The following is a 286,659-nucleotide window of genomic DNA, read 5'->3' on the forward strand; positions in this document are numbered from 1 at the left end:
TATCCACTGTATCCATTGTACTAGGCTTGTATTAGAAGAACACTTGTATCAGAGACAAGCCTGTTTGTCATATTGTAGTATGAAGCTCCCTTCTTCTTCTGATCCGCTACCGTTTTCTCTGTTAAATTTGTGTTACTGCATTATTACTATTATTACAAACTCAACCCTTCCTGTATCTGTTCCAAACTAAAAGCCCAATATAATAATTATTATTTGTGTTACTTTCCAGTCAGGACCTGCTCGGTCATCCTGACCTTCAATACACGGATCCCATAAAAAAAGTCGACCTCCTGCTGCTCACACAGTGGGTATCAAGAGCAGAGAAAAAATGTCTTAAAAATGTGCAGGTAAGAATACTAACAATCTGAAGCTTGTACTTGTAGGCTAAGTAGCTACCAGTTTCCAGCAGGTTTAAGTGTTTATGCTAAACTAGCTTAATGACACAACACGTAGCAATAGTGTTTTTAGGTAGAAAAAATGGTCAGAAACAATGACGGTGTGTATTTTTGGTTCACAGACAGATATCAGAGGGTCGCTGGAGGAAATTCTGCGTGTTGAGAGAAGCTACGAAGGTCAAAAGGAACTCTATGTGGACACAATTCAGGTACTTAGTGACCCAGATATATATTATAGTATGTTGTTACTGTGAAGGACCATGGGGAAGAATTTGTGTGTGTTTTTGTGCACAACTTTATCTTCCTATGAATTAAATTAGTTTTTTTAATGCATTTCTATATAGATTCTCTTTGTCAATAAAATATTTGTTTGCTTTCTTTTTTATATTCTATTTGTCTGTCTGTTTATTTCTTGTAGAATGACATTGTTTCCTTTCTGTTTATCTTTCAGTGCATTGACGCCATGCCCAAACAAGCACTCAAAATCAGCTCCAAACTGTCTGATCAGGTGCAGGAGGTTTGTTTGCGAGAGCTGCTGACGTTTCTGACAAGGTGAGAATACATTTTAGATTTCCACATAGACTTTATGACCATGAATATCACCTTAAAGTCAGTACATTGCATTTACATTACATTACATTACAGTCATTTAGCAGATGCTTTTATCCAAAGCGACTTACAATAAGTGTATTCAACATCGGTATTCAGGGTTATAAGTACATCTCCTTTGTTAAACAAGTATGTAAGAGCATAAACCAGAGAAAAACGTACAGAGCAGAAACAAAGGAATACAATAAGTGCTAAGAGGAAGGCTCAGGGTAGCACTTCTTGAAGAGGTGGGTTTTCAGCCTGCGCCGAAAGATGGGCAGCGATTCTGCTGTCCTGACGTCAGTGGGGAGTTCATTCCACCATTGTGGGGCCAGGACAAAGAAAAGCCGTGACCGGGTCGATCGGCCGCAGGGACCTCTGAGCGACGAGGCAACCAATCGCCCCGAGGCAGCAGAGCCAAGTGGTCGGGCTGGGGTGTGGGGCTTGACCATGGCCTGGAGATAGGAAGGAGCTGTTCCTTTCACTGCCCTGTAGACTAGCACCAGAGTCTTAAACTGGATGCGAGCTCTTACAGGGAGCCAGTGTAGAGAACGGAGAAGGGAAGTTGTGTGGGAGAACTTGGGGCGATCGAACACCAGGTGAGCTGCAGCTTTCTGGACAAGCTCCAGAGGTCTGATGGCCGATGCAGTAGTCCAGGCGGGAGATGACCAGAGCCTGGATTAGCACCTGCGCCGTCTCCTCAGTGAGGAAGGGGCGAATCCTCCTGATGTTGTAGAGCAGGAATCTACAGGAGCGTGTAACCGATGAGCTGTTTGCTGAGAACGACAGTTGGTCATCCAGGGTCACACCCAGGTTCCTCGCAGTCCGAGTTGGTATCACCACGCTATCGTCAATGGTGATGGACAGGTCTCGGTGCGAGCAACTCTTACCCGGGAGGAACAGTAGCTCGGTTTTGTCCAGGTTGAGCTTGAGGTGGTGTGTCGTCATCCACTTGGAGATGTCAGCCAAGCATGCAACGATGCGTACTTCCACTTGAGTGTCACCGGGGGGGAAATGACAAGACCAGCTGGGTGTCATCAGCATAACAATGGTAGGAGAAGTCATGCGAGCGAATAACAGAACCCAGAGATGTTGTGTAGAGCGAGAAGAGAAGGGGGCCCAGGACTGAACCTTGTGGAACCCCTGTAGTCAGCAAGCGTGGTTCCGACACGGCCCCGCTCCATGTCACCTGTCGGATCAACCTGTCAGGTAGGATGCAAACAGGGAGAGTGCAGAGCCTGAGACGCCCATCCCCTCGAGAGTGGAGAGGAGGATCTGGTGGTTCACAGTGGTGGTTTACGTTGCATTGCTAAGACTGCATACTTTCTTTGGTTTGTAGGTACAGGGATGAGCAGGCTGACATCCTTGCAAAGACAGCAAAAATGGAAAAACCAGAAACAAAACAGTTCTTCGAGACTTTGAACAACTGTAAAGAACTCAAGTGAGTATTATTAATTCAGTTCCATTCAAACTAGTTATTGTTTCTTGAAGCATATTTTATTTGCAAAGAAGATTTCTAATACAACACTCTTTAAACAGCTAATGCAGCATAGAAATGTAGTTAAAATGCACGAATCAGCACAGGATGTACGTAGTTAAAAGACTTGGTGTAAGAAAATAGATATAATGATGATAATTGATGATGATGTCCATGCTATTTCCTCTCAGGCAGCACATCCACACAAAAGCTATACAAATAAAAGAATCCGCTCTCAAGGAAATCATGACCGAAGCTGTGGCAACGCTTGAAAACATGGAGGCTTTTACTTTGAAACTTCTAAAGGAAATCGTAGCCGACATTGCGAAGGTAGCTGATCAACTTAATCACAAATATACTGTTTTCTCACATTTCAAAAGCGGCATATATTTATTTTGAGAAATACTATTAATGTTTTGTTCATTTGCAGAGTCACCTCAAGAAATACTTCAAATCGGATAACAGGGAATTCCTCCATTTGATCGATGAAGTAAAGAGTCTTTTCTCAGAGCTGTCAGACTATCAGGATGTACAAACGGTACGTCAAAGGAAATCTGAGCTTTAACCGTCTTGAATATTTTTTCCCTCTTTACTTTCGAATGGTAAAAGATTTTAAATATTAAACAATGACAATGACAACGAAAAACAAACAAACTAAAACTAAAAAACACTTTTTTCTGATTTATGTGCAGCTTTGTTTTGCCATTTGGAGTCCGGCATCATGTCCACTTTTCAACATTTGTGCTTTTTACACTCTTATTATGTGTAAGATTTTCATTTATTAGCTATTGGTGTTTTATCGAAGGGTGCCACGTTCCGCCGATTCCTCGTAATACCTTCTTTACTTGCTATTTTTGTAGATTTTAATTGTTGAAAGTCGCTCAATTAACAGTGTAATCCCAAATGAAAAAAATACATTTAAAAGAAAGGAAAAAGAACATTTATGTTCCATCCTTGATATGATGCTGAAATTATAGACTCTTTAATCTTGATTTAAGACATGGAAAGGTTCACCTAAGACTTGACTTTGGATTTATTAATATGGTGACGGATTAATTTGCTGCACTATAAAAGTATAGAAAAGGAACTCAAAAGGAAACTATATTACATGCAGAAAAAATAACGTAAATGATCTCTGAATAAATTGTAAAGAATATGAATTCATTGCATAATGTTTGTGTCTATCTATGTTTATGTTGCTTCGTTCTTGTTCTTCTTGACAAAAACTAAACCGTGTCTCTGTCCGTCTTTGCGTCTCTCAGAGAGTGATGGACGAGGCCTACAAGCTCATCGCTCACATTTACTTCAAACGTCTCATCAAAATCAGCCAGATCAAACTGAGGAAGTCCTGGCATCCAAATGTTGGACAAGAAGTCGCTAAAGATGCTGAGCTTCTTCACAACAGCATCTCATGTCTGGTGAGATCAATGCTGTGCTTGTTCTCACGACTTTTAATGACGTTGATCCATTAACGGCTGGATAAAACCTTCACTGACCCGTGTGTGTTGTGTTGTATCAGGTTCCTGGTGTCGGTCAGTGGAACGTCATGCTGCTGAAAGTCGAAGAGCTGTTGGAGTGCAAAAGTCTTGAGGCGACAAAGATGACAGTGGGAAGCATGCAACAGGAATGTTACACGTGGAGGTAAATCATTCTTGTGTTTCTTACACACATATGTGTCCAATATTTTAAATAATGTTGCCTTTGGCCATCTGTGTATGTTTAGAAGGACCGATCAATAATCAGAAACACCCAAAGACTTAAAATCTGTTCTGTTAAAGCACTAAAACTAGCCTTTGTGCTACTGGGTTAGCCTTTATACTACTGTATTAGCCGTTATACTACTGTGTTAGACTTTGTGCTACTGGGTTAGCCTTTGTGCTACTGGGTTAGCCATTATACTACTGTGTTAGCCGTTATACTACTGTGTTAGCCTTTGTGCTACTGGGTTAGCCTTTGTGCTACTGGGGTCGCCATTATACTACTGTGTTAGCCATTATACTACTGTGTTAGCCGTTATACTACTGTGTTAGACTTTGTGCTACTGGGTTAGCCTTTGTGCTACTGGGTTAGCCATTATACTACTGTGTTAGCCGTTATACTACTGTGTTAGCCTTTGTGCTACTGTGTTAGCCTTTATATTACTGGGTTAGTCTCTCTTAGCTCTCTTTAGACTTTCCTAAAGTTGACATTTTCATTTTAGATTTTCTTAAAGTCAGCATCTAGTGGCCATTAGTGGAAGTGCATCTCACTAACTCTTGGTGTTTTGTCTGCAGCGAGGACCTGAAGCTCCTGCCCGCGCTGCTGCAATGGAAGGGTCTTTCTAGAAGGGAGATTAAGGAGGTGCAGAATGTCCTGGAGGACCTCCCTAGCTTTCAACCCAGACCCACATCTGCATCTTGGTACTCCTGTTTTAGTTGCTGAGCTGCTGTACAAGAGAATCAACCGCAACAAGCTAAGAGGACAGATCTCAAATCTGATGTAAAGATTGAGAAGCAGTCGTGTTACAGAGGGTTGTTATAAACTACGACACAAAAGGGATTAAGTCTGTGTAGAGTATGTCACTGATTTCCTTTCATGTGTTGTTGTCATGTAAGTCTTGTTTACTGAAAGTTTGCAAAACGAGAAAATCTACATCCTGCATTTCAATGCAGTGGAAATGCTAATACGCTAATCAGTGCACTGTTAGGTGATGTGTTCGTTTTTTTGCAACTTAAGCTTTTAAACCATCAAAAACGTTGTGTTTTATTGGTTGTTAAAGGTGTTTACGTTCTTAAATATGGACTGAGGTTGAAAGATATATATTGTTCAACACTGAACATTAAGTTTTACATATGTCAGATTTGGCAACCTGTATGCATTTCGTGTTGCAGGTACGCATTTTGACATTAAGTACGTGCAATTTGTCAGTCTAAAGTACGCAAAAAGCTGGTGATGCCCATAAACTGTATAAAATATGGACGTAGGTTTCCAAAGAGTCGTGAAGCTCAAAGTGGGCGGCCATCTTGGTAGTGACACAACCTAACCGTTACTGAACCGTTTTATTGAACCAGGCTGTAAAACATGTTGATTTCTGCTGTAAAGTTGGACATTTTAACTTGAAGGTCTGTCAGGTTAAAACAAATCGACAGCAACACTCATTACCCCTCCTCACTCTGGCTGGTTCCTCAAGTGAAGCCGGTTCTTTAGACTTTTTTGTAAAGGTAAACGAACCGGAGGGGACGTGGAAAGTTAAGATTGAAACCTGAATGACGTTAACGTTCCGCATGTATTGTATTTGTCCGTGTGTTACAGACGGTTAAAACGTACGTGAGTTTTTTCCTTAAATGCTCGATTTTTAAAATGTTCTTTTATTTAATTTTTAGTTTACGGACTTTGAACTGCACTGATAAAGATGTTCTGTCACTTTATTATAATGTAATATTTTAATATTATTTATTAAATTATTTATTTATATGAAAACCTCCCTGTACTCACGACAGTCATCCGCACATTTACAAACTTCACTGTTAAAAGAAAAGATTCTTCTCTTTTGGTTGCTGAGTATTTTTTGATTTGTATATCTTCTTCTTATCTTCATAAAATCAGCTTAAAATGTGTATATATATATATATATATATATATATACTCTAATTTCTACATGCTAAACCTTTTGATAATGGTTAAACTACAGCTGAGTATTGGTTTACTGGTTTTAATTCCCTCTTCATTTCCAGTACAAAGTCCTATTTGCTGCTTCAGTGTCACAGCTTTTGTATTGTATTAATGTTATTTATTGTATTCTTCTGTGGTGGTTATTTTTGTTCAGAAGCTTATACATGGGGTTACAGGGACACACACAATTTCTTTTGTCAGCAAATCAATCAATAAAAGGATTCAATAAAAATTAAGATTTTGGCTGCGTGTTCATTGTACCGTCACCAGATGGAGACGAACATCAACGTACAAATCGGGACTTGAATGGGACTTAAATTGTTGCTCCACAAAACAGATCCCAGAACAGTGGGTCTCGATCTGGGAGGTTGGAGCCTCTTACAGTTTTTGTTTTTTGTGCAATTGCCAAAACACAAGAACACACGTATTGAAGCCTCTGTGTGTTGTTTGCTAAACAGTGCCATTGAAATACCACACTCAATTATCAATCACCTGCACCCAGAATGCACCTGTGAAAACACCTGTAACTAAATAGATCACTTAGAAATCAGAGCTTAAATACTTTAAATAAACACAGTAATATGTTTATGTCATGTTTAGTTAAAGTTATTGTGTTTGATACGGTTATGAGTAGATGAGTAACGAGAATAAACACATTGCATTTGTGTTCACAGTCTATATTCAGAGAATGCTGTAAATTAAAATTAAAAGACTTTAATTGTGTTTTATACTAACGCTATTTATTTTGGTGTTTGTGTGGAAAGTGATGCAAAAATTGTGCAAAGTACCTTTTTTAGAAGAGTTTTGAGTATTTGCAAAATATTTTGAATTTTGAGTTATGTTTTTAGTTTTTGAGTGTAGATATTCGACAAAGAGGGTCCTAGTTTATTAAGAAATTGTGTTTAGCAGTTGCAAAAAACGGATAAATGAAGTAAAAAAAAGATAAATGTGAGGGGAAACAAGATGATTAAAGCAATGGGAATGAATATGTTTGTCACACACATTTTTGTTTTCTCATTAATCCTTAAACTGCTCAAAACTCCACACTAAGGCCACATTTGTAATAACCGGCCTTAAAGGGACAACTTCTTCTGTAACAAAATTAATTTCCGGATAAAAACAAGCCTCACTAGTCCGTTGCAGAGCACATTTCGGCCTTTTTTTGTGACTCATAAACTGACAAACGAAGAAAAGTTTGGTTTTATTTTGAACCTGAGCATCTGCAGATTTATTGCATACCGGATATGTTATCACATACCAAATTTAGGCACGATACGAGATGAATAAATCGTTTTTTGTTATTTTCTCCACCATCTTGAGTGAGATTCAACTCTTCATTGTTTGGGAGACGGAGACATAAGCAAACGTTTTTGACTTTCACAACCAAGTAAAATCCATCAATACGAATGAACTGATAACGGGAAAAAAAACGTCGCATCAATGACCGGCATAAGGCTGATTAACTCCGACCTGTGACTCGGTGGTTTGCTCAGAGACACTTTGGCAGCCGTCCTGCTTCAGAAACAGCATCCACACTGAGGTAAGTGGCTCGCAGCAGGAAAGCATCGTGGATTTCCAAAACCAACAAGCGTATCTTCCTTCACTCCCTCTCATTCTCTGAGGGAAACTTGTAGCTCTGACCCGCCGTCTTCCTGAGCACATCCTTCCTCTTACATCTATACACAAACACAGACACACTTCTTCAGCGTAATTTGCAGCAGACTCATATCCTTCCCCTGCTTTGAAAAGCTGCACATATTACTCAGAATAATAAACTAGAAACACCTCGGCTCGGTATCTGTTTTTCCCTCACAAGAGGCTCAATGATTTCCTGGGATTGTTCGTTGTGATTTGGCTGCTTCTGATGTTGTTCTCGCTTAATGGTCTTTGAAACCGGAGCATCAGCGGTTTTAATATTAAAATGATGGTGACAAGGCCCGACCTCGGTGCTACCTGTGGAAAATTCCTTCCTCAAGATTCTTTAAGAGACATGTTGTTTTTTAGTCACCACATCACTGTGAAATTTGGTACACACATTCATATTCCCCTTATTATCACTTGCATCCCTCTGACTTTTTATTTAGCGCCGCCAGCAAATCAAATTGTTTGCTTTTGCAAAAGATGTGTAATGTTTCGCTGGTTTGGTGCAAGGTTTTGCAGAAAATAGTTTCAAAGACGGTGCCTCAACAATCAGAAAATAAACTGTAATGATGCCCCTTGATGGCTTTTCCCTCAAGCGCCACCATGAGGTTGACATTTGTGGTTTTGAGTTAAATGTCTTAACTATTAGATCACATTTGGTGCAAACATTCATGTTCCCCATCAGGAAGAATTGTTTTGGTGACCCCTTAACATTTGGCTGTGTGGAGCTCTTGAAAGAGTCTGGTTGGTTCCAAACTTCTTTGAGTTAAGAATTACAAAGGCCGCTGTGTTCTAGAAACATTTTATAGCCTTCCCCAGATCTGTGGCTGGACACAATCCTGTCTCTGCAGAAAATCATGGCTCGGTTCTTGTCAGCTGTGACTCCTTATATAGACAAGTGTGTGCCTTTAATCAGGTCCAATCAGTGGAATTAACAGCAGGTTGAATCCAATCAAGCTGTAGCAACAAGATGATCAAGAGAAATGAGAAAACTAAATGTGAACGTACAGCATCTTAGGCTCTAAATTGTGAATGTTGCAGTAAAACTTCTACCACTAGAAGTCTTTGTTTTTGTTGGTGGCGAAAATGTACTACAAAGGTAAAAATGTACTGATAGTACTGAAAGATTTACAAGAAAATCACCTTCAAATCACACACACAGGTTTCACCAAATTTATTTATGAACTTAACTTAAATTCAACACTTTCTCTAACAATATTCTGCACGTCAGGCGACGGGAAATAAAAATGTAAAACTTTAAAAATGGAAGCTTGAACTCTCCCTTCATTACACATGTAATGCAAAAACATACACAATATTAAAGTAAAAAAACTATAACACTGATTCAATATAAAAAATAAACACTATCAGAGAATTACACACACACACACTTAGCACACTTAGCACTAAAAAGGGTTTGGGTTAGCACCTTATTTACCAGCAATAATGTGAACTTTAGCTTATTCTTTCATGCAGTAACTCATCCATCATTCCATCTGGAAGACGATATTCTTCACCGCCTACGTGACATTTGAACCCAGCTTTGTAACGCTGGGATAACAAATCACCTGATTGAAGTTTTCACTCAGCTCACACACAAACATTATAATACACAAAACTAACTGTACAACTCAACTTTCAGTCCAACTTTAAAAGATAAACTACATTCAGTTTACGGCTCATTTGACCTGAACGTGAGCGAAAAACACCCGTTTGACAGCGAACTGTTGTTCTCTTGTGTCCGACAGAATGTCTTTGACGGTGTTCCTGTCGGCTTTAGTGATGTTGGTCTTGAGCTTGAGAAGAGCCGAGACGTGTTTCTCACTGTGGATGAAAGAAGAAGGAGAAAAGGTTCAACGTCAATGTTTTCATCCAGTCAATCTATTTATTCATTAATACAATCTCAGAGACACTTGAACATGATTGTAGAGCGAAGGTTGTTGCATTGGACACGGTGATCAATTAAGGTCAGGAAATGCGACTCATATAATTTCATCGTTTCGAGGTTCATTTATTTACACAAAAAAACGAAACCAAAAAAAGTAAGTAGTACATGAATTTGCTTTCAGGGGAATGTAAACAACAGTAATAAAAATTATGGTGAGTTCGGCATCTTAAAAGTAAAAATATGACATCAGGGAAATATTGCTCATTAACTTTGACTTTCTTTTAGCACCAGACATAATCGATGCTACGCTATGATTACGAGGGGCGGGACTTAGCAAAGGGTCAACTGCCTCGATCTCTTCCAGGATCGTTGCCATTTTTGTGCCATTTATTTTGCCACTACTTTCCATCACTAGCTATTCACATCTGGCTCTGGCACAAGAATCTATCCCGCCTTCAAAACTACGTTCTGCTTCGTGGATTACGTTACAGTAATGAGCACATGAACAACAGAACAAAAATGAAAGGATGTGGAAGGAACCAGGTTGTGTCTCCACCACTTTTAATGAACTGAAACTTGTCAACTATTAGCAGACATATTTCCAGTCTGCTGTATCTTTTATGATGCTGTTTGTGGCCTTTATGCTCAGCTAACTATCTTCTGGCTCAAGTTATTTACAGTAGAAACATGAGAGTGGTATCGATCTGTTCATCTATCTCTTGGCGAGAAAGGGGACAAGAGGATTTCTCAAAAGTATTCGTCTCAGGTTTGAACTTGTGTTCATCATTTCATCGTTTACACATCTAAATGAGATCAACATTGACTACGGACACAACAACAAGCTTTATCAGATCTAGACTCCTGATTTCACTGCAGCACTTTTTTTAGCTCACGACATCATCCTGCTGCCAGGAAACATCTGAATACATTTTCTCTTCCTGTTGGGTGGGTTTGTTTATCCTCACTTTAGAGTCATGTAAACCACTCACATCGTGATGCTATTCCGTCCTTGTCAGGTCTAAATAAGACCACGTCACTTATGAACGAGATATGCTGTGTATATTGTGTGAGTGTGAGGGTTACCTGAGATCAGGGTATTCAGTTCCCAGCGATGCTACTTGCATCTGAATGGCGGGGAGGTCTTGGAGTTTCAGAACTTCTGCAATCTTGATCAGGATGTCCTTCAACCAAACCTCCTCAGACCCCTGTGAAGACAGAGCAGTTACAGCTCAGTCTAATGTCCATTCTAATCTAATCTAATCTTGTGTTTTGGGGAGGATTTCGTCTGTTGTGGTCACTGTGGATTGTGCTCAATTTCTCACCATTTTGAGGAATACATCGTACAAACTCTCTGCGTTGTCCTTCACGGTGACGTAGGCCTTCCGCTGCTGCTCCGTGGTCTTCAGTTTGACTCCTTTCAGGAGCCGCTTCACATATTCTGCCGTCACTTCCTTGTGCAGCTGGCCCAGCAGCTCCTGAAATGAATCCAAGCGTCCAATCACAAATCGGTGCAAAAAATAGATGGTTACAGCCTAAATGTAATTACTTTTAACTGGAATGTGTTAAACTAAGAACATTTTCACTTGATATTTTTGAACAACAGGGATTTTACATACCTAAGTCCATTCACTGTTAACATTCTAAATACGTCACTTAATGTCTGACTATTTTACAAACCATATCAAAGAGTTTCAGAGTTTTTAATGCAATTTTACTTTAATTGAAACCAAAGACATTCAAAAATGGTTGTCAGTGATATAAAGTTTGGTTTGTAGTAAAATAAAAACCAGCAGCTTCTCCCCTTTAAATGAAACTGAAGTGTGTGTTTCGTGCTTTCTTCAGTCTACCTGGTGACAGGATTCCACCGAACCCTGAAGATCCTGAAGCTCTTTTTCGATGCCGACCAGCAGCTTCTCAAACAGGTTCTTATTCAGCCAGTCACTGGTTCCCAGTTTGCGGTAGTGTGGCTGTGTGAGGTACAAACACGCCGCATTAGACAGCTGACACTTTCATGCTGTCATAGTTCTGCAAATAGCCTGATTGAGCTACAATTCAATATAAAATGTCCCCTGCTTTAATTAACTGATATTTGTCTTTGTTGTCGATGTTTTTCTAGGATTATATTCAAACATAATACTAACCTTGAAGACATAACTGTTAAAAATAAGAATTTTGTGCGAACCTTGTTTATTCGATTCAGTTGTTCTTGTCTTACAATCCTGTCTGGTTGATATTTTGTTCTAAACACTTTTATTGTGGAGAACTTTGTGACCTTTGTTTTGAAAAATAGATTTTCCGTCAGTCACCCCAAGCCCATTGGTTCCTATTGAAGGCAGACATCTTTACTAACAACCTCACAAATTCATTGTTTCATATTTTAAAAAGGCTTTTTATTACAGGAGGAAATAGAGCATTTGTTGGGGACTATTTTCAGCGGCGGATTAATCCACATTTGGCGCTCTAGTGAGTATTTGTGGCTTTAATACACATGATACTTGTAAGTAGTTACAATAATTGGTGGTTTTTAGTCTGTTCATGAGATTTGTTGAAGATAAAAAGCTTTGTTGTAAATAATCTCACCTTGAGGACCTCGTGCACAGGATTTAATAAATACGCGTGGGCAGATTGTTTCATGTCGGTCAGAACATGCAGACAGTTTTTCCGCACGTCCTCTATGAACAGATGTCTCTTGTTGTCGAGGACGTCCCTGCAGACAGACCACACAAGTCCCGTTAGCTCACAGAGATATTTATTAGTGTCTCAAGCCACAGCGCCTAAATGTCAGAGACGTACCTGAACTGTTCGATACAGCCGAGGTTCGCCTTCATGGCCGACCGGCTGTTCGCTTTGTTTTGCCTTATGATGTCATTTTGGAAGTTCTTGAACCTGCAGGAGTTAAATTACAATTGAGTTTCAAGACAATATGTCTTTTAAAAAGACCATATTTTGGAGAAAGTCCTCAGTCTTGTTACCTCTGCATTAAAGCCTTCAGGTGGCGCGTTATCTCCTGGGCCTTCTGCCGATCTCCCACAACTTTTTCAGCTGAAGTCACCATTCCATTGATAATCTGAAAGACCGATGGAGGATACAGATCAATGGCAGCATTAAAAAAACACTGTGAACTACTGAGACTTTACACAGTCATGTACTTCCAGCAAGAGTCAAAGTAACACATGAAACTGAACCCCAAACTCTGGCAGCTTTAGTGCCTTGTTCCGCTTTCTATAAATGTTTCCCTTGTTGGTTAATCTTTTTCTCAAGGTTTGCACTTGATCTTAGTTAATATGTGAAACAGCCTGGAAAACATTGTTCCCTGATATCTTCTCCTGGTCCAAACATTATGTTTAACATGTTGCTCATGATAACAAGAAGCTTGTTTCATGAACATGAGAACAGATGGAAAACAAGCCGTCCAAGCCTTTATAGCAAAACAAAAGCTTTTATATTGAGATGGTGACCAAAAGAAAGAGTCATGAAAAAATGTCGAGGCTTTGATTTTGTGAGCACAACATTAATTAACATATCATCACATCTTTAAGTTGACATCCAGCTGTTAGTGAGAAACATGATCTGATGTTTGTGACCAATATTCACTCTCTTGTAGCTCCGTCTTTGGTCTCCTCCCCCTCCTGAGGGAAACATCTGGCTCTTATAGCCGCTTTAACATCACGTTGTCTTTTTGAAAACTGTACCTGAATGATGTCGTAGGAAACAGGACTGACGAAGCAGCCGTCCTCTCTTGTCGGCTCCTCTCCGTTATTCCACTTTTGCTTCGCTTCCTCAAGGACGCGGCCGATGTACGTCGTCAGCTCTTCCTGAAAGCACAACGTGCTGCTTTATAACAAACCTATTGATGAGTTAGCTATTCATAGAGCTGGAAACAGCAGGGGAGCTTAAAATGCAAATATATTCTTTAGAAAAAATGTCATCTGGTTGGTAAAATGAAACGGGAATTTTATCTGGAGCACACAAACAATCTCAGCAATCTCCCCTTCAGATATCTTGTTTAATAATAAATATGGCCCGGTGCTGATTGAGATAAAGTCAAGAGGTACTGAAGGACATTCATTCATGTGGGACCATGATTATCACCAGCATCTCTCTCTCTGGACCCATGTTTGTGTTGCCATGTTGATTTACTGACAGACACGGGGATTATTAGACTGCTGCTTGAGTACAAACACCGAAACTAGACCTGAAACTAAATAAAAGTATAAACCAAACCAAAGTAAAGCAGCTCAACATGACTAAAATCGAATACACGCCCAATAGCAGTGGGTCAGGTTACCTGGTGTTTGCTCAGGTATTGATCCTCCAGAGGTCTCAATAACTCTTCAGGCAGCAGCTTTCCCAACGCTTCAGTATCGATCTCACCGGCCAGCTCCGGCTTCTGAAGGATTCTGTCACAGAGACAAGGGATCGACTGTCAGATACAATTCAAGCATCAAGATTATGTCATATGAATTTTGCAAAAATCATTATATCAGAGGCATATTCTTATACTTCAGTAGGAGAGGCAGCAACTTGTTTTCAACAAAAGACATGAGTGACTAACTAGTTTGTGAACATCAGTCTAGTGACTCAAACGAACCCAATCTGTTATTTTGGTGCGTTTTGTAATGAACAGTGGGTGCAGAGCTGCAGGATTTGTGTCACCCCTGCAAAGTATTTCTGCACAGTTACACAACTTTAGGGCGAACTCGTCTTTCCCAATATCAACCAGGAGCAGTTGAGGGGGAAAGTGGTGCTTCCTCATTTAGTTCACTGATTTCACATGATAACATCACGGAGGACAGATTGAAAGGACGGAGGAGGAGACGGTTCTAGCTGAGAAATGTTTTCTGAATACCACATTACCTTCACCGGGTATTCAAGCCAAGAGAAAACGTCTGATTCAGCTCTGCTACAGTAGTCCTGAACCTCAAAGTTTACTTGAAAACCTTTCAACTGGTTGTGACCACTTTGACCAAATTTCCTTTGTTTTGTTTGAAATTGTTTTCCACAAGAAGTAACATTATCTAAATGATCTAGAAACGTAGAGGAAAGCTCTAAAATATTCATTCCACAGCATAATATGAAAAACGACAAACTATTACTAAATATGTCTTAAAGGAGTTGAGCAAATTTCATGGCAATCTGCTCATTAGATTGCAATATTTATTTTGTACATGTGGAGGTTTTGCTCCTATATTGTGACAAAAAAGCAAGAGAGCTGAGCACCAAAAAACATTCGTATTTCTAGGAGTAAAAGGTACAATATTTGCCTCCAAAATGTAATGTAAGTACAAGTATAACAGCAGAAGAGTACAGTATTTGAGTAAATGCACTTGGTTACAGTCCAATAGTTGTTGAGAAATCTTGGTCTGCTTTGGGTCTACTACTAAACAAAAATACAGCAACATGATGACAGAATGGACCCAGAAATATAAGTACTTCATGACTCACTGTGGGTAATGCTCGTTGACCCAGAGCAGAAGAAAAGTGCAGTCCTTGTCCTCCAGACCGAAGTCTGCGATCTTTCTGAGTCTGGCGCTGAAGGTTCGGTGATACAACCCGGCATAAAAATCGCAGATGCCCGACTCGGGCGGGTAGCAGCCCTTCACCACGTTCACCACATGCAGCAGGTCCTCCTTCAGCTGCCTGCCCATGGTGCAGACGTCGGCCTTGATGGAAGACTGGCCCGTCTGGTCAGCAGGGGGCGTGGAGGGGTTGTCCATACGCTCCTCCACCAAGCTGCGAAGCGTTGAGTCGTGGAGCGTCTTCCAGTAGCAGGGCCTCCACGCAGGAGCAGTCCGATCCCTCCGTGGCCACCGCTGGTCCTGGTCCTCCTCCTGCTGCACGGCCTTCACGGCGGACGTCAGAGCCTCCGAGTCGACCTCCTCCAGGCCCGGAGACAGTCTCAGGGTCTGCAGTAGGAGGCCTTCCAGGGCCCTGCGCTCTGCTGCGAGCTTGCTCACTTCTTCCTCGTGATGTGTCAGCGCCTCAGACTCCTTTATCTCCCCAAACAGACGCTCCTCTCTCTCTATCAGCTGCTGGCCGGCTTCACACAAGCGTTTTGCCTCAAGGTTCTGCTCAAATGTGAGGATCACTGAGGAGGAAAGCAAAGACCTCTTTTTGAAATGTTGTTTATGATCAAATGAGGCATCTGGACGTCCTATAACGGCTAGAAGAAAACATTTAGGACTGCAGACCCGCTTGACCTACACTTGTAAACCCAATCATTCAATATAATTATGGTAATGTGGTATAATTACAAACGATGGTATGGTGATGTTTATCTTAACTGACCAGTTGGGGGCCTCTCCTCCTCGCTGGGTGGTGGATGTCCATCGGTGGAGGCGGCGTTGTTGACACCGGCCGGAGCTCTGGGGGTCCTCCATAAGTTGAACCTTTGCGGCAGAAAGTTCAGCCTGAAGCCGTCTGTCTCGGTCCTCATCGTTATCCGGGAGAGAATAGGGAACCAACGGTCTGAGAAATGCTCTGAAGAATCTATGTGGACACAAAAAAAATATATGATGTTAGCATTAGCTAGATGTTATTTTCAAAATAAAAGCACAATAAACACATTTTTGTTGTTTGAGCATGGTATCAAGGAATGGTTGGTTTAAAATAAATCTATACGTATATGAATAAAACCACAAAATACAACTACATTAACTTAACTTAACCACCTAGTGTCCAGTGGAACCAGCTCATCTTTATCCCCATCACTGTTTATTTATAAAAGCTACAATATCTCCAAAAACCCCTCGACCCTATTTTATGAATAAAATAAAATATCACATGACAAAAAAGCAGAAATGGAAATAACAGTAAATAAAAACACAACCTTTCAATGATTACACTCACTTTTCAGCTTCTTTGTGAATAACTAATCCTAGAGATCATTAACACAACTTTTAAAATCAAACTGAACAAATAAGCAAAAGGGGAAAAGGCTCAACCTGTCCCACATGGCTTATTTAACAGCTATTGTAATGTAAAGAAAATTGCTCAGAAACTTTCTCAGAAACATGTCATCGACCGGTTCAGCCATGCAGATAAATATCAGTAGTGAAGTATTTGAGTTAAACCCCTTCAGCAGCTTTTACTCACCCTGGTCTCACAGACGCTGCTCTGTTAGTAACTGCTCACAGCTGCTGGGGGGTCTTTTATAGAGCAGCAAGCTCCGCCTGCATTTCATGATGTGAATAACTCCAGGGCGGTGGAAAGTCCACACACACACACACACACACACACGCACACACACACACCCACACACACACGCACGCAGAAGCTGGACTTTGTTTCAGACACGCTAAGCACTGAGGAAATGCTGGCAACTCGTCTGTGGTTAAGAGTGTGTGTTAGAGACATTAAGAGAAACGTGTTAAAGACATTCGTAGTCCCAAGTGGATGAATCCTACAGACTTTGGTGATTCCCTTACTTTTCCTCTAGCGCCACCAACAGATCAAAAATATAATCTCTCCAGCAACCAATTTAGGATTAGTTTCCCCCAAAAGCAATAGTGCTCTATTAGTTAATAGCCATCTCGACCTTCAGTTACAACATGGTGGTGCAGGATGGTAAACTCCATGAAGACGACCCGCTCTCTATGTAGATATAAATAGCATTTTTTAAAGCTAAATAAAACTATCTATTGGCAGAAATGGAATATGATATGATTAAGTATGTTTTCTTCAGTGGACAATCACCTGAAAATAAGAGTTGTTGTGTTTTCGTTATCTTAGAATGAGTCTTCTTATATCTACATTTGGAGCGGGTAATATTCACCGAGATATTCACCGCGATGTTTCTACAGAAGCCCAGAGCGGACAAACCAAACACTGGTTCTAAAGAGGGTCATTCGCATTCTTTGCGTCGACCACCAGAGTCCTCCTCCATGCTTGTCACACGGAAGAAATCTCAGTTGGTTGCAATCTGCAACTTCACTGCTAGATGGCGGTAAAACCTACACTGTGCAAGGCTGGATAACGCCACAATCACCCGCCGTATTTCAAACGGTGATCAACAGAAATCAACAATCTTGCAGGGTGGCGCTCAGCAAACAATGTACTGGTCAAGGTCATCACAAACCAAGGAGCTGATTGTTGATTCTAGATCCAGCCTGTTCAGCTAGCAGATACAGAAGTATCAGCTGCCGAACCACCAGACATCAGAGCAGCTTCTTTCCTCCAGACTCCACCATAAATACACGTTACGCTGGTTTCACACATTATTCCACAACATTACCTTTTGCACTTCCCATATAAACTAAAGTCTCTTCAGGTAAGGATTTGGACTCACGTTACTGTGTATTTTGGTATTTTATTCAAATTCAAAACTTTGTATGCATGTTATATACGTGTGTGAGTGTGAAGGGGCTGAAACTTACATTTCATTGTGCAACCCCTTGTTGTAAAGTTATAAATAAACCTGGTAACTTGCTGTGTGTATATTTGTTACTTTTCTGTGTACAGTATTTGTAATTAGTGTCTTCAAAAAGTATTTAGACCCTCTACTTTCTTTTCACATTTGTTTCACCCTCTTTTTGACACCAAAATATCAAAGTAAAACCAAAACAAATCAGGATTGTAGACATTTTTGCGAATCAATTAACATGTAGGCTACTATAAGAATTAGTGGTTTTGTATGTTTTCCTTCTTTTTCAGATTATCTATGTTGTAAAGTTGTTTATTCTGACATATGTTGCATGTCTGTCTGTCCAGGGAGACGGATCCATCCTCAGTTGCTCTTCCTGAGCTTTTTTAAAAACATTTATTAAGTTTATCCTTCTAAGGACAGAAGTTGTTGAATACTGCACAGAGTGTAACCTTGACTTGACCTCTGGTTGGGGGTCACAGCAGGACGCTCAGAGACCTTTCTGGTCATCGTTAGTCAAACCGTTAGATCTTCTCCTCAGTCGGGTGACGTTGGATTTCGTCTGTTGCTTAAATAATACCCCCAGCCCAACACGACTTACAACGCACCATCATTTAGAAAAAGAGACCAGAAACCAGAGTAGCAACACAAATCACAAACAAAACTAAACAAATAAACCTTCCCGACGTTTCTTTCCAAGCTTTAGAAACAAACGTAGCCCATTTATAAGCAATAACATTTATGTTCCAACACCACATCAAACTGCTCAATAATATAGTAACACCTGAACCTGTTGGTGACTTTAACAACCTGGATGCTGAGCTGTAACCAGCTTTTCTTACCTTCTTCTCTGCAGCATCTGAAGGGAAAACAGCAGCAGAGTTTGGAACACATCCCTCCTGAAGGCGACACGACTCACAGGTGTTCTTACTGTTCCTCTGCCTCTGCGGCAGGTCGCTTCAACACTGAACCGACAAAAAGACGCGAGAAACATTTAAGGCCAGGAAGCCACGCATTGAGAAAGTGCACTCTTTCTATTTCTGCACCATATGCACATTTCCTCAGAGAGCTCAAGTATGATGTGAGAATAAACGCACGAGTGGGTTCAAAGTGAGGTGTTTGAAATGTGTCTCACACTGTGGGTTAGATGTTGTTTTACAGGAAACACATTGATTCATAAATGCAGGAGCATCATCAAACCAAAACACATTTACTCTTTTATTATCGGCCACAAATCAAGTATAACCGTGTCCGGTCCAGGTACACATCAATAGTACTTTTACAATAAACTTTCACTTTTCAAAGGATCTCACAGTGTAGTTCTGATAAACTGTCCTCAAATACTTCAAATTGGTTTTCACTTCCTTAGAAAACAGAGAAGTCCAAAAGAGTGATTGGGTTTAAATTTGTTATCTCTGCTCAGGCCGCGAGAACTTTTATTTTTAATTATGTTCAAATAAAACAACACCTCACTGATTTATAAATAAGCAGCGTACACAGTACAGACACACGCTTACTCACTTAAACACGTGCAAAATACGTAACTCAAAGGAATAGTTTGTATATCGGAGAATGAAATGAGAGGAAACCACTTTTATATATCAGCGTGTTACTGTTACAGTACCGAGCTGGAGTCGGGATGTGGTTAGCTTAGCTTAGCATAAAGACTGGAAGCAGGGGGGGGGGGGGGGGGGGGGGGGGGACAGCTAGCAGCCGACTCCGTGAGGGGTCTCGAATACATCAATCTTTTTGCAACAATGCTGTACATTATCTCTTACTTATACTGGCTTTTTCTGAGATGTCAGTGGTTGATGTGTGTGTGTGTGTGTGTGTGTGTGTGTCACACACAAACACCTGGACCACCAGAGTGTGTTACTTTCTCTGTGGGTGTCATAAAACAAACATCGTAACAGCTCAGTCACTGACTGTAATTTCATTCAGCAAATCTGAGTTGTTGATCTTCATCACCAGAATACATGGAACTGACAATTTAGACTTTTTCTTTTCTCCTTTCTGTCCGTGCAGCTCTGTGAGGCTGTACTTGAGCTACATGCTCACATTAGCATGCTACCATGCTTACAGTGATAATGCTAGCATGTTGTTTATACGGTATAAAGTTCACCGCGTTAGTTTAGCATTTCAGCTTGGAAACATTTGCTAATTAGCGCTACAAAAAGTAGTAAATCAAAATATCTGACATTACATTTTGACCAGTTGGTGGCGCTAGAGAGAAGGTCAGGAGATCACCAAAGTCAGTCGGGTTCATCCTCTGGGGAACACGAATGTTACATGTTGCATTTCATGGCAATCCATCTGATAGTTGTTGAGTTTTTTCAGTTTTCTTTCTCTACCAGAGTTCAAACTGTGAATGTTTACTTTTACAACATTAAATAACAGAATAAAGATGTATTTGTATTCAGAGACTAATGTGGATATTCTTGTGTTTACATTTGGATCACACGGATTGCAAATTGATCAGAAAAAGATTTAAAAGAAGAAGAGGAAGTGTTTTTCTGTCAAAGACCACATTTTCACTGAAAAGGTTTTTTCGACACCATTTCTTTCCACAATGGCACAAGGAACGTCTTGTTGGCTAATTTAACATGCAACTCTGTGTGTGAGCCAAAGGAAAAGTGAAAGTATCCGAACTGTTGCTGTTCAGACTTGCATCAGCACCGAAAATAAAACAGTCACAGGCCGACACCACAGCGACCACAGGTGCAGCGAGGGAACTTTTAGAAAACAGGAAACCAGATGTTTTCAGTTTTAAAGTTCGTCTTAAACGTCCACTGAAGGACTCGAACCTTCCTCACATCATCATATTCATCATCATCATCACATCATGTTTTCTAGATTGACCGACACTCTTCTAATGATGTGTTCTCTTCTTCTGCAATAGTTTAACGTGACCTGACTGGAGAATTATTACCAATAACTGTTTATGTCAAAGTGTAAAACTCACAAGATTCTCATAACAGTAAAGGGTGAAAAAACACAGAAGCTCAGGAGTTCAGCAGCAGTCAAAGAGCTCGTCTCCAGACACGAGAGCCTGAGAAACATCCAGAACAAACCCAGACTTTACTTTCAGGGATCAGTTCTTTAGTTGAGTCCACATGTTTCCTTCAGAGCAGGAAGCTGGTGGGAGGACTTTGTTTCTTCTCCGCTGTTGAAGACTGTTCAGAGACTCTGATGGAGGAAACATGGTCTGAGTGGAGTGTTTATGTTGTTTAAAGAATACGAATTTATCTTTAAAGCTTCTTCCACATGTTTTAATGATGTCTGATTCATAAATATCTTCTCAGGTTGAAGTTGAGCAGAACTAAACTGTATCTCTGAACTCTTAAAATGTTAAAGTTCTGCTCAAACAAGTGCAACTAAAGCAACAGAAGAGTGAGAGGAGCTCTGATCAGAGGAAGTGAAAACACCGGTTTGTGTCGTTGCAGGTGTTCAGTTATTCTGGCTGATTAAACGTCTGTGGTTCAAGTTAAAGAAAATATATATATATTTTCGAATGAGTGGATTTTGAGGATTTCAGACAGATGAAGTCATGAGAGATTCATGAGACTATTTGTTTCATATGTTTTATTAAAAAAAAAGAGGATTAAATGGGTTTGACACATCATTTCTATATAATCCCTTTGGCGCCCTTCACACTATTTCATATTTAAACTCCTATAATTGTTCCTAAATTCATCCTGAGACACTAAACTCCTCACTTCTCCCAGTGGAAAACAATCATAAATACATAAACTATTTACAAACACAAGAAAACAGAATTATGATCAAATGAAGACATGAAATGTGCAAAGAAGATCACATGAAGGTTGTTTTTCTACCGTCTGAGATCACACAGGTTCACCTGACATCAGAGAACTCACATTTCACGACAGAGAACCCTCATATTTAAGTCTGAAAGGCAGTTTGGAGGCTCACACACACATAAATAGTCTCGTACCGTTCACTAGGTTCAGTTCCTCACTCAGCATTCACACGCAAAGAGATTCTTACAGTTTCTATCAGTAGATCTGAACTCAAATTAAGGTCCAACAGCCTTTAAAGAAGACGCATTTTGCAACACAAGTATATTTCCACAGCAGAATAGTGTTCTTTCTGAAACCTGCCTCTCATTTGTTACGGCTGCTGAGAGCTTCACACACACGCATGAAAGTGTCATCATGTTTGATGACTTGGACTTTTATCAGGAATAGTTGGTCAAAAGCTTTTCTTCCCAGAAAAGAAAATCCTGACGTTCCTCACAGCGCTGCATCACTCTTATTGCGTAACACACTGCATTCGTGCACGTCTGATACGTTATTAAGTGGTAACAGACGAGGCTTTTCTACATCTGCCAGTGAGTTTGAGGAGACATCAAATATTTGCTGTTAGAAGAACAGAACGAACTGTAATATGTGTAAAAACAGTAAATATGTGTTATTAAATTATTTTAACCTCATTTATTTAAAGTGCACTGCTGCTCTGTCGCTGTATTTTCTTTTGTCACAAAATCCCACGAAAGACCAAAACAATGCGAGTCCGTCTCTCCATTCTTCTCTGTGGCAAAAATAAATCTGTAAAAACAAATATATGGTTTAAATTTTTTAAAAGCTCTGTCATTTTCTAAAACAAGTGCTCACTTTAGTTTTTAATCAAACAAACCAGGAGAAAGTAGTGCATTTGTTGGGGACTATTTTCAGCGGCGGATTAATCCACATCTTGTGGTCTCGTGAGTATTTTATTTTAAGTCTCATACTTTTTTTTTTTTTGTGTCCGATTAAACAAACTTTCCTAACTGGACCAACTTCTTGCTCCAGCCTCATGAAGAGCAGTTTATTATGTTTATTATAAGGACACCGGTTCCTCTCTGTGTGTGAGATTGAGAACATGAACTGCTTCTGTGCAAAAAAGGTGCAGTTGAGTTTAGCGTTTGAGAGCAAAGGATTTATGTGAAAAATGTGTCAAACCACCATAAATAACACCGCTCCACCTTTGACTTCCCCTCCGCTCAGCCACTCGTCCTCCATTGTGGCACTAGTTGTCGGGCAGCAGGAAGCTGAGGCAGGAGAACGGCAGATTGGAGAGGCAGTCTGTGTTGACGGTGACCTGCATGTCGCCAAATAAAACCCGGCTCCTGTCACCGCCGCTGCCGCCGCCCAGTTTCTTCTTCAGCTCCGTGTGACGCTGGAGGATCAGCTGGTGCTCACGGCCTCTCAGCAGGCCTCTGAAATACAGGACAGCTACCAGGTGCTTCCTGCTGCAGGTCGGAGAAGAAAGAAAACACAGAGACATAATTTAAGGATCATCAGTGCTTTGGAGTTCAGCAGCAGTCAAAGAGCTCGTCTCCAGACACGAGAGCCTGAGAAACATCCAGAACAAACCCAGACTTTACTTTCAGGGATCAGTTCTGTAGTTGTTGGTGGGAGAACTTTGTTTCTTCTCCGCTGTTGAAGACTGTTCAGAGACTCCGATGGAGGAAACGTGGTCTGAGTGGAGCTTGTGTCGTCTACTAACAACTAAAATCAGATTTCATCTGTAAGGTTTCTGCTTCCTTTCCATGGGAGGTTTGGGGGAATGACATTTAAGTTTAATTATATATAATAAACAATAAAAGAGTTTTAAATGAACAGAACAGTGAAATCATCAGCACTTCGTTATTTAGTTTATTCTGCTTGTTTGGTTGACTCATCCTCTCACATGTTTGGTTAAAAGCCACTCAGCTCACAAACACATGATTTATGAGCAACATGATCTCAGGAGTTAATACAGCATGTGTTATATGTAAACAGTTCATTGGGGTTAAAGGTTAATGTAAGTAAACATACTTTCTGCTTCATTTTGAGTAATTCATCATCAACTTCCTCATTCTTCTGGTTATTGAAGTCGACTCGTGTGTTGAATCTTTTAATCAAACAGCGAGGGGATTCCTGCAGAGGTCAGCTGACCTCTCCGTCTCCTCCCGAGTAAACAGAAGCGTCGTCGTCTAACACTTCCGCAATTACAACGATGGGAAACTTTGATGCTTTTTAAGCATTTCAAGTAGAAATTAAAATCAGGAAGTAGGTTAGATGTCTTCAGTCTGGCTTTTTTGTGTTGAAGTGAGTTAATTTTCGAGTATTTTAAGGCGACATAACCGCTGCGTTTCAACACAGACGCGTCGCAGCGCTTTGGAAACCTGCGTTTATGTTTCACTTCAACAAACCGGCCTGGTTTATGAGAAACGTCTTCAACCCGGGTGACCGTGGCTTCACCTGGAGGGTCATCCTCATCATCCTCATGGTGAAGGATTCATAAATATGTTTAAACTACAGATTAAAAAAAGCCCAAATCTTATGTTTCCCTCCATGTGGCACAGATCTGTTTTGTAATGACAAAAAAATATCACTTGTCATCTAAAGTTTTCTGATCGGGGTCAATTTACACCGTTTAAAACAAGAATATAAAGTTTTAAATCTATTGGCAGTGGTGTTAAGTAATTACATTTACTTTACTTAAGTATATCCAAATTACTCCACTTTCTACTTCTACTCTGCTACATTACAGCATCAAAATGTGTGTTTGCTGCTTTGTTCGGTTGTCAGAATCGATATTCCATCAAGTTCTACAGCAGTCGCACAGGAACACGTTCAGAGCAACAGGTGTTTCAGATAAACGAGAGACCGTGTTAACTGGTGACTTTCTGCAGAATGCGCCTTTTCTATTTACGTGACTTTTCTTGGATCGATGTAGTGTTTCTCCTGCAGTGAGTTCGGCTGGTCAGTCGTACAGGATGAGTCAGTGAGTCGTTGGAGTCGCTCACCTGAAGTCGGGGTAATGCTCCACTAAAGGCTGCAGATGGTTCTTTATGTCGCTCTTGTTTTTCTGCTCGATGATGATGATCAGGTCGTCTCCCACATCGTAGAGCCACTCGTGAGTCGACTTCTACCACAGAAACAATAACAAAACAGGCAACAATATGAGTTTAAATATACTTTTAATTCTTTGAGTTTGAAGTGTTGCGAGCTTCACCTGGGCAACCGACTTCAACTTGAGCCTGGACAAAATGTCTTTGAGTTGCATCATGGGAAACGTAGTTCCCAGCCTTTCTGGAGCGTCAAAGTCAGAATATTTCTGAATCTGCTGAATGTCTCTTCTTATTCATGGAAGTACAATACTAAATCACTAAACTATCCCGTAAGTGGTGGAAGAAGTACTCAGAGTCTTTACTTCAGTAAAAGTACTACTACAACGATGTAAAAATATTCAAGTGAAAGTCCTTCATTCAAAAACGTACGACAGTAAAAGTGTTTAAGAGCTAAAAGTACTTAAAGTATTAAAAGTAAAAAGTACTCTTCTGCAGTAAAATATCAGCTGTGACTGATATAGATCATGATATCTGACATTATTCTTTTTTGATTCATGCATTGATGTGTAAGCAGCATTTTATTGGGACAGTTTAGGTATTTTAGGCTCCCAACCTGAGGAGCCGGCCCCTCTAAAGGGTCACCTGATGAATCTGAGGGGTCCTGAGATTATTATGGGAAAGGAAATAAGAAAAACATTTCTTTTGGTGAAGTATCTGGTAATTTTACTCATCTGGTACACGGAAATACCAAAGTAAAATTGTACTTAAGTACAATACATGAATAAATATTCCTGGAAAGTTTCAAGCATTTACATTAAAAGTGCTTTGATGAACTCTTTCCTATTTTCTTTCCCTGCATTGACCTGCAGGTCAAACAGAAACACGCTGAAGAGGAAGTAAAAAGACTTAATTACCATGTTCTCAAACAGATAACTGAGCTTCTCCCACTGCAGGCGCATCTTGCACGCTGCATTCTCGTGTTTCCGGCTCTTGCACGAGTAGTTGTTCTTCATCAGCTGGCCGACGTATTCCCTCACCACGTGGTAGTGCAGTCGGCTCGCAAACTCCTGTTGCCGGGAAACAAACACACACACGGGGGGGTGTTGCAGAATAACAGGATGGCACGAGAGAGAAAAGGGGAAATGTGAGCGTGGTTCTCTTTATGTGTCCGTCACACGACCGGCAGCCATCAGATCTGTCACGATCAGGCTTTGCCTCTGTGTTCTGTGTGTCTTTGTGTCACTCCCTCAGCCTCCCTTCACCTGCCTCTGATCAGTAATCAAGCACTTCCCCCTCATCAGCACAACTCTTCTCACCTGTTCTTCCCTCTACTTAAACTCCTGCCCCTCAGTCACTCCTTGCCAGATCCTTGTAATGTCTACCCGCCTGTTCGGCTTGTCCTGGTCCTGGTTTCCCTGCCTGCCCGCCCGGTTTCAGTCCTGCTGGATTTCCCCCCCCTCGTCTCTCGTCTCCCTGTTGTATTTCTGTAAGTCTCCTGTTCCGATCTCATCATTGATTAAAGTTCCCGCATCTCTCTACTCTGCCCGGTCTGCGTTTGAGTCCTCCGCCATGCCCCGTGAGAGATCAGCTGAACTTACACCTCCGCTTCCACCTATTCATTCCTGACTGTGTTTCAGGGTTTATTCGGTCTCTCTTTCATGCATCCTGCAGTCACAGCATCCGGCCCAAAACAATGGCGCCCAATTTGATTCACTGGAACTTCCAAGAGGTTCATGAAAAGTAAACAAGGATTTCCTCTGCTGACCCTCCAAAGCAATTACTTAGTGTGAAAAGCTTTATTTGTAGCTCAGCTTCTGCCTCCTTTTTCATCTTAAAACAAACCTTGCTGCCAAAGCTAACACTCATTGTTTGACTCAGTTAGTTGCCAGATAGATTTCAGTGTGGTTTGTCCAATCAGGATGGGACAAATGCCAGTAAATCTTTGGCTCGAACTGGGAACTTTCTCATATCATATCCGACACTTTGGCGGTAAACAATCGTTATTAAGCGGTGGGAGTTTTTTCTCAGGAAGATAAAGCGTTTGGTAAATGCTGGAAATCCCTCTGACGGCTTCTTCCAGCTCGTCTCCTCCTCCTCCTCCTCACCTGGTTATGTGGCGGCCTCATCAGGGCGCAGTGCTGAGACAGCAGCTCCGTCCGACTGTAGAGCTGCCCAAAGTCTTCATCGTTGGTGAGCCACTTCCTCGTCATCATCCTCCTCAGGTACGGCTGGAAAAACGGCACAGGAAGCAGGTTCAGAGTGACAATGAAGTGAAGTCTTATTCTCCACAGGTTGGATCGGTGCTTCTATCTGCTCATATCTTCTGAAGAAGTGACTTCAGGGATTTTATCAAGTCCTCTGAATTAAACAACAAAAATACGTCGTTTGTAACTCCTTTAGAACGACACATATCCAACCCCCACAAATGACTGAAAAATAAATCTGATGCTACATCGCTCTGATTGCAGCAGCTGTAATAAAAATAACATCACAGAGCTTTATAGTTTTCAGCTCATTGTCATTTTTATGCATTTTCCCACGAAAGTGCAGCAACACTTGTCATTTTCGCTTGTTAGATACACACAGTCTTTTTAAAATGAACTTTCGTCTTTACAGGTTTAGACAATAAAACCACCTCGTTAGGTTTAGGAAAAGATCGTCGTTAGAGTAACAACAGAAGTACACAAGTTGGCTGAAATTTCGCTGTTTGTTGGATCCATCCACTTCCAAATGTGTGCTTTTGAGATCTTTATACTTCTTCGTTTTAAATTACACCTGCTGTGGTCGTATGAAAAGAAGACTGTTGCTGCTCAGAACTACGGGTGGAAGTAGTGTGATGGAGGTGAAGCAACACAAAACCTCTCGGGGAGGTCAAAGAACAACTGTTTGTGTCCAGTTTCCTGCAACAATCAATGTTGGTTTTATTAAACCACGACTATAAACCTTCTCCAACCTCAACCAAGTATGTCTGTACCTAAACTTAAACAAACCTTTCAGCATAGTAGCGCCAGATCAACAGCTCAGTAATGTCCTGCTGTTAATAATGAATCCATTCTGAATCACTTCACTTCCTCCTTTGTGATCTTTTACAGAAATGATTTGCTGGAAAGAATCTCTGCATTGAGTTTGAATGAGCGGTTCAGGAAAAGAGAATTCATTTTTCAATTCCCCTTTTAAGAAAACCGCAACAGCTCTCTGAGGGAGGAAATGAATGGATGAAAACCAGAACTGGGCTTTCACCTAAAACAACGCAGATTTCATTCGCGTGATTGTACCTTGACGTCGTCTTTGAACTGGTCCTCCAGCGCCTGGTTGAGCCAGTCAATCAGCCACGTCGCCTCTTGTCTGAACCCGTCCACCTCGCCTGGACACGAGTCCCGGTACTCCTCCATGTGCTGCCTGCAGGAGCACAAACAGCATCGCTGACTGAGGACATGACGAATTGACACATTGGAGTGAAGAGAAGAGCGTCTGACTTACTCAATTAGTTCAGTTAAACTTGTAAAGGAATGTAGTATACCTGAGTATTTCTATACTTTTACTACACTACACTTGAAGTATTGTACTTTATCTGAAGGCCAGAGTTACGATATCAATGTCAAACCAACGGTTTCCAATTCACCAATCCTACTGTAGCAGTTACATTAAAGAAAAAGAAGATTTCTCTTTGTTACTTTAATTTAAATAACTCAATAATCATCTCATGACCCAACAGATGTATCTGGTGAACCATAAATGTCATAATAATCAGTCACAAGGGCCCTTTTTCTGCACAACAAGCACTTTTACTTTTGATACGTTCAGTACATTTACAGATGCAGACACTTAGGATTTCCCCTCCAAGCCAACTTCCAGCCGCTGGGAGTGTCTCCCCCCCGACACACACTTCCTGTTTCCTAACCGGGTGTGTAGCCTCCACTGTTAAAACACCCATTCATTCAACTGCACAGTGTCGACATGATATGATCATGATATGATAAGTCTTTATTTGTATTTGTATTCACACTCCTCATTCAGAGGTCTAGGGACTAGCTGTAGAGGTCTAGGTACTAGTTGCAGAGGTCTAGGTACTAGTTGCAGAGGTCTAGGTACTAGTTGCAGAGGTCTAGGTACTAGTTGCAGAGGTCTAGGTACTAGTTGCAGAGGTCTAGGTACTAGTTGCAGAGGTCTAGGGACTAGCTGTAGAGGTCTAGGGACTAGTTGCAGAGGTCTAGGGACTATTTGTAGAGGTCTAGGTACTAGCTGTAGTGGTCTAGGTACTAGTTGCAGAGGTCTAGGTACTAGTTGCAGAGGTCTAGGGACTATTTGTAGAGGTCTAGGTACTAGCTGTAGTGGTCTAGGTACTAGTTGCAGAGGTCTAGGTACTAGTTGCAGAGGTCTAGGTACTAGTTGCAGAGGTCTAGGTACTAGTTGCAGAGGTCTAGGTACTAGTTGCAGAGGTCTAGGGACTAGTTGCAGAGGTCTAGGGACTAGTTGTAGAGGTCTAGGTACTAGCTGTAGTGGTCTAGGTACTAGCTGTAGAGGTCTAGGTACTAGCTGTAGAGGTCTAGGTACTAGCTGTAGAGGTCTAGGTACTAGTTGCAGAGGTCTAGGGACTAGTTGCAGAGGTCTAGGTACTAGCCGTAGAGGTCTAGGTACTAGCCGTAGAGGTCTAGGTACTAGCCGTAGAGGTCTAGGTACTAGCCGTAGAGGTCTAGGGACTAGCCGTAGAGGTCTAGGTACTAGCCGTAGAGGTCTAGGTACTAGTTGTAGAGGTCTAGGGACTAGTTGCAGAGGTCTAGGTACTAGTTGCAGTGGTCTAGAGACTAGTTGTAGAGGTCTAGGGACTAGTTGCAGAGGTCTAGATGAAACCCTTGGATTATAAAGGTATCCTCAGTAGAACCCACTCTGTGAGTTTTAGTTGGCCACCTTAAGAAGGTGGGAATGTTCTGGATTGAACCCCTTAGAGAGGGTTATGGGTGGAACCATTACACCATAGACGGGTTCTCTAGTAGATCATCTCATAGGGGGTTCTGGGCATGACCCTTTAAGTTGGGTTCTAAGTAGAAAGCTCTGAAAGGATTCCAAGTGGAACCTTTCTAAAAGGTCTTATCACAAACCTGAAAAAATGGTTCTCCACAGAGGACAAGAACCGTATATGGTGAGCACCTTTATTTCCATCGTGAAGGAGGGGAATTCTGTAGCTGATCATACTTTAACACTGTTGTATTAGTACTTTTACTGAAGTAAAGAATCTGAATTCCTCCAGTTTGTCATCAAGACTGAAGCATTTTCAACATATTTTCACACCACTAGCAAAGTTGTGACCTTAAACCGGAAGCCGTGAGGCGAATTAAATATAATACAATTTGATAATCAAACACATGAAGCCACGTTCTCATAAATGTACGTTACAACTAATGCAGTTATTTAGAGGGCTCGCATGAATTCCTTTCACATTGGCGTTTAATTCAGGAGCTTTCTTATTTATCTTTTTGTAAATGTCTACAGGACTGGATCCAGAGGATGGAGAGCAGTGGTGTTAGAGGTGAAATACTCAACCACAGACTCCCCTGAACCTCTCAAACCTCAGCAGCAGAACAGAAAGCAGACACGAACACACACCGCTCTCGACAAATGTGGACGTCCTCGAATGACCGGCTGCAAAGACTGGAAGCAGCAGCAGCTGGGGAGGTTTGAGAGGTTCATCTGGCTGTGGCCTCACTGCTTTCCCTCCTCCTACACCCCCCCTCCCCCCTGTGAGACAGCGTTTCTCACTCGCAGCCCCGATTCCCCGAAATCACGTGAGGTGGCACTCTCTCCAAACCTGGCAGAGTATCTCTCACATGGCCTCGTGATAAATGGGTGGTGAGGCTCTGCTGTGCATGTTAAGACAGAAACTTCTGCACAAGCTCGTGAAAGAAAGCAGCTCTGTCGCTGCTTCAAAAGACTCGCTTGAATCGCATATAAAATCGTGTTGGCACGAATGCTGCAGAATCTCCCAGTCAAGTCCAAAATAGCTCAGAGATGAGTCATCAAAACAAAAGCTCTGCAAGACATTCTCCAGAATCCTTTTAACCGTTTGTTTGTTTACGAAGCACAGAAACAATAACACAACTAAAAATCATAAGTCTAAAATCATAAACCGAAATATAACCAGAGTGTTGGATTTTATTTGTCCAGATTTCTGCACGCTGGGAAAAAAATGGTTCCCAAAGGGTGAGGTTCTAAAGTTGCTGCGTCTGCTTCTGAAACAGGAACTCTTCCCTAGATGGATAGTTTCCCTTGAGGGTGTGCTGCCCCGTTTATGGTTTTGTCAGGGCGCGTTGGTTCGTCCCCGGGCCTCTTGAGTAATTTCAGGAAGTCATGTGACTTACTGTAACGCAGTGAAGCAGTTGATGTATGTTATCTGGTACTCGGTCCAAAGAGGCTTCGGTCTGAGAGCGCTGCAGTGACGCCTGAACTCCATCTCAAATCTGTGAAAAAGAAAGAGGAGAGAGATGGATTCAGCCTGTCAGACGATGAATAGGGTTCAAACTCCCACATTAAATAGACTTCCTGTTTGTACTAACTTGAGTATTTCCATTTTATTCTACTCTAAACTTCTACTCCACTGCATTTTGTAAGAAAATGTATAATAAGTAGTTTAAATGAGTTCCATCTTTACCAGCTGCAACATAAAAGTGAACATCAATAATTATAATCCAGTAATATAATATGTATGATTCTGAAATGGGACAATCAGCATAGTGAGTACTTTTGGTACTTAAGTATATTTCGATTGTAGTACTTTTACTGGAGGCAAGTACGATTTTGGAAGCAGGACTTTTTACTACTTTTACTTGAATAAAATGTCGAGTACTTCTTCCACCACTGTCTACAGATAACGTTTGGTTAACTGTCACTTTTTTATTGTTATTTTCTGCTTCTTTTTCTGTTTACTTCTTTTTTGCTGCTGCCGAGATAAAACTAAAATAAGATGAATGTAATATGTCTGTGTTGTTGAGATGAAGAGCGATGGAGGAGAGGACGGTCACAGTCTGATGAACCGAGTCACAGAGTTCACTTAAAAACAACGTTAGTCATCAATCAGCCAGAGGAAATATTCCGACATTTCAACAGTGGCGCTTGTTGCACATTACTGAGGGCAGGATCCTGTTTCCAGTTGGTTTGATTGTGGGTGGGTTCCCCCTCACGCTACTACCTTCCTCTTTTACTTCTTTGTTTATACATATATTGATGTTTTATTGAGCATGTGGTATTTTCCTCCCCAGAGTGGTTGACTTGATGCCATTTGGCATTTGACCTCACTAATGCATTATTCCTGAAGATAAATACGAGGACAGTTCTTATTGTATGAATTGGCCTCTAAGGACTTTTATAGGTTGTTACCGTCTAATAGATGTCGAGATTTCTACCTCGCGGTGGTGCTGGACGATGAATCAGAGGATCACCCAACTCAAAGGGTGTTTATCCTCAGAGGGCTATAAATGCCTGAAACTAACTTCATGTCAATCCATCCCATAATTGCTGAGATATTTCAGTCTGGCCTACGCCAATATTACTCTTCCTCTGGCTAGCAGAGCTAAAAAATAAAAGGAAATATGAAGCACAGTGTGTAAATATCCAGTAAATTATCTTTATGACAGACTTTATGAAAGATAAACTTACATTTTGTCCTCAGAAACATATTTAATCTGCTAAACCTTTATTCCAAGGAACAGTTAAAAACCTGTCTTCTGTCAGTAGATGTCAACATACTCTGTATATTCCTGGCCTTTATGTATTTGCACACATTCAGTGTCTCCGTGTTGACGAACCTCTTGGGGAACGTTGTCAGCTCCTGGAGGCAGCAGGACATCACTTCCTGTTCCAGCTGAGCATCGATGAGTCGAGAGTTCTGAACGTTTCCTTTCACTTTCTGCAGAGAGAGAACACACACACCAGCACACACACTTTAGTACAAACACACACCAGCACACACACTTTAGTACAAACACACACCAGCACACACACTTTAGTACAAACACACACCAGCACACACACTTTAGTACAAACACACACCAGCACACACACTTTAGTACAAACACACACCAGCACACACACTTTAGTACAAACACACATGCAGAGTCACGATGAGCTTCGTATGGAGCGCTCTGCTGCCGCCACGTGGTCGAATCACAGCGTTGCATGTTTTGACTTCTGTCATCGAGACTCATTAATATTTACTTGTTTTACAAGCAAATCAGCAACAAACACAAAAATAAACACTCAAGCCTATGAAGTCACGTACTTTGTACAGATATTACATTTATTAATGTAAACATATTTAATTTACTTGTTTTGTAATCATTTAAATCAATATAGAAAATATAGATATATATAGTTATATATAATTCTTTGTCTGATTTTAAGCAAAATAGCATATTTTTTTATTTTAGGTACTTATGTGTTGTCATGAACTATTTCTTATTAATAAGCTTCAGGCATACTTCATGGTACTTTAAATATAAACATACTGTTTTTACTGCACTATTCTATCGTTTTCAGATGTTTTTAATACACTTAAACAAGCTATAACATTTATACATTTATATATTTATTTAACATCTCATCTTTGACATCTACATATTTAATATTACTAATAACAGTCGTACCGTCCAGATGTCCATGTGAAACGGAGAGTTGAGGAAGTCCTCGTCCTTCTCCGGAGACCTGCTGTCCCTCCAGACCTCCTCGTGTTCAAGTCCAATGACTCTCTCCAGTGAAGACCTCATGTCCTCCTGCAGCAACGGACAGAGAGGAGAACGCTGGTCAGTCTAAACCTTCTTTAGAGGAAAATGTCATTTTCTGGTTTGGTTCTTGATTTCTTTTGTCTTTGTTTTTAGTCGTTCACATAATTACTTAAATCAAGTTTTATAGGCAGGTGTGTAAACGTCCCCAGGCTACTTCATTGCCCATTTTTCATCCCCCAAAATGCCCTCTGCCTGTCACCTTTATTCCCCATCGCCCACCTACACACCTGTTCCCTCTTTCCTCATCAGCCCTGCAGATATGTAATCAGACCTTTCCCACTCACCTCCAGCCAATCTGTGAGTTGCAATAAAGCTTTTTTGTCTTGTGTTTTTCTTTTGAGCGTCTGTAACCTGCACCTGACATTGAATCACTGAACTCATTCTGTCGGCCTTCTTTGTCCACATTTCGGTCCAATCCTGCATTTCCTGAGTCGTAACAAACTCATTAAATCCAACTTGAATTCATTCAGCTCTGAGAACAAGGGGTCGATGTTTTCTGGGATTTTTGGTTCTTTTGCACGTAAAATGAACATTCTATTTCCCTACATGAAGGACTAAAGGGGCTGTTTACTTGACCACCTAGTGAAAAGAAATCTGAAGAAATTGTTGACTTGAACTGCTAAAATCCTCAAATTCCCAGAATAGTGAGGGCCGGCGGTGCTCGTCACCTTCACTCTGCAGCAGAACTTGTCTTTGAGCTGCGTCAGGAGCTCGTCCTCCAGCTGCAGATCGACGCTCTCGTCCTTCATGTCCGGCTGCAGGGAGAGACTTCCCATGATCCTCTCGCTGTGCGATGTGAAACAAGAGACATTCAACAACATTTACACGCGATCTGGAGAATGCTGGAGACGTGTCGCTTCATGTCGGGAGGAGAGAAGAAATCAGGTTACAAGCTCTAAAGAACTGTTTGGGAAACAATCTTTAAATAAATAATACTTTGAAGTAATGATAAATACAGTTTAAAGTACTTATTGAGTATGAATATTTACATGCAGTACACTGATGCATCATTCTTATATATTTAATAAAAAGATTTTCACAGTCCGTTGCATGTGTATGAGCAGTAACATTACAGTATGTGTGTGATAAACTGAATAAATAAAGTCTTTTTTAAGGTGCTACTTTACATAATCTGTGAGACACACGACCTGATTAAAAATGTTCCATTTTGGCCTCGAGAGAGTGTTGTGCTTCTTTTTTCATCAGTTTATTTTTGGTCTCAAATGTTGTTTCGAGCATGTTTTTTGTGTGTGTGTGTGTGTGTGGGTGGGGGGGGGGGGGGGGGGGGGGGGGGGTTGGCGTGGCCTGATTCAGCAGCGCTGCCTCTTTATCTGATTCCCGACTCACGCTCACTCTGGAAATGTCTTTAAACATCTCTGCCTGCATCTTTACTGTTCAGGTGTGTTTTTAGAAGACTTTCTTTTTCCTGCAAGTTTGAGACGATAAACATTTCTGCAGGAAGACGATCTGGGAGATGTTTGTTATGGCACTGTGTGAAAATATATCATTTTTGTATTTTTATTGCTCACATGATGCATATTCCTAATATCTTTCTTTTGTTTAATCAAACGACCACTAAATTGATATTATTCAAACAGAAGAGTACTTGTTGAGGCAACTTTATTACACATATTTGCACGTAAGTGTAGCGGTGTAGGGGACGAACATCGGGGTTAATATTATTAAAATACGACCATAGTTATTCTTTAGTCTCTCAATACTTCTCCACCTCTTGGTGAAGACATAAATATTTAAAAATGCCTCACAAATATAAACTACCGGACTAATTAGTATGCCAGAAAAAGATTTAGTGTGTCTGAAAACATAGATAGTCAGAGTCACAAATATCAGGATGTTACAACATCTGATCACATTTTGCAGCTTGTAAGCCAGCATGCTTTTCTGACCCACAATCCTTTGCGTATCAGATATACGAGCAAGAGGGTCAAAGTTCAATGTCATGATGAAGTGGTACGTCCCAGTTGAATGCATCCTGCATGCAGCAGTACGTACTTTGTAAAGGCAGCTGAACTAAAAGTAAAAAGAAAAAGTTTGCGATTTGCAACGCAGCCAAAGTTTGATTTTATAAAAAGGCTCAGTAATTTCCTAAACCAGCTGGTCACTGGTACAAACAAGATGAAATAAGTCGTCTGTTGGGGACTACTTTCAGTGGCGGATGAATCCACATTTGGTGCTCTAGTCAAAATGAACTGTGTGTTAATGGTGCTGTTAATATGTGACCCAGAGATATCAGGCTTTGATACGTTCACGGCATCTGTTGTGGAGAAACGACATTTGAACGTACTGATTGACGTTCACTGACCTCTTGTAGCGGTGGATGATCCAGTCCAGCAGAGCGTAGAGGTCCTTCCGCTCCGTCGCCTGCTGCTCCAGCTTCTTCATGTGCCGCCCGAGGACCCGGTGGTAGCTCCTCACGTAGGTGCTGAAGACTTTGAAGCTGGGCGGGTACGACCCCCGCAGTTCCTTCTTCACGCTCTCCAAGTCCTCCACGGCGGTCTGACCCAGCAGCCCCAGGTGAACGGCCAACCAGGAGACGTTCTGCTCCCTCCGTTCCAGGTGAACGCTCGACACCTTCGCCTGCACCCCCTCGCCCACCGCCTCCCTCCACGCCTCCATCCAGCTGCCCGCAAGCCCGCCGGGCTCCTCCGCCCTCCTCTCCTCCTCTTGGATGATGCGAGCCACGGGAACCAGCAGCCCCTTGTTTCTGGAGGGAAGAGAGTTGGAGTCGCGCACGATGGTGTTGACCTTGTTCCTCAGCTCTCCGTAGAGGAGGTTGAGGTCTTTCTCCTTCTTGGCCAGCTCCATGGGCGAGTCCTCGCCGCACCGCTCGCGCTCCTGCTGGAACTCCTGCCGCAGGGCGAGCAGGTTCAGGTGAGCCTCCTCCAGCACCTCGTTCTCGATCAGCTTATTGATCTGCATCACTGGGAACACAAGGCAAGGCTCAGGCAAGGGAGAACACACACTGTCACTCTTCATTTGTCCTGTTAAACGCATTCTCAATAAATCAATAAACAGCAGGGACACATAAATGATTTGTGAATTGAACGCCTCTTTCAGGCAGGATTTAGACCCTGACTGTGGTGTCTACAGACAAACCAAACCCCGGTGTGTTGACACTGGGAATAAGACTCCTTCTACCGGCGGCTTTTGTTGCCAAAACAGACAAAAGATAAGTTGAATGTGCGCACAGAGAAGGAGACAGGAAGGCGTTTGGGAACTTGAAGAGAAAAGGTCGCATTCATAACGAATGTCTTCAAACTATTTTTTGGACACTTCAAATCTTAATCTAATGGTTCCTCCAAAGCTAAAACAGGATATTTTTGCAATAAAAGTCCAGTAAAATTACTGGACTCTAAAATGCCCATTTGTATATCAATTAACCCCCCTGTGTTAATACATTTGGATTTTAGAGATTTCTTTTGTTTTTCGAAGATTACAAAAATGGAGAAAAGTCTTGATGATATGAAGTAAATGCGTAGATCAGCAGAATGTGCAGCTCCGCTCGCGTTACGGAGCTTTGTAGTGAGTTTCAGCTCATTGTTTATCTCTCAGACTCACAACTTCACTGCTCTGATTCACTCTGACTGCTCTCATAGCGTCATTTACAGAGAAAATGCTGTAATAAAGTAACTGCACACTACAGCAAACAGCCGACAGCCTCAGTTAGAGACTAGCTGGTGAACATAGTGAATCATTTAATAGAGACTGTTAAACGTTTCCCTCAGGCGTTGGTGGAGACCAAAAACAGAGCTAAAAGAAGACAATAATGAACATGTTGACACACGCCAACGTTACTTTAAGGTTATACACATGATGGAGAGGCCGTACCTGACAGTGGGGTGTGGGGTATTTCTAGCGCTGTGTACGACTCCTCCATCTCCTCACACGCCTCCTCTTCCTCCTCCTCTTCGTGCTCCTTCCTCTCCTCCGCCGAGCCTTCGGAGAGGGAGACCAGCGCCTCCGGTCTGCAGGTTTTATCCTTCTTGGTGCCGAATTTCAGGCTTCGACGTATGGACGCTCCCCTTTTCATGAGGGAGTCACCGAACCCGGCCATGTTTGGATCTGAGCGGATAGAAAACAGTTTGCGGTGACCAGTTGGCTCTTACTGACCCACACATGATTTATGGTCTTTTGTTTTGCCTCCATCTTGCTGCAGTCAAGTGTACTTTGTGTTGGGAACCTCATGTTCAAAGTCAATTAATTACATTTAATAGATTGTGGTTTCTTGTGTGTGTGCTGCTGCCACCGTGCGTTCACACTCTACCTTTAAGCGGATGTAACATAGTTTAAAAGGGTCAGGTTAAATCCCGCTAAATGGGAAAACTACGCCGCCTGCTGTTGTAAATTTATACCTGCACTGAATAGTAGAAGCAAAGGATTATGGGTAATCCTCGAGGATTAGCCACTCGGAAACGTGTCTGTGGACAAAGTAATGTTAACTAACTTGAAAAAGTACATAAAAGTTGAGCTGGCTTTTATATATATATATATTATTTGTCTATTTTCTTCGCCATGTTTTCATTAAGTTTATTGCTTTATTTTTTATTTGTATTATTTATTGTAACAATGTCTCCAGTATAGCTGGCTAACACTAGCACTGTGTTGCTCTATAGAGTGTGGTAATTTTTTAAACATGCAGATGGAGTATTTTCTATAGTCGACTTGTTTACTATGTCACATAATTGTTATTCTAAAATGAAAAATTCTTTATAAAAGGGAAACAGTCCAGTGTGAGAAATCTTGTATATTTGTGTCCTCATGCGTTTAAGAGAGAGACAGTTTCGTTCTATTTCTTTTTTATTTACATGAATTTAAACCCACTACACGATCACTGTATGTATTTAAAAGGGATTATGGGTAATCCTCAAAGATACGGAGGATTTGCCACTAGACAGAGCATACGCTGTTTGTCCACAAGAGATGGCCTTTCTGCTATAATGTCCTTTGTCATGAATGCAGATGTGGAATAAAGCTGCTGTGACCATAAGCCTGAGCAGGAGATTTATTTAACCATCTGACCGAGGTCACACTGACTGATTCACGCTGCGTTTGGTCACTTATTTATTTCCACTATTTATATTGTTTACAATTTACAGAACACTTGACTTGTATGTAGACGATTTCTTTCTTATTTTATTGTTGTTCATTGGTCATTTTTATCTATATTTTATATTTACACCTGTTGTTTCCCTACATATGTACACAACAGTCCAGCTTTGTTGTCATTGTCCGTAGCTGTTATTTCTATTTTTGTGGAAGTACTTTGTGAGTCAAACTCATTGTCTGTGCACATAAAGCTGATTCTGAACTAACCGGGGCTGTTCTTTTACATGGTTTCGTCCAAATTAAGAGAAATCTTAATTCAGAGATTTAACATTTATTTTCTACCCTGGAGCAGCAGTTAAAACAATCATTTGGTCTTTTTTTATGTATCTTTATTTAACCTTTATGTCACCGGGTTGATTGAGATGTTGTGGCAGCGTATAGCTTTACCACATAAAACACACAGACTTAACATAACTTAACATGAAAATGTTCACATAAAAGAGACGACAGACATAAAACTTGACTCCTTTAAAGGTAACCTTTAAGCTAACATGGATGAGAAGTCCTTAAAGCAACAAGGAGACTTGCTGATATGAAACATGGATCCAGTATTGAGTGACTGAGTTACCTGTCTTTGAACGCGTCAGACCTTTTCCTTTCTGCGGAGCGGCGTCGCTCTCGTCTTCCTCTTTTCTGCTGAAAAGGCCTCCGATGTTCTTCAGAGGAGACGTGACCGGAGAGCCGACCCTCAGACCTGAAACACAGAGCCACAACGTTTCCTCGTTTCACAATCACTTCTCTCTTTGTCACGTCAGTAAGAAGACAAATCAATCTCAGAGCTTGAAATCGATTTCAGTTCCTTAACGTTTATATTTACATTTGCATGCGGCTGCGTGACTCGGCAGTGTTTTGTCCTCACACAGTGACCTGAAACTAAACCAACTGAGGAATGCAAAGATTAAGTCTTGATGAAAACAATCAGGTGAGTTTGGCTCGGCTCCAGAATCTAAACGGGAAAGTCACTGCAGGCTTCTGAAAGCAGTTTGTCCTCAATTCTGCTGACAGAGACGATAGTTTGAAAGAGAAGCTACCGGACTTACTGTAAATGAAATGACCTCTTGTGTACAACTAAACTGGACTAAAGTAACTTTGCTGAATGTGGAAATTTCTAAATGTTAGGACTTGCAAATAAAAACACTGAGCACGATGTTTTCCTGTCATTCTGCTGTTGAAGTGTCACTGCTTTAAAAGGAAAAACAAAATCAACCTTAAAACAGGTTTAAAAAAACAGCTCAAGTCTAGAAATCATGTTTTGTGTGGATCATTAAAGAACACACATTTAAAGTTGCTATAAGGAATTTTCATTTTGTGTTGATTTTGGCGACCCCTGTGGACAGAAGTGGTAGTGTTTCTGAGCACCAGAGTCCCTTTAATAAACCCTCTTATTCTTCACTGCAGCAGGGTCTGACAGTCTGTCCACGGTGGACCGGTCTCTGCTGGAGTCTGAGCTGAAGGAGGTTCTGGTGAACCTGCATGATTTCATCTGGTTTCACCAGAATCCGACCCGGTGGCTCCGATGACGAGCATTAAGAATAACTCTATAGAAACAGACCATCTTCTCTCTGATGGTCTCTTTACTGATGGAGGTCTGATAGAGGATCAGGACTAAACTGAGACTGGTTCAGGACCAGTTAAAGGTTCCTCACAGTAACTTTAAAGAGTGAGGTCATTGCTTCATTGTTGTTTTTCCTGGGGGAAACCCTGCGTGAGGTTCCTGATGAGGTGGATTACAAAATACTAACCACCGTCTTCCGTGTTCCTCACAGCTCGTCACACTAGTTTCTGTTATTTATTATTATTTCTGCCGCTCGCGTGACATCAAAGATCCAGGTTCCAGTTTAAAATAATCTCATGATTGTTTTTATCATTTGGTCTTCAGAAAAAAGTTATTTCCTAAAACTTAAATTGATCATTCCAACAGTTTTACAATCACATAAGCTTAAGAAAAAAAGCAAATCTTCACAACTGAAACTTGGGAATATTTGGTGTTTTTTGGTGTTTTTATCTCCTCACTGTTTACACCGACGTGTACAGTTTGTCCATGACAATCACACATCACTGCTATTTATCACAGATCAAAAAACATCCAACTCAAATCTCCTGTTGAGGACAAACAGAGACGTGTTTCAGGTTTTGTTTTTAGTGTAAGTTAAACGATGCTCGTCTTTTACTTCTCTCTGAACTTTGTTCCCACACTGTTTCCACCCACACCCGCAGAATCGTCCGCACCTGAGTGGAACGAGTTCACACACGTCTTCTACAAACAGTGATGCATTTCTTATCTCATGTCAGCGTATATTTGTGAGCTCAAGGTGGAAACAAAGGCCTGAAAACTATAATCGCTTCCTGGTTCTGTGGCGATTATTCTTTCTGTCGGCACACAAACACCAAATCTCCCTTTTCTTCTGACCTTCAGAGGCCACATTACTGCCTGCAAGCAGATCTCATGCCGGCTAACTTCGGTACTCACTGGGTGACGACGGCGGTCGTTCCCCCGAGTCATCGCCGGTCGTGACCCCTGACCCCTTGCCTCCGGACGCCAGCGGGCTCTTCTCCGCCGCCCGCCGGATGCTTTGCCTGAACGTCTGCAGCACGCCCAGCGACACGGCGCCGTTGGTCGACGTCACCCCGTCGCTCTTGAGGGACACCCGGTCCTCGTCGGGGTTTCCAGCGGACTTGTCCATCATTTGTGACATCTCATCCCGTTAAATGAACGTCCCACCTGTGAGGAAACAAGAGCATCGAACGAGTTACAGTCCGCCTGCTCTCTGCTCAGCTCAGAGTGTGTGAAACGGTGGTTTGCTTTTGGTTATTGTGGTTTCAGTCAGGAGGGAAAGGCGGAGCAGATTTTTTTGTTTACAGATAACATCACCACCTGGCTGTCAACACGGTGGGAGAATGAAATATGTCTGGAATATGTTATAACAGCAGCTTCATGCCGTACACAAGGGCGTCATTTCCACTGGAATGAGGATCTCCCAAAATACTCCCCCCCCCCCCCCCCCCCCCCCCCGACTCTTTAATAAAATATCTCTTCAGAGTTTCCTCTGACTGTCGATCTCCTCTAATCCAGACGAGGGAAGAGAGGAGTTCATGAGGAATGTTAATCTTCATCATTTTAACGTCCAGTTTTCACCGTGTGCTCAGAAGTTAAGATGAGATGAAAACATTGTTTTCATGTCTTCATTTAGAGAGTTTGGTCTATTTTGCTTCTATTACACGTCTTCTCTCAGACGTGTGAAAGAAAACATCCAAAATACACATTTATTTATTTATTTCACTACTTTGTCTTTTTGCGTCTGTAGATTTCTCCTAAATCCACTCAAAGTTAACATTAGATAATGCCTTATTTGCATATTAAAAAATACAATTTCAGAAAACTTGTAACACAAAAAATGATTTACTTAATGTAAGTTAACAACTGGTGAAGTTTCATGGTGAAATCTATGAGTTCATGTGTTAACTCTTTACCTGTAGAGTCTCTAAATGTCTGTAATGAACTAAACGTCTCTTTAAAGGACGTTTCCTCTCAATGAGTTTGTTCTCAGACTCTGATGATAAATCTCCACTTCAGCAGCTCTTACATAAAGCAAACTTTACACTTTCATTCCTCTCTATGTTCTGAAGGTTAACACAGAGGGGTTTGAAAGAACATCATTTTCCCCACAGAATCATATAAATGATGTCTTAACTTGTTCCAGCTCTTCATGAAATATGATGCAGAAACTTTCATCTTGAAGCTTTTTTGCTTTTGTTTCAAACTTCTAACTCTTGTCACGGACTACACGGTGCTTTCCGTACTTGATAGAATTTGTATATACGTAAAGATTACAATCCGTTTGAATAAAGGTTTGTCAATATTTACGCCGGCCACGGAGGTACTTTCAGTTTTATTTGACTTTGGAGGCATAGCATTGACTTTATCTGTTTTAAATCTTCAAGTGAAAGTAAAAGAAAGCGGCTCACCAACAACGCTCTTTACTTCATTCATTTGACAGTTAAGAAAGGCAGGACGCACAGAAGCTTTTTGCACAAGTAGAAGTCTTAAATGTCAATAAAGTAAGCCTTTTTAATACAGAGCTTTTATTTTTAAGATCATTTAACTGTCGTTTTAAGGTTTTAGCATAAAAAATACAGATGTTCTCAGTGTTTGTAAGATAATTTGACAGAAGATTAATCGTAATTAACCAAGACATTTATTTTACAGATATAATAATATGATTCACATTAAATGTCAAATTAATTTCAGATAAATAGATAGATTCCTTTCAGTCATGAGTGTGATTGATGATGTTATACACAACATCATTAAAAGCAATGAAATGACACTTTAAACTCTCAATAGAGGGTCACAACTCTATTACGTCATATACTATGTGACAGAACACGATGCAGTTCTGTCAAGTCATGAATTATGAAACCAGTTCAGGATCGACACATTAAAAAGTGCTGATAACAGTGTTTGACACCAAATAACCTGCTCTATACATTCAGAGCGACGTTGTTTTACCAATCGAAACTTCTCACTGCAAGTGAAGCAAAAGCCTCGGTTTGATTGCAAAGACAAATATTTGACCGATGCATACAACCTGTAGACTAAGTTAAAGAGTTACAGGCTCACACTGACTGTTGAGAGAGAGTGAAAAGGTTCCTCTTACCTGCGTAGCTCAGGTAGAAAATACTCTGCCACCTCCACCCGATACCTGCTTTCACTTTCTGTACCTTTATTGTAAAGCTGGTTTGGGATAATTACAAGAGGGAGAAATGACTTTGCTTGAGGGGGAAATGAAAGTGTTCAAAGCAGTTTGTAAAAAAGCAGAGCAGCCAGTATCACGTGACACAGATTACTCGTCCTGCCCTTTGCTGTGTTTAGGGTTTGGAGAGAAAATGAGTTAATGATTAGACAGATAATAACTGAAGGAGGCGTGTCGGTAGCATCAGTCTGAACCAGATCTTTACAAGCTGTTTTAATTTAAAAGTAAACATTATTGTACTTAAAAAGATCAGTTTACAGGTATTTTTCTTACCTGGAATGTGGCGTTAAAGCATGCGACCATGCTGCGTTTAGGAGCGCCCGTAAACTCCTGTTTCATAAATTAATAGGTGTAATGATTTATTACGTTTATTTAAAAGCGCTTAAAGAAGTATTCATTTACATACTTACCGTACAATTTCGAGGTACTTATACTTGTATAAGTGTTTTACTTTTGATATTTTAAGTACATGTTGCTGATATTACATCTGTCATTTTAAGAGGGATTTTAAAGGCAGTACTTCTACTTGTAACGGAGTATACTTACATCGTTGTCTTGGTACTTTTATGTATAGCAAAGTACTTCTTCCACCACTGATTGTTAGTATGATGCATCAATGTGTAAGCAGCATTTCACTGTAGTAGCTGCTGGAAGTGGAGTTAGTTTTATAAACAGTTTAGTCCAGTGGTTCCCAACATGGGGGTCCGGCCCCTCCAAAGGGTCACCAGATGAATCTGAGGGGTCGTGGGATGATTATTGGAAAGAAAAAGCTAAGTTCTGATACACAAGTTTTATTATTTTGGTCTCAAATCTCTCATGTGAAATATGGGAGAGTTGTACCTTTGGGTCCAGTTATTTAAATAAACCCACCTGAGAAGTTTAGAGCTGATGCTAACGTTGCTAACAACTCATGGACGTCTGAAACACGACACGGGGCCCCAGTTAGACATTGTTTGTGAGGGAACACCAGCCAGGAATGTTTAGAACGGTTGGTTTAATCTTTAACAACATTGTATTGCATTTTATAAGCTTACTTTTTACGTAAAGTTAAAAGTAGCCTCCAATATTTCCCTCTGAAATATAGAACGGTAAAAGTAGAATGTAACAGAAGATGGAAATACTCAAGTTAAGTACAAGAACATTAAAATTATACAGCCCTTGAGAAAATGTTCTTAATTTGTTTCCACCAGTGTAACTTACATTGTGGTAACAAGGTTACGAAGCAGGTGACAGAAAATCATACAACAATAAAAAGAATAACAACAATGACACAGTAAATGTGATTAAATGTTTAAATACAATGAAGCTTGGATGCTTGTGGTGCATCCAGGATCTCGAGTGGTGATAACAACTAAATGAACTCTGTCACTGAGACAAATTTCCACTCGAGCCATAAAACTCGATTGGTCATCTACTGCAGTTGTTTCTTAGCTTGTGACCCCTCTCAGATTGTTTCATTTGTAAGGTTTTTAGAGACATAAAGAAAAAGGTCAAATAGAAAAATGGCACTAAAAATAAGATTTTAGTATGTTATTTGAATCACTACTTGCTCGAGTATATGTAGAGCTGCATACAAACAGACTTAAAACAAACCCTCAGTTGTTGATAATGCGTCCCAGCTTTCCAGCTGAACTTTGTCAGGTCAAAGTGTGCTCAAGTAATAATGAGATAAAATACATGATGAATGCCATGCTGTGTACGTCCACTGGAGGGGGATATGTGACACTTTTGTTTCTTGTGTAGTCATGGAGGAGGCGCTGTCCTCACCTTCATGTTTTTTTTTAATGCAGGAGATAGAAGTTAAATAGTTTTAAGTATGTCGATAGAAACATTCAGATTTGCGTTCAACAGCTGTTCAGGTCAGACATCTGCTGCAGCTCAATAGAAAAGATCAGCATTGTACATTTCCGGTCCAGATGAATGACATCGTGACCAACTGCTCGATCTTGTGTGTGTGTGTGTGTGTGTGTGTGTGTGCGTGTGTGTGACTACAGTGAGAGGATTATAGATATACGGCAATGAAACAGTTACTGAGCTCTTATCTACAGTATAGAGTCAGCATCAGCTTAACACAACAAATCATGTTTTATCCATTCATCCATTTTGTCCTTATTTTCTTAATCTTTTTCTTCTCTGACCCAAAACAAAATCTTTATGAAAACTGTGGGTGAAACCTGAGAAAAGGACACATTTAAGATGTTGTGTTTGTTGTTTCTTAAATTTGCGATACTGTTTTTCACAATTTAAATCAATTTAAAGAGTAACGGCACACGTAAGCTACAAACTAAACTATGCGCCTGTACACATTAATGCTGGTGTTAATATTAACATTTCTTTTAAAAATCCACAATTCATGGTTGAAAATAGCTCTAAACACCATTTTCTGTTTAAAATCGTCCTAATCTTACATGCCAATAACAAGATGCAGTCGACCGTTTGGGACAAATCTACGTCATGAAATAAAAGAACCTTAAGGCCTCTAATCAAACCTCCCTCTTCACCTCTCCACACATGTCTGTAGTTTTTACTTTAACAGTAACCACTGTGTAGCATTACAATCACAGTTCAGCTCATTCAGCGGCTGGCTAGTTAGCTAGCTAACATTAGCGAGCTAATCCCACTGTGTTATCATGCTAACGTTACCCTGGTTCCAGAAAAACACTAAAAATCCTGACCTGCTCCACGCACGAGGACGGACTGTGGGGTGTAATCCTGTCTTATTTGTGGTCTGATAGTAAATTTATCAAATTCATTGCCTCAATATCATCATTTCCTGCACTAGCGTAGCGAGCTGTCATCAGCTCTGTCATATAGGGAGGCAAAGTTCTACCCTTTCCACTGTCTTCCAGAGGACCTTAACTTGGAAAAAATATGTACAGTTCTAAATGTACAATTTACAAAAAAGATAATTTTACATGACAGGCGAGTCGCAGTTTGTCATAGATTTGTAGTGGTATCGTTTAGTTTTGAGTGAACTAAATCTCTAATATCGCACAATGTACATCACCAATATCCTTTGTTCATGTCATTACATCCTGGTACGAAACACACATCGTAGCTTTAATGAGAGATGTCATTTACGCAATTTCTGGATGTGTATTCTTTCCAATTACATAGGAAAGTTAACATGTTAGCGTGCTGATATTAGCTAATTAACAAAAAACACAACCAACAGTTGAGGCTGAAGGGAATGCCATTAGTTTTGCAGGTTTGGTCATAAATCAGAGTATCAGATAAATTAGAATTTTTACCTCATAGTGACACTTGACGAAAAGTCAGTGTATCACCAAAGTTACTACATTTCATCCTGATGGGAACATAAATATCTGCAGCAAATTCCACGGCAATTCATCAAACAGCTGTCAAGACATTTCAAAACCATAAATGTTGCCCTATAGAAAAAGTCAGGGGATCATCAGAATCATTACCTCTGAAGAACATTGTCTGTATAAAAAATAGATAAAATCATGCCAATCCTTCCAGTATCTTTTGATATATTTAAATCATCTAATCACGTTTCTTTGGCCGGTTGGTCAATGGGTTTGCAAACAGTCCAGGGATTTCCGCCGTGCTGCTTAACTCAGCAGCAGCTTCGCCACACAATGGATGCTTTTGACCACAGGCTTCAGATTAGTGTTGCATAATGAAAGGAAAGCTGTGGCGTGTGAATGGTGTGTGCGTGAGCCCAGATGTCCAACAGCTTCGATGTTGAATGTTCAATTATACTGCAGTGCTACAAAACCCTTTGTGTCGAGCTGAGGAAATGTGATTGAGATTATTTGATATGACATACATTGTATTGTTTAGAGAATAAGGAGCAAATTACCAAAATGTTATCCCCAACCTCAGTCAGATATCTACTCCTGTTTCTTTTCTTTTAGACGGCAGGGTTTAAATGTGTAGTCATTCGATTAATTTGCCTTTTTCTCCAAACTATACAATGTATATCATATCAAATAATCTCAATTACATTTCCTCTTTTAGAAATGGCAGATTATTGTAGCTAAATATGACACAAGGGTTTAAATGTATTGTGTGGTGCTAAACTAAATATATTGAAGTTGAATTAAGACAGTGAAATGAAAAAAACATTTTCAAGGTATTCTGTGTTCATTCATCTTTTGTTCCATGCTAAATATGTTTAGAAATATAGATTGTGTTAGCTATCACAACTAGCATCTTCAATTAGGTGTAACTAGCTAGCTATTTAAGCTAACGTGAGTTTTGGATTGTTGCCAAATGTGACGTGTTTAAATGTGTTTCGTTGCACTAAACGATATATTAAAGACAGCAAAATGATAAATATATTTGATCTTTAAATTATATTTCGTTATGCTAAATAAATCTATAAAAATCTGTAATTTGTTGACTCTTGACAACTGTGGTTAGCAGATTTGATCAGGTGTAGCTAGCTAGCTATTCAAGCTAACGTTCTTTGTTTATTACTTATTTATAATACTTGTTTTGATCTGTTTTTTCTACTAATGTCTCGTTTGTTTATCGGCACTATCCACTCTGCTGCTGTAATCCTGCAAATTTCCCCGCTGTGGGACTAACAAAGGATTATCTTATTTGATCTCTTATGAAACTGCACAAAAAGCTTCAATAAACAGTTAAGAGCTTGAGCAGTGAGTGCAGTGACTTGCTCTGAAAGCGTCAAATTAAGATCATTTTCTTCGTGACATCAACATGCCAAAGAGCTGCTGTTGCCAATTTTATATAATACCAGTTGTGGAATAGCGAAGGACAAAATGTCTGCCGTTGGCCATCAAGAGGGCTCACGTAACTTAAACTCCTACGGAGGCGTCAAACCAAAACGGACCCTGGCCTTCAAAGTTAAAATCACACTAATGTTTGATCTACGAAGTTCATAAGAGGTGATAATAAAGAAATCTCAGATTGGCCACATAGTTTCTTTGTTGGAGAAAGGAGGAATCATGATGCTGTTATTTCATTCATATGCAGATACAACTCCCAACACGGAAATAATACAAAAGTATTAATGACAAAATATTATATTCGACTGAGTGGAAATTACATATGGAAATTAGATCCATTCATGCCTGTCAGACCCAGATGACCCAGACAGCACGGCTGCTTTCTACCTGTCAATCAACAAGTGACACCAGACAGGAAATCACCCCACACAGCTAGCTACTGCACATCTATTGTGGGTCACAGTGTTCAGGCCTCACCACTGCATCACTGCAGATGGAGCTCTGGTTTATGCTCTGAACCAGGATAATCAGCTGAACAAAGCTGCACATTGTGTCCATTAAAATAACCCAGGAATGCCTCTGAACTGCGTATATTTATGGTTTATTGCACAAAATTGCGGCATAGTAAGTCACTCTCCTTGTATATTTTCTCCCTCGTCTGCTTCCCCCTTTGTTTATATTATTTTTCTCAGAACGCTTTGATAAAAAATACTCTACCAACTTGTCCCCGGGAGAATTTCCATTCTGTTCAAGCTGTCAATCTACCCATCGGTGAGCCTGTTTATTTTGTGGTTATCTGTCACAGTGACTGACTTTAGGTCGTTATGCATCTCGTTCATGCTCGCTCGCCAACAGTTATTTTTTTTTTTTTGTACAAAATTAACAGTACACTAACTAATTAAATTAATATGATTTTTCAAATTTCAGTTTTTGTCTCCAAGCAAATGTGAGTTTCAAAATAAAACAAATCTTCATCAAATGACCGCTAAAACCTGCCCTTATCAATCGCTCCCATGCCTGTCAAGCTTTTACATTCTCACATGGCACATTTAATTTATTAATAATAACTGAAACAGGTCCTTGATTTCAGACAAGAGGTAGTAGCTAGCTAGCTAACGTAAGCTCCATGAATTGATTAAAAACACTGCCTCCACACACACTGCCTCCAGTTGACTATATAATGTTTCTAGCTCATCAAACTCACTTTAAAACAGGAATTGTAGTAGAGAAATTGCTTTTCGATGAAGACAAACCAATGTGTTTGGAAAATGTATCACTAACTCGGGTTACTTCCACAAATCCAATGAAGAGCTGGACAAAGCTGCTAACGTTAGCCTAACTTCTGATGATCCTAAGCCTTTTCTCTTGCAAAAATAAAACACAGTGTTTGTGTCATACTAACATTAAATATAACTACGTTGCCTGCCCATCTGTGTTTTTTTAAACCCAAACCATGGTATTTTCTTTTGTAAATCTAACGTTAGCTTATAGCCAAAACCTTACATTAAATTGCATCGATGGTGGCAGCACGTTATGTAACACGTTACGTGCCATCTATGCGCTGTTAAGAGATCGTGTTGAACTAAGGGGAACAATAAATAGATTTAATTACTATATTATTTGACTGAAAGTTAATATGAAACCATCTCAAGTGCTGGAGTGGGACTTTTGACGTTAAAAGAATTTGGGATGTGACTGTGTCAACCAATAAAATATTCAACATACACAAAGAAAGGGAAAGTCAACAGGAAGATGGCAGGAAAGTGTCAGGTAGTATCAGCTTTTTCTTTGCCTTCATCTTTACCGGTTGGATTTCCATAATAACTTGTTCTCTTTTCAGTTTTCTCTTGAGTATAGATAACAGGTGAGTTTTTGCCAGAGAGGGCTTCATAAAAATGGGTTATGGGGAGAAAGTAGGACAAAAAAAGAGACAAAAGATAAAGACAGATACAGAGAGAAGATGAGCCTCAGAGAGGGGAGGGGGGTTAATACTAGTTCCATGTGAATAGGGCTTAAGAGAGGAAAGCTTAGAGGAACACGTAGAGGAGATAGTTATACGAATATTTATGAGAGTTGGGTGAGAGAGCAAACTGACACAATTTTGTTCCAGTTTCCTGATGGGACGAGACAATTCCGACTCACAGTGAATATATACTGTGGAATGATTGATAATGTAATAATAATAATTAAAAACTTGCTACTGCTTTTGGGAACTAGACAAATGTGCATATAATAATCTAATCTAGAGATACAGTCACTAATTAAGCTCTTTGATTGAGCAAATGAAAACATAAGTAAACAAAAACTACGTCTTTACATCTACGAAAATTGCCATTTTCTTTTGTACTAGTCAAATGACCACGGGAAGCAGTTAAATATCTGTTCTACTCAGACGGCAATCTCCAGTTTTGCCGAGTAAAGCCGATGCAAAAAGAAGTCTGATTGTATAGAAGTCTATGAGAAAATGACTCTACTTCTCTCTTGATTTATTACCTCAGTAAACATTGTAAACATGAGTTTATGGTCTCAATCTCTAGTTTTAAGTCTTCTTCAATACAGCATGATGTTCATTTAGTAAATGATGGTCCATTTAGAGTCAAACAGACCATAAAGCAGGGGATGCTTTAGGGCTTTAGTATACCAGAGACGTATATGGCGTCTCTACGTCACTCCTCTGCATTCCAAATATTGTCACTTTGGTTCATTGGTTGCGAAAAAACAACAACATGGCGATGGCCGTAATCCAAGATGGCGACTTAAAAATCTTCAAACTCAAGGCTTTAAAACGGCAGTCCACAAACCAATGGGTGACGTCACGATGACTAGGTCCACTTCTTATATATGCAGGCTATAGTTCTACTCTAATCTATCTCTATGATCCTCTCCGACCCAGTTAGACTGAACACAGTTCGGCCACTTTGGTTTCTAGGTTAGATTTATTTTTAACCGGAGACCGAGTGAACCCGTGAAGACCGACTGTTTCATTCGTGAATAAAATAAGGTACTGAACTCGGTTTGTTGCTTTAACTAAAAGTGATCAGTGGAGAGCTAAAAGGGAAGGACAGAGTAAAGGGACCCTAAGGGACGCTTTGTGGTGATAAACAGTTCATGTGCTGCTCACCATGTTGTCAGAAGAGTTTTGCCGGTACGTGTTGAATGCAAACACTCCCCGGCAGAATCCCCAGCTGTGGGCTCTCTTCACAGAGGAAGGTCACAGATGGTTACTAATGCCCCGATCACAAAAACATCAACCTCTATCTTCATCTCCGCCATTACATGCTCCCTCAAAACCAACACACACATCAGCTGCCTTATCCAGAGAATAAATGAACCTGAACTGGAGATGTGTTGCTCCTGTGTTGCAGCATCGTGTTGTCAGTAAAAACAGAGTTCTATGGAAGCACAAGGCAACATGCATTATGTAATACGTCAGCAATTTGTGGATAATGTGGATAATAATGTTTGATATGTGTGCGTGTGTTTATCAGATGTGATGCAGAAAGCAAAAAGTTAAGACGACCTGTTATTTGAAATGATACTTGTACTTTTAAGTATTTCAATATGCTTCTTTATTTGTCTTCTCTACTACATTTGTATTACATTTATAGTTACTAGTTCCTTTTTACATAAAAAAAACATGATATTCTTGTATGATATTTTGTTGCTAATCGATGCAGTAATATACAAAGTATCTACAATTAGCTCCACATTGACAAACTACAACATTAAAATGCTCTTACCATGTATCTGTTTGTGGTAAAAAGAGAATAATATAATAGTCTATATTAATACAGTATATCACTTTAAAAGGAGCCATTCTGCGTAATGAGTACTTTAACTTTTGATACTTTAAGTACATTTTGCTGACTATACTTCTATTTGAACTTGACTGATTTGCGGAGTCAAACAACCAGGAGGCAGTAACTCTAGTTTGACTCTGGTATTTGTACTTTTACTTAAGTAAATAATCTGTGTACTTCTTCCACCAGAGTGTGGAGTTCAGGCTTTTGCGCTTTCTTTGTTCCCTTGTAAAACACTATATATAACACAAACTATATATATTTTATTATATATAGGTATATATATATGATTACATTATTATGTTATTTCTATGCATGAATGAGTTATTCGTACCCTCTAATTATTTTACCATTTTCACGTTGTAAAGCTGCAATGCTAACATGTTAGCAAACAATTCCCTACTTCCACACTGTTTACCCGCATACACCGCCCCGCTGCCGGTAGTCCTCAATCGACCACCAAATGTGTAGTATTCTACCGGTGAAATAGTCCCCAACAAATTAACCATTTTCTGCTATTTGAGCAATGTTAGCTAAAAACTACAGTGACCAGCTGTTTTAGGAAATATCCACATATTACAGACTATTAATAGCACCAACTGGCATATTTAGACACCTTTTTCCAGCAGAAATGAAACCCCCGATACCTGCCATCTTCAAGAGGAAAGAGCTCCATAACGTGCAGGAAATCTGACACCATGTTCAGGTTGAGTCTCACCCCAATTTGCACAATCTAAATGTCACAGCTGTGATAATGAAAAAAACAACTTTAACCTGGCTTCCCTTCCCTCAATAATTGGTGAAATCAGCAAGGGACTTTGGTTTTTTTCCACCTGTTAAATCTATTCATTTATGAAGTCTGTGAGCATTAAAATGCATTCAAGTACTCTGTTGTATATGCATCCTGTTTCTATACGTCATTTATTCAATAAAGGTGGTGTTGTTTGACATCACAGGTCTGCTTTCAAAGATTCACAGTTTAGAGGTTGAACCGCCTCGCTGCTGCGTGGTGCAAACATCAAACGCACCTTCAGTCTCAGATGTATTTATATCCCACACACAAACTCCCCTTGTCTGCAGTGAATAGACCCTTTTAAAGGATTTTGTCTGACCACTTCCTTTTATTCTCCCGCTGAAGGCTAATTGAGGTTGTGCAAATTAACAGAGGGAGCTGTCAGATGGAGGGAGGCTGGGGGAGAAGGAGGTTGGACGGGGAGGGGTGGTGGTGGTGGTGAAAATAAGCACTTCCTCCTCCCTGGTTCCCTAAATAACCCGCGCCCCCATGGCTTGATCGCCCCACTCCTGAGGGCCGGGTATCCCAGCTGTGAGACGGGCTGTCAGAGTCACTCTCTCTGACACACACACACACACACACAGTCGGGTTTCGAGTCTGGAAATACTCTCAGAACAGTGGTAAGAGTTTAAATGACTCTGGCTTTTTCAATCCATGCTTTTTCACTGCAGTAGATCTATGAGAACATGTCAAATATTGTTGAGGATTTCTAAAATTGAATTGATGAGATTTCTGACATTGCAAGCAATATCTAAGATAAAAGACATGGATATACCGTGAGCGCGACAGATGCCCATGATTTGGACATTTTAATTGAGTTGTGAGGAGCTCTAATGGTCAAACTTTATCACACTCCACCACCTTCACCTGCAGCTAAATGTTTTCAATCACAGTGGTGTTTGACATCACAGACCCTCTTTCAAAGACCTGTTTTCTGTTCAAAGGTTGAACCGCCTTTCTCGCTCTCTGATGCAAACATCAAACACGCGTTCAGTCGCACTTTATTGTACATGCTTAAAATATAAATAAATAAACCAATCATAAACTCATGCTGTGCAGCAAAACACTGTTCAAACCCACAGACTTTTATTTATAATTCTAGCATCCGTCCCTAATTTCCAACACGTCTGGCTGAATTATTTGGGCCCAAGAAATCTAAAATATTTGTGAAATGATGCAGCCATAATCCCCTATCATCTATCTGCCCGTCTCAAACACACCACACTCCCCCTGCCTCGTGTTGTTGAGATGAAAATGGCAGCATGATTGCGTGCAGCATCCAGAATGAGCAGCCGAGTTCCCGTGAGAGCTTTAGCGCCTCTTTGTTCGGTCACAACAAACCGTCTCAACAACAGCGAGAAAAAAGTACGAGAGTCAAAATCCAGGTTAAGCACAAGAGTGTGTGTGTGTGTGTGTGTTTTTTCTTTTGCAGCACAGGATCTGATGCAATGAGTACTAATGTTAAACCCTGGCTTTGATGTTATAGAGGACAGGGCGGTTGGTGAAAGCGGATGAGCTCCAGTCGAAGATATTTGGAGGAATTAGACCTGAAATATTGAATGAAATCAAAATGGAGAGAGCACAATTTCAAACAGAAAAATCTGTCCGCAGAGTCCGCCGCAGGATTAAAATAAAGATTGTAGGAGAAGATGTGGGAAAACCTGAGACAGAGAATAATGCTTTTACTTCTTAAAGCCGGGGTTGAGATGCCCTCGAGCCGAGCACTTAAATCTTAAAAATCGTCCTGGGTGAACGAGGGGCTGCGGATGTACCGGGAAACTTGTAATTGAATTTGAGAAGAGCAGTGTAGGGAAAAAAAGTATTATATGGTCAGGAACTCAACCCCAGGATAAGTGTAAGTTAAAAACATGAGAGTCAAATATAAATAAAACAGAATGTCTTGTGACCGAGAGGGTGAAAGTCACGCTCCACCTGCTGTGTGAGCTGCTGTGTGAGCTGCTGCTTCAGGTGATGCTGCGAGCTCGATAACACTCCCGGCCGGCATATGGAGGAAATGTAAGCCGCCACAGGGGATTTATTACAGGTTCCACATGATCTATTCATTCTCTCCCGCTCTATGTTTACATGGACGTCAGACTTCAAGCTAATGAGCCTCATTTAAATAACTAAGATTTAAGAGTATCTGCCACGTGTGGAGCCGAACCTGATTAATGTCCCGTCCACGATATGGTGTTAAATCATTTCATGATCTGGTTATGGACTGTTTTTTCAACCTCAAATGCTTCACTAGCTGTTGCATGGCACATTTTGAATTTAGGTAGATTAAAAACAACTGAACAGCAACTTAAAAAGTCTGAAAAATCAACCTAAACATTGCAAAACAAGTTTTAATCCAGAGTAGATGCAACAAAGGCCAATGAAAAATGAGTTATCAGTGTTTTATAAATGAAGACAAAATGTTCACCGTCCACAAAGAGAGAAATAAATCCTTTACAGAGCAGGAAAAAACAGTTTCCTCTAGAGGACAAAAGATTAATGGTGAAGCATTTAAAGCAGCAGGTCACACAGCTAAATCATCAAAGCGTCTGTTCTTACTATCCTCCTCCAGAAACAACAGGTTGCCGTGTTGCCACGTTGCTCGAGGAGAAATCAGTTGCAAGAATCGTCTCCTGTCTGTTGGCTTTACCAAAAACCATCTAAAGCATTAAAACAGGACAGTTATTGTTACATTTTTGTTTGGGCTTTTCTTCAGTGATCGTCTTTGCTGAAACTGAAGTCGATGGTCCTCAATAGAAAAACAAAATAACGATTTATTTTATACCTTTTTTTCCCCAAGTAATTTACTAATGATAAATAATTCAATTGGTACACTTATGATTAATTAATTCAGGTTAATTGCCAGTGCAACCCAAAGTTTCCAATACATTTATATTATTTTACGAGGGTTAAAGTGGAGCTTTCTTCAAAGAATACTAAACCTTAGCTGAAGAAAACTGAAATAACAGAACTTTGTCTCTTTTTTTTCGGAAATGTAAATAATCAATTTTACATTAACTTAACAAGGGGGTTTTACAAATCTTCAGATTTGTTTTTTGGACAACAATGAAGCTATATTAAGTTTTGGCTGGTGCAACACGTGTTAGTAGCATAAATTCATTGTCAGGGGAATTGATTGATAAAAATAAAACAACATTAGAGTTATCTTTTGAAAGAAGCATCCCTGTCCTCTCTCTGTCAGTGGAACGAACGGTAACACGAGCGCTGCAGAGACGGGGTTATGAGAGGCTGCAAGATTAAAGTGCTGAGACTCTGGGAGTTGGATGGACTTTAAATAATGCATGCAGCGTCATCAGCTCTGTGTCATGTGGACGAGCCGGAGATGCAGAGACTCGGCTCAGCCTGAGAGGCCCCGAGGCTCTCCGTGACCTGCTGGTCAACGAGCAAAAATGAGGAAGGTTCAATTTCAATCAGGCGGTATTTACTCCAGACACCAAATGACACATGGCGTGAAGATAATAGCTTTCTACGACCTGAGCAAGTTTCATGTGTAAAATCAACTGAAGTAGGAATAAGTACAGTACATTTTAATTTATTTTTTAATTACCGTGGTTTCGGTTCATACGATGGACTTCATGGTATTAAAGTGGCGTAATCGATCAGCAACATGCAGCAGTTTGTTTTTAGTCTTGCTAACTGGCGAGCTAACCGCTAACTCACGAGCCAGACCTTTCAGTCCCGACCAAAGACCAAGGCTTCTCTCTATTTTCTTTCTGCTGCTCTGTTTAGTTCCCCTGGCATTTTGTCCACCATTGCAGACCATTTTGTTCAATTAAAAGTTATTGAAAATAAAGGGGAAATAAAGCTGTCTGAGCTAACAGTGCATTGTATATTACTTATTTGAAATAGGACATAGTTTGCTATGGTCTCAGGCTTTACTCGGCCCCCCTTTGGATCTGGTTTTAGCCGATTTGAAACGTCTTCAGTGTAAGAACTCTGCGTCTGAAGCAGTTTGTTTTGTTTTTGTGGGTTTGCAGTGACTCCCAAAAGAGGGAAAATAACTCTGCTTGTTGATTACACTCGCTCCGTGTTGTTTGAGGTCTTGTGTTTACTGTTCAGGTGAAATTGCTGGGTATATTGCTGCTTTATTAGACCGTATAATGCAGCCGACACAGATCGAAAGAACAAAAAAATTAGAATGAAATGAGAGGAGCAAACATTTTTCGTGTGCTGGATTTTCACTCCTCATCACAGATCTGTGCCAACATCGTCCACTGAGCCAACAGGATCACCAGCCAAAAGGCAGATTTTTAATTTGAATTTACGAGTTCACAGAGTGAGAATCAGGGGCCGCTTAACAAAATTATATTAATTAAAAATCCAAACTTACTTCTAAAAGAATGCTTTTTTTCCTCATCACTTCACCAGCATGTGAAAGTGTGACTCCTTAGGGTTACATCCCCCAATTAATGGACGTATATAAATGGAGAAAGCTCTGTGGGCCTCAGCTGCACTGTCGGTCATCCTCCCTCATACTATTGACGGATCTGCAGCCGATCACAGACCATCCTGGGGTTTATAGAAAGACCTATTTTATGCTCAGAGCGTTGGTAATGTGAGCTCTCAGGTCGCTCTTCTATGTTGTTATTTTGGTAAATGTAAGAAAGGTAGTGTTTATGTTACCTTTATTTATTCATTTTGTTTCATTTAAATAACTGTGAGGATCTTTTAATTGGTTCTGAACCAGTCTCAGTTTAGTCCTGATCCTCTATAGGACCTCCATCAGTAAACGAGACCATCAGAGAGAAGATGGTCTATTTCTATAGAGTTATTCTTAATGCTCGTCATCGGTGCCACCGGGTCGGATTCTGGTGAAATCAGATGACATCATGCAGGTTCACCAGAAACTCCTTCAGCTCAGACTCCAGCAGAGACCGGACCACCGTGGACAGACCCAGATCCTCCAGCAGAGACCGGTCCACCGTGGAAAGACCCAGATCCGGCTTCACCTGCAGACGGAGCTCCGGAGGGAGGAGGAGAGCTCAGCTCCCGGCAGCAGTATCATCTCGTCCTCCTCCTCCTCCAGGATAGAGCTTCTCCTCTCTAGGAGCCAACACTTGTATGTTCGTTAAAGCAGTGTTGTTGTTTAAATAGAATTTGTCTGTTGAAAGTTGAATAAAAATATTACTTTTGTGACATAAACTAACAGAATGTAATTAAATTAGTGAAGTAATGCATTTTATAGTCTAATATTTGTTGCGGAGAAAAATACAGAACCCTGTTCTGTATTTTTCTCCGCAACAAATATTAGACTATAAAATGCATATTACTGTAATAACAATGACAGTATTTATAGGTACTCTGGTATATTTTACTCCAGTTACTGTACATATCAGTGTCTCTGATTACATTCAGTATTTCTCACCAAAACACAATGTGTGCATCCTGAATGGTTTTTCTACCTCGTGAAGAATTTGCAATGCCGATATTTTGTGAAAGGTTTGAAGCCTGCTGTCACAGTCTGCCTCTGTCCCTCCTCTCCAGCCACATTCCCGCCAGTATTCCCCCCGGGCCCCTTCGTTGCCATTTTTAGCCAGAAAAATGACACATGGCATGGAAACCAGAGAATAGCTTTGCAAATGTCTCTTCGCTGGCATCTTCTCTCTACGACTAAAGCAAGTTTTATAGGTAAAATCAAAAGAGGTGGGACGTAACTAAGTACAGGACAGATGTGATCTGAGTTTTTTTACTTTACATTCAACATAATCTTTGTAATCTTGTATACATTTACATATACATATAACGTTTTTCAGGAAATCTGAAAATGAACAGTTAACCTTATAGCTTAGCTCAAGATAATACGTTTTCAGGTTATTATGATGATTTACAAATTAAACCAAAAAGCTAAAATGCGTTAATCAGTGAACTTTATGCTAGCATGTGGCTTTTGCTACCTTTAGACCATAGAATGTAAATACCATCGTGACGTCACCCATTGGTTTGTGGACTGCCGTTATGAAGCCTCGATTTCACCATCTTGGATTACGGTCTTGGATTACTTCATGGTCTGTTTGACTCTAAATGGACCATAATTTACTAAATGAACATCATGCTGTATTGAAGAAGACTTGAAACTAGAGATTGAGACCATAAACTCATGTTTACAATGTTTACTGAGGTAATAAATCAAGAGAGAAGTAGAGTCATTTTCTCATAGACTTCTATACAACCAGAGGAGTCGCCCCCTGGTGGACACTAGAGAGAATGCAGCTTTAAGACACTTCAGCATCGGCTTCACTCTTCAGAACTGGAGGTTGCCGCCTGCTTCAGACAGCGCCACACTAACTGTTACCCCATTTCCGGCCTTCATGCTAAACTAAGCATAATTACCAAAATGTTGAACAATTCCCTTAATTTAAATATTGGCTACAGGACTTTTTACAATTTACTTTGTACACTTGATTTTTTTTTTACAGTTTTTTTACAGATTACAAATATATAAATATTACAATACTTTCATCAGTGGGCCATATGCTCTATCACCATTGTGCTACCTCATTCAGGGATAGGGATCTTCGATTTGCCACTTTAAAGTACAATTTTGAATGCAAAACTTGTATTTGTAAACTAAATATCCGCATATCAGACATATTGTAGTGTCTGACATAAACAAACCGTATCTCTCTCAGCTCTTCACAGCAGTTATTTGTGGTCTTTAAGTGTCAGGGCTGTTTACCTCACGAAGCCTTTATAAAAACCATCTTCAGAAGGTGGAGGAACAGTCGCTCCAGCAGCAGCAGCAGCTCACATCAACCTCTTTTCCTCCTCCCAACCGGCTCCAAGCTCCACCTGCAGAGCCGCCCCATCTAAAATTGATTACGGTGACATTTACTATTCATAGAAAAGGTTACTAGAGTAACCCTGTGCTGTGCTGCATGTTTGAGTGGAACATTATTCCCAAACAAATGAAGAGGCGCTCTTCACTGAACTGTGTACCAGAGCTGAATGACAAACCGGTTGTGTAATTATGATTAATATGCATATCTGCAGGTCGAGATCAGCATTTTATTCCCCTCTCTGGAGCGGAAAGATAGAGGAGAAAAGTATTACTCTAGCATCAATGTAGTAGTGTTTGGATGGAGCTCTTTCTATAGTTTCCTTCAGTTGATGGAGATCAAAACATGTTCACACATTCGTGGCTGAAGAATGTAAACCACTTAGTTTAAAAGTTAAATGTATAATAGTGTATAATAGTGCAACAATAATCTGATTGGCTGGCAGGTGTCAGTTAAAACATAGCAGAGTTACGGTTTAACAGTTTAACCGGCGCTCTTAATCAGTCATTTAAGAGGTGAGATTAACCTGCAGTAACCATAGCGGCAGTACTTGTGTTTTAATTGGAGTCTGTCTTCTCCTTTGATGGAGAAACAACGGCAAACTATTACATTTTAAATATAAAGTTCTCCTTTCTGTGTGACGATTTTGTTGTTCTTAAAATAGATCTTCAACTTTCAACATTAGGTTCAGTTGAAGTTTAAAAAGATGAAAAATTACAGGACACATTTACTCACACCATCTTTTTTATTTTGTTTTCTAGGTTTTGACATAAAAATATCATGATTATGAATAATATCTCGTTAGATACCTTCTCATCATTCTTTGAATCACTTACTGGTGTCTCATTGTGTCTCCACACAGCTGCATGCTAGCCGAGCTGTTTCAACACACTCCAGGTTTTCCGCTTGAAGTCGACCAGACAATTACAACAACAGCATGCTTTCAAGTTGGCAGATGACCGTTTACTTTGGCTTCCTGCTCAACATTTCCAGTCCTCGGCGGCCATGATGAGTCCAACGCTGGAGTTGTTTTTTTTTCACACCGTGTGGGCGTCCGACTCGAGGGCCGAGAGGCTTCAGAGGAGACGGAGCTCCTCGCTGGCTGCCTTCAACCGTGAGAGCTCTTCATACAACTCAAACACGATGCATCTCGCTGCTCTTTAACGAAGGTTCAAGTGTTTCGTGAGATTCATGTTGTGTTTCATCAGTTCGGCCTTTCAATAAATCCGTACGCCATCAGTTCTATAGAGAGGCCATTTCCAGTGTCCCCCATGAATATTATTTCTATAGTAGTCAACTGCAAAAGACAAATATTTGTTGATGCTTTTTGAATTGTCTATGAATTACACGTTTGTAAATTTTGCAAGTCAAGAAAGTTTGTCATAGATTTGTCTTCGTACCATTTCATTTTGTGTGAAACCAATCAGTGAACCGCATCTCTCGTCACCAACACCAACATGGCCGTTAGCTTGGCTTGCAAGCTAGTTAGCTAACTTAGCCGTGTTCCACGCACGATGGTAACGTTATCTAACCTGATGTGTTTTATCCAGCGATTCTTTTGATTAAAATGGGATCAGAAACGTATTATTTTCTCGTAGTTAACTACCATATATATTTAAATAAGGACTCATGGGGGTCCACCAATTTTTTGTTGGTAAACATGATGGCAAATTTTTGTTGGCGGAATGTAAGCAGAGGTAGAAATGTACTCACCATATACGTTATATAAAGAGTGGACGTACCATTGGTTTGTGGACTGCCTCCAGTTCGGCGGTTTGGCTGTCACCGTCTTGGATTATTCACCAGTCAACAGAAGTTACCATTTTTGGAGGGCGGAGGAGTGACGTAGATACGGCTCTAGTAGTCTGCTTTATGGTCTGTTTGACTGTAAATGGACCATAATTTACTAAATGAACATCATGCTGTATTGAAGAAAACTTGAAACTAGAGATTGAGACCATAAACTCATGTTTACAATGTTTACTGAGGTAATAAATCGAGAGAGAAGTAGAGTCATTTTCTCATAGACTGTTGCTATGTTAATAGTTTAGCTCTGCTAAACGCAGCCAAAGGTTCACAGCAGCAGCTACGGTTAGCAAAAAGCTACATTATTAACATATCACTTTATCTTGTTATGTCACTGAACTTTTCAAAGAATCTGCTCCAAAAAGATCATCATCTTGTTATGAGGACAGATGTATCTAATTTAAACAAAACTAAAATTAATACTAAATACTTTACTAGTTTTTATAACAAGAAAAAATATCTTCGAAATGAGAAGCTCTTCAAGTTTCAATTTTAATATTCATTTGTCATGGTGGCAAAATATGCTGAAGTCCTCAATAAACTAAATGTTTAAACTTTATTATAAACTAACAGTAGATCAAATGATGCGTCACTTTTCAGTGTCAGCTGTTTAAATGAATGTTTTCTGTATTGTAGTTCATGTTGACTGCATCTTGTTTTGTCTTCGATGGATTCGACCTTACAGCCAAAGTAAAAACCTTGTTATCCGGTCTTGGCGAGCTGATGGCGGACGGCGCCGGGCTGCAGACGGAGGGCGGGTGTGCGTTACCTCGGAATATCACGGACACATTTGAAAGACCCGTTTGAAGCCAGCAGGAGTGGGAGATGAAAGTCCTGGCACAGCACACTTTGACATCATCAAAACACAACTCCCTCACAACACTCAGCGGCTCTAATGGCCGTGTTAAAAGGTACTTTTAAATACACAGATTTACAAGTGGCCTCTGCCATGGTCCGTGTGGTCTTTGTTCTGAACTGAACATGAATGAATCCTTTATAATGAAACAGGAGAGCAGACACAGGAGATACAGCCGAGCAAAATAATGGTTATTTATGGGAGATTGAGTTGTTTCATGTCCAGGGAAAATGTTGAGCAAAGGAAAAAACACAATTTTGATTTAGTTTAATTTCTGTCAGACATTTGAGAAGGGAAGGAAAAGGGAATGAAACAAGCAAGGAAAAAGGGGGAAGGAAGTAAGGAAAGAAGGGGGGAAGGAAGGGGAACAAAACCAGGAAGGAAAAGTGAATAGGGAATAAAAGACAAAAGGAAAGAAGGGAGGAAGGAAGAGGAACAAAATCAGGAAGGAAAAGGTAACGGAAGAAAATAAAAAAGAAAGGAAGGACGAAAGGAAAGAAGGGAGGTAAGAAGAGGAACAAATTCAGGAAGAAAAAGGTAAAAGAGTAGAAAAGGAAAGAGGAGGAAAGGGAGCAAAGGAAGGAAAAGTCCAACAAGAAGAAATGAAGAAAGGAAAGAGAAGAAGGAAGGTTTAAAGGGAGGGAGGAAGGAAGGAGAACAAAACAAGGAAGGCAAATGGGGAAAACAGGGCATGATTAGCATAAAACAATAGTTAAACCAGTGTCGCATTAAATCATGGCAAAACTAGCAAGCTAGCTAACTAGCCAGCTGTCCACTAGTTAGCTAGCTTGCTAACTCCACCATGCTTTACTGCTACACTGGTTACAGAAAATGAGCCGACCAAAGTTGTCCCTCATCTGGCGAAAGCAATGTGCTTCCCTGCGCTGTGACCAGAGTTAGCATTAATAGCATTAAGTTGTTCAATTTTACTCATGAACTCTGGCTCTCTAAGCTTCGTAACGTTACTACTCCACGGCTCGTTTTAGTCGTTAGGGCAAAACCTCACCTCTGTCTGCAACTTGCCGTACAAAAGTTAGCCCGCTACGAAGGTCACAATGGAAACATTAAAATGGCCGCCTCTCTGATCATACAGCTAGTTTGATTAAAATGGGAATGTCTCTTCTATTTCTATTTTATTTCTAAGGGATTCATTCTTATGCTGTGTTCACCGATCGATCCGAGCTCCATTCAGAAAACAAGCATTTTAAAAGTTGTTTACTTGTCGTCTTTCGGAGAGAACTAACTAAACACGAATTCAGACTTTTCACAAACTGGCATCATTACGTAGTTATTTCGGCTTCCCTTTTTATCCGTTAATTGCAATTAAATCCCAGCTAAATTGTTTATTCTGGGATCATACAGCTGTAGTAAACCAGCCGACGTGTGGCTTGCTAGATACAGTGAATACAGCTCGGTGAAATTGGTGTGAACACACATGAATATCTGAACCAAAGTGCACCTACATTTAATATATATAAACTTGTGATTTAGCTCAAACGCTGGTATCTGTTGGTGTTCAAGTGCAGTATCAGTGAAAGTCTGCAAACGTTAAAATCTTCCACCTTAAGAAAAAAGCTGTCCTTAACAGGAGAGATGAATCTTCCCTTCCTCTGAAAAACAGCTTGTGACATTTGAGAGATAATTGACACTCTAACCCCCCCCCACACTCGCTCCCCGCAGCCCTTCATTTTCCCAGGAGTGACCCCGCTTGCACCAACGAAGTGCTCTTCACAACGTTGTCATCCGAAAAAGGTCAGATCCAGAGAGAGCGAACGAGGCATGAAATAAATAAGATGGGAGATCCCCGCCATCCATCTCGCTGTCTGGATCAAGACACCGAGCTGCCCTTTAACAGTGTATCAGCCTCAACGCGCGAGCAAAGTGGACGTGGGAGCGCCGCGCATCTTCGCCCGTTGGTCTGAAGCCTGTTTATGTGACACAGACAGGAGGAAGAGACACTGAGACATGAAGCCTTGAAACTACAAACACTCACTTAAAATGTTTAACTGCAACTTCTTGCTTATATTTTAATTGTATTAGTAGTTATAGTTTAAAGTTATTGCATTATCAATATCTATCGTCTCTCCTCCGGTCTTCCACATCCTGTCCTCTGTCTTCCTTCTCCTGTCCTTCTGTCCTATATCATCTGTCCTCTGTCTTCCTCCTCCTGTCCTCTATCTTCTGTCCTCCGTCTTCCTCCTCCTGTCCTCTATCTTCTGTCCTCCGTCTTCCTCCTCCTGTCCTCCTGTTTTCTGTCCATCTCCTGTCCTCTATCATCTGTCCTGCTGTCATCTATCATCTGTCGTCCTGTCATCTATCTGTCCTCCTGTCATCTATCATCTGTCCTCCTCTCTTCTGTCCTTCTGTCTTCCTCCTCCTGTCCTCCATTGTCTGTCCTCTGTCGTCCTCCTCCTGTCCTCTATCATCTGTCCTCCTGTCTTCTGTCTTCCTCCTCCTGTCCTCTATTGTCTGTCCTCTCTACTCCTGTCCTGTGCATCACAATTTCCCCTAAAAGCGAAGGTGATGTATGTAAATTTGCCAAAACACCGAAATATTCAGTGAACGCTGAAATAAAACAGCCGTTGTGAGTCGATAACGTCTCATGCTTCAAATGTGGTTTTATCAGACGTGATTCTTTGACATATTCTGAATAGTCTTTTCAGGACAAATATAAACAATATTCCCTTCATCACCATAGAAAAAGCTCCAGCAATAATCTGCAAAGTGAAAAGTGTTGAGAACAAGAATAACATCTGCTGCAATGTGTCCATGTTTGACTTGTGAATAAAACTCCCACAAAGCCACACCATTAAATAAAAATGCTTCCTGTTCTTTGGCCGTGGTGAGACATGCAGCAGAGGGTACGGCAAATGTTGGGTTTACTTTTCCTTGAATAATTACAGTGAGGAAAAGAAACATAAATCAGAAACTAAAATAGGAACAGAGTTTGGATTCATGGAGCAGCCTCCAGCTCAGAGGACAAACACAGCTGAGCTTAACTCACAGAGCGCCTTTGTTTTCCATGAATTACTATGATTACTACTCTGATGTCCAGTTAGTGCTACTTTGTTTTTATCAATCAATTTATTTGGTGATGTTTTTATCCTTACAGTGCAGTAGAGCAGTAGAGGTCCCCACTAAGTACATTTACTCAAGTACTGTACTTTATACTTTTACTACATTTCAGCGGGCCATATTGTACTTTTTACTTCACTCCAATTAAAAGGCCAAGTGTGCCGGATTAAAGGGGATCTATTGGCAGAAATATAATGTTCATAACTATGAAAGTAAGAGTCATGTTTCTCGTTAGCTTAGAATGAGCCCTTCATATCTACATAGGGAGCTCGGGAGGCGGAGTCTGCCATGTTGCGGCGCCATTTTCCTACAGTAGACGAAAACTGACTGTAGAGAGAGGTTTTCACGTTTTTCTCCAGTTATGCCCAGTGAAGCCGATGCTTCATGTCTTAAAGCTGCATTCTCTCTAATGTCCATCAGGGGGCGACTCCTCTGGTTGTATAGGCTGCATTGGTTGCGAAAAAACAACATGGCGACGGCAAAATCGCCAAACTCAAGGCTTCAAAACGTCAGTCCACACACCAATGTAATGTGCAACCTCACCACTAGATGTCCCTAAATCCTGCACACTGTCCCTTTAAGAAAAAGTCATTTTAATCTCACTTCGATTTCTAGACTTGATCAGCCGATGTATCAGGGCTCTTTTACTACAACTTAGTTTTTCTTCCCCCTCGTGAGCCAGAGTCCTTTAATTTAAAGATTGTGTTGAGCTATATATAAAGGTGTTGGATGCAGATGTGTCTCAGCTTCAGTAAAGCAGCAGCTGCTCTCACTTCAGTACGCTGGTCCTGAGAGCACGGCAACTTGAGAGAGTGCAAAGTGGCACTGTCCACAATAAAAAGTGATGAACACGCCGGGTGCGTTTCAATATTCACACTACCATATTATTTAGTGTGCCAGAAAAAGATTTGGAATATCCGAATACATAGAATGTCACATGGACTATGCCCAAAATACCAGGATGTCCTCCTGCATCTGGTCACATTTTGCAGTGGGCATAGTACACACATATTGAGTTTAAGACGAAGCAAATGCAATTTGGACAAGTGTGCATCACTTTTTATTGTCCCCTGGAAACAGTTTCTGTTGTCGTCTGTGCTTTTTGCATGTGTTGTGAAATAGTTGCCAATGTTTTGTTAATTTGCAGTGCGTTAAGCCCTCTGGGCCACCGTACTTGAAGCACCATAGTTATTAAACTTTTTCACTTACAGGAGACAACGAATCTCAACCAATCAGAGCAGACCTCCCCTTTCCCTTTGAACGACAAAAAAACCACAGGTACAATTAAATCAAAGAGCGTTTTAAGAATTTTGAAAATGTTTATTTCTTGTGCAATAATTTAGGCTTCCAGTACTTTAAAAAATATCATGTCTGTGACAAACGGCACACGTCTAAAATATACTGGCTATTGTTTTTACTTCAGTAACAAAATGGACTGCCTTTAAATGAACATATTGCTCCAATAAGTAAAACAGAACACCATCACATTCCCTTGAACACCAAAGACAACATATCATAATATATTAAAGAATGTGTCGTAATAACATCGAATAAAGTGATGAAGGCTTTCTTACTCAAATACTGTTCTTTAAAACACCGTAGCTATTATTACAAAGTGAAAAATGAGACCAAGCATCACCAAAACTACAGCAGTCAGCACTTAACATACAGTGGTGTCATTTACATCTAGAGTTAATGTAAAAACTGTGCACAAAGTACAACAGCTACCATTAGTAGTAGTAGTAGAAGTAGTAGTAGTAGTAGAAGTAGTAGTAGTAATATGGCACACAAGAGCTAAACAGCATTTAGAAACATCTGTCCAGATCAGATGATATGTCGTGAGCATCTGGACGGCGACGACTTGGAGCCAGAGAGAAAACATTTAATTCATCAAATTTAAAATATCAAAATCACAAAGCTGGAAATGTAACAACAGTCATATAATCTGGAGATTAAGTGTTTGAATTCTGACATCGAAAACACGTCTGCTGCCAAAAGTTAAAGTGTATTTTGTTCATTTTCAGGCAGCTTCTCGTGAAAAGAAAATAGCCAAAAGGCAAACTGGATAAGGTTCAAGATGATCTTTATAAGCTGTCAGAACAACCTCCGTCATCATCATCAGAAGAAGAAAAAGAGGAAGAGGAAGCCTACACAAAAACAAAAACTCTCCATCACGACTCTGGCTCCAAGCCCCCCGCGAGCTGGGGTTTGGGAATCTGTTTTTCTACCCTCTCTAGTCTCTGTGATCTTTCTACCAACGCAACGTGCTCTTCTATCGGACTCTTTTTCATTCATCCAGGTCTGGACACACTCACAGTAACTGTGGATTACGCAGGAGGGGAGTTTGTTCAGTTGGAGTCCTGCATCTCCGCCCCTGAAGCCTCTTCGTCCACGTCGACGTTCGACTGGTCCTCATCTAGGAAGGAAAAAACAAACAAACATGCGGATGCTCGTTCACTCTCCAATCCTTCAACGGGATATAAAGCAGTTTGAACGGTTCTCGTCTAAGTTCAGGTCCTTTAACAGGACTACAGTACTCTGCACATTCATCAACACAAAAACAAGACATGCTAGCAGCCATTTTCGGACGAATGGCCACTACATAGCTATAAATAATAAAATATACCAAATGTAGGTCGTCTAAACATCATATTTCGTTTGGATATTCCGAATTAGGTTCATTCAACAGTTCATTCACAATATGCATCTCAATCTGGGTTTTGATGGCAGTTTGTGACACACGGCCTCTTCCCTGTTTCCAGCTCTGTGCGTTGAACATTAAACCAACTAGCTAACACTAAGATTCATGCCGAAAAGAAAATTTCTTGTCGGAAGGGGAAACACACCTATTTTTAAACATTATGAAAGACTTGGATAAAAACAGGTTTTTGGATATGAACAAATATCTCAACATCGATCTTTTCAAGAAGGTGGTAAAAGGAATGAAAGAGGGACGGTGTTCTCTCACAGTCCACCACCGGTAACGTTAATCAGAGTAAGCATGGCTGCACGTAAACAGGAATATCAGTGGAAAATTATTTATGTTAGCCACGTAAACAGCTCAGTGGGAATCTTGTCTTTTTCGGAATATAGGCACAAAAAAATTCTGCTGAAAATGCCGATTGCAAACGACGACAACAACACATTTCACAAATGAATGTTTCTTGCAAAATGTTGATATAGTCTTGCAACCCTCCAGCATGCTCTTGCAAAATATGGAGTGTTTTGGTTAATTTATTATGTAAAAATCAATAGGAGGGAAAATTATCTTGCAAATCACAGGCCCCCATCTTTAATTAGATAAGATTAGATAAATAGATACAAAAATAAATAATTAAAACTGTCTAGCTAGAATTTCCTCTTCAAAATAAAATGCAAATGTCTGAACTCAATTGGACTAATAGTCTCTAACAGCTTTGTTGGCCACAAATACACATTTTTTAACATCAAATGGGGTGAGTTCTGCTGTTCAGCTGCATTTCACAACGTCAAGTGGTACTCAAGAGTCAGATGCAGATCCACACTGGACAAATGAACTGAGGTGAAAATGTGTTTGCTCTAATGATTCACCCGAAGTGGAGAACTGCATTTATCCTGAATTGAAAGACTCCAGCAGAGTCCTGTTTGGGAGACAAATGATCAGACTGACTCGATATAACAATTCATTTTTCAACTCAGCGATGCACATCATCAGATTTCTGTGCCGCGGTACATCACTGTGCTGTCGTCGTTCAGGTGAGAATGACAGCAAAGTGAGTCATTAGCATTAAAGGAACTACAGGAAGTCTTTACAGGAAATAACCTTTTATGGGATTAAAGAGACGGATGTTGATTTATGAAGGCCAGCAGCTCCTCATGTTTGGAGAGACACTCAAAGGACAGCTGTTTGTATGACGGGGTGAACACAGCCGGTGGTGGAAAGTAACTCAATATGTTAACTAAGTGCTGAGCTTTAGTATAATTATGAGGGTACTTCAGTATTTTCATGGATTTGGAACTTTATACTCCACTACATTTATTTGACGGCTGGAGTTAGTTACTTTGCAGATTATGATCTTAAATTAAATAAATGAATAACACATCATAAGCTTATTAATTAAAATACATTGTTAGACATTGAACCAGTGGTTCCAAATCTTTTTGACTTGAAATCTCTTTAAAAATCAAGTGTCTAGTTGAGGCTCCTTTCCACGTTTCACCTGCATTCTCTCTAATGTCCATCAGGGGGCGACTCCTCTGATTGCATAGAAGTCTATGAGGAAATTACTCTACTTCTCTCTTGATTTATTACCTCAGTAAACATTGTAAACATGAGTTTATGGTAGGATCAGTGTAGATCTCCCTAAATGCTACACAATGGACCTTTAAGTAAAGGATCAGAGTACTTCTTCTGCTTTTGACTTGAGTTTTTAACTACCTTGTCCCTTTGAATCTAAATGAGCCAAATTACAAAAATTAAACCAGGTCAGCGTTTCCACTGTGACCACACACACCAAAAGGAAAACAAACCCTCAGCGACCTCACGCTCCTCCTCACCTGCAGTTTGTTCGTCCGCACTCGGCCTCTCGCTTCGGGCGTCCGGAGAGCTCGGCTCGTCCGGCGGCCAGCGGAGCTCGCCGCTCTCCACCTCGGCTCCGTCCATCGGCTCGACCACGATGGAGGGAAGCCTCTTGGACAGCTTTGGATACCTTTCATGGGTATCTGGGAAGATCTGTTTCACACTCATGTAAGGTTCAACTGAAGGGGGTTACAATATTTGAGGAATCTCTCACAGCACGTGAAAGAACAACAATGCGGTAAAAACCGGATTAGGAAAACTGTGTGTCAGATGAAAGATTAACAGCTGGACTTCTCTGACTTTGATCTCTTTGAACTTGACATGTGCATATGCAGGTGATGTTATCTTTCATTTTTTCTAATTAGATTTGTATCTAAAATCATCGTTGGTAAAACAAGGATGTATAAAGCTGAGACTTTGTATAAAGAAGCTAAAAGCTAAAGCCTCTTTAACACATGCTCTGTAACTATATTTTTTCAGTCCACTTCATTGTAGTTATCTTGAGCTGTTTTCACCAAAGGAAGTCAATTTCAGTAGATATCAGACTGAAAAGTGAAAAAAAACAACATAAGAAACAAACAGAAACTGGGAGAGTTTATCACACAAAACGCCGGCATCATAAAATAAAGCATGAGTGAGTGACGATTTTCGTCAGGTCAACCCACATTTTACTCTTGCTCATCGCTCCAGTGACTCACCACTGTACTCCAATCAAAATCCAATGTACTTGAAATCATTTAAACACAAACACACACACATCTGGAAGGATACTGCGGCCTGATCTGCTCCAGCTCCTCCCCCGCTGAAGTCCTCCGTGCCGGGCTCCAGAGAGTTCATCACTTCGGTCATCCTGGAGAGAAACACATGCTGATGATGAGTTGGCTCACACTGCAGGATATCATTCCTCAATGCTTCCTGATTAGGGACCAATATCGCGATTAAACTACCAAGAACTACAACTACCTCTAGATATTTCCTAAACATCTTGTCTGACCACAGAAGTGGACGTAGTCATCGTGACGTTAAGAAGCCTCGAGTTCGAAAATTTCAGTGACGTAGAAGCGCCGTATACGTCTCTGGTAGCGGCAGTGAGCTGTCAATCACCATGTAGCCCCGCCCCTAAAGCATCCCCTGCTTTATGGTCTGTTTGACTCTAAATGGACCATAATTTACTAAATGAACATCATGCTGTATTGAAGAAGACTTGAAACTAGAGATTGAGACCATAAAGTCATGTTTACAATGTTTACTGAGGTAATAAATCAAGAGAGAAGTAGAGTCATTTTCTCATAGACTTCTATACAACCAGAGGAGTCGCCCCCTGCCGGACATTAGAGAGAATGCAGGTTGCACCCTGGTAGGTTCATCCCAAAAAGAAACCACTTAAATAAATGTAAGCAGCTTTAACTGATGTTTTTGTCCAGAGTCTCACCAGAGACACACGTTATCTCCGTCTTATCCACAATCACCTACTTTAAACCGCTATTAACAAAGAAAATCAATATTTCCAGCAGCTAACACCACCAGCCTTCTGCCTTTTTTTTTTTTACATGTGACAAGTTATCAGAAACACCACTTTCCATACAATCACACTGGCAGTTGCTGTTGCCATGGGGACGATGCGATTGCGAGTGTATGCCTCTGATTGTCTGAGTAGTTCACTCTGCCAGAGCGCACAAGCGAGTCCGCCAGCTGATTTCTTTTTGTGAGACTTCTCTGTTTAACCTGGAGTTCTTTTCTTGCCTCTTCGTCGTGCAGCTGAGACAATGCAGCCTTTATCCCTCATCAGAGGCTCGCGTTGTTCCCCTCACTCCGGACCGTCTCGTGAAGGAAGCAACTGGAGACGGAGGCCCGGTGGAGCTCGAACACATGATTCCGGTCTGATCTCTGAAGAAGAAGTTGCTTTTTCCACTGAAGCGTAACAGACGTTAAACGTTGATGCCAGGCGTGACGCTTCTGTGGTGCTTTTCTCTCTCTCTCTCACTCTCTCTCTCTGTCTCTCTCGCTCTCTCTCTGTCTCTCTCGCTCTCTCTCCAGCTGAACAATAATAACGTCTGATTTGAGCCATTAGGTCTGAACAAGGTTGTCCAAGACCCTTTACAGTTTTAGCTAGTTTCAACTGGTGGTGCAAATTATGGATAGGGTAATTTAATTGATAACAAAGCATCATATTTTTTATACTGATCACATGTTTTGTGTGATAAATCTTAATGTGAATAATAACTAGTGACTGTAGCTGTGAGATAAATGTAGTGGAGTAAAAAGTACAATATTTCTCTCTGAAATGAAGTGGAGTCGAAGTAGAAGTATATCTAAAAATTCTACATTACAGTAGTACTCGTGCCACAACCGCAATGAGCCCAATATCTCTTAAAATTGCAGATTTTTTGTCATTAACAGTCAAAAAAATGTAAAGTATTTTATGTATAATGCTATGAAAAGCTGCAGCCAGCAGATGTTTGAGTTATTTACTTGATAAATCACTTCAAACAACTAATTGAATATCAAGACTGTCATCAGTTACTTTCTTGTTGATAACTATTTGTTTAATGCAACAGTTGTTGGACATTATTTTCATTAATATCTGTTGTCTATACCTCAAATAAAGAGTCTGAATCAACTATAGCTGTAACGATGAGTTTATTAATTGATTAGTCAAACGATAGAATATTAATCAGCAGCTATAGACTCATTGATTAAGCCATTTTGTCAAGCAAAAACGACCAAATTCCAGTTTCCCAATGTGTTTATTTGCTACTTTTCTTTGCTTTATGGACACAAATCTGGATATTTGGGGAGATTTGAATTGTTTGTTGATGAAACAAAACATTTGAAGAAATCCTGTTGGGTTTTAGGACATTCCAACATGCATTTTTCACTGTTTTCTGATTTTATAGACTGATAGATAACTGGCAGATGAATTAGTAATGAAAACAATTGTGAGTCGCAGCCAAAAAAACAACAATTGTACAAGCCAAAAACCCACAGGAGCCCCTTGACCTGCTGCAGCATCACAGCCTTCAGTTTGAAGCCTGTGTTTTAGCACCTACTGAAAAAAAAATATATATATAAATCTATTTTCCTCATAAAACACAACAAAATCTCCAGATAATATTTCCTCATTCCCATCTCACTGTTTGCTCTTCAGATGAAAGATGTGCATCTGGTGTGACCTCACGGATTAAAATTCCTCCTCTTCTTCGGTCCGTCCATCATGAGCTTCATCGCGGTGGAGACGGTCCAGTTAAAGGAGCAGCCTCCTGCTCAACGGTCAGTTTAATGCCATTATTTCATATCTGCAGATGCAGGATATTGATAGAATGACCGCTCTACTGTCTCTCTCTCTCCTCTTATCGCCCCATCTGCACTTCAAACATTTTTTTATATATTTTGCTGCTAAATCAGAGCCAGCAGCAACACCACCTCCTCAAATCCAGCTTCCTCTGTTAGATCCAGTAAGTTTTTACAGCCCAAGGACATGAAATAAAAACGAAATCCACGTCCAAATATAGTGATACTCTTCTTTACTCACCAGTCAGCCTTGTGAAATGTTCCACTGCTCTGTTTTTGATTAATTTAGTCACATTTCCTGTTCTGTTTTTAACTCAAATGGCTCATAAACTTGATTGCATGCATTTAATACATACTAATAAATGTTTACACTTTTGGAGCGCAGATTTACCTGCATGACACATACAACAGGTAGCCAGTTTACTGCAGGTAGCACTATTAATACATTTAAATAGCAGTGTATAAAACACAGCTTCTGCTACACCTACACCTCTAATCCCACACACAGCAGCACCAGTGCAGACATAAAAACCCACAAGGTGAAGCAGGTATTTATTATTTGTAATGTTGCAGTTTTAAATGATTAAACTCATCAGTCATTCAGTTAGTTTTATAATAAAACATTTTTAGTTGAGTGTTTCAAATGAAGGATTGTTTCCAGAGTGGTTAGAATAATAAAGAAGCTCCATACCTGTCTGCGGGCTGATCCAGTGTCTCAGAGCACGAAGGTCTCCGTCCTCCGCTGCTTCATCACACTGATGCTGCTGCTGCTGCTGATGATGATGATGCTGGTGCTGATGATGATGATGATGATGATGCGGGCTGTTGTGGGCGACAGGCGGCGGGGCGCGCAAGGCTCCCGGTGAAGTTTCAGCTCATATCGAGATGTTCAGGGGCATGCGCAGTGGAGCGGGGACCGGTGCCGCGTTCAGGCACCATCGGAAACGTTGGGATTACGAGTGGAACGCGAGCTGGTTGCAGTCAGATCCTCTACTTGAATACAAAAGTGCAGAAATACTCCTGTCCTGGATTAAAATATACTTCAAATACCACAAGTAAAACTAATCATTTTGCATTATTGAGTGCGGTAAATATAGTACTACGACTATTTACTTGTTACAGCTGATAAACTGTGCTTTTAATTTGAAAGAAGGCTACATCTATGCCTTCAGCTTTGATGTATTTGCGTGTTACGAGGCAAAATTATGCTAATTAGGTGATAACGGTCTGAATCCAAACACAAGCAATCTATAAACGTGTTGCAGCTTCAACCTTAATTGAATTCCCTGATCAAGTGCGGCTCATGAAGCTGTTATCCTAGAAGTTGTGATTTACGAGGAACACGTTAAGGCAGCACATAATTAGAGCAGCCGCTGATGATTTTAAATTTGCTAAAGATGTTAACAGTAAGCTGAATTTGTCAGGTAAATATCCACATTTTATACCCTAAAACTTCAATTTAAAGGCACACCAAGATATCATCTCTATTTATAAGCCTGTTTTATGTAATAACAATCAAGCACTAAGAGGTTCCACCGTGTGTTAGTATTACAGATAATGTTAATTGGCTTTTTATTTTATCCAAAGAACACAGCGATAGTAAATATATACTTGTGAGCTGTGTCTCCCTCTAGTGTGCAAATATATGTATTAATACTTCCTATGACAGCGTGTTGAAGTCATGACATAATACCCTTACGTTGAGTAATGTAACGTTACTTTTAAACCATCTCAGTTGGTGGAAGAGGTAATCAGATCTTCTACTTCAGTAAAAGCAGCAATACGAAGTAAGTGTAAAAATACTCTATTACAAGTAACGTCAACATCTTCAGTAAAAGTAAAAAACTAACGTCATCAAAATATACTCAAAGTACCCAAAGTGAAAGCACTCATTATGCAGAACGGCTCATTTCTAAATCATATCGGATTATAATTATTGATGCATTCATGTGTACATTAGTTTAATATTGTAGCTGGTAAAAGTGGGGCTGATTATCATCAGTTATATACTCCTGTGTAGCTTAATCTACAATTATATTTCATGCTTTATTAGTTGATTTGTGTTTTGTATTAATAATATAAATCTGCAAAGTAAATACCAATTTAAAAGTAGTAAAAAGTACAATATTTGACTCCATAATTTAGTGGACTAGAAGTAGCAGCATTGCATGGAAATACTCAAGTAAAGTACAAGTGCCTCAACATTGTACTTATGTACTAATTTACCTTCCACTACAGGTGTTACCAAAGTATGTGGTTATTTTAAATGTTCGGAGCTGAAAATCTAGGAAATGAAATGAAACTGAATAAACAGGAAAACATTCTGGTTAACTCCAGAAACATTCATCAGCTCCAGCCACAGGTTTACACATAATGATATTTATTTATTTTGCATAACTTTGCAAACACAATGCATCAGAGGAGCGGTAATCAAATGAAACTCCAGAGATCATTAAAAGCTATTTACACAGCCAGTTTAATTTTCCCACTTTGTACAGTGATACATTATAAGACAACATACTGTTGATATCGTTTTTATTGTAGCAAATTAGGTTCTAAGCAAAATATTAAAATATAGTAAAATATAGTTGCAGCAGTACACTTGCTGTGTCTGATCATAAGCGCTTTCGTTTTCAACATTGTTATTGTTTCTTTACATTTGAGCTACAGCCACAAGAATATATCTCAGTGATACATGTACATATTCATTTATCGGTCATATACGGCCCTATTCTATTCTAGGTTTTCTCTACTGTCGACTTTACAGTGAAATTATTGTAAACATATTTTGGAATGTCAGTAACATTTAACGATTTTTGCAACAGTCACGTTCAGATAAACATTTTAAATCAAATGCACTGGTGATTATCATCTGATGAATAAGAGCACAAGTACATTGTATCAGTGTACATTAAAACTATGAAACAACAAATATATTTTGAGTTTTAATAAACAAAAGACATGGCTTACTCTAGTTCTGTGCCATAATAAGCAAGGATATTTGGTGAAGTCCTGTCATAATTTGCAGTAAGGGCACTCAGTTACACAGCTTATTAACAACTTATCAGTGAACTACATGAATCCATCTCTTTATAGGTCAACAACACGCAGCCAGAGCTAAAAGTTAACACCTGGCTGACTCTTTCCTGTGATTGGTAAGTTAAACTCTCAAACAATCTTTTGGTTTTTTAATCTCACCTCTCTGTGACATTGACTGTCAGGCCGCTAAGGCTGGATAATGAGGGATTGTATCTTTAGACATCATTTACATACATTTTTCACTCGTCGGCTCCATCAAAGAACCTCATTTTGTCAGAGTGCATAGAGTCTCTCAGTCGTTGAATGGATGAAGCTGTCTCACCTGAGATGGGCTCAGAAGAGTCAAACCTACGTGTGATTTGTTTTGTAATAACAATTGTTTCTTTGCTTTCACTTCTTTCACTTGATGTTTCCTTAACGAAATGCTTCTCGAAGACCGTTGTCTTGCCGCTTTGTGAATCCTCGATAGTCCACGATGCAGCTTCGTTAGCCTCGGATACTTGGGGAAGGCCTCCAGCCGATTGGATTTGAATAGCAGTTAGTAGCTTGGCATGCTGTGCTTCTGGGGTCGCTTGAATATTTGATGTAATGACGTGTATTTTTCTTGATTCCAGTCTGAGCGTGTCTTCCGACGAAGATGAAGCTCCGGATGACAGAATGGTGATTTTCTCAGGCAAGTTGGGCTCAACCGAGATCAGCTCAGTCTTCGTGGTGGAAGTAATAATGTTACTGTGCAGCTCTCCGAGCCCTGCAGCAGCGGTAGGATCAGAGTATTTGACAGTAACCTTGGTTGGAGAAGATAAGGAAAGGCCACCATACTCACTTGTCATCGCAGAGCTAATATCAGCAAAGGCGTCTGATGACTGCACGGAACAAGTGGGGCTTATTTCCTTATCCACTGTTTCCCCTGCTTGGCTCTTTTCATCCTTACGCTCGTCTCTTTCAGGGATCTTGGCAGGTTCTGATGGGGAGGACAGGCCAAACTTGGGGAATTTAAACCAGCCTGTTCTCTCTGGACTTTTGGTAGCATCTTGCTTTGTTTCCTTTTCCCTTGCCTGTAACTGCTCTCCACTGGGTTCAACTGTTTCATGAACTTCCTTTGAGGTTTCAAGATTTTCTGATGTTTTTGGAACATCAAATTCAACATCAATATTCTTGAGGATCTCACCAAATGGTGTAAAAGCCACTTTTGGGGATTTACTCTCTTCTTTTGGCTCAACTTTCATTTCCTGTTTATCTGCTTTGCGTTCAGTGTCTACAGGGACATGTTCATCTTCAGGGTTGGGTCTTGAGAAACTCAGCTTTGGCATTTTAAATGATGGTGGTTGGAATTTACTTGGAGAGCCAAGACCCATAGCGTCAGTATCAGTCTTTGGTGTTTCAGAATCTGGTATTGCTGCTTGGGATACACCTGATTTAAAATCAACACTGGGACCTTTGATGTTGACAGTAACATCCTCCTTAAGTTTAGCTCCATCAGTTTCAGCTACTTTGTCTGCATCAGGTGCTTCTACGGTGACATCGTAAGTAGCCGCTCCAAACTTCGGCATCTTCAATGTTGGCATTTTAAATTTCAATGGTGATCCTTTTGACTTAGCTTCAGTCTCAGAGGCTTTGATTTCCACACTAGCTGAAGGTTCTTTGACTTCAATTTGAGGGAGTTTGACCTCTGCTTTAACTTCTGGCAACGTGATACCTGCATCTTCCTGTGATGCATTTATATCTTCTCCAGGTCCTTTTGCTTTTGGTAGTGCAATGCCGAACTTTGGAAATTTAAACTTGCTTCCTTGCCCATCAAGTTCAGCTTCAAGCTCGGGAGCTTTGATTTGCATTTCAGGTTGCTTTACTATCACTTGTCCATCTGAAAGAGAAACATCAACACATGGAAGCTCAGCACTGACTTCAGGTTCTTTAACACTTGACTTTGAAAAAGAAAATCTGGGTCGTGAAAATTTAGTTTTTTTCAAGTTTGCATCAGGCTTTGCAGCAGGTGGCTCTTCTACTAAAATCACCCCTGAAGGTCCTTGGACTTCTGCTTTGGCCTCTGTTGGTGTAACATCAACTTTGGGTGTTTCAAGCTTGACATCTACATCAGGGGCTTTACCACCTGTGCTTGAAAAGGACAATTTTGGAAATGTCCAATTTGGTCGTTTCATCTTGGTTTCAACCTCAACTGTTGGTGCATCTGGTGCTGAAATGACGGCTTCAGGTTCTTTGACTTCAACACTGGGCAGTTTGACCTCAGCTTTGGCTTCTGGCAATGTGACATCTACATCTTTCTTTGATACATTCAAATCAATTTCAGGTCCTTTTACTTTTGGCATTGAGATGCCAAACTTTGGCATTTTAAACTTGCTTCCTGACACTTCAGGTTCACTTTCTTTAGCTTTCATATCTACAGATAGGCCTTCAGTGTCAATTCTGGGTGCAGTGACATCCACTGTAGCTCCTTCAATTTTAATGTCTTTGTCCACATCAGGTACTTCCACACTGACCTTTGGAGTAGCAGCTCCAAATTTGGGTAATGTGAATGTTGGCATTTTTAGTTTTGATGGTGATCCTTCAACATTACCAGTTTGAGCTTCAATCTCGGGAGCTTTGATATCCACTGTAGCAGACAGTTGTTTTATTTTGACATCTGGAAGTTGAACTTCAGCTTTGGCTTCTGGTAACGTGACATCTACATCTTTCTTTGATAAGCTCAAATCAATTTCAGGTCCTTTTACTTTTGGCATTGAGATGCCAAACTTTGGCATTTTAAACTTGCTTCCTGACACTTCAAGTTCACTTTCTTTAGCTTTCATATCTACAGAAAGGCCTTCAGTTTCAATGCTGGGTGCAGTGACATCCACTGTAGCTCCTTTAACTTGAATGTTTTTGTCCACATCAGGTAGTTCCACACTGACCTTTGGAGTAGCAGCTCCAAATTTGGGTAGTGTGAATGTTGGCATTTTTAGTTTTGATGGTGATCCATCAACATTACCAGTTTGAGCTTCAATCTCAGGAGCTTTGATATCCACTGTAGCAGACGGTTGTTTTATTTTGACATCTGGAAGTTGAACTTCTGCTTTGGCTTCTGGTAATGTGACATCAACTTTGGGTGTTTCAAGCTTGACATCTACATCAGGGGCTTTACCACCTGTCCTTGAAAAGGAAAATTTGGGAAATGTCCAATTTGGTCGTTTCATCTTGGTTTCAACCTCAACTGTTGGTGCATCTGGTGCTGAAATGACGGCTTCAGGTTCTTTGACTTCAACACTGGGCAGTTTGACCTCAGCTTTGGCTTCTGGTAATGTGACATCTACATCTTTCTTTGATAAGCTCAAATCAATTTCAGGCCCTTTTACTTTTGGCATTGAGATACCAAACTTTGGCATTTTAAACTTGCTTCCTGACGCTTCAAGTTCACTTTCTTTAGCTTTCATATCTACAGATAGGCCTTCAGTTTCAATGCTGGGTGCAGTGACATCCACTGTAGCTCCTTCAATTTTAATGTTTTTGTCCACATCAGGTACTTCCACACTGACCTTTGGAGTAGCAGCTCCAAATTTGGGTAATGTGAATGTTGGCATTTTTAGTTTTGATGGTGATCCATCAACATTACCAGTTTGAGCTTCAATCTCAGGAGCTTTGATATCCACTGTAGCAGACTGTTGTTTGATTTTGACATCCGGAAGTTGAACTTTAGCTTTGGCTTCTGGTAACGTGACATCTACATCTTTCTTTGATAAGCTCAAATCAATTTCAGGTCCTTTTACTTTTGGCATTGAGATGCCAAACTTTGGCATTTTAAACTTGCTTCCTGACACTTCAAGTTCACTTCCTTTAGCTTTCATATCTACAGATAGGCCTTCAGTTTCAATGCTGGGTGCAGTGACATCCACTTTAGTTCCTTCAATTTTAATGTCTTTGTCCACATCAGGTACTTCCACACTGACCTTTGGAGTAGCAGCTCCAAATTTGGGTAGTGTGAATGTTGGCATTTTTAGTTTTGATGGTGATCCCTCAACATTACCAGTTTGAGCTTCAATCTCAGGAGCTTTGATATCCACCTTAGCAGACGGTTGTTTTATTTTGACATCTGGAAGTTGAACTTCTGCTTTGGCTTCTGGTAATGTGACATCAACTTTGGGTGTTTCAAACTTGACATCTACATCAGGGGCTTTACCACCTGTTTTTGAAAAGGAAAATTTGGGAAATGTCCAATTTGGTCGTGTCATCTTGGTTTCAACCTCAACTGATGGTGCATCTGGTGCTGAAATGACGGCTTCAGGTTCTTTGACTTCAACACTGGGCAGTTTGACCTCAGCTTTGGCTTCTGGTAATGTGACATCTACATCTTTCTTTGATAAGCTCAAATCAATTTCAGGCCCTTTTACTTTTGGCATTGAGATGCCAAACTTTGGCATTTTAAACTTGCTTCCTGACACTTCAAGTTCACTTTCTTTAGCTTTCATATCTACAGATAGGCCTTCAGTTTCAATGCTGGGTGCAGTGACATCCACTGTAGTTCCTTTAATTTTAATGTCTTTGTCCACATCAGGTACTTCCACACTGACCTTTGGAGTAGCAGCTCCAAATTTGGGTAATGTGAATGTTGGCATTTTTAGTTTTGATGGTGATCCTTCAACATTACCAGTTTGAGCTTCAATCTCAGGAGCTTTGATATCCACTGTAGCAGACTGTTGTTTGATTTTGACATCCGGAAGTTGAACTTTAGCTTTCGCTTCTGGCAATGTGACATCTACATCTTTCTTTGATAAGCTCAAATCAATTTCAGGTCCTTTTACTTTTGGCATTGAGATACCAAACTTTGGCATTTTAAACTTGCTTCCTGACACTTCAAGTTCACTTCCTTTAGCTTTCATATCTACAGATAGGCCTTCAGTTTCAATGCTGGGTGCAGTGACATCCACTTTAGTTCCTTCAATTTTAATGTCTTTGTCCACATCAGGTACTTCCACACTGACCTTTGGAGTAGCAGCTCCAAATTTGGGTAGTGTGAATGTTGGCATTTTTAGTTTTGATGGTGATCCATCAACATTACCAGTTTGAGCTTCAATCTCAGGAGCTTTGATGTCCACTGTAGCAGACGGTTGTTTTATTTTGACATCTGGAAGTTGAACTTCTGCTTTGGCTTCTGGTAATGTGACATCAACTTTGGGTGTTTCAAACTTGACATCTACATCAGGGGCTTTACCACCTGTCCTTGAAAAGGAAAATTTGGGAAATGTCCAATTTGGTCGTTTCATCTTGGTTTCAACCTCAACTGTTGGTGCATCTGGTGCTGAAATGACGGCTTCAGGTTCTTTGACTTCAACACTGGGCAGTTTGACCTCAGCTTTGGCTTCTGGCAATGTGACATCTACATCTTTCTTTGATAAGCTTAAATCAATGTCAGGCCGTTTGATTTGAGGCCCAGAAAAACTGAGACTTGGCAGTTTAAACTTGCTTTCTTTTTCTTCATGTTCAGTTCCTGTAGTTTTAATATCTATTGATGGGCTTTTAATGTCAATGCTGGGTGCTGCAATGTCAACTACAAGAACCTCCTCAGGAATTTTAATGTCAGCTCCCTCCATTTTTACGTCTTTGTCGTATACTTCAATGGTGGCACTTGGAGTACCAACTCCAAATTTGGGTAATTTGAATGTCGGCATCTTAAATTTTGACGGTGATCCTTCAGTACCCTTTGTTGAAATTTTGATCTCAGGAGCTTTAATTTCCACTTCAGCAGAAGTTTCTTTCAGTTCAATATCAGGAAGTTTGCCATCAGCTTTGGCTTCTGGTAGAGTCACGTCTACATCTTTCTTTGATAAGCTTAAATCAATATCCGGCCGTTTGATTTGAGGCCCAGAAAAACTAAGACTTGGCAGTTTAAACTTGCTTCCTTTTCCTTCATGTTCAATTGATGGGTCTTTAATGTCAATGCTGGGTGCTGCAATGTCCACTGAAAGAACCTCTTCAGGAAATTTAATGTCAGGTCCATCGATTTTGACGTCTCCTTCCGTATCAGAAACTTCAATGGTGGCACTTGGAGTACCAACTCCAAATTTTGGTAATTTGAATGTCGGCATCTTAAATTTGGATGGTGATCCTTCACTACCCTTTGTCGCAATTTTGATCTCAGGAGCTTTAATTTCCACTTCAGCTGAAGATTCCTTTAGTTTAACATCAGGGAGTTTTACTTCAGCTTTGGCTTCTGGTAGAGTCACGTCTACATCTTTCTTTGATAAGCTTAAATCAATGTCAGGCCGTTTGATTTGAGGCCCAGAAAAACTGAGACTTGGCAGTTTAAACTTGCTTCCTTTTCCTTCATGTTCAGTTCCTGTAGTTTTAATATCTATTGATGGGCTTTTAATGTCAATGCTGGGTGCTGCAATGTCAACTGCAAGAACCTCTTCAGGAATCTTAATGTCAGCTCCATCGATTGTGATGTCTTTGTCAGGCACTTCAATGGTGGCACTTGGAGAACCAATTCCAAATTTTGGTAATTTGAATGTCGGCATCTTAAATTTTGATGGTGATCCTTCTGTATCCTTTGTTGCAATTTTGATCTCAGGAGCTTTAATTTCCACTTCAGCTGAAGATTCCTTTAGTTTAACATCAGGGAGTTTTACTTCAGCTTTGGCTTCTGGTAGAGTCACATCTACATCTTTCTTTGATAAGCTTAAATCAATGTCAGGCCGTTTGATTTGAGGCCCAGAAAAACCAAGACTTGGCAGTTTAAACTTGCTTCCCTTTCCTTCATGTTCAGTTCCTGTAGTTTTAATATCTATTGATGGGCTTTTAATGTCAATGCTGGGTGCTGCAATGTCAACTGCAAGAACCTCTTCAGGAATCTTAATGTCAGCTCCATCGATTGTGATGTCTTTATCGGGCACTTCAATGGTGGCACTTGGAGAACCAACTCCAAATTTTGGTAATTTGAATGTCGGCATCTTAAATTTTGATGGTGATCCTTCTGTATCCTTTGTTGCAATTTTGATCTCAGGAGCTTTAATTTCCACTTCAGCAGAAGATTCCTTTAGTTTAACATCAGGGAGTTTTACTTCAGCTTTGGCTTCTGGTAGAGTCACATCTACATCTTTCTTTGATAAGCTTAAATCAATGTCAGGCCGTTTGATTTGAGGCCCAGAAAAACCAAGACTTGGCAGTTTAAACTTGCTTCCCTTTCCTTCATGTTCAGTTCCTGTAGTTTTAATATCTATTGATGGGCTTTTAATGTCAATGCTGGGTGCTGCAATGTCAACTGCAAGAACCTCTTCAGGAATCTTAATGTCAGCTCCATCGATTGTGATGTCTTTATCGGGCACTTCAATGGTGGCACTTGGAGAACCAACTCCAAATTTTGGTAATTTGAATGTCGGCATCTTAAATTTTGATGGTGATCCTTCTGTATCCTTTGTTGCAATTTTGATCTCAGGAGCTTTAATTTCCACTTCAGCAGAAGATTCCTTTAGTTTAACATCAGGGAGTTTTACTTCAGCTTTGGCTTCTGGTAGAGTCACGTCTACATCTTTCTTTGATAAGCTTAAATCAATGTCAGGCCGTTTGATTTGAGGCCCAGAAAAACCAAGACTTGGCAGTTTAAACTTGCTTCCTTTTCCTTCACGTTCAAATGATGGGTCTTTAATGTCAATGCTGGGTGCTGCAATGTCCACTGAAAGAACCTCTTCAGGAATTTCAATGTCCGCTCCATCAATTTTGACGTCTTTGTCGGGCACCTCAACAGTGGCACCAAATTTTGGTAATTTGAATGTTGGCATCTTATATTTTGAAGGTGATCCTTCTGTATCCTTTGTCGCAATCTTGATCTCAGGAGCTTTAATTTCCACTTCAGGTTCTTTGACTTCAACATTGGGGAGTTTCATTTCAGCCTTAGCTTCTGGTAATGTGACATCTACATCTTTCTTTGATAAACTTAAATCAATTTCAGGTCCTGTAACTTTAGGCATTGAGATGCCAAACTTTGGCATTTTAAACTTGCTTCCTTCAACTTCTGCTTCATACTCTGGTAGTTCCACTTCCCGCTTTCCCTCTGGAATTGCAGCATTCACATCCTGCAGACTGGCATCAAGTTCTGGGGCCTTACCACTTTGTTTTGAAAAAGAAAATCTGGGCATTGAGAACCTTGTCTTTTTCAGTTTTGCGTCTACCTCAACACCTGGCTGTTGCTCTATCACAACACCACCTGAGGGCTTTAAGACGTGAACCTCTGGCAGATGGACCTCTGCTTTAACTTCTGGTTGATCAACATCTATGTGTGGCACAGATATGTGCATGTCAGTTCCATCAATTGTGATTTCTTTGTCTATATCAGGTACTTCAGTGCTGACATGTGTAGTGGTAGCTCCAAATTTGGGAAATTTGAATGTTGGCAATTTAAATTTTGATGGTGATCCCTTCACACTGCTTAGTTGAGCTTCAATCTCAGGAGCTTTAATTTCCACTTTAGCAGAAGATTCTTTGAGTTCCACACCAGGGAGATTGACTTCAGCTTCTAGTAATGAGATGTCTACATCTTTCTTTGATGAGCTTAAATCAAATTCAGGTCCTTTTACTTTTGGCATTGAGATTCCAAACTTTGGCATTTTGAACTTGCTTCCTTGCCCATCGATTTCTGCTTCACACTCTGGTGGTTTCATATCCACAGCAATTTTCGGAGCTCCTGGGATTTCAACCTCAGCTTTAGCCTTTGGTAGTGTCACATCTACATCTTTCTTTGAAACGCTTAAATCAATTTCAGGTCCTTTTACTTTTGGCATTGACATTCCAAACTTTGGCACTTTAAATTTGCCTCCTTGTCCATCTATTCCTGCTTCACACTCTGGTGGCTTCATATCCACAGCAATTTTAGGAGCTTCTGGGAGTTTGACCTCAGCTTTAGCCCCTGGTAGTGTCACATCTACATCTTTTTTTGAGAAGTTCAAATCAATTTCAGGTCCTTTTACTTTTGGCATTGTGATTCCAAACGTTGGCATTTGGAACTTGCCTCTGTGTCCTTCAAGTTCACTGCCAGTCTGCAAAGGTTTGATTTCCATTTCGGGATTGTGAACCTCCATCTTTGCCTCTGGAATCAAAACCTCTGCTTTTCCAAGGCTGACATCAATTTTAGGGGCTTCTGGATGTTTGACCTCAACATCTCTCTTTGATAAGCTCAAGTCAAATTCTGGCCCTTTTACTTTTGGCATTTTGATTCCAAACTTTGCCATTTTTAACTTTTCTTGTCCGTCAAGTTCATCTTCAGTCTGCACAAACTGCATTTCCATTTCCGGCTTTTTAACCTCCATCTTAGCCTCTGGAATTGAACCACCTACTTTTCCAAGATCAATCTCAGGAATTTTGACATCAACTTTTGTCTCTGGTAATTTGACATCTATGTCTTTCGTTGGTAGGCTTGAATACATTTTCGGTCCCTTCACTTTTGGCATGGAGAAACCAAGATGTGGCATTTTATACTTGCTTCCTTTCCCGTCCTGTTCCGCTCCTGTAGATTTCATATCCATTGAAGGGCCCTCAATGTCAATGCTGGGTGCTGCAATGTAAACTGCAGAACCTTCGTCAGGGATGTTAATATCAACTCCTTCGATTTTGACATCTTTGTCCATATCAGGTACTTCTACAGAAACGTTTGGAGTACCAACTCCAAATTTCGGTAGTTTAAACGTCGGCATCTTAAATTTCGATGGTGATCCTTCTGTGCCTTTTGCCTCAACTTTTATTTCAGAAGCTTTAATTTCCACCTTAGCAGAAGGTTCTTTCAGTTCAACTACAGGAACTTTTACTTCAGCTTTGGCTTCTGGTAGTGTCACGTCTCCATCTTTCTTTGATAAGCCAAAGTTAATTTCAGGTCCTTTAACTTTTGGCATCGACATTCCCAACTTTGGCATTTTAAACTTGCTTCCTTGCCCGTCAATTTCAACTTCACTTTGCAAAGGTTCCATTTCTAAATCAAGCTTTTGAACTTCCACTTTTGCCTCTGGAATCAAAACTTCTACTTTTCCAAGACTGCCATCCATTTTAGGGACTTTTGGGAGTTTGATTTCAGCACTGGTTTCTGGCAGTGTGACATCTACATCTTTCTTTGATGAACTTAAATTAACTTGAGGCCCTTTGACTTTAGGCATAGAGAACCCGAGATGTGGCATTTTGAACTTGCTTTCTTTGCCCTCATGATCAGTTCCTATTGCTTTCATATCTACTGAAGGACCCTCAATGTCAACACTGGGTGCTTCAATGTTAACTGCAGCCCTGTTAGCGCCATCGATTTTGACATCTTTGTCCATGTCACGTACTTCCACAGACACGTTTGGAGTACCAACTCCAACTGTTGGTAGTTTAAATGTTGGCATCTTAAATTTTGATGGTGATCTTTTAATATCCTGTTTGCAAACTGAAATCTCTGGAGCTTTGCTCTCAATTTTGATACCAGGTTCTGTATGTTCAACATAAGGAATTTTGACTTCTGCTTTAGCTTGAGGCAAAGTGATATCTACATCTTTCTTTGACAAGCTTAAATCAAATTCTGGACCTTTTACTTTTGACATTTCTACACCAAATTCTGGCATTTTAAACTTGCCTCCTTGCCCATCAAGTTCCCCTTCAGTCCTCAGAGGTTTGACTTTGAATTCAGGTTTTCCAATTTCCATCTTTTGCTCTCGATTAGAAACGTCTATGGTTCCAAGAGTAATGTCACTGTCAGGGGCTTCTGGGAGTTTGACTTCAGCTTTAGCCTCTGGTAGTGTTACATCTACGTCTTGTTTTGATAGGCTTAAGTCAATTGTAGGTCCTTTCACCTTTGGCATGGAGATGCCGAGGTTCGGAAGCTGGAACTTGCCACCCTTTTCTTCCCTGTCAAGTGTTTTCATCTCTGCCCCATCAATGTTTATGTCCTCATTTGCATCAGGCACGTTTACGTTGATGTTCAGAGTTCCTTCTCCAAGTTTGGGCAGTTTGAATGTCTGCTCTTTGGCTTCAATAACTTTTACCTCACCTCCGACATCTGTACAGGAGATGTTGGCCTTTGGGCTGTCAGCATTAAGATTAACACCAAAACCTGTAAGCCTAAAGCCACCGTCCTTTTTGGCTGGTGAACCATCTACTGAATCAATGTATTCAATGCCGTCAATTTCAGGAATTTTGACATCCGATGTGACTCCTCCAATCTTGTTTCTTGCTTCAGTCTTTGATATTTCTACTTCTTGGAGGAATATAGTCCTTTCACCTTTTATGTTAACTTTTTGCTCAGAGATATTTTGTTTCGGCAAGTGAATTCCAATGTCAGGGATTTTTATGTCTGGTTTTGCAATCCCAAAGCTCGGCATTGTTATCTTTGCCCTCTTTGTTTTGAAAGTTGCTGCAGATATATAATCAGATTTGATGCCCTCGTTGTCTTGTGTTCCTTGTGTCTGAAGAACGGACACTTCTTGTGCACTTTCTTTTCCAGGTATTATGATATGTTCTCGTTTATAAACCTCTTTGTCGCTTTGTTTTGGCTCAGCTTTGTATTCCTTTACAGGTCTTTTTAAATCTACCTGGGTCACCATTAAAAGTTCCTCTGAGGCTAAATCAGCAGGTGTAATCTTTGGTAGTTTGATTGTTGTCTTGGATATTTCTGCGGAGGCAGTTACGTCAAACTTACTGAAGTGTGCCTCATGTTTTGTTTTAGTGGGTGTTTTCACCGATATTCTTTGTGCATTTGCGTCTATCACAGTAATTTCTTCAGGAATAGGCATGCCACTTGAGTCAACCTGAGGCAGCTTAAATCCAGGCAATTTTGAAACTGCCTCTTTCACGCTGTCAACATCAATTGACATTTGTACAGTTTCAGCTTGAATGTCCTCATAACGTCCGGTAGAAACAGTTTTAGGCTCTTTAATTCTTTTGGCTGTGGTCCTCTTAGACATGTCCTCCATACCTGGAATCTCAATGTCTTCACGTTTGGGAAGTTTTGTTCTGGAAAGACTGCTTTTTGACAGTCGCTCAAAAGGATCTTCTTTCACTTCTGTACCCTCAGTTGTAAGTTGCTCAATTTTAGTTGTGCGTTCTTCAAAATTTACATTCATTTTTGGGATTGTTTCCTCACTGGCGATGTCACTAAAGCCTATTTTAGGCAGTTTGAATGTTGGATCTTTCTTTGCTTCTTGTTTCTGTTTAATGTTCTTGCCTTTCTTTATTTTCTCTTCACCTTTCTGTGGAGATTTTTGTATGAATGCAACGTCAGATATTTCAAGTTCCACCTTTGGTACGCTCCTTTTGATTATTTGGGTATTGGCATCGAGTGCAAGTTGATCTCCTTGTAGTTTTGTGCGTGATTCAAAACTTTGGATGGCATCAGATTTTTCATTTTCAGGTTGGTCTGCTATTTCAATACTTGCCCCCATTGTTTTCAGCCTTTTTGGTGACGCTTTTGCATCTTTCTTGTGCGATTTATCCTTCCCCAAAATTTTTATTTTTAATTGAGATAGTTCTTTCTTCTTCTTCTTCTTCCCATCAGGGGACTTGATACCAGAGGGACTTTCTTGACCTGCCAGAGCCACAGTTAGATCTTCTGTTTTCAAAGTGCTAGCTATGGTGATGAGTTCCACCTTGTGTTGAACAGTTTGAGGTTCAGTCAGTTCTTGATCACGTCTTAAGTCCTCCACTACTTTCAGTTCCTCAGTCACGTATACTTGAGGTGTTTCCCCTGAGGGGCTTTCAAGGCACTCAGGCGAAAGCATCTGCGCAGATGTTGGTGCATCTGTGTCCTGGTCTTCAGATGAACTTATGCGGCCTCTCTTTGACAGACCAGAAAGCTTTATTTTATGCTTCTTCTTGCCTTTGAGAGCATCCTGAGATTTTATCGGTGACTCTGTGTCACTTGTAGTGGGACTGAGCTCAAGCTTTCTCTGCTCATCAGCTTCAGAGGAGCTGTGAGATCTTGTAAAGCGGGACTTGCGTCCTTTTCCGAAGGAGGGAAACTTAGGCCATGAAATGCGTGCTTCACCACGCCTTTTGGTTTTTCCTTGCTCCCTCATTTCTGCAACGTAGACGTCTTCCTCCTGTTGAGAAACAGAAAAATGAAATGTCTTTTCTATGTCATTTCTATCCCCAAAACATTTTGTTTTTCACAAAGAGTCTGATATCGTGAAAATAGTTACAGGGATGACGTCAGATTCGATGGCTGATTCCGTCTCTGTGACGACTGGATTGCGTTTCAAGCAGAGCTTCATCTTGTAAGCCTGAGCGTGCTCCAGAATCTGAATGGCGTCCTCGTATGACACGTTGTCAAAATACACAGTGGCGCTCAGAATCTGATCACCTGCGTAAACAAGAGCAAAACATTTCAGAAGCACACAGATGAGAAGGCTGTCAGGGTCTGTCTGATAAAGGAGAATTATATCAATAAAACATTATGGGAATTCATTTGTCACTTTGCAAGTTTCTTCATGTTAAGGTAATGACATTTGTATGGGCAAAAATGTTAGTAGTAGATATTTGTAATGGGATTTGGAATTCTAAAATTGGAAAATATACAACAACATACAACTCAAGATTTAAAGCTCCCATTGGACAATCGTCCAATGGACCCAATTATTGCCTCATTATTCCCACTTTTCATAATCAAATTAGTTTTAGTTGTTATTGTAATCAGAAAGAAAATGTCGCTATAATTGTTTCTCATTTCCAACTGCTAGTTTACCTTCTTTCAGTTTCAGACTTTTTGAGGCAGGTGACTCTGGTACCACTTCCTTAATGAAGATCCCCTCTCTGCCCCCTCCACCATAAATGAGACCCTCTGAACATCCATCTTGGGCTGTTTTCACTATCACTCCAGATTCAGGGCTGTGGTCTTCCTGCACAAAACACAACACAAATCAAAATAGACAGGATTTACCTTTAGCTGTGCTGCTCTCACGCAGCCCGAAGGCATTCCCAGACACCGTACAGAGAGGAGAAGGTGGGAATGTCTCACCTTCAGTTTGCTCATCTTTGGAGTTGAACGTTTTTCAAACATGGACCCAAGCCCAGACTTTTTAGTTTTCTTTCCACTCCCACTTTTGTGTTGTCGGTCATGCTCCGCTTCACACTAAAAGAAAAATAGAAGAAAATTTAATTCTAACTAAACATCATACTGACAAAAAAGATTACTGTTAAGGCGACAGGCTTTGGAAAGAATTTGCACTGAGAGGAAACGGTCGTTGATAAGTTGTTGAAGTTACTATTTTGTGCACTCAAGAAAGTTAAATTTAATTCACATGATTTTGAACAAATTATTAAAGTGATGGAACAATTTATCACAAATTACTTAGCAGGCTTTGTACAACAAGTGTTTGTGTTTTCTAGGAGTTTGCAGCTACTTCAAGGTTGTGAAGGAAGAAAAACAGAAAACACACGTATGAGAGTAGCAGCCAAACTTAATTACATATCTCTGTTAACACCACCATGTGTACACATTGTGATTCAGACCACACAGTGATTGTGATGTGTGATTTAATTGACTCCAGTGGGTAAGAAAGTAACTAATAGAACATCTAATAAACACACTTAGGGTTTATTCAAGAATACAATGTGAAATGTCTACTAACCTTTATTTAATTCCCATTATTCTTGATTAACAGCAGAATTTGTGTGTGGGAGCTTCATGTGGAGCAGACACTAATGCAGTCCAATGACAGTCTTCTTCAATATCACTAGTTATTGTTTTACTCATTAAAGACACTCCTCATACTTTAATTTTAGGATTCGAATAGCTCCCTGTCAGCATGAATGAGCCAAATACACAGGCGTGCTTCTGTTGATCACAAGCTTATTTTTCTAACTTCATTTGTTAGAAAATAAACTGTTGAATCCCAAATAGTCAGTTGAATGAGCCAGTGTGTTTACTAACCGTTTAAGTAACCATGTTATAGGCTGTAGTAACCTGATTTCTCAAATGTCATGCTAAAAGTTTCCCCAGCTGAGGTGAGAAATGAAGTTAAACCCAATGATCTATGCCGTATGTTAACTGAATATTCATATTTAAGTGCATGTGAACAGGTTCTCTGATTGATTGTCTTGGCCTGGTTTCTCCCTGTAAACCCGGTTTGTTTTGTCTGTCGAGGTGTGTAGGTGCTGCGTACCTCTTTGTCACTGTCGGTGTATTTTTCGGTTTCAGGATACTCCTCGACGGGGGACGATCCTTGAGGCCGCGGTCTCTCTGTGAACTGAGATGGCTCGTCACATGTCTGCGTGGACATAAGGTCAGTCAGCACAGAGAACAGTCACATGGTCTATTCCCCAAACGGTTGTATAGTTTCAAACAGAAATCATGATATTGGAGACATTTTTCTAAACTAGGGCTGGGCGATATGGCCAAAATCTACTATCTCGTTTTAAGTCATTTCACATCTCGCTAACGATATATATCAAGATGTAGCATGTTTTTTGTCAATAAATAAATAGTCGATATGACAAAACCACATGGTAAAGCCTACTTTTGTGTAATTCTGTGTGAATTAAGTACTTGCCTGAATGAAAAGAACAGTTTTGAGGGAAATTATAAAGCATAAAATAAAGAAATATTTCCATATATACACCGTTGGTTAATCCCATTGAGCTGTAATGTAAAGTGTGATGTTTAAACAAAACCGCAATCTTAAAATGATTTTTCCCTGAAACTATTTTGCATTCGATGTCAAATTTAAGTTAGTATGAAATTATCAATTTAGACGACGGAATTGTGTGTCACGATATCTCGATATATGATTTCATCGCAGTACGATTCCATGAAATTATCACATTAAGTTATCTCGAGTCTGAACAGCTTCTCCTCTTCTTCAGCAACCTTAAAAACAGTTTTAATGTTAAAACTCACGTCGCTGTGCCGGCAGCTTGAACCCCCAAGGTGGAAAAAACTGAATCAACAACAGTGTGATGACACCTCACTATGCCAAAGGCAGCGTTGCCCGGGTGTTTGGCTGTATAGCATTTCATACTTGTCACATCAGTGTGTTGGCTGGTCTGCCAGTCCAACACCAGTGCAAAACACCTGCAACATAATTGAATTTATTCTCATATAATTTGGTACAAATATGAATGTTCCCCAGAGGATGACTCCCAATGACTTTGGTGATTCTCTGAATTTTCACCAACACCACCAAACTAATCCTGTTGGCCTCAGCCGTACTGTGAGATTAATGCTAAAATAGCATGCTAACGTGCAAACATTAGAGTGCTAACAGGTTAAATGTTGCTTCACTAGCATACTAAATTATATTAACGTAACTTTAGTCTTTGGCTCCATAGTGTTGTTGGTTTCAGATGGTTTGACTCCAAAACACACAGGTAATACATAGAGTTCTGAATTTCTTCAGATCTTTTTTTCGTTCAGCTAATACATTTCAGTAGCAAATATTGACTTCTATTCATATCATATCAGTAAATTCATCTTATCAACTAGCATAGTTTTGCACCAGGGCCTTTAGATCGAGTAGCTCAAGAGAAGTAAGGTGTGCCACATGTGAAAGGTTACATGTTACTTCAATGTGTCACACACACTTATTGAAGTAACAAGAAAATAGTAGTCTTGGATCAGACATTCCTTGAGAATATTTTATTTGAATATTATTTATACAGTTTATAACTTCATGTTTTCTTGTAGTTTTAACATACTGTTTTTACTGTTGATTGAAGGCGAGGCAGAAATGTTTATTGACTGATGGAGAAATAAACCGAAATGTAAAAGTCACTCACTGAATCGTCCTCTGTGCCCGGCTCTGGTGCTCTCAGCCTTCGACCAGCTGTTCACAGGAAAACACAGAAAATAGACAAAACATAAAAACCACAATAACCGCTGATATGACAACTGCTTATTATAGTATTGTAGTAAATAACAGAGCTTCAGGCAAAAATACTTAATGTGCAATGAGCTGATTTTATTGTAGTAAATAATATCATGAAAAGTAAGCTGTATCTCAAGCAGAGTGAATGAATTCATGCAACACAGAAACTGCTCAAATGTAAAAGCACAAAATCAGAAGTTAAGCACCGGCTTTCATTTCCCATTTTTTAAGCAGTAAACCGAGACTTTGACTCCTGCAGTTGTTTTTGAGGCTCAGAGAGACACTGGAGCCGAGGATGAGACTATTTACAGATCTTCCTGGAAATAATTCCCCCAGGAACCCGCTGCCTCCTTTCCTCTGTTAAGTGATCCACCGTATTGATCCACAGATAAGACTCCCAGCTCAGCCCCTCAAGGCTGCTGAGGAGGGAAAGTCTGACTCCAAATGAATGTGGTTGTATGGTTGGTCAGATTATTATTATTACCCGAACTGATACTTAACCTCTCTTTGATCTGAATCCATTTAAACGAAACAATCAGGCTGTTTTAATGTGCGACTCATTGTATCAGGAGGAGGATGTCTGTTTGTTAGGAATTCAAATGTTCGGGATAAAAAAAACAAATACAAAATTCCCAACCCAGAAACAGCGTTGCTCTGTCCTCCACATTTTCTGTGGTTTTAGCTCCTCATTGGCTAATGAATTGATATCGTCCAGAGGCCATTAATCAGCGGATGTTATGTTGTCAGTAGGAATTAGTATTTAATAAATGCGGTTGGACTCCCAGAGCTCCGGAGCCCTGATTCCACACGGAGAGTTACATAATTTCCATTACAGATACATAAACTCAACAATTTAAACCAAGAAATTAAAGGAAAATGTCAAAACGTATGAAGTTTGCATCAACATCGTATCAACTCTTTTAAGCTGCAATTCCAGATGAAAAGGATTCAATTCTTTCCCGTAACGGAGCAGTAATCTTCATCAATCACCAATTTTAACAAAAAACAAGATAAAAACATTAAATTAAAACTCAAAATACGTAATTCAAATCTTGAGTATTTAAGTGTATGCTGGATTTACTAGAAAATAGCATATTTGTGATGTAATCATCCTTTTCTCCCCAAAGTTTGGGAGGTTTTTAAATATATTTTATGTTACCACAAATAAACACTAAACTTTATGTTTAGTCATTTGGAAACAAACTTTGCTCTGGCAAGTAATTGGCAAAACGTATGATTTTGGGATTTAATATTTATTTAGAAACCTAGAAAATATGTTTATTATATTATATATGTATTATATATATTACATTATATTAAACACATATTCAAGGCTCAGTATTGAACATGTATTGCAGTCCCATGGTTTCTTAACTAACCACCACGTTGCATTAACGTAGGTCACGTGACGCGCTCTGGCTGTAAATGCATTAGAAGACATTTAAGATAACAGAATGAAAAAAGAGCCTCCTACTGTTTCAGGGTGTGTTGCTGCCTCGAGCTTTGATAATCAGAGAAAGTTCAAGGAGCTATCAAATGATATTACAGCTGTGATACTGAAAATAAACCTGAAACACAACCTGCACTGTCATCGTAGACACATACATTGCTCTGACACCAGGATCAGAAATAACATCAGAGAACATCGATCTGACAGAACCGTAGATTCACACACTGTGAACTCTGAACGCACCACGGTCTAGTCGTGTTGAGAAATATAACAATCAAGTCTCTACAGCTGCCGAGCACCAAGCTTCTCCTCATCATCCTTCTCCTTCACACCAGGTACGACTGACGAAAAACAAAAAACTCTGGGAATTCAGTTTTCTGAGCCCAGTGAGTGGAATCAGAGAACTCACCGACCTGCTTCTGCTGTTTGTTTAACTCCTGGAAATAAAGGCGAGGTGTTCACAACACGGCATCCAAACTGCCTTTAGACATTCCTGGTGTGAGTGTGACTGCCAACGTGGCTAAAGTCATTAGTTCAGTCTCAGAGGCGGGACACTTTTAGGTTGCAGTCAAACCTATCTTGCCTGAACTTGTGTCACTCCCGAATTAACTGAATCAAGTCCTAATGTTGACTTTGCAACACACACACAACTTAAAATAACTGTGAATTTACATGAATCTGTCATTAATTAATACCACTCCCACTTAAAGGGGAAGAACATGTGAAACAATCCAACAGTATTACTTCATAATACAACAAAAAACTGTAAAACTACCTTAATCCTTAAAGCTCGTATTGTATAAAGGCTTTTGTCACCTGTGATGAATTTAAATGAATAAAAAGACACTTAATACTTTTAACTAGAATTGAAGGTAATGAATCAGACATTTAATGGAATCTGGTGAAACTTAATGAGCCCTTTTACATTAGCATAACCATTAAAAAAACATTCATAAAACACACTAAAATCATTGTATCATTGTCAATGTGAGCATGTTAGCAAGATGATGTTAGCATCTAGCTAACCTCTCTGAGCTCCTATCATGGCCGCCACGTCTGTTTCATGAGAAGCAAAATCTGTGTTTTACTCAAATTTACTGACATTAAAACTATTGTACCATGTAAGAATTGTATCCAATATTATAAATATTATCGTATTATACAAGTAACTTTTTATGTTTATATAATATTCACAAAGACTTCGTGCTCCAGAGATTGTTTGCGAGATGAGCCTCCGAAAACCGAACCAGAAGACCAAAAGGCCGATTGGCACGTGATTATTATGATCACATGTCCTCACGTGTGTTTAGCGATATATGGCAGATTATTTGCGGGTGAATTTTTGCTGGACAGATGACAGACATGGCAGACAAAGACGACCTCCGCAGCTGTCAGAGATGCCCAGAGGTCCCCGGGTAACTGTAGTCCAGCGTGAACAGGGCTTCAGTCTCGTCGGTGTGTTGTCTCACAGCTGCTGCTGTAGTGAATCATTGGGTTAATGTGTGCAGGGAGCTTCGTTGAGGATTCGGGCTCTGCTCGGCGTGACTGGGTGATGTATTTCTTAAGTTATTCACCACTTCGTTCAGGCGGATGTCCAGTGTAGTGAACACAGCTACTGTAGAAACTCCTTTCTCAAATATTTGTCATGTGGGTGCTGCAGAGGGCCTGATAACAACTCTCACTGCTCACTAAAATTGTCAAAAATAAAATCACATAGTAAACTTATTTACTTGTTTGACTAATCGTAGATTAGATTTAGTAAATATGATATCATAACGCCGCTGCCTGATGTGTCTAATTAGTCTTTGATGGTGAGATATTCTGCAGATACATAAGCACGATGAGTCCATGCTGAAGTCTTTTGTGGTGCAGATCCTGCATGATTCATATTTGGGTGCAACTGCAGCTCTGGATTTGGGTGTGGCTCGCCCCTCAGTGCTGATGTGACGAAGCATGAGGCCTTTAAAATAGCGCGACCGCCAACAATTCTGATTTGAACACTTAAACTCATTCGTCCGGACACGATGCTGAGACAGCGAACCTCTCATAGCCGCTTGTGCTGGCATCAAATCACAAGATCTCATAAACACAAAGTCTGCAATCCACTTTGTAGATTCACTCTTGACTATAAAAACTGTATCGTGTGAGGTGCTTGTCCTCAGCTCATCTCTGACGTAACCACCTTCTGCTCCAGTTTGTGTTTCCTGTTGAAAAACACCTGGAAGGCTCCCCGGAGCTCCCCTCCTCACTAAACTCACACAGACTTATACAGCTCATTATTTGTGCTCCTGGATTTGGATTCTGCTCGTTTTTGCAGGCAGACACAAGCTGCTTTCACTGGAAGACTGTTTGTTTGCGTCCAAATGATAATAAGATTTGAGTGAAGGAAGGGAAAAGAAGACAGAATTAGATTTTCTGCATGGATTACATGAACATGAGACTGCTAAAAGCGCATGTTTTCAATCTAAGATCCTGCTGCAAACTTACAGCGAGTTTCATCACAGCTCTGACATTCTTATCTTAATCTGCTTGCATTGCCGACATCCAATTACAGCAAAAAACACAGAGACACACAGTATTATTCCAGGTCAGCGGCTACACCTGGGTTGAACTGTGTTTGTTTTGCCTCTCATGCCCGGAGCGCAAAGCGACTCAGATTTAATCAAGATCATTTAGTTGAGTTCGTTATTTCAAGGGTCTGATATGTATTAAGCCAATTCTGGTCTTTTGTTGAATGCAAGTCATTGAACCGACCAGAGTTGTTCACTGACAACAAACACAGTTATGTAAATAGAGTCTTTTTTTATTTTAATTCAGTTGTGTTTTTGAGAATTAGTCTGGGTTTGAATGTCTTCTAATGGTCTAAAAGACGTTTCTTGTCCTTCCCGACAACAATGAAAACCAAGATGGAAATTGATTAAACACAAGTAAATAGAACCCCAACAGGTCAAACCTTTGTCAACCTGAAGCTGTTCTGCACTGAGTGACAGCAGCTGCACAGTTAAACTATTCAAGTGGTGTGATATTGATTCAAGAGCAGGATTTGTCAGACTGATGATTCGTAATGGATCTGATCGTCTGATTTAGGCTCCACTGCTGAGAAGATCGGCCTCTCTGTCTGGCTCACTTCCTAGCAGTAAACTATACTCTCTCTCTCTCTCTCTCTCTCTCTCTCTCTCTCTCTCTCTCTCTCTCTCTCTCTCTCTCTCTCTCTCTCTCTCTCTCTCTCTCTCTCTCTCTCTCTCTCTCTGACCTTGAGTGCTGCCTGAAGCCTCTCACAGCAACACAAACTTCTCCACATATTCAGGCAGAATTAATTGTCAGTAGCCAAACATCAGCAAACATCAACATGAGCCCTTTCCTCAACATCAAGAATAATGTCTTATAATACTATGATAATACAGTATAATAAATAATAACACAATATACTTGAACTAAGCAGTTAAATGAGACACATTATGAAATCCTGGAAGATGGATTGAGATTCTCTCCTGACTGTCCCGACCATATATCGCCTACATGTCATGTTGGCGATGCAGCGGTTTCTTTGGCTCATTTTGCTGTTTGACTCTGTAGAAGCTCTTTAAAACCTCAGAGGTTTTCACCGACGACGTCTATATAATTGAAAAAACATCCACTGAAAGCAAACACCTGAATAAATCAGACCCAGATGTGTACATTTCATCTACAGGAACTATTTCCAGCAACATGTTACAAAACCAGTGCAATAAAATAATGCGTTTCTCACAGATTTGCAATTCAAACGTTCATCATGATTAATCGAAACATATCTATTTCTTCTCAGCGTAATTTCAAGATCACGAGCATCATCATCACGAAAATAGCTTGAATGTAATCACTTTCACCCAAACTACGTAGCCGTGCTCTACGCCCACACTACATGGATAGATGTGTTAAATCAGGGAGGCAGGTCATCAAACATCCATCTGATGGAACCATAAAGATAGAAAACATTTTCCACAACTAACTCTGCGTTTTATAATCGTGAAAAATACACAACGGGGCGTATCAAGAGAGACTGCGAGACATGCATTGCGTACGTTTTAGAGCTTTCAGCATCGTAAACTTTCAGAAATGTTCATGTTTTTTAAGGTTACTACGTTAAAAGTAATGCAAGGTTACAGGTAGTAGCTCTTCCCTCTTTCACATAAAGACTGCAGCTTCAAAGCTGAGAAGATGGAAGAGTTATGTTCCCACATTTCAGAAGCCTTTTTCATGTTTCCCCCCCCCCCCGAGGAAGTTATCCTCTTTCCCTATTTCTGCTTCGCTGAACTGCCACAGTAACCGAGTCCGTCTTCCTTTTCAGCCTCTGCTTCAAACACACAGCGGGGAGGGAAGTGCAGAGCCGCCTGACATCGTCGATGATGACATCGTCAAACACTCTCTGCAGACACACCCAGCGCTCACTGCAGGTCAGCAACACAACTCAGCATCAGCACCAGCCGCCTCACGCTCGCTCACTATCTCGCCTCGTCACAAACACACACACACACACACACACACACACACACACAGATGTAATCTCTCCCGCTACCCTACTGAACACTGCTGCATCAATCGGTGAATGTCTCAGGGGGGGGAAACGGTACAGACAAAGTCATAGAGAGAGGGAAAAGAGAGCAGAGAGAAAGATGCCCACCCGTCCCTGAGGAGGCGGCCTGCCAGTTGGGGAACGCCAGGTGGAAACAGTCGCACATGATGGCAGCGGCGGTGGCAGCGGCGGCAGCAGAGAGGATGTCCTGCGCCGGACGGGCTGGGGGGACGGAGGGAGGGAGGGTGGTGGTGGTGGTGGTGGTGTTGATGGAGGGTTAAGCAGGTGCTGCTGTTGTTGCTGCTTCCCCTCCCGGCTTGTCCTGAAATCAGCCTGTGTGTGCAGGTCGCTAGTCGCAGCGAGGGATGAGGTGCAGAAATAACCAGAGAGAGAAGAGAGTGAGGCTGCTGCTTTCTCCCAGCGCAGAGCTGTTCACCGAGTGAAGGAAACTCCCTCGCTGGCCCGTAAACATGGACCTCCAGCGCAGCACGCTAACTTAATTATGGGAGGAGACACACAGATCTGCTTCTACTCCTCCTCTTCTTCCTCTTCTTTCTCTCTCTCCTCTGCTCAGTCTCATTGATCGACCTAATCGGACAAGGACAACCACGATGTCAGCTTCTGGCTCCAGCCGTGAAGGGAGGGAGGGGGGGCAGTTTATTGTCATGGAGCCATAACTCAATTTGTCGCTGTGTACTCTTAGTTTAAAACCACTCATTGTGGAGGCAGGATGATGGAGATCACACTAAAACAGCCCATGCTACATGAGCACAGCCTCATCCGTGTCCTGCTGATAAAGTTTGGTGTTTATGTCCAAACCGGCAGCAGTTACTCACAAGAACTTGAGGTTTCACATCGTCTCAGTGGAGGATTTCATCCTGGTCTCTGGAAAGACTGAAGCTCAGTAACATACACTGTACAGTTGAATCTATAAATAGAGCTGAGTTAGTCATGAATTTTAGATGCTAATGTAGGAATGAGGAGAAATGTAGCCTGGGAGCAAAAAATCTACTTTAGTCCGTCTTAGATATTGGAAGTTAATTCTGAAATTTTAAATGATTGATTCATGCAATGCTGAAATGATAAATCGATCAATTCATTCGTTGATCAACAGACAAAAATGATGTTTCTGTCACAGTTTTGGTAACCATTTAATCGTCATTGATTGATGTGATGTATTTTCTGGCTTCAGCTTCTAAAGTGTGAAGATCTAATCACTGCTTTTCTCCAGCTATTAACAGCATTTTATTGCTATTTTGAGGCATTTATTGAATAAAGGATTCATCAATTAATGAATAAATAATGAACAGATTAATCAGTAATGAAGTTATTAGTCAATTAGCCCTACATTAGTTCATCTCCTTCATTTCTTACAACTGCTTCTCTGAACATTTCTGCGTCTTCCTCTGATTTGTGATTTACCTTTGAAGTCATTTTTCTAAACGTGAACTAGTTTCAGACTCTCAGAACTTGTGGCTTGACTTACGTGATGGAAAACCAAAAAATTGTTTTGGTTTCAAGTCGTTTGAAGAAATCACCGTTGTTTCTAGGAATTTTTATTAAATCCTTTTCCGCAGTTTATTTGGAAAAGAGAAAACTTTTGCAGACCAGCAGGTCGACAGATGCGTAAGAGAAAACCTAGAAGCTTCTAGCAGATTTCTTGATAATGAAAATAATTGTTAGTATCAGTCCTGTAGAAATATATATATATATATATATACATATTTATATATATGGGTGGATTGTTCCTTTAGAGGCGGGCTTGCCCTGAAATCCTGAAACTCATTAGGTCTTTCCCTGAAACACACACGTGATTCAGCCAATGCATCAGTGGCATCGTGATGGAGGTGAAGGAGGAGACTCAGGTTAAGAGCTTTTTGAAAACTGATCAATTAAGACATGGCTGCTGACCAAAACCACCGGCTGTACGTCCCTCAGGAGGAGGTTACCAACGTTGACCGTGCATGTAGCCAGGTGCTGGTTTGCAGGATGACATCTTTGCACACATCCCGTCCGTCAGCGTCTTGATAGAAGAATCTATCGGGGCGTTTCTACCTGGCTTCTGGCCCATATCCCACAAACGTGGACAAATGGCCGCTGCACTCACAGCGTCTGCTCTTGCGTGTGATCGTCGGTGCTAAGTGATGTTTGGGCCTGAGAGTGAAGCTAGCGGTGCATTAGTTGGGACGAGCACTCAGATCAATACCGCATGAAATGCAAAGCAGCGTAATGGTGTGACAGGCAGCGCAGGTATCAAGTGGCTTGTGTTATGTGTTTGTGTTTCTTCCTCTACAACGCTTTACTTTGCATGTGCTCAATCAATAAGAAGGAACAACAGAGCACGTATGGAAACACGAGGGCAGCTTTGTGTCCAAATCAAACCTCCAGTGTTTAGTGCTGCTCACCTGCCAGTGATGCAGCAGATCAATCTGACAAAACAAAATGAGCAAAATGAGCTCCCTCTCCTACTCTACATTTGTGATTTTATAAATGTTCTGAATCTGCATTCAAGTCGGGACAAATCCAGACAGATGAGATCATCTCGCTGCTTCTTCCTCTTGTTCTTCCTCTTCTTGGCAATGAGCACACGACATGACACAGCATTTAGTTTTGGCACAAGTTCAACAAACCTTAAATCAATTTCTGGCTGAAGGGAAAAAGGGGGAAATCTTCACAACAAGCTGAACAGCTGTACTTTCCTTAACTAGACTGACATGCCACCATATTCAGGCTTTATTTTGTTCATTTTCTGATCATCTGTGTATTAAATTACATTTCTGAAGCATTTATTAAAAAGTATGTTACGTGAGAACGCTAGAAGACAAAAGGACACGAGTCAGAACAACGTGGACATCAATACTAGAGTCTGAAAAGGCGGATTGTGCTGTTCTGTGGTCTGTTTCTCGCTCTCAGGTAACATGACTCAGCGACCTTTAAAGAATCCTATTATTATCTATTTCATTATGAATCATTGAGAATTTGGCAAAAGAAAGCAGTAATTTTAAGTGCTGTGCTTTGATTGAACCAACTTTCTTAGCATAAAAACAAATTCACACAATCACAAGCCAATTTAATATCTTAATAATAATATATTAAGATGCTAATCAATATTAATTATGTATAAGGACTCATATTTTACAGTAGGAGTAAAACCTGGCACCAAAATAAGATGCAGACTGTCACAATTTTTTCTATAAAAGTCTGATGTTGTGTGCACCCTTTACATGTCCTTGTGTGTCGACCCCACAGACAGAAGGTTTACTAAATGTCCATTTCCTGATCAAATGAAGCATTCACTGTCCCATAAAGGAGAATGTCATTGCAGCCGCGTATTAAAAACACTTTCATTGTTTCTACAAAGAGCTGGAGCGGCACTGGGAACTGCTCCTCTGAGCTTGCGTTGAAATATTTCTGTGAAGTTCAACTTAGTCACGTTGATCAGATGCGTCGTTTTGCTTTTAGTCAGTGTGGGTGTTTACAATGAACCGTACAGAGCCTGTAGCCCTTTGAGAGGGTTAAGATTCCCACAATGGTTCCCAGTATGCATGTGAAATACCCTCACACACCCTCAAAGCTGAAGGGCAGCACTTAGACACATCCACTGTGCAGAAACAAGCTTTTAGAAATAACAATCACTACCTCGCTGATAAAAGTTATTGATTTCAAAAGTCGAAGAGGGCGACACATACAGCTAATCGTTTACTTTTGAACCGTTATTTCTGGCTCTACGGATACCTCCAGCGTTTATTCTGTTGGTATTGTTTAACTCTGCCGCCATCAAACTAGAGGCCTGTATCCTGTGAGCCCAGTTTTCCATTTCAGATTTAACGGAAGTATCGAAGGCATCTCTCATTCAGACCAGTGAGGAACATATTGATCATCAGCTGCTGTCTGATGTGCACTTACATCAAATGCACTGCGGCATCATAAACAGGAAAACGGTTTCCCATGTTGGTCGTAACAGTTTAAAAACCTTCTTTGCTTGTTTTGAAGCAGTGCCGATGGATTCGTTGCTGTTGAGCTGCTGTGAAAATGTCAGATTAAGGTGTGCGACTTTGTGAGAAGTCCGAGTGCACTTCAGTTCCCAGAGAAATGCAACCTGATGAGCGTTCAGTTCCACAAAGCACACCGTGACACATGATACACATAGACACATGCAGACACATAACCACATACTTCATACTGTATGTTCTGAGGTACATCTCTACTCTCTGTTGGAATGTCCATGGAGGAGACTGTGAGGGATCAATATGCTCTGCTGGAGTCACGCTGATTTGAACTCTAGGACATTCAAGCGCTTCATGTTCAGCAGCAGAACACATAGATATATATATACACCTGTTCACTGAAGTTCAAGGGCAATCTGCGCACCGTACAACTTCAATTAAAAGTCGAGCCCCACATTGACAAACAAACGCAGGTCTCCATTAGACGCCGGGTAACTTATGTCAATATGCGACACATCGTTAGATCGTTTTAGATTCTACAAAATTCAATCGTACAGTTGATTTTACAGAAACCATGAGGGCCAATTATCTGCACAATAAGTACAATTCATTCAGTTTCCCCACATGGGGGATAAGGCTGTACTCAATCAAGAAGTTACAAGGTTATGTTATTGTCATTGTACAACAGGGTTGCACAACAAAATACAGATGTAGTCCCATGTTGCTACACAACAAAACACAGAAACACAAAAAAACGATACATGTGGAGGAGTGGGGGGGGAATTTATGACAGAAGCTGTTTTTACGTCTGGTGGTCCGGCTGCTGATTCTTCTGTATTCTGCTTGTGTCTGGGTGGGTTTTGTGTTTTAATATCCCTTTAGCTCTTCGCAGGCACCTCCTGTCACCAATATCACTGATGCTCAGTAGACGGGTACCCGCTGTAGAGCCCTCCTGTTCTGTGCCGAACACATCTCCAGTCAGGAGGCCTTCCATTGTTTTACAAGAACTTCTATTAGTTGACAAGAACTTGGCACAGGAAACTTTAGTCTTCTTAAGTTTCCCTTTCCAGGACGGAGATGTGTGAGGTGTGAGGTGTGAGATGTGAGATGTGTGAGATGTGTGAGGACTGCAGTGTCATCTGCAAACTTCACAACAGAGTTCTCTCCAAGATTTATTTGGGGGACATTTTGCTTTTATTGTGTAGTAAACAGTAAAGAGACCAGACTTTGTACATGGTCAGCATCTTAAACTCCAAGGTCACCGAGACACTCGATGATACCATGAGATTAAATTGTAGTAAAATAGTAGCATCCAATCAATACGGCTCTCAAAAACAATTATATTGGGATTTTAAAGTGCACTTTATTGTCAAGTCTGCATTGTGAGCCTATAACACAGTTAACACGTAGACAGCATTCAGTATGAGGCAGTTTCTCTTTGCAGCCGGGTTTATTTTGAAAACACACAACTACAAGCAGCACTAACAGCGTGAAATACAGATGTTCTCATTTGTTTCTGGTACATAATACATTTGATATGTGTCGCTTTATTCTGAGGTCAGCTGTGTTGAGATGGCAGCAGTAATTAGTTGTGTAAGAGGGACGCAGTAAATATCTTAGCTGGTGATTCTGATCAACATCATGCTTTCTACTCAGCAGCAGTGTTGTAAATGAATTATATCTTCATGCGCACAGTGTGATTTGATTCTCCACAGACATGAAAACGTACCGACGTTTGACAGAAGAGGCGTGTTCAACACGCTGCGGCGACATTCTTTGACTTGACTTCATTTGAAATGCATTTTTTTATGGATGGCTGGACTTATTACGCAACCTGTGTCACATTTCATCATGTGGCTTCTTCATGTTGTTGCATAACAGAAGCCAAAGTATTTTAGTTTTATTTATAGGAGAATATGATCAGAATGCAGACAATGTGAAATCAATCATGGTACAATTATTTGAATGTGCAAATAATTTATACTTAAATCTTTAGTTTACTTCCATATTTGACTGTTTTTTTTCCAGCTTCCAGCATTTGACATGTTAAAAGGTGGACTTGAGGCTGTGAGACTGCTGGTTTGAATCCACACACAGACAGGTAGATAAAAAGCTTTCCCGTCGGCGTCTTGGCTCTTTCAGCCGAGTGTTAAAGTGTTGTTGAGCGAAGCAGCGTGAGCTGGTGTGATTGTGCAACAGGGCGTTTCTGCAGGAGAAAAACCTCAAAAGGTTGGGTAAATAAAATACCTTGAAATGTGTTTGTAGCTGAGGTCTTCTCTGCTGTTCATTGTGTAGATTACAACACTCCGTTTGGTATTTAGAGGATAAGAGTTGATGCTTGTGTTGCACAGACCGACAGACTTCCTCTGTTTCACAACCTGATGATGGGGGATGAGTGGAATAATTAACTGCACCTAAACACGTTAAGTCCTTATTCCAGATTCCAGATTTCCTGAACTTCCTCTGACTCTCCTCTTTAAGAGAAACTTTCAAGATTCAATCATCCTGATCATTTGCATTTGCTAATTATCACATTACAACTGATTCGACAACAATTTGCACTAATTTTGTGCATTCAGTTATGACTGAAATTCCAAGAAAAGAAAAAAAAAACTTGAAACTTGTGCAAGAAAGAGGAACAACCATCGGATTTATCCTCTCCTTCATTCCCCGAGTGGTTGGTTTACTTCCTGATTTGAACAATGACCTCTTGTGCAAATTAAGTGTGACGTTACATGAGGACATTTATTGTCATATTTACCGCAGTAAATCACGTTGTTAACCTGAGCAGCGTGGCTGTAGGGATGCTGAGGTCAGTCGGTCCAACGGTCCGTCCGTCCACCTCTTTAGTCCAGAGATAAAATATCTAAAGAGCCTTTGGATGGATTGCCAAGAAATTGTCATGTTCTCCAGAATTTTCTTCGAGCATCAAATGTCCATTCAAAAGATTGTATAAAGATCTGTGAAGTGATTGAGGACAAATATAAGGTTTTATAGTATAACATTATGTTTAAATGAAAGATAGTTTAAACTAATATCTGTCATCAATGTAATTAGTCATGTGTTATAACCACACACTGGGCCTCCATGTGTACACTTGCCACATGCATGAGTCTCATCTGCATGCGACCAGCAGCCAGTGACTGTGAGTAATAGCGTCTGCTGTACCTTTAATTACACACATTTATTATTGATGAGGAGAAAATTAGACTGAACTGTGCAGCCAGTGCAGCCATAGGCTACAGTAAAGTATGATGTTAAAAAACTCATCATATGGTCAGAAAGTAAAATCCTAATCTGCAAAGTAACCGATAACTATAACCGTCAAATAAATGTAGTGGAGTAAAAAGTACCATAATTCACTCTGAAGCGTAGTAAAGGCACTCAAGTTAAGTACAAGTACCACAAAAGTACTCTGTGAAGTGCTTGAGTGAATGTACTTTCCACTACTGGTACTAATACATTTGGTCTGAAGTTGATTTTCTGTGTGATTTAAAAAAATAAATGTCTTCAAGTTCTTAAGAAATGTGACAAAACAGCATTATTTTAGTTATTAGTAGATCTGTGATTGCTTCCACTATTTGGTCTGTTGCATTGACCGGTACTCTTTAAATGCACAGATCCAGTGACGGATGAAGTGGCCGCTTGAACATGACCCGATCACCAACTCTCCCTAATTTCCCGTCTCAATTAGCGAGTCCACGTGGTTCCGGGGTCACAGACAAACCACCACGTTAGTCAAGAAAAACAACATACCAGCACGTAATCTGTTTCCCCAAGGAAAAAATGAATGGGGGGGGGGGGGGGGGGGGGGGCCTCTAGATGCCGGTTCAAATCCATTTCTACGTTGGACGCATGAGTTCAGGTCACATCTCGGGACCTGCACTTGAATCTTTGTGAATCACTTACCCATCGTCAGACCCGGAGGAATGTGCTCCTCGGGGTCACGGAGCTCGTCAAACACATTCCCACATCTGTGTTTATCAGGAAAGAAGCCAAAGCTGAGACAGAAGATTTCATTGATTTTCATATTCCCGTGTCACACACGGACACATGTTGTTGTTGTTGTTTCGTTCTCAGGCCGATCCTCTGATTAGGATTCATGTTTCCGCTGAATTTGAGTCAACTGTTGCCTTTAAAACCTAAACATTTCTGCGTGTGTTTGTGTATCAGGGTTTAAACCATGAAAGTTGCATAGAAAATAACAAGAACTTTAGGGATCAATAAGTCGTTGATCTCAAGTTCCAGCTTCTTAATTTAGAAGATTTGTTCTTTGTCTTTGATACTACATCAGTAATTTAGACGGTTGATTCGACAAAACAAGCTATTTGGAGACATCAACTGGGCCTTTATTCACTATTTTCTGGCATTTTATAGACCAAACAATTGGTTAATTAATCGAGAAGATAATCTGCAGATTAATCGATAATGAAAATAATTGTTAGTTGCAGCCATAAAATATAATAAAATAAAATAAAGTAAAATTTAATTTAATTTAATGGACCATTAGACTAATGGGAGTTTTTATATATATTTATAGCTTATAGAAGCAGATTTAAACACTGATACAGATATTTTAGCTGTCGTTTTGAGCTGTGTTTTTCAGATAATTTTAAGTATTTAGTTAAAACCAAAACCTGAAGCAGCATTTTTACACCAGCAGAGTCTAAAACTCTTCACTCAAACCAGACCAATGGAACTAGTTAGAGGCTCTTTAAAAACATCTTTCAACCTCTTTATCTGAAGGTGAAATTGCAATTCATTTGGAAAAAACACATAATTGTGGTATAAAATACAATAAAAATGAATTTGTAAAGTAACCAGCCTGTTCATCATGTGGGAGTGATTCTGGTCAAAATATTACTCAGAGCTATCTCAGATGTTGCATGTTAGTCGTAGGTTCTGTAACTGTAGAATTACGACTTCTTTGCCTCATGCTGCATGTTTACCAACATAACTAGAGTATAACATTAGTTATACATAACCAAAGGAATGACAGAGAGCTGAAGTTATATGTGTGATATTTACTTACAAGTATCTTCCAAAATGTGTCTTTTTGTGACAAAGTCCACTTTTTTGTTGCAGCTCAGCACAGAAACACAAAGAGGGAATTTCACACTAAAAAATTTAAATCAGGAAGTTCTCGCACACTTTGTCTAACACACATAGCTTCATCTAAGCTCGTTAGGAACACAACTTTTAATGTAACAGCCAGCGTGAACAGGAGGAATGACGACAAGCTAAACCCTTAAGTTTAGATTTGTGCTGATAAAATCTACAAAGTCTCAGAATGCAGCCCTACTTTACACCTCACACATCATGTACGCATTAAAAACACGTTTATTTTACATGAACAACTCGGATTTATCCATCCGTCAATTGCCCAATCGGTCCATCCCATTGTTTTGCAGCAGCAGCAGAGCTTGTTTGTTCTGTGAGTGGGTGCTGAGTCAGCCAAAGCCGGGCTTCGCTCCGCCGCAGCAGACTGATGTCTGCCTGCAGAGAAACACTAAACCCACACTCTGCAGCACTCTGCTGGGCTGCGGGCAGGCCTTCATACACTTATACTGTTTCATACCACAGCTTCAGTGTCTCTGTGACTGATGTGCGGCGTCATCATACAGATAAAGCAGTGGCGGCTGGTGGAACATGTTCTAGGTGGGGCTGTGCCACATCCAATCAATTCCAGCAAACATTCCAGAATGATTTAATGCAAAAAGAAAAAAATTAAGGTATCAAACACGCATTACTACTTTGCAGTTAAATATTTAACATTTAGTCCAACATGAAAAAAAGCAGTAAATAACACTTTGACAAACACGTCAGGACATCTTATTTTTTTCACCCTCACAAGCAATTCAGTATAATATAATAATAGTAACACTAGAAATACTGAAATGATTTTTTAGAGGAAAAAGTGATCACGTTGTCGGCAGGATTCGAACCTGCGCGGGGAGACCCCAATGGATTTCTAGTCCATCGCCTTAACCACTCGGCCACGACAACCAGATGGCGCTATAAAGGCCGATTTTAAAAGGTGACATAACATTTCAATGTAGCGGTAAATATGTGTTTGACTTGTCTTTATACAAACAACTTTCATTATTTTGATGTTATTCCACATTCTTCTCATAGAGGTTGAATGTTTTTTTTGTTGCTGTAAAGTTTGACTGGTTCTGTGAGGATGCAGGAACTGATGTCAGACACTATGATTCATGCAGCTTCATTGATGACATGACAGCGGTCTATTGAACAGAACCTTTAGTGTGTTATCTTGATTGGGAATGCAACAAAACCAGTGTCTCACCTAGGAGTTGGCAAGTTATACTAATAAAGTGAAATTGTAAATAAAATGCATTCTAGTAAAATAGAATATCAGTTGTTCAGACAGTCAGCATTATGGCCTTTAAATAACCCTGCAGCGCCTTCTAGTGGACACATAACATAGTTTGTATCAGTAGATTCAACACTTCAGCTCTCTTCCAATCACTGTTTATAGCGAACGCTAGTTTATAACACAAGTCTCTGGAAGGGCTTCTATGAAACTAAGACAAACACGATGCACAAGGACACGATGCACCTCCTAAATACCGTCAATAACTAAATTTGATAATAATGCAGTATTTTTCCATCATAAAGTAAAGGGTTTGAATACCTGTAGTGATGCATTGCCCTGCAGAGAGGTGAGCGTTAAACACAAATACTTTACATATTTTATTCTCTGAATGTTTGTTTGTGATGAAGCTGCACAAACACCGGACCACAGCATCAACTCACTCCACTCAGTATATACATTTAAAATCTGCACCGTCATGCTTACCTTCAGCTCACATCGGTTCTTCAGTAACAGCCACCAGAGGGCAGTATTGGCTTCCTTTTGGCTCCTATGGAAAAAACATATGAGAGGGAGATTTCTGCCCTGAGCTAAGCTTCCCAGGGTGTGTACTGCCTTGTAAGGAGCTCCAATGCCGTAGGTTAAAATCAGGGGACAAAAACACGCGTGTCCATGCAGCACATGCAGTCAGTAGTGTACTGACTAACACCTCATCGTGTATGCATGGCTGGTGTGCAGAAAGGCACGGTTTATGAGAGGGTGGCAGACATTATGTGTAATCATTTTGTCTCAGTTTATTGTAATCTGGACGTGATGTTTGTGTCTTTAAACAACACAAACAGGTCTGTTATGTAATGAGGTGTAAAGAATAAAGACGCACACGAGGCAGTTTGTGTATTTTTTTTTACTGTATTATTGAATAAAATCTATAAAATCTTCCACAAAAATATACAATACATTATTATTCATCATCTCGCATCCTTCAGTTACATTTATATAATAATAATAAAACAGCTTCTGCTTTACAGACCCGACTGACACTCTCAGGTATAAATAACACCGCAGAGTCCTCTCTGATAGATTATAAATACATAATAAAATAATAAAAACAACAGAGAAGTGGTTTTGTTTCTGAACACTGTATTTCTGTGCAGAGCAAAAACAAGTTGTTGTTGGAGGAGCAGTTCGCTCCTCGCACATCTCTCTCCTGATTGGTCGGTGGTCTGAGTCTGTGCAAAACAAGCTCTAAGCCCCTCCCACTGAACTAGTGACGCAAGCTGCTTCCTCCCTCCTCCTCCTCTTCTTCTTCCCTCCTCGCTGCCACCTCCTCCCTCAGCTATTTTACTGTCGTCCTGTCAGGATACGTTAAGCTCATATGCGCCAGTGTTCACCGAGCACAGAGAGAAAAAGGCCAAGAAGAGGGAAGAAACGATGGAGGCTTCTGGCTTTCGGTGCTTTACAACCACATGAAACCTCCACCTGAACGAAGGAGCAGGTCCAGTAGTAAGGCACATGGTCGACGTGAGACAAGAGACGAGGACGGGTCGCTTGGATCGGAGTTACAACCGTGAGAAGAAAGATGAGAAACGGGAGCGTCCGGCATCAGGAGGTAGAACAGGAGCTAACCACAGATTATGAAGGTCCAACATCTGCTTCACTCACTGGTGATTGGAGGTCCACGTAGAAACACATAGAAAAACATTGCAGTAGAAATCCATACCATCATCACAAATACACAGGCTTTCTGTCGTCATTTTACAATTGTGAGACATGGCAAAAAAAAGTCCTGGTTGTTGCCTGGAGGCGATCAGCTCCTCCCGTCAGAACCGGACTGAGATTACATTATTTAAAATACACGTTTTATACACAGATCACGACGGGTTTTAAATACAAGCTGCCGAGAAGGATGAACCTCCGGTGTGGAAGGTGTGATAGTTGCTCTGGTGGTTTGTCCCAAAGCAGAGGACCATAAAGAATCTGAATTATAAATTACACTCACACCCAAACAAAAGACTCGACATACAAACAATATCTGCTGCAGTTTGTGGCTGACTTTTCATTCATAAATAATATTTGACCCTCTCTCAACAGCAAGGTGTCATCTGTTTCTTGTGGTACAAACATAAACGTGGAATTCATCTCCAGGGATTGGAAACGTTCTTCTTTGGCTGAACCGGAGTCAGTGGTTCACGTTCTCCTTTAATAAACACACGGAGACACAGACGCAGAGAGCTCCGGCTGCTGTCTAACAACCGTTCAGTCCCGATGCTGAAAGGAAACCCCGGCCTTTGCCCTCCTGGTTGGCTGACGCTCACTCCCTCTTAAGTAATTGAAGGGATTTCAATTAATAATCAACCAAAGTCTGAACTGACAGTGTGAGTGACACACGAAGCCGCAGCTCAGGTTCTGCTGCTCAAACAACAACTTCATAAAACAGAAGTGGCATCAACACTAAGATTTGAAATTTACGGATACATTTGTATTCAGGCGCTGTTACGCGGTGACCTCACCGACTCACTCCAGACGTGTCTCGTCTGCTTTTTACTACAGATTATTGACTCACTACTCAAAACACAAGCTGCAGCGCTGTCGAATCTATTTCCTGCAACTGTAGCTGCAGAAATTGGTCTCTCTGTCTGTTAAAAAAAGAAGTTTTCCACCATTTAAATCCACTGAGACTTGTAGAAAAATATCTGTATGTGCCTCCACCTGAGTTATAACAACCAGAAACAGTATAAAAGCACTTAAATAGTGGACGTTTCCTTAATGTTTCCTCATCTCGTGAGATATCTGAAACCAGATTCCTCCTCGATAGCGACGATGATGATGCTTTCTTATGAATGAGTTTATGAGAATTAAATCGAATTTTCAACCGAGCATCAACGGTCAGCCCCCTCAGCTGTGATCAGACTGTTTGTGTGCAGTAGATGTTCAGGAGTTGGTGCTTCAGGATCAGGTCTTCACCAGGATCTCCATGATGTGGTCCAGCTCGTTCAGGTCCGTCCGACACGACTGGAGACTCCCGGCCCCGCCGTGGACGGGAGGGCGCGATTTTGCGTCCTCGTCGGCCCAAAGCGACACACTGAAGGGCCACAGGGAGCCCGCCGCCCAGCTGGAGGGCAGATCCGAAGTCTCGTACATCGACGTGTCGATGTCCTCGAAGATGTCCATGTCCAGGGCGAGGTCGCCCAGGTAGCCCATGGCGTTTACGGCGTCGCTAAAAGTGTTGATCGCCGCAGCAGCAGGTAGTGATTTCTGCTGGTTGGACGAGCCGTCGGCCTCCTGAGAAGAGAATTCTGGAGACAGCGGAGGAGACGGAGACAAGTCGTCCACGTCGTCCACGTCGTCCTCCGCACACCCGGGACACGTAACCGGCACGTCCTCCCCGAACTCGTCCCCGAGGAGGCAGGAGTCGTGGTGGACGCCGTGGAGGAGCAGCGCCTCCGACGCCCCGTCGCTCTGCATGTCCTCCTGGATCTGCCGCAGCGTGTTGATGAGCAGCACGGAGCGACGCAGGCTGAGCTCCACGCCGGCCTGGTAGCCCCGGAGCTTCTCCATGCAGAGGCCGAGCACCAGCTGACGCTGCTGCAGGTGGCTCGGGTCGGACTTGGACGGAGCGGCGAGGAACCCGCCCTCGCCCTCCACATTCTGCTCCTTCTCTGCAGCCGCGTGGAGGTTCTCGGCCTCCAGCTCCTCCAGGCAGCTCCACTTCCGCTTCACACCACGACCCAACATCGACCTACAGCGACAGATACTCCGATTAACAAACACACTGGAACGCATCTCACCAATGTGCTTTTTACAAGATGATGTATTCATGTTTCTGTAGTAGTGCAGCTCATATCTTTACACTTTTTACATTTTCAAACCCAAAACACCACAGGTATGTGTGGGTTTATGCTGAATTGACATTTCGTGGAGGAAGAAATGAGCAACTGTTTAAGACACTTTAACACAAATAGTAGAGAAACTGAGATATTTGACTTCCTTTATTTAAATAATAAACCCAGTCAAACTGACGAGACACGCCAAGTAGCAACTAATTATGTAATTATTGATCATTTTCTTGATAAATCCTGATTTACATATTTTTAATATACATATGTGTGTATTTATAATCCCAGGTGTGGATGAAGTGTGTTTATAGTGTTTATGAAAATGTTTTTTTTGTAATTTATTCATCTTGTGAGTCTTGAGCTTAAAAAGATTTAAACACCGAGAAGACAAAAGAAAACCAAATAATTGGACCGTTTCTTTTTAAATGATTCATCGATTATGATTAATGTTCTGTAGATCCATTCATCGTTATCGTTGCACCTGTTATTCATGTTATTCAGCAAATTACAAACCAGCTTTGAGGACAGCAGCTTAAAACCAGCCGTGTAATAAACTATGTAATAAACTATGTAATAAACCTTGCATCCAGTTTATGTAACAGCACCAACCCAGCAAACAGTTTCTCCTTCACTTTCCATTTGATCAGCTCCTAAACAAACACCAGAAAACTCAAACTGAACATTTTATAATGTGAAGGAGTTTGTTTTATTCCATTTAAGACATTTGAAAAGTCTAATATCTGCTGTGACTCACTGTGAGTCACTGACACTCTTTTCTCATCCACCCAGACATCAGACTGTGACTTAGACTATGACTATGTTTTAGGTTATTGTGTTTTTTAAGTTTTCCCAAATAAATAGATACATAGACGGATAGATAAATAGATAAATAGATAGACAGATAGATACGTTATTAATCCCGAAAGAGGACATTTTTTTTGCTACAGCAGCATTTGTAGGTACAGGGAAAGAAAAGCAATACAAATATGAAACATAAAAATGCACAATATATACATATATATATAATAAAATAGAATAATATTACATTAACTAACTAAACAATAGTGCAAATAACAAATGAAGAACACACGAAGCCTAATTTGATGACTTTAACCCCCATGTAAAGACTTGTAGTTTATTCTATGATTAAATAACGTGTTCCTACAGTGTGTTCTCTTTAAAGTAGTACAATAAACCAGAATCATGTCAGACCATCGCACTTATTTTACACAAGAACCCCTTCACGGACTTGAATGGGGGAAACACTAGCTTCCAGTTTAAACCACATTTAAAGAGAGTACATGAAGGTATTATGAGTTAATATTTAAAAAAGAGGTTTAAAAACTACCTTAAAGTGTCATGAGGTGTTAGAATCCGTCGTGTCTTCGTCGCCGCGTTCCTCTGCTCTCGAGCCCAGAGGAGGAAAGATGAGGCACGCTCGATCCAGTCCCACAGCTCACGAGCGCGTTCGTGATTGGTCCGTTCCGCCGTCGATCGAATGCTCCCGCCTCCGCCTCTCACGTGGGCGGCGAATGTGCGGACGTCTGTTCCGACTGCGAGCTGCCGCTGCGTTCACGTGCGGCGGAGGAAAAAAAGAAATCTGAAAGAACATCGGGGGCACACGTGAGCGGGGGAAAACAGTGGACCCTGCGCTCCTAGTGGTCAATAGGATTTAGGAAAATAGGATTTTAAATATGAAAGAGGTCTAAGAAGTGATCAGTATGAATGGAAATCCTGACTGTAGTATAAAATACACATGAATACAAACACCAAAACTGAAACTTTACTCATTGTGTGGAACCTCAATCACAAGAACATGGAATACAAGAATACCGCAGAGTAAAAATACTCAAAAGACCAGTGTTATCCATAAAATGTACTCCAAGTTCATGTGTACAAATACACGTTACGCAGTAAAACAGCCCCATGTCAGTGTTACTAATGTGAGAACACGTATGTATTTGTAGCTGGCCGATGTGGAGCTCATTTGAACTACTTTACTGGGTACTTTAATACATAATAATACATCATATTTCACAAACTGATCACATGTTTACGATGTAATATCTTAATCCAAAAAGTAAATAGTAACTGTAGCCATCAGATAAATATAGAGGAGTAAATAGTACATTTCCCTCTGAAATTAAGTTGAGTATAAAAGTATAAAGTAACATGAAATGGAAATAGTCACGTGAAGTACAAGCACCTAAAAAAGTACAGTACATGAGTAAATGTACTTAGTTACATTCCACCACTGAAAAGGGGCAGAGTATGCTGTATTTTGTGATATCAAATTGTTATTAATAACTCTTTAACTTGCTCATGACTCAGTGATTTAAGAAGTTCTCGTGTGACTTTCAATACATCAGGGAGTGCAAATTAAATAAACAGAAGCAAAAATGTATTTAAAAAGCATTTATGCATCAAAATATGAACAAACCTACATCTATATATCAGTGTTAGACATATCTAGAAGGCAGAGGAAGTTGCAGTGAGCACCTAAACGCAGCATTTTAAAGAGACAGATGACTCAGAGAGGGAGGGAGGGAGGGAGGGAGGGGGGACAGGAAAGTCCAAATAAGGAAACTCTTCATTCACGTTTTTCAGCTTCTTCCTCTTCAAGCTCTCTCAGCTCCACTTCTGCTTCTTCTTTCCTCTTCTTCTTCTGCCGAACAGAAACTAAACACGTCTCTCACGAAGGTTGCTGAGCCACAATTTGAGGTGTTCTTCAGGACAATTGTATGTCCAATAAAATACACATTAAAACCCCGAAATTATGACGTGTCTTTGAGCTCTTTAAACTTTAAACGACAAGATATAGTAAGTATATTATAACCTTTATGCATGCAGGCATTAGTTAATTAAGGGTTTGTTGCAAAATAAAAAAAAAAAGTTATTTTGCAACAAACCCTTAACCTTATTTGATGTTATGTTTTGGTACAGTAGTTATTTTAAAGTAAGTAAACGAGTTTTGGGGTTCATTTTGCTATTATGCCCAAACAAAAAGAAATAGTTATCTTTACTTCACGTTTATGAGCACCTGAAGTTATCAGTTATTAACTTTTATGAACCCACACACGTTTTTTTAAAGGCGGTGCAGTCGTCTGACAGCAGACAACACACGTGTTTGAAGTACAGTGAGTTATATATATATATATATATATATATATATGAGAGTCACAGACGTCTCAGAAGTGCATCTCTTGAAACACTGCAGGAGTTTTCTGCATCACATTTAGTGTTTCCTCCGCTGCTGCTTGTTGGAGGACACAATAGTCTCTTTCTGTAAGGACTCGTCTCTCCCTCGAGCTGCCTTTTTGCTGAGTCACCTGGAGGCCATTAATCTTTAACTATGGGCAAACGAAGACTAGGCGGCAGGCCAACATGCAGTAAGCTGCAACTTTATGAAAGAAGCACCCGTTGACAGTTTCAGACAAGACTTTGTGGATGTTTAAGAAGGCAGAAAAGTGTCATTCATCATCAGTAGAAACATGTCCTGAGCTGCAAACAGACAGAAGTCCTGTTCGGGTGAATCCAGCTCTCTCTCTCTGGATCCTTCTGCACAATCTCACGTGCAACGTTATCATGTGAGAGAACGAGAGGACAAAGGTGGAGTCACATCATTACAAACACAAATCTACATTTAAAAACACACTCAACGGTTACTGTAGCAGTGCCCTTGAGCAAAGCACCTATAACACCTTCAGGATTTACCTGATCCGGCCAGCAGTGGAGATGCATTCTGAGGACAAATTGTAGAAGAATGGAGCTTAGTTGAAGCATCGTGAAGACGACTCTAAATACGGATTTAGGCCTGTTCGGTGTCTTGGTGTCGTGCAGACACGTTGGAGATGCATTGGCACAAGAACTGAACAGTTTTATACTATTTCCAGCCACACTGGAACTGCCCATTTACCCTAATTCAGTTCCAAATAGTTACCTCGGTCAAGGATCAATTTGTTCCTTCCTGATACCAATTCCAATACCTGAATGTGAGTATCGGCATTTCAGAGCGGAGGAGTGATGTACAGACGCTGTACACGTCTCTGGTAGCAGCAGCGACCTGTCAATCACTGTAAGCCCCGCCCTAAAGCATACCCTGTTTTATGGTCTATTTGCCTATAGTCTATGAGAAAATGACTCTACTTCTCTCTTGATTTATTACCTCAGTAAACATTGTAAACATGAGTTTATGGTCTCAATCTCTAGTTTCAAGTCTTCTTCAATACAGCATGATGTTCATTTAGTAAATGATGGTCCATTTAGAGCCAAACAGATCATAAAGCAGGGCATGCTTTAGGGCGGGGCTACACGGTGATTGACAGGTTGCTACCATGGGGTCGTCCTGTCTGGGAGTTGTCCTTGTTTTCGTCCTATAACTTTAACTCTTTCACAGTGTGTTCAGTTAATGGAAGTTTAACTGTTTTGGTGGCCTAAAAATTCAGCGTCTGGTTGTACTTAGCTCCGCCCTCTCGTGTCACTTCTGGTTGCAAAAGGCCAAAATGGCGACGACCTTAAAACCAAGATGGCGACGGACAAAACCCAGAATTCGAGGCTTCAAAGCGGCAGTCTACAAACCAATGGGTGACTACGTCCTCCCCAGTGAGCATTTTTCCGTTGAAAAGACGTTGAAAAGACGTCTACGCCCACCGTTGAAAAGACGTTCAGAATTGGTTCAAAAGTGAAAGTTTTTTCGCCGACTATTCATAGACGGTGATTGAACGTTCATGCTTAGACCAGATTTCAACGGGATTTGCAATACTACAATTTGTCGTCCTCTACATTGTGCTAATAGTATATCCTCATTTTAGAGGCGTACTAAGAAACCACATCCACATTTATCAGTTGAAAGCCAGTATTGCAAATCCCGTTGAAATCTGGTTTAAACAACGACTATAAATAGTCGTCGAATAAACTTTCACTTTTGAACCAGTTTTAACATGATTTCACCTCGAAATGCTCTCAGATCAATATGTAGCAACTAAATACTTAAACATAGTAACACATCAGTTTACTTACAGGACAAAAGACCAAGTGAGACAGGCAACCTTTCATTTGTATTTATTAACGTCTTGCACCGAGACCCCCTATAAATACACACAATATAATGCACAATATAAATAACGTTCTTTATATATACACACACACAACCATCATCTCCTTTTCCTGATTTAAATGTCGTTGTCAAAGCCGCTCAGGAGCCGGTTTCAGAAGGTCTGCCATATTTTCAACTTGGACATCTGTAAATAAAACAAGTATTAGAAAAACATATTGACTTTTGGACTGTGTACAGCCCCACTCGCTGTCTGTCGTCTGTTACATGTGAAATGTCCTAAAACTCTTTGATAACGTCGGGCTACAGCAACAGTCCATATAAAGAGTCTCCAACATTTACTAACACATGTTTACTGTTCGTCCATTCATCCACGCTACAAGCTAACATGCTAACGCTACAAGCTAGCAGCCTCGCCCGCATGGTCAACATAACGTACTATTTATCCTATGGTAATGATATTTAGGTTTACAATATTGGAATAAAGTAGTTAAAGTACTTACAGAGTATGTCGTTAGCGTTAAGCATCGTCTTCAACGTTTACTAACACATGTTGCTAAAGCTACTCGCTAACATGCTAACGCTAGCTAGCAGTCTCGCCCGCATGGTCGGCATAACTTATTTTTGGTATTGTAACAATATTTAGGTTTACAATATTGGAATAAAGTAGTTAAAGTACTTACAGAGTATGTCGTTAGCGTTAAGCATCGTCTTCAACGTTTACTAACACATGTTGCTAAAGCTACTCGCTAACATGCTAACGCTAGCTAGCAGTCTCGCCCGCATGGTCGGCATAACTTATTTTTGGTATTGTAACAATATTTAGGTTTACAATATTGGAATAAAGTAGTTAAAGTACTTACAGAGTATGTTGTTAGCGTGAAGCATCGTTTATTCCGTCAGCTCGTTCACTTCACTCATCAACTCAGTAAGGGCTGGCGTGTCTCCAGACTGTCCCCAACAAAAATAAACAGAGTCCGTGCGCATGCGTGTTACAGCCGAAAACACAGACACGTATTTTGCAGGAACATACAAGACAGATTGTGCTCTTCTCTCATTACGACGTCCTGGGAGCTTCTTGTTGACAGCACAGAGTCTATAGTTCCATATTTATGACATTTTATATGAAACATTAAATGCGTTGAAATCACGTCTTCCTGTAGACCACATATCAACGGCCAGCGTAATATCATTTTGGAGAAATATGTTTAAAGTAACCAAAATCGCGTCTCTTTCAACCTACAACTGAACAAACCATCAATATTTTAAAAGAAATTGGTGTTTTGTGACACGTTGATATTGTAACCGTAATTTAGCCGGGTGAAATGACGGTGAAAATAGGTCTAAGACGTTCAGACCCGATTTCAACGCGATTTAAACCAAATATCAACGTTGAAATCCGGGTTAGTGCTCACTGGGTCTGCTTATATACAGTCTATGGTACCGATCCAATACCAGCGTGAACAGCCGTTTCGGGAATTTACCTTTTTAAAAAGGCTCAGAAAGAAGAACACATTTGTGACATTTTCCTGCAGAAGGAATGAAGGTTTTGGTCTTTTAGTGGGTGTTGTAAAACATTAAAATACTGTATGTTATCAGCCTTTTTCCTCAAGCTCACTTGTTGACTTTGTAACGTTAAGAAAACAATAAAGTAAACCTCTGAAGAAGAGTTAACACTTTATGTCTAATACTAACATAAGTGAGCCAACCGACACCACACAATTTAATAGTTGCACCTTTTATTATAAAAAATATTTACAAAGATGCTACAATGTTTTTTCCTTAATATAAAAAAATGCATACATTTTACAACGGTAATTAGTCTTTGAAGTTCTAGCTCCCATTCAGACCAGAGTGACATCCTTCAGGAGTGTTGTGGTAAGGTATTAAGCGTGTCGTAATACTGTATTTTTGTCAATACATTTTGTTTGCCTGAGTTAAATCTTTTCATCACGATGATAAGGAACAATTTTGAAAAATGCATTTGATTTTCCACATCTTTAGGAGAAAGGCAACTGTTTGCATAAAGGAATTAAAGGACATTTGAGTCGTATACAATCATTTTGAAACACGTATGACAGAGCTGCATAGTGATTTGAATAGTAACCCGGATATTATTATTATTACTAATAATAATAATAAAAAATGTGAGGAATAAATAGGTACTGCATTCAAAACGGAGGGCAAAATTTGGATAAATATAATTTCATCAGGCCTCATGGTTGATTTGATACGTCAATATGGCATGTCTGTACCTAGATATAATAAATACAATAAATAAAACAACAATAAATTAGATTGTGTTAACACACAGAACTCTTCATTTGTTGTTCTAACAAATGAGAGAAAGAAATATGGCTTCTTGATGCAGTTATCACCCCGGGGTTTCTCCAGATGCTTCAGGAAAAAGCAGTAGTTATTGTTATTAGATCTGTATGAATAGCAGGGCGGGAAGCTTACTGGATCACATGTTAACCAGCGGTTGGTTGGTGGCTGGCAGTAACCCCCCCCGCCCTGCATAAAGCTTTTGAGAAAATGAAAGAACAGCGCCTTTGAAGTGTGACGATGCCAGTCCTGACACCTGTTACAGTCGACTCGTTATACCAAACCATGGGAAGACACTGTCTCGAGTCTGGCTACATTAAAATCTTAAAAACCGCTTGGGAGGGAAAAATAATAATAATATCAAATGATACTTGCAAAATCCCCCCAGCTGTATAATGCAAAAAAATATATTTCTATATACACATACGTACATATACATATATTCCATTCATAATTGCTCAAATCTTTAGGAAAATATGCATTGATTCATAGATTTGGATTTACAATTTGTTCTGGTTTCTGATGCATGTAGTGTGATGAATTGTTCCTCAGTCCATGTTACAATAAATAGAAATGGACCAAATGGCAGAGAGTACGACCAGAAGGAGCTAGTATGACAGAATGTATGACAGACGTAAACATGGAAAGTACGTAAATAAGAATGCATCATGGTATAGGTAATTATCTTTGCCCTCTCACAGATATTGTCAAGTTTGGAATTTCATCAACAAAGTAGGAAACTAACCGCTTCACCCAAAAGGCCAGTAAAGGCTTGTGAATCCCAAAAATTCATTAATTTCACCGTCGCTACTTTTACTGCCAATTACATTTTTTGAATAAAAGATGAAGGTCCCAACAGCAGCTGCCGACTTGCCTAAGAGGCCGTTAGAGCGGACTAACTACGCCTCCAACAGCCCGTCCCAAAATCTACTTGGCTTGCTGTTAATTTCCCACCTTGTCCCCAAAACCGTCAACAATCTCCACGTGTAACAATACCACATACAGAACATGCACATGTGTACTGTGCATAGTCTGGAAAGAGTCTGAGGGATCAGTACAGGTCAGAGGAATGTTCGGAGTTTCAGGATCCCACTATGATCTCCATGATGTGGTCCAGTTCGTTCAGGTCTGACCTGCAGCTCGAGCTGGAGCTGAGGGCCGTGGGCCCGTGAGAGGAAAGGCTCTCCAGCAGGTCGTAGGGCCCCATCTTTGGGGCGCTCTGCATGCCCGTCAGCACCGTGTCAAGGTCATAGTAGGAAGGGTCCACGTCTGAAAACAGTTCCTCGAGCGCAGGGTCAGGGGGCGGCGCCGGGTGCTTGATCTCAAAAGTCCCAAAAACCTGCTCCCCTGTCCTGGAGTCTGCGCTCAGGTGGTCCCGGTCACCCTCCTCTCCTTCCGACACACACTCCTCGCTGTCCTCCTCTTCGTCCTCCTCGCACTCACCGTCTTCCTCCTCCTCCTCCTCCCAGCAGGGCCCCATGCCAAAGGGACCCGCCAGGTACGACGCAGAGGACAGCTGGGGGGAGACGGGCGACAGAGTGGACATGGTGACCTCTGTCTCCACGTCTCCCTCCATCACCACCTCCTCGGCGTGGTAGCCTTCCTCCAGACCCACCACGGAGAAGGGCTTCGGGCTCTGCCCGGCCTGAGCCGCCGCGTCCGTCTGCCGGCATAGCACCTCGGTGGCCACCAGGCGGTCCGTGGGACACTGGGCGGCCGCCAGAGCCTGGGTCATGATCTGCCAGGTGCCGTCCTGGGTCATCTCCTCCTGGATCTGCCGCACCGTGTTGGCGATGAGCACCGAGCGGCACAGGTTGGGCTCCACCAGCATGTGGCAGAGCTGCAGCTTGATCAGCGACATGTCGAGCAGCGCCTGCCGCTGCAGGCTGTAGGAGGACGTCAGCGTCCGAGCCGCCACGGATGGGACCACCGGGACCTGCTCACCGCTGGAGACCGGCTCCTCCCCGGAGTCTGAGAACTTGCGCTTGGTGCCCTTCGGGAACATGTTGTCTCTCTGTGGTGACGGCGAGGAGAAAGAAACACAGTCAGATATCCAAACACTTCTGAGCATCAACTAATTTATCACACTGACAAAAACACAAAATGTTCAGAATTTCACTAGCTAAGATCATAGTGAAAAGAATAAGTGCCATGTAATTAATGATGTGTGTGATGTAATGAGGCTATGTGGCGTGTTATTTGTGTATGGACATGAGGGAGCTAGGGCTACAAGCTGCTCAGCAGCAGCTGTGACTTAATGAATAAACTCTACAGGTTTAAACTCTTCATGGACTACAGTAAACAGTAAATTGTTTGTTGTAGTTTTTTTCTTAAAGTTTGCTATACCTTTCCTGTTGAGAGGCACAGGCAATAGCAATGCAGCTTGGTCCCGGCTGCAACGCTTCAAGTACTTTTGTATGAGCGACAAGCAGCTTTTGTTCAGCACCATTTCTGCCCATTTTAGGCCAGTCTGAAGCAAGACTCCTGCTGGGCGGAACAACCACACTTTTAACAGACCACTGAGCCACCGAAAATAGCATGGTTACCAACTAAATGCAAACGCCGCATCAAAGTAAGCACAGACTAGAGAGAGACCGTTGTCAGGAAAACAAACACAGCACGCAAGTTACATGATCAGTGCACTTCAATTCTTTCCCACTGCCACCTGTGATCAAGAAAGTATCCTAATCAATAAGGTGCTTTTAAGGGGTAAAAGTGATAATATGACAAATAAAAGCATTTACAATATCACAATACAATATACCACCATGAACCACTAATATTTACACGGGAAGTCAGGTTTCCGGGTCTACACACACACACACACACACACCGAGCTTCAAAAACTAGTAGAACAAGATTTTCACTTTCTCTTCACTGAGGGAGGGGAAGAAAAGTAGAGTCAACTTCCTTATTACACACCGTTTAGCACACAGATGTCTTACAGGAACAAAAGAACACTCCTGCCAACATCATCGGCCCTCTGACTCCCCAAAATAAACGGGATGCAGGTAAATAGGAGACCGAGCTGTGAACAGCAGCCTGTGGCATTTCACTTTGTCCGGCTGAGTCTCTGTTGGCAGGGCGTTTGGGTGAATGGGTCCACTTGGTTCAAATGTCCATTTGTGCGATACATTTCTTTAAAAATAATCCCAACAAGTTAAACCAGGGATACAATGGCAATAGTATTGACACATGTTGGACTGTGAAAGCATAGCATTAGGGTTTACAGAGAAGAAAGCAAACAGCAAAGAGTTGTTAACAATTTTACAAAATCTGCCCACTTTCCTGTGGAAACCAAAATTACACTAAATGCACGAAAACACTGCTGTTATTGTCACAATTCACCTCCAATAAAACAGAATTTGTTTGACTTTAAATGCAAACCTAAGGCCCTATAATCTGAGCAAATTACATACCATCGTAAAATGAACACACTCAGGAGTGCCGTGCAAGATTTTACAGCCAAGAACTGGGATGACGAAAACATCATTTTACATTGAATCAACATATAATCAAACAAAGATTTCTAACTGGGGATCAATTGTAACCTTCAGCCTTCAATAGGGGGAGTGACTGCGCTTCTTCTCACACATGAAAACCTGACATCAAATGAGGAAGCAAGATTAAATGACAGCTACCGTCTTCACCTGATTGATCAGATGAATTATAGAACCATACCAAGAAGAGAAGAAGAGGATCTAAGGTACACTGAATTGCTTGGGAACCGTTACTTTCTTTGAGTCCTCGCTTGCAACGGGAATAACATTTCCTGACAATGGACAGAATAGGAAAAAAAGAGTCATTTATGAAAGTGCCCGAAGATCTAAAATACAAAAAGGGTGAGAAAGCAATTACGGACATGTGTTGTCTTCTTGTGTGGTGCGTTTGTGGCTGGCCCTGTTAAACAAGAGACACTAGAGAGCACTACCTCCTTAAAGGAAAAACAACAACAACGTGTAAAAAAAAGGAAATGAAATGCAACCAGGAAGACCTACAACCTGGGAGAAAGCACACTGCACAGTGAGGAAAGAACAGTTTGGGACATGACAGTTGTTCTTCACAAGTAGATATGTGGTTTTTGAACACCCTATAGTTTAGCATTTTGGGGTTAAATCTCAAGGAATCTACTAATTTAATCGTAAATAACTTAAATCTGGATCACTCCGACGTTGCACCTGTAGCAGACAAACAAAAAGCGCACAACTGATGCAAAAACTCACAGAATGTACAAGGATGAATAATAAGGATATATTAAACCTCTGACACCAATAGTGCTGCTACTAAATCAACTGAGAATTTAAACTACATTTACACCCTCCTGGTCAAAACAACACTGCACTATAATAACAACAGTAACACCAAATGTAAGCTCTTTACATAAAGAACTACAGCCTGAACGTGAACAGTTTTTAAACATTATAAACTTTATTGTTGTTTATTGAGCTGCCTTCACATCTTTACATTGCACATATTCTCTCTTCTTCATACTGTGTAGTTCTGCACATTCCTGCATTAACTGTATCAGATCTATCTATAGCGTTGCTTGCTTTCATTTTGTTTATTGTCGTGCACCAAAAACACCAAAGTGAATTACGAATGTGTGAAAATATGGTATTAAACCTGATTAAATCATATCTATTAGAAGAAATGTGTTGTCTGCTACAGATGCTTAACTGTCATGTCCAATGTAATACAATCAATCATGTAAACCCACACATCCGCAGTTAAATTCTTATTTAAAAAGGACATGAGTAGCAAATTTGAAACACTGTTTCAACAAGATTTAACAAGAAGATGCTGACACACACATGTGGTGTTCAAAGACTTGTCTAGCAGATATCAGGAAATGAGTAATCAAGTGTCACAAAAAATATATATCACTCTTTGAAATTATGCAAATATACTTATATATATATATACGAATATATATATATATATACAAATATATATACATATGTGTCAAACAGCGCTACTACATACGGTAGTATGTAAAAACACTACTAAACTGAGCTCTTGTATTATGCTAGGAGCCAAGCAAAATGCAGCCTCGCTTTACGTCAATGGTTGCTGCTTTACGTCAATGGCTGCTAGCATGACCCATCCCCCACACTGCACACTGGGAAAAAAAACCACCACTTTCACACAGCTCAACATACTAAATTAATAAATCAACTTACAAACAGGGCGGTGTTGTGTTTTTAAAAATGTCCCCCATAAATAATATTATATTTACACTATCAGCCGCCACTTTTAGAGCCGTAAAACAGCCGTTAAAGGAGCCGTTGGCCGTGACTGCCGCATGCTTTGTCTTTTTCAGCATCGGGAGCGACAACGAGGCCATTTTGCGCTAGTAGCTAACAGCTAGCCGGCTAGCTTATGCTAATGCTATGGAATTACGCTTTACGAGCTGCTATGCTAAGCTAACTGGGGCTAAGGTGTTCAGTGAAACGAGGAGAGGGAAATAAAGCGATGGTACAAAACGTTTGGCATTCGTCTCAGTTTGGTTTATTTATTTTTTAGGTGTTTACCATTTAATCACACAAAAAAATGAATGCTAGCTAAAGCTAATTAGCCTAAAAGTGCCCACCCACACATCCTCCGAGGTCCTTCCTCCTTTTCTAGCCCAAAAACAAGAGAGTTTTCGCCGCGGCTGTGTCTGTTAAGTTCCTTTACAAAAAACAACAAACGATCACCTGCTTACAGCTGGTTTATAAGTCGACTAATCGCCGGGTGGTCGGACGTACTCACCTCGTTGTTTGTGTTATTTTATTCCCGTCTCGGTCATAGGATCGACGGCAGAGAGAAAGCGGAGATCAGGTTCAGATGAGATCATTCATGCCACGGCTTCAAAAAACTGAACTACCTCCGTCCTGCTGCTGCGGAGCGGACGGCAGGAGGGAAGGAAAGGAGGGAAGGAAAGGAGGGGGAGGGGAGAGCCGACATAACAGACATATGGGATTCTTCTGCAATGATTTTCTCTTTTCTCTCCTCCAATAAATGATTTAATCTGACAAACAAAGTGAAACCCTGTAGTTTGCCTCGAGAAAAAACAACATTTTAAAATATCACAAGTGATTTGTGATAATTGTTCTGCAGTTGCTCTAATCTTTTCATTTTTGAATCAAAGAAAAACATGATTAGTAGTGAGTAATTATTCCGAATATTCACAAATCCTAAACATAAAAAGCAGCACCCAGTGATGGAATGTAACCAAGTATATTATATATTATGTTTCTTTATACTTATACTCCACTACACTTTTATCTGACATATATAGTTATCTGTCAGATATTATAAACCAGACATTATAAACCAGATGTTACAAACCAAATATTATAAACCAGATATTATAAACCATCCAACCAACCATATTTAAACCATCTTAATTTATATAAAGTATTTAAATCCACAACAGTAAAATGCTGCTTACACATTAATGCATCAGTAATAACAATCTATGGTTGTATCAGTCACAGGGGCATTTTTTCGTTATCTTTAATAGAGTGCAAGTTTAATTTAGTGTCAATGTTTTTCTCTTTTATACATTTGTCACTGACATATTTAGCAGGTATCTTCAGAGTGTTTTATATTAATAATGACAGGAATATAGCTGCATTTTTTACATGACTTACGGGAACACTTAATGGCACTGAGCTTCTTTTTTGAAAAGGACCTCCTATGATAAATCAAAATGTCTTGTCGTGACAAAGGTCTATAGGTGGCGCTATTGCAGCAACAGAGACATGATCCCTCACCTGCTTCCCACCTTTGAAAACTACAGAGAGTAAGTTGTTTTCTCAGTATTCAGTGATACGTACCGCAGTAAAAGAAGTGCAGGCTGTTTGAAACCAGAGAGAATGAAACAGTCCCTTCATTTGCCTACTTACCGTCTAATATGTAAATTCAGTGGAATGTGTTTACTGAGAGCCATGTAAATGCTCCAGCCATGCTATTAGTGGTGCATTTGACAATCATCAATGTAAAACTGTGAAAAACGCTCATTGCTGTTTCCTGAAGACGAGGTCTTCAGATGTCTTGACCAACAGTTCAATGAAATGTATTATATCAAATACATTTTGAACTTAATTTATCCCGAGGGATGCTGCTGCGAAGCGGTGCCACACAAAGTAGGAAAGATTGCAAATATAGAGAGGGACGATTTAAAATAACAAAGGTGCAAGTATGAACATATCAATAAACCGATATCCAAATTCCAAAATATACACAATGCCAAAAGTATAAAACGTAAATTAAATAAAAATTGAAAATGCATATTTTCCATCAACTGATCTTTTAGAGAACAAGAGAATACTTCATTGATAAAATTCACAATAAAATATTGTTCATGTCTATGAGTGGTGAAATATAACTAACTACTACATTTACTCAAGTACTATTCATAACATTTTTAGATACTTGTACTTTACTTGAGTATTTTCATTTTATACTAAATAATATTTCTACTTCACTAAAATACAGAAGTACATATTGTACTTTAAAGTTAGACTTGATAATAAAAATATCCCCATAGTCAAAATGATGAGATAGAAAGTCAAAGTTATGAGATACTTGAACACAACAGTCATAGAAGCAGCTCTTTGGCTGGTTACTCTATATTTGACATATATATGTATTGTGAGTACATTGAAGACTACTTTAAACGTGGCTTTACAACACATGAAATACTTCTTTTCGTTTATATTTGTCTTTGCTACTTTCTTTAAACGTTTGATAGAGTAATGTGGGTTTCTTAACCCTAAATTAAAAGGATTTAAGTTATAATAACAGAAATGTGCTTAAATATATTTTGACATTTATATAACTGCATGTACAATATTATTTTAACACTTGAATAAACAATAATCAAATGCAGAGACAGTTATTTACCAATATGTTAGGAGTTTACATTTACACAGTCTTACATTTACAACCGGCTCTTTGAGGGCGACCGTGATGCTGAAGTGGCCCAGAGTGAAAATGAGTTTCACAGCCCTGTACTAGACATTCGGATCCACACTCCTTACCAGTTGGTGGCGGTAATGCACCAATTCATTGTAAACCTTAAAGAAGAAGAAGAAGAAGACAGCCAGCAGCAGCCAGAGGCTTCTAGAAACAACGTGCACCGGGACGGTCGCCGGTAAAAACCTACCTGCTCTCTGCACACAACGTTACAGACCAACACGTCGGCCTGAACATGGCTAAATGGGGAGAAGGGGACCCTCGTTGGATCGTGGAGGAGAGAGCCGACGCGACTAATGTCAACAACTGGCACTGGTGAGATATAAAGAAAGGACACTGACTAGCTAGCTAGCTAATGCTAACATCACACACACACACACACATTGATATCACATTTATGCCGAGATTACAGCTGTTCTTTTTTATTTTATTTTAGTCCTAAACGTGGATTAACCAGTGTTTATTATTCATACACAGATATTGAATGTAAAATGTAGAATATTATTGAAATAAAGGATTACATTCGAGGAATTTAATCGAGCTAACATTATCTTTTTCAAGTTAGCATCGCTGCTAGCTAGCTACTGTAGCTTCTGATGCCTCTACTGTAGCTTATAGCTAGCCACTGTAGCTTCTGGTGCCTCTACTGTAGCATCCGATGCCTCTACTGTAGCATCCGATGCCTCTACTGTATCTTCTAGTGCCGCCTCTACAGTAGCTTGTAGCGCCTCTACAGTAGCTTGTAGTGCCTCTACTTTAGCGTGTAGTGCCGCCTCTACTGATTCCTGATTCCTCTACTGTAGCTTCTAGCTAGCTACTGTAGCTTCTGGTGCCTCCACTGTAGTTTATGATGCCTCAACTGTAGCTTCTAGTGCCTCTACTGTACCTCTATAGTCCCTTTAGACAACTAATTTAGATGTTTAAAACCGTTTGAGTAACTGTACATATTACTTCAGTTTTTCACAATATACCAATATATATATATATATATATAATTATCTCTTGTTGTATGAGTTGTTCCTGGCTTATAGGCACCCGTTATTTTCGGTTTATGTCAGATAAATATAAGAATTAACTTTTAAGTTGCTTAAGATGGGTAATTTATCTGACATCATGTCTTCTTGTGTTGTCAGAATGATGTCATTGTGTGTAGTCTCCCTGTAACTTATGTATCGCTGACGTAGACTTAACGTGGCACTAGAATAAATAAGCGGATCATCTCAGGCAAGTTTGATGTTAATTATATTTATACTACAATGAAACTTCTGTGAATAAGAAAAAGAAGATGATGTGAGTTTTGTGCCGTTTACCCATTTCTGACACGCTCACTTTGCAGGACCGAACGAGATGCAACAACCTGGTCGTCGGACAAATTAAAATCCCTGCTCCTCGGTCTGAGCGTGGAGAACGACGAGGGGAGTTGTGAGGTGACAGAGGTCAGCAAGGTGGAAGGAGAAGCCTCCATTAACAACCGCAAGGGGAAACTTATTTTCTTCTATGAATGGACTCTGAAGGCTACCTGGACCGGTGAGTAGAACACCGAGGCTGCTGTTGCTGTTGTTTTGGGGGGAATTTAGTCAAATCTGTATGATTTTAAAAAGTGGTCATACGTCTGCTAAGGGTATAGGTGACTGTGTTTGCTGCTGGATGAATGCACAGGAAACTAACTCAAGCTGCATTCTTTAGTGCTCGTTTCCTGTAAAATGAGGACCACGTTCTCATTTTGTCAGCCTAATGCTTCCTAAATTAGAAAAGGACGGCTAGAAGAGGGCAGGAACTCAGCAGCTGATCAAAAGCTGTTGTAATTATAGAGAAGAAAGACGAATAAAGAGGCTTTGAATCTCTGCTGACATCTGTGTTGTCTTTGTTTTCCCAGGAGAGTCCAAAGCAGGAGTCAAATATACGGGAACCATCGACGTTCCCAACCTTTCTGACGAGAACGACATGGAGGATCTGGATGTAAGTGTTGCAGAGATCTTCTGTGTATTTCTAACTGACTGACTGAGCAGCGTGCTGACGACCGCTCTGTGGTTTTTGTCCAGATTTCTGTATCGTTGAATAAAGATGAACCAGAAACGCCACTGACCCACCTGATGAAGACAAACGGAGCAGATAAAATCCGTGAAGTCCTGGGGAGCTACGTTGGGTTCTTGAAAACAGGCGAGCGAAACCAGACAAGATGTTAATTAAAACATCATCCGGCTCAAAGTGATCGTCACAACAGCGTTGATGATTCTTTTTTACGGTTTAGGGTTTACAGAGATAAGCATGTGAAGTAAAAGTTAAAAAGTGCGCTGTGAAAAATGTAATAACCCGATAAAAGCAACACAAATGCTATTAAATTTAAGTTTGTTTTCTCTAAGAAACTGTTGCATGTATCTCTTTTAATAGTATAATTTACTTTATTTTGTTAAAATATTGACTATAAACCTCATTATTTCTCTAATGAAGAGTTTTACAGTTTAGTTATTTAGTGCTTGTTTGTTTAAAGTGGAATTCTTTAGTGTTTTTGTTATTTAAATACTTTTAACTCGGCGAGGATGAATACAAAGTGTTTTTTAAGCTCCCTGTGTTGTGATTGCAGAGTTCACTCAGGGGATGATCCTGCCGACAGCTAACGGTGTGTCCAAGTCCACGTCACAGTCCAAGGCCACGGTGGACAACACTCGGGTACGTCGCTTGATAAACGTCTCCAGCCATCAGCCACGTTCTACATTTACACACAAACCTCTAAATAATTCACTGTAACAGAACCGTCACGGTGTTTTCCTCGCGGCAGCGATCGTCCCTCATCAGACTTTTGCTCTTTGAACAGATTTCCTCCTCGAGCAGCACAGCTGCTCCCGTCAACACTGGCGTCAAGATCCCCACCTGTAAGTTCATCATGAGGGAGAAGTTCCTCACCTCCCCGGCTGATCTCTACCGGGTCTTCCTCAACCAGGAGGTGAGCGTCACCTGGTTATCCTCTCGATACCACCTCTTCAGTCCCGATACCGAGTACCGACCTGATACCAGTGTTTAATTAACGAGCTGTGTGTGGAAGAGACTGGAGTCTTTCTTTTATGTGAAGGCAATATGTGAAGACATTGTCTTTCCTTACTTTGTAAAACTAAAGGTAACAAGTAAATACATAGATATGAACGTACTGAGTTGCTGTTGTTTAAGATAACGGTATCTGAGAGCAGATGGGCCTCGTGTCACCGATACGAGATCCAGATATTTGAGTCGGCGCCGGACCGATATTTAATATCGGAGGAAAAAATAAGCCAACAAATACAAATGTTACGGTTACAAGCACTGCCCTCCTCCTAAAGCCGGAGACGGGTTGGATGCAGAGCTCAGGTGATGATTATAATAAAGTGTTTTTGTCTTTGGTGAATGTGCAGATGACTCAGGCGTTCACTCACGCTCCGGCGACGGTGGACGGAGAGAAAGGAGGAAAGTTCCGTCTGCTCGAAGGAAACGTTTTTGGTGAATTCACAGAGCTGGTGAGTCTCAGCCTTTCATTCTCTTGATAAAAGTCTGACCTGCGGATCCAGATTTTCTTTCTCTCCAAGAGATACAATTGACAAACGTTTCTGTAACTTTTCTTTCTGCCCGGTATCGGATACATCCACCGGTCGGTGCATCTCTGGATAATATGGAATATATTTATGTGATTATCAGACACGCAGAGTTAAAGATGTTTTTATTTTTGTGGTATTCGACCACATAAGCTTCAGATGAAATGAATACATGTTAACAATGAATCCTCTCTTCAGGTACCTGATCAGAAAATAGTGATGAAGTGGAGGTATAACAACTGGCCCAGTGGTACGTCCATGTATTCATAATGTATTTATAATGTATTCATAATGTATTTATAATGTATTCATAATGTATTCATAATGTATTGTGTGTGTGTGTGACTGACTGCCATAAAAACAATCATTTTGACTTAAACTGTATCTATTCAAACATCACTTTTTTATTATAAAGCCACATTTGCAGAAACAAATTATTTAGTAAAAAACAGCCAAACATTGGATGGTTACACTTTCTGTAATATGAATATTATTTTTCATATCACAAATTAAGATTGAAAGGATTTTTTTTGCTTATTTCCTCGTACAACATACACATTAAAACTGTATCTTTATGTTCTTAATTTGAAGGTGCAATTTCATCATGTTTTTATGTGTGAATTTATGAATCAACAGAAAAGTAACGAGTATATTAATCAACGTACTGAATTATCCATTATCAGCGCTACTATTCTGAAACGACTAAATGTAGAATAAATAATGTTTCCCTTTCCCGTGTTTTACTATTAAAGGATTCTGATAACTTTATTTATAGCACCTTTAAAAACAGTTTATAAAGTGCTTTGATAGACAAACAAGACAATAATAACAGAAACCTCAGTAAAATAAAGAAAATTAAAAATAACAATAAAAATTTAAATAAAATAAAAATAAAAAAATTAAATTAAATATTTAGTAAAATCAACAAATAAAAATAAAACACAAAATGTGTTTTAAGCAGTGATTTAAAGGAGATCACTGATACTAAAGTGTGCCTCTGCTCCACAGAGCACTACGCCACCATCTCCATGTCGTTCTACGACCGCAGCAGCGAGACGGAGCTGAAGGTGGAGTGTCGGGCCGTCCCGGACGAAGAGGAGGAGCGCACGAGAGAGGGCTGGCAGAGATACTACTTTGAAGCGATTAAACAGACTTTTGGCTACGGAGCGCGACTCTACTGAGGACGGTTTCTCGCTGTAGTTGATGGTTTTCTTCTCTTGTTTGGATATTTTTTTTAAACTTCTTCTTGGCACGAGATGTCCCGCTGTAACAACTCATAGCTCGAGTTGACAAAAGAGACAATGAGGTGATTCTGTCACCAGTCTGAGTGTAAATGTTTTAATTTTTTCATCGTATTTAAATCTAGATTTGTCTCCGTCAGTATTTGGGTCAGTTGTTCAAAAGGAGCGTAAATGGATTAAATAAAAGGAGCTATTGAACCACTAATGCAAATCTATAAATATGTAATTACTGCAAGAGTTAAAATAAATGTTTTGGTTTTCTTTTACTAAAAAAAAAAAAAAAGAAGATATGTTGCTTTTTTTTCTACTTATACTCTTTTCAAGTGTAACTGTCGTGAAGATGCATGTTTCATTTCAATGACTGCTGGATCTGAACTTCACGGTGAAGTCCGTCTCATTGAGACTTTATTATGTTCGTCCGGCTCTGACCTTCAGCGGGAGACGTCGGCCATCATGCAGCTAGCTAGCTAGCTAGCGTAGCAACTCAAGTCACACGGTTTGCTAGATTTGACATTCACGTGTAAATTTACAGTAAAAAAAAAAAAAAATGTATTCGTCATTTCACCTCACGATGTAAAAAGATTAGTTTCTTGGAATAAACCAATCCCTGTATGCTCTTGATTTGTTTTTATTTTTGTGACCTTTTATACTTCACATTAAATCACAGATGTTGAAACTATTTATTTACAGTTTGATTACATTTCATATGCAAAGGTTTAGCGTCTTTAAAACGTTCGTTTACAAGTGCTTTAAATATTAAACGCTGAAACAGAAGCCAGTTTAGTTTTAAAGGCTGGAGCATAAAATTGTGTGAAAAACTCTTTTTATAATAATCTAATTGGAATTGAAACATAATCTGACCAGAGCATAGTTTCATATCAACGCTCAAAGAATGCTTTAAAGCAAATTGCCTGAACCAAAAAAAAGTAATTAGCTGTCTGAAACAACTTAAATCACATAATTTAGTTCATTATACTTTTGTGTAAACTTGCAGCGCAGTTTACTTTGAACTAATCTGCTACAAACAAAAAGGGCTTCCAAACTAAATCTCACAAAATAAAACTAAAAGCGTAAGCAGCCAGAGGTCTAACGTTAACCCGCAAAGTTTAAATAAAGATAAACTAAAGTGAAATGATGCGAGTTCCTCTGGTTGGTCGCTCACAAGCTGATGAAGAGCTCCGACTCCTGGAAGAAACAAAGCAAGTGAGCTTAACAAACTCGTAATAATTGAACATATTTCTAAATGACGGCTTGTCGTCGACTCTTTCCTCAGTTTAGGAAACAAATAAACTATTTAAACCCACATAAACAAACTACACGTTAAAAAGAGAAGAGTAGAGCTGGAGTGTAATGACCATTAGCGCCTCATGGGGTCGCTATTAAAACTTAAAGCCTTTTGGTCTGGTTGGTTGAGAGTTCAACTACCAACACAAACTGCTGCCTGAGTGTCTCTGAGCAAAACCATCCAACCTTTTTCTATCTAGTGTGTTTTCATTGATACGTACACCGGAGCTGGAGTCGTTGTCCAGTGAGTCGCGGCTCCGTCGAGGCGCCGTTTCTACCACTTCAGCAGCTTTTTTAACAGAAATGTCGTGTCGTTTAGTCCTGAAAAGAACATCACGTAAGAAAACTAATGTTTCATGCAAAACATTCCACATTTGTTGCTTTTTGCTTGTCACATATGAGAATAATTCTTTCTTGGTTTTGGACTGTTGGTCGAACAAAACAATTTAAAGAAACTCATTTAGATTTGATTCAAACTGATTGAGTAACAATCTACAATTAAAACAAACACTTAGAGCCCTCATATAGATTTACTGTGAAGACTACACTAAAAAAAATTGAAAATAATTTCAATAAACAGCATTTAAAACAAAAAACAATCACTTGCATCATATTTTATTGTAACTCACCTTAAATGCATCTAAAAGTGCCAATAAACGTCTGTTCTCTGAGAAGATGACAGACTAACACAGGCTGTGATCGCAGCTTTTGAAACACTAACAGCTGATGAGACGTGTTTCTACCTGAACGTCGGCCACATGCTCATCCCTCTGTCGTCCTTCTGGCCGGTCGAGGACGAAGCTCGCTCCACCAGGTCTCTGAGGAAGTGGAAGAGCTTCTCAAACTCGATGCACTGCTTCCTACGCACAAATATAAAGTATTATTCTATTGTCCTCCCTTCAAATAGTCCTCCCTTTCTGCGTTCACGCAGAAAGAAACGATAAGGAGTCTACATTTGTTTAATTGTTTAAAATTAAACTGGAAGATGAAAGAAGAAAGTGTTAAATCTGTAGAAAGTAATTTGTCGCCTTCCATTGATGTTCGTCTGTATCATTTCTTTGATTTCTAGAATACCAATTTCAAAATCAGGATACTATGAAGATAAAAGTGAATGCATCACAGCTGGATTAGTCCTCATTTCTTCTTCACTCCTATTGACTGAAAGATATGAAGATAATTAATGACTTCATATCGACTTGCATACGTCTGAACAGAAGCTTCTACTCACATGTGAGCGACGGACAGGACGGCGCTGCGCTTCGACTGAGTTATCAGACAGATTTTGGTGAGCAGAGACTTCAGGAACATCTCCAGAGCTCGAGCTGATCGCCGCAGTTCAGGACATCAACACATCTCTACACGTCGGCTTAGAGGCGACACAAAGTGGACGTAAAGTCTTCCAGCTATATGTGACGGTTCCCTCCAGGACTACAGCGCCGAACAGATTGTATCACCTGCAGCGTTCTTTTACGGGGAATATCTTATTGAATTATTAACTGTTGCAGCACTTCTTTTGTTAATTAATGCCTCATTTAAAAGTAAACTGCACCAACTTCAAGAACAACTTTTGAAGTATTTACATCTTTTACCTCAGCATAAAAATACTCTGTTACAGGTAAAAGTCCTGCATTCAAAGTAGAAAAGTATTAGCATCAAAATATACTTAAAGTACAAAAAAGTAAAAATACTCACTACGCAGAATGAAATAAATGTAGTGGAGTAGAAGTATAAAGTAGCAAGAAATGGAAATACTCAAGTAAAGTACCTCATATTGTTCTTAAGTGCAGTACTTGAGTAGATATACTTCGTTACATTCCAGCACTGGTACTAAAAATGCACCGTGTGCTGTGTGGTACCTTTAGGTTTGAATAAGATCAAGGTCTTAGAGGAGCGACTACAACTCCCAGCATGCTTAGGGAGGAGTTGGAGGGAAACAGAGAGGCAGAGGACTGCTGCAAAACAACAAATGTATGAAAGATGAATCAAAAGCAGCAACACCTCCAGAGAGATGAGTAGTTCTTTATACATCAGCAGTATGATGTACACACACACACACACACACACACACACACACACACACACACACACACACGCACAGTTAATTAATGTAAAAGTTTAGAAAGGATACAGATGATCACAGGAACCGCCACAGCAATCCTCCCCACCTCCACGTCCTTCTGCATGATCTTTTTAATGCGATTCTGGGAACAAAAAACAAATCAAAGAATTCACAACTTTCAGAGAAGTCACATGAAGTTACACTGCTGCATTCAAAGGCTCCTCGTAAACCAGAGTCCCCTGGATCTGAAGCCATGAAGGCAACATGTAAAGCAGTCAGAGCTCACATTTATAAGTGATTATAAATATGCCATAGATATTAGTTTCATTAAATGGTTCATTTGTCCTTCATTCATTCATTTGGTAGCAGTTGACACCTATGACTGTACCCATATGTGCACATATCTATGTTTACATGAAATAAATATCAAAGAAGAACAGAAACAAAACAGAAGCACCAACATGCAGCAGTTTGTTACAGAAAATATCAGTAATTTGCAATTAAACGATTCATAAATCATCAATGAATCTGCTCTTTATACAACTGATCTATGTGTTTTTATTCATCATTTCTTTCTTCTTTCTTTTACCTCTTCATCATCCTTCATTTTGTGCAACCTTTTAGATTTTAACGGTTTCATTTTGCCATCTTGTCTCGTCCAAACAAGACTAAACCTGAATACATATCTGACCTGTAAAGTAGCATGAACGCCGCTAACCGTTAGCTTTGAGTCCTTTCTTTACCTTTAAACAGCTTAATTACACGAGAATACAGTTTCTACTCACGGGAGGGAAGCGTACATTATATCTTCTCTTGTGTCCGGACATTTCACTCGCTTTAATCCGCGCGGCTCGGTCACATTTTTCATGTTTTTACCGCAAACCGCCGCTGAATCCATTTGTTTACCTTCAGCAGGAACACACACCTGAGGTCAACCAGCGCGTGACCCCAATAATGACGTCATGACCCCCGCAGTTTTCCTTTCTAGTTCCTAATAAATAAAAACACATTATATTTAAAGGATAAATGATAATAAAAGATATTGTGTGAAACTCATCATATCAAAGGAATGAAAAGAAATGCCATGTTTCTAGTATTTCACATTTAATGTTAACATCTTTGAATTATAAAGATTATAAAATTATATAGTTCCAAAAGTTACACTATTAACTTTTGTCTCAAACTATTATCATTTAAATGTAAAATAAAAAAAGCTCCAAACTGTGGAAACAATAGAAAATTATGTTTTTACATCTCAGTAATTTTGCACTTTTATTGCACAACAACGAGGCAAATCCTTCTGTCTGAAAAGATACTCGGCAATAAACCTGATTGTGATTGTGATTTATGAGAAACGGTGAACTTTGGGATCGATGTGATTGTTCTCTGTTGATGTAAAGAAATAAAAGAAACAAAAAAAACAAGACAAAAAGCAAAACACCAAAGCGCGCACACACACATTTTAAAAGCCCAAACAGAGACATACGAGCATTTCTGACAATCATAACTTCACAACAACAGACGAGACTAAACATGAGACAATACATCAAAATACGCTTAGCTATACGCTTTATGTTTCAAAGAAAGAAACGGAATGAACTGCTTTGTTGTTTGCCAAGAATAAAGTTGATTCAAGCTCCACTGATCAGCTTTTTGTGCAGGTTTAACATCTTCATCAGCAGATGTGAGATACGTTGAGTTTTAAGTTCTGAGAAAAACTAGTACGTTTGTAAAATAACAAAGCTCTTCATACTACTTTTTTCTTTAATTTCTAATGAAAAACTACTAATCACAGTGTACATAAACATGATGTACTCTTGGTGTTTTTCTCTATTTACTCTTATTTATCCAGGTACAAAGTCGTGTTTAACTTCAAACAATCTTCTGGGCTGAAGAGTTAAAGACCGTTTAGACAACACGGACTGCTATTATAAATCGATAATCGACAGTTTATGACGGAGAGGCTCTGGTTGCACTAATGACTACAAAGGTCAAAGATATCAGAATCCTTACGGAGGTTATTTAAACACCAATAAAGCTTCAGACCTGTTTTTATTCCTACATTTGTGTTTCCTTTTGTGGAGCCAGACGACAACATGTTAACAACATGTGTGCTGATGGTAGCGTGTTTATTAGCTCCGTGTCATGCAGACGGTGAGCTTTAGAACATCTCAACCTGTAGTTTCTTAAAACACCTCCTTTATTTTACTGTATTTATACCGTTTATTCTCTCTAGCAGGCTTCACATTAAAGGAAGAAGAAGATTTCAACCAGGTATCGTTAAAACGTTCAACACTGTTTTCTACTTTGTTTCTTTCTGTTGACAAATCTATTGACTATCTATCTAAATAAGGTTTATAGATGCTTTACAAAGTACTTATTAACCGGTTAACAGTATAATAATGTGTTATAATCAGCAGCTGCATCAATATAATGTGTATTGATGGTTTAAAAAACGATTATTAACTATTAACAAAGTGTTAATGAATGTTTAACAAGCTTACTTAAAGGTTTACAAATCATTTGGTAATCATTGAAATATGCTCAATATACTAAATGAAATGTTATAACGTGTGCAACAATAAAATAACTACTAAAGTTTATCTATTTATTAATGATAGTGATACATTTATTAATTGATTGTTGTCTTGTAAAGTAATTCATTTAAAGGCCTGAATCACATGTGCTTTAGATATAGTATACTAGAGATATATAATATAATGCTCACAATACATAACCGTTAACATGCAGGTTTGGTTTTAATAGCTGCTAATCCTAAAAGAAGATTGATTTTAACCCCTTTCACACCCTTAAATCTTCCTGCCTTTTTGATTGTTTTGGGGAAGCAGGAGCTTGATTCCGCATTAAATATTTCAGTTGTTGTATTTATTTCCAGAGCTCTGTATCAGGAAGTCTTCATCGGTGGTTTAGTCGGAACAAAAGCAGCAACAGTCAAACATAAAGGACCAACGAGGTCGCAGAGCGAGCGAGCGAATCACTCGTGTCCAGTCAGCTGTGGTCTGGACTCTTTACAACACATGGCTGCCAGATTTAGCTACTGCAACTTTTTGGGGGGGTTCAGGTTCAGGCTGAGAATCAGTTACAGTGTGCAGCACTCGGACCAGTGTTGGGCCAGAGTTAGCACTTAGCCCAGTACATGTGGTGCATTATTCATCAGGAGTTCAAGCTGCTGTTGTAGCCGAGCATTACGTCGAGCATTACCCCTTCCTATCAAGGGTTGTGTAATGTCAGAAAAGACTTGACATGGATGTTTTTCCTGTTTGAGCAATAACAAAAAATACTTTTTATGGGAGTCTTGGACCCTGCACATTTGAATTTCCCCTTTATCTAACCAGGAAACCCTCATTGAGATTAAACATTTGTCGTGGTGGAGATAGGCAGCGATAACGACGAGATACAGACAAAAACAATAAACCACATCGGACAGACTTAACCACAAAATCTGAATTACACAGAAATGTGGTTATAAAATCACAAATATCACTTCCAATACAATCACGTAGACAGATTTCATTCTCAAAACAACCCAAGAACTGTGTAAAACCCAAAGTACAGACTAATCAAACAGCAGAACATCAGCTTTAGCTGCGTTTCCATCAAGAAGTTCTCGACCATTTTAGACCCGCGACTTTTTGTTTTGTCTTACATTTCCTGCTAAATAGTATTAAATGATGCACTTTGTAATAAATGAAATGCAGAGGAGGAAAATGAAACTCAAAGTGTCCGTCTGTTTGATGGTTTTTCTTTTTTTCTTTAGAACGTAACCGCCTTGAAACTCGCCATCTCTTTTCTACAATTATTTGGGAAGCCGACAGCAAAGCCCAACTTGACTTTTCACGTTATCAAGCAGAGACAAAGGCCCTCCACTCATCCTAAAATGGAATGAATCGACTCTAGAGTACTTTCTTGTTTTATGAATGAAGCGGTAAACTGGTTTGACCAATCAGCAGCGGTCATCCCTTCAAACCCCACCGCCAAAGTTCCTGTACTTTCAGAAAGTGCTACGCACCGACCTGACCAGGGCTTTTTTGGGGGGGGGGTAGCATATCCTCGAATTGAATTAAGACCCTGGTCCCTGTGTTCAAAACGCAACCAGTTCCTCAAAAGGTTCCTAGTCCATGGGAAAAGTCCATGAGGGCCAAATGCAACGTTCCTCAAAAGGTTCCTAGTTCCTGCGGTTGTAAAGGGGCTTATGGGAACATCGTGAATGAACCATAGGTCTGGGTTTTGGGTGAAGTGTCCAGTGGTGATCCACATCCAGATGTAGAAACAGTCAAATTTAAACATCCCGAATAAACCATATAAGCTCCGTTCAGAACAAACAACCCTCGAGTTAAAACTCCTAAACTTTAAACACATAAACTGTGAGAAAGTGTTTTCCTGCAGGATGTTCTAGGAACAGACTTTCTCCGCCGTCGTCTGCATCCTTCATTCCTTTGTCCGGATATGAGTCCGTCTCCCACCGTCCCCACCTCAGGTGAATATCCCTTAAAAGGGCTCTAGGAAAGCTGATTTGTTGTTTGTTTGACTGTTTGTTTGTCTTTCCTTCTGACTGTTTCCTGTTTGTCTTCTGTTCCAGTTGAATTTGTGAAAGCTGCAGACGTGAAAGTCATCGCCGCGCTGGGAGACTCTTTAACGGTGAGAGAAGTTTTCTTTCTGCGCAAAATAGAAATAGTAACAAATGTATTTATCTTTTGTAATATGACAATGAACAATAAATGTTTATGTTGTTATGTAAATCATTACAGTTTATAGTGGAAACCATTACATGCTTAAGTAAACTTAAATGACTTAAAGAGCAACTAGCAGGTTCATTTTTTAGTATTTAAACTTAACTTTTACTGAAAATGTAGAAACGTTCATTCTAAGGTAACAAAAACACAAATGTTCTTATTTGTAGGTGACTATACACTAAAGAAAACATAACGATATATTCATCTAAATGCTACACACGGTTCCTTTAAGAAGGAAACCACCAGAAACAACAATCCAACAAAGAACAATTTACTCCTTAATGTAAACCATAAAAATAATGAAAAATTAGATTTAATGTCACGGCAGTGATTCTCCATGATGAATATTGTCTGTATGTGTTTTTATTTGCAGACAGCTATAGGTGCCAATGGTTCCACGATTCTATCGATACCTTTTGAATTTCGTCAAGTGTCTTGGAGGTAAATCATCGTCTCCCTTTGAGATAATCTTGTTTTATTTTGGTCTGACTTCATTCATTAAAAACTGTCTCTTTCCCTTCTTCAGCATCGGAGGATATGGAACTTATCAAAATGTCATCACACTGGCAAGTAAGTTAGTTTATAGTCACAATATGAAAACTTGCAATATGTAAAAGCCAAAGACCACAGACGTCTGGGTTAGCAAATTAAAATAGCCGACCCTACACTAGTTAGATCGTTTAGGTTTGTGGGATGACGTCTCCTGCAGAGATTGAGATTATTTCTCCAAAAGATGTTTGTAAAACTAAAAGCCCTTCATTCCAGGATGACTTGGCTTCTTTGTACCAAAGCAATCTGTGTCTTTATAAAGCATTTTGTTTTGGTATATAATAGAGATATTGACAAGATCACAGGATCCTTTTAAACGTTTAAACGTTTCGCTGTCCAGATATTTTCAAACTCTTCAATCCCAGACTGCTGGGTCCGTCCCCCGTCTGGACCTTCCACGGTCAGCCAACGACCGTCAATGAGACCGGCTTCAACTTCGCCGTCACCGGCCACAACACGCTGTGAGACACTCGCACACTCTGCAGGATCTATTTCTTCTTTGGATTGTCCCATGACCCAATTCAGTGTTTGTTTCTTCTGTTGGTTTGTTGAAACTCAGTGTGAGCTGTAATGTCAAACTGGTCAATAAAGTCTTTATTGATCACCAGAGGGGAGAATATGCAGGTTAATAACAAGAGGTTTATAAAAGTAACATACGAATAGAAGAAAATAACAAAATGACAGTCTAGTATACGCAGACAGCGTACACAAGATTGATAAATAACTAAATAATTAAATAAAATATATAATAAAACCATGATTTTCATCATGCAACTGTAGGAAACTTCAAGAGTGTCTCCAAGATGTTTTTCTTTGAGGTCAAAGATCAAAATAACTACTGTTGTAAATGATTTGATGTTTTAGTGATAACAAGTGTTCTCCTGCAGAAACGTCTCCGATCAGATACGACACATGATCGACACGTTCAAGTCTTATCCAGTAAGTCTCGTCTCTCTGCTCTTTAATTAATATTCTTCATTTCTCTTCTTGGTGCGACGGTTCAGAAAGCAAATCTTCTCTTTCAGGGTCTGAGCTTTGAGGAGGACTGGAAGGTGGTGACGATGCTGATCGGCATGAACGACGTCTGCGACTACTGTAAAGACAAAGTGAGGGATTCGCTTTCTGGAAAGTCTGCACTCGTGTTTGATTTACAATATAGTGTGTGTGTGTGGGCGCGTCAGTTCACCGTGACGTCACTGGTGGGTGTGGTTACAGGTCTGTTCAACCTTTTCAAATTGAACTCTTTGTATTTGATACATTCTCTGCTAAACTGGAAGGGCACACAAAAAAAGTCCAAAATAATCCGTCTATCCACCGTGTGATTCGGACCGATTCCTCAAAACACGTGTTGGTAAAATGAAAACTTCCTGTCGGGCTAAAAGAAATAGGTTGTTAAAGATGAGAGCGATGATCCCGCCAAATTTCACAAACATCAAAGGATCCTTTGGGCTAATTTTGCAACTTTGTGCCGAATTTCTGTGGGTTTGTGAACATCCAAGGCTCCATAAAGATGCGATTTGTACAATAGAATCATTATAATCTTTACAAAAACAGTAGGTCCCTGACTAGAAGAGTACTCAGACAGCACAGACCTCTGCCAGAGAAACATAATTTGTATATCCGCCCCGTGATTCTGATCCACTCCAGTATTTTATGGGTTCTTCCTTGGCCGAGGTTACACCCTTACACCAAGTTTTTCCGAAATACTGCTGACTAAAAGCATGACCTCCTCGTCTTCACTCCCCCACAGACTCTGTTCTCTCCCGACAACTTCATTCACTACATGACGGAAGCTCTGGACACGATGATGAAGGAGGTAAGATGCTGAAAGTCTAAACTGGATGTAATAGTCCAGCGGACTCTTTACGCACCAGGAAACAGAGCGTGTCCACATAAATCAAAAGATGTATCAGGTTTTAAGACTGAAAAATCAAGTGGAGATATTTCAGGCTGGACCGACATCACCGTCCCTACAGGCCCGGTGCTAAAAATAGAAAAAACAAAGGCAGGGTTCAACTTACACAACTGAGAGAAATATTCATGGTTAAACACACTCTTAAAGATGTAATACTGTCTGTGAACTGTGAATGTACTGTGGGACAGTTTCTTCGTGTGAAATGCTCCCCTCCCCTTTTTGCTTTGCTGGGAACAGTTTGTCCTCCACTGCACGTTCATACTGAAACCACGACGTATGAGAAAGAGGACGTCCAGACATTTAATAAAAATACACTCTTCAGTCCGGAGAAGTGGTTTCAGTTGATGAAGGTGATCCTCTTGGTTTCAGATCCCCAGGACGATCGTGAACGTGGTGCAGATTCTCTCCATGAAGCCTCTCAGAGACGTTCAGAGGCCGACTCTGGGATGTCAGCTGCAAAAGTTACCTGCACATGTTTAACTGTTAATCTAAAACCTCTCAAGTCAAACTGCAGGAGCCAAATATTACCACCGAATTACGTTGACAGATACGAAGTGGAATGTAACTAAGTACATTTACTCAAGTACTGTGTTCAAGCACACATTTGACGTACTTTACTTGAGTATTTCCATTTTATGCTACTTTAAACTTGTACTTTATTACATCTCAGAGGAAAATATTGTATTACTTCCCACATTTGTCTGACAGTTTTAGTTACAAATTCAGAATGTTGCAGACAAAACTTACTTAAGAGCTGATAAATTATGTTTTGTCAGAAATTACAGTAAAACTGAAACACATTTTCTGAAAATGATCAGCAGATTAATTCATAATGAAAGTAATCATTATTAATAGTTCAGAATGAGCTCCAGCTCAACTACAACAGTAAAGTCCTGCTTTTACATCAATGGATAAACAGTCACAGGAGACTTTTTTAATACTTTTAATACTTTAAGTAACGTTTTCAATGCAGGACTTTAGCTTGTAGTATTTTCACAATACTTCTACTTCAGTAGAGGATCTGAATACTTCCTCCACCACTAGATATACATACTGTAGATGCTTAAACTTCCTTATATTGTTTTTTAACATGTTTCTGTTCCATCACTCAAGCAGTCAATGTGTTCAGGAAGTTACTACATTATATTAAAAATAATTATCACAGAAGTTCAGTTTGACAAAACTAAATGTTGCTCTAACTATTATGAACTGTTGATTTAAACACGTCTTTACTCACCTTGATTTGTTCAGAATCAATGTAGAATATCAGAGAATTCAGATTTAAAGAGTTTGCATCAAAATATCAAAATATATTTGACATAATCCCAAATCTCAAAACTGATTCTTAATTATATTATCTGAGGATGACCAATCATAACTGATCTGATAATCTGATAACCTGATAATCCAATAGTTTGATAATCTGCTCACAGGAGTTTCTGCTCGTGTCTCGTTCAACCTGAAGAAAACTCCAGCGAGCTGAAGGAGCTGGTTGAGATTAACACTGAATTCCAGGTGAGTGAATGAAGATAATTAGTTTATTCACGGCTCAACCCACAACAGACGTGTCGAGGACGTCGTGCTATCAGGCTGTAAAACATCACAACTCTCCTCGTTGTTGCAGAGGAGATTAGAGAAGCTTCTGCACGGAGAGCGCTTCTTCAAAAAGGACTTTGCTGTTGTTTTGCAACCTTATTTAGAGAACGCAACACCGCCACAACTTCCTGTAAGTCTCACGCTGTCAAACGGTTTTCATTACTCATCAATCATTATTTTATGAGTGATTTTCTTTTGTGCTCCAGGATGGGACGATTGACTTGAGCTTCTTCACCGCAGATTGTTTCCACTTCACTGTTAAGGGACACGAGGAGCTGGCAAAGGGACTGTGGAACAACATGGTGCATTTTATTTATTATGTTTAATTAGCTAAAAGTTTGGTTTAGATATGATTCCTTGTGGAGTCACCCTAAATATACAAACTATTTTATTTATTTATTTTATTTATTTATTTTATTTATTTTATTTATTTTATTTATTTTATTTATTTTATTTATTTTATTTATTTTATTTTATTTTATTTTATTTTATTCATTCATTTATTTATCTTATTTATTTAGTGTATTTAATTTAATTTAATTTATTTTATTTTATTTACCTTTATTTATCCAGGATAACCCCATTGCGATTTCTAATCTTTTTTACAACATTAAAACATTTTACCACATAAAAACACATAAAACCAACTTAAAACCAGCAAAAAGTTAAAAAACAACATATAAATCACATAAAAGAGCCTTAAAACAAACCGGCATATTGCATCAACGTGTGACAAATACATTCAGAGCTCAAATGATCTTGTTTTTAAAATCATAATCTGTAATTTCATTGATATTTGTATCAATACTTTTGATAAAAAGTGACTTAATACTCAGTGTTGATGCATCATTGTCTCCATGAAGTCAGAATTAAACTAACTTCTTCTTCAGTTCCAGCCGGTCGGAGAGAAAGAGGTGATCAAGACATTTTCAGAGCCGGTAAAACTCAACTGTCCATCAAAGGTACAGCTTCCTGTTGGAGATCTTCATGTTTGTGTTTGTTGTTAATAACATGACTATAATGTGTATAATGTTCTCTCATGTTCTCCAGGAGCATCCTTACATCTACACCCGACCCCGAGTGGACTCGTCTGCAGCGACGCTGAAACGTTTCTCCGTGCTGCTGATGTGTCTGCTCTCTGTGTTCTGCTCTCTGTAGTCCAACAGGCCGAGCAAGGCACCAGCGCTGCCTGGAGTTGAGGGTTTGATTCCCACCGGAGCCTCCAGTCTCATTCTGACTTCTTTTGTGTGAAACATGTTGTCAGTTTTAAACTCTTCAGGCTACAGTTTGCATCTTCAATGGATTTATTTTTTTATTAAAACATTGACCAATATACTGTATTTTGTTTGTGCATTGGTGGCATCTCCTCTTCTGTAATTAGATATATTAAAAAGGTTTATATACTGCATATATCACTGTCAGTTTAAACACAGTCATGTACACTTAAACACATAAACAGACTTTATCATGTCACAGACATGTCAAAAGACAAATATAAAGCACTGATTTCGTCTCCTTCTGTCGTGACGGTGTTCTTCACTGAGAGAACCGCTCTGTGATAAACTTGTAATTTGAATATTCTGTAGTTTGGTTTGCAAATAAACTCCAAACTGAAATGTAGCTGTAGAGTTAGCTCACTCAGTAATCAGACAATCCACCAATACAACATAGTTTAACATAATCAGTAAAAATGGTAAGCAAATAACTGCACTGGCTTTTAACTATATCTTATTTTTGGTTGATAAGACGACAACACAATTAAAAGATATCCCTCCACATTAAAGGAAAATGATATGAATAAAATACAATAACCAGCAGTTTCTTGCAGTACTTATATTTCTGTCAGAGATGAAATGAGAGTTCATACTAAAATAAAATATCTGAGTACTTACCTCTTCCACTACTGCTTCATGAGTACTTTTAATTTGTTACTTTAAGTATATTTTGTTGCTTCTACTTCTGTACTTTTACTTAAGTAATGAGTGCATGGCTTTTACTTGTAACAGAGTATTTTTACACTGTGGTACTGCTACTTTTACTAAAGTAAACAAGCTGAGTGGCTACTTCCTCCACTACTGCTGACAAGGCACTCTGCTTTATGAGTACTTTTACTTTTGATACTTTAAATACATTTACTGTACTTCTGTCCTATTAGTGAACTAATATTTTGAATGCAGGACTTGTTCTTGTAACAGTATTTTTACTCTGAGGTATTGCTATTTTTATTTCATTTGAATACTTAAAAGAAACTGTTAAAATGTAGTATATATATAAGTTGTAGTACCGCCGCGTGGCCGCCGGGGGCAGCAGAGTCACTGTTTACAGGCAGACCAGCAGCTGGCTGCACGAGCTCTTTAGCTCGGTAGCGTGGAGTTGAAACCAGAGACACAGACAGCGAGGAGGTCGCTGTAGTAGTTTCGTTTTTTTGGGGAAAAAGTTACATAAAAGTCGCGGGTGAACCAGCCAAGCTCCGTGTCGTTTACTACAGACTCTGAGGTAACTACTTGTTGATGTGAAACAGTCGATTCGTGCGGAAAACAACAACATTTAAGCTCGTCGATCTTCTGCATGGTCGCTAGCTAAGCTAACGGTTAGCTTCAGAAGCTACTTGGCTAGCTGGCTTTAGCGAGGAGGTCCAGCCCCAAAAAAGTTGTTTACCCACGAGCATTTCGCGACTTTTTTTTTCTCCGGGATAATAGCTCGAGGACCAACTATTCACACTGGATTTAACACCGCTTGCTGTTAGGAAACTAGCAGGATGTCCACGGAGGTCGAGTGTAGCCAGGTTGTTGTTGCCTCCTCGGGTTTGACAGGAGCGGAGGAGCAGCAGCAGAAGAAGAAGAAGAACCACAACAAGTCCGAAGGGCCTCCGGAGCCAGAAGAAGAGAAGCCGCTGCAGAAGGGCTCCTCGGACAACAACAAGCAGCTAGCGGACGACCTCGGCTCCACCGAGACGGACTCGCACAAGAAATGTAAAGAAAACGACAAAGAAAACGACCAAAGCAGCAACGCTGCTGACTCTGCGGTCGAGGCGGTGAAGAGGAAAGTTGTCGAGGCTCCTCCGCCCAAAGTCAACCCGTGGACGAAGAGGACAACGGGCAGGGTGCCGGTCAACCACATCAACAACACCGGCCCTCCGGAGAAAGGTGGGTTTAATTTAAATCAATTTAATTGCCTAAATCGTGACGCCCATTAGCAGCGGTCTTTAAGCTCGTTGTTTGCAGCGTTTTGACAGCTTCTCTGCCCAAGAAATCCACTTTTAATGTCCCGTCATTCCTCATCTGTGCTATTTTTAAGGGTTTGAATGAAGCGTGTTTTTCAAACTTGAATGTCGAGGTGTTGCTGGTGGTCATGTGTGCACCATCCCCCCACCTGTGCTCGGATTGCTCCGCGTGCACCACGTGTTGACTGCTACTTTTCCTTTCTACCTGTTAACTTCTACACACCATCCAGCCCCTCGCGCTGTTTCACCCGAATTTTTGTTTATATGCAGCGCGTGGGGAGGGGGGAGAACAATCCGAGAAGCTTAATCGGCCTCGTGTTGGCGCCGTGTTGGTGGTTTTTAAAAAACGTGAACAAGCTAAAGACAGCCGAGGCTAGCTGCTGCTGTAGAGACACGTTTTACATGTCCAATGGCCGGGCTTCCTGCAGGTCCTCCCACCAGCCTCCTGCTCTCCAGTGTCTCCAGTGAACGAGGTGGCGGACAGCTGGACGACTTGCAGGAGGCCGGGCCGTAAACTATGATGTTTACTTTGGAGGAATCTAATTAGAGTATTTGTGAGGAATGAGTTGATCATTACTTGTTGGATATGGGGCCCTTTAGACGTGCACAGAGCCCAAATCTGCTCCAGACGAATGTAGAAATACACACCTTTAAATGATGTGGAATACAGAAAACCAAGTAGCTATTACTTTAATCAGGATAAATAATAATAAACATTATCTAATCAGAGTGCTTTACATAAAATAAATAGTTGTTAGATTTGTTAAATGAGCCTCAGAATGTTTTACCATTTTTGCCTTATAAATGGCTTTAACTATTGATATATAAACTGTTCAGTATGGCTGCAACAGCTGATTATTTTCTTGGTATAAATATAATATAATAGAGACACAAATAAAGCCCAATGTGACGTCATCAGACCACCAGTCAAAGAGAACAAAAGATATAAAACAGTTTTATACAAAACAAAGAAAAGCAGCAAATTCTCACAGTTGAAACCAGTAAAAGATTAAAATATTTTTGTAATTTCCTCAGAGACCGAGGCGACGTCCTCTCATCGCTTGTTTGTTCGACCAACAGTCCAAAAACCAAATATATTCACTCCACCAGGATATAAACCAGAAAACACTCACATTTAAGAAGCTTTTATTGTCTTATGCACAATTAATAACGACGTTCTAAGTAATGTGTCCTTTGCCTTCAACTCCGAACGTCGTTTACGAGGAAACGCGAGGTCGAAGAAGTAACTAAAACACAGTTTGAGTTTGAAAGAGGTGAATGTTTATCAGGCATGGATGGTGTAATGGAAGACACTGTTGCATCATGGGAGATGTAGGATACAGTGTTTTTCAGAATGTCTTTCTAAATGAACCATATCACTTTCTTACAAGTCCCCTTTAACTTAATGATGGTTTATTTTAAGATGCAGTAACCCTTTCACATTTGATTAATTTTCTGTAAATATATAGAAACTTTATTATCTTTCAAAAAGTGACATAAATAGACTGTTAAAACAAATAATTCACATTTAAAAGCACACAGACACTCGTAGAATAAGACGACTATCTGGTCAGCTAATGAATCAATCAGATGATCAGTTTAACAGTTTAAAAAACTTCTCGTGTAAGAAGTTACTGATTTAGACGTCCGCTTCGTTCTAGTGTGAACGTGTGACCCGGCGTTGTTGGACTGTTAGTGAGTGTGTGTGTGTGTGTGTCCCGAGCTCGGGGCGTCCACCGTGGAGCTATATTGGACTCTGACGAGAGCGCCGGCATCGTTTTACAAGAGGAGCTGTGCGACGGACGTCTGCCGGCTCAGAGAGCATCCCAGTTGATAGAAGTATAAATTTAGGTGCAACTCAACTTAATTAGTTGATGCAATTACGACCATTGTGTCGAGGCAGAAGCAGATATTGAGGTAAAAGGATTAGACCTTTTATTGTTATTATTTGTGTATGTGTTTTATTATATATAAAACAGTATTTTTTCTTTTGTGATTTGGGTGAACGGTCCTCGGTCGGCACACACCCGTCCGTCTCTTATCAACCCCGACCATCCTCTCTGCAGCGATAGGCACTGCCAGCTCGCTGCGGGCCACTCCCAGCATGCAGCAGGCCGCATACCGCCGCCGGCTGCACACAAAACACCCTCAACTTGTTCAGTCGCTTCGTCCCCACACACACACACGGGGGGGGGGGGGATTCACTCTGAGCTGACAGAAAAACTCCCAACGCTGCACAGCAGAGCGTGAACGAGTGGAGGACTTCTCAGCTCCCGTGTTGAGCAACCTGCTCGCTGGAGTGGAGAGGGGGGGGCTGGTTGTTGAATTGTGGTTGATTTTTAAAATGTCAGGTGTGATGATGTCGCCTTTTGATTCTGTGCCTGCAGATCAACAAAACACCCTGAAAGTCGTACGTCCCAGCAAGCCCAGAACGAGAAAGTCCAGCAAGGTAAACGCTCGTTACTTTTTCTGTGTCTGAATACTGCAGATGAAAGGTTTAATTCCTTTAATACATCCTATAGAATTAAACCCTAAATATCAGCTATTATCTGTTGTTTAATGTCTCATCTTGAGCGTACATTTATGTTTTAATTCAGCCTTTAGTTAGACTAATAATAAGTCGTGCGTGACGGCGTCCCCGGGTCTCACCTGTAGATAAACCAACATGTTGGAGTCTCTTCTTCCAGGCAGCGACATGCAGGATGTGAAGCTGACAGCTGGTTTAAGTTGGCTCTTCAGTTTGCTCAACTAGTTTTTCCACCGCGGTTGTTTTATATTAATTGTTTGAAGAGGAACCGACGAGTATTAACAATGTCTGAGTTTGAATGAACACAGAATGTTATTCTGAGGATCTGAGCGTATCAGCTCTTTGATGCTCCAGTTTAAGTACTTTTTTAATGTGACTTTATTAATGTTAACTTTCAAACAAAGTGGATTCTAGCAGTTATTTTAACATGGATGTATTTTTGATAAAGATATTATGTCACATATGAGACCAACTGTCTGTGAAACATAAACTGTATGAACTCGTTTGTTTGGTTTTAAATGCAGCGCGTTCAAACACCTAAACTATATTATTGATTTATCTCCCGGTCCTCTCGTTTTATTATGATATGTTTTGTCTAATTCCGCTTTGATGAGTTTATTTTTTGAATTAAGTTGTAAAATGTTCTCTTTCACATTATTCCTACAGGTGGTGGAATTACTAAAATATGTAACAATAGCCGCCAAACACGCTGAAGAAGAAGAAGAAGAAGAAGAGTTAGTTTGTAATATTTACAACACTTAAAAATGAAAACGCCGTTGGAAACTAATTCAACACATTAGTTAGAGCCCAAAAATACAAACGGTGAAAGTAAACAAACTCCACGTCATAGCTGTAAATTAAGTGTTAAATAATAATTAAAAACACAGAATTTAAGCATGTATACACGGAGGATATTATCTTAGGCTTTTATTGTGAAAATTAAGAAGGGACAGAGTTGATCTGGTCAGCGCTGCCTTTGTTAAGTTTGAAAGGAGCAATAAAGTTTGAAAATGTACGCGCAACTCTGCCTGTTTTGCTCAACTTAATTAGTTGAAGCAATTATGACTGTTTTATTCATGAAAATCGCCCCCTTGTGTCGAGGCAGAGGAAGTTATTGATGTCAATTTCGGTTGGAAATTAAGGATTAGAACTTTTTAAATTTTTGTATTAAAAAATAAATAAAAATCCAACAGTTATAAATGCCCTTTTCCCTACATATATTTTAAAGAGCCTATATTACTAAGAATACAAGATTCAAACCCCTCCTTTCTTCTTTTGTGATTTGGGAACACAACGTGTTCCACCACAGAAGAAGAACAGCTGTGGTAGAACGCTGATTTAAATATCAGTACTGCAGTTCTTCACTCCCTGTGCAGCTCTGACCCTCGTCCGTCTGACCTTGATCTCGTATCAGGCTGTCCAAATGTTCAACATTCTCAGAGGTGGAAACTCTGCCGGTTTATCGTTCGTTGTTTGTTTCCAGACGGTCGGAGCGGTGGCGTCCTCCTCCTCCGACCAGAAGGAAACGTTAAACGTTGGAATGATCAGAATGAGTCCAGCCGACTTGTGAAATGATCGTTCCTTGTTGTTGATGTTTGTTTCTCTTTCAATGTTTTACAGTCCGGTGACTTCAGTGATATCACAAACTGGCCCACGCCTGGTGAGCTGGCCAAAGAGGTACGTGGGTGTGTGTGTGTGTGTGTGTGTGTGTGTGTGTGTGTGTGGGTGTAGGTTCAACAAACTTGTGCTTCAGTGTTTTCTGCTGCTTTTAATGAACTGACTGGTCTGATTACAGAAGAGCTTTTCTTATTTCTGCTATAAAAACATCACGCTAAGTTTTCCGGATGTGCATCAAACAGTTTGGGTCCAGATTTTAGCTGCTAAATGATTTCACGTTCTGTAATAACGTTCCAGATCTTCTTGAAGTTGTAAAAAATGCATCAAAGAGACGAAAACAAAGATTTAGTCGAGTATAATTGTTTTAAACGCTGTCCTGTGTCTGGGAGAGCCTGAGGAATGTTCTCTTTTGACTAAAATAAAAAGTATTTTTGTCTTTTTGTCGTCACTTTTTCAGGTCTCGATATTCCTCAAGTCGAGATAAAAATAGTGAAACTTTTAGAACGCTGCTCGAAAACCAAAATGTAAAAGTCGACGTCGTTGCTGTGACAGTAAAGAGCCATTAGAGCGAGTGAACCCCTTAAAGTGAAGCAGAGAAACACTTCACGGTCTTCTTAACTGGAATTATGTGTAAAATTGTCTACATGTTTAGTCTGCGCATCAAGAACTAGAACGCAAACCTAAAATGTGTCAACGGACACAGAACAAACTGAATTCAAACGTTCGACATGTAGAATTTATTTAAAAACCGGTCTGTCCGTCTCCCAGCAGCAACAAAATGTCCTCAACAACAACGGGAAGAAGCCGGCCTCGACCCCGCGCAGAGAGAAGGAGAAGAGGGGGGACGGGATGGAGGGGAAGTCTGAGAACAGCCACGACGGAGGAGAGAGCAAAGAGAACCAGGAGGCTCAGCCCGACCCGCTGGGGGAGCTGCCCAAAGACGGGGAGTCCAAGGCGGGACAGGACGCCAAGAACGCCGCCCTGAAGAAGAGGGGAGGCGAGGGTGAGGACCGTCTCTCTCTCATATTAAAAATATATATATATTATTCAGCACGCTAAACAGCATCCTTTCTAAATGAGTAATGATTGTAGAAGCTTCAGATCAGCGTTGGAACGATGCATTTCTTCTTCTCTCCTGTGAAATGATTCATCTTCACATAATTGAATCATTTTTGGGCTTTTTAAATGTTAAGAATCAGCTTATCTGTGTTCTGCATCCTTGATTGCTGCGCAGAGGGAGCATGAAGCATATTGATCACGTTGGTTGGTGCATGTTCTGCTCTGATAATCTCATGTGTTGCACTTCATCTGATTCGCTTCTACCTTTTTAATAAAACTACATTTAAAGAAACCAGGCAGCAATCTTCATGGAGGCTAATAAGAGACCACAGCTCTTCATCAGCTCTTCATCAGCTCCAGAGTGTCTAAACCGGAGAGTTTTGTTCCAAAATGAGATGAAATCATCCACCATAGAGCCACATTTTCAGTTTACCAACATGATGAGGTGTTCTTTGACGGAAACGAGTCCTTTTTTAAAACCATTATTTTGAGTTTTATGTCCGAGTGAGTGTTTGGAAGCCGACTAACCGGTCGATCTTTATTTTAGAGACGCGCGTTGGTGATTTATTTTGTTTCAAACTGGATTTCCAGCGTTTTCTTTCCCTTCATTTTTGGAACAAAACTCTTCACGCTCTGTTTTTCGGTGTGCAATCACCGCTAGGTAACAAACGTAAGTGGGTTTCTCTGCCGATGGAGGACGCGTCCCGGGACGACGGCGGCAAGACGTCCGGCAGGGGTCCGGACACGGAGCCCACCAGCGACTCGCTCGACCCGGCGTCGCCCAATCACACACATAATAACAGGGCGCATGATAGCAGCAGGAGTAAGTGGTCTTCTGTTCACGCACGTCAGTCTCTGTTGTGCTTCTTCACTCGCTGGTTTTGGGTGTTTGCTCACCTCGTCTGTCTGTCCAGTGTCTTCACACTAACGCTCATCTACGGTGGCAAATTTTGGGCTATTGAGGTTAAAAACAGTGGTGTAATATTCAGAGAGAAACGGTCCTAAATTTACAAGAAAGAAACTCTGTTCTCTGAGATTATTAAGTCTTAAATTTGCTCAAAAAAATATAAGAAATTCTGAGATGAAGATGTTTGTTGTCAATGAAGCGCTTTTCTTTGCTGGGTTGGATTGATCTCATCACACCGTTAAAACAGTGCAACATTTATGAATTACATTATTTATGTTCATAAAGAAAACCTGTTTATGTATCTTAAAGGACCTTCGCCTTACTGAGGAACATCGAAAACATTTATCTGATGATTCATTGGCAGAATAACATGAAGTACAATTCATACTGATGTAGGCATTGTGTTCATACATAACATAAAAGAATAAGCGTATATGTATCTTCCAGGCCTCCGTCATTACGATAAGAATACAACTTTAGTAGCAACGAGACGACGGTGGCGTCTGTTGTCGGATGCAAAGTGAAGCTTTTTCTTCTAAATTTACAACTTAAATCTCGTTTTTTCTCTGAATGTTACCTCCTTCCCCGGCTCCGTAATTCATCTATTTTTCTTCCTGCGATACGTCGTCGTACACACGCAGAGTGAAGCATGAATATTAAAATGTTTAAACCAATTGGAACGATGGCAGAAACTATACAGAACATTGAAGGTAAAGCGTCTTCTGATGCCATTATTAGTAGTAGAAATGAGTTCCCCGTGTTTACCTTTGAGTACTTTGTTTGTATCGAGCTCTTAGAATTCATCAGGTTTTTATCAGACTTTCTAGTTTGGGATGAACTACGTGAGATGTGTGACGGAGCTCTTCGTGTTTTCTTGATGTCAGGTTGGAGAAGAGAGCCGCGGGACTTTGCGGACGACACTGCCAGCGTCCGGAGCGACGGCGGAAGCGTCCGCGGAGGAATACGAGGCCGAGGGAAAGGCCGAGGTCGCGGGAGAGGACGTGGACGAGGTAGTTTATAGTTCTTTTACACCGGATACTCTCACAAATACACTCGTGTTGTGTCTCTACTTAAAAACATTACATCGTAGGGTCTAGACGTGGTGCTTGTCTCTTATTCACTAAATGTTTCTCAAACGTCTCCTTCAGGCCGCTACGAACACTCTCAGAGCTTCCGGGACGCCCCGTCGTCTGACGGCTCCGTTCAGGCCAACAACATGGTTTACTACTACGACGACGGCGGCAGCAGCAAGTCCCAGATGTACTCGGTGGACGAAAAGCTTCTTAAAGAATACATCAAACGCCAGATGTGAGTACAGTCGTGTCTGCACCATCTCCAAACCAGCCAGTAAACGTAACGAGACATTTAGATCCTTCGTGTTCATGCTGAGATGCTTTAATAGCTGCAGGTTGAGAAAAAGAGTGAATGAAGAATCAGTGACACAGTTTATTGTCATTTCCATCTGTTGCGTATCAATGATAATACTTTTGAGTGTGTTTTTGTACACACTGTGTGCATGTATGCATTAAAGGGACCATCACAGGAATACAGCTCTCTAAGGAAATAGAGAAATAATTTCTTCCATTTGAATGTAACTTTTTTTAATACATTCATTCTATGAGATTTAGTCAAGCATCAACCAGCCAGTAACAATATATTTAATGCTAATATAAACCCTCAGATGTGATGGAAAAGCTTCTTTAAGTGCATCAAACACGTTCCAACACGCTCAGACGAGATCAAAGTGGAAACCACCTTTTTCAAAGATTTTATTTTATTTTTATTTAACCTTTATTTCTCCGGAATAATCGATAAGAGACGACAGACTTACAACAAACCAGCAGGTTGCATCAACCAGAGAGAGTGACCATTCAGTGCTCAAATGATCCTGAATGCTCTTTTACATCCTTATAAAATATTCTAGTTGATAAAACGTCACCATATTCAATGTTTTCCTCATCGCAGAATTAGTTTCTATTATAAAACCCTTTATAAAACCCTCAATATGCTGTTTAAAGGGCAGATTGTCTTTGAGGAGGAAGAAAACCCCGTTATTCATAAGTTGAGAGTCAAAACAGGTGACTGTTGTGCTGAGCCAGACCGAGGAGCAGAGAACGCAGCACGTGTCTCGGTGGAGCTCCTCCGGGTGCGTTGCGTCCTGCAGGGGGCGGCGTTCCCTCTGTCTCTGACTGACAGCGCTGGCCTCATTTCAGAGAAGTGGAGGGTGAGCTATACTCCTAAATATAGCCCGAGTGCTTCGGAGGGGACAGGATGAATTATGTGCAGCGCTGAGCGAGGAAATGTAGAAAAAAAAAGAAGAAAATACAGCGTTTCAGGGAGGAGGGAGGGAGGGAGGGAGTGAATGAGGGAGTGAGGGAGTGAGGGGAGACATTCTTGTCTTCTCCTCTCTCGTCTCCCTCAGCGTTATTCAGACTGCTCACTCAGCCGGCGTTACTCCACATGAACCAACGACAGCCCACCGCCTGCAGGCTGATCTCCATGCAAAGACCTGTGTGTGTGTGTGTGTGTGTGTGTGTGTGTGTGTGTGTGTGTGTGTGTGTGTGTGTGTGTGTGAGACTGTGTGTGTGTGTGAGACTGTGTGTGTGTGTGTGTGTGTGTGACTGTAAGTGCTGTAACTCGGAGAGTCGGAGAGCTTCTCTCATCTACAGATCTGGTTTTCCGGTCACAAACTTCTTCTTTTGTGGCTCACTGTCACTTTATAATTCTTCTAAATGTTCTTGTTTCACAAAAATAAACAACGTGTAATAAATGACACAAAACAATCCTGAAGTGTGTCGGCAGCATCACATCACACCACTGTCACTTCTGCTTTGTATATTTTTTAAATGGAAATTAAATTTAAAATATAAAAGAGGATCAAAAAAACTCCAACATTTAGACTTTACTGCGCTTTAAAAAACTAAATCAGTGGTTTATAAACGAGGAAAGTTGATATTTTGGTTACATTTGACCAGATATAATACTATATTACTACGTTTAACCTGTATTAAACTTTCCCCTCTTTATCTGAACTCATTTCGTCCTCCACTCTGCTGCAACAACTGAATTCCCTCCAGAGATCAATAAAGTCTTCTCTTATCTTGTGTTTACTCATAAAACTGTTGAGTAATGAACGCTGGCATTGAATGTCGGATTCATAATCTTCTTCTTTAATTCTTAGATGAGAAACTTCCCGATTTGAGACATTAAGTCCTTTTATGGAAATGATCAAAGTAAGATGTCAAAAAAGTAACTTAAAACTCACGGTACTTGAGGTTCGGTACCAAAATGTCATTTTTACATTAGTTTTAAGTCGTGTGATCCTGATTAACGGTCTTATTGGTTCGTCACTAACTCTCGTCGTCTCCTCTTCCAGTGAATACTACTTCAGCCTCCACAACCTGGAGCGAGACTTCTTCCTGAGGAGGAAGATGGACTTGCAGGGCTTCCTCCCCATCTCCCTCATCGCCAGCTTCCACAGAGTTCAGGCCCTCACCATGGATATCAGCCTCATCGTGGAGGTGTGTGTGTGTGTGTGTGTGTGTGTGTGTGTGTGTGTGTGTGTGTGTGTGTGTGTCTCCTTTGCACATCTCGAGAGCTGCTCATCCGATCTCCTTCATTCTTGCTATCTGTGTGTGTTCAGTACAGTGTTAATAAACAGGCGAGTAGCCTCAGAGCTTAGTTTACACTCGCTGAAGCGAGCTTTAGAAACGGTTTTAAAAATGTACATTTGAGTCAATATTTCTGCAGTCAAATCAAATAGTTTACAGTATATTCAACCTTAAGTTTCTTTATTATGCAATTACTTCTTCTTTCTCCACAGGGCTTGTATAAAGGCTATAAAGAAGGCCATGAATATGATCTATGAGTTACAGTTAATCGTCATCGTTTGAAGTTGATTAACCGGTTACACTTCATGTCGTCTTGCTTCTTCACGGTGAATTATGTTTCTACGCCTTCTGGCCTTTCACAGAATATTTAACAAACATGAGCATTAACGCCTTTTGGCGCGACGCTGCCACGCGGAGAGTTTACACAAATCCAGACTCCAGTGAGGCAGCAGAGCGCAGGTTCAGGATTCAGAAACATTTGTTAAAAACGTCCGTGAGAAGTCGTCTGTCCGCGGCAAATACAGTGTTCGCACGAAAAGTAGCCGCACGGCCGGTGACGTGTCTCTGATCAGTTTCTCTCCGTGTCCTTATAAATACACAATCTATGAGCTTCTTATTAATTATTAAAAATTACTAACACATGCAGTACAGTGAGCGCTGCATGCGTATGCCTTTTGCCCATTTTATGATTTAAAATGAGGTAATTATAGATTCTGACGGTATTTTTACAACCCAACCAGTGAAGTCAATGAGCACGAGCCAATCGGACGCAGAGATGGGCGGGTCAATGTGTTTTTACTTTTAATGACTCTAATTAATATCCACATCTCCAGGCGCTGAAGAGCAGCAAAGAGGTGGAGCTGGTGGACAACAAGGTTCGCTGTAAAATCGACCCGGAGCGCTGGCCCATCCCGACCCCTCTCGTCGTGGGATCCCCCCGGACCGACTTCTCCCAGCTCATCAACTGTCCCGAGTTTGTTCCCCGACAGACCCTCAGTTCCACAAACTCAGGTCAGTGTTGAACTCTGCTTCTGCTTCAGAAAGAGAAGCTGAAGTAGTGTGTGATATCTTTTCTTCCTCATTTAAAAACACACCAATGAGCCGACATTGACGCTGTGTCGGAGGTTGTCTAATGGCGTGATGTGTGATGACCCTTCAGCTTCATCGCCCGAGAAGGAGAAGAGTCCTCCCGAGTGTGACGAGCCTCAGAACTCGGCTGAACCCATCGGCTCCTCCAGCCAGGAGGCTCTGCCAGCCAAAGACCCCGACGTCTGGATCCAGGTGGAGAAACGCCACCGACAGCCCTCCGGAAAGGTACCAAGTCCAAAACACCTTAAAGTCTTTCAACCATTCCTCATCCCCTTCCGTCATCTCATCATGTCCTCTTCATGTCCTCTGTCTTCTTCATGTCCTCCGTCTTCTTCATGTCCTCCGTCTTCTTCATGTCCTCCGTCCTCTTCATGTCCTCCGTCTTCTTCATGTCCTCTGTCCTCTTCGTCTCTGTGTTCATCCGGCAGCAAGCTGCTGCTGCTGCTGATGTGTGTGTTGTCGCCTCTTCTCTTCCCTCAGCGCTTCAACCCGACCTCTTCCTCTCTGCAGTTGAGTTCTTCCTCCTCTCACTTTGAGTTTTACTGTATTTCATCATCACTTCTTCTCCTCCCTCCGGTCCGTTCGTCTCCTCTTTCATGTCATGTCTCATATTTACTGACGCACTTTTCTCATGCAGTCGTACATTCTTTTTTTTTTTTATTATCTCACCTTAATTTTCAACCATCATTCCTGAATAAGTCGTGTTTATGTCAAACATTCATTCTTTTCTATCGTAATATTGTTCGTTGTTGGAGAAAATGTGCCGTTATTAATTAATCATAGCTGGGTAGCACAAGATTATATAAGATTATCAATATATCTTCTTGTAATAGGATATTGTGTGTATATACAAGTAATAAATATATATGTAAAATATATATCTAAGTTTTTTTTTATTACAATAATTACAAAAGTTGTAAAGATAGCAATGTAAAGTAATGATATCGTGTATAGAATGTTAAGTACTTTTAAAACACAAAAGTGTACAAAACCCATTCATCAAAAAATGTGTTTATATTATTAAATATAAAATATAAATATTATTAAATTATCCCAAACTACTGAAACGGCGTCTCTCATCCAGAAATCCTAGATTTTAAACGACTACAAGTTGCATCTTTTCCTGCAGTTGAGATAAAACCGTCATGTTGGGTTTGTTGTTGTAAAGTTTATTCTTATAAACGAGCTCAGTGTTCGGACAGACGTGAGAGTTTTATGGATATTCTCGTCAAACTCTCGGCAAAGAAAAGGACTCGGCATATATTCCCCGACACTCTCCTTTTAAATCCTCTGAGTCGTCGCCCCGTCCTGTAGTTTCGTGCTCCTCGCGGTTGGTCGTTAAATGTCCCTCACTGTGTCGTCCAGGAGCGCAGCGATGCTTCTCCGCGCGGCCACGCGGCCGCTCATCAGGCCGCCACCTACCAGGAGGAGCTGGACTTCCTGTTCGACGAAGAGATGGAGCAGATGGCGCCGAGGAAGAACAAGTTCACCGACTGGTCGGACGACGACGACGACTCCGACTACGAGCTGAACGACCAGGACGTCAACAAGATCCTCATCGTCACGCAGACGCCTCCTCACATGCGCAAGCACCCCGGCGGCGACCGGACGGGAAACCACGAGTCCCGCGCCAAGCTGACCACCGACCTCGCCAAAGCCATCAACGACGGGCTGTTCTACTACGAGACGGACCTGTGGAAGGGAGAGGAGACGCTCGAGTGCAGCAAGGTAAGAAACAAACATGGAGGGAAAATGACCAGCGCTGGATTAGAAGTCCTCGTAGATTTAAGATGTAGATTTACGACCCTACTGGCCAATTCTTTACATTTCTTCTTTTAACATTTTCTTGACATTTTTATTTTTATAACACTGACATGTGGTGGGTTAGAAGTATGAAGTTAAACACTTAAACTGACTCATGGAGAGCTAAACAATCATTTCTGTTGGGTGAGAAAAGGAGGGAGAGTAATGAGTGCCTGAGAGAAGATGGAGGGTTGTTTGTTGATGTTCAACGGTCGTTAAACGTGATTCACTTCCTGTTGTTGAATGAGCTGCCATGTTGTTGCCCTCAGTGGGTCAAAGGGCCCAAACACACACAACGTTCTTCATCTCTATTTCAGTTTGAGGCCAAAACACGTCCAGAAAAACTAAATTTGTATGACTCTTGCGTCAGTGCAGTCGCTTTCACAACACTGATCGGAGATCTTTAAACTTTGTGGCAGCAGGAGGATTCTAGAGAAGATATTCTCTTGAGATCATCTGTAGTTTAGACTCAAGACTCAAAATCTCACCTCAGATATTTGCACTGATTTCACAATTCTGTTAAACTTTTATCCACAGCTCATCCCGTAAACTTTAAGTTCTTGTTGCTCTGGTGTTGAAATGTGCAGCTTAAGTCTTCCGACGCCTCTGAAACACTTTGACATCAAGACTTTGTGACAGAGCTGTTGAATCTCTCGCTGTGCAGAGGGACAGAAATAAAGTCCTATTTATCGCCCACTATACGAGCTCTCAGACCACATGTGTCCCACAGCTGCCTCCACAGACCAGCGAAGCTGCTTCGTCAGCAGAAACACCGTCTATATGTTGCACAACGTTACGCAATCTGGATCGAGATTAATCAGCAGATTAACACAAACATTTCCTTCATTTTAGTTCCTTCTGATTGGAGAAAATGGAACAAAATCTGACTTTTTGTTTCCTCTTTTAGTCGAGTGAAAGTTCACCGTTAGTTGAGGAAGTGTGAAGTTGTAAAAGTAAAGAATATAAACATTTTAAAGGTATCTTTCATGAAATAAACAATCCGATTGTTGATTTCAGTATTTGAAGAAGAGAGATTAAGATGATTACGCCACGAGAGTTTTATTAATCCAGAACATTTTTATTAAAATAAACTTCTTACATACAACACATAATATTATTACAGCGTATTGTGTGTTTTAAAAGTTGTATTTTAATAGAAACTCCAGCCTAAAGCAGAGAAACACTTTGTCCCTCTGAAAATAAGTAAAGTTAATAAATCAAGCTGCCAGTGCTTCAAAACTGCACAGTCGGCAGGATTTAGTAAAAACCATTCGTCCTGATAAAATGTGAAACTGTTTAAAGGCAATTCATTAAATAACTTTTTATTTATTTTATGGTTGTTGGAGTTTTTGTTGTCGGCTCAAAGGTCGTCATTGATGTCGCCACATGTGGGAAATGTCACGTCTGAACACACACACACACACACACACACACACACACACACACACACACACACACACGCACACGCACACGCACACGCACACGCACACGCACACGCGCACACGGTCACCTGGATTCATTTATTTTCTGACGCCGACGTGTAAGGTTCAAAGTACGCTGCACATCTGCTGTGTGTCACACGAGCTGCAGCCGCTGGCACAGCACGTATTCTTACCACCATGTTATCAGTGCAAACAGCAGAGTCCATCACCAGGAGCGCTGCTTTAATTTACACAACACTGCATGAAATCCAGATAATGAAGAAGTTTGTCAAGAGATTATTCAATGAACATTCCCTCAAACCAGAACAGATTAGATTAAACTAAATGTAAACTAAACTAACTTAATTCAGAAAAACGACACAAATAACGACACAAAATGAGCAAAAAATCAGTCGACAACTATCCAATAAAACCAAAGAAATACAACAAAATGTTTTTTAACAATTAAAATAAAGGGAAACTGTATTTTTCACCACCTAACGTAATAAAGAATATTATCACGATTTAAAAAACATTTCACGTGTTGAAGTGCCTTTACAGAGAAATAATTAGAATTAAATGATAAAGTGGTCAATGTAAACTTAACTCTAACGGTCAAATAAACTTGTGTTTTGTGTAGTACAATGAGTTGTTGTATTTGTACCTGTGATCTGCAGCAGGAAGTGGAGAACTTCAAGAAGCTGAACGTCATCAGTCAAGACGAGTTTCAAACTCTGACCCCCAAAGCGCCCGCTGACCCCAAACAGGAAGTCTCGCCTCCTCTCATGCCAGGTTTGCTGCCTTTGATATATTTCAACATCTATTAAACTTAATTATAAAAGGAATATGTGTATTAGTATACTTAAAGTCAATATATAGATTAAAAACAAACAATAAGCCGATTATCAAACGGTTGCTTTGCTTTTAAATCTTAACTCTGTGTTTAAACAACGTTTTCTCTTCTCAGTGGACAGCGGAGCAGAGTTGTCCCGCTCTTTGCCTACAACGGTCCCAGAGTCGCCCGTGGCGCTCCAACCCCGGACCCCCCGAACGCCTCGCACCCCCGGACGCCAGGACCCCAACAAGACGCCGCGCTTCTACCCCGTCATGAAGGAGAGCGGCACCATCGATGGACAGGTGAGTCCAGGGGGAAGAGACGCCGGTTCATGTCGGACCGATTACAGAAGTAACCAACAGATCAACATCAGGTCTCTAGTCTGAAAGAAGACGTTACTTAGAGGTCTCAGTTTAGTCCTGATCCTCAATCAGACCTCCATCAGTAAAGAGACCATCAGACAGAAGATGGTCTGTTTCTATAGAGTTATTCTTAAAGCTCGTCATCGGAGCCACCGGGTCGGATTCTGGTGAAACCAGACCTAGTCCACCGTGAACAGACCCCAGATCCTCCAGCAGAGACCGGTCCACCGTGGACAGACCCCAGATCCTCCAGCAGAGACCGGTCCACCGCGGACAGACCCCAGATCCTCCAGCAGAGACCGGTCCACCGTGGACAGACCCAGATCCTCCAGCAGAGACCGGTCCACCGCGGACAGACCCCAGATCCTCCAGCAGAGACCGGTCCACCGTGAACAGACCCCAGATCCTCCAGCAGAGACCGGTCCACCGTGGACAGACCCAGTTTTAAATATACAGCGATTCCCGGTTTAAGGCCTGCTGACATTTCCCTGCTATCTAATTTGAATGTTTGTGCAGTTATTGACCGCAGACTCTAGACTGAAGAAGCTCTCTTTGCATTTTACGACTGGCAGCCGCTGCCGACCGGTTCTCTGTTTTGCATGTGCCTGTTTACATGGTTGTTAAACACAAACAGTTGCAAATACTTCTGTTTTCACGAGCATCAAATGGAGTTTACAGGCCTCTTTTCACCTGATACCATCTCTGAGGTGTCCACTTACAAGAGTAGCCAACAATGCCTCAACTCAGCTGCACTTAAATGCCAGTATGCCAGTTATCCGGGGCATTCTGTAGCTAAAAGGTCAGAGGTTAATCTCGGTCCTCTCCTGGTTAAACGGCTCTTTGTAACATGAATCTGTTGTTTGTGGTTTCCCGTCGCAGACGCCGAGGAAGAAGAAGACCCGCCACAGTTCCAACCCTCCTCAGGAAGCCCACATCGGCTGGGTGATGGACTCTCGCGAGCACCGGCCGCGCTCTTCGTCCATCAGGTCTGGTTTTCCTTCATGACTGTAAAGATGCTGCTTTTCACTTGATGTTTCAGTTATAAACTGGGGAAGAAGAAGAACGGATCACTTCCTTCTTTAACTGTTTAACCTTTAGTCACTTCTCTGCATTAATACGCACTTCATTTTAACAAAACAAGATGCTGAAGTCCTTTACATTCCACAAATGGTTTTAGCCCCGAGTCATTTAAAGTGAAGTTCTGCAAGTAAAGACAAGATATCTTCCTTTTTCCTCCATAACACAACCTCACAGTGCACAGTGTGTAATAGACAGGAATCACTCGATAAGTAGCTAAAAATAATTTAAGTTACAATCTTAAAGATCTCCGCGTTCCTTCTCTTGTGGCGATAAGCGGTAACTGCAGGTTATGTTTTGTTTCCCAGTCATTTCCACGCTTCCCATTTCCTTGTTTATGTAAACTGTGCTGCAATGCATTCTGGGAGCGTAGCGGTGCGCTTTGAGAGAGGTTTGTGCTACTTTAGGGACATCCGGTGCGACTCGCTTCCTCTGGTTGTAGACTACAGGGTCTAAAAGGCTTAATTGATACAGTAAATACCAATCAGCCTCTATGGGATTAGATAGATTTTAATAGGAGCTGTCACTCAAACATCTTCTCTCCTCCAACTACAGCAGCTCCAACGCCTCCCCGTCAGAAGGAGCTCCGCTGTCGGGAAGTTACGGCTGCACCCCCCACTCTCTGCCCAAATTCTGGCATCCATCCCACGAGCTGCTGAGGGACAACGGCTTCACTCAGCAGGGATACCACAAGTACCTGCGACGGTGCCTCAACGGTACGGAGGACAGATTCACCCGCATGTAGTCGATGGATCGCACGAGTGTTTGTAATCGCAAAGATCGTCTTTCGTGCTCTCTGGTGACGGAGTCGATGCTTTTTTTTTTGTTTCGTTCCAGAGAGGAAACGGTTGGGCGTCGGTCAGTCTCAGGAGATGAACACTCTGTTCAGGTTCTGGTCCTTCTTCCTGAGGGACAACTTCAACAGGAAGATGTACGAGGAGTTCAAACTGCGCGCGCTGGAAGACGCCAAAGACAACTACAGGTGAGGAGGACTTTAGGTGTTTAACGATGTCACTAACGGTTATGCATTAAAACAACCTATGTTATATATATTGTACTCTGTTATCCCAACAGTGGTCAAACTCAGACAAATCTAATTGTATTCAATGAGTCAAACTTTATTAGTATAGCACCTTTCATACAGGTCAGTGCAGTGTTTCACAGACGAATGAAAACACTGAAAAGTAAGATTGAACAAGTTAATCAACAGAAGTTATTCATTAAGTTGAGATCAATGCAAGCGAGACAATAGAATGATGACAATGGATTAAAAAGCTATAATAACGGAAGTAAAACGGCGTGAACTAAACACGAATAAAATAGATACAACTTACAATTAAGTGAGAAATAAAATAGAATAAAAATGTTCAACTTAAATAGAATAAAATAATGTAAATAAATAAGTATAATGTGCTTCATTTGGTAGCTTGTCACTGGTGTCTGTCTTTCTATATTTACCTCCTTTAGTTGCTCTAACTTCTGTGTAAACAGCCGATGGTTCGTCAGAATGTGAGGAAGGAAGTCTGTTTACTGTTTGTATTGAATTTAACATAAAAAAACAAAAGAATTTTGGTGAAAGGAGCCCTCAAGACAAGTGTCTCTTATCTCTTGAGGCCCTAAAGAACCTTTCAGCTGTGAAGTCAGTCTCGGTATGAGATTCATGGGTACAAAGACGTGCAGAGATATCGCTGTGTTTTATGGTTTGACCTGCAAACAGTGCAGAGAGGCTTTTATTTATTCCTCTCTGTGTAAACTTGACTTACTGCTGGGCTCCCGGTCCATCAGCGGCTGCAGACGGCGTGTTTGTCGTTACCTGGCATCTGAGCTGTCAACAGGGGAGGGGCGGCTGTAACATTGTTCTGTTCACAAGCGGTTTTATATCAGCTGCCAAACCCACATTCTTGTCTGGATGGTGCTCACAACGCCCTGGATCTCCCACTTCAGCCGATCCACTGACACTGTAACGAGCCCCATCAGCTCGTCTGAATTAAACCGGTCGACCCGTCTGTCAGCGACATTAACACCATTAATAATCTGTGAGATTGTCGGAGGCCCATGGGAGGAAAATAGCTGCTAATAGCAAAATTCACACTTCACAACTTGTTGTGTTGAAGCCGTTGTGGTTTTCTTACTACACGACTGTCTGACTCACCCTCTATGATCAGGAGGAATCCCTGAGGAGGTCTCCAAACTTTGTTTTCGTGAGAAGCGACACAGGTGTGCTCGTGCTCGTGGCGGTCACACCTGTTCACATATCGGCTTGTTTCCACACGTCTTTCACATTCCCCCGATGTAGTTCAGTCACCGTGTTATAGTCATGCAGAGATGAATTATTCTTGTATAACGAAGTTAGCATCGCACTGGTTTCCTCCAACGAGATTCTCACATTGGATTTTGGATTATTGCAGAAAATAAGCTCTGTGGCAAACAATTTCATCAAGTTAATCTGCACAAATGAACACAATCATCAGAAGTAAAAAAGCTAACGATATGCTAAAGGAAGCTGCTAGCCAGCTAACGTAACGTAACGCATCACCTCCCGTCCATGTAGACACACTTGTGTCCGTTTGTTGACTGGTGTCTGTGGTCAGAGTGCAGGTAAATATTAGTTTTTCTCCTCTGCAGGTACGGACTGGAGTGTCTCTTCAGATACTACAGCTACGGTTTGGAGAAGAGATTCAGGTTGGATCTGTTCAAGGACTTCCAGGAGGAGACCCTCAAGGACTTTGAGAGAGGTAATTAGAACCAGAACGTGACCAAGTGGTCCTGAACGTCACCTCAACGCTCACTGGCTCACCAGGATTTTCAGAATAAAATAACTGCTCATTGTTACAGTATGGAGACACAAACTTTGTTTGCCCATAATGTGATATTTGCATAATCCACAATTTGTAAACGTCCCCCCAAAAAAACAATCAGAATACGGTTTATTGCCAAGTAGTTCATTCACATACAAGGAATGTGATTTAGTTTGGTTCACACAATAAACAATAATTCTGTAAATTATCATATGAAGGAAATAAAAATACAGCCAATGGACATAAATAATGACAGAGCTGTAGAGTTCTGTGCTAAATGAAATGTTCAGGGATTAAAACACATGAAGTATCTCCTGTGGATAAACAGTTGATTGTTTGATAACATAGTCATGATCATATATAACTATCAGTAGTTCTAAATAGATTTATAAACTGCTTTGCATGTGTGCAAACAGTTAATATTTATGAAAATGTTTACAGTGTGTTATAACATATTTATTAATACTTCAAATCCTAAATCTAACCAACAAGGACTGTATTACCTTGAAACAAAGTGAAACTGATTCACAGGACATATTTATATAATTAGAAGCTTACAGATGCTGAAATATCACAATCTGTCCTGTAAACCTGCTTTGACCCGATTTTAAAAGTTCACTCCCCCCTCTCCCCCCTCTAAGCCGAATGTGTGGAAAGAGGGAAAAGAAAAATTGGATTAAAGTCGATTTTGCAAACGGTTTCCGACACCGAGCGACTCGGTGAAGCGGAGCGGGGGGGATCGCCCGTTAAGACTGCAGCAGCCACTTATTTCCAGCCGAGTTATTTCGGTTCCTATTCGAACGTGATCTGTCAGAGAGATGAAGCGAACACTGAAGTTACCCACGGACCGACCGGCACACGTGTGACCGCGGTCACGAGCCAGATACTGTGCTCCTGAGTCACAAGCAGCGGAGGTTATCAAAGCACTAATTAAGACGTGTTCTTATCTCAAAGCTTTTATCTGATAAATAAGAAAGTGTCTACTCGTATAAAGGGATCACGGCTGAAATCGCTCCCTTTTTATATATATATAACAAAACCTTTTTTTAGAAATTGGTTACCTTTCCCCGTTAACTTGCTAGCTGTGTGTGGCATCTTTAACGCTATTAGAATAATAGATTTGTGTTTATGATGTGATAAAAAATATTTGTTTCTATCTGCATATGAAATAAGCTTTATATTCCCATTTTAGTCCCGTCATCTCCTGTTAATTCCCATAGAAAGTTCCCACCTCAACCGTACTCGTTACTGCAGTTTACGAGTACGCAAAAGCACTGATTTTACAAAGTGAAGAGAAAGTTTCAGAGAAAACTAAATGTGCTGCAGATGATGAAGGTGGTATTTGACAAAGAACTGTGAATTTGTACTGAATCATTGTGCGTTGTGCTGTCTGGTCCTCCTGCAGGTCAGCTGTATGGACTTGAGAAGTTCTGGGCCTTCTTGAAATACTCTAAGATGAAGAAACAGCCCATCGACCCGAAGCTGCAGGAACACCTCTCCCAGTTCAAGAACCTGGAGGACTTCAGGGTGGTGGTGAGTCTCCACGTCTCAGGAGAACAGAACTGACATGAAGTATCACAGATGTATGTTTTTAGAAAAGAATCTCCAAACTACAGTATGTTGGATTGCCTTTTGTTTAAGTTGACGACTGGACAGTTTGGAGTTGAGGGTTGTAAAATGTAGTTCCCGAACTACAGAGATAATCCGGTTCTGCCGAGTGAAGCCGATGCCGAAGTGCCTTAAAGCGGCATTCTCTCTAATGTCCACCAGGGGGCGACTCCTCTGGTTGTATAGAAGTCTATGAGAAAATGACTCTACTTCTCTCTTGATTTATTACCTCAGTAAACATTGTAAACATGAGTTTATGGTCTCAATCTCTAGTTTCAAGTCTTCTTCAATACAGCATGATGTTCATTTAGTAAATGATGGTCCATTTAGAGTCAAACAGACCATAAAGCAGGGGATGCTTTAGGGCGGGGCTACACAGTGATTGACGGGTTTCTACCAGAGACATATACGTCGTCTCTACGTCACTCCTCCTCAGTCCACATATGGTCACTTCTGTTCATTAGCTGTGGAAAAAAACAACATGGCGACGGCCGTAATCCAAGATGGCGACGTTGCCGAACTCAAAGCTTCAAAACTGTTTCTGTAAACGGGTACGAAAGTAGATCTGTTTGAATGGATGTGGACGACGGATCAGGGGTCTAGAAGCAGGATGTTTTTCTATCATCGTCTGATTGGCCTGTATTGACCTCTGACCTTTGTGTCCGCAGCCCCCGATGGGAGAGGAGGGAGGCAGGAGGAGATGTCACTCATCCTCGGCTGGGGATGAAGGGAGGCGTCGGCGACATCCTTCCAACACTACCTCAAAGCCCACGCAGGCCTCCAAGTCCTCCTCCGCCGCCACCGCCGCACCGAGCACAGCCAAAGACAACGCCCAGAAGACAGCCGCCGGCGCCACCGCCACAGCCCAGGGGAAGAAGGCCGAGCCCGGAGCCGCCAAGAAGGAAAGTGTTGCACCAAATAAATGAAGCTCTCTCCGGTTCAGGTGTGGGTTTGGATAGAAGACATGTAGAGCGAGGCGGCTGCAGCAGCTCTGAGATCAGCGATTTCGCTCTTTTCAGCGGTCAAAACCGTTTTGGGAATGAAGAGAGGCTGAGCGTTGTCGACTTAATTTGATTGTTTTTTATCTGTGCATTTCATTTGCCAAGCAAGCAAGCAAGCATAAGCAGTGAGCCGGAATCTGTGCGCCTGATGGCTCGTATAACGTTTACAACAAAACAAAAAAAAACCTAAAACAAAAAAAATGCATTCCTTGCATTTTGCCTTTTTATTCTCTCAGATGCCAAAACTCGTCAACGCTTTTCTGTTGAGCACAATCTGTAAAGAGCTCTGGTCTGTACGGAGCTCTCCGCCTGTTGAACTGTGACTCTATAGTTTGTTATGTTGAGAGATCCTGCAGGTTGTCTCGAGTGCCTTAATCTGATTCAGCAGTGAAGACAGTCGGGCTGTCGCCCGGAGACACAATAGTCCAAATTTCACTTTTTACAGTCTTCCCAATTCATTATTTGGGGTTTGAACGCGTTTAAAACTGACACCACTTGCAGGTTTAATCTCTTCTTGAGACATGAATATCTTATTTTTCTTTTATCACGACAATCAAGTTGACAGCTGCAGTCATAGATTTGTGAAGGACTGACCCCCGAGGCTGCTGCTCACTAACAGATGTGCCCAGATGTTCAGACCGACGGACATCACAGCTAAACTTATGTTGGTTTTTAAATTAACACCTGCAGGAATTATGACAAATTTAAAGTGGGAAGCTTTATTTCAAGTCCCATTTTTACACCCAGAGGTAGTATAATTTATTGTTTTATTCTTGTTTTTATTTTTACTTGATTTGAAATGTATCTGCTGGAGTTATGGGTGTGAAGCTAGCGTCATGAAACCACAGGATAATTTAGCTTGCTTCATATCATGTTTGAGGCTTTGTGCTCTAGAGCGCTTAAATCATTAACTTTCCTTCACTTGATCGATGGACTTAAGAGGTTTTTAGAGTTGAATTTAAAGAAAAAAAAATGTAAATACTATAAAAAATCATTTGCTATTCAATTATTCTTTTTGATTTTAAGAATTGATTTGTTTTATCGGTAGTGTGGTGTTGAGTATGTTTTAGGATAATGCATGTTAATGCTACAGTCTTGAATTGTAAAATGCAAAAAAATATAAAATAACAGTTGATTGTATGAACTTGTGTTTGTGTGGTTTGTGCTGTTCTCTTACTCTGCACATTTTCTTGGGGAGGGCGACTCATCCAACCGGATGAACTGGTTTCTGTTGTTTACTTGAGGGTGAAATCAGCTGTAGATACAAAATGTCTGATCCAAATCAACTGCAAACCTTGAGTATGATTCATTTCACCCGTTATCACCTCCAACAGAGTAAACAAGCAGTTTCAAAGAAGTGTGTAAATAGCAGAAAGATAATGGCTGAAAAAAAGGGCAACACTGTGGGAAAGGACGAGGTGTGGGCTGAAAACCAAACCCAACCAGTGATATAACGTTAAGTAAAACATTCATCATTACAATTAAAGGACTCTATTTTGCCCTTAAAACGCGTCTTGTCTGCTCACATGATCATTTTTCACATTTAAGAAACGGATGTAATCTTCTCGGAAATATTTTCATGAGTTAAGAACATGAAATACTTCAGTTACTGTGTAATTCTGGTTTGATCACAAGTTAGTGACTGTGACACTACGGGTCCCGATGGAGGAACAAAAAGCATCAAGTCGCAAATTAACACGGTGGAAGGCGTGTGTTTTGATGCCTTCGCGTGTAATCGTAAACTTCAATGCTTGAGTGAGAAGTGGATCTGAACGGGACTGTCAATTGCTGCTGTGCAATTTTTGTCATTTTAATATTTTATAATGTTCTTTTTTATTTAAATCTTAGTGCTGCCAAACTAGTGCGAGTTTATAGAACATAAAACGGAATCCCCTAAAATATAAAATGTATACTTTCTGATCATTTTCCTCGTTGTTGTACTTTGAAACTGTTTCATGTCACAACATAATAAATGACAAATGTGTAACCACTGCAAGTTAAAATATGAAAATACTATAATGCCAAATGATGCAGTGTAATAATTAAACTGCTCAGATCGGCCGATCTAATGTAAACACCCATGAAACTACTCATGCAACAAGTTTTAATTCATGCTCACAGTTTTTGATTGTTTTATTTTTAATTAAAGGGCAAAACTAAGATGTAGAGGTTTAGAAATGAGGCCAAATCAACAGGAAAGAGTTTAGAAAGAGATATAAGTTGCATTGTGGCAAATGGAGAACCCGAAGCTTAACCCAAACGAGAGTACATTTGTACTTTTTTTTAAATGAATAATATGTGTGTTTGTATTATCTGCAAAAAAACCTCCCATCCCTTATATTGGGAGTTTTTGCTGAATATTTAACTTTTTGGGGGAAAAAGTGTTGTAAAATCAACAAATAAAAATCAAATAATAAATAAATAAAATAAATAAATATATATTTTATTAATCAACAAATAAAAATAAAATAATAAATAACTAAAATAAATATATATTTAGTCAAATAATTAAGTAAAAACAACAAATAAAAATAAAATAAATAAATAAAATATATATATACATATTTAGTAAAATCAACATTTACAAATAAAATAATAAATAAATAATATATATATATATATTTAGTAAAATAATTTAGTAAAACCAACAAAATCAGAAATAAAACATAAAACGACGACATCACATACAAGCCAGAATGATTGATTCGGTAGTTAAAGTAATCGTTAGTTAAAATCCTATAAAACGAACAAGCTTATTTTTTTTTACATTGCACCAAAGAAGAACAGAATGTAACAACGCGTTCAACTGGTGGTTCCCCTTGTTCTCCGACAGCACCTGAACGCACCATCTTACCAGTTGGCTGGTAGGCGCTAACAACCGTGTGCAGTATGGCGGACGATGGAGACAGTTCGAGCGGACCAGTTGACACGAGCGGTGGGGCAGCAGCGGACGAGTCGGACGGTCTCACGCTCTACGGGCTCGGAGCGATGTTGCTGAACATCAGTATTTTGGCTCTGGTGGTGGCGGCCTGTGTGGCGGCCTACCGGCGGTGGGGCAAACGGCTCGTCGCTGACGCGGCCCAAAGCGACGAGGCCTCGGCGCTGCCCAAGATGAGGAGACGGGACTTCTCTCTGGAGCAGCTGCGGGAGTACGACGGACTCCAGAACCCGCGCATCCTGATGGCCGTCAACATGAAGATCTTCGACGTGACCAGCGGCAAAAAGTTTTACGGGAAAGGTGAGTAGATGGAGCACTTTAACATCCGGGTGAGTTAGCTGACAGTCCAAGTTGTCCCGAACAAAAACATCCTTTTTGGGCGCAAACGGTTGTGGTTAGCTTAGCTTAGCTCTTTTGTCTGTGTTATTGAATGGGATGTGCTAGCTGTTAGCTAACTAGCACTGGCTGTGTTTTGTGGTGGGGTCGTGACTCCTGTGGTGATGCGTAAACACCCTAAACTATATATTTATGAAACTTTTTAGTTAAAGTTTAGTTAAGCCTCGAGGATTGTAACTAACTAGCCTGCTAGCCTGTTAGCTTGTTGACGTGCACACAGACACACCGTCTGGGTGTCTGGTCTGGAGTCTTGTTTACACTGATGGGACTCATCATGCATGATTGTTGGGAACTTTGCACCAATGTTTTAAATCTTAAAATAATGAATGCATCTTGCTAATTTAATGCAGAAAATGCGTATTGTGGTTTGTTTTACTGGCATCTCTGCTGTGAAAAGTGAAAGTTAATTGTAACTTAATAATAATTTACTTCCACAAAGCATGCTTCAGTCCCCAGAAGTGTTTCCATTTCTGCAAAGCTAGGCTAACCAGCTAATCAACATTTTCCTCCTAGCTGCAGGACTCGCCCGTCAACTCTGTAATAAACTATAATTATTCAAGCAACATTCCCAGCAGTCTCGTGTGTCACGTCCTGCTATCCGACACCAGCAGCACCGAGCCAAGTAGGCCTGAATCAGGGCAGTCCAGTCATGATGTCACACAGTTTTACAGTACAGACACAGTACAGACAGTACAGACAGGAGTTGACTGGGTCATACCATAAACGGTCTAGTGGGTGTTTATCACAGTGGACTTCATGCTGACACAGATAGTTGCGTGACTCAGTGTGTCTGTTCATAAGTCGTTTGTTTATGAACACAAAATATCTTCTTGGTTCAGCTTCTGAATATTTAAAGTTTGGTCCATTTTCTAGAAAGTGAAAGTTTGCCTCTTTTTCTATGCGTTGATACTTTTTGGGGTTTGGTTGACTTTAGGTGCTGGGACATGTGCATTTATTAATAAAGATATTAAGATTAATAAAGTAATGGAAATATTAAACAGTCTGTTGCAGACCTGCACTACTTGTTAGAGGAGAGTCCAGCTGGAGCTCACACACTTTATTCAGAAACAATCATTTCTTCTTTGTGAGTCTTGATACTTATAATATAATTGATAATAAGAACATCAGTATGTTGCTGTAGTGTTACTCAAGCTTGCAGTTTTATCTGTCAAATGCTAATTATGTACGGTATGAGCACATCTAATCTGTAAGGTGATAAGGCGTCTCTGCTTCGCGGTCTGAGTTTTTCTTTCTTTCTGTTGCACAAATATTCCATCAGAAGAGCCGAGCGCCTGCAGAGCTTTCACATGCTGGTCAGATGATGTTCTCCTGGAGGAAAGTTTTAAAACACAGCGGAAACGTGAAGGGAGGCTCGGGGCGCCGTCTGAGAAATGTTTCACGAAGGCTGAATGTGTTGGTAGAAGTCACTCGACAGGACAACAACAACAGCTGCTCGTTAGTGGACAGAAGGAAATACCAGAACGGGTGAAAGCCTCCAAATGATAGTTCTGGACGCACTGATTACACTTCCTCTCCCCCGAAGTAGATTCAACTCAGAGTATCTGTTGATGCCACATCAGGCCCTCTACTGATAATGTGATCAAAACGACTTGAGACATGAACACAAAACATTTATATATTACCTCAAACTCATCTTTGACATGCGTGTGCTGCAGTTTATTTTTACGGCTTCTTACTGCCCGACACAAACAGCTGCTGGACCGATGGAGGATTTATCGGTCCAGCACTCTAATCTTATTGTTTTTAGGAATCCAATGTTTTCTGGTGATATTGGCCACTATATGGTTATATATGTAGGTAGAAATGTGGAATTCATTTCTTAGCAGGTAGAATCATTCATTGCTAATGTTTTACTCATCATAAAAAGTTCAAGTTTAGAACTTGCGGCTGAAACTAACTTCTATTTTACATTTTGATTAGTTTGACAATTTATGAATAAGAAATGCAATGGATTGAAAAGAAGAGTGTCTGCACACTGGATTATTTCTTCTTCTTCTTGTTGTTATTATTATTATTGTCATATCATGCGGGTTTTGACCTAATGCAGCAGAAGAAAAGCAAACCAATCATCACATATGAGCAGCTGGAACCAGTGAATTCATAAAAAAACGATAATTCTTTAATTTCATTTAGTGACAATCGGCTAATAGCTGATTGGACGGACCACTGCATACTGTGACACTCTAATGCTTAAGGCCCATTTAAAAGTGACTCTTGAGATCACATTTCACATCACAACATCACGTCCGTATTAATACATCTTCCAGCTCTAATAACGGCGTCGCACTGAACCACAAGTTCTGCTTTCGTCAGCATTTTTTTTCTTCTGGAGTCTAAAGGCCTTTTGTACGCTCACTGCGTTCAAGTGCTTTACTTGTTGGCCGTCTTAAAGGCTTCTGCTGTGAAGCAGCAGTCACATGACGTCTGAGGTAATCACAGAGGGTCAACCTGTTCTCTGCCACTCTATTTGAAACGGTGTTTAAACACAGAAACGGTCTTTAAACATACAGACAGTCAGTCTCCGTCGGACTGATCGTTAACCTGCCGGAGAGGACGATGCTTCTTCTCTTGTTTGTGCTGACTCGTACGTTTCTCCCTCAGATGGTCCTTACGGCATTTTCGCAGGCCGGGATGCTTCGAGGGGCCTGGCCACCTTCTGCCTGGAGAAAGACGCCCTGTGGGACGAGTACGACGACCTGTCGGACCTCAACGCTGTACAGATGGAGAGCGTGAGGGAGTGGGAGATGCAGTTCATGGGTAGGCTCCTGAACTCATGTTTCCACACGGGAGAAGAAGAAATGCTCCACAGATCATTCACGTGGCTCCGATTTCACAGATGCAACCACAGAGTACATCACCTCTCCCACAGGGCCTCAGTGTATTTAGTCCGATCAAACCGAGGATTTAAACATAAATTACCTCAAAGCTGTCATTTTATTTCAAAGTCAAGTGTCCTGTTTTGAATCCTGGGAGTCTAGTTTTGTCCTGAAACACGTCGGTTCTCTGCCTCCTTAAATAACCTCCTGAATACTCGCAGATAAGACGTTTAAAGCTGGAAAGCTTTAGAAGTTGGCGGCCTCAAATGCTGTCTGATTAAATGATGTAAGAAGATGTCGGTGAATTACTCGCAGCATGTTTACCGAGTCCACAGTTCTGCCTGATATCCAGGACAGCCTTTGATTCGTCAACCATCATTAATAAGCAACTGTTTTCATCATGAATTACATGTTTGAGGAGTCGTTCCATCACAAATGCAAAACTAAATTTGCTCGTTCCAGCTTCAAAAATGTTTGTTTTTTTAGAACTGTTTGTTGGACAAAAAAAAGCCATGTGTCGCTTTCTGGCGAGGGAACTATTAAACAACAAACTGGTTTATTATTTTATAAAGTCCAAAACCCCCCCCAAATAAAATATTCCATGTTTGAGATGTTTTTTGCTTTAAAATGTACTAAAACAAAGTGATTACATTTTGCATGAAGAATAACTCTCCGTGCTTCGCCTGAGTGTTTAATCTCGATCGTATTTGTCGCCTTCGTTGCTGTAACTCTTCCCGAAGCAACACTTTGCTGTCGTGTTTTTTTTTTTAACGCTTTGTTCGCTGTCGTTCCAGAAAAATACGACTACGTCGGGAGGTTGCTGAAGCCGGGAGACGAGCCGTCGGAGTACACGGACGAGGAGGACATCAAAGACCACCTGAAGCACGACTGAGCGGTTCTCCATCAACACCGACCAAAGCCAGGAGCCCCCAAACAGCTGCGACAGACCTCCACCTGCCCCACCCCCCCCTCCTGCCCCCCCCCCTCCCTCCCTCCCTCCCTCCCTTTACTCCCCAAAAACTCTTCACCTCCTGGATCTGTCCGGTGTCTTCGCGGCTGCTCTGGAAGGACTCAAGTCTCGACGCCCAGACCTCCCTCCCTCTGGACCACCAACAGGAAACGGTTGAAAACCTTTGGACGAGGGCTTTTTTTTAAATGACAGAAAACATGGGGGTGTGTGTGTGGGGGGGGGGGGGGGCTGGTTTGTGCCATTTAGATGTATTTGAAACAAAACTACAAAATCTTATTAGTCATTTCTCCAGAAGGCTGGGGGGGGCGTTAGGTGGATCGGGGACGGATTCTCTCTTTTTTATCTTGGGTTAGTCACGCCGCACCTGAAGCTGCTTCAGCGTCGGACAGCTTATCAATCAACTGTTTGTTTTCTTTGTTTGAATGTTTTCTCCCGTTGAGAGCAGCGCTGAGACCTAAGAACCAGTGCTGAGGAGATCAACGGGGCGTCGCATCTTACTGTTGTGTTTGTAGTGATTGCACTACTAGTTTTCTTTGTTTGTCACCATGTGATTGTATTTGTTGAGTAGCATAGAGGGATGGGGGGGGTTATTTTATTTTGGAGGGGCTCGGGGGGGTTTAAAGGTCTTTGCCATATGGAACCTGTTTTTGAATGACGTTAGACGGACAGAATCACTGATCGGGAATACAAAGGGAATGTGATCACGGCAGTCCTAATCAATCGACTCAATTGTTTACATGCCTCACAAAGCCGGCTGCAAGTCTGTAGATTCCCCTGAGAAATGGTCCAAGTATTAATTGTGCCTTATTTAGTTTGTGGCGTCGGTCCTGAGCGTTGTAACGGAGGAGGGATGGAGGTGTCGCTTTGCTTTCTAGACTCGGTCCCCCAAACGTCGTGTCAGTCGTCAGCACAGACTGTAATATTTCCCACTTCACAGACTTTGTAAATAGACCGTATGAATTACTCAGTGTTACTGCCATATTTATGTAGTTGATGAACTCCAGATATGTATCATGCTATGTCGTACTGGCCAAAACCCCCATGGTTTGTGTTTTTTTTTGTTTTGGTCCCCCCCCCCCACAGTTAATAAACCACAACAAAAGGAGTGTTCAAAGTGCTGCAGGGCGGGACCGGGAGCTGTTCTTGCGAGTTTTGTTCGGAGACGTTGCTTATCCTGTAAATATATCTATCATTTTATTAAAGCATGTGCAACAACAAAGTGAGCTATGCCGAATTCCCACCACGTCATGTATTTAAATGTTGGGTGTGTGTGTGTGTGCGTGTCTGCGTGACAGAGGCAGGAAGGGATTTGTTCATGCATAATAAATCGATTTGGTTAATAATTGAAGACGTCTGGAATTTATTCGCTTTTAGAGGCGGCGTGATTATTGTTCATTAAGATGTTTTAAGAGCAAAGGTGCAAACTCATCACCAGAGAGATTATTATCATAACTATTATGATACTTCTGTGTGTTTACGTTTAAGTTAACTCCACATTTCAGCAGTCGGTAGTGATTTTGTGTTATTTTCTAACACTAACATTTGTTGAACTGAGTGATAGTTTGATGTGTTTTTTCCTGCATGTCTGCAGAGGAGAAGCGCTGTGAACGTCTGCAGAAGGAACAGAATGTACAAACGTCTCAGAGGCTCAGATTATTAACTCCAGATGTTCAGAAGCACAGAAAAAATAAAGTTCAAACAGGAATTGAAAACGAGAGGGAAAAGGTTTTGAGATTATTTTAAGTACTTTATGTCCTGAATTAATCACTAATTAACTGACTTAAATAACATAAGCAATGTGTAATATGTGAGATAGTAAATAATGTATGTGATATATAAATAAATACATGAAAAATATAAATACATTGGGAAAAGTTTGTAGGGACATAATGAGATGAGAATAATATAGAAGTTATTTAATGAGAACACAAACAGAAATATATTTATATATAAATATGAAAAAAATCTTTTGGCGACCAAATTAATATTAAAATAAATTGTATTTGGAAATCAATACATTTATGAAAAAAATATAATTAAATTAATTAATAGTAAAATGTATACATCGGGAAATATGCAGATATTTTAATGTGAAAAAATAAATAGGAAAATACAGATGAAGCTATAAACATTCTGCGACATATTTTAATACTCAAAAAGGTAAAAAAATATATAAATACAGCAAAAAAAAGGAAATAAATAAAGTTAACCTTCTGGGATAAATGATTCAATCAATAGGGGAGTAATAAATACAAAGATGAACAAGGAATTAAATAAAACTAAAAGTGGGAAAACTTATTTTTACAAAACAGAAGTAGTAATTTATAAACAAAAAGGCGTAATATTCTGTTACTGTTGGATCCATAACACCATTTCTATCTCTTTATTGTTCTAGTGTATAAAAAAGTAAATGTCAATCAAATCAAATATATTTTCTTTAAAAAGGAACTTAACTAATAAGATATAAATAAGATTGTACATTTATTTTAGGATTAATGGATCTCTGAAATATGCCAAATGCAAGTATAATATTTGTCATTTAACTCAAAGACATATGATTGTTACTGATATTGTCTTTAGGCATAATTGATAAAGAATTTCCAGTCTTGTTCTAAAAAAACAAAAACAAAAGGTGCATTCAACATCTTAGTAAAATAAATTAGACAAAAAAAAATTGAAAAAATACACAGAATTGGAAGCGGCATAGCCATGCTTTGTGCCAGTTTATAATATCTTTAAAAATATATATTTATTGTATTATTCCCTTTAGGGTCAGACCAGAACTACACTAATAATCACTACACAGCTCATCAGCGCCCCCACTGGTGCTGCGGATGATCTCGGAACTGCACCACCTCTCAGTGATGTGTGTGTGTGTGCGTGCATGTGTGTGTCTGTGTGTGTATTTAAGTGAAACTAGTCGCTGCTTCTCATCGGCCATCACAGCAGCGAGGAGCCGCAGAGGATCATCTCTAAAGAACCGGAGCAGAGATGTGTTTCCCCCGCTGATGATCCATCGACCATTGCAGTGCATCGCTCCTGAACACACCACCGACATCTTGGCTGTTTTTGAGCTGTAAAAATCGTATCATTTTTGCAGCTTTTCCGTGCACCAGCATCGGGAGCGTTGATCCGAGAGACGGTGTGATTTGTGCAAAGTTGCGTGAATTGCTCCGGTTATTAACGGAGTTCTGATCCGTGCTTTGCAGGATCATGGCAGAGCATCTGTCCCAGAGTGAGCTGGACTACCCGTTCAAACTTCTGGAGTATTTCAACGGCTTCAGGGTCTCAAAGGTAACCTGTGTTTATTTGTGCACTAATGTGTCATAAAAGGTCCCCAAAGGACCCATTTCCATATTGTCTGGTTTGTCCCTAAAACCTAAAGATATTTTGTGCAAATTAAATTAGTACTTTAAAAAAAAGTACACGAAACTTGTTTTGCAATTGACTTCAGGGTCGTTTGTCATTCAGCAGTTATTTGTTTTAATCTTATATCATTTTAAATGTGTGTATATATGTATATGTGTGTGTGTGTGTGTGTGTGTGTGTGTGTGTGTGTGTGTATATATATATATATATATATATATGTATGTATGTATGTATATGTATATAAATATACGTATATATATATGTGTGGGTATATATAGATATGATATGCCTATGGTCCAGTATCATAAATTACGGCAAAATAATCAATTTTTTAACGCTGTTTTTTTGTATTTTACCAAAACAGAGGTCAAAAAAAGAGTTTTATTCATTTTATTTATATAATCTTTTCAGCACTAAAAGTCTCTAAACAAGTCTAACCTACGGTCATGCTATCTTATTTAAGCTAAATGCTAACATCAGCATGTCAACATGCTCACAATGAAGACGCTAACGTACTAATGTTTAGTAGATATGATATTAACCACATTAACGATGTTAGGTTAGCACGTTAGCATGCTAACATTTACTAATTGGCACAGCAAGTATAGCAGAGGCAGCTAGCTTTGCTGGTTATTATTGTTTTGATCATAATCCAAACAATTTTAACTGTATACTAAAGGTTTTAATTTAACTATTCAAATTCATCTTCTGACCTCATGGTGGCGCTAGATGGAAAAGTCAGAGGATCACCAAAGTTATGACACTTCATGTTGAGGGGAACACAACAATTGCACAACATTTGAGGACAATTCGTCAAATAGTTTGAGGAAATTTCACTTAAAAACCACAAATGTGAACCTCGTGGTGGCGCTTACTGTAAAGTCACAGGATCACCAAAGTCAGCAGGTTTCATCCTCTGGGGAACACGAACGTGTTTACAAAATGTCAAGGCAATATTTCACATCGGGCCTAAGTGGTGGTCCGACTGACCGGCTTTGTCATTAAAAATCGACTGTGTTGAATCCCTCCAGGTGATATTCTCGGCCTGTGAGCTGGGAGTGTTTGACCTCCTGCTGAAGTCCCCGGAGCCCCTGAGCGCCCAGCATGTAGCCCGGGAGCTGAGCGCCAGTGTGGACGGGATGGAGCGGCTGCTGGACGCACTGGTGGGCATGGAGATCCTGGAGGTGGAGACCACAGACGGGACAGGTGAGGAGGAGGAGGAGGACCGACAAAATAGACCACCACATTAACTCTGTGTCACTGTATCAATTGAATTTTCGCTTGAATCATGACAACGGTCGACTAATCCTTCATCTGACTAACTTGTTTCAGAGTTCGTCTGCGTTCAGCCTGATTTACACTGTGAATGTGTTGTTGTTGTTGTTGTTGTTGTTGTTGTTCAGCTTTGTACAGCAGCACCGACGTGGCTAATCTGTACCTGGCCAAAGGCAGCGGCAAGTCTCTTCACGACATGATCATCTACCAATCCCAGACCATCTACCCGCTGTGGAACAACCTGGTGGACGCCGTCAGGTCAGCGGGTTCAAACGAGACATTTTTTGCATTTTTCTCATTTCACGAGGCTTCGTTAAACTCCAGTTATGTGTCTGTTAAAGCATCTTATTAGCGTCACGTATGCATGTATCGCACAACGTATGTCTTCAGAATAACCAGAGCAGTTTGAAAATGAAGATTTGTTTTGTCCTCTTATTCACATGTTTCTACATAGATACAATACAGAGAATAATAACAATACAAATACTTTATTTCATGTGAATAGTTGGAGTCATTCACATGTTATTTGGCGAGATAGTAAACATGCAAAGTAATGTGAGTGAGCTAACAGCCTCCAGAGCTGCTGCGCCTCAGAGGAAGTTCTGCAGAGCAAACGTTTCAATTATCATCTTTTGTCACGAGTGCTAACAGTAGTTTTCCTTCACGCAGGGAGGGGAAGAATCAGAACGAAAAGACCTTCGGCCTTCCACCAGAGGACGTCTTCCAAGCTGTTTACAGGTTGATTTTACGGCTTCACATATGATCGCGTGACTTCTATGAAACCTTCAGAGTTTGATGATTCTGTGAACGTTTCCGCACAGATCAGAGGAGGAGATGCTGAAGTTCATGGGTCTGATGAACTCGTCGTGGATTCTTGACGGACACGACATTGCGACGGCGTTCAACCTCTCCTGCTTTCAGAAGATCGTAGACCTCGGAGGTAAGAGGGTGAACTCTGAATATGTATCTGTTTATTCATGGATAAACATTGTATTGGTATTATTGTCCAACTACGTGTCTTTTTGGCATTTTGACCGAATGGAAAATATATGAAATAAATCAACGAGATTATTATTATTATTATATTATACAAGATTTTACTCAAAAATAAATTGAGTTCCTGTTGTTCACATACTGACGGTGGTGGAGGAAGTATTCAGATACTTTTACTTCAGTAAAGGTATTAATACCACACTGAAATTACTCCATTACAAATAAAACTCCTGCAATGAAAACGGTTACATCAGTAAAAGTTTATAAGAACTATGTATGTCAGTATAATCAGCTATTAAAACTGTGACTGTTCTATTATATATTATATCAATACATTATTATTACTCGTGCATTCATGTGAAAGCAGGATTTTACTGTTGAGGTGGAGCTCATCTTTAACTATTAACTGATTTTCATTTTGGTTAAATCTGCTGATTATTTTCTCCATTAATTGATTGTTTGGTTTGTGAAAATAGTGAAAATAGTGAAAATAGTGAGCAATCGCATCACTATTACCTGAAAACCAAAGTGACACCTTCACAACGTTTGTTTAGTGCAAACTTCATTATCATCCCGACATTATTTCTGTCTGAATAACTCCCAGGATGCACCGGGGCTCTGGCCCGTGAGATGGCGAAGGCGTACCCGTCCTCCTCCGTCACGGTGTTCGACCTCCCGCCGGTCGTGGACACGGCTCAGAAACACTTCTCTCAGGAGAACGACGCCGTCGAGTTTCAAAGCGGTGAGTCTCATTCTTCTGCCTCATTCAACTAATCAAGAGACGGCAAACTCCATCTGCAGGTGAAGTTCATCGAATGTGATTGAAAGCTCCAGAACCGCCACTAAATGAACCCCGTGGTGAGACCTTTCTGTTTTGATTCAACGTTGCAGTTATTTTGGAGGCTGTAGTTTGTGACCACAGACTGGATATTAGAGTCTCTTTATATCACAACACAGTTTAACAGCAGCACACATTCAGACTCCAAAATAAACTTTAATTTATTTGTTCCTAACTAAACGGCAGCTGGGTGTGGATTGTTTAAAACGTAGCGGTCACATACTTCCTGTTGTTCACGCAGGAGATTTCTTCAGCGGTGAAATTCCTCCTGCTGACCTGTACGTTCTGGCCAGAATCATTCATGACTGGCCTGAAGAGAAGTGCCTCATGCTGCTGAAGAAGCTCTACGACCGCTGCAAACCAGGTGAGTTTAAAGGGACAGTTCACCCCAAAAACACCCAAAAACACACATTTACCCTCTTACCAAAGGTGCTTATTTACCAATCTATATGTGTGTATATACAGCTCCATATAATTGGGGTACATTTGTTATGTGTCTGCAGGATAGAGGAGTCTATCAAGCATTGTTTTCTCATTGTTTACTGATCAAAACATAACAAATGCACATTCAATGTTTGTGCGCTCCTCTGACCCTTTTCACTGAGACGAATGATCCGTTCATGCTCACACGTTCAGCACTCAGTAGCTTTGTCGCGTGTCCGTCCTCCTGGCAGGCGGCGGCGTCCTGCTGGTGGAGGCCATGCTGTTTGAGAACAGACGAGGCCCCGTCACGGCTCAGATCTTCTCCCTCAACATGCTGGTGCAGATGGAGGGTCGGGAGCGCCCGCCGTCCGGCTACACCAGCATCCTCAACAAGATCGGCTTCCAAAATGTTCAGGTGTGCCGGACCGGCAAGTCCTACGACGCCATCCTGGCCCTGAGATGAGCATCGGGACGGTCGAGAGAGGCGGCCATGTTGAACCTTCCTTGAAAAGGTTTGGAGTGGGACACAAACATATAAGCTCTGTTTCCTGTCTCTGTGGACATTCATTCCCAGTTTATGTCGTGGTCAACCCCAGTGAGGTTTTCAGATATTGTGATAAGAGTTTTTTGCAGATGAAAAGATTGATACCACTCTTACGTCTGTACGCCAAATATGAAGCTTCAGGCAGCAGCCAGTTAGCTTAGCTTAGCATAAAGACTGGAAAGAGGTGGAAACAGCTAGCCTGGCTCTGTCCAAAATCAGCCTTCCAGCACATCTAAAAAGTGCTAATTAAACACGTTATGTCTCTTTGTTTTATACAAAAACTGAGTAAATCTTTGAAAAACATCAAAAGTAAAAACAACACTGCTGCCCGAAAGCATTTCTACAAACTGTGTGTATAATTATTCATGAACGGTAAAAGCATCCATTTGGTTATTTATCTGTTTTCAAGAATTTAGGAACCTTCAGTAAAAAAAGTTCACTGAATTTTGGAGAATGTGTTGTGATGTTGTGTGTCCGTGTGTTCCTGTCTGTCCTGTTCACTGCGATGCGTTCAGGGTCCCTCTCAGGCTGCATGTAGGACAAACCTCATTCCTCCGCTGGTGATGAGCAGTTCTCATTTTCCTGTTTTTGGTCTGTTAGTTGAGTGACATGCTTGAAGGAAAACCATTGTCGTGTTATTTTACACATATTGAATACATACCAGTGTAAGTGATTTGCTTGTGTCACAGATGAGGCGTGAATGCAGAATATCAAGATGTTTGATGGAAACCTATAAAAACTGTCCTTTTATCCAGCACACGGTTCTGTACGCTTGTTTTCTGTCCTCTGATCATTCCACATGTTGGCAGCATGCATTAAATCTAAGACACACATCCTGTTTGTTCTTTTTAAGTAGTTCACTTTAAATAATAATAATGTAAAGTGGCTATTGTCTGTAAAGTCACTGAAAGTATTGCAATATTCATATATTTACATATATAAGTAACTAAGTTGGCTACATTTACTCACGTACAATTTAAAGCACCTGAACTTTACTTGAGTATCTACATTTTAATCTACTTTATACTTCAACTCCACTACATCTGAGGTAAATGTTGTACTTTTTACTCCACTACATTATCAGTTTTTTTAATCAGATTATTAATACAAAATATAAAGTATATATATATATATATATATATATATATATATATATATATATATATATATATATATATATATTTATTATTTGAATACTTCTCCCAGCACTGGCCATTTCCTAACTAAACTGCATTTTCTTTTTAAAAGTTATAGTTTATTCTGTCTCTTTAATAGATAATTCTCTGTGTGTACTTTCCAAAAAGAGGAGTGAATGAGTCGCACTATATTCAAAAAATATTGAAAGAAAAATGTATTGCTATGGAAGCCCATTTTCCGCCATCTTATAATTTCTCTTTTTTTCTTGTATTTTTGTAAATTAAAAAAGATGAATGTAAACTTTTTATTTATTTTTTCATAAATGTTTGTTTTGAATTTTTAAATTGAAAAAAATATATTATTTAATTATAATTTTCTGGCGGAAATGGTCTTCCATAACTTCCTGTATTGGAAGCCGTTGGATTATTTGACACCGCGTCCAGTGGATTCTGCTGCCCTCCAGTGGCGAACAGGTGCAGCTGCAGTCCGGTCTGGGTAACCTCCTCCCCGGTGTTTGTGTATGTGGAATGCGGGTCAAGCGGAACTCACGGCCAAAAAACCTGCGCTTCACACATCAAAAAACTCAAAAACACCGGCTTTCATCGGCCTGAAGTGCTCTGTATGTACCGTCCAATTCTTTTCTTCAACTACAAGCAGGTTTTAAGTCATGTTGCATCGATATATTTGTCAGAATGTTTCTTAACGATGTTCTTATTTTGAACGAGTCGATGTTTTTCTAGTATGGTCGCACGAGCAACGCGACATCGTCATTTCAAAATGGCGCCAAAGATTAACCTCAGCCAGTGGATCCGCCAGTAAAGCCAGTAAAGCCCTGTTGGCTAGCAACCTGAAGATAGCACAGCACAACAACACTGTTGTACTAGTTAGTTAGTCAGTTAGACACATTCATGAGCGTGTTCACGTGACGGGTAGTTGTTTGTTTTTGAATCAATTATTGACCCTTAACCCTTGACAAATAACTGACCTAGAGAAGCTAACGTTATGCTAGCAGCGTTAGCTAATGCTAACTAGCTACGTATAGCCTCCAGCTAACGAGCTAGCCGATGTTGCTAACCTTCAAACGTCAGCTAAAGCTGACGTTCAGACTAACGTATGTTTATACACATATGCGTAGCGTTACCCCTCTTGATATTAACCGCCACTTCATGCTAAATGGCTTATTTTAGGTTGACGTAGCAACATTCTTATGGTAGAAAAACATTCCACGTATAGGCCCGCGTGTTGCGTAACGGTAGTTCTAGCTAGCTAGCTAGCTAGCATTTGCAGTGTGATTCAAAAAATCGCAACTGCATGTGGTCTAAAATTATAGTTAATTAGCGTCCACCGTTGTAAAAAGTACACGAATCTTGCCCCTGTGTGTGTGTTAACCATGTGGTCAGGCTTTAACAGTATATAGGCCAGCTTGTGTTTTTAGTCTAGCTAGCTAAAGTTTGCTGCTCGTTAGTTAGCCGATACTTTCGGTTGCATGTTTGCTGGAAGAAGGGGCGTCACACGAACTAGCCTGCTGTTAGCCTAGCCTGTTAGCACTTTTCCTCCTTTCGCACGCTGCCGGCAGATCCTAAAATATGTCCACATGTCGGGACTATTAGAGTCCCTGCGGATGCTTTCTGCACATCGCAAGCTGAACTCATACAAAGGCGTTGTTTCGTGCCTGTGTTGCATGTGGCTACTTGTTGTTGTGACTGTGGTATGTATGTACACATCAACATTAGATACGGTGGCTGTCTGTGTGCTGTCAGATAGCGACGTGTCAGTACTACTGTTTTACTTTGATATCTACCTGTTTATGTTGAAGAAACCTAATGTTTTTAATAGAGTAGAGCTGTTGTAAACATTGAGAGACATTCAAAACTTTCTGCAGAAGATGGTCAAGAGGCTGCAGGGATAGTCTGCTGGTTGTTTGGTCTAGAAATGATCTTAAATCAGCACGTTAACTGTGTTCAGCAGCAGTGCGAGTGCTTCAACGTGTCGGTAATGTTTGTCGTTAGTTTGCTTTTATTTATGGTGGAAACTTGATGTGTAATTGTTGATCATTTCTGTTGTCTTCTAAAGTTGCGTGTTAACTTGCTCATCGAGTATGTCATGGATTAATCATTGTGTAACATTGTGTGCTGTGACATCATGTCGGTTTTTGACACTCCCAAATGTTTAAAATGTTCTTTTATCATAGCTGTTGTATCTTGTAGTTGGATGTTTAACTGAACCTCCTGTCTGGTTTGTGTGAAGTGTCCCTAAGCCAGAGCTCCGCAGACGGACGAAGATGATGAAGAGGAGCAGGCACCCCAGCAGCAGTGATGACTCCGACAATGGAAGTAAGCTAAAATATTGTCTCTGCTGACTCATTCATACCGAGTCCAAATATAGACCTGAATCAGGCCAAGCACAACTCTGCCACCTTCCTCAATTTCACAAGTGAGCGTGAAAAGCTGCAGAGGCAAAGCCAACTTTTATCCTTAAATACACACAATATAATCAGGCCTTTAAGTAAACTATTGCATTGAGATAATGCGTCACCCAAGCGATTAGATTTTGGTTTAACAGTTGTTGTTTTTTTTTGTGAGAGTTTAGTTGTCATTTCCTGAATATGTCTCCCATCTTGTTACTGTCAGTAAATGTGTACTTCATGTTCAGGAAGGAAACCAAGAGAGAGAAAAGGAAAGGAGGGCAGATGGACAAAGATTAAGGAAACAAAAAAGAAGGCCTCTAGTCTGAGAGGCATGTGTTTTAGAGGACGTGAGGTTGTTCATTAAAGCAGAAACAGACAAAGAAGAAAACGAGACGTTTAACACCCTGTTGTGTTTCTCCTCCAGGTAATTCCACCTGCTGGTCACAACACTCCTCACAGCCCAGGAGGGGGACCGGTCAGAAAGCCTCCGAGGTACGTCCGTCTATACTCTTCATCATCTTCATCCTGATGACATATGTTCACAGCTCTTCTGCTTTCATTCTCATATTCTGCTGTCATGTGTTTGTCTGGAAAAAACAACTATTTTAAATAGAAAAAAAAAAGATAAACAATCTTTAATGATTTACTGAACACAGAGGTTTGAATTGATATTGACAATGACGAGATATTTGTAAACAGTCTTCATTTTAGTTTAATCTTCCATGTCGTGCAGTGGCAGTGGGGTGTAAACATTAGCTGCTGTTATCTACTGTACAGTCTGTGGACTTGGTCCCTGCAGGCCGCTGTTCACTCCCTCTGACCAAGAGCCAATCACATCAAAGCATAACAATGACTCGGGCCTAAGCTGGCTGCTGATTGGCTGGTTCCTCTCTGGCTGTGTTTTGACAACGTGGTAGTTTTTTTTTTTTTTTAACCTGTGTAAACACTGATATACAGTCGCTCTATGGAAAAAAAAATAGTATTTTGTGAGCTTTAGGATGAAAAGTCATCCAGATGAAATCATTAACGTTGGTGTATCTAAATGGTTGCTGAAGAGAATATTTGATGGTCTCGCTGCATTTATATAGTTTTTCCTGAAGCCACGTATTTCACTTGTGAATATTTGCACTAAAGAGTCACAGAACTAGTCTCTGAAACAACAGCATGGTTGTTCCTTCCCAACAGAAACAAACACTTCTCCCTCCACAGGCTGTAATATTTCCCTGTTGCGTCTTTGCAAACCGTACTGACTCTTGTTCTCATGCGACTGCTGCAGGTTTTCAGGACCGACCTGATCACCGCCATGAAGGTGCACGACTCGTACCAGCTGAGCCCGGAGGAGTACTACATCCTGGCCGACCCGTGGCGGCAGGACTGGGAGAAGGGCGTCCAGGTTCCCGTCAGCCCCCAGTCCATCCCACAGCCGGTCACCAGGTAGGAGACGAGAAAGTCACGTGTTCAAGTCCTGAGTTTCCTGTCCTGAGACTACTTTAAAAGGCTGCTTCTTTAGAGAGCCATTGTTTTTGTTTCAGTTTGATTTGACGGGTTCACAGTCAGAAGGTTTGGGATCCGGGGAGCACAAAGTTAGAGAGAGAGGCTGTATATCTTTGCACTTTGATGTAAGCTGGTCTTTAAAATCCATAAAATGCTCAGTTATTCAAGAGGAACTCACTGAGGAAAACGTTACGGCCAAACACCTTCTTCTGTCTAATTTCGGTCACATTTGTTCTTTGATTGATCGATAATATTCTGTGCAGGGTGTTGGCCGAGAAAGGGAAGGAGGTCATGTTCGTCAAGCCAAAGAAGATGATCCGGACGTCGGGCGCCGAGGCGCTGGGCTACGTGGACATCCGGACGCTGGCGGAGGGGATGTGCCGCTACGACCTGAACGAGGAGGACGTGGCCTGGCTGCAGACCGCCAACGGGGAGTTTGCAGAGATGGGTGAGTCACAGAACAGACAAAAGGCTGATAGTTATTATCACTGTTGGTTAAAATGTCGGCTGTTTATGTCAAGTTTTTTTTAAATGTCCCAGAGCAGAGTTTGAGATGGAAATTATGAAACGGGTTTGGGGTGTTTTTCATGACAGCAAAATAAGCTTTGCGACATTCAACATAAGAAAACTTTTTACTCCCGACTCCTCCAGCCATGCCGCCGGTGGACGAGATCACCATGGAGCGGGTGATGGAGGAGTTTGAGCGCTGCTGCCACGAAAATATGACGCACGCCACGGAGACGGAGGAGGGGCTGGGCATCGAGTACGACGAGGACGTCGTGTGTGACGTCTGCCGGTCGCCCGACGGGGAGGACAACAACGAGATGGTGTTCTGTGACAAGTGCAACATCTGCGTTCACCAGGTCAGAGGTCAACACACACACACACACACACACACACACACTGTAACTCACTGAACTCGCTGTACAAACAATCTTTTAATAGCTCATTTAATAGTGTCTAACCAAACCGTGATAACGCTGCAGCTCTCAGGGACTTAAATTGCCTTTATGATTAAGTTCGCTTCGCTGTGGTAGAACATCAAATTGAAAAACGCCTCGTCTTACACATCAGATCAGCTGTTGCTTTGGTTTCATCTGACACACACACACACACACACTTTCTCTTGTTGATGCTGTATTGATTTCCACTTGCTGAAGCCGAGTCGTCCTCTCTCTGCGTTTCTCTCCAGGCGTGTTACGGGATCCAGAAAGTCCCAAAGGGCAGCTGGCTGTGCCGGATCTGCGCCCTCGGCATTCTGCCAAAGTGCCAGTTGTGTCCGAAGAAGGGGGGCGCCATGAAGCCCACCCGGAGCGGGACCAAGTGGGTCCACGTCAGCTGTGCCTTGTGGATCCCAGAGGTGAAGATGAGATCTCATTTTACACTCTTTGTTTTTATACCAAATCATTTATGCACTTTTGTTTTACATTTTTAGATGCATGTCAAAATGACAAAAATACAGCAGTTAGTTCTGTTCTTTCTGTTGAAGAAATGACAAAACGAACCGTTAAGATACCGTTAGACTATCGGTGACGACAGCCGTCTCTGCAGGTGAATAATCATGTGTTGCTCTGCAGGTTAGCATCGGGAACCCAGAGAAGATGGAGCCCATCACCAACGTGTCCCACATCCCCAGCAACAGGTGGGCTCTGATCTGCTGCCTGTGCAAAGAGAAGGCCGGAGCGTGCATTCAGGTAGAGTCTCACCTTTCACCCCGCGACGCGTGACCCATCGTGTTTGAGTAATTCACACTGTGGTCGGTGTTTATCCTCGGCGTGGTGACACAGTGACGCGTTTCACAAACGATTTCACAGCTCAGCAACGTCGAGGAGTCGGCTGATCCGCGTTTGTCTTTTTTGTAGTTGGTGATATTTCTTTAAGCATTCGAATGCTTCAAGTAAAACCACCGATAACTAACGTTTGCAGTTGGGTGAAATTGCAGTACAAGTATATTACAAGTTAGTCTAATTATGTTGTAGTTGAATATCAAGACTCTTTATTCTATTTTTGACCCGCTGGAAATCATTTTGAAGATCGAGTGAATCTAGAAATGACAGAAATGTGTATAAATAATATATGATATAATAATGACTAGAGTCACTGCTGGTAGTTGTTTGTTATAGCGGTGCTAAAACTACATCGATACTCTTTATTACAGATGAAGTTATTCTATCTTTTCATTCAACATATAAAGTTCAAATGTGGTTCCAGTTGTTTGAACAGAAACAGCCGTGCAGTGACTTTGCACAGATAAAAATATCACAATCAGTTTAGTTTATCTCGTTCATATCCGACCTCTGAACCCATCAGCTGTCGCTCTGAGAAGCCTCTGAGGTTCACAAGCTCGTCTTGTTCACCACGTTGTTTATATCTAAACATTATGATTAAATAGTTTACGAGAGCCGAACATTGTTTAAAGGTCGAGCCTCAAAGTTCACCGGATTGATGCATTTAACTTTTCTATATGCGGGACGCTTTCAAAGTCGTGTTAAATATTAGTGATCTCAGCATCATATTCATGACAGTATTGCTCCGTCAGACAACAGTCGAACTGCGACTTTAATATGTGACCGCCGCTTAAACTGCGTCACCACTTTCAATGCACGTTAAATGAGTTTGTTGAAAGTCATTTGATGCTCTGAGTCTCGAGTGTTCAGCAGTGTTGTCGTGTGTGTTTGCTGCTGTAGTGTTCGGCGAAAAACTGCCGGATTGCCTTCCACGTGACGTGCGGCCTCCACGCCGGCCTGGAGATGAACACCATCCTCACGGAGGACGACGAGGTCAAGTTCAAGTCCTACTGCCCCAAACACTCGGGGCTCGAGGGCGCCGAGTCCAGGGACCGAGACTCGGGAGGTGAGGAGGAGAAGGAGAGCGCCAGAGACAAGAAGGGCAAGAGGAGAGGCAGGGTGAGAGGGGGGGAGGAGGACGCCTCCCCCTCTTCCTCGTCCTACGTGGCTCCTCAGATCACCGTCAGGGCGCCGAGCGACCTCGAGCTGCTCGCCAGCCGCCAGCAGGAGAAGAGAGTCAGCCTGCGCAAGCTAAAGCTGCAGGAGATGGAGGAAGAGTTCTACCAGTTTGTGGAGGCGGAGGAGGTGGCCGGTCGCCTGAAGCTGCAGCCGGAGGTGGTGGACTTCCTGTTCCAGTACTGGAAGCTGAAGCGCAAAGCCAACTTCAACCAGCCGCTCCTCACGCCCAAGAAGGACGAGGAGGAGAGCCTGGCGCGCCGCGAGCACGAGGTGCTGCTGCGACGCCTGCAGCTCTTCACGCACCTGCGGCAGGACCTGGAGAGGGTAGGTTTCTACTCACCTGCAGTCTGAGAAGCTTATAGATGAGATGTGTTCACATGTTACAGCAGCACAAGAGACGAGATAGATGTAGGAAATAACTTAAATATACGCAAAGCATGTGTAGATTAAAATTCCTTCTATTTAACAATGGACCATACGAGTGTTGAGATTGTATTACTGGAGAATAGCGGCCTTCTATCATGTTAAAATCCAGAAAACAATAATCTTACTGTTCCAGGCGGCAACCTGTGTCCACCAGGGGGCGACTCCTCTGGTTGTATAGATGTCTATGAGAAAATGACTCTACTTCTTTCTTGATTTATTACCTCAGTAAACATTGTAAACATGAGTTTATGGTCTCAATCTCTAGTTTCAAGTCTTCTTCAACACAGCATGATGTTCATTTAGTACATTATGGTCCATTTAGAGTCAAACAGACCATAAAGCAGGGGATGCTTTAGGGCGGGGCTTATTGGCAGGTCTCTACCAGAGACTATCCGGCGTCTCTACGTCACTCCTCAGTCCAAATACGGTGACTTTTGTTCTGTCACATTTGGATTGCCTTATGAAATTGTGTCGCGGGACTAAAATACAAAATATATTGTGTTTATGCCGTTATTAGTCCAGTAGCACAAGTCCTTTTGAAGTGACTTTAGATACTCCAGTATAGTGTGTATAATGTACATAAATAAATATAGATATGCATACATGTTTAATAGAAATACAATGGAACATATGTCTAAAATATGGCTGCATAATGATTTAGTTGAATCATTTCATGACGCTTTTGACCGGAGTTGAAGGTGTTTGGCACGACTCCGTGTTGGAGGAGGTTGTTCTGAGTCGAGGTTGGTTTTTTTGCTCCTCAGGTCCGTAACCTCACCTACATGGTGACCCGGAGGGAGAAGATGAAGCGCTCGCTGTGGAGGGTCCAGGAGCAGATCTTCCAGCACCAAGTCCGGCTGCTCGACCACGAAGTGCTCTCGGGTGAGTCGGCAATATTATTTACAAATCGTATCGACTGTGAGACAAAAAAAACAGAATCTCTGATCATTTTGATAAGAGATTAACGTTTAAATGTAATGATGGTTAAAGTAAAGACTTGTGTTCCTCTAAATGTTAGTTTTGCGTCTGTGCATAACACTGTAATTATAAGATCACAATAAGATTCCTCTTAAAGTCAGTTGCTGATATAAAAACATCCCTTGTGTGTGTTGCAGGCGATCCTCCAGAGAAGGATTTGGAGAAGCTCTTCTCGCTGGGCTCCGCCATGAAAACCAAACCGGCGTCTTTAAAGCAGGAAAAGAGGAAGAGCGGGGACAGAAAGGGCCTCTCTGACTCCGCCCACACTTACAGGAAGGAGAATCTGAGCAAACCGCTGGAGACGAAGGACGGCAGAAGCTCCCGGATCAGAGAGCCGGGGCCCGCCGAGGACGCGAGCGACGTCAGAATCCACAGCTCTGAGATCGGCCAGGAGATCCAGCTCCCGAAGTTTCACAAGCCAGAGGTCGTTCAGGAGACGATCACCGTCAAGCTGCACCGAGCCGAGTGCAGGAAAGGCCCCAGGAGGGAGGCCCCGGGGCCCGAACACGAGGCGCTGGCCAGGCGGAAACGAGAAAACGACCACGAGCAAGAGGAGAGGAGGAGGAAGAGGAGGAGCGACGCGACGGAAAGCTTCCCCAGCCAGGTGAAGAACAGGTTTGGCTCGAAGCAGCTGGATAAAACCGTGTCCATCCGGCTGGTGGACATCAGGAACTCTGAAAACGACGACTACTTCCTGGACGAAGGGATGACCAAAAGAAGCCCCGCCTCTCTGGAGCTGACGACCAACACTAAACTCAACCGGGCCAACGAGATTCCAGCCGCCAAAGCCAACGGCTGGCTCAGGAAAACTCCGACAAACGGCTCACACACAAGCAACAGACACGAGGGCGCACATCTTAAAAGCTGGGGGAAGTTCAGGATCCCGAAGAGGAGAGAGAGGCCTCTGACGGCAGAGGAGGAGGAAGAGGAAGAGGAGGAGCACCGCAAGACGCCGGAGCCGTCGTACCCGAAGACCAGACTCCGCACGGGGGCTGAGAGCGACGGCTACGCCTCCGACTCCAAGCCGGGCGACGGCGAGATGGAGCCCCGCCTGAAGCGATGCCACTCCCACCAGCTGAGGGGCGACTCGTCGCTCGGGCGGCGCTACGGGTCCGACATCATCCGCCGCGGCGTGCTGGCCTCCTGATGGCGGAGCAACACGTTAGAAGATAAGCTGCACTGTGTCAGTCGGAGAACGAGGACGACGACGTCGCTCTTTGTACCTTTTTTTATTTTCCTCGACGAATCATAAAAATGCCTCGATTGAAAACACACACAGAGCTGATATTTATTTTTTATTTGTAACATATGTAAATCTGGGAAATATTGTACTTTATTTTGAGCTAGGGTTTTTTTTTTTTTTTTTCTTCTTTAAAGTAGAAAGATGTCAAGTTGCCACTTAAACGCTCGCTCAGATATTCACAAGCGAAAGCGTCGACGCGGGAGAAGTCGTGGATGTCGCTCGGGACCATAAGCTTGCAATGTAGTTCGTCTTTTGACAAAGTATTAAACTCAGTTGCACATAGAGGAAACGGCTGACACGGATAATCGCCGTGTCAGCGGAATAGGACTCTTTAGGTCTTTTGTTTTTTTTAAATCAAGCTTCATCAGACGTTAACAGTCAAACTGCCCTTTTATCACTATTTAAACTCCGGCTGTCATCGTTCCTTCAGGCTGCGATTGTTGAACATTATGAACTTGGAAAAACTAAATGAATTCAGAATGACGTTTTCCTTCATCAGCACTCGAGTGTAATTGAGCTGCGATCGTATCGTATCCATCACGTGCCTAACTTTTATTTGAAGCGTTTGCACTACGAGAGGACGGCACAGCTGTGAGGTACGAGCAGAGTTATTTTTACACTGAAAGATTTAAAGAAGCGTTTTGTACCCTCGGCCGCTGCTGTACTACTGTTATGCAAAATGAAACTTGTTTTTTGTCGTTTGTCTTAAAGAGGAATAAAAACTCTGGAGGACTGAAGTCTGGGATCCGTACTTGATTTATCTTTACAAACAAGTTCGTACATTAGAATAAAGTGTTATTCTGATGCTGAAACAATACATGAGTAACTAAAGAATACTTTTATTTTAGCTGAAGTTGTTGATCTGTAACTATATTGGTAATCCGTTAATAATTAAAGTCATATTTCAAACAAAAATAAAAACTAATTCAAGGTTTTCAGATGTGAGTATTTACTGCTTATCTTTATATATTTGGGTTTCTGTTGGTCGGTTTCTTGAAGCTCGTGTGCATTTTATAGAACGAACAATAAAGAAAATAATCTGCAGATGAATAATATAGTTACAGACTTTTCTAGTTTACAGCACCTTTGAGAGATATAAACGTGTTTTTCTGCGAATCCCGTTATTTTTACAAAAGAAGCAAACGTTCTTATAAGTAGCTGAACAAAAAGCTTTTCCTAAATAAAAACTATCGGATAGAAAAAGAAACGATCACAATATATTTTAAACATTTCAGAGCATGAAAAGGTGTTTATTCATCTACGGTACGTTTTTATCAAAATAAAATAAAACCTGCAGAAATACCAATTAATACTATATAATTAATACGTTATACTATGACTAATGACAAACTTCACCACGACTTGTTGACATTTTATACTTTAACTTTTTATGACAAACATTCTTTTTTTTGTACGTACTGGACACTAAACTTTAATGACATTCTGTACTATGGCCATTATATGATAAACTACATGTTATCCATACTGTAGTATGTTGCATAATGGAATGGTAAACGTCTAAAAGGTCGTAGTATAGTATGTTGGAAAAAAAGTACTAAAAGTCAGTAAAGTATGTCAAAATAAGTTGTAGCTTAGTGTGTACTAAGTACACGCTTAGTACTTATTTGACTTTTTACATCAAACTATGCTGTGACTTCTTATGAACTCTGCACCAGGAGGTCGGGGACTGTTGATCTTTAGAGAGCCGGCTCCATCATTGCACCCCGGACAACGCTGCACCTGAAAGCAGGTCAGAGCGGAGGACTCCAGCGGGCCGAGAGGAGGAGTCTGTGTTTACGTCATGATGCTTGTTTGTTTTCCTGATGTTGAATTTTTTATGTTAAGATCTCTGCCATCATATCTCCCAGGGAATTGTTTTTGATAATGCTGTTTACATTCTTTATGATAAAAATAATTTAAAATATGCACGACAGCAATACACTGTTTTGTTTGTCAGTATAGTATCTCGAAAAAGGTAAAGTCATAGTGTAGCATGTCGAAAAAAGTCATCATATAGAATGTCGAAAATAGTCAGAAAAGTCAAGTCAGTTTAGTACGACGAAAAAAGTCACTGGAATGTCTGACACACTAAATAGAATGGAACCATAATTCATTGCAACAGTCACCTGTGTGTACCCCGCCATGTCAAAATGGCCGATAGACATTACTCCACTGTGTCTTTACAGAGCAAATGGTTGTTTGTTGCTGTATTTAAACGCCTCGATTATCATATTTTAGCGCCTATAAAATCTCTCAAACAAATTTTTTTTTAAAGGCTTCAACGCTGAAGTCACGGCAGCTTTGCTATAAAGTGATATTAAAGCGGTTTAACAAGAAGTAAATATAAACAAATCTCATGTTTGTTCACTTTTTATTGCACGATTCAACAGATGTGAGATCCTGCAGAAAGGTTTTTCAGCACTGAATCAAGAAAAAAACAAAAAAAAACACATCAGAGAAACTATGATATTTACAATAGATGCATCACTATTACCACTTATACATTATGTACATATTAGTCTCTGGTTTTTACTATGACAGTAGTGACAGAATGAAACCCCTACTCACACACACACACACACACACACACACACAACACGTCAGCTCTACAGGGAATTACAGTGCTTACAAAAATAACTGGCTGCACGACATTCACTCAACACAAGTCACGGTTAGGACACGAACAGTCAAAAACACTCGCACGAGACTCGCTGCACCTCTGGACACGTCCCATTCACGCGCACTGCGGGAAACGAAAACAACACAAATGAAAAAAGGTGCAGATATATAAACGGCCTCCCGGTGACGTCTGGACAACTCAAATGTAGGTTTTTGGAGACGTTTTAGAGGAAGAAAAAGCACGGACAGTGGCTTCAAAATAAAATGGATTCTAAGATGAAAACAGTCCAGATGTTTTTTTATGAACGTCTGATATGAAATTGAACATTAAGCGACCACGAAAAAGACTCACTGCTGACAAACTGAATGTTTGCTTAACGCAGATTTAAATATGAAAGTTGGAACAATGATCACAGTAAAGAGGGAGAGTTTGTGTTTTTCTCAACATGCATCTGAACCGGGTTCAAAGCTCCCACTACGGTGGCCCTTTGAGGACAAATAAGACTTAAGTTTCTAGCTCCAGTCGGATGGACTTTGGGCTCAACTCTTTAAAAAAAAAAAAAAATGTGCCGATTGTTTCAGTCGTTATTCTGACTTGGACGATGCAAATGGTGTTTATGAAAAGCGGGTAATTATGGACAAAACGGTGCAGCATCAGCGAGACACGTCGAGTGCAGCCGGAGCTCACAGATCACCGCGAGGTTCAAGTTAAAAACGGACTGAAGTGTTCCACCAACAAGACGCTGCCAGCCCGAGTTAAAGTAGTGAACAACAAGCTGTTTGAGACGATGAGGTCCGTCTTCTAAAACCTCAGCATGATTTTTTTTTTTATCATCAACAAAAAGCCTTCAACGTGTGAATCATCTGTTCATCTTTGTCCCTCAGATTTCTGATACTTCAGTGGAAAAAACAGTTAAAAAAAAAAGGGCCAGGATTCAAAACTCAACTTAAAAAAACCGTTCCACGCGTTCCTTCATGTGTCTGGTTCAGCACCGAGCACCACAGACCCAGAAACCTCCCAGTAGTGTTCTCATGTCACACGCGACAGGCAGCCTGATAAACAGTGTCCTGATACCAAACCAAAGAGAAATCATTTCAATCTAAACAGCAAAACTGAGCTAAAACAACAACAACAGCTTGTAAAATAGCAAACAAATGTCTAGTTAAACGTAACCTACGGCTACAAAACAGAAGAGGCCTATCCATAGTGTTTTGATATTAAATCTGACATATATATACTATATATAAAAATAAAAACATTTGGCAACCTGTTTGATGTCTTACACTAGTCCAGTAATCATAGTTTAGGTCTTTGATATACACATATATAGATATAAACCTCTGTTGAGTGACGTTAGCTGCTGCTCAGTTTGATTTAAAGCTGCTTCTGTAGAGATCAACCGGTTACTTTTGTTAATCTACAAATCACACATAAAAAAAAAGGACAACAATTAAACAGGCAGTTTGGTTGGTGGAAGAGTGAGAGTAGGAATCCAGTGCAAACAAGAGAAAAATAAATGTTTTAACAAATGAAAATGGTTTGAGCGGCTGAGCCGGAGGAGAGAGAAGCGTTCCCTGATGATGAAGGTGTTCAGTGCCTTGGTTGTTGTTACGACGCGGGCTTTAGATTTGTTCACCAACGTGGAAGCAGGCGTCAGAGAGTCTAGCTTTAGGCCTCTGCTGCTTTCCTCTTGGAGCGTTTCGTTTTCGCCTCGGCTCCCTCGGCCTTCCTGGAGCCTTTGGGTGGACGGCTGCCGGCGGCGGCGGCGGGGGTCGGGGTGGGGGCGGGGGTGGTCGTCTTCGTCGTGGCGTTGGTCTGAGAGGTGACACCCGGGTCCTGGTTGTTGGTTCCCTCCAGCTCCTCGTGCTCCAGACAGCACAGCTGTCCCGTGGGGGGCCAGGAGCGCAGCGCCCCCTCCTGGTGAGCCTTGCAGAAGGAGTTGGGGCAGAGCTGGCAGAACGCCTCGGAGTTCTTCCCGCAGACGTCACAGTGGTGCCAGGGGCAGTCCCAGCGGCCTGCAGGGAGCGAGGACAGAGGAGACAGAGGACACCAAGGACACGAAGGACACCAAGTTTAGAATACGTCACGATGACAGAAAGAAAGCTCGGAAAAATTAATCTTTACACATTCAAATTCAAGAGAATGTAATCTAAAAGTTATACTCCTTGTGTGTACAGAGATATATCGTGGCGTTGTGTTAATAGGAAAAAACGTGACTTATATGTATTTGTGCTCTGTTTGTTATTGATAAGCGATAAAACGTACAACAACAGTAACTTTGCGGACAAACCGGCTGCGCGCGGTGAACGCCGGCGGTTGTGTGAACCGTATTATTTCCGGTGTTTCTTACCGAAGGGTCTCTTGGTGAGGTTCAGGCAGGACAGGTGATACGCTTTGGTGCAGGTCTTCTTGCCACAGAGCACCAGCTGCCCTCCGTCTCCGCAGCGGAAACAATCGTCGTCGGACTTCTTCTTTCCCTCAAGTTTCCTCCGTTTATACTTTCTCTTCAACCGCTTGGCTTTGGGCTCGGCCGTCGGGCCGTTTGAGTTCTGCAGAGGAGACATTTGATCAATGACAATAAATGAAGCTCGATGTGCTGCATGTACAATTCCCCACATACCAGCTGTTCTGTAACAAGGTCATAACTTAACTTTTTAGCGAACCTACTTTCTCTGAACTTGAGCCTAAAAATACTCAACTCAAGTCTGTCAAACTGCTAGAAGCACCCGGACACGACCTCTGACCCAAAAACATACCGATGACCAAATACACAAGTTGTATTAATGTCCCAAAAGCAGCACAGCTGGTGTTCAGGTAACTGAAGTAAGGCACCGCTGTGATTATGAAGCTCACCTTCGGTCGATCGCCTAGAAAGCCGCTGCAGTTTGGAGCATCGCAGCGACAGACGGTCTTCTCGTTCCCGAGGCAGTCGAGGTTGTAATTGAAGGTCAGCTCCGTCCCTGAAACACACAAAACAACATATTTTGGCGTCAAAGATAAAAGTGTCCCGTCGGACTGTTGTAACTGTATTCTTGTGTAGACGAAGCCCTCGTCGGTCTGGCTTCTGACCCGTCTCACCTTCTGGGATGTCGCGGACGGCGAACAGTCCGACCCGCGTGTCTCCGTTCACCGTCCACTTCTGCGTGTCGCAGTTGGGCTGACAGCTGTGGTTCATGAAGCGAGAGTAGTTTCCCTTCGGACCGGCGTCGATGATCCGGTCCTTAAAACCCACGAAGAGGAAGTGCCTCCAAGTTAGTTTAGAGCTTTTACAAATTTGCAGATTAGTTTCTAACATTGTCATTCTATAATTCAACAGATGTATTTAGAGGATTCAGTGATTCTGAGGATGCATTTGTAGTATTGACTCCTGTAACGCTACAGCTGCTCATCATGTAACATTCCCAATGCAATACCATTGTGTTGCTCTAGCTCCCAGTGGAAATGGTGCTGCTGAGGAGTAAACAGCACCCCGACACACAGAGGAGCAAATTAAACTAAACTAAACAAAACAACAACAAGGACTTCCAGCGTCCACGTGGTCACCGACCTTGTCGATGGTGAGCATGTAGAAATCAGTGATGTTGTTCTCGTGGGCGTACTTGATCCTCGCCCGGCACTCTTCCTCGTCTATCAGCTCTCCGATGTACTCGTTCACAAACTCGCCCTGTTTGAGAAACAAACCAGCGACGTGTTAGAAATGTCCGATAGCTGCTGCTGCTGCTGCTGCAGGGCAGTGAATCTTCTCCTCACCTTCTTGATGTCCCGGAGGGAGATCAGGCCCCAGCCCTTGCCGGGCGTCTTGATGATCTTGGTCTCCGGGTAGAGGCGTTTGGTGAAGTCCTGGTTGCAGCAGCGCTCCCCGCTGGGACACACCTGAGGGTGGCACTCGTACTGCAGCATGCGGTTCAGACACTCCGACTCAAACCCGCACGGCCTCTCGTCCGCCGGCTTACAGTTACACTTCGGGATCTCGGACACGTCGGCGGTGTAGACCTGAACCTTACCGATGGGTTTGTTCACCTGAAAGGAGGGACGAGAACCATCATGAAACATTAGTTACAGATGATAACTTTCATCTACTCTGGAGGGTAGAACGAGACAAAAGCAAAGGTGCCGACGTTTAGACTTCACACCTTGATGAACTTGTACGGCGGTGGCTTCCGGCTGTTCTCTTGTGCTTCCTTGGCCTCGCGTTTTATTTTGATCTCCTTGAATCGAGCTTCAGCCTCCAGCAGAGCTGAGGAAACAAGACGGTGTCGAGGCTCATTACATTTCATCTGTGGAAACATTCAGCTTAACCCGGTGCTCAACAGTGGAGGGAATAACGTAACAAGTGCAAAACTACTCAAGGTCAGTGTTTCTAGATCTTCACCGTTCTTGAAGACTTTGCCGATGCCGGTCCTCTGGTGCTTGCTGCCGCGGTCTCCCTCCATGTAGGGAAACACTCGGCCCTGGTGAGTCCAGAAGTAGTCCTTGGAGCCGAAGAAGAAGACGGGGAACTCTCCGATCTCGTGGCGAAGGTGCTGGATGTTGGTGGGGATGCTTCTGGGGTGTTGGATCTCTGCAGGCCACCATCTGGGGAGGACAGGAAGAGGTGTGAGTCCAGGTCACAGCAGAGAACAACACGGTACTGAACCAGGGATCTGCGTCTCTGACCTGTATGTTCCCAGTTTGACCCATATAATGTCTCTGTATTTGGGTTTCTTTCCGGCCCGGCAGTCGTTGCAGAACCAGCTCCCATCAGGCATAGCGATGTTCAGGCAGTCGGGGTGAAAAGCTGCAGGACAAGACTCGCAGCACAGCAGCTGTCCTCCTGCAACACGGGACAAAACGGAGACGTTCAGATACAAGTCAGAAACATTAGAGCCCCAATTTACAGTCGAGTCATCAGTGCGAGGGTGATCAAACTATAAACCTCAGACTAGCATACAAAAACACTGCTACGCACCCACTCATTACTTATTTTTATCTCAAAATCCAATAAACTTTTCTTTCTGTCAAACGAAATATGAAGTTTGCTCACGTAAGCTCGTACCGACCAGTTTTAGTCAATAATATCACAACATCGTTTATTAATAAACCGGCAACTTTGAGAGACGAGAGAGGAGTGTGTGAAGCGAACCACAACGCAGTCCTCTGTAGCTCCGGATTTATAGGTCCGATCAAAGAAGAAGTCTACAGCAGCTAAAGACACTCTTACTTTAGTTTCACTGGGACTTTAAACTCTACGACCGGCCTTCTTTCTGGATTTTAGTGTAATTTTACACAAACTCAGAAAATAACACATTTACGTTTAAAGCCGTCTCCGCAAAGCCCAAAACTGACGCTCAGGACCGGCTGGAGTTCATTCTTTCCTCTGATTTTCCTTAATTGTTGAGCCAAAAATGATACGAATCATATTGAGACTGGACGCTCACTTTTCCATTCTCCATTGAGCGATTACATCATATTAAAGCAGTCTCCTGCCACTTCGCCTGAAATAAATAAAACAGCTAATATAATACGAAATAACAACAAACAAAAAAATCACTGTTTCATAAACATTCAGAAAATAAAGAGTAGCCGAAACACCAAAGCTGTTTACCAATCACGTGGACAAAAAAAGATTGTCAACAGCCAATCAAAGACCTAAACTACTAGAACCAACGACAGGTACGATTTACCTGCGTCGTTTTTTAGGTTTTAAAAGTGCCGATTGGCTAACTGGACCAAACAATATCAACAGACGTCGACTGTAACCGCTCTTTGGTGATGCAACAGGAGACGAGGCGAACCTTTGGAGCAGACGAAGCACCAGCTGACGTTGACGTGACTGTGGTGGCTGTAGCCCTTCTTGGCGTTGAAGTGGTTGGTGCAGATGATGGCGGTGTTGGTGATCATCTCGCTGCCCGCCGCCACACACAGGTCAGCGACGTGGTACGCAACGGGGCAGCGCAGGCAACGCATCAACCTCCCTGAACGGAGAGAAGAGACACCGGATCAGACAAGACGCACACACCGCGAGGAGTACGACTGAAAGAAAACGTCTGCTGCTGTAACACTAAACGTAACGGCGTCTCGACAGTAGAATAAAAGAGCCCCACCTTTGGTGGACTTCTGCTTGGTGTGGCAGCCGTAGTGGCAGCTCAGGCAGGCGTGCAGCGGGCAGCGGAAGCCCTTGTTGTCGAACACGGTGAGCGGGTTGAGGCGGATGCACGCCTCGTGGTAGAACTTGCCGCAGTGCGGGACGTGGCAGCGCCGCACGGCGCCGTCCGGCTGCTTACAAGTGAAACACGAGTGAATTCCTGAGAGGAGAAACGGGAATAATATAGAGGAGGGAAATGTTTAACAGCAATCATTACAAACATTACTTCTATCATCACGAAAACCTTACAGAACTACAACCAAGTCTCAGTCCTCCAAGGCACTGTTCTTGACAGTTAACGAGCAGTTAACGAGCGTCAGCTATTGGTCAGAAAAAGACAATAAAATGAGTTCAATCGATGTTTTCTGGACAAAGTGTGAGCTCCTCACCGGTGCTGCACTCCTGACACAGCAGCTTCTCGTCAGGTTTGAATGACAGACCGAGACACTGGAGGTGAAACATCCCATAACACTGTCCTTCACAGGGCACCAGGTCCTCCCCAGCCTGCTCACACGTCTGTAGGGGAAGAAAATAAATAAATAAATAGAGATTTCAAAACACAAGAAGTGATCGAGACATTTCAGTGCATGTAAACAAAATAAAAGAACATTAAAGCTGAAAGATGATTAGACAAGGACTAGTGGGATTCAGCATGTTTGTGTAAAAACACTTTGCATTTAGAAACAAAGGGAAGCAGCATTTTCCCCAATAAATGTCCTACATTTGAATAAAGAGTCTGTTACCTGGCAGACAAACTCTTTCTTCCGTTCGCCCTTTTTCGTCCCGTCTAAGCTGTCGCTCGGAGAATCGGGACGTCCTTCACTTCCAGAGCCCTGCAGCAAACAACACGTCAAATAAATGAGACAACGCTGCTTCATAACAATTAGAATTTAACAGCCATAAATTCAACAATCAAACGTCTCAAAGATTAAGCTTGAAGACAGTTTGTACCACTGGTAATAAAGAACAGAATCCAACGTGCGCTGGCAGGCTGTCGTTTTAAATGATTGTTGGAGCTCTTTAAACCGTCTCTAGGTTTATGAGCACATCTCGTGCTCATCTGGGGTTATTACCGCTCACCTCGGGATCAGGACACGGCGTGACCCGCCGTCTCTTTGCCTTGGAGGGCGTGACCTCAGTCTCTCCATCCTGCTTCCTTTTCCTCCTACGCTTTGGTTTCTCTGTGTCTTCTTCTGTGGAGACAAAGTGTTTGATAATGACAACGAAGCACTGCGGAGCCGTAACATAAAGAGACGTTGTGGAGTCAAACAGCAGAGGTTTGTGCATCAACACAGGTGAACAGGACGGTTTACCGGTGAGGGGCGCTTTAGACGCGGCCGGTCTCTTCTTGGCTTCTGTCACGTCTTTGACGGTTTTCTTTCTTCTTCTTCTCTGCTTTTTGTCCGTTCCTTCCGAGGTCGAGTCCTGGGAAGGTTTCAGATAAACAACACAATCAACACTTTATAACAAAGTGCTTAATATGCATTTTAGTATTGATGTTTAGTAGTAAAACATCTTGCCGCAGCATTTTAAACATAGCTTTTTGCTAGATGAGTCTCCACAGTGAGGCCCTTCTCAATGTCAGCGTTTTGATTGTGTGATAACGTTGCACCAGAGGGGAACCTCACCAGTTTGTCTGCAGCGTTGCTTGTTTTACGGCTCTTTTTAGGCAGCTGAACCGTGTCTGCCGTCGCGTCTGCCGGCGTCCTCTTCTTTCGCTGCCTCTTCACTAAAAACAAACGGTAAAAAAGGTCAAACTTCCTGATTTAGACGTTTATCTCGGCCGTTAATGGTTAGAACACAACGTGCTTTTAAGAGTGCCTCAAAGATTAATTTAAAGCTTTCTCCCACCACGTGACAAGTAGGCTGAAGAAAATAAAATAAATTGAAAAAAGAGATTCTCTTTTGCTGCAACTACGTCAACAAAAAGCTCTTTATATATTACAACGGAGGAGTATTAGTTAGTTATTGGTTTCCTGTGCTTTGTAAATAGTCGGGGAATAAGCACCCAACGGTCATTAAAATGTGATTATCTGTGCACGACTTCGGTGTTATTTGACAACATTAAAAACCAACACACAGCACTTTGGATACATTCAAGGACAAAGTATTTACACAAACGTACCGTCTTTATACAACAAGGAGAGAGAATTCTTAACTATCACATGAAGTGATAAATTACACCGCTTCACTGTTTTACTAGCCACATGTGGCATTAAGCAGCAGACTCCACCGCTCTGGTAAACACACCAGCCAGGCCCAGATTTAACACACGGTTTCAACTTTCAACCAACCTGGAGCCGAAGCTGGAAGCGAGACCGGCTCCGTTATATTGTCTGTCGAGGAAACCGGCTTTGATTTCCTTTTCTTCTCGGGGTCAGAAGAGTTGTCCGTTGCAGACGTTTTCCTTCTCCTCACAGTCTTCGTGGGACACTGAGCCTGTCTGGGTCTCCTCTTCTTCCTCTGAGGTACGACCGTTTCAGTTTGTGGATCTGGTGCACAAGTGGTGGGATCCTATAAAACAAACAAACGTATCAGAAGACATCCTCGTACGGAGGCAAAAACGTTCTTAGGCCAAAAGATGAGCATAAAATCAGGGTTCCACGGCTGTTTCCATTCCAAAATGCTCTTTGTATTTTACTTAACATTGAACGGTTAAAATATTAGTTGTGGGTTAATTTGAATTTAAACCTGAAGCCTATTCTTCACAGCAGCAGCAGCTATAACGTGGGTCAACGATGAGACGTACTCGTGTGTTTGTTATACTGAACTGAAACGCTGTTTACTTTTCCAAACTTTTAAGTCCAATATTTATCATTTCATACGTTTCTCTGCTCTCCAAACAGGTGTCTGCCAGTCTGCATGAAAAAAAAACACAAGCTGATGAAACATTTTAGCGAGTTGTCCGAACGAACCTGTGAGGCCGGCGGCGGATGAAGCATTTCTTTGGAAGAAACTTTGCCTTTCAACTGCGCTTTTGACCGGACATTATTTAGAAGGCCTTTGCCCCTTCTTCGATATTCTCCCGAGCCGAGTTTTGTTCCGGGTGCTTGTGTCTTTTTCTCTGTTGAAGTGCTGTCTTGGGACTGAGGGGCGGCTGTGGGGTCGTCGGCGGGGCCCGCCGGCAGCGAGGGGAGATCTGGGCCGACTCTAGACTCCGTGTCCTGGTCCATCTCGTTGCTCTGTGTTGGCCTCAACTTCTCCAGGATGCAGGGGTTCAGGTGAGGCCCGTCGTCGTCGTACAGAAAAGCGAAGTTTACCATGCGCTCATCCAGTGACATGATGAAGGCCTCCTTGGCCTGAATGACGCCCATGTTCCACTGAGCCTGGAGTTTACGGGGCACAGAGGGAGCCGTCTGCACGGCAAAGGGAGAAAATACCGAGGTTTTACTACAAGATACAAAGTCGTAATGTTTAATCGTTGTATTCAACTGGGGAACACATGTTGCTACCAAGAGAACGCCATGAACAAACACTGGATTTTACACGATGGGCAATATTTAAAAACAAAATTACACACGTGATCAGCAGCATGTGACAGCTGTGCAGGAGAGGACTTGATAACAAATGTATCCGTTTTAAAAATGATGCATTTGGGATGCAACTGTCTAGAAACGAGAGAACTTTTAAGGAAGTGCAATGTTTTGGTGTTGCAACACTTCTGAGCCAAAGTCTTTCTAAACATCAGCAGACCACATCCTCAACAGGCAGGGACTCCACACAGCAGGAGAAGCCAATTTACCTTCTTGTGTATGACGCGAGAGGCTGGCTGTTTGTTGCCCTGGCTCAGCTCCTGGTACTGATCCTCCCCGGTGAAGGACACCATGTTCTTCTCAAAGATGTAGCCTCTCTCTGGGGCGTCTCCAAAATACTGCACATGGTAAAGGGAGCCCAACCTACTGTTGACTGCTAAAAACAGAAACAAGAAAACACAATAAAATGAATAATGGTATAAAAACACCGACTCCTTGACTTCAACGCATCACTTAATGCAAAGGGATGCAGGTGGTAGAGACTGTTACTCGCCTTTCTGTTTCGGTTTGATGTGATTGTTAAATTCGGGGTCTGTGGTCACCATGCAAGGCCACCAGGGGTACCCCGACACCTTGGTCCACACCAAGTCACCAACAGAAAAACTGATCAGCACAGGGGACGCCACTGTGTCCTCCTCCGTCAGCTGTGGGATGAGATCAGGCTGGAGAAGAGAAGGAATAGTGAGTAAATAAATAGATCAATAGAACACCCGGTCCTTCCTAAAATCAACCATGTCCCCACACACATATGCTCCTCTACCAGTATTTTACAATAATTCACATGCATTACATGGAGTCTCTGCAGCTGTCCATTTAAGTTTAACGATGTAATATCTCTTAGAAAACATTCACTGTGTATTCAGCTGGAGGCCTGGTGCTGTTTGTTCAAATTTACATGTGTGGTCCTTTTGTCTGAATACCATCTGTCAGCTTAACTGTAGCACATTATTGGGTTCTTGTTAATCGTTTATATATATATTTGCCACAGACAAACAGAAGTTCTCGCTTAGAAAAATATGGATCCTTTGTTTCTTAAAAAAAGTAGGAATAAAAGAAAAACCTCATCAGCTGCTCGGGTTCCATCTCCAGCATCGGTGCAGTCAAGTGGCTCCACGGGAACGGCAGCAGAACCGAGGTTTGGTTTGTGAGGAGGACCCCCCCTCCTTTTCTTCAGGTCCTGCCTCTTCTCCGGTGCAGATATAGGATCTTCGGTGGCCGTGGACAAACTGGTCCCATTGGCACAGCATGGCTCAAACAGCGGCTGCTTCGCCACCTGGGGTATCGTCGCTTTCAGTTCATGTTCAGTATGAGGAGTGCAATTGTGCTGATGGGTGCCATTCGTAGCAGGGGCTTCGGCACCTTTAAACATGGGTGGCTCTGGAGCACAGAGCTTAGGCAGCGTGTCTTGGTCCCCATTCAGCACCCGGGACGTGAGGTCTTTGAGCCTCTCGTGGCTGTGGTTGTTATGACTGTGACCGGCCATCTTCTGAAGGACACCGTCTTGTAGTGTGGCGGCCAGCTGGGCGGCAGCTTTGTCCATTATTAGCAGAGCAGGGTCACCGCTCATGTCCCCCCCACCCTTCCGTACACCGAGGGACTCCGGTGGCTGCTTCATGCTGATCGGGTTGGCTGGTTCGGGCATCGAAGGCAGGGAGCTACCTTTGCTGTCCATCCCATTTAACCCCCTCCAGGCTCACCGAGCTACAGCACAGACACAGAAACTTCTTATTCCACAGGTTCCATCAGACAACATCAACACAGCATGCAATACACGTTTTTGCTGCTGTTTGTAAAATGGCATTCTGGGGATATGAATCCTGGGAGCATAACGTTACACATTCTACAAAATGGCACTCACTCACTTGCCCCAGCGGAGCATGAACAGTGAGCTTTGGAGGCGACAGAGAAAACTGCACCTGTCACGGAATGTTCTAGCCACGAAGCTTTGGATGCTTTAAATAACAAAGTCGAGTGTCTCGATCCACCAAAAGTCTGAAGCAACAATACCTCTGTATACTAAAAGAATACAAGTGCCTCAATTAAATACAGACACGTACTCTAATCACAACTAATGTGAACGAGATCAAGTCAAATCTTGATTTAATCCCATGCATGCGAACAAAAACCACGGGTGGAAACCTCTTACCGAGACAATTTTAAGTGTGCTTTCTCCTGCAGAAAGGATTAGTTAGCTGCAGTCTGTGTGCAAAGCGGTACGGAGAATACAGGAGGCTGTGCTGCAAAAGCAAGCTCCACCGCATGCAGCGAATGTCCAATGAGTGGGTGGCTAAGTGTGCTGCGTAAAAGCCGCGGAAATGGAAGCAGCTGACAAGTCGGAGTAATGCTATTGGGGTGCGAATAAGAACCACTTCAGTTAAAAAGCTTAACATGTTACATTGGCTATTTTGTGGCCAAATCAATCACACAACTGTAACACTGCTGTTTGTTTGTTTGTGTGGTTAAATCTTTGCACTACTATTTAGTTAGTTAATTGAATATTATTCTATTTCATTGTATATATTGTGCTTTTTGTATATCTAATATTTGTACTCTGTTCGTATTGTATATATTGTGCATTTTATATTTAATATTACCATTTATTACGTACAATCGTATCTATGTCATTGCTACAGTCAGCCATTACGTCGCACTCCACCAAATAGTCTAAGTCGCTTTGGGGTGGCGGCTTGGACTATTTGCTGGATAGTTGCCGATAGTTATTTTACACTACCCGATAAAAACAAAACACGTGACTAAATAAATAAACGCATGTGCGTAACAGCTTGATGATTGTTGCAGTAATGTGTTAAAAGTGTTGTGCTGTTGTTATCGCTGATTTATACTTCATTTGTAGGCGCCATGACAGCTCGTTTAATAAAAAAAAAAGAAAAGCTAACCATGCTAGCTAGCCAAAGCTAACCAGTCAAGCTAAACTACCGTTAGCACGGTCAGCTAGCTTGCTAGCTAGCTTACGTTAGCAGGTCCTTTCCAGCTAGCTAGCAGGTATTCTCTCGCTAAAATGGTTGGTCGCGCCGGCTAAATATCCTCCGGGATGACAATATCATGAAAGACCGTGTCATCTGTAGTTACCTGTTGGGTCTCCTCTCGGTCGTTAAAGTGGAAATATGTCCGTATTCATCCTGTAAAAAGCGAAGGATTTCATTCAAGCCGAATCAAAAGCTTGCGGGAAACTCAAACTCTGCGGCCAACCAGCGCGAAAAATACTCACTTCCGATTGGTCGAGAGCTTCAGAGAGGCTCCAACCGGTCCTTTCAAAAAACCCACAAGTACTAGACATCCTGATCCACACTCCAAGCCGGTAGGTGGCGCTAATGCGCCAATTAATTGTTTGCCAACCGCCAATAAACCTCAAAGAAGAAGAAGAAGGAAACAACCAACCGTAGGAAGTAGCTGACCTCTGACCTCGGTGTCTCCCGTCTGTTTTTACATCATTTTACATAGTTAGTGCTCACAACTTACAGACTTTTTTTTTTCTTAAAACAAAAATGTAAACGAGCTGTGACTACTGATATATGTCAAACGTATTTATATTTATATTTATATTCATATTTATTTATTTATTTATTCATATTTATTTATATTTATATTTAAAGGTTTAATGTGTATGCTTTGTTTCTCTGGTCTTTAATGTCATTGTTTTTATATTTTTCTTGTTTATTTGTATTATTACATTGAGAGCAATGTGAAAACCTGAGTCAAATTCTAAGTATACGTACATATACATGTTAAATAAAGCTGATTCTGATTCTGATTAACGCTTAAACCATATTTTCCCTTCAACTACATCAGTAAAAGTTTGATGAAATGATTATTATATCAGTATGCCACCGTCAAATACATGTCCACTTCATAACATTAATACATAAAGTAGGCTGGTACAGTACAGTGAGTACATGATGTATTTACATTAAAAACGGTTAACGTCTAACTATAACCTAACCTACCCTAAACCACAAGTCATTCCAAGCAGTCTCATGTTAGGCAACAAAGTTGTTACAGTTGATCAGATGAGACAGTGACGACTCTGAATCTGGGATCTTGATAATGCAATATCTATACAATAGTAGTGGTTGTATATTTCACATTCTTGTGTATTCCTCTGGAGGGTATGATGACACTGGTCATATTAAACCAGAGGCCTAATGTAAGTTGAGGTCCTATAATTACATCTTAATCTAAAGATCAGTGTCAGCATTGATCTAAAGTAAATTCAATGCATATAACACAGTGAATTACACTGAAGTATCGTGAAGTACAGTAAATTCAAGCTGCAGCGCCACCAGAGGAAGCTAAAGGGAGTGAGACCAGAAACCATCTGAAATAATATCAGCCACTTCCTGCATACGTGTGCCTTTCAAAGTAAAAGCCACCATCCCCGATACAATATTACTGCTCTGAATGACAAATAAAAAGGTGGTTGGAGACCCATTTTTATGCACAGTTCCTTTATCTATTTAAGGAAGTCTTAAGTATTGTTTGGCCTCTCGGGTACACTGCAATCACAGTTGGAAGCTGCCTCCTGCCGGCACACTAGGTTTCAGTGTTGGTGTCCACAGCCTTATCTGTTGGCCGATGAGGAGCTCCACCAGCTCAGTTGGGTTTCGGGGGCCTCAGTCATGGTAATGAGGAAGGGGCGAATAGTGATGGCTTTAGTTTGCGCATACTGTACCATTGTTAAGTCTATTTAAGCGTTGCCCCAGTGTATTTACCCCCTCACCCAACATCATGTTTGCTGGAGCAGTAAGTGGATCAAAGCTGAATTAAATTGAATATTTATGGTCATCTTTAGGCTGTACAATCTAGATGGGAATTAAAACTAGAATTGATCAGAAAAAACACAAAAATAGCTACATGTTACTTGAGTTTGAGTTAATAAAAGGATAATATTTTTGGTTGACTTATAGTCTTTCACTGAAAAGACTGGATTATTCTTATGTTAAACTCCCATATATGTTACTAAATACATCTACAAAGTAGAGTTATATGACCAATCAACACAGCGGATAGATGCTTGACACACACTGAGGTTACCCACAAAATACATTCACATAATCTGACGTCCCTCCAGAACGTCTTGTTCGCTTCAAGGATCCTGGAGCGAGCAAGAAGGATTGTAGCCGACCCCTCTCACCCTGGACATAAACTGTACAAGTCCCTTCCATCTGGCAGGAGGCTGCGGTCCATCAGGACCAAGACCTCACAAGACCTCACGCCACATGGACAGTTTCTTCCCATCTGCAGTTGGGTTCATCAACAAAGCCCGGGACCCCCACTGACTCAGTCATCCCCAGGACAATTTCCCACCGGTACACTCCCCTGCACTGTTTCTATATTTAAATACACCTGACACTTTCTACATTACACTCACATTACACTGGTTTAAAGTACTGTTATCTGTTTGTCTGTGCACTATATTTTATTGTAAATTCTAATATATTTCTATTTTCTGCACTGTGTTGATTGTTTAATGCTATGCACCATCCACCATGTCAAATTCCTTTGCATGTGTAACATACTCTGGCAAATAAACGGTTCTGATTCTGATTGGGGAAACACGGGGCTTTTATTTTCTAAGCATACCGGAAGTGTCTCCCCGCCACACGATGCTTAAACAAAAACACACACAACACCAGTTTGACGTCACGTGGCAACCTGGTCCGGTTAGTTGTCATCTACGTAGAAGGGAAGGGCATGACATGGAGCTACATTATCCTAACTTCAGTTATACATGCGTCGTAGCTTCTTAAAAGTACAGAAGGACATATATCTTTTTGGGGGTATTTCTATGTACCACGTTTAGCAGCTGATTTTGCTTCGACATCTTGGAACAAAACAGTGTAACTTACTTGTAAATAGCGTTAACTGTTCAAAGGTAGTTCAAACAGAAAGCCTCATGGCGTTAATCCTGTTTACGAGGTCTCGAGCACCTTTAATGAAAACCTCCAGGTCGCTAAAGAACGAATTCAGGAAAGGTAAAGGTGAGTGTTTCTATGTTCGTGTGTTACTTTCTAGTTAACTAATCAGCTGTTTATTAAGTCCGCGGAGCCTAGAATAAATAACTCTTAACGTTAATCACATTAGCATGAAGAGGATGTATTTAACGCTCCAGCACCGAGTCAGCTTGGGTGGAAGATGGAGGGTAACTGACGGTTGACAGGATATCTGAGCATCACATGTTTAAACCGCCTATATTTCATTATTCTACGCTACACATCGTTGTTTGTGCATTAAAGCTGTGTTGCGTGGACGGTTTAGCGTTATCGCCGCTTGGCTCGAGTGGCACCGCGCCTTGTTTCTGGTGAGGATTCAAAAGAAAGGGGAGAAACATGATTTTTGGAATCAGGTTATTTGAGGACACCGTCGCGCTCGCGCGCGCCCCCTCCTTCCTCTGCAGTCTAGTGATGCACGCTCGTCGTCGCTGTTGTTGTGGCAGGCAGGGTCTCTCCATCTGTTCATCCAGCATCCACAAGAGCCCCGCATCTAACGCAAGATGGCTTCATTATTGTTCTGTGTGGTGCTAATGTTTTGGCGACCATGGAGCACAGTTTGTTGTTGCTGATGTGAAATGTGAGCCACGGCCATGTTGAATGTTGCAGATGCAGGGAGCACAGTGGGGATGCTGGTGTTACAAACCGAGCTGTCAACTGTTTAAATGATGCAATAACATGTCAAAGGTTTAATTACACTTCTGTGTCACAGACTAAACACATGAATGTCAAACAGGGAATAGAGGCTTTGTTCATTATCTTATCATTTATCTGCTCAAAGTATTAATAAATAGTCTGTCTTTGTCTGACCAAAAGCCAAAATAACACAAAGTAGGCCTTTCATTGTATGACATGATGCAGAGGAAGCACTTCGTATTTGTGAAGCTCTATCCAAGAAAATGTTTTTGCGGGAAATCAAAATGAGAATTGACCAATTTTTGTAATATTTGTAGATATGATGTAGAATTGTCCGTACTGTTTATAGCATGATAGCTGTCCTTTCAATGTCTCCGGGTGGAAAATGTTATTAATCATTGTTGCTTTAATGCGGCACCTTCATTTGTCAGGTACTTTACACACTGACAGGTGTGGTTTATATCCATTAAGGGTCTCCCAATTACATTTTTAGAAAATTACAAAAACACTGCATTTCAATATTTTGATGTAAAACATTGGTGCTTTGGTAATAAAGGCGAAAAAATAACAAAAGAATATAAAAAAATAAAATGTAGCGTAGCTTGAGTGAGCTACTAGCCGCCACATCTGCAGGCGCTGCCGTCTTTTCAGTTCATTAGAATAAAAAGTTAAGACTAATATATTAGTAATCCACTTTAACGGACTAAAACACATTAATGTGATTCCTGTTCCCATCTTTTCAGAGGAATGCTCTTATTTGTGTGTGTCGCAGTGAGTCAGTGAGTGGAATTGAAGATATTAGAGGACAAGCCACAGAGGAAATAGTTTTATGTCTGCACGTCTGTAGTTGGTACATTAACGCTGCGCTTATAAATAGAAGAGAGGGTCAGTTTGTCAGTCTGCACCGGCCGGACTGAGCTCTTGGCTTTAGGCCCGGACTATCACACAAATTGAAGAAAGGTCAGTGCCTCTTATAACTCTACCTGAGACAGGATAATCTCAACCAATTCTGCTGACCCGAGCGCTATTATGTGATACAGTAGTATACTGTAGTATGGTGGACGACCAACGGGGCTTTTAGGTCCTGCATTGACTTGCTGAACATTGACCAGCATGCCGTCTTGGCCAAGCAGTCATCAAACAAAGGTTGCAAGGGCAGAAGTGGTAAAGATTACGGCATTACCCAACACAGCGCCAATAAACTACAGGAGAAACAATAACGGGTCAGACAAGACCCAGAGACATCATGTTTTATGGACACAGTGGAAGGCGATGCTTGATATTTGACAGCCATTAAAGCTACATACTCGGAGAGTCAGGCGTACGTCCAAACTCACCGCAGTCTGGACGTGAGCTTACCAACATACTGTCCAATAAACACGCTTGTTTTGAGTCCATGTCGCTTTAGCTTCCAAGCTATGGTTTGTTTTCAAGTGGCCACTGGGGAAGGTAACAAACCTCTAAAGAGTGCGGATGAAGCTCCTGCTGGCTCTGGATTTAGAGCACAGGATTGTGCTGTTTAGTGTTCTGTGTCGAATGGAAAGAAAGTTGTCCCATTGTAAGAACAGTCCTGTTCTTTTGCTGCTTTTCACAGCTGATGTGTTGAACTGGCTCCAGGCCGCACACTCACACACACAGTGCACGAGGAAGTGTTTAAGCAGGAAACGGCTGCAGGCTGCAGGTCACACATGAGTTAGTGGCTGCAGCAGGTAAAAGTCCTGCAGGACCTGACCCAGTTATGACCCTTCAAGGCCCCCAGACCTCGTGTAGTTTGATCAGCAACAAATGACCAATTCATGCACAATACTTTACAATTGCAATAGTGATGCTTAAAAAGTCAATAAAGATTGGTGCAGAATCTTAAATATTGTCATATAGTTTGGATCAGCAGGTTCAGCAGACAATACTTCATAAATACCAGATACAGTTGATCAACATTGAGCTCGATGACAAAGAATATGGTAGCGTTAGGACATATGTAAAATACTATGTTGCTACCGTGTTTATTATTCTATGTCTATTAAACCTACTTGGGTTTTCTATTGCAGCTTAAAGAACATCTTCTTGAGTTTGACTTTCCTCGAATGAGGTTTGAAGCATGAGTCATGATCTTTCTATTCCGTAATTATGCGGCTACGCAGCAAGACGTGACCACGTTACCGGACAAACGGAGACTTAAACCGTGCAGACGGGTGAAGTTAACAATTTAAGATAAGTTATATGTCGGGTTGTGTAAAGTAAAGACAGTCGCACACTCTTAGCCATGATGCAAAATATATTTAATCATTTACCAACATTTTGACATGGCAGACACACATATACAGTATATATGTGTGTGTGTGTGTGTAGGGCTGTACTGAATGCAATGTCTTTCAGATTCAAAGCTCCTATTCATGTTTTTAAATGTAGCTTCAAATATCTTTTGAGTAAAGTGAAAATCCTCCAAAGTATGGGCATTGTGATATCTAATAGTTGTGCAACCACAATTACAAAATTTCCCACCCAATGTGACACATGTTGGACTGAAAGAGCCCGAGAGGATCAGAGACAGAGGCCTGAGGTTGGACTGTACAGCTCAGGTGAATGCTGTAGGTTTACGGTAATCTACTGTATTTCCAGGATGTTCTCTCTGCGCTACAGTAGGCCGCCTTTCAGCCACAAAGGTGACACTGTTCCAGTAAACTCGGTGTCCTCTGGCCTACCGGCCACAGCCTGCCATGTTCAACCAGGCCTTTGCTGGATTCACTCCAGCCGGCCATGTGAGAGCCCGAAGGAGAGGCGTGGTTAGGCCATGTGCTCTGACGGGATTGGTCGGAAGTGTCTCACCACTCCGCCCTTCACTCGTCGTGTGTGTGTGTGTCGCGCTGACAGCGGCCTCTGGGGTGCGGGAGCCTCACGGTGGGCCTCACAGGGTGGCTGAACATCCAGATCAGTGTAAAGACAGAAGAAGAACACTGCATTTGTTTGGCAGAGATATATATGAAGTATAGCAACGAAAATGAAACCGCAAGAGAAAATGAATGAATCGTTCAGGCCGTATGCCAAGACATATACAGGTATTACATTAGTGGAGCCTGAGGCAAGATTGCCACTGATTCTTAGGAACACTATCAGGAGGCTTCACCTCATATCATGTTAATGCATAACCAGATAACAGCGCTGTGTGTCAGACCTGTCACAACGTGTGGAAAGCTGCTGAACTTGCTTATTTTCCCATCAACAGCAGTTGACGAAATCCCTATTTATGCTCTCTGTGTGTGTGTGTGTGTGTGTCCCATCTTGTCTATTGGCTGATCATCAGAACACAGCAGCTCATGTTGTGTTTTTCTTTTCAGGGAAAGTACAAGATGGAGCCTGTTTCAACTGCACAGCTCTAAGACTCTCCAGCCAAACGTAAGCCAATCACACGCGAGGCTTCTTCAGTCTCTGTGTTTCCTCCAAACATGTGAAAGTAACTTTTTTATTAAATGAAAACGTAAGACTTTTAAAAAAGCGTGTACAATATGAAATGTCTTGAATCAGTTTAGAGGTCTTTTAAAGAGTTGATGCTGCTTTATCTTCGATTCTCTGCCCATTTATCTCAAATCTAACCTCGAGGTAATCTTTATGATGTCTTGGTCTCTTGTGTTTCGTCACGGTTGCATGCGACACCTGGTACACCTTTACCTTTCCAAAGATCATCTTTTTGATTTCGGTGTTATTTTGAGTTTTCTTATGGCTGATATTGTATTTCAATGATTTATTTTTCCCTCAGACGACTTGGCAGTTTTGCCCAGGTGTCTTCACTCGGCCCCTCGGTCCCCTCATCGGACGGATACATGGGCTCCTGCCAGAGCCCGGACTCACAGCGCCTCTACTGTGCTTTCGTGTCGGGGGCCTCTTCTTCGGCGTACCCCGCAGTCACAGCGGGGACCCAGTGGACGCTAGCGCGACCGCGGGACGTCCCCGGTGTGAGGTGGATACACACCTCGAGGAGGAGGTGGGACGACTCCAAGGTGGAGAAGTCCCTGCGTTCGCTAAAGGACAATAAGAAGAAGCTAGAGGAAGGAGGGCCGGTGTACAGCCCCACGCTGGACGCAGCGCCTGTGAGACGGACGCTCCGACAGTGGGTGGTAGACGAGGTCAAGCACTACTACCACGGCTTCAGGCTGCTGTGGATCGATACCACCATCGCAGGAAGAATGCTGTGGACGGTGTTGAACGGACACCCGCTGTCCCGCCGCGAGAGGAGACAGGTGAGGTCTGCAGGGGAAGAAATATAGACATCCTGTCATCATGAAAGGCTTTCTCTGGAGAGCAAATGTGTTCAAATGATGGTTTTATTAAATGTATTTATTTAAAGGGCCATGCTTTGCTTGTAAAGCACTCCGATGCCACCACTACCCTGCCTCAGCACAACATCATTGTTACACATTTGGCTTGTGAGCAGCTCTATTGTAGCCCGACACTCAAAGCTGACATCCAGTATTCAAAGTCTTCAGAAAATAAATGTATAAAATGTGAGTTTATTTGGCTACAAAGGACTTTTTGGACCATATTCAGTGATACTAGCATAAGAGCAGCCCCAAAGCGTGTCTGTTCACTGAGTAGCATGCAGAGATCAGCGTAGTTTTCCACCATATCGCTTCCTTTTCTCTTTGCTACCAGTGATGATGCAGCTTTAACCCCCCCCCCCCCCCCGTGAACAACGTCTGTGTAAACATAGCAGCCGTGACTCGGCACAGCAGGGTGGATGCTGATTTTTTTTTTGGGCTTTGGACATGCAGCTTTAGCCTTTTAGTACCGCATCATGCATGTTGTCATCAAGTGCATACGGGAGACTCTTAGCGGGGTTTTGTCTGCAACTGAGTCTGCTGGAAAGATTTAAAAGACATTTCACGGAGCTAATGGTAGCGTAATAAGCCAGCTAGCTGCAGCTGACAAATCTTTTTGTCGTGTCAAATTACTGGTACATTTTGACCCCATCTGGTAAGAATACAGACTGCTCTGTTAGTCATTCAACGGTCTGTCCAATTACAGAAAATTGTATTTGAACATAAACAGAAGTATTTAAACCGTGTGTCCAGTCAGTGTTTCCAGTAAATGGAAGTGAGTTTTTTCCCCAGTGTGACTCAGAGTGTACAGAGTAACCAGCATGAGTTTAGACACCAGAGATGACTCTGCCTGGTTTAAGTCTGACAGCTCAGACATCTTGTTCTGTTAGGTTTAATCCACAGCTTCTCAAACCTAATGGGATCAATCAGAGAAATTGGCTGCACGCTGAGCGTTCACTCGTCGTCGGGCGCTCAGCGGATCGTGTTGCCTGAGTGAAGCTCTTCAGGAAGAAGCTTCATGTGAAGAATCTTTGATTCCATAACTCCTCAGCTAAAGGGAAAGATCTCCACCTCTCTATGTTGATGGTAGATGTAGTCGATGGAAGCAATAAATGCCTCAGTGATTGACCCAGAAAGCTGAGATCACAGCTGCAAAATGCAAGAGCATTCGGCCGGTGGGAACCCCAATGCATCTTGGTACATGTAGGCACTGCCGGCACAGCTCCATGAGCAGGAAAACTCTGCTTTCCCCGTCGATATTGAGCTCTGCAGCAGTCTGGTGCAGGTTCTGGCACTGAAGTCATTGCAGGGCAGATGCGCCGGTCAGCTCGGGACACACTCACTGCTCACAAGTCTCTCAGCGGTGCAGGACGGTACAGACTCAGTGGACACAATCAGCATTGCTGCTGCCACACTGCTTTTGCTATTCAACCAGATAAAGTGAGTTAAAACACAAAATAAACAGAATTCACTCAGCAGCCTCGCTGTAAATGCTTCGATGTAAATTCTTGAACGTGAACACAGGACAGCTGCTCCAATGGTCTGAAGGTGTTACACATGCAGACATCAGTGCAGAGGAATGTTTACTATGTAGCTTCACTCGTCTCACTGCCGTGTGATGACAGCGGGGCCTCTCATCATGCCTTGCAAAAGGATGTTGCAACAGTACAAAGAAGAGCTTTTTCAGTCACTGTTGTTCTTCTTTTAGAAGATCACAATAACAGCTCAAAGATGAACATTTATTATTGGTAATAATTGAGGAAGATTAATGAGAAAATGACTCAACATTTACCTTTTATCTGAATTACTTCTAGTCAGATTGAGAATTTGAATCCCCTTTATCTGACAGATAAATAATAATGATCTCAGTTTAATACCATCTTAAATGCAATAGTGCATAAGTACACGCAGTTACTTTACAATATCGGTATATTTCACAATTTGGAAATGAATGCAAAATCACATAACGTAATCAGTAACGGCATTACAGTCGATAAAACTCCACAAAACATGTAAAACAAAAGCTTTAAACCCCCCCACAGTCTACGCATTCAACATGTTCCAGCTCTGTGTGATTGAGTTAAAGTCACAGTAGGAAGTGTTAATAGCCCCCCCCCCCCCCCCCCCCCCCCCCCCCCCCCACCACCATCCCATCGGCACCTTTTCAAATGCAGCTGACTCCCTCACAGTCCATCTACGCCCCATTCATCTAACCTGCACTGCATTTGCCTCCTTAATCTCCTCCTTTCATATTCACATACGATTCTCAGGCCTCCGTTTTAAGGCTTCTTCTATTTTAATCTGTCCCCCCCCCCCCCCCCGCCTCCTCCTCCTCCCTCCTTTCATGTGGAATTCTGGGAGATGATATACATGTCAATGGGGCTGCGGACAAAGGCCTTTTCACTCGTGCTGGCCTAAATCCTTCACCCTACTGGTCCTGTGACATGCAGGTGGAAAAGGGTGGAGAAAAGGAGGACTCGTGTTCCGGCCTTCTCCCCTCGGGGACGTTTCTGTAGATGGCTGGCTGGGATTGTGCCGCTGGACGGCGGGTTCACAAAGCCGCGGCCGGACAGCTGTACAATGAAGCGGACCAGTGTTCGCCCGGCCGCCTCTGTACTCTGAGGATTGTTCAGGTTCATGCAGAACAGACGTGCTTCCCCGTTTTGGCCTTAAGAGGACAGTTTCTGAGCCTTGTGAGGCAGAATGTTCACTTTGGTCCACGGCTCCACGCCGAACAACGACACCAGTGAATTAGGAGGTTTCTGTTGCCGTGGAGATGTATGGGGACGGGGTTAGAAGTGCTGACTGTTGAAACCAGAGGGATTGAGCCGGGGCGATTGTACCGAGAGACAAAGGAAGATGAGGTAAACATTTTCACACGCTGGCTTTTTCCTCTCGCTGCTGCTCTCTGCTGGAGGCAGAGACGAACGTCGGCCTGGTGGGAAATAAACTGGTGAAATAAACAGTACATGCAGACCAACGGCACCAGTTTATCAATACTAACCACGGGCGTTCAGGATATCACGAGTTCTTTACAAGTCCTCATTTTTAAGGAGAACGTTCTAATTCCATTTTTGAAATTTTTTTCTCCCCAGTTCCTCAGAACGTGTGCCGACGTCTTCAGACTTCTTCCCTTCCTGGTGTTCATCATCGTCCCCTTCATGGAGTTCCTGCTCCCCGTGGCTCTGAAACTCTTCCCCAACATGCTGCCGTCCACCTTCGAGACCAAGTCAAAGAAGGTAAAATACAGCCGGGCTGCATGATGCAGTCAAGATGCACGAAGTCAATGCCGGGGGTTAGTTTTGCAAATTTTTGGAGCAATTTATTTAAAGTTGTAGCCCAGTTTTAGGTCCACGTTGGTTTGAGGCACAGCAGCTCAAATAAGGCTGCAACTATCGATCATCATCATCCATTAATCTGCTCGATTAATGGATCAAGGGGATTTATTTAAATTGCTTGTTTTATTTAGTCCAAAGATCTTCAGTTTACTATCATTTAAGACAAAGAAAAGAATCTAATCCTCATATTTGAGAAGCTGGAACCAGTATTCGGTATTCTTGCAGACTATGATGATAAATTACCAATTTATACAGACGCATTGACCTCACATATGTTGTAAATCAATACTGCAATACGACTATTAATAGTAGATTCTATTTGACCACATAGTTAACAACACTCTCTGTAATAGTTATCATGAAGAGTTATTCGTTGTATTTGTAACTTGCTGTTTCTTAGGAGGAGAGGTTGAAAACGGAGCTGAGGGTCAAACTGGAGATGGCCAAGTTCTTGCAGGACACCATCGAGGAGATCGCTCTGCGCAACAAGGCGGCTCAGGGGAACGTGACGGAGGAGTTCTCCACCTTCTTCCAGAAGGTGGGTGTCTGCGCTGGCTGAGGCAGGGCCTCCTGCAGGGAGTGAAGACGGGCTCAGTGTAGCCCGTCTTCGCCCTCTGGTGGAGGAAACAACGAAGTGTTTATTCTATGAAAGTCAAATAGGTCATAAATGTAAAAACGGGACAGTTCAGCATTCTGATAAGTTTATTTTAAACAGTTATAAAAAAAGCTGCATGATAAGATAAGACTTAAATGTATCTTACTCTTATTGCTTTTCTGTTGTTAATGTAACTCCTTTTACACTTTATATTTGTTAGACTTCTGTGTTTTCTTTTAAACATTTTTATGTTTTCCTTCGGGATTAATAAAGTTCTGTCTTATCTTATTTATCCTCAAAGAAATGTTTGTGCAACAGTTGCATTGCAAACTAGGAAAGAGCGCAAATATATATATATATATATATATATATATATATATATATATATATATATATATATATATATATATATAATGCCGTTGTAGTCTGGACTCATAGTTTAGGTTTTTTAAAAACAAGTATTTTTTAATTAAAAGCATGACTTCGCTCATCCAGAATGAGTTACAAGTCATCACTTTATCACCTTTGTAGATCCGGGACTCCGGGGAACGTCCCAGTAACGAGCAGATCATGAGATTCTCCAAGCTGTTCGAGGACGAGCTGACTCTGGACAACCTGACCCGACCTCAGCTGGTGGCGCTCTGCCGCCTCCTGGAGCTCCAGTCCATCGGGACCAACAACTTCCTCCGCTTCCAGCTCATCATGAAGCTGAGGACCATCCGGGCGGACGACAAGGTACGAGGCATTTTACTTTCATTTGAAATGTTTGACGCCATTTAAGATGGAGGCTGGTTGGTCACTGGAAGCTCTTGTGTGCGCTCTCGTTGGTTCCAGCTGATAGCGGAGGAAGGCGTGGAGAGTCTGAGCGTGAACGAGGTGCAGGCAGCCTGTCGCGCCCGAGGGATGAGGTCTCTGGGAGTCACAGAAGACCGACTGAGAGAGCAACTCATCCAGGTACCAACAGCAGACAGCGATGGAGGATACTTTCAGGGTTTAACTCTTTTGCCTCAGTTACAGAACTTCATTGTTAAAGTCTTACCGCCTTAAGATGTCTCATTATTGCCCCATTATTTTTTTATTTCTTTGGTGTGTTACTTTAATCTTCACTGTTAAATGTCATGAAGTTTGACTGACTAGACGTGATTAATCCTGCAGAGTTTAACGATTGCATCGTAAAGTGCACATGTAAAATCTAATCTAATCTATTTGTGGTCTGAGAGGAACCTGAAGCTAACACAATATTACTCCTTTCCCTGATTCTCTCGTTCACAGAGGTTATACAGACTCAAACAATAAGGTTATGGAAGTTGAAGGAGATTTGAAATGGTCTTATTGTTCTTGTTTGATCCCGTATTTGTCGTAACCTCTGTCGTGTTGGGCTCTTGTAGTGGCTCGAGCTTCATCTGAAGCAGCAGATCCCCACGTCCCTGCTGCTGCTGTCTCGAGCCATGTTCCTCCCCGACACCCTGTCCCCCGCCGACCAGCTGAAGACCACACTGCAGACGCTGCCCGAGATGGTGGTAAGTTAAAGGCACAGTCTGGATGTTTTTGAAGTGGGGGTTGTATTCATCATACAGTAGACGGTGGTCGCCCGAGCCCCCAGTTTGGACAAACAGACAGGAGTACCAGCACGAGAGCGTGGACGTATTTTAGACACCTTAAAAAAATATTTTTAATATTTGTACTGCTTCACCTTGCAGTCAGACAGGACACCGGAGCTGTTGCATCCATCTATGTTGTCTCTTCAAAGCCACAAGACTCCATCGACAAAAACAGTCTTTGATGAGGTCGTAGATAACGGCTTCAGTAAAGCGGTGTATCTCAGCCGCGGGCATTTAAGGTTTCGTTTGTGCTTATGTTTTGAAATGTATATAACTATATCTTTTAGTATTCTGCTCTATCCTCCTCTTTTCCCAGACGAAGGAGGCCCAGTTGATGGTGGCGGAGATGGCGCTCTCCAAAGTGGACAACAAGGCCAAGCTGGAGACCACGCTGCGGGAGCAGGCGGTCATACGCCAGGACAACAAGGACCGGGAGATGGAGAGGCTGGCGGACGCTGCAGAGAAGGCTGCCAGGGTAACAATACAATGAAGCTTAGTTTTTAAGACAATATTTGAGTTACTTTGACAAGTTACGAGTTACAATTTGATGAAATAATAGTGATAAAACCAACGTTTTAAAGCTTGTGTTGGTACGATTCACAGCCTGCTGAACCTGTTTCCACGCCAGCTCATGACGTGTTTTTAATTGTGAAAACTTCAGCTAAATGCATGAGGCGCCATGTCTATGTTATCCTACGGATTATAAGCCGGACTTCTTCCACTTTCATGACTTTCTTTAATCCGTTGCCTCCGTCTCTGTCCTCTACAGGATGAGCTGGAGTTTGAAGCCGAGCTGGCTAAAGCCGACACGGCTGCTCGTTCAGAGACGCTGAGGGATACGGCACCGGTCATAGAGGCAATCAAGGTAACGTCTCCACACCTGTGAGATCAGTAGATCTGTGTTAAAGTCTCAACGAGTAGGGTTTTGTCGGTTGTGTAAGCACGACATTCAAAGTTGGCCTCTCCTCCCCGGCTCAGCGGGGGTTAGGCTGCTCGCCAGCGGATGAAAGCCAACCTGAGATCCCCTCATGTTTTGTAATGAGCTTTGGCCTCTCGGCTTTTTGCCTCTCTATATTTGGACTTTCCTGGCGCTGTGTTTGCCATTTTTGAAGCTTTCTATTGCACGAGTGCCTCTTACGATCTGGCACCTTCTCTATAATCAGATTTTAAGGAGAATCCTGCTCCTTGTGCCTTTTTTAAATGCTGCTTACAAATTAATTGACATTTTGTTGCAATTTGTACATTAATGTTTCTGGCAAACTTCTAAAGAAAAACAAACAAACTATGTCCTCTTTACAGCTGCACTAAGCATCAGAGATGTGTTTTTACATCAAATGAACTCGACTCTTTCTTTAGTGGAACCTCTAACCTTCGACCAGCACAAAACATTCATGTTTGCTATTTTGTTTCTTGTTTCTTGATTCATTTGTCACTCACTTGTTGCCACTTTTTCATTTGATCACTTCTGCACGACGCAGTTTGAACAGTGGCAGAGATTCCTGCGCTTACAGGTTAGGTTTAACGATGTCTTTCCTCACATCTCTACCAGTTCATCCCTGCACGCACACTATATCTTCCTCTGAGCGGACCCACCCAGATGAGGGGCAAACAGCACTTGCATATAATTCTGGCATTTAAAAAAAAAAACCTTTTTGCAGACTGCTATTTGATCAAAAGTTCAGTAGGAGTGAAATACTCTGAATTACACAAGTAACTCTTAAATGTGAGGTTTAACTGGCTCGATGAGATGAATGTTGACAGACGTGAGGGCAAACCACAAATGCTCAAATTCAGCTTTGTGTGTTCTTAAGCGGGACGAACACTTAGCAGCATTTCCTCGCTTATTAAATTAAAGAAACCCCCTCTCATCTGTTGCTCTGACTAGCTTGAAGAAATGCTAAATATGATTTGCAAATTCTGTTTGGACCACATCTATCAGGACTCCTCCTCCTCCTCCTCCTCCTCCTCTTTTCCTTCTCCATCCTCCTCGGCGATGTCACTGAGAAGAGTTGAACCTTTCCCCCTCTGTAACCAGCAGCTTCTGTAGCTCCACAGAGTTCTCTTCATCGTGTGGTCATGTGCTTTGGGGTTATGGAGGGTATCCCAGTGTCCTCTAGAGCTTCCCCTCTTTTACCCTTGTGTGTGTTTAGGTTGGTCTCTTATTTGGGTTTGTATTAAATGCACATGTGGTACTTGTTCGGTGGATGGACTTTTTGACCCTACTTTGTATCCATTTTGGAGGGAAAATATGAGCACAAGTTTATCATTCGGTTTCTAAAAAGTAGTCTGTAAAGCAGTTTTCATTGAGTCTGCTTCTAAGAACATACTGTATGTTTTAAATGACATTTTCCTAGAAGTTTTAATCCAAGTAATGGATGTTGTTTCTGACATTTAGGAGCTTTAACCGTGTGTTTGTGTTCCAGGGTGAGGAGATCACCAAAGAGGAGATTGACCTGTTGAGTGATGCGTGCTCGAAGCTGAAGGACCAGAAGAGGCTGCTGACTCTGGAGAAAGAAGAGCTCGAAGAACTGAAGGACGATGTCCAGGAATACAACGAGGTGCCCGAGCTGTAGTTGTTACACAGAGACGAGATTTATTGCCATTCAAATCAAATGTTCTAGAGGTTTAAAAGAGTATTCTGTCTTTTTTTGCTTGCAGGATCTGGAGGAGATAAAGAAGGAGCTCTCCAAGACCGGGCAAGAAAAGGCGCTCGAGGAGTCCAAGGCGAGCCAGCGTCTGTCCAAGAGAGTGAACCGCATGATCGGTCGCATCGGCAAGATCATCGGGGAGCTGGAGAAGGACAAGATCATCCTGGACGGCCAGGTGGACAGCGGGGCCACCCCGCCTGTCGGGTAAGAACTGAATGTGCTGTTTCAAACGCCACAGTGTGTCTGTAGTGGCTCACAAGAGTCAATGAAGTCTACCGAGCTCTAACTAATGTTTACAGCTAATATGTTTAAAATATTCAATACTTTGTTCTTGTTTTTTTGAGCAGTGATCTGTTTTTTTATACTGGAACTGTCATTACCATCATCCTCTTCCTCACTGTCATCCTCATCTTCATCACTTTCACTGTAAAATGCTGGTGGAGATGAAAACAAGGGACAACAAAACAAAACACATGCTGTCAGTTATTACGCCAGTTTTTAGTTTACAAATGAAAAAACAAATTTTGATTCACTTAAAATGTTACAGATTATTCTTTACTAAACATTATGATGCCAAAAGGTAAGCGGAACTGTGGTGAACCGGCATCTGCTTGCTTGCTAAATGCTAACAATGCATTGTGGTTTTTCAAGCGTCAGCTGCTGAACATTGTGCTCAAAACAAAAATCAACCAGCTTCCATTTTTGCTCCCAACACCCAAAGGTGCTCCCCGATGGTTTGCTGTGCTGCCACTTTAATAAACTGTTAACGCTCCCGGATAAATGAAATCAGTTTGAATACAAAAGATCGAACTCAAACTGCTTGATTTGAACGATTTAAGAAAGTCCAAACTTGTTTAGTTTTTGTGAGGGATGTGAATATTAGAAGTCTGATTTAATAACTGAAATAAGAATTGGCTCAATTGATTCTGTTTGCTGCCATTTCTGAGCATAAAACGATATTTACCTGCTTTAAAAACAAATCATTTAAACCATCTATTCATTAAGGATGCACCGGTCCGATTCAACAGCAGTGATGAGTCGATGAGCTGCGTTCCTCACTGTGTGGAAGGCTGGGATCCTTCCTTTCATGGGTCAACTGCCTCACTCACTGCTGTTCACATAATGTGAAAAATGAATACATAGTAAGTAAGTTGTACACCAGCAACTTACAATTACAGTTCAAGTGTAAACTGTGTTGTGAAGCAACAAATAGTTTTTTTAAGAAAGAAACTTTTTTTAAGATTCTAGTGAATCATTCATAAAGTATAAACACACAGACTTGAATGGATCGGCCCATTATTGGTATCGGTGCATCCCCACTAATCATTTTGAGGAGCATGAATTCACTTTTAGCTTTGACCGAAATTCTATTCTGCAGCGTTTGTAACTGAAGCTTTAAAACAGAAATCGGTTTGGTTGGTGTGATCCGGGGACCTTGAAATGCAGCATGTTGGCCTCGACACTTCTCCACCGCATTTTTCGCTGCGCTTGGTTACACACACACCGTTTCCTGTATGCAGTCTGTTCTACACCTTCAGGGAGAACCTCATCAGCATCGGCGAGCTGATCGACGTCATGCGGCAGATCCAGAACATTCCAGAGCACAAGCTGCAGAGCATCGCCGAGGCGCTCGACGACAACAAGGACGGGAAGATCGACATCGACGACGTCATCAAAGTACGTGGACAGGAAGTGACTCGTGGTGTAGTTTTTCGGAGGTTTTCCGGGACGTCTGCAGCTTCACAGCTTCATTTAACACGGCGTCTGAGATCATGTCGGTCAAATCAGCAGATTCTAGCCGAGCCGTTTAAGATTTGAAACCACGTTCTGAAAGGCTTCGATTAATTCCTTCTGTCCTGCGTTCTCAGGTGGTGGAACTGATCGACAAGGAGGATATCGACATCTCCACCACGCAGGTGGCCGACATCATGGTGATGCTGCAGAAGGAGGAGAAGCTGATCGAGAAGGAGAAGGCCAAAGAGAAGGCTGAGAAGGAACAGGCCGCCACAATCAACTAACAAGAGACACTAGTAAACAACAACAACAACAACAACAACAACAACAACAACAGACCCCTGAGACGTTTGTGACTGCGGTCACAGAGGCTCTGGATGGTCCTGGACATCTGGACAGAGAGCGAGGTAACATCTTCTCAAAATGCCATTCCAACATCAATTTGAGCCCCAAAAAATGTATTGTTATAAAATAAAATAAAAAGGCACATTGCCTTTTAAAAAACGCACAAAATCAACAGGAAACCTAAATTGCCATAATGTTAAACTCTTCTGGACTGTTTGGTGTTCGACATGCTGATATTTGGTTTTGTGTAATTTTACTCAATATTCTATTGACGGAGGGAACAAAATGACGTGAAGCAGTGGCTGTTCTCCCAACTTAAGAGATGGCAAATTAATCAGAAATAAATATATATGAATAAATAAATATATATATATATTAGGATATTTATTGTTTCCAGCTTGAGGTGAACCGTCTTGCCTTTCATTTCATTCATGTCGTCATCTCAGAGGAATGAGAAATCATTTCTGGACTTTGCACAGTGAAAATCATCGTCATCACCATCAGCTCATCAACTCCGTTTATTCTCCCTTTGTTGGTTTAGTCTCTTCATCGTCCTCCCTCGGTGTAAAGTAACCGGTTATTGTTTCTTCATTGGACTTGGACAGCGTAGCTTATTGCTGGCTAAAGGAGGATAGAATGGTGGCTGCAACCAAATATATATTTACACACAACATAGAAGTTCTTTCACAAACATCTAATGATGTGAGTTTATTCTAACTATTAAATAAAAATCATTGTTATCACTAAAACATAAATAAATGGAGGATTCGTGCTGTAGAAGCGTTTGTCCATAAAGCAAAGGACTGGAGTTAGCAACATTTAGATCAATATTAAAAGTAACTACTGTAATTTCTTTTCATTTTGTTCTTATAACATAATTGTCTTTTGTGTCATTGTAGCACATATCTTCAGATATATTCCTGTTGTGTTCATTAGATCTCTGTAATATGCCAAAGTTGCACTGTGGCACATTTAATAACTTCTGATTATTCCTCAAAGAGACAGAGAGAGAGACAGACAGACAGACAGACAGAGAGACAGACAGACAGACAGACAGAGAGACAGACAGACAGACAGAGAGACAGACAGACAGACAGACAGAGAGACAGACAGACAGAGAGACAGACAGACAGAGAGACAGACAGACAGACAGACAGACAGACAGAGAGACAGACAGACAGACAGACAGACAGAGAGACAGAGAGACAGACAGGATCATAATCAGTATTTGGGCACCAAAGCCGCCCACCAATCAAATATCAGCCAGTTGTTGTCAGTTGGATCTTTTTTACTAGACTCTGTCTCAGAAAGTGTTTCTCAGATGCTCGGAGGCTGAAAGTGGCTTTTTGGGAACGTTGAGTAGTTTATTGTGTGCACACGAGTCGTGTGATAACCTGTTTTGTAATCCTGACCTCCATAGTGTTTATGCAAAGTGGCCTTCCCGTGATACAGATATATGATGGACTATATACGGTTGTGTATTTATTTTTGAGTGTTCTAAGCTCTGCTGTTCTTTTCACTGAGGATTTACTTTGATGTCACTTAGTTTTGGATGAATTCAGTTGTGGATCCGGTGGTTCGAGTCCTCGGTTTGTTTGTTGTGATTTGCACTGTAGCGATGGACGTGTGTGGGCTGTAAACAGAGACGGAAGTGATGATTTCAGATAATATTCCAGTCAAATACTGAGCTTTACATTCATCTCGCTGCCTGTTGGCGTCTACTCGACTGTGTTCCCACTGCAAGCAGCTCGGCGACAACATATTCCAGTTAGGGCCGCAACGGATGTTTATTTAGATCATATTTGATTTGTTTAAATCGTTCAATATATAAAATACAAGAGAGGAAAGTGAGCATCTCAGGAGCCTGTGAATGGGCCAAGAATGTGATGTAACGGTTATCCTGCCGAAATAATCCCAAAATCACGTAACCTTATATTTAGTGAAACAAATGTTTTTATACTCTTAAATAAGGTAATCATAAATCATAACCTCTTCACCATGAATAAAGGATAAATAGATGAGTCTGTTCTTTCTTGTACTTCTTTTTCTTTTTTAATCAGGATCTCCTTTTAATTTCTCTTTCTTCATCGCGAGCTAGAACGCTTTTTCAAGCCGATGTTCCCGTTGATAATCCCCCACGATCAACTTATTTTTAAGTGATTTGTTTGTTGACATTTGTAATGTTTAAGTAACGTGATGATTAAATTACGACTTAATGATGTCGTTTATATGAAAATAATCAAATTCATTTTTTACAGCTTTATTGGCCGCTGGTGCTGGTGGCGATAGGCTTCACGTTTATCTGTTGTTTTTGAACGCAATTAAAATGTTAAGATACTCAAGAAAAACAACCCAAATCTGATCAGATGTTGTTTTTTTGTTATGGATTGCTTGTTGCTCATCTTTGCAGGAAGTAAACGCTCTCCTGCTGAGTTGTTGGTCACGTTGCCTGCAGTGTGAACCCAGAAGTAAAGGGTCGATCCGCCGGTCGGGCAGCGTGTGGTGATTTCTCCAGGGTAACCAGAGAGGCGCTCAGGTGTAAACGTTAGAAGACGAAGTGGTGCTTGAGATAACGCCGCTCCAGTTTAATAATCCGTTCCCGGAATCCGCCGCCCCGGATGATTTAAGAGCTCGTTCGTCTCCCCTTCATGGCACCGTCCCAGTCCAGGAACCAGCGCCGCCTGCTCCGCGTCGCCTGGGACCAGTCAGACTTGATGGGCGCTGGGTAAACACTCGCCCCCTACATGGGCCAAAGCCAGCTCCACTGGAGGGTTGTGTTTAGGTTCCAGACGATCCGGTGGGACGTGGCACGCTCTCCGGCCGCATAAATCAACAGTCGGTGTAAACACGTCACGGCAGCGTTGTGACAACGTCTCGATTACACTCGGCAGGAGAGAGAGCGGTGCGACGGGTCGGCCGCAGGGCAGCGCTGTGTACGTTAGCAGCGCTGCCACTGTTTCTAGGCACGACGGGGTCAGAGGTCAGGGAGGGGGGGGGTGACGTATGCCAGAGTATGTGAGGCTGATAGAGATTAAAAGTGGTGTCAGTGCCGGTACAGAAGGGTTGTTGACGCAGAACGCTTCACGGGAAAGAAGAAGCATCGATCTGTTAATTCAGTCTGTAAAATGTGAGAAAACTGTTAAAAAGGCCGATTAAAAATCTGTCAGAACCCAAACAGACGTCTTTAAAACCTTCGTGTTATCCAAAGAACTAAAGAAGTTTAGTTTACAATTAAAATATAAAAGACTAAAACATTTGATCGCTGCCATACAGTCAGTCAGTGATATGTAGATTATGACGTATAGAAACCTTCACATGCATTCAAGAAATCCTGGAAAAAACCTTTTGAAATGGAGAACATGAAGGAATCCAGACGTCGCATGCTAATCACTGAATACGGACTTAAAACTAAGAGAATGTGTTTTGCTTATTTACAAAAAAACAAACAAACAAAGACTCGTGCTCGGTAGTTTTTGATTGTGTCGTCTTCGGCTGCAGTGTTTAAAACAAGTCTTCCTAAGAGAGGAGGGAAGGAGGGAAGGAGGCAGCAGAAGCAGTTAGTCAGCGAGCGGCTTGAGGCTCGTTGGGTGAAGGAATGACTTGGACTCGGACTTGTCCTCTGCTGAGTATTGACACTGTGTAAAATGCACTATTCGTTTTTTGATACAGTAGGTGTGTGTTGACAGAAGAAGCGTGTCGTGATCTACGATACTAAACCGTCCTTAAAGATTCCTGCGGAGTGCGAGGAGACAAAGTAGTTTATCTCGTGTAGTAGAAGAACAAATATTTAAAGCAATAAGTCATTTCATGCATCGTTTGTTTGATTTGTCAAAAGCATTTTGTAACATAGAAAAGAGATGTTTTCATGCTGCCAGCTCAACAGAATGGATTCAGCTTCTCTTCCTGACATCAGGCTCATTTTCCTTTAATGTGGGAGTCGATGCACTTGTAGTTGTTTATTGTAAGGGACTCTTTTAGGACAGATGTTCCCACCTTTTCCACTCTTTTTGCACTCATCACGAAAAGAATGCTACTTTATTTTGTAGGATATATGAATATGAGTTTTCTCTTGAGGTAGAAGAGGAGAGGACTGTGTAGTTGCAGAGGAACAGGGCAGCTGGAGATGTCAACATGACGAGGAGTCTAAAGGAGCAGCTCAGACCTCTGTCAGGTCTGGAAACTGACAATAAAACGGGTGTAGACGACAGCATTTAACTGCATTTCAAATATTAGCGCAGCCACCATCTTTAAATGCAGGAAGCTTGTTTTTCTAAAGTGTGTTGAGGCAGAAGCTCGGCTTCTCTCTGTCATTCTCCGGGATGTGCAAAGACTTTAGAGGAAAGACAAAATGCACTTCACCTTCTGTCTGAACACACAGAGTCATTTGAAAGCCTCGTGTTGGGCGTCACTATTAGTTTACACGATGTTAAACCCGAAACAAAGTTTTCAAATGAACTCCAGAAAGAACAAAGAGGAATCCAGTGCTGCTTAAAAACAAAGAAGAAACGTCAGAGACAGAAATCCGGATAAATCTCAGTTTAAAGGTGAAACATGTTGCAGTATAATCTATTATGTTTATGCAAATAAAAGAATGATTAGCCATTGGATCAATAGAAGATATAGCCTACTGCAGTTTTTGCTTTGAGATAATTATGTTATTTATTTATTTAATCCAATTTTCCCAAAAGTTTTTTTTTGTTTTCCAAAAGATCTTTAAGAAATGACCGGATTGGACTTGATTCTAGTTTAACTTGACCCTCGAATGTATGAGGAGCATCAGTTTTATTTTTTTAATAACACGTTCATGTAAAGAAACATCTTTTACAAAATGAAGTCATGAGTGTTGAATAAATTATGGATGATCCTGGATTCTTTTCTTTTTTTTTGTCCTGTTTTACATCTCATCTTATCCATCGCTCATCTGGCGTCACTCATCACTTCCACACAGCCTTTGAGTGTGTGTGTGTGTGTGTGTGTGTGTGTGTGTGTGTGTGTGTGTGTGTGTGTGTGTGTGTGTGTGTGTGTGTGTGTGTGTGTGTGTGTGTGTGTGTGTGTGTGTGTGTGTGGTCTCTGAAGCCTTCCATGCAGTCATTCCTCATCCCGACCCTTCATCCCTGAGTCCTCACCACACTCCTCCTCCTCACAGAGCCGCTGGAATGTAACCAGACTTATTTTTCCAGCGTCAGTTTTAACGTCTTGTGTGCAGCCGGTCATTTTAAAAGACTAAAGCAGGAAACACAAACCCCCCAAAAAGGATCTGTTTTTTCACCCGTTATGTGGACGGATCTTCCCGAAGCCTACGGCAGTAACTGTGGGCAGAGAGGCAGAGAGGCAGAGAGGCAGAGAGGCGGAGGTTTTTCTTAAATATTACAAACTCTCTTCTTCTAAAATAATCTCCATCTAAGATCAGTTCAGTCAGGACTCTCGCATCAAGGATTTAACCCTTTTATTGCAACAATGTGCATTTTATTTTGGCGGTGTGGCTCTGCTCATGTGACGCTCTGTCCCTGAGCTCACAAACACACCAGTCAGAGGCTTTAATGAGCATCAACACGTATTCAAAATGAATCCAACTAAATGCTAATGCAGGGAGACGCAGCAGGGGAGGTGGAGAGAGTTACATTCTGTCGTCTCAGCGGTGAAGTGTGTCAGTTACCGGCTCACGTGGCGTTTCAGGCCTGCAGCCTTTAAACCAAGAGGCACGTTGATCTCGGGACGTGTGACGTCTGCTTCAGGGAGTTTCAGAAGCACAACATTTCTGATGAGGTGATGATTACAGAGGAGGGAGGAAGGGGAAAAACAGGGACTTTTGAGTGGCTTCAAAAAGCAAAAAGCAGATGTTGACAGTTGTGTGTGTGCAGGGTGTAGTTGGGTTCATGCAAAGTCCTGAATCCCTTTTATTTTTGAGATTATGATGCCAGAGATTAGCTGCCTTCAGGATGTGGATGTGGGAGATGAAATGCAAGTCTTTACCCTGAAACTGAATTATTCTGGTGCTGCAGAAAAAAAAGGTTTTTGGATCTGAATTTATAGATTATTATATTTGTAGGAAGCGGTCTGAGGTTCAGAAGTACTCGGCTGAAGATAAATGTATAATGTTTGCACAGATACACTATATATTGTTGAAATAGGAAGTAAAGAGATATTCTAATGTGTTGACAATCAGAGCCGTGTAGGATGTGAAGAGTCTGAGGAGCCTTTTGTTCCAGACGTGAAGTCTAAATGATGTTGAGACAGGAAAGGAAAATACTGGATTATTTCATGTATTCATTCTTTACCCTAGGCCTAAAATATATTAAATCTAATTAAGTCTCTTTAAGAAATTACTTTTATACACTATTAATTTAGCTTTCTTAATGTAAATGTTACATGTTCGCTCTTCACTCCCGTCTCCTACGTTTTCATCCCCGTTTTTTCCCCACATTCATACATCATGAATATATCTCAATCCTTGTTCTACTGGAGGTATTAAAGTATCTGTGAGGAACCTTTAGCTGGTTATGAAACAGTCTCAGTTTAATAACCGATGAGCAACACAAAAATCAAAGTTCCTCACAGTAGCTTTAAAGATTTTCTACAAATTAAATGTTCTAAAGATCCAATAAATAATTGGCTTTTTTGGCTCTTAAGTTGGCTGGTTTGAACATGTTTTAGTCTAATTCTTAGACGTCTGATGAATACGGGCTCTGGATGACACGTTCACATGAATAAAACTTAACGGAGAGACTCTGATTTAGTCAAAAAACTATTGAAGTGTTTCTCAATCCACATGAGGAGTCGTTTGGGGTGAAGAAGGTGCGTTTTCCCCCGAGACTCAGTTCCATTAAGTGGACACTTGAAACAGCAGGTTTAGGTCCGAACTGCTGTATAAACTTTATCAAGGTTTTAAAGTACAACTCTAATGTAAATAAGTGAAGGAGCTCACTAGACAGGTCTCCTTGTGCAGCAGTACGCCTGCTGAAGAAGAGACCTTTCACTGGGTTGCATGCCGGTTTACAGATCCAGATGTTGTGTCAGTGTATCTGAGTGTGTAACGCTGTTAATCTCACGTTTTGGGGAGTTTTGCTGCTGAGAAACAAACACCCCGCGGACCTTCATCCCGTACGTTGCAGTGTTGAGCCTCTCCTCACTGCTCCTGTGTTGATCTGCTGTGTTCTCTCATATGTAAACTGACTGGACCAGCCTGCTTCACACTGACACTGCTCCTCCTGTTAAAACTCAAGAAGAAGAAGAAGTGACTTGTTTTGACTACACAGCTGATGTTCCTCTCAGCTGAAGTATCATCTCACCACAGGTGCTTCATGCTTCTGTACTGTAACGGCTTCTTCTCATGTCCTCTGGAAGTCCAGTGTTTCCTTTCTGATCTTCTGGAACATCAGCGCCTGGAGATCATTTGAATTCTGGCTCCACGTCTGTTCCCCTGTGACTGATCTTAAAACAAGTTGTTCTTTGGACATTTTATTTATGTAAACATTCATTTTAGCATCTTGTTTTGTGGTTTCAGTGAACAGTTTATTTCTCAATTCTTCCAGAGCAGCAATGATGTTTTTTGTGTGTTATGAGGGGAGACGTTTTAGAAAAATCAAGGCATTTATCACCATAAAATCTGATTTCAGTTGTGCATCAGCATTACGTCTGTCAGGGCTGATTAGACTGAAGCCAGTTTAAATACAAAGTTATGATTTCTTTCCACTCAAGTTTCTTGTACAGCACCTTTCATACACAGAGGCAATTCAAACCGTTGTATATAAGACAAAGAAATGCATCAGAACAACTCAATCAAAAGGAAAACAAATAAGAGACAAGAACACATGTATCCAGTAAAGAAGCAGGAGGGTCACATCTACAGTGTTTAACTCTTAATTAAAGTCACACTGTGACCCGTCCTTGTGTGGGTGAACGTTGGGTTTAAATCTTGCCTTAGAACTGGAAACAGTATCACTACTCACTCTGCCGCCTTCAGTGCCTCTCCATCTGTACATTCATCTACCGCTGACTTTGTGTCCATTTATTTTGCTTCGTCTTGGTATTTTGTTTAATTTCAGTCAGTTGTCAGACTGTATTATCTTACGTAAAGCTGCATTAATAGATGTCTTTGGCTGTAAAAACAACGGCGATATTATGAAGTTGTTATTGTGAAGCAAATGTTGCTTATTTACACAACCGGCGACACTAGAATCCAGGACTTGTGTTTCTATCCCCTGATGAATTTAGGGCCAATGTTTCCTCCTTAAAAACAGAACAAATCATCCAAAGTAGACTAAAAGGAGACTGTGAAGTTTGGTGATAATTCTCTGTGTGTTAGTCACTCTACAGATAAACGGACATTAAAGAGGATGCACGCTGCAAGAATCCCAAACTTTTGTTTATGATGCAGCATCCACACAAACCCAATCACGACGGTGCTGACTGATGATGTAACAGCTGGTCCCTGTGCTGGATGGAAATGTTGATTTAAGAAATCCCCCCTTAATTACATCTTAAGGGCTTTGCAATAATGCTTTTAATTAATAATGTAAACGCTGATAAAGGTGTAAGGAATGTACATCATTATTATTTTCATCATACTCTTTAATGACATGTTATTACATTCAGTGGAAGATTTTATGACATTTTCTACATTATTCTGTAGTCGTTCTGTTGCTTCAGGCCTCATCTGTTCAGGTTTTCCGTGATTGTAGTTCAACATCGTGTTAAAGATTTAAAAATCACTCACATCTGAATGATACGCTGCGCCACATGACAGATTTGGGACTTAACACGGCCTGGTTGAAGATGTGCTCGTAGTAACTGTCGTTTCACACGGAGACACTAGATGTGAGTAAAAGTAGATGTAAATCTTCACAAAGAGGTTTGTAAAAAAAAGATCCGCTGATAGTGAAACCGTATAAACCGCACACTGCTGTCTGTCTGTCTGCTTACTAGTCTGAAGATGTAAACACTGCTCTGCTCCGAGACGAAGGAGAACCGAACACATCTGAGACATCTGGATTGTTCAGAAGCTGCTGTGATCACGCTGTTATTCATAGCGCTTGAAATAAACTGCAATAAATCTCTCAACAGCTTCTCTCTGTGCTTCTGTCTTGTCTAGCAGCTGTCTGTTATATCAGACTATATTTGAAATAGAGCTGTACTGATGCTTTGAGCTGGTGTTATTAGAGTCCTCCCTGTAAGCTCTGATATTTATTATATTGTCCTTATTACTGAGGTAATAAGTCAAGTGTTAAGTCGAGTCATTTTCTCATAGACTTCTATACAATCTGACTTTTTAGCAACCAGAGGAGTCGCCCCCTGATGGACATTAGAGAGAATGCAACTTTTAAGACACTTTACATCGGCTTCACTTGGCAGAACCGGAGGTTGCCGCCTGGTTTTTGAATATATAAAGGGCCTCAAAAATGCATTCGAAGGCTAAAATTAATTTGAGGCGCTATCGAGCCGATGTGCCAGTCTCAAACCCAATTGCGACATAAAAGAAGTTACTAGTCTGAACATGGGTGCAACGTTTTTTTTTTGTGCATCCTTAAGTCCTCAAACAAGTGCCGGTGAAGATGCAAACAAACACACAAAATCCAAACATGGCTGACTTCCTGTCAGGTGAAAATATTAAAAAAAATGTTCTTAACGATGAGAGCAATGATCCCACATATTTCGTGAATATTGAAGGAACTTTATCCCACCCCTGGCGTGCATCCTGGGGGGCCACGGAGCCCACTTGCCCCGCTGGAGCCCAATCTGAGTTCTGTCATTTTCGTCAGTTTTGAAGTGCTTGTGCCAATTTCTGTGCTCTCGAACATCCCAAGCCCTTCAAAATTGTGATTGCACAGCAGAACAATAATAACCTGTACATAAAACATAGGTTCCTTGTTGTAGGTGCCAGGGACCGTCGGCCCCTAATAACTGAAATTAAAGCAACTTCAGGGACCAAATATCAGCTGTCAGCCTGAAAAAAGCTCTCAATCAGGTCAGTAGTGTTTGCAGTGTGGCCACTAGATGGCAGTGTGTGACAGCGTCTCTCTCACTGGTGAGGGATGAATGAGCAAAGACCAAAGTCAGCCACAACTGAAATAAAGAAGGAAACTGTTTGTCTTCACACGGTTGGAGTTTTGCGTCAGGTGAGAGGAGTTTTTAACAGAAGAAGAAAAACTAATTGGCTTTCAGACACCTTTCTGTGATGAGGTCATCTCTCTGCTCATTATGTTTCCTTCATGGCATCTCAGCAGAGAAAACGAACCAGAAGAAAAGCGTTTCTTCATGAAACTGGGCTGAATCAATGAAATAGTAGTTTACTTGGCAAAATGCACATTGTTTTGCTTGTTTAAAAATGTCACAATGATTCAGGATTATGCTGAATAAGTTGCGGTCTGGAAGAAGAACTTCTTTACTTTTAAAAACACCACAATGGTAAAAAATAAATCTCAAAACGAAAATGTTATTTTGCAAGAAAGTTAAACAGCAGCACCGAAACTGTGTCAGACATTTGAGGAACTAATTGTGGCGAGTGGTCTTTATTTTTGTGATAATAAATCAATAATCCAAACAATGTACATATGAAATGATATTATAATGAAAAGATGGCATGTTTAAAGATCATCAGATGGATTATCTCCCGCTAAACATGACATTTTGGAGAAGATTTCACCCATTTATCAATGCTTATCTAAAGCCGAATCTAATAGAAAACAACCAGCAAAAGCATTTTATTTTGACATTGTCATAAGTTATTATTTATGAACTACTGCAATTTAATAAAATTGGAAAATCCTGCAGATGCAGCCTCACGATCAGTATTTTGTAGCATTTGTAGATTTATATTTGTGTCCAAATGCAGATAAAAACATTTCACTGTCTGGCCAAAAGTATGCAGACAGGACACCCATGTCCACATTAAACTATACTTCATATCAAGTAGGAACTGTACTGTATTATAGTGATTTAGAATTATGCAGTAATTCTATTTGAACAGTAATGTGAAATTGAAAAAATCTGTAGCTAGCGAAGCTCTCTATTTCATTACTTTATAAGCATGTTATTAATATAAAAATGTCAATTTTATTGTAATGTGAATGAGAAATAAAGAAAAATAAATATTTAGCAACAGACAGACGTGATCGGTATGAGATGGTTTCCACTGTACTTATTTTGTACTTAGTTTTTCAAAGTTATTTTAGTTCCAGTTAAGGGGAATCATATCGTCACAAAGATTTACAGTGTTTTAGGCAACTTCCAACTTTGTGGCGGCAGTTTGGGGATGCGTCAGTCTCCCCCCCCCCCGTGCACAAAGCCAGCCCCATAAAGAACTGGGCCTGGTGTCCACCTAGTTTTTGGTCACATAGTGTTTTATCAAACAAACACATGTGACTGTGCAGCCTTGACGTAGAGGCAGCAGGAAACACCAGTCTAGTAATACTGCGGCATCAGGCAGCACAGGAGTAAAGGTAGCTGGTATTTTCCTGCTCGGTGAGTCTTCATGTGTGATTTAGCTGCACTGAGGCCCCTCTGTAGGAGAGAGCGAGCGTCTCCAGGCCTGTCTCCCTTCCAGACCAAACACACATCCATCTCCGTCTCCCCCGGCCGCCGGTGACCTCTGCTATCTGGCGTCGACTTAACCTTCACTCTGGCGTCCGTAAACAGGCTGGCTCGTCACCGGGGGGGCCACCCAGCCTCTGTGGTCGCTCGCAGGGAATCAGTATTAAATGATGATGAACGGCCTCGGAGGGGCCTCACAGTCACCAAGAGTACACACAGAAGTTTTTAAAGAGGTAATAAAACTTCTCACAGCGGTGGCGTTTCTTTGCTCTGCTTGAGCTTAATGAACAGGGGGCTGGTTTTTATTCCACTTTTATGGGAGATACAGAACTACTCACACTACTGCACCAGAGAGAGAGACTGCTGTGTTCTCTACTAATGTTATCAAAACACTGAATATACTGTATGTGACCAACATGTGGCCCAGAGGAACTTAAGGAGACACAACAGGCAAATATACTGTTTCATGCACTGATCAATTTTGGTCTATTTTTCTTACATAACACGTCTTTTTTTCAGACTAATAGACATCCAAAATACACATTTAGGTATTTATTTTACTGCTTTGTCTATTTGTGTTTATAGATTTCTCCGAAATTCAACAAAAGCTACCATGAGATAATCCCTCAATTGCATATTTATACAGAGTTTCTTGATTGTTGTCAATGTAGTTGAGCCTATATTCACTCTTATCTCATATTTCTGTACGTCTGCATTCACATATAAGAGGAATAAATGTGTCTCTATATTATCTCTATCTGTATATCTCACTGCTGCCTATTTCTACCTATAAATCCCTCTCATCAATCCTCAGAGAGAAAGCCACGGACATTAACATAAAGTCACGTTACGTCAGACATGCAAATCCCCTTAATGAAACACCACCGGACCTCTGGATTGAGAATGAGTCACCAAAGTGTTTTTTTTTTAATTCAAATGCAGATGACGCTTTCAAGTGCCTGGCGGCCAAGCGTTTGGCCAAGCTGTTCGGGTTCACAGTTCAGTGCAGAGAGACTGAGGCGTTGTCTGAGCCGATGGTTAGGTCCAATCTCAGCGCTGGGATGTCTGGGAGGGAGGTGGGCGAGCGTCAGGGATGAGATGATAGTTTTTTTAAACAGGGGTTGTTTCCTGGCCGCTGCACAGCTGGCCGCTCCTCAGAGACTCATTAAGAGTTGCATCGGGTGCTGATGTCTGGTGGCATCGCTGGGTTCAACTGACAAACACCAGAGAAAACAAAGCACGACCCATGACTGCTGCTTCGCTGGCAGGAACACGGCTCTGTTTGAGAGGGTTTGTATGTGGGGGGGATTGTGTTGTGCACTGAGAATAATGTCTGTGCCCGAATGAGCTTCAGCCCCTCACATTCTGGAGGGTGAGGATATTCCGTCAAACGTTTCCTCCCATGGGGATCAATAAAGGTCTCGTCTTATCTATGATGTTATTTTTCGGTGCGAGTGAGGAAATTGTGTGACAAGAGAGTCTCCAACTCTGCCAGTGGGTCTGTGAGGATTCACAAGACGGCAACCTCCGGGTCTGAAAAGTGAATCCAAAGAAGACCCCCACCTGCATTCTCTCTAATGTCCATCAGGGGGCGACTCCTCTGGTTCTATAGAAGTATTTGAAATGTCTGTCTGAAGGTTAACATTTGAGATTTTAGGATTAAGGGACAAGAAATGCTGTATTTCAAAATGAGCCTTCATCATGGGCCCTCACAAGTAGTACAAACATCTGTTTGTGTGTGTCTGCAGGTACTGTGTATTGTCGTAATGGTGTGTATATAATTCTCTGAACGTTGCTTGTGTGTCTTAAACATGCACGTCTGTCTGTGTGTGCGGCAGAGCAGATAAAGCTTTATTGTTCCCATTTAATCACCATCTTCCCTCTAATTGGCAGCTCTCTCACTGAGGGCTTTTTTAAGGACCATCATCAGCATTTTATCACCATTATGGTTAATTCACACCGAACGAGACGTTCTCTCCTCCTGTGCACGTACACGTCTTGTATAAATAGTAAAAAGAGAAAGTCTGGGTTCCTAAATGTGCTCTCAGTCCGCCGGGCGACAGCCGACGGAGTCAGAGCGACAGAATTTCCTTGTGCAGAGCGACAAAGTTTGTTTGTCTTCCAGTCTGGACAGCGAGGCTGGAAGCTGGACGTGACTCCCCCATCACCATGTGGAACATGTAAAGCAACACAACTTCAAACAAAACAACACTTTTTACTACTTTAAAACTCCCCGAAGCACCAAGCATGTATTTGTCATAGTCATACATTAGTGCCTGACATGGAATGAAGCCAAGTGAGTGGTGTTAAAATAGTAGTAGAGGCACTCGAGTATCATAACAGCGGCTTGTATATCTGCAGCTCGACGTCTTTATACCTTTTAGAACAACGAATACAGATGCAGGTGCAGAGTGATAGTTGGCTGTAGTTTTAGTATTTGCTGGTGCTATATATTTCATTTTATAATCTTTCCTTTGAATGTGAATATTTGAATACTTTGGTGGTGAAAGTCTGTTCTCGATTTGAGATAATGACCCAGTGATGAACTCAAACCTGTCAAAGTGTCTTTTCAACTATTGTCCCTTTATTTCTACTGCACAGACGTTTACAACCAAATCCAGGGGTCCAAGAAATACCAGTGCAAAGGTGTTATATGTGAAATAGTTGGCAGAACTAATTAAAAGTGTCTTTGCATATTTGCACCAGGCTGCAATGATAAGGTAGCTTAAAATGAAGCAAACTAAATGTTTACTGCAAAAGAGTGTGTTTCATGAAATGAACTATGAAGACTCTGTATCAAAAAAGTATTTGAAGTGCCCCCCCCCACACCTCTTTTGAACTGAAGGGGTTATTTGCTTTTCAAGTGTTTGCTCAAGTCTGTCTGGTCGAGACTTCAGAGCAACAACATGTGAAGTGAATCAACTCTTGCAACAGACGTTCAAAGTTGAGTTTGAAAAAAACACGTTTTGTGACAAAAATACGTCTCGAGTTGGAGCTCTCAAGTCTCCATCTCCGCCAGTATTCGTCTACAGGTTGGAAATAAATGGGAGGATTTCTGGTAGGTCGCATTGAGATTAGTGAATAATGAGCTAAAATGTGCAAAACCACCAGCACGGTGCTTTAAAGTGGCATCCAGCCGGCCAGGAAACGTGCCATGACTCCCCCCTTATTTGGAACCACATTCCCCTAAAGACCAAATTCTTGGCTCCCTCCAGCAGCTTCCCAGTGCGATAAGATGCTCCGTATCTTCATGCTAATGCAGTTTCATCATCTCTGAGAGAGATTGCTCAGCGCACACCTGCGTGCATCTCGAAGACGCCTCTCAAGCTAATCAGGGGAGACGTGATGGAGCTGCATGCAGATCTGGAGGTTGCTTTCTCCACAGCACAGAAAGTCTAACTCTCTCTTACACCTCCCTCCCCCCCCTCTGTCCCTCCCTCCTTTCCAAACCAAACCACACTACAGATGTGGTGTTAGCTCTGCTGTGTGTGTGTGTGTGTGTGTGTGTGTGTGTGTGTGTGTGTGAGGGTTGGGGGGGAGAAATAAGACCAGCTAAATAAGACGGCTTGAAAGAGGAAGAGCCTACTGACGCGCTGCCAAGAGGATATTTCCATCTTTAAAAGCGTCTCTGTTAAATGGAAAACAAATGTGTGATTGATGTGTTCGACTTTGGCGATGACGACAGACAAAAAGAGAAGAGACGCCATCCCTAAACGTTCGCTTTGAAATGAGAGACCGGCGAGAGGAAAGTGAAAAGTGAGATGAAGTATCGGTGGTATCAGAAGTATGTGAGGTCGCTCTCATGGGGAAAACACACAGATCTTCTCCAGAGCTTGTGATCAAAACACACAGACATAAATAAAAAGGTGTGAAAGTGAGACAAAGAAGAGTCTAATGGAAGAAGCACTTTGAAACCCAAAAATAAACAAATCTACCTGGATGGAATGTAAAAGACTTCAGGGTCTAGATTCCAGTGAGTCTAAAACACTTGGCTCGAGAACTCAAATTACTAATGCCAAAAAAATCATTAACTTCCTGCCACCGTCAAAGGAATCTCAGCCGTCAGTTAAAAATGACTTCTCGATCATGAAACCCTCCCTCTGGATTTGGACTCCAGCCGGTATTTTCATTAGCTGCATAGTTAAGGGCCGAAAAACAATAATCATCTCTTGGAAATTCCTGATTACGTGCAGAAAATTGTATTTTGGCGCCGAGTGTGTCCTTCCAATGTCACGGTGATGTGTCGATCGGGTATCGAGACATTCGATTCCAGTCGATGCCAGTTTGGCAGTCGGACAAACTCGCTAATAAGGGTGAAAAATGAAACCTTTCTGGCAGAGGTAACCATAAATCACACCCTTCTGCCAGAAAGGATGAACGGATTATCTTCCGACAACGGCTCCTTTCATACAAATCAACAAGTCCACTGAATCTGCTCCGTCAGTCATCTTTAGGATCCGCTGTCAGCGTCTGATTTCAAAAACAAAACAAACTTAATGAATATAATAGGAACACATGTTTGATTTAGCTTCTAGTTCATCAGCGTCTCCTCTGTGCATGCTTCTTTAACCATTATACCAACGGCATAAAGTCTCTCAATCGTTATGAGGCCTGTAACTTCGTGCAAAGACTGTTTTTTCGTGTTGTGTACGACAGTAACTCTCCTCTTCTACAGAACCTCAACGTTCTTTCCACAAAGATTCACCAGCGTTTCCTCATTAGACTTAAACCATCAGCAGAACATTGTGTGTTAGTGCTTTCCAAAATATGATGGTTACACAAAAGAGCTTTTGTTGATGACCAAGAACGTTTCATCATAACAATAAAACAATAAAGTAAGAGAAACAGAAACAGAATACAGAGTTATTGTTCTAACTTGCCACTTTCATTTTAAAGGTTTGGTTAAGTTTCGTCAGCTAAAACAAAGGAGCTGAAGAGTCGATTCTTGACTTTGGAAATGACAGTTTGGCGAAGAAGATCCATGCACCAGGTCCTCTTACTTGGTGTTTTCCAAAATTCCAGCCACTTTAACACAAGACAAGACATCATCATGCAAAAACAAACAAAAACCTTGTGATGAGAATTAATTGCGTGGATTGTTGGTAGCAGGTGGGATGTGAACCGTCGTCTCCCACATCAAAGATACAGGCTTTCGGGTCAGGTTGTGTAATGTGCCCTTTTACCTTATTTTATGTAAATGTGCTAGAAATTCATATTTACACGTTGGAATGAAATAAAATAAAAAAACGCCACAAAATTCCACCAAACAAACGAGTCACCGGTGTTATGAATGTTGATTCTTAGTTACTCTGACAGGTCTGTATGCATGTGTGTGTATGTGCATGACACTCCGCCCTCTCCAACTGTTGCAACACCTTTTCCAGAAGCTGCGCTCCCCCCCCCCCCCCCCCGCCTCCCCCTCCCATCTCTGCAGGCAGATGACCAAAGGACACACACACACACACACACACACTTAAAAAAAAAAAGACATCACAGTGTTTTGGACGGCTGAGGGCCTGGCAGAGCTTCAGCTGGAAGACCTGCCGCCACCTTGGCATTCAAACAGGCGGGACATTCTGAGATTTAGGGGGGGGGGGGGGGGGGCACAGAGGTGGAAGCCCCCCCTCCCCTTCTCTCCCACAGTTTGGCAAGGTGATCAGAAAGATGGTGGAGGATGGTGATGAAAGAGGAGAGAGGTGGCGATGCAGTCCTTCTGAGTCAACCACCTTCACTGCAAATGGGGAAGGAAAGGGGGGTGGGGGTGATCGGGATCCTCGACCCCCCCCCCCACCCCTCCTCACCCTCCCAGGACCCACCAATTCAGCCTCCAATTTAAGACTCTGGCATGAGGAGAGGAATGAAAAGGGGAGGGGTGGGGGGGGGGGTATAAGGGGGAAGATGGGATGGAGATTGGAGGAGGTGAGGCTCACCTTGTTTCGAAGGAGACTCCCTCCATCCCTCACCTCCACCTCCACACCCACAGTCTGGCTGGAGGGAAGGCAGGTGGAGCTCCCTCCTTCTCCCTCTCCCTGCGTCTCTCTCCGTGTAGCTGCATTTTCATTTATACCGCCAAGTCCAGTGTGTTTGAAGGGCGGCGTCCCCCCCCCCCCCCCCCACACACACACACACACAGTGGAAGGCTGCCAGGTTGCTGCTGCTGTTGATGAGAGGGAGAGAAGCCTTTACAGTGACTGATGCAGTCCTGAGCCAGCTCTCATCCACAGCTACCAACACCGACAGCAGCGCCGCACTTTGTTTACCGCCTTTAATTCAGAGGAAGAAGAGGAAACTACTTTTAGCTACACTTACATCTTTGTTCTACTTTTTGCATGTGTCTTTTTCTATGTGTATTCATAATCTGTGAAGCACATAGTATTGCACTTTTTGTGTGAAATGTTATATTGTTATTATCTTGACATTGTTGGACAAAAGCAATCACAGTGTGGCTTGTGACGTGTTAAGTGTTGCACACTTGGACACAAGGGACTTCCAGGCGCACATATGTTTTATACAACGTCTTTACTTCTCTGAAAGCACAGAAATACATGAACATCAGCGCAACCTAACTGCACACTGCAGGTTGTGTTTCTCTACTGAATGAAGCAAGCGTAACGCTTCCCTCGCTTCCTTCCCAAAGGACCACGAAACTGAAGTGCCTGTATGAGCTTTACTCATTGTAACCAAACATTAGGGATTGTGAATAGCTGCACTGAACAGGAAGTGAGCTAATAGTAAATAGTCAGAGTAACAGGAAGTGACGTTCAGGAAGTGACGTTCAGGAAGTGACGTTCAGGAAGTTCCGCGTGCCCGTGGACTCATTGAGTGAGCATCTCAGCGTTCAATCCTTATAAGAATAGAAGAAGTATATATTTGTAATTATAACTTCAAACATCACAAAGAGTACAATAAAATGATTCTAAAATATTGTAAACAAACTAGGATGTATCTCTATTAAGCCATGCTAGCGGCTCCATGAGGCTGAATGCTAACGTCGGAGCGCTAACATGCTCATAATTAAAACGCTTACATGTTGATGATAAACCATAAAGACTCTTTTAACAGCTAAACTCATCATGTAATTATAATGTACATATAGTGCCACATACTTGTAGTATGATAGGATACAATATATTGTTATTTTATGTTTCTCAAACACCACTTGTGATTCAGGTGCACCTCGTCGTCTGCCAAGTAGAGTTATATCGCGTCCAGACTCTCTCATTACTTCCCCTCTTTGTAGTCGGTCTCTTTTGTTTTTTTCTTGACGTTTTGTTTTGCATGGTCGTCAGCTGATTGGTAATTTTAAGGCCCCAGCAGGCAGAAGTCCTGAGTATGAGTAGCAAATGAACCAATTTATACGTCTCCTCAGGCTGTAGTGGAGTCAGATGAACACTATATGTGCGGGGAACTTCATTCTCCCACAATACCTCATGCAGCTCACCTCATTAGTGAACTTGTCTGGTGTCGTGTTGGATGTTCTGAACTGAAATGATGCAGTGATGGCTGGACGTTTAATGTGATGCAAGATTAAAACAGTTAAATAAGATAAAAGTCATGCCTTTTTAAACGAGACATGCTAATAATAATGATGAAAATGATGAAGGTGTTTGTGTGCAGTTTACTGCTGCTGTATTTCTGGGTATTCAGAGACCTCTTTCATCGTTGCATCTCGCACGCTGTGATTGGCAACAAGAGATCATTTTCTCGTTTAATCAATCAAAACCAAAGCCAAACTTGCCATCTGTGTGGTTAAGCCCTGGACATTTGCAAAACAAATCTGCAATTTCTGCGAGCGTCAGTCCTTTGTTGCCACCAAGCTTGCAAACTGCTTTTGTGAAATGTGGCAAATGTTTCTGTTTTGATGACACCGAAAGCAAAGCTGCTTGTTGCTGCTTTAATTTGAGCGCATAGAAGTGTGTTCAGACAGAGAGCCAAGTTCATTTCTGCCTCACGAGATGGACAGCTCGGCCGTTTGAGTTTGTTTGCCCCCCGACAGGCAAACGCATTCTTTTCCCGGGTCGAAACAGTCACAGTTGAAACAGTTTGAAAAAAGGAGCTTAAGAGAAACATCACACCTCCTTTCTCTCAACCTGGTCTCAGCGTGTATTTGCAATTAAGTCCCGTTTGGTGTGAATTCTCTGTTACGACTATGAAGCCGGGGGTTCAGTGCAAAGTTGTCAGATCGATTGAATTGAGCACATTTAGGAGCCTGCAGCCCAAAGTCCGGAGGAGTAACTGCAGTGATGGGGCTTTGGGAGCTCCGCGTCCTCTCGCCCTGATGGCGAATAGATCTCATTCAGATGGGGATGGATGAGGCGGCGTGCGGAGTCGCTGCAGCGCGGCTACATCACCATTTGTTTTCATTACGCAGCCAAAACAACCTCACCAGATGGAGACAGCGGACGGCCGCGGTATAGATTTCCTGGAGTCATTGTTCACGTGTGAAAAGTGCAGCAAAAAGACAAAACTTTTCTGTCCCCACTTTCTAAACTTCTGAACAGTTAATTCATGTGTGCATATTATATAAAAAGATTCAAAACTCACTGGCTTGCAGGTTAAACTGAGACACGACTCCCCTGCACACCTCACACGTAGGCAGCTGAGTCCTTTTTAACCACCTCGCTGTGATTTCCCCGCCATCAGCAGCTTTCCCGAGGGTCGGAGTGAGCGGCAGCCCGTTCTCCTCAGTAATGTGTTCTGTTGTCTGTGGACAGGCTTTGTGATAGAGTTGCATTCTCAGGGGGTGAATCTTCTTTTCTTATCCTGAGGCAGACAGACACTTAAATACAAGTGGAAAAAAACAACACTTGGAGCACGAAACACAATTGTTTTATTTTTGGTGCAGCACAACACAAGACGTTCTAACGCTATCAGCTGCATGTCGAGACGATGCTCCCCGAGGTGCTTCAATTTCAGCTGCATTGAGAGCTTTTGCAACTATACGGGCACATTCAGAGCGAGACAAACCGAACTGCACCAGAAAGAGAAAGAAAGGTCGGCGTCTGCGTTGGTGTGGCAGCATGGACGGATTGTGAGACGATGGACCCCTGGGCACAGACATGCACAGAGCCCAAAGAGCAGACATATTGCTGGTCATTTTGCATCTCCTCTGCGTCTTTCTGTGTCTAGTTTTGGTTATTTTGTGTTTCGTTATGCATCTTTTTTTTTTCTTCTGCTTTTGCATTTCTTTGTAGTTGTTTCCCATCTGTTTGTATGCATTTGCATCTCTTATTCCAGCTCTTGTTTTGAGTCTCTTTTTGGTAATTTTGCTTCTCGTAGTTTTTTTAGCATCTCTATTTGGTAATTTTGCATCTTTTCCTAGTTGTTTTGCGTCTCTTTGTGACATTCCAACAAGAAATATTAGCATTAAAACAGAGGCTCTGGGCCAGGGGACCCCTAACCTGTTGAGCACCTGTGTCTCTGGCCTGTAGACCCGTTTCAGTAAACCATCAATGTGTGGCGGTGTTGCTAAAGGCCCTTTGAGAAGATCAAATATAAACCAGGAGGTCCAGTTGGAATAAAAAATATGAGTTTTAAGGCCAAAAACATTGCACAAAACAAAACATTATTATGTGAGTTTTAGATACTTCCGATGAACTAATTTCAATAACTTCAACAGATGAATTGATTCCATATTGACCTAAAAACTGACTTTCACAGTTTTATTCTAAACGCTCCAGGAGCTGTGTGATCTACAAAATCAACAAATCGTTGCTGACTCAGCAGTAGAGGTTCGTTTGTGGACTACCTGGGGACTGTGCGACATGAATGTGAAGCAGCAGTTTGCTCTGGCAACTTCCTCCCGATGAGTGAAGGTTAAAAACATCTGGGCCCCCGATTGGCAGACGGCGCCGCTGCCAACAAACCTGACTGGAATCGAGCAAACCTGCTGAGCGGAGCGTTTCCGAAAACGATGTGTGAATCCAAATGCGGCAAACCTGCAGAGCGCTGCCAGTCCAGTTGTGCTGAGTTGAAACCGTGTCAGTGTGGCCCTGCTTAAACCTCACTAACGATGACAGAAGAGTTGGATTTTAACAGCCATGGTTGTGTAAAAATGTGACAAATATTCTTTTCCTGACTCGTGTTTTTATGAATGTAGGAACGCTGTTCCCAAAAAACAGACAAAAGCATAAAAGGGAACATTTTTTAAATGTAAAATGCACTTCTACGTGTTTTCAGATCTTGTACCAGGCTGAACTTTCTCTTCTCACCAATGAAGAGAAAGTTCAAAATAATTATTAATGTGAAGGTTTAGAATTAGAAATGAAAAGAACAGAGGCATAACAGAGGCATGATGACAGAAAATTCCTATTGGCCCAGAAACCTTCAGTGTGTAGACAAACCGATTAAACACAAAATGTATTTGTATAGCACCTTCAATAAAGTTACAAAAGGCTTTACAGAAAAGAGTATAAAATGTAAATAAATGTGTACACTGGAATGACAAATACTTGTATCTATTATTAGGCCAATGAAGTCAACATCAACTGTTGAGACGTTGTGAGCAAGGCGATCTGTCCACAGTAGATTTATTCTGTTTGTACAGACTCAAGTATCAAAAGATCTCAGCTGAAATAAGAAGTAAAGCGGGAGGCTTAACTTATTTGCCGTGACATTATGCAGAACTATACTGGGATAGATGTGATTGATTGACTCGGGCTTATCCTTTCAAGTGCGTGGGCACTTATGAATCTCAAATATTGGTCGATTGAACGGATAAACCCCCCCGACACTCGGGGCTTCACGTCACGCTCGGCTTTATCTCTCTCTGTGGATTTGGTCAAAAACCTCCAGGAGCAGTTGATGAAATTTCAAGAAAGAGTTAGTCACACACTGCTATACTGGGACACGTGGGAAAGTTGATGTGCCCCCCCCCCCCACCGGTTAGCTCATACTGTTTCAGTGTGCGAGAGAGACCCCCCAGATGTCTCATTAGGTATATCATTAGGGAGACAGCTGGAAGGGGGTGCAGACAGCTGACACGGGGCTGCAGGGGCAGGATTAGCTGGGACTTCTTGGAGGGGTGGGGGATTTATTCACATGTCCAGTGTTTCAGGGTCTATATGATAGATATCCCACAGAGCCAGAGTTAGAAGAAGAGCTTGTTATGAAAGTTACTGTGAGGAACCTTTTACTGGTGAGGAAACAGTCTTAATATAATACTGGTGCCTCTATATGACCTTCATAAGTAAACGAGACCATCAGCAGTTCTATATAGTTATTCTTATTGCTTGTCATTGGTGCCACTGGTTCAAATTTAAGTTTTAAATCGGACATAAATCCTGCAGGTTCGACAGAAACTCCTTCAGCTCAGACTCCAGCAGGGACCCATAGTGGACAGACCCAGGCCTGGGAGAACCAGAACCAGGACCGAGCGGGGCAGACTGTCAGACCCTGCTGCAGTAAAGAGAGGTTTTCTAAAAGAGTCTGGTGCTCAGAAACACTACCACGTTTGTCCACAGGGGGCGTCAAAATCAACACAAAAGTTCCCTGTAGTAGCTTTAAAGATGACCCCACCAATGTGTTTGCAAAATGTTTGATAAGTTTGATTAATAAGTAGTATCAGACACCAATCTTCCGTCGGCTAAAACGAGGATCTAACAACACCCAAGCCTCTCAAACCTCTCAGCAGCATCACCCACTTCTCACTTCTCTGATCGATATGATTCAGGTTGTAGGAGCATTCTTTACACATGCGTACAGCACATTCAGAATGTACAGGTCTCTGGGAGTTTGTGACTCACGGCCTCTCGCCTTTTTGCGACGTTATAAAGAAATAAGAAAAGCTTGAAGAACACAGTTTTGCAAAACTTGCAGAACGGTTACAACAAGGGTGCACCACGGGAGCAACACAGCTGCAGTTTTACGTTAATGTAATGTACACGTCTGCTTGTAAACAGGAATATCAGTGGAATATTTATTAGCCATGTAAACAGCGTAGTAGGAATGTTGTCTTTATAAGAATAAGAGCAAAAAACTGAATATTTTGTGCATGTAAACGTAGTAATGTTGTGTAAGTGCTTTCAGGAAACCCTGGACAGATTAAACACGGTTCATGGCTCCACAAGAAGTATAAAAGGGTTCTTCTCATTCAGGATCCCCAAACTGATCCTTGCAGTATATTCAGAAAAGCCCCGTGGAGGGCTAAGCCTTCCATTCATTGGACACAGGATAAACCATATGGTGGTAACAGCGTTTAGAGAAGTCAGGATGGAAAAATGAGGCGGTTCGAGGTACGGCGTGATGAATGAACAGGCCGGGTAAACTCACAGCGGCTCGTGTTGATCGGGCTTTTCGCTCCCACGGAGGTTTCAATACTTCAGCCATTAATGCGCTCGGCATCGACTCCCGGATCACTCATGGCTAAATTATAGGCCTGCTTTGCTTATGCAGTCGATGGGGAAATTAATGACGTAGCAAAGCCACAGTTTTTTTCCTGTTGATTCGTTTACAGCGTGATATGGTTTCCACATTAGACCATGAAAAATATACTCTATTGCAACTTTGGCTGCAAACCACAGGGATAAAAGCCTTGCTGTATTTATAGTATATATAGTGATGCTATGTGGTGTTACTAAATGTGAGAGATCCAGGTTGTGTGTGTGGCAGGTTTGCAACTTTACATACGTCAGTGTTTGTCTTCATTAATCTCACTGAGACATCCTGAAAACTCACAAAAAAGAAAACAGGACAGAAAAGTTATAATGAAATAGAAAATCCTCTTTAATACACTTGTGATACCTTTTGCATTTAACTGAAACAAGTAAACACATGCAGCTGTCATGGTTATTAAGTTCATCAGTAATTAACTGTTTCGCTTTCAAGAAAGTCTGCACAATCTGCAATCTCAGCGTATTTCAGCCCTCGCTGCAGTGACTCTGTGGAGGGTTAACTCAGAGCTGTTGGATAAAGAATGTTCTGTTACAGGATTCTGTTTGTTGATCTTCATTATAATCTGGGAATAAGACAAAAAGGTGGGACGTTTTCATATTCTTTGGACACAAGAAGCAGCCTGTCAAACTGCTCAGAAATGTATTTAAGGACTCCACATAAGCAACAAAAGCCTGAGGCCATGAGGGATAAACCCACGAAAAGTAAAGTGCAAGATCCTCAAACTTGTGTAAAAGGACAGCTGACAGTTTGTACGTTGGACGGATCAAACATGTTGCATTGATCCTCCAAGAAGCAAATAAAAGGTCGCCTGCAAATTAAGCGGAAAGGAACGAAATCTCTGCAAGATTTCATGAAGTAAGGAAAACATCTTGTGAATCAAAAAGACACCGCAAAAACAAGACGGGAGGAAAAATGTGTGGGATATACCAATAAAATAGAAAACGAAAAAGTGCCTAAAATGATATTCTTAATATTATTTTACCTTTTAACACAGGACAGATCAAATATGCTGCAAAAAAAAAGGGCTTTTCCTTTTAGAATCCACCCAAATAAGAAGAGAAAGAAAGATTATAAACGTATAACTTGAGTCAATGTTTAATATATATATATATATATATATATATACATATTTTTCGGACTCACCACTTCCAAAAAAAGGTCAACTACAGTTGTGTCTTGAAGAAAACCTCCAGTGCAAATGTATGTGATGAACATGGGGGTGTGATAATTGTAAGAACAGCACTCTGGGGGATGGGGGGGGGGGCTCGGGGGGTCTACATTCTTGGGGTATTGCATTTTGCTGCACTTATGCTCCCTCAACAATGTCGTGCCTCATCGGGGCCACAATCCTCAGCGACCGCAGGGCCGAGCGGGGCGACAGCTGCCGAGCCAGAAAAACAACGGACGCCATTTTACTCCATGTGAACCCAACGAGAAATTCCCGGAATGGCCGTGATCGTAACGCGCTCCTATAAGGTTACATAATGAGGGCGCTTCATAAACATAATCTCCGCTTCCTTTTTCCCCTTCCTCTTCCCCTCGATGTCACCTTCTCATCTCCCGCACGCGGGACAGGCTCGCGTTCTTCGCCGCGGTGGATCCGCCCCCCGCTGACTTTTATGAATATGGACTTTCACAGCCGTGCTTACGCAGCTGTTGTTTGATTGCAGTTGGGATTTTGTTTATGCACATTGTTGTGGTTTTTTTATTCTTTCATGCCAGTCTTCCCTGACAGCAGCTCACTCTGGACCATGAAATAAATATCTAATCCCCGACATGTTCCAAGGCCAACTGGTGATTACAGAATATTTTATTTATCGTGTTAACTGTTCACCTCATGCGTCCATTAAAGCCCTAAAAACATGTGTTGTAGTATTCAGCTTCTGACTGTAAATGATGGGTCCCTGATGAACACACATCAGCCAAAGTTAAAACAATTCTGGTTATTCCACAAAAGATTTCTGCATTTGTATTCCGTTTTGTTTCTCGTGGCCCGACCGGACCAACGACTTCAACTCATGTCCGTGGAATCAGCCACTCAGCCTTAACGCTAGTTTGTCCCAGTTACCATTTGTGGAAATTGCAGCAAAAGAAAATCTCCTGTGGCCCAAAAAACCATTTCCCCCTCTAGACGACATTATAATAGAGACTGACAGAACACGTTCAACTGCAAAAAGGGTAAATTATTTCTCTTTTCAAGATGCATTAAAAATATATATATATATATTTGTAAAACAGAGCCCCAAAAAGCAATTTCCATGTGTGTGATGTCATCGCATCATAAATCAAGTGGGTCACTTTTCTCATAGACTTCTATACAATCCGACTTCTTTTTGCAACCAGAGGAGTCGCCCCCTGCAGGTCAGCAGAGAGAAGGCAGCTTTGGCTTCACTTTTCAGAACTGGAGGTTGCCGCCTGGTTCTGACCGGCCGGGTCACCGTGTGTTTGAATAAAGTTGTGTTTAAACATGACGCCACATATATATCTTCATCGCAATGGATTCACATAACAATAGGATTGTGATCACAGCTAGTAAGCAAGTTACGTGACAAAACATCAACGTCGACGTCTTGTTTCCCGTGATGAAGGAGCAGCGTCTCCTGGCTGAAACATGCTGCTCGTTGGACCCGTCCGCCGCCCCTCCCGCCGTCCTGCGAGTGCTTTAACGGTCTTTATACATCCTCGTTCACGATTACGTGCGTAACATACGAAAAGTAATTCTGTGGCATATCTATGAATGACGTTATTTTTCATAGGTGTTGTCACGAATGGAAGGAACCACCCTGGATTTAAACGCTTTGATGACACGGTTGGCACTTCAGTACTCAGATGAATGCAGTTGGCATGAATGTTAATGAGCGAGGAGGTTCATATTCTGACCGGATGGCGTTTTATCAACCTCCACCCTAAAGTCAGACTCTGTGGAAGCTCTTCATTCTGTCAACGTCTTCATATTGTGGGATGTAATGAACGTGGAAGCCGTTAGGGGTCATTAGTGGGGCTTTAGACCTTGAGGCCAAAGTCTCTGGTTTACAGAACATTTTGCAAAAAAAACATGGCGGTTGAAAAAAGTTGGTCTCAAAGCATCAAACTGAACTTTCAAACGTGTATTCAAACAAAAAACGTCCTGTTGAGTGCACCACTCTCCCGTCCCATCCACTTTCGTATACATTGCACAGAAAGCCACTTGACCAACAGTGTTGACAGCAAAGAAATAATCGTGTAACAGAAGAGACCGACGGCTCACTTTTTCCACAACAGAGGGAACTATACAGTTTACGTCTGCCGTCCGTAAAACAAGCGTATCGGCTTCGATATGTCGAGTTTTGTTTACGCTGCGCTCGTCTCCCCTCTTTGTTTCTTGGAGTGCTTGGAGTGGGTGTTGTATGAAATGGCCTACTTAAAAAAGGACCTGAGGGACCCTTGGCTCTCCCCAACAGCTGCCCAGCTGTGCCCCTTGCCCCCCCCCCCCCTTAGACCACTCACTAAAGCCTTGACATCACAGCAGAAAAGCGTACAACAGCGCCAGCAGCTACTGTACGGCTGTAATGAAAGGAGCCTTTTTTCTGGGTTCTCAGGGTGACGCCAGGGTCAGCTTTCAATCTGCGTGAGGTAACCGACTCAGCCTCACAAAATACACTCTGACACTTTCTGTCTGCTGCCAAAAAAAAATAAAAAGTGATGCAATGTGTAGTGAATATTAATCAGAAATGCATTTCATATCAGAAAGATGAACACTGATTGAAGAGCACCCTGCCTTTCTCTCCCTGGATGCATTGTGTCACTCCCCCTCCCCCCACCCAATCTTCCTCACCCTCCTCATCCCCATTTTCCTCAGGCAGGAGCGGCAGATGAAAGGGAGACCGAGCGAGCATGAAAGGCAGCGTCTTGGCAGCCAAGTTGACCTCCAGGCTTTTTTTTTTTCTCTCTCCTCTCCTGCGTTTTTTAATCCGTCTCCCTCCCACCTATTCACCTGTGAAGCCCTCCACCTCTCCCTCCTAATGCCCGTCTGCCCCTCCAACAACCTCCCAACAAACCTCTCCTCCACGTCTGTGGGTGGGATTGAGAAGTTGAAAGGAGGGTGATTAAGACTCCATCATCCCGTTACTCCCTGTTTTTACACCAGAGGGAGAGCCTTCAATTCTGCCCATAGTGGCTTATTTCATTTTGGTTAATCACATAGGAAATATTACAGTGTTATAGCTGTTCTGCTGGTTTTATTTTAGCACTTTGCTGATAAGGAAAGAGGATAAAGGGGGGGTGTAAGGGGTTGAATGAAACACGCTGATCTGAGGCGGTTCTCCTTTGGACACGCCTCAGAAGGCGGTGTGCAGAGTAAGCATGAACTATGAAGGTGAGAATGTCATCAAAGGGTGAATGATGGAAAACTGAGTTATGGATATGAGACGGTTCCGGCCGATGTAAAACAATGATATCCGTTTCACAATATCACCAATAATTCAGAGAGTGCTTTTAGTAGATGATGCCCAGCGACTAATATAACAAAAGGCCTTTTAGATGAAGAGGTTCTGACCTATTAGTATATTAGTATATTAGTAATCGTGGGCACCCACAGTACACACATTCGATATTCATACTTCCATGAAAGAAGTGAATCTACAGTGCAAGTATACTCACATAAATTCATAAAAAGGATTTTGGGGCTCAACCTGCACAAATAAGCAGAAAGAAACCGTGTAATTCTCAGAGAACCTGCAAAGGGCGAAATGCAAACTAGCTCAGCGGCCGAGTAAATATCGTCTCGGTGCTCTTGTGTCATTTGCAGGTATTTGAATGCAGACCCTTTCTATGCAAATGAACCTCATTGAAAAAATTAATTTGCAAAGATCACCTCTGATGAGCAGGCGCAGTTACAGTGAAATTATTAGCGTCTTCATAGAGTCGGTGATCATTTCTAAAGGGGAGTCCATACGCCCAGACTTTCCAGTCATCATAGAATTATAGATTCCTGTCCTGAAGTTTTGAGGAATGCCTCTGCATCAACATTTCATATATTTATTTTTCTATTGTTCTGCCTGCTGTGTCCTTGGCGCAAACGCAACATAAACACTTTGCCACGTAGATCATTGTAATCAGATGCAATGAAAGGGCAAATTAGAATCTTTGAGCTCATGGTTTTGGTTTTTAACGGCCTGCAACTTCACATTCCAGTGTCGTCAGCAGTTAGTTAGCAGTTAGCTTGAGAACATAGTGAAGCGTTTAGCTGCTAAAAAGCCAGATTATTCCCTCAGGAGTATTGTGGACAGGCGGGAACATAAGGCCTGTGATAAGGCCTCGTGATGCTGCCGGAAGGAAACAGCCTTAATTATCGATTGACTACCGGAGGTTAATTCAACATGGTTGAAGTCATGTTGAGTCAAGATTAGCGGCTTTGAGGAGGGCAATGGTCACAAAACGGAGGACTTTCTTTGTCTTATCAATGCTTATTTTGTTCTGCTCAACTATTGTGAAGTTCACAAAGAAACTGTAAACGAACAAAAGCATAAATGCTCTCCAGCGCGACAGAGACCTCAGCCACCAGCAGAGCTACGAGTGTGACAGCAGACAGCAACGAAACCAAATGTATCGACCCGCAATCTAGTAAAACTGTGATTAGTAAGGGTTCATTGTACATGTGATGTGTGTTAAGAGGGAGACAAAGACCTGCAGCCTTGTAAATAGGTTTGAAATATAAAACTTTAGAGTATAATACTCTAAGAAACCAATCTACTTCCTGCTGACACTGAATAGCCACGTGATATTCATTTTCAGGCGCGTTAGTACGAACAGGAAGTCATTTCTGAAACGATGCTGGATCGCCCGTGTGGACGGAGATCATCTTCGTTTTGTTTTAAAATGTAAACGTACGAGTGTGGATGTGAAGACGTTATTGAAGAACAGCAGGAGCCTTTTACAACCGGCGAGCACCAGAGGAAGCAAAACATTTAAGAGGGAAAAATAAAAGCTAAAACAACTGGATGAACTCAACATCCCATCCCCACAATGCACCTGTCAGGCCTTCACGTTGCTAGGCAACAGCTCCCCTTACCTCTCTTTCTCTCTCACACACACACACACTGAAAACACTAACCTGGCGATCTGAGGTTTTATGACCTCGGGCTGGGTATCGTTTTACCGCGGCGAGCTGTGTTGGCTGCTGTGGCGCAGACAGTTTTAGCGCTGCTGCTAACTAGGGTTGGAACCGGAGTGTTTCTTTCCCTCTCTCCCTCTCTTTCATAGGAGATGAACAGCGAGGCGCTAACAGCCATAAGAAATCAGGCATGGAATTTATTCTGAAAAGCAATTCAGTCTAAACAGTGGGGAAGATATGGAGCGGGCCTTTCACTGAAGCAGGCACCCGGAGAAAAACACAGCACAGCCCGTCTTCATTTCACCCCGCGAGTGATTCAACGCTGGAGCTCGAACACTCGGGCTGTGACTCCTCGGCACATAATTCATCATTTAACAAGCCGTCATCGTTTTATACAGAAAAACATGGGATTTAAAAGTAGGTTCTGACAAAACTTAAGTCATATTTTCACTGTTTTTAATTTAAACTTCAAGCCACATTTTCGCTTGAATTTTGAAAAAGATTAAAACAAAGACCTCGCTCCAAAACTAAATGAACGCAGCTGTGTAGAACCATTAAACACGAGTTAAACAGCTCTTTTGTGTTTTATTCATGGCTTTATTTCTGTGCTGATTGCTGTGGTTTCTATGCCTTGAACATCACACGTCAATTAAGACGAGCAGGTGATACTTCAATGTCACTTTAAGACCTTCGAGCTTTGTCACACTGTTGATGATCAAGTCAGTACTTATTGTCTTGTGATAAAGAAAAGAAGAACTCTGTGCCTAAATTTGACATAGCAGCTGTCGATGTAAAAGCACCATAACTCAACTCAAACATTCGGGTTAAACAGCAGACTGGCAGCTACATAACAGGCAAAGCAAGAAGAGATCAGCCGAGGCGGAGTGGAAAGAGCTGCTTTTATGCATTCAGCGCGATGAGCCAACGAGGAACAGCTGAGCCGGCAGCAGGTCAACGGGAGGATCAGCTGATGAGAGGCAGGTGTGTGTGTGTGTGTGTGCAGGAGCAGGAGAACTGCCAAACAATTTGCAATCTACTTTGTACATTTTATACATCTGCCTAAAATACACGTGACGTCCTGCAGCGCGTCATTGAGGACGACAGATGGGCTTTAAAGGAATTCTTTAGATACTTCACCCTCAAAACGGAGAAAAGTCCCGATGAACTGAAGGACATCGGTGTGCAGATTCAACCAAACGTTATTAAAACGTTATTAAAACATCCGTTTAATGATTTAGCATTGTCATTCTTACGCCATTTGGTTGTCTATTTCTATTTTTTAATTCCAAACAGATCTATAGTTCTGTCTTTAGTTTGCACATTTCCTACAAAGCTCACTTTTAAGCACAAACAACAGCAGAGAACAGAGATACAGCTGGAAGCTCTCAGCGATTTGCTATTCAGACGCTTTCAAATCATCATCAAACGTGTCTTGAACCTTGAATTTAATCTGATACTTGTGGGTTTGGGTTTGTTTTAGTGGCTGCAAACTGCAGATAAACTCAAATTGCAGTTATTGTAACCTCATCCCCGCTGGTTTTGTGCCAAAACGTGTGCCTCCAGAAATGTTTTGTCTGACGTGACTAATGTCGTCTCTCGCCTGATAACTTTCTATCAGCTGCCAGTTTTTATAATCCTTATCATATGATTTAAAGCGTGTGTTAGTGTTTGTATAGCCAGGATTCCAGACAAAAAAAAGAAAAGATTTTCTTCAAATAATAATTTGTCAATGGAAACAAATGACAGTATGATGCAACACAGAAAAACAGCTACTCCACATATAACTCTTCCGTTTTATCAGCCAGCGATAAACAAAAGCAGGAAAACAAACTTTTAATTTGTTTGTAAATGTTTTCCCATTACCACCAAATGTTTTTCTGCATCGGTTAAGTGAACGAGTCGAGGTTCCAGATGGCGACGCGACGGTGACCCGGTGGTCTCCGGTCACATGAAAGGTTGAGCAGGTGGTGGATGTTGATGTTGATACGCGGAGCGAAGGACGCCGGGAAGATTGTTCCAGATGTGATAATTGTTCACAGTCGAAAGAAAAAAAAGAAGCAGAAGACCAACAAGCAGAAGAAGAAGAAGAAGAAGTAAGTGAAGGTGAGGAGAAAGAGGGGGAGAAGAAGAAACCTCTGGGCACTATGTTACATTGTTACATTGAACCCACACAACCTTTCTTCATCTTATTCATTCAAATTGCTTCCTTTTCCTATTCTCAGGTCCTTTCCTTCTGTCTGCTTTCATCTCCTACTTGTCAATCTTCACTTTTGTCATCTCAGCCTTTCTTGTCCTCTTTCCTCTTTTCTTCCTCTTTCTGTGATTTGAAGCTCAGTGGTCTGTGCACCACTCTGGTCCAGACGGAAATATCTCAACAGCTATTCTATGGATTTCTATACAATGGTGTGCAGACATTCGGGGTTCCCAGAGGATGAACCCTAATTGACTTTGACTCATCTCTGACTGCAAAGATGGACTGCGACACTTGCTGGGTTCATTGCTAACAGGTGATCCTCTGACTTGTTCTCTTGTGAGGTTCACATTTGTGATTTTGAATGAAATATCCTGACAGCTACTAAATGAATTGCAAATGGTTCAGATCGTTCATGTTGGAGATCATCTCACATGTTCCTCTCCTCTTCTACCCTCATTTCCTCTCTTGTCCATGTCCTCCTCATCCTAACTCCTCTTCTCCTTCTTCTTCTCTTCTCTCCTTCAGCTTCCTTTCTTTTGTCCTTGTTGACATCCCCCCCCCTCTCTCTCCGCTCTCCTTCCGCCCTCCATCTTCTCTTCCTCCCCTTTTCTTGCATCGTCTTCTTCTTCTCCACTTATTCCTCTGTGCACTGCTGCCTTCAGGAAGTGCCTCGTCAATGAGAACTATTGAGCGCGCCCGGCCGCGGCCCAGTTGGGCTTCTCTGGCCCGTCAACAGTTGTCTTGGTGAGGGACAGCGGCAGCCAGAGCTGGCCGTCCTCCCTGCCGAGCTCCTTTGACCCGACCCGGCCCCGAAGCTGCCGGGCTGCCCGCTTCCAGCCCGAAAAAGCCGGTCCAGATACAGAGTTGGTGCTGCTGGTGGAGGATGTGTGTGTGTGTGTGTGTGAGAGGCCTGTTTAGTTGGCTGGCTGAGCTCAGTGTCACACTCACAGCCCAATAAACCTTCTGGCTGGGATGGACTGTCTGACCGTCTCTGGCTGAGGAGTGGAGGCAACGAGATTTCTGGGATTTCTGTGTTTGACATTTTTGACATGACAAACATGTCAAATGTCTTTGTTATAAACACAATCAGACATTGATGCTTTATGGAGTGAAATGCTGAGGTACCGTCTACACTGACTGATGGTGCAAGTAGGCTGAACACATAAAGACACAATATAAAAGGACAAAAACAACTGACTATAGATGGTATCGAAAAATAAGTCAAACATAAAACACTGTGCTGTATCTCGCGTATAGAAAGAGCTTCGTGTCATACAGTGTTCCCCCAACATACATGCTGACACACTTAAATTAAAGCTGACACAAAGTAGTTTAGTCTCAGTCCTCTTTGTGCAAATCCAGTGAGATGGAGTACAAAAAGAAAACATATCACTGTCCCACCGCTTTCTGACTGCACTGTTCCATAATTACGCTGAATGTATGTTTGTACTTTCTGGCTTCAGCCCTCGATGACCCTGAATGGGATAAACAGACGGATGGATGCATGGATCTACTATATAATTATAGTAATCAGTCGCAGGCTCTGTTTCTGCGAGAGAAGAAGACAGAAGTGTGTGCTTCTCCTTCTGAATGCCCACAAAGACAGAGTCTATAAAAGTGCACGCAATGCTGCAGTGACACCATATACAGAAACTAAGCTCAGAACCACAGCGCGGGAGAGTTCTGTGAGTTTATTTGGCTCTTCTTTGGGTTGATGTGATGTTAGAAAACACAGGGTAACTGTATGGCTGCATGCGATACTATAATTACACAATGTACATAGTACAGTATGTGATTATACTATAAACCACAGCTAGCGGTTTCTTTCAACAAGAGAGGCTGTTGTTGAGAAGAAATAGGGCAGTCTGCGCCGTTCCTTTGCTGTAGATCAACATGCAGCCGTGAAGGGAAGACATAACTTCACTACCAACGTGTAACAAGTCAGCTTCAACCTTTTGAACATCTTAAGTGGCGTGTACGTGGGATTTAGCAGAACTTGCCACTTTCACCAGTTATCTCGTATTTAGAATATCCAGGCCTGTGGTAGCAGTCAAGTGCAATTAGTCTGCTGTTCTCTTAGCCTATGTTTTTCACTAACAGACTGTGTATTTCATTACTTTTTGAAACCCCTGTTTAAATGATTAGTGCTTAGTATCTCTATATAGAATCTGGCGCGACGATACGTATCGTGATACAAGGGTTACGATTCCATATAGCGCGATATATTGAGATTTTCTTTTAAATCCAATGAAAACTGTCATAATATAACAAATGCATAAATGCCATTTCTTTACTGCAATCGGAGCAGTGAAATCTGCCTTTGCATTTAACACATTTCCTGTAACATCCTACATCACAGCACTACCTTTAGTGAGATCTGAGCAAAGGAATTAACAAGAAAATGTTCTTGCATGAGCTCCATTGCTCGCTGGTTTCACTCAGTCCCTTCATGTGTTTCATTTTGGGGCTCAACATTTAGAGTCAGCCATTGTGGCTCGCTCAGGGATACGTAGACAATACTGGTGACAATCAGGAAGTTATTATCCTCCCACCAGTTTATTGTTAAACTGCCTCTATTCCATGAACTCATCCCAGCAGGTGTGAGTTATAGCTATATGCATATATGTATATATGCATACTGTATATTACCACAGCTGTGCATGCGGCCTCTGTTTAGCATGTAATGATATGTTTACACCATAGATGAGCTGCACGCCTCTGATATTGAATGAAAAAAAATAATTCCATTGTGTGGTTTTTGCTTTCTTTGTCATGTTAAAAAGGACAAGAAGGATAGCGCTCTATAAAACGTCATGCGCTGTAATCACGTTAAAACACGAGGCAACGAAAACAAGCTGCAGTCTTTGAACACATTGAACACGGTGACACCTCTGACTGATGTTTCAATAAAGGAGAGACTTTGAGTTTATTCCGCTCTGCTTTGATGGACAATAATGTAGGAAAACAAGAGGAATGGAGAGTATATGAAACTTCCCCCAAATAATCACAATATCACTGCAGGTCTTTGAGTGAATAAAACCAACGAACCACGACGGAGAAACCTCCACTGCATGATCACTGTGTGTAAACACAGCACAGCTGTATGCCTATAAAATGCACTCCAACACGATACACTATATTTTACCATCATTTTTAATTGAACAGTGCTCGCGGTGCTTTTCCCGACACTGCGGCTCCTTATTGATTGCAGAGAACAATGGAGACCTGAAGGGTCTTTGTAGTCCGGCTCTTGACAAAGGGGCCATGGTGCCGTCTGGAGACGGATAGAAATCGCTGGAGTACAGAGCCGCCGGACTCACCTGTCACTGCACACTGAGGAGTGTTTAATCTCGCTCACAGCTCATCCATCACACGCTGACAGCGCAGGAGACAGCAGCTATGTCGACACGCGCTGCATGAGCGTTCACTTCTTAACCTGGTTACTCCAGCATCTCGCTAATTTCTAGTCTCGGGGGCCAAATAAAGTGCATTTTTAGTGGATAATACTTTAATCTATCCACAAAGCACATATATCCTTGCTTTGAATAAAACAAACTAATAAATGCTGAGAATATTTTCCCGAGAGATATTTCATTTGCATGCACAGAGACGGGCCTGGCTCGGATCAATGAATATAAATGTCATAGCTCCGAATAACCTTGCTAAGCTCATAATTAAATTATGGGTCGTAGGTAGATTTGGATGTCAATAAAACGGCATAGCGAGCGCGAGCAGAGCCCACGATCACTGCTGCCATGGGAATCCTCATTTATTTCCCCTGTAGGCTATTAGAGGAAGCCTCAGTCACCGAGGGAGCCGGCAGCAGAAGCCTTTCATATATTTTATGGAGAAGACGACTCGGAGCAGACGGGAATATTCTATTAACTTATTTTTTTTTTGACAAGAGGGAAACTCAATCCCACAGTATCAAAGGTTCATGTAAAGGTCTGACAGCTTAACCTGAATAATACTGAATAATTAGTATGTACAGGGCCACACATGCTGTATTGTGTCGTATACTACGGCTGGTAGCGCTGGACGAATTTCTATTGTGCTTTGTGTGGCTTAGGTGAGATATCTATTATGTATTTTGGTCCTAGGATGGCTGAGGAAGTCATCCTTTGAGGTATTAATTATAGACATTGTCCACCGTGCTACAGGACGACCCAGTCGGCAGAGAGAAATGTTGGCCAGGTACGGGATACGTTAAAAATACGTTTCATAAGCATGTTTCTCATCGGCCTCGTATCAGGGTTGCAGAAACGCACAATAGCATGTGATTAATGTCGTGAAGTGATTGGTGAGTTTAGGCATCAAAACTACTTGGTTACGGTGAGAATAACATAATGGTAAAATTACAAGGTTGTAACGTAACGTTTTGGTTTCGAAACGAGACACGAAAAGCAGCCTCCTGGGTGAAAGTCCTTTGTTTGTTCAGATAGATAGATATGGATGGTGGATAGATGGATGGACCTTATTAATCCCAAACATGGAAAAAAGTAAATCGACATGCAAAAGACTCGTAGCACAAGAGCAAGAAAATACTTTCTGGTTCGATATAGAGAGCCGAAGTGAAACGTAGTTCTGTTTCTAGAAATAACATTCCTTTACTAGAGCCGTGCTCAACATTATATTGTGTGGCTCGCTTCACATGTCTCCATCCAATCTAAGTACAGTAGATTGGAGTAAAAGTAGAGTGAAATGCACAAAATTGGCTTCCAAAAGTACCTTAAAATTGTACGTAAGTTCTGTACTTGAGTAAATGTACTGTCCTGTTTTGCTCTAGATCTTTAGATTTATTCTGAATCCCTTGAATGTGCACGAAAAACATTGACTTGATCAGTCGAGGCTTCTGTTTCATGCTAATGCAATGGTTGGAGAGCCGTTTCTAAAGTCTACAATTAAAAGAAGAAATGCAATTGGCTGAGTTGCAAAAGCCGGACAAGTTGGCCGCACTCTTTTGATCAAAAGTGACGTGAGCTGTGGTGTTATTTTGCAGCATAAATAAGTTTGTTTCATCATGCATACTCACTGGCGGATGGCAGCTCCGTGGTAACCACAGGGGGTGATGTTTTCATCCCTTTCTGCTGTTGATCTGTTTGCAGGATGAGCTCTCAAGAAGCGATGCACGAGGCTCACTACGGAGGCCTATTTCCACCAGGAAAAGAAAAAAAAAAACATTAAAGTCAAAGGAATTAAAACCGAAATTACATAAGTCAAAGTCAAAATTGTTACTTACTATTTAAGTCAAAATAATGAGTGAATTTTGACTTAGTAAGTCATTATCATTAAGTTGAAATTGTGAGAAAGGTTGACTTCTGACTTCTTTTTGCAAACTGGAGGAGTCGCCCCCTGCTGGTCAGTAGAGATAATGCACGTTTTAAGACATTTACGCATTGGCCAGAGGTTGCCGCCTAATCATGCATAATGCATCATTCCTCCATTGCTTACAGATCACACAGTACTAGAGATAAATCTGAGTGAGATCACAAATGACCACATCACAGAGAAAGGATGCTAATCTAAATGCCTAAAACTGTGACTCATACTTCTACAGATTTTGCCTTTTCAATTTGTGTAAAGAAATGCATCCAACATGACAATCAACACCGCTAAGGACCCGCGATTACACCTGACGATGTTATCGTGTGTCAGCCTCTGTGAAAATATCCTCCGACGCCCATCTGAGAACTTCCTGTTCTCACCATCCAGCCATCGCTCTGTGCACACGGTCTGCACAAGCTCTGCCTCGACGGTGGCAGCTAAGTTTCACTGGACCACTTTAAATTCCTCATCGGTATCATCGCGTTACCTCGGTGCCGTCAGTCATGTTCATTTCTCACTCACAAAAGAAGTAGAGAGGAAGTGTGTTTATGTGCGTGATCAGAAAACGTTCTGCAAGGTCAAACAGAAATGCGGAACGTGAGGGTGAGGAAGAGAGATGTATTGTTTGGTGGTTGTTAAGATTGTCATTGATGCTTCTTTCTAGGTCAGACGTGAGAGGGAGACTGTACTCTCAGTGGTGCTACCTGCAGCCAGCGAAAGGTTATGAAAATAAAGGAGTCGGGCAGGAGAGAGAGAGAGAGAAAGAGAGAGAGAGAGAAAGAGAGAGAGAGAGAGAAAGAGAGAGCTGTCTTGCTTTTGTTGTTTACCTTGAACGTGAGATGGAGGCCGGTTTTAGCATGTGGAACCGTTTTCCCCCGGCCTTAATGACTCCTAATTTCATGGCAAATAAACTAAACAATGATGCCTTTGAGTCTCGCTCTTTTCCTCGCTTTGCTACGAGACAAAATCGCATTCTTTTCCAGTTAAAGAGCAGCTTAAAATGTTCCTTTCTTATCTACCAATCGACCTGCAAGTGCCCTGGGTTTGTTGTTGTGATCTTGTTTTTCAGGTTTTGGTTGTTTGTTTTACGGTCCGGTGCCTCGGGGTTGAGAAACTAACACTCCTACACGTGCTGAAAGTCCTCATTATTTCTACCAACAACTGAAGATAATTGACTCTTAAGATTCACAGAACTAATCTGATTGAATTGGACTTCACCAAACAAGAGAATCGTTGCTAATTTGGAGCTAGTGAAACCTAGCTAGCTCTAGGCTTGTTTGGCTAACGAGCTAATCATCATTGTCAGCTCCAGAGGGTTTCTTGTGTTTTATATTTGTTCTGATTCATTCATCAGAGCGCCCTGGAAGCACAAACAAACCTTCAATAATCTCCTGTTTGAAGTAATTAGTTTATACACATTTATTTGGAATATGAAATGGTGAAACCTTCAAGACAGGAAGACACAGACTGAGAAAATGAGGTCCTGTGTCTTATCCAAACCACTTTCCCTTGACTTTGATGAGGTCAAAGGAAGATATGAAGGAGAATTCAAAAGGATTTAATAACACAACAAATGAGCAAAGTGACAAACTCGATGCTGCACGATTCAATTAAAGATTCCTGTCCTGAACAGAATCACACCTCCTAAGAAGGTCGTTTTCAATTTATCCACGATAAACAGCGACGGCGGATGTTATTGACGGACTAATTGTGCGTCACTTTAAATGTGGCAAGGAATTGTGGGAAGGCATTATCTCCTTCCCTTTTTTGTAAAGTGTGTCCTATGCTGAAGGAGAGGAAGCATCGTAGCAGCTTTCCTCAGCATTTAGAGAGTGCAGCTCTTATCTTTGATACTTAAGGGTCATTTTACTCGGTTAGGAACCTTTACTTTTTGCAAACTTAAAGAGTTACAGAATTTAGGAATACAACACACGCTATGCCCTCATTAGTAACCTGGATGTATCTCTGTGAGATCGGTGCAGAAGGGAACCAGATTCTCAGTAATTTCCCACGGAGCCACTGGGTAGCTGCTGCACCAAAATAATAGAAGATTTTATCTGTCGCAGCCTATTCTGTTTTTTTTTTTTTGCATTAATATTAATGTATTCAAATGATTGTACATGAGATGGTTTTCTCTTTCCTCCAGTATCTGTGTTATTAATCTCTGATTGCAACTCTTGCACAAGTTAAACAATATTTGAAACAGCTGGTTGGTAAAACTTCATCACACACGATTTATCCCACAATGAGATGAATATTCATTGTATCTGTTGCCGGGCGCTGCGCTTCAATACTATTGGTTGTAACTAAAACATGAAGCCTCATTCTGCTGAAATTGAAAAAGCAAACATTTAATGCATATGAAATTTTGTATGAAAGTGCTGAAGCAATACTATAGATGGGAATGTCCCGTAATCGTAAGACACTTATTATAGTTCACGCTGACATTTGTGAGTTGTGATTTGTTTGCACGAGTCTCTCTGTAAACCACCACAGGGAATCGTAAACACGCTGTGGCCTCCTCTCCCTGGAATCATCCCTGCAAAAAGGCTATTGAACACCGAGATACCGTGACCCACACCGACATTTTTCCCTCATGATCGCACATCATGGGTGAACATGTCAAAACAGCTCAGAGACGACTCCCAACAACCAGGGCCTTCCCGTCACCCTCTAAGCCAGCAATTAGAGACAAGGCCAGGGAGATGGAACAGATGTTCCATAAATGGGAATGGCAGAGGGAGTCCTGGCCGCCGATGGTATTCCTAATCTCTCCGAGGAAGACGACCAAGGAGAGAAAGGGAGCAGCCACCCTTCTGCTGCACAGACTGGGGTCAAACAGTCCTCTCGGAATAATTCATGGGGCTTGTTTTAGACACCGTCGGCTGCCAGAGGGGTGGGGTTTGCTACTTAAGGGGTCATTATGCTTCAAGTAAAGTGGCGGTTGGATGACTGTACTTGAAGAAAAAGTGACTACCTCCCCACTCACACCCTTTTGGATGTAGATTAGCTTTCTGAAACAGACGAAACGACAAGCACGGACACTTCTTGCAGTATTTATGACATTTGAATCAGTTATTCTTTTTCATTGTGCTGCCTTTGGTATGTGCTGCTTGACAGTCAGATAAACGCTTTCCAAACATCAAGACTCTGAAGACAGACAGGTTTATTGATGTTGCAAGCATAACAAAGCATATTCAACACTGCTCGCTTGTTTTTTTTCAAACAAATACTGATGTACACATTTTAAATATACTAACTCACATTGAATTCCCCTTGTTTCTACTGCTATTATAGGGTTAGGGTATCACTTATCTATTCATTCATTTATTGTAATTATTCTAATATGACTTCCAGTGGAACAGTGTAGTCAGTAGTGCAATAAACTCAGTAGATAAAATAATAATCTGCGATTGTAGATAACAATAAAACAATCATTACGTACCCACAATGCCATCAAAAGGCATAAGATGTAAGCAGATGTCGCCGGATTAATCAGAGACACGCTCACTTACTTCCTGGTTACAGGTCACATGACATAACTTCCTGTTACTGACGTCCTGTGATTCTACAAGTGACCACAACGCAATACAGAAACACACAAAGTTACTTTAGATAATAATAATTTAGTTGTAAGTAAACAACCTCTTGGTTGCTCTTCCATCAACATGTACTTTGGCAATACCGTTCACATCACTGTTGAGTAGAGTGACATAAGTGCGTGTGTAGTGCCAAACCCACTGAGCGTCAGCACCAACATCTTCAGCTCTGCTGAGCTTTTTAACCTCTTTCAACTCACTGCTTTGGTTATCTAGTCACACACTCGGTATGCCACATTTCCACTGCATGGAACAGCACGCCTCTACCCAACCGGACTTGCTTATGGATAGTACCGGGTACGTGTTTGGTACCACCCAGGCGGCAACCTCTGGTTCTGCCGAGTGATGCCAAACGCAGAAGCGTCTTAAAAGTCTGATTGTATAGAAGTCTATGAGAGAATGACTTTATTACCTCAGTAAACATTGTTAACATGGGTTTATGGTCTCAATCTCTAGTGTCAAGTCTTCTTCAGTACAGCATGATGTTCATTTAGTACATGATGGTCCATTTAGAGTCAAACAGACCATAAAGCAGGGGATGCACAAAGCAAGAGAGGACTATCTCTTCCATGAAATTTGCATTTCATGGATTTAGAGATTCATCATGAATGTTTTCCTCTCCAGTGAGCTGAGCTGAACCCTCATTGCTGTGGAGTTTGAGCGCTGAGCTTTCACCTGTCAATCAAACAGTGTGGGCGGGACTGTAATGTCTTAACTCCATAAATGGATTTCCTCTAGTTTGAGGATCTTTTCTCTGTTTTTTTTTTTTTCTTATTGTCCTCAGAAACTATGTTCAGTTGTACAGTTAGACTTCAGCTTAATGAAAATAAACCTTACACACATATTTCTGCTTTGCTTTTTAAAAGAAAAAAAAAAGATTGAAAGTGAATAATTTCGAAAACCAACTGTTGCTTTTCTGACCGACACCCGAGACGAGCGCCGCTGTGAGAGGGGCATCCACAACCCAAGCAGCAAACAAACCTATGTTGGTCCCTAAACTATCATCGGGTCTATTTCCTGCTGCTCAGTGGGACTGCAGTTCTCCAAGGAGCGCTGAAAACCGGATTGTTTTACACACACCTGTTCCTGAACGTCACTCGGCTACACGCCTGTCTCAGAGGGAGCGCGGTTAATCGCTGATTTGGCACACTTACAGTGACAACATACCAAGGTCCAGTTTCAGGAACTTAGGACACACACACACACACACATGCACACAAACCACTGACCCACACAGATCTACACACATTCAAACACACACTTCTACTGACACACACACACTACTACAACTCCCACATTAGCACAATGGCTGTGTAACTAAAGAAACCTCATGATGAGACAACCAGTCCCGCCACTCGGCAGCCATCTTTGATTCCCCCCCCCCGACTGTTGACTCACCAAAATAACTTCAAAACTGTGCAAAACACATGAAGCTGCGTTTTCAAAGCCGGCGCTGAAACTTGCAATTATTTTCAGTTGTCTGCAAAAAGAGGCTGATAGTTTGTGTATACTGGAGCGCTCGAAGCTTTGTGGCTTTGACTGAATGGGAAACAATTAAAGTGCTTCTTGGCAGCACATGAAGCCAGACGGCGATAAAAAAAATGGCTGAGCTTTTTCAGCGAGTGAGGCCCCTCAGCTCGGCCTGTCTGGAGTCATGAGAATCTTCTAGAAACCCCTTCCTTCTGTTCGCTGGCTCAGTTTCTGCTCTTCTGTTTCTTCTTTCCTCTTCAGTTTGGGGGGCACAGTTTACTCAGCAGCTGCAAAATACAACTTTCTTTTCAACGGACAGACAGTAAATAAATAATACTTGGTGCAGAGAACAAACGTTCTCAAAAGTTCTTTCTGAAATCTACCAGTCAGGGTTCTTAGAAAGAGGAGGCTCCTGATGTATAAAGAGAACTAGTGGATTACAGCCCTGCGTATGAAGTGCTGTAGTGTCAACTTCTGGTGAAACTACGCAGCCGAGTGTATTAACTCCAAACCAGTTGATAAAGAATGCGCCTGTTGGTCTTGTTGAACTACAGAAACATAAAGTCCACCAGCAGTTGTAGAGTAATGTTGTAGAACGACAGCTCACTTCCTTCACTAAACAGTACAGATAGCGGTTTACAGCCGGAGCACATTGACCAGACAACAGAATCTAAATCTGATAAAGTATATTCTCACTTTCTTGAGAGGTACAAAGTCACATTTTGGCCGGAGGTCGGCTTGCTATAAGTCGTCATTTAGTTGTATTTCTCATTATTGTACATTTGAAAAGTGTTGCATTGTTTGCATTAGAATGAGTTTTAAAAAACAGATCTATTCCGTCTATATGATTTCCGTCTGTGTCGTCATCACTTTATCGCAATCAATTTATCGCGAGAGTACAGCCACACCTCCTCCTCCTCCTCCTCCTCCTCCTCTGGTCGGCCGGGTGAGAGATGGTTTAAAGGTCGCGCAGGAGTCTAAAGAGGGAGAGCGGGTTTGGTGACCGGCGGCCAATGGTGGCAGAGAGAGAGAGGGGAGTGGGGAGGAAGAATGGGGGGGTGGGGGGGTGGAGAGAGAGGAGGAGGGAGCAATGGAAAGCGTCCACCAGCGCAAACACCTCTGAAACAGAAACATCCATTTAGCAGCGAAAACAAGCCCCCCTCACAAGACCTCCGTGAATGGGCCACTTCAGCCGGCCGAGGAAGTTCCAACGAGGGGCAGGATGTTCCCCTCAGGACGCACTTGAGACGGGCTGAGGGCCAAAAGCCCCGAATACATAGACCCCTCTCTCTCCCTCTGTCACTGTCCAGCTTTGCCCTCCCACCCGGCCCGAGCGGCTTCAGTAATCCCCCCCCCCCCCCCACATGCTGCCTGCCAGCCTGCTCCTTCCCCCTCCAACCAGTCGTTTACTGAGCTGCAGCCAGCGAGGCGGCGAGGGAGGGCGTGGAACTGTACTCAGCAAACAAAGACAGAGGGGGCGAAGACTTTCCGTGATTAAGGAGCAGTTAAGACGCTATGAGAGGCTAATTTGTTCACTGTGTGACAGAATCAACAGGAACTGGGTGCAGAAATCGGTTCTGGACGCATTTTAAAGGAGAATAGCGTTTAGATTTACAGCTTGTTTACTGATATCTACGTCCAGTTCACTTTTTCCTCACTGAATCCTTCATGCATGCCATTATGTAATTACATTTATTTATCACAATTTAAATATACATATTCAATATTATCTTGAAATGAATTGGTATAAAACAAGGATATCAGATTCTCAGAATATTATTGAAAGAAATCTGTTATTGTGTTTTAATGAGCTTTATAGCTGAAGAGCTGAAGTGCACATGCTCTCAGTTAAGAGCAGAAATCAGAAACAGAAATCTCTCTCTATAAATCTGGTTTCAACTAATCTCTTGACTGAATAGTTTGGAATTTGGAAATGCAATTATTAATTTGTTCCGCCTGGAGTTTGATAAAAATACTAAGAAAAAAACCTTCATTCAACCCTCTTCACATGAAGACTGAATTAAAAGGAAGTCACTTGGCAAATATCGATCGTCCAGCTAGTTGCCTGGCAGCTTCACGGTGACTTCAAGAACCTCAGCCAACCGTGTCTCCTAAAGAATTACGTTCCCACAACTGTGTCCTCTATACGCTCATCAATGTTGTTCCGCATTATAGTCGCAGTTTTAATTAAACAGAATTATGTTGTAAATTGAAACAAAACACTACAAAACATCTTGGTTATGTTAAGGCTACAAAACTTCTGGTTTGGCTTAAAATAAGTATGTTTGTTATGTTATGTGAGTTGAGGATGTAAAATAAGTCACACAGTGGTGATCTGGGTGAAAGTCCTGTGTTTGTTTCACCAAACATCCACCCTGAAGTTCTGCAGACTTTGATTAGAAACGCATTTGTGATACGCCGAAAACAAAAGTAATAAGTTTCCCTTGAAACGTATTTGACAACGAGGTTTAATTTGTTGAGAACATTTTGAGGAGCCCAGGCTGACCCAGCCGGGGTTCAAGCAGTTACAGGTTTAAACTGCAACTCACGGTCTTTATCCAGGAAATAAAGCTGGCTCAGGTGTCATCAAGGGCCTTAATGTGGCTTAGGGTTATAATCCCCCTCTATATATGACCACTTGAATCACACTTAGGTCATGTGATGACACCTCAGTCAACTGGAGACAGTGGAATGCAGTTGAAAGTTCTCAAAGCTAGTAAGAGGACCTTTCTTAGGGACGACGATGCTGGTCGGTCTGATGGTAGAGAGATCAGTCCAACATCTCAACAACTACTGGATGGAGTGCCACTAAACTGTGTAAAGACATTCATGGTGCCCAGAGGATGAATTCTACCAACATTAGAAATCCCTTAACTTTTTAAGTTTACGACTAAATACCTGCAAAACTAACGACATTCCCGTGAGCCTCAACTGTACTTTGTGTTTAGTGCCGATATGCGAATGTTAGCATGCTAGCATGCTTAAATGTGCTACATTTGATATTGTGAGCAGGGGGATTGCCTCCCCATGGCTCTCAACATGGCGATGGCTTAGCAGGAGGCTCGCATTCCAATGGTGCGAACAGCTTTACCAGCGCTAATCGTGCGGCTAAAGTGCTGACAGAGCTAACAGTGTTAACCTGGGGGAGAACTAGAGAGCGGGCGCTACGCTTCCATGGCTTGTAATCGGCATATGAGAACCGTGCAAGTTCACTCACTTCACTTCATTCGCTCTCAAAAGACACAGAGCAGCCGGCCCGGCTATGTAAATAAAGCACAGCTCGGAAAACAACACACAAAGAGGGAGAGTGAAGACATTAGTCCTCTTTATCTTTACATAGCAAATAGTCACATTTAGTGGCTTTAACTAAGATTGACAACACGGTTGACATTAAACCTGCTTAGCATTAAGAAGTTAGCATTTAGCTCAAAGCACTGCTGTGCCTATACAGCCTCACAGGACCACCAGCATCGCTCTGGACTCTTAGTTGTGTTACTATGTGTGACATCCGTGTCCAACGTTTGTTTGTATTCAGTTTCACCCACAGTTAGTTTGTATAGAAGGAAAAAAAGCCTCGAATGCGCTCACACAATGCTTCAGACAAAACAAACCGAGACACTCCGCAAACAAACTCACCGTCGTGTGTACTCTGTGGTTTTTGGGTTTCATCTCACAAACACAAACTTCAAAACTCGTGATTTGTTCAACATGTTGGACTTGTTTTTTGTTTTTCATTTCAGTACATGTTCTCAGTGACAGACACAGCAACGACAGCCAACGCTATTATAACATGTTTATTGAAAACCTTTTTTTGACAGCGTAGTTTGTCAGGCACACAGAGAGAGAGAGAGAGAGAGAGAGAGAGAGAGAGAGAGAGAGAGAGAGAGAGAGAGAGAGAGAGAGAGAGAGAGAGAGACAGAGAGAGACAGAGAGAGAGAGAGAGAGAGAGAGAGACAGAGACAGAGACAGAGACAGAGACAGAGACAGAGAGAGAGAGAGAGAGAGAGAGAGAGAGAGAGTTGTGAAATAGTTGTTTTTCCCCCAGTGGGAGATGTTCGCCCAGAGGGGTTGTTGTGGTGGAATGTTACAGAGGATTCATCATGATCAAAACAGGTACAATGCAACAAACAAGCTATGAATTACAAATAAAAATAATAAATCACATAATGCCAAATGGTTAGTTCCACCTTTCTATGTTAGGAACATGAATACAGAGAGAGGAAAAATAAATTATGTGGGATTGGAAAATAAAATAAATCAAAGGGACAAATATGTTGTCTTGTTGTTGTTGTAAAGAAAAACCTGATGTGGAATGCAAAATGAAACGGAAAGAAAATACTGTATATGAAAATGTCCTCTCTGTGATTCTTATAAAATAGCTCACACAGCTACATTAAACTCTACTCATGTACATCAGCAACGTAAAAGCACATTTCAAACTATAAATTAATCTGGACTAACATTGTCGGGGTTAGAACTGCATGATAACATGAAGATGGGATGAAAAAAGCCTGTGTGAAAGCTAACCATTCCAACCTGGAACATAAAATAAAACAAACAAGAACGTGAGAAATATGTATAGTTTTGATGTCGCTGGAAGGGAAGGCGTGTATCCCCCCCCCCCCACCAGTCCCATCTTCAATCCTGATTTTCTTTTTGTTTCAGAAAAGAGAATAAATAAGTCAGTCAGAGACGACAGGTGGCTGAAGGCTGATGTGTGACTGTACATACAGTAAGAGTCCCTCCCGGCTGAGGCCGGGCTGTTTATTCATTCAATAGCTGAGAAAACATGTTCCCTCTCAAAAGCGTTTGTTGTTTTTCACATCTGTTGAGCGGCGCACATCTGTCTCTTGTTTGATGACATTTTGCTGATACAAATACAGTTGAATATGAAATTAGGGTTCAGTTTCCCCAAGGATTCTAGATCAAGACTATTAAGGGAGATTTATGTTTTCAATAAAGCTTATGAAGCTTTTTATTGTTTGATCTTCAAATTTTGGCAAATTGGCACAGTTGAAAGTATCCAGAATAATCAATGGATGTACTGAACACTGTCTTGGTTTTACTGCGATACTGAAAGAAACTAAAATCCTGGTGATTTTTAAGCAAGTTCTGGAGGTCTCCTGTGCCAAAAACCTACTTTAGATTATACTGTCTTTCCTTCATTTTGTAAACATAACATTTGTAAAATATAAATTGCAGTTTGACTTCAGAACACCCGTTGGGTTATCTAAGAATACACGTCAGGAAGCTAAAAAAACAGGAAACTTTGTCTTAGCTCGAGAAAAGTTGATATTTTGGAGGAACATTATTTTGATGCGACAGCAATGAAATGTATCAGCAAATTGACAGATCGGTCTAATACTTAAAAACCTGAAGGAAAGTCAATCAATTCAGCTCTTTTTTTTGCCTTTCTTTCCAGCTTTTTCTGCCATAAAAAACACAGACGTTAAAAACAACATTTACTCTTAAAAAGTGAGACAGAGGCCGTCAGAATCAGAGTGAAGCGTATCGACCAGGATGCAGAAAAAAAAAGGCCGGGGAGGGCATCCCGATAAAAATAATAGGAAAGGATAATTAAACCAGGAGCGAATCAGCATCTAGTAAAATGACTCTACATCATCATCATCATCATCATGATGTTCTGGCTCTTTAATGAAAAACAACACTGAAAAGCAGATAGTTGTGAATAACAATACTCTCACCATAGGGAAAGCTTTTACCCAGCATGGAAGAATAAATAAAACAAAACAGCGTTTCATTAGATCCATCCGACCGTTACACAAGTGCCTCTTTGTCCGTCTTGTTCACTCAAGAAAAAAAAAAAAAAGGGTTTTTTACTGACAAAGCCTGCTGCTAGCGAGAACTGCTTCTTTTATCAAATTTTATTTTGTTGCAATTATACATTCAAAAACGTGATCAAAATGAATCAATTAATCTCCTTTTAGTTCGCTAAATATTTCCAGGCACTTCATAAGATTCGTGGGCCAAAAACTGCAAAACTGTACGTAAAACCGAAATACCAATAACTTGGTGTAACCGTTCACTTTACAAAGGCCTTGTTTCTGTGCATAAACTGATGGAAAAGTAAATAATTTAGTGCTAAAAAACACACAAAAATCTCCCAGTGTATCAATAGAATTAAATACAATGTTCACTCTTTTAAGTACTTTAAATATTGGGGGTGGGGATTTCATGAAGAACTGAATAAATGATTTAAAAGCAGTTCACACACTGGAATAAGGCCATTGCACTGTAAAGTGTTACCACCGCTTCCATCCAGCAGCGAGTCAGTCGTGTTTCTGAACCTTTTAATTCCGCTTTCCCTTTTTGTGACTTTGCTAAAAACAGACTCTGTATCAATTTCTGTAAAACCTTTTCGCTTTTTTTTTTTTTCGGGGGTCAAGCTGGAGAGACGACTGCATGAAAGAAAGGCGAGATATCCATTTGGCAAAATCCCACGATCCTTCCCCGCACGTGTAACCTCCGCCCGCCTACATTCGCAGGTTCAGAGATCTGGAGAACTCGGTGAAACAGACTTTAAGACTAATTTGGCACTTTTTCTTTAGCAAACTAAGCTAAGGATCCACCACAGACTTCAGAGTCTCCTTTAACAAACCGATATATATATACTGTATATACTTTCTGTATTGTTTTGCTGTGTGACTTGTAAGTCGCAGCATGCCTTCATTTCAGTATTAATACTATAGAGCAGCGATAAAATCTCAAGTGTCTGGGCAGGTTTTTCAGTAACACTCAAGCGCAAAAGGACATAACAGCTTTACACTTCTGCCTTCAAGCTGGTGCTTTTTTATCCGAGTGTCTTGCTCAAGGGCACTTTGACACTGCACGCAGCTTGTTGGCATCGACCCTGTGACCTTTCAGTTACAATATAAGAGTTCGAAGCCTTCAGAGCAAATATCCACCTCTAAATGCTTCAACACTGTTTAAACAAATCACGGTTCTTTTTGTGTGTTTTTAATGTATTCTTAAATATTAACGGTACATGTCAGAATTTTGTGACCTTCTTTCTCGCCTTTAGAACTCTGACATTGAAGAATTATGCACGATTGTTAGAGAGGAGCGGTTTCTTTACTTGACTTAAAAACCCCAAAATGCATTGCAGTTTTAGTTCAATTTCTTTTTTCCATTTGTCTACTTGAATGTTTTCACATTTTTCTGAATGCTGCAAGTTTAAGCATCTTCCTTAATAACTTCTGAAAAGCATTTTGGGAAATGTAGTTGTGTGCAGACTGAACAGTGAAACCATATAATTAGGATTATTTCCTTGAACAGGCTGCTGAGGTTCTCTGAAGGCTCTTAATGATTCACAGCTAGTTGATGTTCAATATGTCTTGAAGTACTTCCGTCGCACTAAAAGGCCTCTCTGTACATATCTCGAAGCGCTGCTATTTCTTGCCCAGCAAGAGTTAATCGTTGCTTTGATATTGCAAACGTCAACTTTTCGAAACCAGAATTTGAACTCGCCGGAAACATCCGGCTTCCCTTCGGCGGGAGCCTTCAGCTCGACGAGTCCTCGAACCGCACTCGCTCTCAAAGATCACCTTCGCTTCCGTCATACGTTACAGAAAAAAAAAAGATGGATCTGTGAAAAACAACGTCGCAGTTCTGCTGTAAAATAAGTTACGAAAAAAAGTTGAAATAAAAATCTTTGCGTACAGTACTAAAATCCTAAACTAGACCTTTCGAACTTAAGAACCACATGTTAACTCTATAAATATCTTTACAAATATACATGTTAATTATTCAAATAAATCTTTTCTGTATCACTTTAAATGATTAAATGTTTTACACTTTCATGACAGTGTCTTCTAGATTGCAATGCTTCCATCCTAAAACAATTTTTTGTCTTTTAAGTACATGGCTGTGAACAGCAATATGATACATATTTGCATTTATATATTTACAATAAATCATTTTCTAGATACATAATAAAAACATTCTGAACCGTGTACTAATTACTGAATGGCCCTGAAACTTCGCCTCACACTTGATGAGGAAATTTGTTCCATGATTATCAAAAAACGTGTTTTTTTTTTCGGGATGCTAAAACGTGACGATGGCGTACAAACGCATCTGAACGCTCTCGTAATCCTCTCTGTCGTTTGAGCGTCTTCTGTAAGAGAAATGTTACTGAGTGTCTTCGGAAGAACGAGTCCCGTCATCGAGTTGATTCTGGCTTTGCTGGTATCTTGTCAACGGATCCTCTCGCGATCTAAGGGCTCCGTGCAGACGAGAGGATGAAAATCTGAGGTCCTGGACCTCCAACCAGTCACTGACCGACGCCCTTCATTCCCTCCTCTCGTCTCCTTTTTTTTTTTTTTCAGTCTCAGGACGTTTTTCATCCCAGTAGGCACGGAATGGTTTCACCCCAAAGATTGTCCGTAACAAAAAGACTGGCCCGAGTACAAAAATATAATTTCATTTCTGAAAAGAAGAACACGAACATGGTTCAACGGCAAAAAATAATCCTTCAATGTTTCAAGAGTCTCTTGGGGAGGAGGAGGAGGAGGAGGAGGAGGAAGAAAACCCAGTCGAAGAGGATTTCGACTGAGAGTTTAAGACGAATTGAAGAGCTGAAGCACTGTGGAAGTATTGCATGCTGAGTTTTCATTTCCATATCTTGAGGAGTCACTGAGAGGTGTTTTATAAATCGCAGACTGTGAGGGGAGGTTTAAGTCCAACCCTCCTCCCCCCTCCTCCTCCCCCCAGCTCAGGTTTTATGTCCTAATCACCCCGTTACTGGGAAGCTGTTTGGGAAGACAGGGCTCCTCGGGCAGCGGGTCGTGGGCGAACACCGAGTCGTCCCCTGAGGAGCAGGTGCTGTTGGAGTCCTGACAGGTGGGCGAGTACTGCTCGAAGGGCACCGCCAGGTCCAGGTACTCCTGTCAGAGGAGGGGTCAAAGGTTAGACTCCGGTGTCACAGTCAAATTCCTTCTGCGGTAAATAAGTGAAGAGTTATATAGTTTTACTGTGTTATCACTTATATTTGTTATGCTTATATGTTTGTAAGTTCAACAGAAGATGTTTAAAAGAGACTTTATGATTGTATTTTTTTCTTTCTTGCATGATTTGCAATTATTGTTTCATGTGTTTATGGTGAAGGTTATAAATAGATCTGTACATTATCTTCCATTATCATCTTTGATTTTAAATTCTAAATTGACTTAAATTCCACTTGTGATTGAACTCCACTCATTTATTCTGTTTCACTGAGAACTATGTGCCATCACAGAGGATAAAGTCGCTGTAACGGCTGTTTCCCAGCACATTTAAATGTGCTTTCTAGTTAGGCGAGTGGGCTTTATGAAGTGAAAAGTTACAGCGGTCCAAGGTGAAAGTGAAGGTAACGTCTTTGTGTTTCCATGTTATGAGTGAGCGGCAGCTGTGCGGGGAGACTTACGTCGGTGGAGGTCATTGATAAAACCCGGTCGTGATCTTCTACCAGCTGTCTGAAGGTCGGTCTTTGTGACGGCACGGCGTGCCAGCACTCCCTCATGATCATGTACCTGAAACGCCCACATCAAGGTTTAGTTTCTCTGCATCTCGTCCACTCAAATGAAATATAAATACAAGTACTCTCAGATCTTAGATGGACTGTTTCCAGCGATTCGTGCTGGTCTACTTCATCTGCAGCTGGATGGTGATGCTCTGTAATTAAAGTTAAAGTTAAAGTAAGAGCTCATCATTTTTGGTTTTCGCCAGTTTTTCTTTTGCAGAGTTTCCAGCTGCAAGAAGACGCCGTTCACCACAGTTGACAGTAATGGAGGACAACCACAGGAAGGAGCAGCGAACCCCAATAAGTTGCTGACCTTGCACGATGAGGATCAATGGATCCCTCGAAAGTAATTGAAAAAGTGCAATGAACGGCTAAACTAAAGCCTTTAAATCTTGTATTGAAATATGTGTTATTGATCTTTTTTAAAACCAGATTGCATGCATACATTTAGCTTCAAGTTGTTACTTGTAAATCGAATGCAACTGAATATGAATACAGAATTATATGAAGACCCTTTATATCTTTGGGAATGTGGAGGTTTTTGCAACCGGTTACTATGTGCAACTTTCAATTTGAGAGAAAGTTAATCAAATTAATGATGAAATTTCAACACTATGTCACATCCTTGTAGTCGATCAACCGGGTCTGACTGCCAACTCGTCAAATTGTGCCGCTTGATCAGCATCTGACGGATGTATCAGCGCTTCAAGCGTCGGTTTGTGACGCACCAGGCTATCGTGTCTTTCCTTCCAATGCCTTTAGGTCAGTAACGGCCTCCTGCTAAAATTATATTATATAAGTATAAGTATAATTCAGAGAGACACCTACAGTTCATGGGTGCAGTTGGCAGGTTTGTCCATCCGATGTCCCTCCTTCAGCAGCTTAAAGAGTTCTTCTACTGGGATTCCCGGATACGGCGAGCCTCCCAGTGTGAAGATCTCCCACAACAACACCCCATAGGACCACCTGGACACACACACACACACACACACACACACACACAATGAATACAGATTAGAGGTTAAACAGCACTCATGGCCTGAAGCAGTCAAGAGGTTTGTGTTCCCCGGATAAAACCGATGAATCTGTTTGAGGAAATATTGATCTTTAATAATGTTTACTGCACTTAATGTAAAAATCTATTTGACATTCTTATTGTCTGGGACAGTCAGTCAATAATCAACAACCTCAAGCCAGAAAGGAGACAAGTTCCTACGGAAGAAACACACTAAATCCTTAAAAAAATGGGTCACAAATATATCGTTTTATTTTAAAAAAAAGTCCATTATTTCCCTTAAAAAGCCGGTCACTGTAGTTTTAAGCAAACGTTACTCAAACAAGATCAAATAGCACCTGTTGGGGATTATTTTCAGCGGCGGATTGATACATATTTGGTGTCGTAGTGAGTATTTGTGGCAGCAGGTCGGTGTGTGTGTCAAAAGAACTACAGTGTGTGTGTTCATGGTAATGAAGGAACATGTCAGCCAGTGCATCAGTGAGGCTCATTGATGTGCTTTTAATAGTTTTTGGAAAACAATGGAGCTCAACGGCACAAAGGAGAGAGATGGAAATAAAGCAGCTGGAAGTATATCAGCAGCATATTAGCATTGTTTTGTATTTTGCTCGTGTATCATCAGTTTAATAAAAACATCAATGTCAGCGTCCTTTGAAGCTGCAGCCAGTATGAGCTGCAGCCCGATGTTTCTGCTTTTTGAGTCTCCGATGTGAAACTTTTAATAAAGAACCACTCAAAAATGTCATGTGATCCATTTTTGAGGACCTCGGTTTGGTCGCGCCAGCTCTGAAGGATTAAGCACCAAAACGTGAGAGTTGTTTTGATGACTCAGTTTAAATAGCGAACTGAAAATGCTGCAACAACGTCTACAAGCACCGACCTAAAGTGAGCACCGACTATGAACAGATAGACGTATTATACTACATCTACAGCTACAGTCCAGCTGCTGCCTTCTGCACAAACTGTTGCATGTCTAACTTGAGTCATCTTCTCTTTTCTTTCTGTCTTGAGGCAGAAGCTCCAGAGAACCGCTGCATTGCTCCTCCATGAGTGCCGATACGATGCTGGTGTTTGTGGGCTGAAGCTGACAATAGATGTTCACGTATCGTGAATCTTTTTCATTTGCAGGATAAATAAAGTTTTATCTCATAGAATCTTTTATTCATTCATCATCCTTAAATTTGACCACAATCTTTCCAGAAACAATCCTCCAAAGTCTTCAGTATTTATTACTACCAAGATGTGAAAGCTGCATCTGGAACAACATGAAAGACAAAAACTCTCCTCTACAACCTTCTGCACACTCTGAGATCAAAGCACTCAGACGTACCTGGATCTTTTGGCATTTAAGTCACTAGAATACACAGTTTCTCATTCATGTTTTTAGAAAGTGAAGAATATCACGATCAGTGTTGGGGAGTAACTGTAACATTATTACTTTTCCCGGTGTAAGGGATTACGGTCATTATTTTGCATTTATTAATCCAAGTAACGCTGTGTTACTGCATAACCAGAATTTGTGGCAGGTAAGCTCATATTACGATGATGTGATAACCAGTAATAACATGGTAATAAAACATAACTGATCGCTTTTGATAGCAGGTAATAAGTAAAGTAATATCAGGAGTAATAATTAAAACGTGTTACACTGCCAGAGTAAATTGCCCAACACTGATAACGTTATATATTGATGTTGCAATGTACAATTACATTTGCTGTTATTGATTCGAATATTATTTCTGTGAATATTTCAGTGCCAAACGCTTTTGTCTCAAGCCAGCAAATCCACTTTCACCGTTTCTAGCAGGTCAGCGTGTCGCCCTGCAGGTGCAGCGAGGTTTGCTCTCTGCAGCTTTTATAGACTGACACCTCGGAAGCCGCTCAAAATGAAATCTCTGATATCGGCAGAAAAAACCCTCACAGGCTGGAGAACTAAAAGACATATCGGCACTAAATAAACCTTTCTAAATGTATTTGTAGAAACTGTCACTTGGAAATGTGATGCAAATGTCTTAAAGGCACACGCTGCTTCTCTGCGCAAAAAAATATGTGAATATGTAAACATCCAACAAAAATGTCTCCCTGAGCGTTCTCACAGCCAGTTTGTGCCTTTAGAGCTGAACATGTTTGGAAAGCTGCGTGAGCCAGTCGTGCCGTGAGGTTTCCTCATATTCTCTCCTTTTTTTCTTGCCGTTTGCGACAGATTTGATTTAGCGTGCTCTAATCGTCTCCCGTCTGTTTCAGCGTAACGCGTTTCAGTAAAAACCATCACAGGTCAGGAGTCAGAGTCCCCCCGAGGTGTGTGAGAGTAAACTGGCTGCAGAGCGACTACTGTATAAAGGGAGGAGGAGGAGGAGGAGGAGGAGGAGGAGGAGGAGGAGGTTTGGCGGGAGGATCGGCTCTGTAATCCAGACCTGCTGAAATAACAGAGCGCGGCTGATTCTCCTCTCGGCTTGTTCCCAGTCTGGTGTAATTACACGGCGAGCCCGTGTTGACAGGGGCCCGTGTTTGGCTTGGATGGCAGTGCTGGGGACACAGCGTCTGGCTGTGGGTGGTGGTGGGGGGGAGTGAAAGGAGCAGTTTAGAGGGGGGGGGGGGGGGTTAAACTACCACAACACAGATTGACTTTGTGACCTCCCCTCCTAAACTCGCCTTTCTTCTCCTGAACGCAGCCAACTCAGGAGCAATCACAGGTCGCAAAAGGTGCGTTTGTCCACGGCGCCCCTTTGAATTTAGAAAAAAAACACCTTGTGATGAATCCACTGAGCCTCTTATCGCCTCCTGTTCTGCGGCGAAGTGGATTTACGCTTATAAAACGCTTATCTCCTGTTCTTGGATTCGCGCTGACCAAACAGCAGGTTGTGGAAGCTCTGTTGTGTTTCCGTCTCTCTCTGATGTCACATTTGGGAAGATTAAAAGAACAAATGCGGCGAGGAATGCGGAGCCACCGATACACAAGAAGCTCAGGATTACCGAGTGAGCGCGAGGTGACAGCGAGCGGGAGATATTTGGAAGGGGAACGCTATGATTCCATATTCACACGCACTGGCTCTGCGTTTGACGCTAACGCGCTCAGTCACGACATTTCAACACCCGGATTCCTGCCGGTGTGCGGACGGCTCCACATGAGCGGGCAGTTGGCATGCGACGCGTTGGTTTGTGCAATACTCACACGTCGCTCTGGTGCGTGTAGACCCGGTCGAACAGAGCCTCCGGAGCCATCCATTTTACGGGCAGACGACCCTGCAACAACAAGAGGCACAGCAGAACCGCTGCGGTCAGCAGAACCATTCTGTACCGAGCAGACAGAAAAACATGGACCCGAACACACAGTCTGCTCCCAACAAGGCCGTACTCACACCTTGAGCTGTGGCTGTCTCCTCATAAGTATCTTCGATCCAAACTCAACAAATAAGACTCGCAAAAAATGTATAAAAGATTCGTGAATGTCATCTCATCTGCTTCTGTTCTTCTCACTATAAAATAAAGTATTCTAACACAGAACTAGATTTTGCCGGCTGGAAGAATCTTTAGCTGTAGAATATCGAACGCTGGGCAAAGTGGCCCGGCTCTCACAATACCGTCTCTTTATAAAAGTTAAGGCCTGAAGTGATTAGTCCAATACTTTATTTCTGACAGAGGGGACGGGACTCACGTTCGTGGTCTTTTTGTAGTAGTCTATATTGTGCACATCTCTGGCGAGACCGAAGTCGGCGATCTTCATAACGTTGTCCTCTGTCACAAGGACGTTTCTGGCTGCCAAGTCTCTGTGGATACACTGAGGGAAGAAGCACAAAGGCATCAAGCACACGTCGACACAACAAATTGCACACACACACACGCACACACACACACACACACACACACGCACACGCACACGCACACACGCTCTGAAAGCTGTCAACTTTATCCAAACATGAAAGACCTTATCCGAACTTCTGAGTCTGAAACTTATTCCAAACTTACTGTAAAACAGATTTTTAGATTTGCAAAGATGTTAGTGAAATTGTAGATAAACTAATTCTATAATTGCTTCCCATGAACATAAAAAAATAACTTTGACACTGTAAAGGTCAACTGACTTGATTTCTGTTCAGACACAAAAATGGAAAAAATGTGCTAATATTTTGCATCAAAACTATTAAAAACGAACATACATGCAGCAATGCACATTTGTGACGGTTGCAACACTTTGTCAATAAAAGGTTTGAATAGATTCACGCAGGCAGAGGATCAGGAGCCTATTTACCCAGAGCACAGTCTGGCAGGAATGCTGAAGTAAACAAATAAAAAAAGCTATTTTATTGAGTTTCCTTTTAGTGACAGTTACCCATTGCGTTTATGTCTCGGGCTTTTATTGTGAAAGGTAAGAACGAAAGGAGTGGACCTGGCATGCGCTGCATTTGTCA

At 41.5% G+C, this 286,659-nt stretch overlaps 16 protein-coding genes across 33 annotated transcripts in view; 7 read left to right on the forward strand and 9 right to left on the reverse strand.

Moving 5' to 3' along the window:
• Positions 1-8,909: 8,909 nt before the first annotated feature.
• tnfaip2b (tumor necrosis factor, alpha-induced protein 2b) lies at positions 8,910-18,929 on the reverse strand. 2 transcript variants are annotated; one of them, XM_079175236.1, is made up of 12 exons: positions 18,845-18,929; positions 15,929-16,129; positions 15,086-15,728; positions 13,929-14,040; positions 13,333-13,455; positions 12,613-12,707; positions 12,434-12,526; positions 12,221-12,347; positions 11,488-11,607; positions 10,963-11,115; positions 10,724-10,845; positions 8,910-9,576 (listed from the first exon to the last, which is right to left on the reverse strand). In XM_079175236.1, exons 1-12 carry the CDS (start codon positions 18,894-18,896, stop codon positions 9,432-9,434), a joined length of 1,986 nt encoding a protein of 661 aa, XP_079031362.1. In that variant the 5' UTR covers positions 18,897-18,929; the 3' UTR covers positions 8,910-9,431. The 2 variants fall into 2 exon arrangements, with proteins under 2 accessions (XP_079031362.1, XP_079031363.1); XM_079175237.1 differs by lacking the exon at positions 18,845-18,929 and adding an exon at positions 16,736-16,920.
• Positions 18,930-21,575: 2,646 nt separating this feature from the next.
• Positions 21,576-43,533, reverse strand: exoc3l4 (exocyst complex component 3-like 4). Its single transcript, XM_079175057.1, has 14 exons — positions 43,400-43,533; positions 41,212-41,463; positions 39,310-39,435; positions 37,464-37,697; positions 35,938-36,556; positions 34,283-34,400; positions 33,477-33,602; positions 32,640-32,740; positions 31,197-31,295; positions 28,116-28,239; positions 26,946-27,068; positions 25,755-25,907; positions 24,796-24,917; positions 21,576-23,253 (listed from the first exon to the last, which is right to left on the reverse strand). The coding sequence occupies exons 2-14, from the start codon at positions 41,435-41,437 to the stop codon at positions 23,031-23,033; spliced, it is 2,394 nt and encodes a 797-aa protein (XP_079031183.1). The 5' UTR covers positions 41,438-41,463; positions 43,400-43,533; the 3' UTR covers positions 21,576-23,030.
• Positions 43,534-67,685: 24,152 nt separating this feature from the next.
• Positions 67,686-73,914, reverse strand: LOC306707194 (protein LBH; the record flags this gene model as incomplete). The annotated part of the gene is made up of 4 exons (XM_079174541.1): positions 73,878-73,914; positions 70,667-70,745; positions 69,874-70,048; positions 67,686-67,753 (listed from the first exon to the last, which is right to left on the reverse strand). The coding sequence occupies exons 2-4, from the start codon at positions 70,742-70,744 to the stop codon at positions 67,686-67,688; spliced, it is 321 nt and encodes a 106-aa protein (XP_079030667.1). The 5' UTR covers position 70,745; positions 73,878-73,914.
• Positions 73,915-75,555: 1,641 nt separating this feature from the next.
• LOC306707258 (uncharacterized protein) lies at positions 75,556-99,195 on the reverse strand (the record flags this gene model as incomplete). Its single annotated transcript, XM_079174651.1, has 8 exons — positions 75,556-79,875; positions 81,529-89,265; positions 89,365-89,525; positions 89,907-90,060; positions 90,180-90,293; positions 91,327-91,431; positions 92,939-92,985; positions 99,138-99,195. 8 exons carry the CDS (start codon positions 99,193-99,195, stop codon positions 76,465-76,467), a joined length of 11,787 nt encoding a protein of 3,928 aa, XP_079030777.1. The 3' UTR covers positions 75,556-76,464.
• Positions 99,196-110,219: 11,024 nt separating this feature from the next.
• LOC306706889 (cell division cycle-associated protein 4) lies at positions 110,220-114,584 on the reverse strand. The gene is made up of 2 exons (XM_079174126.1): positions 114,495-114,584; positions 110,220-113,049 (listed from the first exon to the last, which is right to left on the reverse strand). The coding sequence occupies exon 2, from the start codon at positions 113,043-113,045 to the stop codon at positions 112,263-112,265; it is 783 nt and encodes a 260-aa protein (XP_079030252.1). The 5' UTR covers positions 113,046-113,049; positions 114,495-114,584; the 3' UTR covers positions 110,220-112,262.
• Positions 114,585-119,927: 5,343 nt separating this feature from the next.
• cdca4 (cell division cycle associated 4) lies at positions 119,928-126,412 on the reverse strand. Of its 2 annotated transcripts, XM_079174357.1 has the most exons (3): positions 126,276-126,366; positions 122,871-123,008; positions 119,928-122,538 (listed from the first exon to the last, which is right to left on the reverse strand). In XM_079174357.1, exon 3 carries the CDS (start codon positions 122,527-122,529, stop codon positions 121,606-121,608), a length of 924 nt encoding a protein of 307 aa, XP_079030483.1. In that variant the 5' UTR covers positions 122,530-122,538; positions 122,871-123,008; positions 126,276-126,366; the 3' UTR covers positions 119,928-121,605. The 2 variants fall into 2 exon arrangements, with proteins under 2 accessions (XP_079030483.1, XP_079030482.1); XM_079174356.1 differs by lacking the exon at positions 122,871-123,008 and having other exon boundaries at positions 126,276-126,412.
• Positions 126,413-128,612: 2,200 nt separating this feature from the next.
• Positions 128,613-133,896, forward strand: LOC306707589 (activator of 90 kDa heat shock protein ATPase homolog 1-like). The gene is made up of 9 exons (XM_079175101.1): positions 128,613-128,801; positions 129,823-130,013; positions 130,363-130,445; positions 130,529-130,646; positions 131,071-131,156; positions 131,302-131,430; positions 131,873-131,974; positions 132,248-132,299; positions 133,058-133,896. Exons 1-9 carry the CDS (start codon positions 128,722-128,724, stop codon positions 133,228-133,230), a joined length of 1,014 nt encoding a protein of 337 aa, XP_079031227.1. The 5' UTR covers positions 128,613-128,721; the 3' UTR covers positions 133,231-133,896.
• Positions 133,897-134,448: 552 nt separating this feature from the next.
• Positions 134,449-137,460, reverse strand: LOC306707259 (dr1-associated corepressor; the record flags this gene model as incomplete). Its single annotated transcript, XM_079174652.1, has 6 exons — positions 134,449-134,475; positions 134,796-134,895; positions 135,318-135,434; positions 135,803-135,896; positions 136,703-136,775; positions 137,419-137,460. 6 exons carry the CDS (start codon positions 137,458-137,460, stop codon positions 134,449-134,451), a joined length of 453 nt encoding a protein of 150 aa, XP_079030778.1.
• Positions 137,461-138,704: 1,244 nt separating this feature from the next.
• LOC306707260 (phospholipase B1, membrane-associated) lies at positions 138,705-146,992 on the forward strand. Its single transcript, XM_079174653.1, has 16 exons — positions 138,705-138,787; positions 138,873-138,907; positions 141,041-141,131; positions 141,234-141,292; positions 141,761-141,828; positions 141,914-141,957; positions 142,277-142,397; positions 142,824-142,875; positions 142,962-143,042; positions 143,687-143,752; positions 144,221-144,312; positions 145,285-145,366; positions 145,476-145,577; positions 145,654-145,749; positions 146,338-146,409; positions 146,498-146,992. Exons 1-16 carry the CDS (start codon positions 138,730-138,732, stop codon positions 146,603-146,605), a joined length of 1,227 nt encoding a protein of 408 aa, XP_079030779.1. The 5' UTR covers positions 138,705-138,729; the 3' UTR covers positions 146,606-146,992.
• An 827-nt stretch (positions 146,993-147,819) lies between these two features.
• Positions 147,820-171,525, forward strand: larp1b (La ribonucleoprotein 1B). Of its 4 annotated transcripts, none has more exons than XM_079175417.1 (20): positions 147,820-148,593; positions 151,058-151,119; positions 152,818-152,874; positions 153,583-153,817; positions 154,535-154,696; positions 155,665-155,790; positions 155,929-156,088; positions 158,157-158,301; positions 159,225-159,402; positions 159,551-159,705; positions 159,909-159,989; positions 160,846-161,208; positions 163,382-163,496; positions 163,672-163,841; positions 164,781-164,887; positions 165,534-165,694; positions 165,816-165,960; positions 167,604-167,713; positions 169,182-169,309; positions 170,053-171,525. In XM_079175417.1, exons 1-20 carry the CDS (start codon positions 148,206-148,208, stop codon positions 170,308-170,310), a joined length of 3,306 nt encoding a protein of 1,101 aa, XP_079031543.1. In that variant the 5' UTR covers positions 147,820-148,205; the 3' UTR covers positions 170,311-171,525. The 4 variants fall into 4 exon arrangements, with proteins under 4 accessions (XP_079031543.1, XP_079031544.1, XP_079031545.1 ...); XM_079175418.1 differs by having other exon boundaries at positions 153,586-153,817; XM_079175419.1 differs by lacking the exon at positions 159,909-159,989.
• Positions 171,526-173,252: 1,727 nt separating this feature from the next.
• Positions 173,253-178,107, forward strand: pgrmc2 (progesterone receptor membrane component 2). Its single transcript, XM_079174091.1, has 3 exons — positions 173,253-173,623; positions 176,342-176,497; positions 177,351-178,107. The coding sequence occupies exons 1-3, from the start codon at positions 173,275-173,277 to the stop codon at positions 177,446-177,448; spliced, it is 603 nt and encodes a 200-aa protein (XP_079030217.1). The 5' UTR covers positions 173,253-173,274; the 3' UTR covers positions 177,449-178,107.
• A 2,382-nt stretch (positions 178,108-180,489) lies between these two features.
• Positions 180,490-185,795, forward strand: asmt2 (acetylserotonin O-methyltransferase 2). 2 transcript variants are annotated; one of them, XM_079174509.1, is made up of 9 exons: positions 180,490-180,820; positions 181,927-182,101; positions 182,299-182,428; positions 182,840-182,908; positions 182,992-183,110; positions 183,768-183,905; positions 184,243-184,365; positions 184,676-184,936; positions 185,484-185,795. In XM_079174509.1, the coding sequence occupies exons 1-8, from the start codon at positions 180,740-180,742 to the stop codon at positions 184,885-184,887; spliced, it is 1,047 nt and encodes a 348-aa protein (XP_079030635.1). In that variant the 5' UTR covers positions 180,490-180,739; the 3' UTR covers positions 184,888-184,936; positions 185,484-185,795. The 2 variants fall into 2 exon arrangements, with proteins under 2 accessions (XP_079030635.1, XP_079030634.1); XM_079174508.1 differs by having other exon boundaries at positions 184,676-185,795.
• An 830-nt stretch (positions 185,796-186,625) lies between these two features.
• Positions 186,626-196,522, forward strand: jade1 (jade family PHD finger 1). 2 transcript variants are annotated; one of them, XM_079175225.1, is made up of 11 exons: positions 186,626-186,724; positions 188,353-188,438; positions 188,937-189,004; positions 189,789-189,946; positions 190,270-190,454; positions 190,658-190,869; positions 191,199-191,366; positions 191,584-191,700; positions 192,694-193,296; positions 194,163-194,280; positions 194,514-196,522. In XM_079175225.1, the coding sequence occupies exons 2-11, from the start codon at positions 188,387-188,389 to the stop codon at positions 195,521-195,523; spliced, it is 2,691 nt and encodes an 896-aa protein (XP_079031351.1). In that variant the 5' UTR covers positions 186,626-186,724; positions 188,353-188,386; the 3' UTR covers positions 195,524-196,522. The 2 variants fall into 2 exon arrangements, with proteins under 2 accessions (XP_079031351.1, XP_079031352.1); XM_079175226.1 differs by lacking the exon at positions 186,626-186,724 and adding an exon at positions 187,669-187,813.
• A 1,465-nt stretch (positions 196,523-197,987) lies between these two features.
• On the reverse strand, positions 197,988-211,099 carry nsd2 (nuclear receptor binding SET domain protein 2). Its single transcript, XM_079174654.1, has 22 exons — positions 210,987-211,099; positions 208,957-209,597; positions 208,390-208,558; positions 208,106-208,272; positions 207,279-207,719; positions 206,658-206,877; positions 205,992-206,092; positions 205,677-205,788; positions 205,444-205,556; positions 205,107-205,196; positions 204,753-204,879; positions 204,323-204,523; positions 204,014-204,193; positions 202,896-203,052; positions 202,612-202,814; positions 202,373-202,476; positions 201,990-202,259; positions 201,787-201,903; positions 201,318-201,459; positions 201,093-201,199; positions 200,590-200,788; positions 197,988-200,254 (listed from the first exon to the last, which is right to left on the reverse strand). Exons 2-22 carry the CDS (start codon positions 209,566-209,568, stop codon positions 199,908-199,910), a joined length of 4,179 nt encoding a protein of 1,392 aa, XP_079030780.1. The 5' UTR covers positions 209,569-209,597; positions 210,987-211,099; the 3' UTR covers positions 197,988-199,907.
• Positions 211,100-213,604: 2,505 nt separating this feature from the next.
• letm1 (leucine zipper-EF-hand containing transmembrane protein 1) lies at positions 213,605-233,983 on the forward strand. 7 transcript variants are annotated; one of them, XM_079174332.1, is made up of 15 exons: positions 213,605-213,895; positions 217,876-217,933; positions 218,295-218,775; positions 221,949-222,092; positions 222,592-222,729; positions 223,318-223,521; positions 223,621-223,740; positions 224,175-224,306; positions 224,704-224,862; positions 225,157-225,252; positions 225,866-225,898; positions 226,811-226,945; positions 227,046-227,239; positions 228,556-228,712; positions 228,904-233,983. In XM_079174332.1, the coding sequence occupies exons 1-15, from the start codon at positions 213,811-213,813 to the stop codon at positions 229,051-229,053; spliced, it is 2,286 nt and encodes a 761-aa protein (XP_079030458.1). In that variant the 5' UTR covers positions 213,605-213,810; the 3' UTR covers positions 229,054-233,983. The 7 variants fall into 7 exon arrangements, with proteins under 7 accessions (XP_079030458.1, XP_079030460.1, XP_079030459.1 ...); XM_079174334.1 differs by having other exon boundaries at positions 228,574-228,712; XM_079174333.1 differs by having other exon boundaries at positions 213,605-213,889.
• A 41,507-nt stretch (positions 233,984-275,490) lies between these two features.
• Positions 275,491-286,659, reverse strand: part of fgfr3 (fibroblast growth factor receptor 3) — a 69,331-nt gene continuing 58,162 nt past the window's right edge. For all 5 annotated transcript variants that reach the window (XM_079175023.1, XM_079175022.1, XM_079175024.1 and 2 more), the window contains exons 14-18: positions 285,906-286,028; positions 285,423-285,493; positions 282,064-282,201; positions 281,140-281,245; positions 275,491-280,621 (exon numbers count right to left, since the gene is read on the reverse strand). In XM_079175023.1, coding sequence (XP_079031149.1) covers positions 280,457-280,621; positions 281,140-281,245; positions 282,064-282,201; positions 285,423-285,493; positions 285,906-286,028 — 603 coding nt within the window. In that variant the 3' untranslated portion in view covers positions 275,491-280,456. The remainder of the gene's footprint in view (positions 280,622-281,139; positions 281,246-282,063; positions 282,202-285,422; positions 285,494-285,905; positions 286,029-286,659) is intronic.

The sequence above is a fragment of the Pholis gunnellus genome (genome assembly GCF_910591455.1).
Source record: "Pholis gunnellus genome assembly, chromosome: 15".
Lineage (NCBI taxonomy): Eukaryota > Metazoa > Chordata > Actinopteri > Perciformes > Pholidae > Pholis > Pholis gunnellus.

What these genes read in the sequence shown, in the direction of transcription:
- cdca4 (XM_079174356.1), bottom strand. Translation starts at nt 122,529, where the DNA reads ATGTTCCCGAAGGGCACCAAGCGCAAGTTCTCAGACTCCGGGGAGGAG.
- tnfaip2b (XM_079175236.1), bottom strand. Translation starts at nt 18,896, where the DNA reads ATGTGTTCCAAACTCTGCTGCTGTTTTCCCTTCAGATGCTGCAGAGAA. An exon ending in CTGAAGGCTTTAATGCAGAG is followed by an intron (nt 12,527 to 12,612) that starts GTAACAAGACTG and finishes TAACTCCTGCAG; the next exon opens with GTTCAAGAACTTCCAAAATG. An exon ending in GGCTGTATCGAACAGTTCAG is followed by an intron (nt 12,348 to 12,433) that starts GTACGTCTCTGA and finishes GTCTGTCTGCAG; the next exon opens with GGACGTCCTCGACAACAAGA.
- letm1 (XM_079174332.1), top strand. Translation starts at nt 213,811, where the DNA reads ATGGCGTTAATCCTGTTTACGAGGTCTCGAGCACCTTTAATGAAAACC. An exon ending in CCATCCGGGCGGACGACAAG is followed by an intron (nt 223,522 to 223,620) that starts GTACGAGGCATT and finishes CGTTGGTTCCAG; the next exon opens with CTGATAGCGGAGGAAGGCGT. An exon ending in CTGCAGAGAAGGCTGCCAGG is followed by an intron (nt 224,863 to 225,156) that starts GTAACAATACAA and finishes TGTCCTCTACAG; the next exon opens with GATGAGCTGGAGTTTGAAGC.
- LOC306706889 (XM_079174126.1), bottom strand. Translation starts at nt 113,045, where the DNA reads ATGTTGGGTCGTGGTGTGAAGCGGAAGTGGAGCTGCCTGGAGGAGCTG.
- LOC306707260 (XM_079174653.1), top strand. Translation starts at nt 138,730, where the DNA reads ATGTTAACAACATGTGTGCTGATGGTAGCGTGTTTATTAGCTCCGTGT. An exon ending in GTCACCGGCCACAACACGCT is followed by an intron (nt 142,398 to 142,823) that starts GTGAGACACTCG and finishes GTTCTCCTGCAG; the next exon opens with AAACGTCTCCGATCAGATAC. An exon ending in TGGACACGATGATGAAGGAG is followed by an intron (nt 143,753 to 144,220) that starts GTAAGATGCTGA and finishes TCTTGGTTTCAG; the next exon opens with ATCCCCAGGACGATCGTGAA.
- asmt2 (XM_079174508.1), top strand. Translation starts at nt 180,740, where the DNA reads ATGGCAGAGCATCTGTCCCAGAGTGAGCTGGACTACCCGTTCAAACTT. An exon ending in GGAGACCACAGACGGGACAG is followed by an intron (nt 182,102 to 182,298) that starts GTGAGGAGGAGG and finishes GTTGTTGTTCAG; the next exon opens with CTTTGTACAGCAGCACCGAC. An exon ending in AACCTGGTGGACGCCGTCAG is followed by an intron (nt 182,429 to 182,839) that starts GTCAGCGGGTTC and finishes TCCTTCACGCAG; the next exon opens with GGAGGGGAAGAATCAGAACG.
- LOC306707589 (XM_079175101.1), top strand. Translation starts at nt 128,722, where the DNA reads ATGGCTAAATGGGGAGAAGGGGACCCTCGTTGGATCGTGGAGGAGAGA. An exon ending in AATGTCAACAACTGGCACTG is followed by an intron (nt 128,802 to 129,822) that starts GTGAGATATAAA and finishes CTCACTTTGCAG; the next exon opens with GACCGAACGAGATGCAACAA. An exon ending in GGGTCTTCCTCAACCAGGAG is followed by an intron (nt 131,431 to 131,872) that starts GTGAGCGTCACC and finishes GTGAATGTGCAG; the next exon opens with ATGACTCAGGCGTTCACTCA.
- nsd2 (XM_079174654.1), bottom strand. Translation starts at nt 209,568, where the DNA reads ATGGACAGCAAAGGTAGCTCCCTGCCTTCGATGCCCGAACCAGCCAAC. An exon ending in AGAAAGAGTTTGTCTGCCAG is followed by an intron (nt 204,880 to 205,106) that starts GTAACAGACTCT and finishes CTTCCCCTACAG; the next exon opens with ACGTGTGAGCAGGCTGGGGA. An exon ending in ACATGCTCACCATCGACAAG is followed by an intron (nt 201,460 to 201,786) that starts GTCGGTGACCAC and finishes GTGGGTTTTAAG; the next exon opens with GACCGGATCATCGACGCCGG.
- exoc3l4 (XM_079175057.1), bottom strand. Translation starts at nt 41,437, where the DNA reads ATGTCACAAATGATGGACAAGTCCGCTGGAAACCCCGACGAGGACCGG. An exon ending in CTGACAACGTTCCCCAAGAG is followed by an intron (nt 31,296 to 32,639) that starts GTTCGTCAACAC and finishes TCTTTTTCACAG; the next exon opens with ATTTGAGATGGAGTTCAGGC. An exon ending in AGTTCAAAGACGACGTCAAG is followed by an intron (nt 27,069 to 28,115) that starts GTACAATCACGC and finishes CCGTTTTTCCAG; the next exon opens with CCGTACCTGAGGAGGATGAT.
- larp1b (XM_079175417.1), top strand. Translation starts at nt 148,206, where the DNA reads ATGTCCACGGAGGTCGAGTGTAGCCAGGTTGTTGTTGCCTCCTCGGGT. An exon ending in ATATCAGCCTCATCGTGGAG is followed by an intron (nt 158,302 to 159,224) that starts GTGTGTGTGTGT and finishes CCACATCTCCAG; the next exon opens with GCGCTGAAGAGCAGCAAAGA. An exon ending in CCGCGCTCTTCGTCCATCAG is followed by an intron (nt 164,888 to 165,533) that starts GTCTGGTTTTCC and finishes CTCCAACTACAG; the next exon opens with CAGCTCCAACGCCTCCCCGT.
- jade1 (XM_079175225.1), top strand. Translation starts at nt 188,387, where the DNA reads ATGATGAAGAGGAGCAGGCACCCCAGCAGCAGTGATGACTCCGACAAT. An exon ending in ATCCCACAGCCGGTCACCAG is followed by an intron (nt 189,947 to 190,269) that starts GTAGGAGACGAG and finishes TATTCTGTGCAG; the next exon opens with GGTGTTGGCCGAGAAAGGGA. An exon ending in AGGCCGGAGCGTGCATTCAG is followed by an intron (nt 191,701 to 192,693) that starts GTAGAGTCTCAC and finishes TTGCTGCTGTAG; the next exon opens with TGTTCGGCGAAAAACTGCCG.
- pgrmc2 (XM_079174091.1), top strand. Translation starts at nt 173,275, where the DNA reads ATGGCGGACGATGGAGACAGTTCGAGCGGACCAGTTGACACGAGCGGT. An exon ending in CAAAAAGTTTTACGGGAAAG is followed by an intron (nt 173,624 to 176,341) that starts GTGAGTAGATGG and finishes TTTCTCCCTCAG; the next exon opens with ATGGTCCTTACGGCATTTTC. An exon ending in GTGGGAGATGCAGTTCATGG is followed by an intron (nt 176,498 to 177,350) that starts GTAGGCTCCTGA and finishes CTGTCGTTCCAG; the next exon opens with AAAAATACGACTACGTCGGG.